At 36.7% G+C, this 237,844-nt stretch overlaps 4 protein-coding genes across 5 annotated transcripts; 2 read left to right on the top strand and 2 right to left on the bottom strand.

The window, feature by feature from the left end:
* The first annotated feature begins 47,851 nt into the window (after positions 1-47,851).
* On the top strand, positions 47,852-49,273 carry LOC129000458 (uncharacterized). The gene is made up of 2 exons (XM_054427421.1): positions 47,852-47,869; positions 48,734-49,273. The coding sequence occupies exons 1-2, from the start codon at positions 47,852-47,854 to the stop codon at positions 49,271-49,273; spliced, it is 558 nt and encodes a 185-aa protein (XP_054283396.1).
* Positions 49,274-74,019: 24,746 nt separating this feature from the next.
* Positions 74,020-82,660, bottom strand: LOC129001863 (uncharacterized). Its single transcript, XM_054429321.1, has 2 exons — positions 82,598-82,660; positions 74,020-74,605 (listed from the first exon to the last, which is right to left on the bottom strand). The coding sequence occupies exons 1-2, from the start codon at positions 82,658-82,660 to the stop codon at positions 74,147-74,149; spliced, it is 522 nt and encodes a 173-aa protein (XP_054285296.1). The 3' UTR covers positions 74,020-74,146.
* Positions 82,661-85,738: 3,078 nt separating this feature from the next.
* Positions 85,739-87,924, bottom strand: LOC129000457 (uncharacterized protein Rv2082-like). The gene is made up of 2 exons (XM_054427420.1): positions 87,709-87,924; positions 85,739-87,608 (listed from the first exon to the last, which is right to left on the bottom strand). The coding sequence occupies exons 1-2, from the start codon at positions 87,922-87,924 to the stop codon at positions 86,004-86,006; spliced, it is 1,821 nt and encodes a 606-aa protein (XP_054283395.1). The 3' UTR covers positions 85,739-86,003.
* Positions 87,925-104,385: 16,461 nt separating this feature from the next.
* Positions 104,386-235,482, top strand: LOC128999474 (protein winged eye-like). 2 transcript variants are annotated; one of them, XM_054426015.1, is made up of 30 exons: positions 104,386-104,545; positions 114,977-115,163; positions 145,430-145,588; positions 150,026-150,148; positions 151,919-152,140; positions 180,515-180,721; positions 184,774-184,899; positions 189,303-189,395; positions 201,607-201,714; positions 205,786-206,004; positions 209,201-209,382; positions 213,183-213,296; positions 214,240-214,380; positions 214,503-214,592; positions 215,477-215,620; positions 216,175-216,332; positions 217,190-217,551; positions 218,384-218,605; positions 218,883-219,055; positions 219,538-219,792; positions 220,444-220,693; positions 221,243-221,436; positions 222,044-222,257; positions 223,116-223,210; positions 224,423-224,617; positions 225,173-225,347; positions 229,171-229,292; positions 229,537-229,728; positions 230,346-230,510; positions 231,263-235,482. In XM_054426015.1, the coding sequence occupies exons 3-30, from the start codon at positions 145,474-145,476 to the stop codon at positions 231,473-231,475; spliced, it is 4,869 nt and encodes a 1,622-aa protein (XP_054281990.1). In that variant the 5' UTR covers positions 104,386-104,545; positions 114,977-115,163; positions 145,430-145,473; the 3' UTR covers positions 231,476-235,482. The 2 variants fall into 2 exon arrangements, with proteins under 2 accessions (XP_054281990.1, XP_054281991.1); XM_054426016.1 differs by lacking the exon at positions 189,303-189,395.
* The last annotated feature ends 2,362 nt before the right edge of the window (positions 235,483-237,844 follow it).

Raw genomic sequence — 237,844 nt, 5'->3', positions numbered from 1 at the left:
GAGGTCATTTGTTAGGGAAGGGATTTGGAATGGGGAGATACGCCGAAAATAAACAACAAGGGAATACAGCGTTTTGGTGAACTCTTCTGCCGGGTTATCTCTTTCGAAAGTGTATTTAAATGTTTAAAATGGAATTGGGAAAAATATTTGTACTAGTCACACTTTCTCTTATTTAATATGTTTACAAGATTTAACAATGCGCTTGGCGACATTACGTTAATCTTTTTACGCTATGAACGAAATCAACCTATCCCTCTATCATTGAGTTACCGAGATATGAGTCACCTGTTGATTTCAGCACCTGTGAAAGCCATTCTAGGAACGCCTCGCAACATAGCTCCACTCAACGACCGCCGTCGCCAACCAGGATGAATGGACGACGTGGACCGAATCACCAAGTGATCACTACGGACACCACCAGCTGATCAATGGGAAGGATTTCCGGCGCTGGGATTACGTCCGGTCCGTCATTCATTGTTGCCAACCTCCCGACATTGAATCATACGTTTAGTACCTACAGCCGGTGTAGGTAATTTATGTGCAGTACGTCCACGAGAAGTCCGAGGGAATTTAAGTTAGTAACACTGTATATGAGATGGTGTGAAGTGGGGAAAGGCAAAAAGGAAGGAAACTCGCTTCAGGTAAGGATAATTAGTTAGTCTCTAAACAGGGTGTTTTTTTTTTAAACTTGCATCTTTATTTATGTAAAAACCGCAATAGGTAGAAATATGCAGTTTGCGGGAATCATCTATTGACGTAGGGGGCCCAATTGTTTTGAATTCTATGTTACATTCACATTCCCCCCCTTTCCCCCCCTGCACCCAACTTAATTTTTTTAAATAGCAAGGTACCCCTTGTGACATATCAAATGAAAGAGCATGAAAATAGAAAATATTTGATGAAAAAAAAATTGAAAATCGGTTTATAAATTTGCGAGATATTTTCCCGCCCCCTCCCCTGAACTTATTTTTTTTTAATAGCAAGGTACCCCTTGTGACATATAAAATGAAAGAGCATGAAAAAAGAAAATGTTTGGTGAAATTTATTTTTCATTTGATAAGTCACAAGGGCGGGTACCTTGCTATGAAAAAACAAGTTATAGGTAGGGGAAAGGGGGGGGATTATCACACGAATTCATGAGCCGATGTTAATTTGTTTTCACCAAAAATTTTCTTTTTTCATGCTCTTTTATTTGATATGTCACAAGGGGTACCTTGCTATTTAAAAAAATTAAGTTGGTGGCAGGGGGGAAAGGCGGGGAATGTGAATGTAACGTTGAATTCAAAAAAATTGTGCCCCCTACGTCAATAGATGATTCCCGCCAACTGCATATTTCTATCTATTGCGGTTTTTACATAAATAAAGATGCAAGTTAAAAAAAAACACCCTGTATATGTGATTTAAATAAAGATACACAGTATATTTTACGATATAAATTAATTGAATTCACTGAAACGGCACCAACTTTTATAACCCAATTTTCGTATAGATATAAACACAATTGTATTCTGGTAATTTGTTTTTAAGTAAACAATTATGTAAACTTGAAACAGTTAAGATGATGGACAACAGAACTCAGCACAAACTCTGAAATTTTAAAGGCCTCTAGGACGAAGGGCTTTCACGATATATAATCTAAACCCGCAAAAGGCAAATCTAGAGGATAATACCTTTAAATTGATACCCATTATACATATAAAAATAAATATTTAATGGTCGATTTCCTGCACACACAAAAAACTAACAAATTCTTTAAATAATATAGACAATATAAGCGTGTAACTCCAATATATCCTAATTACCTAGATTGTATCCTTGCTAGCAAACCGTTCATGGACATTGATGAGTAAACAAACGACAAGTTATTGAAATATGTCAGTATCAGCTAGTGTGAATTCAGCAGAAACAAGCATATTTACTTTGATAATAAAAATAACACACATACTGCAGTTGGATATACTCATATTTACTTGTACTTGAACAAGTAAATGTTATATTGCTGTAACTAATACATTGACCCCTTTAGACTTGTAGACAATACTCAACCTAACGCAAGACTTTCGCTGATCGCATGTTTATCTGATGGACGAACATCTCCTAAATTAGAACGTCTCCCAAAATCAGGTCCACATCAGCCCCCCCCCCTCAGAAAGCCGCCCTCTTATTTGTTTTGTCACAGCCTCGCCCCCCTCATTAGGACCACCCGGACAGTCTCAATCTTAACAATAAATTACTTGAAAATTACAATTTTGAGAGTGCAACTTAAATGCATCACTAGTGTGAAATTAGATTTAGGTTCAAGATTTTTGATTGGTAATGCCTTTTGTCTTTATGATATTGGTGAGTATAACAAAAAAAAACACTTGTATAAAGGCTGGATGACACGGTGCAGCTTAACAATCTAGAATTGATGATAAGTTTACAAACTGCTATTTAAAGTAGACAGACCCGTGTAGTCGGGTTACTAACTTGTTACTGACTTAAGACGATCTCGATGAATTATTATTCTCTGTGATTGTATTCATCAGCGCTTCAAACAGTTTGATATGGAAAAAAATAAACGCATCTAAAATGCTAAAAAAGCAAAAACAACAAATAAATTAAAGTCAAAACAACGCTTCAGTAGTTCAATTAACACCCTAGGTTCTAGGTTTTACGAGGTTTTACTCATTATTTTCCTCTCTATCTTGAAAAATTATTTTGGATGCTCATAAATAATTTTATTCAATTCTGCGGTCTCGTCCCCTTCATAATAAACGAACATTGCATATTTATTAAACTCATTGCTGAAAATTTAATAACTCTAAAGATCCTTAATTTTATTTGTTTACTTTTTTCTCCCAATCGTTATGTTGTACATTTTTTACACAAATATCAGATTTTTAAAATTTTATCTTCGCCATTGGCATTTTAAAAGTGTTTTTTGTAAACTATAGGACGAAGCCAAAATGCTTAAAGTATTGATTTTTTATTTATTTGAAAAAATACAAAATCTTACAAACTTGTATAAATAACTTGATGCAAAAGCCATTTACGTAGCCTTTAAACAGGTTAAACATCAACGATAGCCTTTAAACGGGTTGTAATCCCCAATACAGTACATATACCCATCGACATAGTTTTATATGTCGATGCATATACCCTATGCGTCCTGAACCCTTGTCCCCTTTAGTCTCACATAGTCCATCAGCAATATTCCTCTTTGGCGGGTCATCAGCAATATTCCTCTTTGGTGGGTCATCAGCAATATTCCTCTTTGGCGGGTCATCAGCAATATTCCTCTTTGGTAGGTCATCAGCAATATTCCTCTTTGGTAGGTCATCAGCAATATTCCTCTTTGGCGGGTCATCAGCAATGTTCCTCTTTAGCGGGTCATCAGCAATATTCCTCCTTGGCGGGTCATCAGCAATATTCCTCCTTGCCAGGCCATCAGCTGAGTTCCCGGTTCTCACCCTGGATGGTCCGTTAGTTTCCCGCCATTCTCCCCGAGACTCTCATGGTCTTCAATTAACGGTAATTAACACGAAGTGTGGCAACTCGGAAACGGAAACGGAAATGCCGGAAGTGACGATACCGGATATGCAGACGTCCTTGCAGAAATGAGTGAATGTTTCTCCAGGAGAAATCCTCCGGGAAATTTATCAGTTGGAACATGACAGGTTTGCAACAATCGGCAAACTCTAATAATATTTTAATTACCTACGGTGAAATAGTAGGTCTAACCATTGTTGACCTTTGTTACTAAAGTGGACATCACATCTATATGGGACAGTTGATGAAAATTTTCATTAGAATAGAATATGTGTTAAATTTGGCATATAAAGTGCGCAAATATTTTCTAAGTTAGATATTGAATAAGATATGCTTTAGTTAACAATAAGAGGCCGCCGATTCAGTTTGGCGTATTTGACAGGAATCTATGATTGTCACCATCTTACTAAGTTGGAGATTAAATTTAATTTACAATTTAGTTTTATTATAAAAATGGCTACAACTTTAACAAGTAATGGTATGTCTTTCTATCAATCGTCAAAGGTCTAACTCAATACATTCGCATTGTGCATCCTGCTTACAGGAAGTCTATAAACTACATAAAAGAGTTATTTATTAATACCTACAGTAATATCTACTTCTCTAAAGGGAAATCAGCTAAAAAACGTGATGAAATGTTTACAAAGTGTTACCCTACTATGATAAAGAATGCATTTGTATCGTGACGTTGTCGTCAGGTACAAAATAAAACAAATAAGTAAAACAAACAAATAATAAGATTCGCGTTGCCAATATTTATTCTAACATACATTAAACATATTCTCTTGGATTTATTATCCTCAAGGATCAACTTAAACAAATCGTGATCTTTCGTTTCGTGTAGCGTACCCTCTGGCTGTACAACTAAGGGTATATCACGTATAATAAACAAATGCCTTCAAATCAACGAGAACCATTTATTTCACACTAGCACAATAATCTTTACCAGCATAAGATTTTACAATTGCAAGAGGAGCCTACCTGCACTATCAAAATCTATGATTATAACCAACGTATCAATGTATATTACTTCTAGGCGTTTGCACCTTGCAGCCAGAAGGGAGCTAAGAAACTCGCATGAAATGCTATCGACAAAGCGTAAAACATGCGGTATAGCACAAGCAACCGGTGTCCCCCAAGGTTGTATACTCGGGCCAATATTCTTCTCACTTAGATACCTGGAGATACCATCTAGACAGTTATTTACCTACAGTAGGGGTTGGGAGAGGCATGAGACGCGTGTATCAGACACCTGCCTAGCAGATGCACGCGTGCGCACACGCACACACACACACTGCGCCGCGCTGTCATTAGACCTGCGCAACAAAAACCAACCCTAGCCACTGCCGGGCTAATTGTATCGATTGAATCTCATCTCGCAAATCTAAATCGACCTGTCTGACTTCGTCCCTCGTATAAACACCCGGCTGACTTATTAGGGGCGATTTTGATTTCGATTTTCGACCCTCAACGATCCATCCGTGATTTAGAGTTGCAGTTTTTTTTATTCGGTAACAGTGCTGTGTAAGGGTGTGGTTTGGTGTAAAGGTGTTTTTGTCTGCTACAGTAAATTGTAGTCACATGGTAGCATTAAAAATAGCTGCGTAAATCATGTTTCTGTTTTTTATGTCAGTACATAGTCGGTGAGTCTAGTATACTTACAAGGTAGCATTAAATTTCTCTGCACCATAGAATTAGAAACATTAGTGTCTGTACATTATTATTAGTTAACTTACTAGTATTTGTTACTATTATTGTTTGTAGTGCTTATAGATAATCCGTAGCACAGACAATATAATACTTTAACCACATTAAAGTATTATATTGTCTGTGATCCGTAGTGTTTCGATTGTACTTATTCAAGTCATCATTCGCAATCATTAACAACATGTTGTGTTTATTTTTATATTTTCAAAATATCCTCTTACAATACTTAATATTAGAAATATAATACTCATGCTTACAAATTACGATTTCAGCAGTTCATCAACACTCAATAGTTGCCAAATTTTAAACTGCACCTCACCTAATTGAAATGGTAACTACTCTATTGGTAAACTTTCATCAGCATGTCTAAATATTTGAGAACCATTTGTTTCAGGATAGTTTGGGTTTAGTTAATTTACCTAGCCTATCCAACCTATAAACCTATAAACCAATCCTAAACATACAATTGACGGCAATACTTTGATTTTATTCCCATATATTGGTCGACATTGCGCTTTTCTACCTTACGTTTCCTATAAACAAGTCTTCCAAAAGATTTTAACTATTTGAATCTCGTACAGGTATAGCAACGATTGGCTACCCATACAACGATATACATACAACACTTGGTCCAATTAAATTTATTTTATTGAAATAAATATATGTAAACGTAACTGACTAAATTGATTGTAAAAGTGGCAGTCACGAAATATTTATAAGGTTGAACTAGTCCTTACTACTGTAGCCTATAGTCTTCAGTAAATTAATTTCTTTTCCATAAAAACAAATTTCCGACCGACAGGGTTCACCACAAACAGCTGTATGCGGCTAGGAAGCTGCAGCTGACAGGCAGGTGTACCAATCACCTGTTCTGTCCCCTAAATTTCCCTCTTCTCGCTGACGGTGGCCAATGATGAGGAAAAAACTGTATCTCATAGACCAGAATCACCTGTCCTTTGTTTCCAGCCGCGAGATACAACACCAAGGTGGATCGGAAATTGACGCCTACTGAATTATAAGCTAATGTATTACGATACGATCAGTTCTGTATTGTAATCACAATCCATAATGATTTAACCCTTAATTGTTAACAATTAACAAAAGTGCATCACCATTTTGATTGCAATAATTTGAAATGCATTGTGCAAATGGCTTATCAACATCAACAATTAATCACTGAATAGATAATCAATCTCTAGTTGAAATTACCAAAATCAAAATGTCGTACACATCCAATAATTCCTAAACTTTTTAAAGTTGGTGTAATACCAATGGCCATATACCATTATATACAGTCAATGGTAATATTAATAAAAGAACAAAACCCAATCACTAAACAGTGTTGTTTAAAAAATGGTTCGCCCCTCGGCGGGTATTATTTTCTATTCAACAACAAACTATTAAATCTTTAATGTACTTAAGTTTATTTCAAACAATTGATTTCCAATAGATTACGTTTAAGGTACTACAGCAAACTTACCTAAAATATGCTTCAATAAAAATTCTGGGTTGTTAAGTTATCAAAGATAATAGCGGATTTTCTAGTATTTGAGTACGGAATTTAACGGGAGTTGCTGGTTTCATGTTAAAATTCAGTAGGCCTAATCTGTTCACCTCATAGAAAAAAGTAAGGTCAGTTTGATTAGGTTTGAAAACCATCAAGCGGAATTAAAGACTGAAATAGTCGACGTTTTCATCTTCACGGGCTTAAAACGTTCCCTTTTAATCATCTTTACCCCTAGGCAGTAGCTGGAAGGGGTTATTAAAATAATAGCCTAAAACCACCGCCCAGGGGCCCAATCAAACAGGTAGCAGAAGGGTAGGGAATTAATTCGGACCTTTTGACGCGGCGGCGTGCGGCGGTTTATGGGATTCCTTCGTAACAGGGGCAGATTGGTGTTTAATTTACGTCTTGGGATGATTAAAAAAACTGTTTGGAGCGTCCGGGGTAGAGTTTGTAATCAGGGTAAAGAATTTGGAAAAGAAGAAGAGTAGAGTACGCTAAGAATACGTAGGAAAAGGTTTAAAAAATATCACTGATTTAATAGCACCGTACTTTATACAATCATGAATCAATTGCACAAATCAATCAATCAAAGAAAACCTATGTAGTTAAAACGGTTTATGGCGCATCACGGCGGGGTCGTGGTTTTTAGCTTGCTATCCCAAAACTCACTACTTCCACACAATATCAGAAAAAAGTACTTCAGTAGTTTAAATCGAGCCGGAACATATAGTTTATGTATTGTAGGCTATAAAATAAATTGGCGGAACAAAGATAAATTGATCCATTTGCTTTGAGATACTAACGTTTAAAGTGGTCCGAAAGTCTACATTACTGTATACTAAGTGGAAATTAAATAAGCGTACAAGCTAAACTAAACTACATCTTTAGTGAACATCTACATTTGTTATCACTGTACACATGCACAGTTACGAATGTTCCTGCTACAACAGTCTAGTTTTCCACCGTCACGCAGTGTGCGTCACGTATACAGCATGACCGTTACGGTAATGTAACGCTGGCCACGCGCCTGTACAACTACAACGGCCTAAGTGGGCTTACACAACTTTCTTGTAAACTAGCAAAAATCAAATCACTTACACGTCTCAAACTGCAATCTCCACTATTTGATAGCTCTTTACAACTCTGTAAAAGGTTGCTAAATGCTAATAAGTCTATCACAACTGCGGTGCTAAAAATCCGTGATGAAACAGAATATAGCTCTGGTCTATCATTTTCAATCCTGGAGGTCAAAGTAATTTCATTATAAAACGTATGGATGCGCCTGGAATGATAATCATATAAACAGTTTTACAGTGTGAAAATCGTGATTTTACTACGAATACTCAGTGTTAGTAGTTGTACAGAGGTAAGTATACTTATTAATCACCAGAAGACCTGAGCGAAATCGTTGTCTCACTTGCATCTAAACATCGTAAGTAGTGTAGGGGAAGGAATTTCCTTGTGGCTTGGTACTACAGAAAGTTGAAGCTGGCTAGAAGACAATTACAATAACAGAAATGAAAATAAATCAGTCTCATTATATGACATGAGTGGTTGATAACTGCAAAGAGAATGATATAATGTAGAGATAGGAATATGTTGGCATTAACAGACGATTGGCAAATAATAACACCCAAGCTTTTTTGACAGTTTCTACCGACTAATAAACATGCAAAGCAAATCTATCTTCTTTATGTCGTTGGGATAGATAGATCCACGCAGGTCAAGACTACAAGGAGACAGACAATCGAACCAAACACACAGCTCAAACATCTATGAGGACAATCAAACAAACTCGAGCATATCTACTCATCAAACAAGTCATTTAGGGAATGTCAGCCTTTCCTGGGAAGTCACAACATGAGAATAAAATAAATGCCAACTTTAATGTAAAACAAACCTGGAACCCCTGGAAAGAAGATTTTAAAATTAATCTTCAGTTGACAGTCGTTGTACTAATAATCCAAAAAGAGTAAAGTTAAGGCGCAACAAGGAAGTCAGAATAAGCCCATACTCCATCAACAGCTCTTCTGCAAAATGTCAATATACATTTTGCTTTGCCTGGAATCTTTGGATGAATCGTGAAACGATGCATTTTGTACAGTACCAGTGTCTCTCATGCATTCTTTGGTCATGTCTCCACGCAGATATAAGCTAGAAGATGCTTGTTTTCCCATTCCAGCATCCCAGCTTCAGCTTCCCTTGCTTTCTGTCTCTGATTTTCTTCCATTCTAGACAACAAGAGTAAAGAGGCGTAATCAATCAGAATATCCTGTTTCACCTTCACTCAACAGCAACCCCTCATTATCGCATCACGGCTCTGCTGAAGCTGAATGGCTGAGTGTTGAACGGTGGCCGGAAGTGGCGCGTGCCGAGACCGGAACCACCTGGCGCCATTGTTGGTCTTCCGGTCCGTATTGTTCCCAACTTCCGTGGACCTACCGCCTACCAACTACAGAACACGGCGAGATGAGTAGGCGCAGGAATTTTGAATCCTTTCTTCAAACCGTCTATAAATCACGTTTCGTTTGGGGTACAGTAATACACATGGTACAGAGAAGTAGAAGCTGTATCTGCAAGACCTTGATGGCTTGATGGAGTGATTTGAAACTTTTTATTCAAACTGACTCAACATCGCATCAGGAATGGTAGGTAAATAATGACGAAGAGAAGACAAACGAATATTCTGCAAGGACTTAATGAAATGATTTATTTGACTGTCTCCACATCACCCCCGGAGAAATAATTACAAGGACATAATATGGCAAGTATTATCCTGCAAAGGCTCACTGGAATCATTTTTTTTATGTCTCTACGTCAGATGCGGTGTTGTCGATAAATTGAGAAGGGCAAAGATTGTCCTGTCAGGACTTCAAAATGCTTTAATTGCCTAAAATCACGTCCTGTCTTGTTATTAAATTAATTACGAGAAGAATGACAAATATGATCCTGCATGTACTTAATGAAATTCTTTATTGTCTAACATCGCTTCCGGTATTATAGATAAATTAATGACGAGAAGAAGGACAAATATGATCCTGCGAGAAAATCTTTCAGAATTGCCTAACATCGCTTCCGGTATTGTAGATAAATTAATGACGAGAAGGTGAACAAATAAGTTCCTGCAAGTACTTGATGGGATTCTTTCTTAGAATTGTCTAATCTCGCTTCCGGTATTATAGATAAATTAATGACGAGAAGGTGGACAAATAAGTTCCTGCAAGTACCTGATGGGATTCTTTCTTAGAATTGTCTAATCTCGCTTCCGGTATTATAGATAAATTAATAACGAGAAGATGGACAGATATGATCCTGCATGTACTTGATGAAATTCTCTCTTATAATTCCTAACATCGCGTCCGGTATTGTAGATAAATTGATGATGAGAAATTGGACGAATATGATCCTGCAAGTGCCTGATTCTTTCTTAAAATTGCCTAAAGTCGCTTTGGGTGTACACCAATTTTTGACGAGGAGAATGACAAATGTGATCCTGCAAAATGGATTTCTTTCTTCATACTTGCGTCTGCATCTCGTTTGGAAATAACACGTATTCGACATGTTCCATCGTGGACAAACTTGATAGGACCCTTTCTTCAAACTACAGTACCTGTAAGCAATCATCACCCGGGTCTCTTTATTTATATTATTAATATTTATCTGGTCTGGTTATTTCATCATCCCCGATATTAATGTAGATTAAATCTACTAACATTGTATGTTGTCTGTCTTAAGTTTTTTTAACATATATCTCTTTTCCAATGCTAGTTTACACCTTTTACGCCAAGAACATCATCTCCTTGAAGTTTCTCCAGGCAGGATGCAGGACGAAGGACTTGAAGCGCAACCTATTACCAGAGGATTCCACAGCAAGGACGTACAGGAAGTGACGTCACTGTTGCGACAGACAAGCCGGAAGTGGATAATGTCGGACAACATCGCGCCTCCAGCTGATAATGGAAGGTTGATAAGACACACCTGACCGATGGACTAGAACTGGATGACAGGGGATGAGACAAGACGTGGGGGACTTGAAACTGAAACATGCCCCTTTAAGATTAATTAAAACATCCTCGAGAAAGAAACTGAAGTGAGGCTTTCGCAACATTTCGCATGTTTAATTTTGAAATCGCTAAACACTTTTGGCCTGAAAAGGCTGGAAATATTGAGCGTGACAAGTATTGTAGTTTTTTTGCCGAATCATGTGTAAGTCCAAAAAGCGTCTCTCGATTACGCTTCTATGGATAATGTGTATTGAATTGTACCTATGGTCAAACCGTTGGGTCCAAGCGAGGTAATTAAGACTGCAACTGCACCAATGCCAACATAAAATAGATAAATTACCCTGACAAGTCCAGAAATGTTCACAGCACAGGCTATGTGCTCGGTGTATAGAAAACGTAACTAGATACTCTAGTTTGATAGTTTTCTAACACTTTACATTCGCACTGTGAGGTGTTTCGCGTCTATTTGTCAGAAAGTCTGTCTATGGTCGACGGTTGGAACGGTTGCACTTCACGAACCACGACGACCCCCCCACAACTGGTACCCTTAATTACAGTACTTCAAACTGTTGCGGTGGCTGCGTGGCGGTTGCTTTGGGTTTGAGACGAATTCAAAATATCAAACAAAAATCGGGAAAAAACAAACGTGAAATCAATCATTCAGGATTAGTTTTGTGAGTTGTAGTACAGCAAGAGCTGAATTCACCTGTTTATAATCGGAGGTTACGATTTTGGTAATTATATGAATTAGGGTGTACCATAAAAGAAGAAGTACCAGTAATGTAGGAAATTTTCAATGATACATTATTGGTGACTACATTCAATCAGACAGCAGTAAGATAAGTATTTTAGCAGTAAATTTCCAGCAGAAATAGCAGGATTATCTCAATTAAATATTTTCTAAAGTGTTTTATTTAATACATCTTCTCTCGTAATTTCTAACACAAAACAAACTTTAAGGGCTTATGGCTTCTTCTCATTTTGACACTCACTTTTGAGTGTCTATCATGTGATTGCGCAGTAGGAAGAGTCATTTGTGATCGTCTACTCAGTCTACTACACATCAATTTATTGTTTAGTAAGGATACTTCGGCATCACGATTTTTACGATACGTGAAAAATATGGAGACCAGAGGTATGAAAACACTATTAGAAAAAATTGAAAAACAGCATAATCTCTTTCAACTGAATAATTTATTAATTGCTATTTAACAGAGTTTTTTTAAAATAGCTGAACGCATACGGAACAGATGAAAAAGCTTTGTCGGCACCTCCAAAGTCGAAAAAGCTCACAATGCTTTATACAAAGTCAATATTTTAAAAGCCCATTTCTATTGGAGTTCCTCGCACCTCAAAGGTGAAAGAAGAAAGAAGTCCAAGAGGATGGGGAGGGGTCTGTCAAATTGCAAAACGTGTCCATCCATCCGTTTAGGCGATCGTGGACAAACATTTTCGACTATTCCACCCATTGAGTAAAGGTAAAACCTAGGACCCTGAGGGAAAAAACTATCGATTGTTACAAAAGCTACCCTATTTGGTCTAATGTGTTATTGAGCACGGAAAGCACGAATGGTCAACATTCCAAGGTTGCCTATAAAGACAGGTTTCTGCACTATACCCTGCTTTTAGAATACAAATTATACAGTATTTTAACAGTTTAACAATGTTGAATACTGCATGTAATGTATGTTATTTACTTTTATTAAAAATGTATATGTTACAGGTAAACTATATGATCAGCCAATAGGCATTCTAAAGAATTACTGGGCATACGTTGATTGAAATAAACCAGGCAATGTTGAATAGTGCATGTAATGTATGTTATTTACTTTTATTAAAAATGCATATGTTACAGGTAAACTATATGATCAGGCAATAGGCATTCTAAAGAGTTACTAGGCATACGTTGAATGAAATAAACCAGGCAAAGTAGAGCTCATTGTATACGTTGCCTAGTCATTCATAGAATAACCGTTGACACTGCAGGTAAAGTATAACAGATGTTATCTAATCTGACATAAACTATCCTATCCTAATTCAAGCTAATCATATACAATGTCATTAATCTAAAAGAGGTGTTTAGACTTTTTGCATCAGCCAATCTAATGTATAATTAACCAGCCTAACCTAACCATACAATAAATAGATCAATACTGTTAAGTAAATGGAACATCTTTATCCATACTTTGCCTGACACACCTATGGGCATTCTAAATGCCTAAGCATTACTGTATACAACCATTGACTATATATACCTATAGGTATATATAGTCAATGATACAACATAATGCCTAGTAAGTGTTTAAAATCCCATCGCTATTAGTCAATTTGGGGATGCGGAATACTATCCCCCGGAAAACTACCCCCCCAGGTGAAACGTGACGTCACAAAATCTGCTAATATGGAAGCCGTGTCCGCGACTGGAATACTACCCCCCCTAGACAAATCATGCTATGTAATTTTAATTTTAATTCGAGTAATTCCGTTGGATAATAGAAAAGGCATGTGGTGAATACAAAACCGATTTTAGAAATGTTAAAGCAAGTTTGGTTGGTTAGGTTAGGTTAGATTAGAACTGTTTGACAACTAAATTTGAGTGTCCGTGACTGGAAAACTGCCCCCCCGGTCTCTGACGTCAATATGACGTAGGGACCTGCTTGGGGGGGTAGTTTTCCGGGGGGCAGTCTTCCGGCGACCCGTCAATTTCATACGTTTGCCATGCCATTATATAGAATGTCTGAATGTCTTAATCATATACTTTGCAGTTAAAAAATACGATACAAATATTGGTTTCGTAGTAATTAACTAAGTATCTTTAAATCTCACGATCCAAAAATACTTTTCGACTTTCTCACAACAAGCGTGTGAACACCTAAAATACATTTACTGAAAAAAAATCATTACACGCTTTACAAACACAAGGAGCCGATGGGTCCGTGAACCTTGACATAGCGTCACGGTGGTTCAGAACCCATTGTCGCATCACGGTCCAGCAGCGCTCCGTCGGCGGTCTGCGGAACTACAACGACAATTGTTGGTGTTTAGGCTTCGATTCGGTGATTCGTTCCTTCCGTCATGCCTAGACCGATCTGCTGACAGAAGAAGCCAGAGTCTTTGCTCTAGATGTTGATTGTTAATGGTCTTTGAGAGAGACTGGAGGAATTCTCAGTTGCAGCGGGGATAGCTTCAATATTATCTTTATAATGCGGCGACATTCAGCATATGTTGGAGAGTAAACAGGAAAGTTTCTGGTTAAATTTAAAATTACTTGCCTATATTTAATTTTGGAGAAAAATTTTCAAAGGGGTTTTGCATTACTGTATCATAAGATGATAGCTTGAAACTAAAGATTGGGGTTCCCTGAGCTGAGCCCTCTTTGAATAGGTATTACATGAATGTAATCTTTACTGATAAAGTATTTAAAAATAAATACAAAAATATTCAAATAGCTTATTTACAAGTCCAGTCTAGTAAAATAGTATAAAAGGTATAAAATTACCTGCGTACTGCCAGAGTGACCCTGTTGGTCCTTACCGCACAGTTGTAGGTTAAAGTCATGACTGCCTACAACTGTGCGGTCGGACATTGCAAGTTTTTGTCGGTAGGCCTACCCGTAATTGTAAAACGTGTTTATTTATTATGTGTCCGTGTTGTGTATTTAAACTTTTGACGACCTTTTCGAAGTGATAGATGTGTTTCTTGTACAAGATCTGATGATGAGGACTTAAGCTCCTCGAAACGCGTAATCCGTAAGGACCAACAGGATCACTCTGGCAGTACTCAGGTAATTTTATACCTTTTATAGTTTGTTCTGTAATCCAGAGACAAAAACAACTCAAAATATGTAGTAAAAATAGCATTAATATCCATACAAAAGACTCTTACCCTTATATGATGAATGTTTAAATTACATCTGCTTGAAATGCTTCATATTTTTAGCAGCTTATTATCTGCGTAAGTGTAAACACTACATCACTCCCTGTGTCTACCGCACACGAGGGGTGAGAGATCAATCCTCTCAACTCTCAACATGTTTGTTCTACAACTACAAACTCCTCTCTCAACACCACTGACGAGGGGCGTCAAAACCGTGTACAATAATAATCCTCTTGATGGGGACAAGGAGGTCCGCGTTCTGTCAGGACGGAAGGAAGTGAGGGGCGAAGACCTAGACCTGGGGCATGAGGGGCTCATTACCTGCCCATATGTGGGACGGATTTGGCTGGAGAAAAAGTTTGTTGAAATTGTGATTAGATAAACGTTCTCATAACGTAATTAAAAACTTCTAGATTGTGTGTGGTATTGTGCTATATTGTTTTAGCACAATAGGTTTTTAATCATAGGTAACCGACTTACTGATTTTCATTCCACTTAAGGTATCGTACAGCCCTTTAGTTCGAGAAAGTTTTTAATCAAAATAAATAGAACCTTAGGTAGTTGTGTTGAATAGTTAACACACTGCAAACCAAACTTCGTTTATTTTCTTACTGTACTCATTAAAACCATTTGTCCATTTGGTTGTTTGCTATAGCATTGACTATAAAATAGTGGTTCATCAAAAAAATATCACTTAATCCCTTAACTAGGAAAGCGAAGAGCATATGGATTCGTATTTGACAATGAATATGATTGAAAGCTGAGTGTAGAATGCCGTTGTTAGACTAAAACCAGCAAGTTATTTAGCCAGGATTATTATTAAACAGTTAATTAAGTACTCTACTCCACATGATAAAACTCGAACCTAGCTCATCTATAAAACCCTGACAGAACAGTCCTTCACTTCACTATACGATCGTCAACACCCAACACTACATTTTACTCTATAATTAAGTTGACTGTACTGTGTATGCAGACACTACGAGCACAGACAATATAATACTCTAATTTATTCCATTGTCTGTGCTACGAGCCTGTGCCGTTTTCTGTGCCTCATAGGCAGCGTTCCACATTTCACCTCTGTGGTTGTTGGTCTAATCTTCGACTGTGAAAGGCAAATATCTACACCACTGTCGCTACAGACTGCACAATATGCCTAGATTGTGCAACAACAATCACACAATGAGGCTTTCATCAGTTCATGCAGGCATATCTGGATCTGAGCGGTACCTTTGGTAGCGAGTGTGGGGTACCGCAGGGCTCCACACTTGGGCCGCTGATATTTGTTGCTACAATAGACTAAATAAGGGGAAAACACAAGTCAGGGGAAAAATTAATGTGAATATATTTGATCAGTAAATTGGTGTAGAGTCCTAAAATTGCAGCCGACTATACAAAGTTGATCCTAGTATTTTTTTTACAAAAACGAAACAGGAAGGTTATACAATTTAAAGTGCTCAAAATAACTTTACATAAACGCACTCAAGCATTGCCCAAATATAAGCATGTGACATGTAGATAAGAAATCTACTAAAATGTTCTAAAGCCAATTGCATAATGTCTCCTTATAGGTAATTGGGAGCATGTCTGATGAAATACACTACAAACAATATAATTGTGCTTCTCTGTATTACTGTACTTAGCAAAATTTGTTTTCACCAGTCAACCGTTAGAACTGAGTATGTTTGATTAATTTATTTTATATTTTCATCGAAATACGCCCAAATAAGTTTTTTTATTCGTATAATTTTTTCTCTTGTAAACCTAAGAACCCTCAAAATAACTGAGCTCCTTTACAAAATAAAATTGATCAAATACAACTAGAATGTTTCCAAGAAGTCTGATGTTTTAATTCTGCCAGAGAGAAATTAAACAACGATGTCCAAAGTTAGTATGATTCATAAGATAGTGAAATTAATAAAAATCGTTGACCATTAGCTTAATTTACATTTGATTTCACCAACATTTGACAACAATCAATTTTACTTTGTTAGCTTTTTAAGGCGTCGTCAATCGTAAATTAAGTAAAAACATTTTTTGAAACCCGCAAACCCCCGTACTAACTAAACTATGGGAATTTCAGGGGACATTTTCTACTAATCGTGGGAAAAACAGGGGCATCAGCGTATCATTAATTGCCGATTTTCCCCTCGTTTGTGTAGCGGGGAATTTCTAAGGACAATAGCTGTTGTGACGTGAGAACTAAGGCAGCAGGTCGATGAACCGTTAAATTTGCCGGTTAATGTTTCACAAATAGATCAGAGATGTTTACGTACAGTGAAACCGATATCTGTTTATGGATTTGAGTTTTAGTGTAGTTATGAATTAGAAAATAAATCACGCCAAAAAGGTAATAAGAAAGATATCTTACTTCTCCGTGAAGCAGGAAAGTGCTCCTTACTCCCATTTTTTTATTGTGTGTTAAAACAAACTATTGTTCAACTATGCGTCTCACGTATGCGTGCTACAAATGCAACACAATGTACTTTTATTTTAACTTAAGTCTTGTTATTATTTACCTCTCAGCAATAAGTTAAACTTGACTACAAAATACAACTCTACACAAGTCTTTGGGGTTAAGAAATCATCTTGTATTGTATTACTAACTTTTATATACTATCTACACAAGTCTTTGGGGTTAAGAAATCATCTTGTATTGTATTACTAACTTTTATATACTAGAGATACCTTACAGTATATGACTATTGCTGTAAGTCAAAACAATAAAAATCTAAAAGCGAACATTGCAGATTGTCAATGTTAGGATTTGGTACTACAGGTAAAAGAGTTATGTGCAAATGGCAACAAAATTTTTTGTAAAGGAGCAAAGGAGCGTACGTTAAACCCTTCAAACGGACAATATACAATGCACAGCACACAATTGATTGTAGGAAGTAGTTGAAAGATAGTTCTGCCAGTGTATAGATAGCACCGCCATGACGGGGTCGTTAGAATGGGACCAATCTGTTGATAACAGACCTGCGGGCTGCTTCCTGTGATATATGCATCAATGCACGTTATGAGCTTAGGTTTAAAATGCGGCTCTAAAAGAAATATACTTGTAAAGTGCCCTAATCGATCGGGATCGGGAGAGAGAGAGAGCGTTATACTATACTTGTTGTTTTGTTGAAATGCGAGTGACTATGCTTCAGTACGTTGAGTCACAGAAAACATACTACTAGTAGGTCTTCTGTGGTTGAGTTTAGTTTAATCTATTGAATGCATTGAAGGCATAAAGTAAAACATAGTAGTTAGTTAACAGACCGAACGATTTTGTATTTAATTTGACTTTTCTTTGATATGGGTATATTCATTTTGTTTAGGGTTGAAACAAAGAGTTGTCCAACGTAGTTTAATTATTCATACATACGGTAATTTGCATTTACTCTTGGGAATTATAGTTATCCTACAGAATTCATTCATCACGATACTTGTACCTAAATATTAGTTTGCTGTACATTTTGAATATGTGGTCGATTTCGTGCTGCATCAACTGTTGTTACGATTGCTCTACAATTGATAGCAACTAAGGCTACTTTGCCTTTTAAATATTCATTTTGTTTAGGGTTGAAACAAAGAGTTGTCCAACGTAGTTTAATTATTTGTAAGATGGATTGTGGTGTCTTATACCTAGAAATATGTTTTAACTCAGCGTAACATAATCCATTATCGAACTTCTTTTAGTACCCCATTTAAAGTCCAATTTACCAACACAAAACATCCAGTCTCTCCACTGCTAATCGGACAAATCAGGCCACAAAACCGTGAGGAAACTCAACCTGACACAATCCACCGCAAATTAGCTGTAACCGGATTGCCACGGCTTTCGTTAACTCCAATCAACCCTGAGACTATTGTTGTGGGTGTTCCCCAGGGCTGCGTTCTGGGGCCGCTTTTCTTTCTATAAACACAATTAGCCTCGCTCTAACCGCCTAATCTCCAGTAGGTGTATCCACCCCAAACAATGACAACCCTCACCGTTTCTCACCCTCGACAATGGGTGTGGGTGGGGGTGGGGGTGGGATGACGTGGACGTGTTTTGTACTGGCGACGACAGAGCTCAAAAGCGCCGCACCATTTCACTTTTCACCTGCCTTGGAGCTCCTAATCTGCTGCCGAGGCGGGGACACACGTCTAGACCACCGGGGGTTGGTGGTGGAATGCGTGGAAAAAGTAAAGAAAATATCACGGTGATGAGCCACGGTGGGAATTGTTGAACGGTAACAGAGTTCTTGGAAGCGATCGTAGTGTTGTCAATATGAATTGTGTTTCCTAGTTCCCATGAACCAAAATAGCTTTAAAAAAACATATAGACATTTGGTGAGTAAGAAGAGTATAGTTGTCACAAGTGTAAAGTTACACTAATAAAGTTCGATCTGTAATTTCCCCAATACTGTAAGGGGGGCCTTTCTTCGGTATTCACCACCATGTATTTGACGGCTGAAGTGAATGGAAACTGTCCCCATTTTAAAAAATTATCTGTTAACATTAACAGTTATACTACTATCAGTGGTTCAGAAAACAAGCAATGCATCCACATATTTTGAATGGGCATGCGTTTTTTACGTGCATTGTTTTACAATCTAAGGATTAAAACCTTCATACACTTTGGGTGTGTACTATACAAATTTTGAAACTAGATTTTGTGATTGTTAAAGATGTTCCCTCGTGGTGTTCAAAAATCAACCTTTGATTTCGCACCTTCTTATACGACCTCTTACAATCATATTATAGAAGAATAACAGTCCTAAAATTCCGTCAGTTAATTTTCAATTTCACGCACAATCCTGTTTCAGTGCCAGATTCCGCAAGACAGCTGGGACACCTTGTTCTCTGATGAATCTCGGTGGCTGTTCAGTGTTCAGTGTTCGCATTCGAAGTCTCCAGGCGGAATAAACAGCTCTAAATTGTCTGCCAAATTTTGTTTCGCCCATTCACCAGGGAGAGGGGGCTCACGGCTCATTTGAGCGGCTTCGGGGTGAAGAAAGCCCCTAAAGACTTCTGTGTTGCCTGAGCTGCCGGACATAGGAACATTGTCGGAGGTCTTGGGGTGGTTTTTGTCAACTACAAAGAGCGCTTTTAGGCGAGTTAGTGCTGCATTCCAGCGTGTAATGTCTGTTAACGCGAGCCCCGAGGGTTTTTGGATTCTGAATTTGTTTTGATCTAAAACTGACAAAAGAATAATCACGCAGGCTCATATGATAATGAATATTATGTATTTCTATCACTTTTATGGATTGTCTTTTCAATTTATCATTGTTTATGATCATTACTGTAATCACATACCGTAGCTTATGTATTCCTAGACGGGGTTTTTATTAAAGCAGTTTCGTTTGATTTAATATCGAAATCCTATCGATAAAACCAAACCAGTAGTGATCGCAATGTAAACTGTGTATTATAGGCAATCGTACAATTTTTACATGGCGCAACGAGAAATAAATAATTTTGATCTTGATCCAATAATATTGATATTTCTTAATTTCACCTAGTGAGAATCTGGTTCAATAAAACACAAAAATTACATTGAACTCAAACTAAACCTCACCAACTTCTCTGACGATGATAGGTGTTCTTTGTTTAGAGACAGCAGAATCAGGAGAGATCGGATAGCTACAACCATTCAAGAACATTTTTATTACGTTCAATAATTAAATCTGTTACCCATGTTTAACGACATATAGGCTGTGGGTATTCTGTACAACACCATATTGACTACCATGGTACCTTAGCACCAAAGTACCAAAGGGGATTCAATATTAGGTACATTAGGAGGAATACACTAGTTAGGTACCATTTAGAATATGCTACGTACTGTAAGTGGTATATAACTGTGAACATTTGACATTATCGGTATAGATACATTGGCAAAATGTGAACCTCCCACTTTAAAATCAATATAACTTATATCTTTTCAATGGTTTGAAACAAAAACAAAACCTCCCAGGTTTTCAAACGACGGAGGGGGTGAGTAGGCTGCTGTCCACCGCCACCCGCCAGCACCTGAAGACGGCGGCGGCAACAAAACTGTCCGAAACGTCGCCCGACACAACACAACACGCTGCTCAGCTCCATCAGTCACGGCTGTAAATTACTCAGTTAGGTCGGGAGGTGTCTTTATCTGGCGAAATACTACGTTGGGTTCAGGCTGAGTCATCAAGGTCGAGTCAAATAGCATAGAAAGCTGTGAATTTAGGATGCCAGTTTACTGTATATCTAAAATCATTTTTAACTGTTTGACTCTCACATCCTTCTCCGGTTATTGAAAAAGTTGATGGTCATGGGTGTGGTTGTCGTGAGGAGAGTGTGGTAGTAATTACTGTATTAGTATTATAGGCTACACGAGGTTCGTAGTGATTGCAGATACAAAATGTCTTGAGTTATGGCCTATTTCACTGTGGGAGAGAAACAGACATCTCGTATACTGTATATCAACTTTTCCATTTGTGTTTTGTACACTACGACTGTAAATAAAAGGTCTTCGCCATCGAAAGCGGTTCTACGTTTTTGTCACAGAACAAGGTCATATCCAAGTTAGATATATTCAAAAGAATATAGCTGTTGAACTATACCGTTTTCACAGAAAAAATGTGGAATAAATGGACACGCATAAAACGCAAAAAATAATTCAGTAAGAACATTTTATTATTGGTGTTGAACCCTCCGTGTTATTGTTCCGAAATACAAAATAAATTTTAATTTTTGCAGTGCCTAAGTGAGTAGCATTTTCAAAATATATCACAAACGCTTTAGCTTTAAAGGAGTACAAATCAATTAAATTTAAAGAATATGTCGGTGATCGAACCCATCGATCTCGCACCGAAATCTGAGAGGATAAACACTAGCCTATTGTTTACACACCATGATCTTTAGACTATGTTTGTATAAGGTTTTACTACAACTAAGCCGTATATTCACACCACTAAGAGGGTGTATTTGCCGCGTAAATTGGCCCACTAGAGTCCAGCTGATAATCAGCTGTTGGCCGGACCAGAGCCACAAATATTTGCAAATCGCCGACCCCCAAGACCCAGCTGCCCGGGCATCTGCCCCCCGCGCTCACCTGCATCCGGAGCAACCCCTAGGTAGCTGCCCTCGGGCTCGGGCGCGGAGATATAATTGTAAATTGTGTGCCAAATTGGCGGAGGGTCGTCTGGTCGGTGATATTGGGTATTGTATTTTAAAACTTTGACGGAAAGAGTGCTTCATAGTGGTAAATGGGATGCTGATGTACCGTGGATCTAGTGGGGAACGGCTGGATTCGGCCTCGTCTACCATCGAATGTGTTACCAGATAGATTGTCTGGATGTTATAAGGAATCTACCAGCTTTGTCTAGTACTTGAAGTGCGTCAATTAAATTAAAATATTAACTAGTGGTTATATAGTAAACATCAAACAATTGTAGCTGATTAGATCTCAACTTCATAAACAAATCCACAATATGGCCTTTGAGTCATATCAATATACTGTTGTTCCAAAACTTAAATCCATATATTTTAGAATAAAGGAAAAACAAGTAAAAATAAGCTTAAAATGTGTTGTATATTAGCAATAAAAAATAATGTAAAAAGCTATCAAAATAATTACATCTCTTACTGTAATTACGTGTAAGCTTGACGATTTGAGTAAAATAATAATAATCAAATTCAAAGAATTCTACGTTTAGTGTGCAAGCACGTTTTTACCACAGATGAAAAAAGGTGCCATTATCCTATTGTATTTTTCTTTGATATTACACTTAAAATTACACTCCTTTATCAAGCGACAATAAAAACCTAGCTTCGTATGAGCATTGACAGTCAATGGTATGAGCCAATCAATACTAAGGTTTGGCAATTTAAAAAACGTAACGTGTTTGCAGTTACAATCGTTCACTGCCAAAAATCACAGTAAAACAATCATGACGTGTTCAAAATTATTTTGTCTAAAACACAAGTATTCAGTGTTGAAATCAGACTTGGAGAGGTAGAGAAGTGATATTTGTCAGTTCGGTTCCCACATTCCCTATCTAGGAACATCGGGAGTGGCTAGCGATGTCGCAGTATCTAGGATCTGACACTATCCACCCTTTAGTCTTTAGTCACACATTCTTGAAGAGTTTGAGTCACCAATTAATCATCAGCCCTAAGTGTGAAATTGGCTTTATGGTCGCCTCATCCAAACCCAGCCAATCGACAATTAAAAGATTACAAAATTTTAAGTCTTTCGTCAAACTTGAATTTTCCACTACTACTTTACTGTAAGCCCAAACCTCACAGAGATCTATTGCAGTTCGGCAAATTTATTTATTGTATACTAAGCTATTAATATTTTACTAAAAACCCCACTTTAACAGTTTCCTTGTAGCAGCAAACCTAGATACTTGTTAAACCTAATGTTATTTAAATAGATTTAATTGAAAATCAATTCCAACAAATGGAAATTCGCTTAGGAGGCAGGTTTGCTACAGCGGGGATATTTATAATTACCCAGAGAATAATTATGTGACTGTTTTATACTGTGGATTTGGTTCTGAACCGACTCGTCCAGAAGATCTGTGTGTAGAGAAACGCTATCAAATACTTTTTTTGTTTGTAATAAATTTTGAAATTACCATATTTCCGAAGGAATTATTCTGCAATGCGTCTAAAACGAGAATTTTAGACAGAGTTGAAAAGTATTACGGGTTTGGAATACTGTACAGTAGACGTAATGTTGTATAACACATGTACTTTTGTAGACTAGTGTAAGTTTGTTACGTTGTGCGTTTCATTTGTACACTAATTTAACTCTATAGACTTTTGTCATAGTCTAAATGTGGATCACAGCTGGTCCATCTCAAGTCTCTGTGGTAACATCTATCCTACCAAATACAACAGAAGGACGTGTATTGTACAATACACACATGAAAGGGTGTATTGCAGTGTATTCCTTTCCACTGGGGTTGATTTTAGGGCTTCCATTTTAAGGGCTTCAGTTCTCAATCGTCCGTGAGTGATATAACGTGTTATTCGTCTCTAAGCTGCTTCTCTATTGACAGCGGGGGTGGATTTGTATAATTAAGTGTCTTTACCTCTGGGAATTAGCTTTTGATATTTTTACAAGTAGTTCTGTTGCGTGGTTCTCAACAATTACTACAGGCGACGGTTACGTAGTTTCCAGTAAACTACAACAGCTGTCACTAACAGCTGGACACCCCCTTGCTGTGAACCGTGAATTTGAAAACTTTATCGCCAAACAAATATGAAAATAAACCAGCATTAAGGTTCGAAACAGCTTATACTATTTATTAATATAGGCCTATCTTAGCCTTTTTCCGCGAACTAATAGATTTAAGTTTTGGAGCAAAAAAAGTTTAACTAAAGCACTCTATGTACTTTTTTGGCGTATATTTTGAGTTAAAACATAATTGTCAAATTAAAAAATAGTTGTCTAATTGGATATATGGCTATTTGCATTAGTTATTTTGTTATGCTATGTGGTATGATACAGTACATAGCACCGGACATAGCACACCCTGATCAGCTGGCCGGCATGTCCGCATGTCAGTCAGGATCAAAAGCGCCCGCAGACCGCGACATACCAATCGCCATTGGCGGGTATTGAATCTACTTTGCCGCCAAAACGCAACGTGTGCAGACCGCCCTGTAATCTACAGTCCTACCTTGTTATCATCTCGATGACTCGCTCGTATTTGCTTTGTGTGTGGTTTACTTTGGGTTAGCCGATCGTAAACAATCTTCAAATTGGGTTTCAATTCCGTTGTTTTGTCTCTGACAAAGAAATGTTGTATTCGGAGTTTCTGGCCCAGAGAGCTTAGCCTGATAATAATTACTTAAATATTTACACGTGATTTTGTTAGGTTTTATTGGATGTAGGCTGGTAAATAAAAACAAACTGGTTCACAACCTTGATCCAGGTTGATCACAATCTCTACACGGTGTTGCTATTACCCAGGGGGGTACAAGCAATGTCGCGATTTACCTCATTTAACATAACGTGTTGGACAAAGAAATTATCCAGCATATTTACAGTATATATATATGTACTATATAACGATTATAATGGTGTACATACTATTGTTTCTTTATAAATGGTAAAGACGATCATGCTGTTCATTACTTTTTAATGATAAGTTACCACAATACCAAATAGGAAATAAAATATTATTTCATTTTGTGTTTAATTTCATAACTTCGTGTATGAAAGAACTTCTATGATGGATAATTTAATTTTGTTGTGTATCGTTTCACCCCATTGGTTTTTTTCAACGAAATTTTAGTTGTAAATACAGTATATGTTAATAGTCAATGATATTAACAACACATAGGGTAAAACTCGGGTAAAACTACAGAACAATAATACAGAGTCGTTGTTTAAAAACAGGTTTTCCAAACAAGCTAACAAGGTAACAAGGCAACCATACTCAATCAAGCTTAATATCGAATCACAGTTTTCAAACTTTTAAAATAACGACTTTCTTAAATAATACAGTTTTTATTGCCTTATGAAGAATTCGTCACTCTACTTTAAGATTTCACATCCAAGTGGATATTTACCCTCATTTTGATTATCACAGAAAAACCGTTGACAATTTGTTAATTTCAAATAGTTTCAGTTTACCAATGGTTATTTACCAGTAATGCCAATGCCACAAAATACCACAACATGACAAATCACATGCGTTATTTTACTTCACGGCACTGCCTCTATAAAGCTAATAATAATGTATCAAATTTCGAATATAATATTACTAAACAATAAATATATGGAGACCTATTACAGGTAGGTCAGACCTCTTTGCAAAAGTCTTCTAGATAGGCAATGCTTTCTTTGACTTAATGGGTCTCAAACACGTGTCAAATCAAATCATACTCAGTTGGGCAATCATCCAGGTGTACTTTTAGTTCAATGAGTGATTGTTTAACCACTTCCGGTAGTCCTAATCAGCTGACAATGCGCGGGAAAAGCGATATCAAGGGGTCAAAACAGACCCCTGGGGCCCGCCGTTGTTGCGCTCACCCGTGTGTCAACTCGAGTCTGACTTGAAAGAGCGATTTCGGAATCGCGTAACGTTGGCTTTGACAAAAGCGCGTTCTCTTGCTGTTCCCAGCCGAAATGCGTGAGTCGGGCTTAATAAAGTCTTCGTGAAAATCACACTAGGCCAAATCTGACGTCTTAAATTGGTCGAAAAACCTGCGCTGTCAAATTGAACTGGTCGGCATGTTGATAACAAGGTGTTCCACTGACAAAAACACAGTTTGATTCCAGCGTGTAGCTGCTGGCTGGAGGGGCCAGACCACCTAGACAGACCACCTGTCAGGTATACTCATCTACTCACTACTCACTACTCAGCCGCAGCCGAAGCCACTCATTAGGCCTGTGTCAAATACCCCTCGCAGCGACTAAAGACTTGATATACTTGTAGCACAAATCTGCATGGACAGTTCCCCTTTAAACCTGTCAGGCATACTCATCTACTCACTACTCACTTTGCTCACTACTCAGCCGTAGCCACTCATTAGGCCTATGTCAAATACCACTCGCAGCGACTAAAGACTTGATATACTTGTAGCACAAATCTGCATGGACAGTTCCCCTTTAAACCTGTCAGGCATACTCATCTACTCACTACTCACTTTGCTCACTACTCAGCCGTAGCCACTCATTAGGCCTATGTCAAATACCACTCGCCGCGACTAAAGACTTGATATACTTGTAGCACAAATCTGCATCGACAGACCACCTGTCAGGAAAACTCATCTACTCACTACTCAGCCGTAGCCACTCATTATGCCTATGTCAAATACCACTCGCCGCGACTAAAGACTTGATATACTTGTAGCACAAATCTGCATCGACAGACCACCTGTCAGGAAAACTCATCTACTCACTACTCAGCCGTAGCCACTCATTATGCCTATGTCAAATACCACTCGCCGCGACTAAAGACTTGATATACTTGTAGCACAAATCTGCATCGACAGACCACCTGTCAGGAAAACTCATCTACTCACTACTCAGCCGTAGCCACTCATTAGGCCTGTGTCAAATACCACTCGCAGCGACTAAAGACTTGTTATACTTGTACAGTAGCACAAATCTGCATGGACAGACCACCTGTCAGACGGTATACTCATCTACTCACTACTCACTGTGCTCACTACTCAGCCGTAGCCGTAGCCACTCATTAGGCCTATGTCAAATACCACTCGCCGCGACTAAAGACTTGATATACTTGTACAGTAGCACAAATCTGCATGGACAGACCACCTGTCAGGTATACTCGTCTACTCACTACTCGTCGTGTCATGCCCACTTTACATTACAGTACGTCAAAGACGACTCGCCGTGACAATACTCGCTAATACTTGGTAACGGACGATTGGTAGAATCATTATCCCGAAAAGCCTGTTTGGCTTGGCAATTAACCCTCCTGCACTGGATTGTCACAGAATATTTTCACAATACGGGAATATATTTGTTTTATAAAGGTGAACTTTTGTGTTACACAGGAGAAAGAGGCTAATTCGTTTTCTTTGACGTATGGTCTTGTGTTGATCTGCAATGAAAACCTGTATAGTTATAAATATAAAACCAACTCACATCCTATATGACAAACGAGAAGTATACACATAATTTTTAGAATTTAATTAATTGACTACGCTTGTTTAGCATTGTTTGATATTACTGTACCGTACTGTATCATAGTTTTCATCGTAAAAATAATTTTAACCCACTTTAAACTCAGGAAAGATGAACGAATTTAGAGTTTACAACACAAAAACACAATTTTTCAAAACAGTGAACTTCTACTAGTCCTACTAATGCGCCAATGCACTAAATACACAAGTACTACGAATAGGCCTAAATTTTAATGCTGTGGTCGCTTAGTATGTTTTCTGTGCTACTGGTGAGAACGTGATGATAGACTCTCTTCAACTTCTTTAATAAATTAATTAATACAAGAGATATTAAGGGCATTTAATTGGATTTATTACAGTACTATTTATTATATACCTACGGATGATTACTGTAACCACAGACGATTAACCAAAATGGCCTATGTCTAAAGCATTGACTTTATATCTACACGTATATAAAGTCAGTATTTGCTGTAACATGCTGTAGTGTAACGCTGTAACCTGCTGTAACGCACATGGATAGGCAGCGCATCCTGTTGGTGTCGGAATGAACTACGTACTGCTTTATCGATAGCTTGGTCCACTTGACGGTATAGTCATAGATAAAACATGTTTTATCTATGGTATACAGTAGTTAAACAAGTACTGTTGTGAACCTAATACAGGGTGATTGGTACTCAGTGTGACAAACATGTTTTGGTGTAAGTACAAAGTAAATTAAGTGTGATGATGCATATCAAATGTACCAAGTCTACAAATTAGCTTCCCAAAAAATTATTTTATGTTTTTTCAAAAATAACCATGCTTTTAAACTTAATACAGCGATTACTCAATTACCTGTATATGTATATGTGTAATATTTTGGTTGGCTAATATTGAGGAGGGTTGGCTCGGCTGTTGCCAGGGTAATTGCAATGTTATCTAAGTTATACAAAATACATACAAAGGTTAATTATTCTTTACCTGCTCACAGGTTACCGAGGTAAACGCAGTAAGCTACAGTTTTCAGGTTGGAGAATACAAACACACTAATCAATGCCTTGTTGTTTATATAAAATAAATCTTCATCAGATGTGGAAAAGATGTTTTCATTACACTGTCTCAAAAACAGCTTTCTTACGGATCGTTATGGATTTTTGTGGACTAGCCCGTAAAATCTTAAGCTGGGTTTTCCTAGGCGCGGAAGCGGAGAGCGGAGAGAGGAACACGGAGAGCGGAATTGAAATTAACATGGCATTCCGCTCCGCTTCTAGGAAAACAGTAACAAAGACAAGTGGAGTCCGCTCTCCGCGTTCCTCTCTCCGCTCGCCGACTCCGCGCCTAGGAAAACCCGGCTTTACGGACTAGAATCATATGGTTATGTCAAAGCTTATCTCAAAAACAAATCAGCTGTTCTGATCGCTTCAACAATATTAAAACAATTTTTGTTTGTTTCTTATCTAATCCATTCAGTGTTACTGTATTTTGGAGTAGTGAGAGTGAAAATGGACCAAATAAGTAATATTGCTTTGGGGTCCAAACAAATAAGTGAAAACTTACTTCCAAAAAAGTCCAAATCGATTATGTATAATTTATTAATTTATTAATTTTGCCATCGAGTTCGTGCGAAATGATCGAGCCACGCCTTTCATCGGATCAATCTTTTAATAGATATGGATATTTTACATTATTATATAAAAAAGTAAACATAGGGTTCGTTTTATTTAACGAAGTGAGATCATATCATATCCTTAATTGACGCAAGGGTTATAGGATTCTGTTATCTGTGTTTATATGACACAGAGAAGTTGGCTTTATCAATGATAAATTAATCATAGATTATAATTAAATTAATAAAATTGTGTTGCTATATCATAAATGCACATTAAATAACTTAAGCATAAAAATCCAAAATAGTTAAACTAGATTTAGTTTGAATATAATGAACTCTGAACTCGTATATTGAACATACGAGAAAACAGCGCGATCGGACGGCGCCAATGGGAACTAGGTTCTACGTTGCCGCCGACAGCGACTGCAGGAACTACGTACTGCATTACCGACTATTGTGACAACAAGCACTGTTTTCATCTAATATGTGATGAGGTTACTATGGTTCATGATTTATCACAGTTATGTCTAAGATTCAAAATTTTAAAAATATTACTCATTTAGAAATAGATGACAATAGTGTGGGTGAAATGATTGCTCACCACATTGACAAAGTCCTGGAAGGTGATGGCGGAAGTCCTGCGGTCCTGGGCTCGCTCCTGCAGGATATCCCGCTTGTTGGGCGTCACCTCCTCCACAAACTCTGGAGTCCTCAGGACCTCCACGAAGTCATCCCACGGGATCTCGCCGAACCCCTCGGGATCATACTGAGAACAGACAAACAATGGCTTAGGTATTGCCGGTCTCACTACACGCCAACTAAATTAATCATAATTTTCCTAGTCATACTGCATAAATTGACTTATTTAAAATGATTTTCGCAATGGCATGGGGTCACAGAGCTGTAAACATTTTGTAATTGCCATTTGCTCTAAAGACCCGGAAGGTTTGTAAAGGTGTATGACACGGAAGTCCTGTGTCGTGTGCATTGACTGTACAAACACTAAATAGACAGACGTGTCCTTCCCATCGATGTATAATAACTCTACATTATTATACATCGGGAGTTATTATACATCGATGGTCCTTCCTGGCAGTTGCCATACATGGCGAACCAACGGTTTAACATACTACATACAATGCACACACTACACAGAGGCTACCGCCATTCACATACTTATCTGTAAGAGTGTAGAGTATGTAATATATACCAATGTATACTTGCTCTAATTTAATGTAAAAATACATTTCGTGAACCAAAAACTCTAAAAAACTAAAACTGTATTTATTCCCCTATTATTTGTGAATATTCAATATTCACTATAAGGCATGCAACAATCATAAATTTGTTAACCTTTGTCCTACAATTGCAAAATATTTACATGACGCCGCAAACGTACAATAATAAATTATTTAACAGAACTTACCTTATCAAACAGCTGCCTCCATTTCTGAAACAAAAATTGAATTAGTTAGGCTACTTTGTATATACAGTATCTCCAAATTAGCAACAAACAACTAACCATACAGTAGTCAAATATCATTATATGTTATATCAATATTTGACTAATTAATATTAGTAGACTATCATGAGTAGTTATAGAGGCAACATGACATAAAGAAAAGGGAAAATATGTTATAAATCATTGTATTAGCTACGAATTAAAATAGCGCCTTCAATTGTCATTTCACACACACCACAGTACAGAAATGCTGTCAGGTTAGTGTTCGACAATATGCAGGCGTTGTGGTAAATACAAACTACAGTCACAGTCCGCAGGATTGAGGTTTAGAAATTATTACTAACTCGGTATTTTTTTCTCGTCAGGGAAACAGGGTTAGCTATCCCATAAAATATCTGTTGTTTTAATGAATAATTACTATTCTGGTTGGTTTAAAGCACAGACAATGGATATTGGATTATCCATTGTCTGTGGTTTCAAGAAAAATTGATTCTCATTTCCTACAGGGTTAACACTGTTTAAGATATAATTAAACTAAACAAAAATTTATCAATTTTTAGAATGGGCTGGACAAGTTTGTAAAACATTTTTAATACGCTTTTCTTACAGTTTGCATTTTTTTATAACTAGATTTGTTGGGTACAGTATCTGCATGAAAACAAAACTGTATATGTTGCTGGCTGTTATGGTCTTTATGATTATTTTTCACATAGTTGAAAAACGCATACTTCAATTCACATAAATTGTCATCCAAACAAAGGTTAAAACATTATCTATAAAAATAATTCTGTAATAAAATAAGACAATGAACAAATAACCAACGTTACCAACGAAGATGTCTTTAGTTTTTTTTTATTTTCACCACTATCAATATTCTATAATATTTTCCAAATGATTTACAACACCTGGTTACACCCAACAAAGAATGTTAATCAACTTTAAGGGGAGAGGAGTGGGGAGGAAACCCTTGTAAACAATCTCGAGTCACGTTAATTATTTAGCCTTCGTCACTACGAGAGCCCTCTGGGATTATTAAAATTTATGGAATCTCCACGATGACAGAGACGACATCTTGTTTATGCGTTGTGTCCAGATAACAGCTTCTCTCACAGGTTTTCTGTTTTTATTCTGCCAATTAAGCTTGTAGCGAATGAATATTCGATTAGATATTCTTCAGAAAAACGTTAAAAACTTATAAAGACGATACGAAATACTGAGCAAATATCGAATTGCGTGTAGATTACATTTCACGTAGTTGTAGAGTGGTCTCGGATAAAGGTTCTGCTGTATAAAACCAGAATGAATTTTTGTAATGTGACTAGTTTTCCTTGTTCAATTTTGTAGTTACAATCCGTAATAAAACAAATGAACTATTTAAATGATTGATTCAATTTCAAACAGTTACATAGTAATTTCCACGAAATACCTCTATTATAACTTTGTTAGTGAAGAATATCTTTACGCCTTCAAATATAACTTTGAACAAACGTTTTCAAGATAATATCAAACCCCTCATAAATGTTGCGCACATAGATGTTTTGCAAGTTGTTTGTGTGAAAAGTTCAGTTTGTAGGCTGATGTGAACACGTTGATAAACACCAACTATAGAAAACATATCTTATAAATAGTAAATAAAAAATATATTTTACAAGATCCTTAAAAAACTCAGCTACATGAATATTTTGCATTGGCCACATAGGAATAAAGGGGTTATTTAGCCTACCCCTCCGCACAAACACTCTTTACACCCTTGCTGTGCTGGCAAGTGCTTTTATCTATTATGAGGGAGATATTGATTTTACATTACACCATTTGGATCGACCTAATTTCAGGGCAAATGAGCATTCACCAAACAAAATTACTCAAGATAAATTTAACCCTGAAACTGGAAAAAGAAAAAGACATACGTCTAATAACACTAGTAATAATATATTTACACTTATACTGTTGACTCACTGTTGATAAATCTAATCTAAAGTAAAAAGTATTGAAAGTTTAAAAGTATTTCAGAACCATTTTAATAATGAACTCATAATCATAACAACTTAAAAATCAAAATATAAACATAATCACATGTCATGAAAAATCATATGACTTTAAATTAAAATCTAACACCATTGCCAACACTCACAAGACGGCAAATACCTATAAGTGTAAAGGTGTTATCAGTTATTATTATCATCAGTTTGTTATTATTATTATCAATTATTATCACTTGAAAGATGGTAAGTGGTGATCGATTTCGATTGGAGTGTCAAATCAAAATCGATCACCACTCATCTTTCATATCTATTTACCATCTTGTGAGTCAACAGTATACGTGTAAATATATTATAGTGCATAGGCTACGTTAACCCATAGTATAAACCATAGATAAAACATACTCCTCAAGGTTAAATATTTCCCAGTAATGAAAATCCCTAGTCTACGCAGAAGGCATCACGTACAATGAGGAATAGTAAACAAATAGTCAGAGAAAAATAAAGAAAATTCTAAACAATTCGAGGAAAGCGGGTTTACACCAGAGAGACAAGCCGTCGTCTTACGCACTGTTAAATAAGGATTGTGTAGGGGTTGAGGCGCTCTGACGGAGAAGCTTATAAAAAGGGAGAAAATAAGTCGAGACTAAACTTTTTATTCTAGCTAAGGTCAGTTGGTTCTTTGTTTAGGGTCATTTGAACTCCAATGACCAAGATTAGTTGGGTCCTAACTTGAACCGAACCATACAAAACTACTGACTATTCCCGTGATACAAAATGTGACAATATTTTGTGTTAACATTAAACATGTGCGTAGAAACAAGTATTTGTGATTAAGTTAATAGTTGTAGTTAATTTAGCGGTATGATTCCACACTATATTTTAGGACATCGATGTAAAACTGTACCTACTTTAGAAATCTGAAAACGAAGTTATTAGTGAGGCTGTGATGTTGAGACGCCGTCATTTACGACACGAACAATAATTTGAATACCTTCTGCGAACGCCGACAAGCGATAATCAGGCTCAAGTTTTGTTGGCCTCAACAGCCACAGAAAAGATGGTTTCACATTTTAGATTTGAGAATTGTTCAATGAAAAGGAATATTAAATAGCTTTACAGCGTGTAAAATATGCCCATGCAAAGAGTGTAAACCTAAGTGGGCTTAGATAAGGGATTTTATTTTATCTACCATTTAGGAAGAAAACTATTTCTTTTTGTTTACGGCGTGTATAGCTGATAATGCTAGTTACATGACACTTCACTTACATCGTTCAACAATTGTCTGCGAATCTCGCTCTCGTCAATATCACTGTCAGTGTCCACCGGGGAGTCGACCCTGGGCAGGGGCAATGGAGGAGGCAGAGGTGGCAGAGTCGTGGGGCGAGCGGGGCGAAGCCCTGCCATGGCCAACAGCCGGGCCACCACTACCTTAGTCCACGAACGCATCCTACATGCCTTGGTCTGCAACAGAGATGAACATACGTTAAGTGTCAAGTAGATGTACATAACAGGTGATATTGCCATAATGAATTAAACAGCTGATCTTAGTAAGCTACACAGATCACATTACTACATTCTATCTCACCTTGCATTGATGGTTAAAGTCATAAATTGATGCATTGGGAAGTTTAAAATATGTACCCAAGAGCATCGCTGTCTCAAAACTTGATTATTGATATTATAATATGCAAAGAGGGGTGGAGTCAGCCATGGCCACCATTCTCTTAGAAGATTTCACATCTGTATAGGAGATAGCTTTCTAAAACCTATGTAATAATATACTGTCAAACATCGAATGCTATTCCGTGTCTGAGAGTGTGACAAAGCAAAGAGATAGATGCGAATTCTTTACTTAACAGAAACATAATGCAACATAAATGCATAATTAATTACATCACGAATTAGTCAAATGAACACATGAGGTTATATCTCTACTGTTTAGCAAAAGACATCCATCAGGATCCAAATAAAATAAGTAGAAAATTTCCCATTTTCTTAAATATTAAATTCCTCTTTTTAAGTTTTAGATTTTATTAGGTTAAACCAAGACTGTAGACGTGAGAAGGGTGTTCCTCCCAGCCTAAAATCTCTTAGCGAGAATCAATTTGTAATTAAACTCCATACTACCAGAAAAGCTACAAAAAGCTTAGAATGTTGTTTTATTTATACTTGATTTACAAGTGACATTTGCGGGGATCAAAATTTTCCCCTTATAACGCCAAGGGTTATGATAAAAATATTTCTGGCAAAATTCGAACAGAACCTCATATCGACGTGATAAGTTTACACATTTCATTTCACCCTCAGCCCCGGGTATATTACATCATCAGCTGTTTATGATAGTGTGAGTGGAGGGGGTGGGAAATGAGTTTAGAGCTGCAAGGGACATACGTGGGTTTTGGTGACATTTCATTAGGATTTTGCTAGATGTAGTTTGACCTTTTGACGATATTATCCTTTTTATATGCCACGTAATTACCATTTGTGGATGAACCAATGAACCATACCATATTTTCTATATTTTTCTCAACAATAACCTCAATCTAGGACTTGACCTGGAAGGATCACAGTAATTCGATGCTGTCCAGAAGGAAGCAAGGCATTACAGTTTTTACGAGCCTTCTGATTCTTGCCGCACGATCGAGTTCCTTAATTCACATTTCCGGCCGAGTGCCTTACTACAGAGGGCTACTTCTTACTTTGTTGTAATCTAACCTCTCAAAAATATTATCAAAACCCCATGAATAATTTTGTCAATTGTTTATGATTTCATGTTAAAACTCAAAATTGGAAAAAAATATATCCATTACTTTACATTTGATCTAATCGCTTTCCTTCTTAAATTAAATGCACGGGAGTTTTTGCTATTCAAAACATGTAATAATCAGAGTAGGCAACCAAAACATATTAACCATAATAATATACATAAGTTGCATAGAATAAATGCGGTTTATTTATTCTATGCTAATAGGGTACGAATACTTGTACAGAACTATTTGAATCACCTGATAATAATAGTATCTACTGAGGCAGCCTCAACATTTTATTTCATCTTTGACACGAATCAATCAATTGATGAAATTCGAACCAATTGTAAGATTGGAATTTTAATTTACTCAATTACAGATACAGTCTGAAAGTACAGCCTAAGAAAAAAGACTAAAAATTGAAGAATAAAATAAACTAACAAATTTTGTGGAAATACTCTGATAAATTCAATTGCTTTTTGTTAGTCCTGGGGTTATATCAACCTTGATTAGAAGTAAGCTTGTGGGATATATTTTTATCTTTTACATCCAATATTGCCTGTAAACCTTTACTCTTAAAAGTTTGAGATTATATCTGACCTTCTACATAAACTTGAAATGACCTAACATCACGCCCACCTATCCGAAACAGCCAAATTTCATATTCACCCTAAACCCAAGCGCTTTCCTTGATTTAAGGGTGTCGTAAAAGTTAAAATTTAAGAGTCACAAAACTAAGGGTGAGCCCTGGAGAGTAGTAAAACCGCCCTTACCATTCGTCAGTGGGGAGGATAAAAATAGCCGACGCAAGCAAATAGGAAATTATGTAAGAAACAATATTTCCAATTTAATCGGTTAATTTTTAGTGATATCTTTTTCACTTTTCCTTTAGTTTTTTAGATGTGTGTATTGTTATTTAGTTTCAGGAACTTATTAAAATTAGTTACATTTTATATTTGCTAGTTGCATATTGTTCTTGATGTTGTAAAGTAGTTTATTGATGCAATTTTAATCAAAATGTACAATAGTAAGACAGATTGTACAATACAATACAAATTTATTTTATTTTATCAAGGAAAATATTCTGAAGACACCTCAAAGAGGCGAAATGCGCACGAGTAAACTACTGAACAACAACACACAACAATAGACAACATAGAACAATAAGACAAACTACCAAATATATAAGTAAATAAATACAGTAAATATAAAACGGTAACTAGATGTGTGATTGTATCACAAAGCAAGCCAACTTTAATATTGATTTTGTAATATCTCCAATCCCCTAACATACCTACAAAATTGGTTATTGGAGGTTTATTGTCTATTGCCAATTGTGGGGCAGACGTTTTGATCAAACCAAGTTTGTACAGTCTTTGTACTGTAATTAGGCATTTTATTAATCGGTGATAAATCAATTGAAGAGGTGTGTACAGTACTCTCTTTTATTATCCCTTATTGCAGTTCAATCATTCAATTTTTACATTGAAAAAATGCCTTTCAGAACAATCTCAAATGACCAGCATAAAGATTAAATTGTTTATTGGATTGAGTTCAAAATGATTACACTAACTTAATAATGAGATGTGTAATTTCTAACTTTTGAGTCCAGGCATTTAGAGCAACGAAGTGTTTCTCCAAAGCGACGTTCTAACCAGCGATGAGTGTCAGGTATCACAGGTCAGACTAAATTCAAGAAGTCTGGGTTGTTGAATAAAATATTATTCAAAGTAGGCATTATTCCCAAGACTACTCTCCAAAGACTCGTAAAGAAAATCTCACGTTAGAAAGGACTTTCAAATATATTTTTCGACTAATGAAAATATTATATTCTAATTCTAATCATAAAAACTATTGGGTACATTGAAAACAATTTCACGACTTCCGGGCTATTGGATACACGATCGTTTCTTTATGAAACACCATGGACTATCTATTGTGCATTGTCATATATCATTTGGAATAATTTTGCATTGAGGAGATTTAGAGCAAATTTGCAAATTTTACCAAAAAAGAAGCAAGGTAATGTAGATATGCACGACTATTGGCACAGAAAACGTACATAGTAGTACGTTTTCTGTGCTATTGGATAGATATAATCACTATTGGGCTGAGGATGAACTAAGAAAATTACGACTCAGCTATGAAGATTGCCAAGAGGAAATTGTAACCGGATACAGTAATTCCATCTAATGACTTCAATGGACAAGGCCAATGTTTCATGTTCCAGTAGGGTTTCCTTTGAAAAAATCTACCTAGGTACCTGACATTTTTTGGTTAGTAGGTATCTTACTTCTCTGTGGTTGGCTACAATTCAATTGGTTGTCATTATTTATTTATTTTTTTTTACAACACACTTATTTGTAAATAATCGTACCATAATTACCGTGCACATACGATAATCATAGTGCGCATACAAGAATTATCGTACACATACGATAATTATAGTGCACAGATATTGCAGAATCCTTTACAAACAACCAGCGAAGAGCCTCTACTTATCTTTATAAGGTCACACACACTATAGTGAAATATCATATCACTACGAAAGTTATTTGAGACATCTTGAAATTATCGTATCCGTACGATAATTGTCGTGCCCTTGACAGTGGTGGTATCTCGGATCTCAGATGTCCCTTATCATGTTCTTATCACACCAGGGTTGTGTGATAGTGACAGTGGGTGAGGGAGCGTCTCCATAGCAACCCCCTAGCACCGTCATCTCACCAGTGTGGCGCTGCCGAAATACGAATTGGGAAATGCTCATTTCCAACATTGATCAAACATCGAGTATTGTAGCTGTGGTTTAACACAGGCATGTGCGTTGATCAGTTGAAAGTAGAGAAGCTGACAATGACGAATTAGAAATGATGATTGACATAACGCATTGATACTACACAATTGTGTGGATTAGTAAAACACCAATTTATTTAAAATTGGTACAGTACTGAGTCCACCTTCGACTACGGATAAACCTTGAAGTAGGCCATTCATTTGATGTTTTAACCTGTTTAAGAATAAAAGAGAACCTAGCTTCATTTGACCGATAGAGTGAGCTGTTGAAAATACAAGTTTTCTTTCTTATTCGCGCTATATTGAAAGAGATACAGTATTTTAAATAATATTATAATTTTTGTCTGTAACGATTATCATGCTATGAAAATCAAAAAAATAGACAGATTTTTAATAAGAACACAATCTGGGAAAGATTTTCAATTTACTCTCTTTTAGTAAAAAAAAACTTGCTACAGCTGGAACATGATAAAGCATCAGATGAGCAGTAGGATATAAAGAATAGATGTCAAAAATGTATTTGGCCAGATTTGAAAAATTGGTTTCTATATTGATCATACCACAAACAATAGACCATTAATACTTAGTTTATTGGTCATACTTACTATAATAACCTCCAGACTTTTGGTAAATAATTCTTAACAATTGTTAATTGTTTACCCTCGAAGTTGTGTAAATGCTTTAAAAGATAGTAAATGTATGGGCGTATGTCATTGCCACATAAGAGCATACGCTAAGAATCGTAAGGGATATAAAAAAAATACTCCTAGTTTTGTTCAGATTCAAAATTATCATCCAAAAAGTTTGAAAAAGCTTAAAAATTGATTTTTTTGTTATTTGAAATTTTATCATCCAACAATAATAGGCCTAAAAAAAATTTAAAAGAGGCACTGTATGTAGAAGGTTGATTGTTTTAGCTACATTCAACATTAGCTGCGTTGGAAGGTCAACCATTAACCACTGACTAATCCACAATCCACTTTCATTACAGGCTGCATAGATTATTCATGGTCCGTAGGATTTAAATGGCAATGTTGATAATTTCTAATCTTTATAATATTATCGAGTAGCGATACTTTTCGTGATGAAAATTAAATTAATATTAGGAGAACTAGCCGGAATGTTCGAGGGATGAAATAGGTTAGTATGCTAGTGTGTTTTTATTCGTAGATTAAATTGGGGCAGACGTTTTAAGTGCTAATTCGTGCTTAAGAATAGGTTATAGGGATTAAGGCTTGTGAACTGTCCTTGACTGCGAAATACGCAGTTTATCTTTTTGTCATGTGACATTTCGCTTATTGCAAATTGATTACATTTATTTATTTTTACACATTATCTTACTCATAAGAATATGACACTTTGGAGTTTTGTTCAGGTGAATAGTAAACGATATTTTTTCTTGAAAATTCGCATGTAAGCGGATGCTTTTCCAAATACTGTATGCTGTAAATTTGAGTTTAATCCTAGTTTCAACTCACGTTTAAACACTTTCCTGCAGACTCTGTCTATTCGGTTGGGCATTTAATGTAATATCACGCTGGTACATATAATCATTTGTTTATTTAGAAACCCCTATTTTAATACAATATGGGTCATGAGGAATATTAAAAGTTTGTAACATTTCTATTTTTACTTGAATCTGTGTAAGAATAAAACTTTCCATAGGCCTATTTCAACACTTTAATGTTTTAAAATTTAATTATAAAAAGCCAGTATTGTTTCTTATTTTGACTATACTCATTTTCAATTACAGAAAAGGTTAATTATCCATTATGTGATTTAAAGTATCAATTATATTAGTTATAATAAAATTGAATTTTCGGCACAAAATTAATTGGAGATCAGAAGTATTAGACCGGATGAAATTACTCATTTTAAAATAAGCCTATCGCAGTTAAAAAGGGAATGTTTTTATTAGATCAAAACACCAGTAAGTTTAAAGAAATATTTTTCTTATTAAATTAAAACAAATATTTTTGCAAAATGTTTCATTAGCTTAAGTCAAATTCACATTAAATTGAATAATTAAGTCAGGGCTAAATTAGCTATGGCCCTCAGTGTTTACAATCAGTACGTGATCGTTGGGCAGTACCAACATGACCAACTACAGAATACCAACAGCTTCGCATTAATTTTAAAATATTGTTCGACAAATAAAAGCAAACAGGGAAACATTTTAGACAGTCAGGGTTTGTATCAAATCCGATTTCAAATCTGTTTTGATAAAGATGTCAAAATGTTTACAAGAGGAAATTATTAGGCTAAATGTTTAACAAGCGGTAGGTGTAGGGTAAATTGATTACCCAGGGTTGACGAGGGGTGGTTTAGCCCCCACCAGGGAGGGGGGGGGATGAGTCACGCTACTACTATTACCTGTCTGCAATCTTCAGTCAGTAGACCGCTCGTTAACGGTCTGATAGGAATAACATGTAAACAGCTGTTCGTAACAGCTGATTACAATAAGATTACAATAAGCAGAAATCTGGTTAAATCCTAGGACCAGTTCCATTCTGTCTGCTCTATTATACAGCTATTCCGGTGACACTAATGCAAGAATACACTAAGAAATATTCTAATTGAAGCAAAACAATTATTGCTAATTATTTCTAAGTTCGTATCTAAAGTAGCTTGATTTTTTTCTAATGTAGACTGTGGGTTAATTTATATTACATTGTTAAAAATATTTAAATTCATAAAAACATATTCTGATCAATGAGCCTTCTGTTAGTTACTACAGTATTGGCTACAACGTTATGGAAATTAATGTATCCGTAGAATAACATTGATTTGACGAACTCTAGCTTTCATGCAAATATTGAAATCCTAGTGTCTCAATTTTAAACATTCTATTGCTCTGAGCAAATAATTAAGTTCAGAAAGTGTGGTTTTTATGTATATACTAGCGGAATACCCGTGCTTCACTACGGAAACCTTAGAATAGATTGACATTTTTAATAAATTCGCGTTTAAGTGCCAGAATATCATAAAATAAATCACATTAAATAAGCAATAAATTATTTTAATTGTTATATTTCAATTTACAACAATTACAAAAACTGCAGTTGCACCTGACTTTTCCTTTGTTTGCCTGTGCACCTGATACACTGCTGAAGTTCATTAGAATCATATTTTCTTTAAAAATATTAGAATATTGTAATTAAGTCCTAACATTTTGTAATACGTAGTTTGAGGCTGCTAAGTGATACAATGAACACTAGTTTTTGCTAGATTTTATTTTTTATTTATTTAACACTCAAATAAAATGTACTTTATAGAAGTATACGACATTTCAATTTGTTAAATTTTATTTATCTTACTAGCTGTACCCGCGGGCTTTGCCCCGTTTAACTTCACAAGTGAGCTCGTTCGCATGGCTCAATCACGCCCTGGTTGAAGTTCGTTCGTTACGTTCACTCACCTTTAGGTTGGAGCTCGTTCGCTCCGCTCACTTGCCTTCAGGTTAGCTCGTTCGCTACGCTAACTCGCTTCCAGGTTGAAGTTCGTTCGCTACGCTCACTCACCTTTTGGTTGCAAATTGGCTGTAGGAATAAATAAAAATAAAAAAAATAGTGCTGCACCCTGTTGGTAATCCTTGTAACTTTAATGCTATTGAACATCATAGAACAGAACCAACTTGTTTAATTGAAACAGCTTTTAAGAAATTCCTTTTAAATATGAACAATCATAAGGTTAACATGGGAAACTCCAGAGCCACTGGGGCGGAGCCCGAAAGCCCGATCAGAATAAAAACTACTTAGTTTTCCTATTTAATGCCCAAAGAATCGGTATACCGAATTTCAGCCTCCTAGGTAAATGGGAAGTGGAAGAATTAGTGATGAGTGAGTGAGAGAGTGAGTGAGTGAGTGAGTCAGTCAGTGAGGGCTTTGCCTTTTATATATTTAGATTATTTTATTTTCATATCGTATTTTATGCGTAAATATTTTGTACGTAATTTGTTTGTCACCCAGAAATGAATTGCTAAAATATGTGTAAGTTGTAAATTATTTAAACTGTACCAACCTTTATTAAAATTGTAGGAGATTCATGTAGGGACAGTAAAAAATTTTGATCTAAAATTATGGTTTATATTAAATTTGATTCTATTTATATTTTTAGTGTCTATGTCAGTGGCATTTACTATGGGAGAATCACAAACGCTCTTCATGTAAAGCGGTTAACTATCAGATACCCCCGCCACAGCAAACCTGCCGACTAAGCGAATTTCCATTTGTCTGAATTGATTTTCAGTTAAATATATTTTAATAACATTAGGTTTAACGAGTACCTAGGTTTGCTGCTACAAGGAAACTAATAAAGTGTGTTTTTTAGTAAAATATTGATAGCTTAGTACAAAATAAATAAATTTGCCAAGTTTGATCAAAATATATCCATAAACAAGCAAAGTACAACACTTGACAATATTCTCCATAAGAATAACATGGGAATTTTAAATTTACAATTTTTTTAATTTTCTCCGTTACTAATAATCGAACAAAAATTCTTTTATATACTAAATTATTTGTTTTTTTAAGCTCTTTAAAAAGGTCTAAAGAGAAATCGGGAAATTTTGTGTTTTGAGGGTCAAAAGTGAGAAAAACCAATTCTTACCCCATAAAACCCCACGTAAAGCCCCGTTCCCATGGTCCGATCGTGCTGGTTTGCAAACTCATTCAAGTTTATCCCACTTTACACCTTTAAACCAAATTTCATCAAAATCGGACAAAAATTACTCAAGTTATCGCGTTCACGGACGTATATATATATTTATTGCTAGATTTTATTTTTTATTTATTTAACACTCAAATAAAATGTACTTTATAGAAGTATACGACATTTCAATTTGTTAAATTTTATTTATCTTACTAGCTGTACCCGCGGGCTTTGCCCCGTTTAACTTCACAAGTGAGCTCGTTCGCATGGCTCAATCACGCCCTGGTTGAAGTTCGTTCGTTACGTTCACTCACCTTTAGGTTGGAGCTCGTTCGCTCCGCTCACTTGCGATAAATAAAATAGACAATAAAGTCTATATATATATACATATATAAAAATTTGAACAAATGGTGTTTTTGGCCTCTGGGGACATCAAAATGAAAAAGTAAATCGGTCCCGGGTCTAGGTCTTACCGTGCTACCTACGGTAATAGCTACTTCCCTATAGGGAAATTCGCTAAAAATGAAATAATTTTACAATTATGTTAAATAAAACAATTCAGCCTTCGTAAATCAGCATAGAACACCGTAACTAGGTCGTCCAATTATATCTGGGAAATCTCTGACAATGTTGAATAAGTTAACAAGAGCGAATGCGATTTTAATATTCAAAGACTCTGACTGTACAGTCTTCTCTCATGAATTACTATAAGAACAAATAACAGTTTTTTTTTCATCAAGGTAGGTAAATCATAGTTTTAAAAATACGAAAAATATATACTTTTTGAATTCTTTTTAATAATAATTACACTCTTCTTTTAATAAGTTAACTTTGTCGTATCAAGCGGTGTGTGTCAAGTTATTATAAGATAAGTAATCAAATTGACTTACTTCTTAAATGTGTACGAACACCCTAAAGAGTCAACGAGAGCCGAGTTAAAAGAATATTTTTATTTTGTAATAGCGAAAGCCTTAGGATCGTCATCATTAACCAGCTTTACAAACTGAAGTGCTGATGGTTTAATATTGAATGCTTCCTCCAACCCAGTGTGTAGTGTCACCTCTGGACGGGGATTTAATATTTAAATACACTTCAACACGTAGACTGCCTTGAGTCGCTGCGTTTACGTGAAAGTTTATATTTGGAATTTATAAAAAAATAATCAGTTTAAACGTATTTTTAGAAGGATAACAAAAATGTATGATCGTGTAAAATACTTGTACAAGACTTATATAATTGTGAAAATATATTTAATAACCTACTTTTCTGATATTGGTTTGTAAAACCGTAAACTTCTTTTATTAGGCAACGCTGATTCACAATTGGAGCAATTTACAAATGACACCACTCAGAAGACAATGAGGGAGCGAGAGAGTGCGAGTAAAGCGACATTAAGCAGCTCTTGCAGCCCCAATTGCAAACCCATTTTGAAAATTAGTCGAGGAGAGGCTTAAGATCGCATCCACCGTAGAATAGCCTCGGGTGGCTGAAAAATACTGTGGTAGAAACGCTCGCTCAGTCATTATTCGAGGAAGGACTATGAGAAGATAAAAGTGGATTGAATAATTGTGAGCATATTTCAATTAGTGTACAATGACAAGTGATCGTTTGTAAAAAAATAGTTGATAATTTGCAACTATTTTAATAACACGTTAAAAGACATATGTACGCTCTACTACAACAGTTTGCCGTTTTAACACGATTATTTTCAGTGGTAAAATCAAAATGTAACCTGTATTTTATACTTTATACATGACGAATGAACATTGTTTCGTGTTGCATTTCGTTCACATTGTTAACCAAACTGTACATTTTTCATTTGTTGAAAATATCGTCATTTTCAGTTTTTGACCAAGCGATTAGATAATCTCTAATGACGACATAGGCCAAATACTAGGAAACGTTTCAATGTGTCGCTAAAAATATCTAGGGATGCATGGTTGTAGAGTACCCCGGTTTTATGAAGCGAGTAAGTAAGCAGGGACTTATTATAGAGTGCCAAACCCTTGCTGGATATTTTTGATACTTTCATCTTGTCATAACAGACAGCCTCTTTCATGAGGGGAGAACATTGACAGCTCAGGTTTATAAAAATATCTCCCGACCCTCGACAAAACAAGCTGTGAAGTTATAAGTATGCTTGTCACGGTGTGAAGATCTGTCGTAGTCCTTATATAATATTATGCAATACTCTGGGTAGCTTATAGTACTCAGTTATCAGAAGGTGGCCGTTTCAACCTTAAAGCAAAGTCGGAATCTTTTTGTTTGTTCGAAACTGGATCCAGTTGTTCCTGATCATTGGGCTTTAAATAAACGATCCTGGCTAATGAAACAGCTGATCTTGATCACTGTGGGTTGGTCCTAACTACAGAACAAGCTCATCTTTAGTCAGTGACAAAGTTGTAATCTCATTTAACCAACAATCATCCTTCACGATTCGTCATCTCTAAAACAATGCACGCTGGTGTGTCGACGTCTGATCCTTAGGGCTGTCGAAGAAAGGTCAAACATGGCTGTGAGAAACGTGCTAATGTAGAATTTGTATGTATCAACAACCATACCTTTAAAGGTTTATACAATATTTGGATAAACTAAGGAAAGTGGTAAATGGTTTTCAACAGTACTGACCTATAAACAAGTTCAGATTGTTACTAAATACAATTAGGTACTTGACTTGATTAAATGAAGAGATGCTGCGAGGTCCAGCTTTTCCTTGAATGAGACAACTGCACTTCAGTTCTTTTTCAGCAGGTTTAATTCCCTTGTAAACTTAAGTTGTGATTATGAGTGTGTGTGGTGTATCCCACATGGTCATAGTTCAGTTGACCGCCAACCTAGGTCGAGACTCTCTCAGCGGAATGCGGGGAGTCCCGCTACAAACCCGCTCTACAAAGTCACACTCGGGTTTGATTGTGCCGCCAGCCTCCCACCATTGTTCTTATCGCTCAATCGGCCACCCAGCTGAATAACCTGGTGACCTTGACCCCTAGATGGTCCTGTTGTTGTGGTTAACAGAAGGTGAACAGAGGTTACAGGAGCGATGTGGGTGAGCAGGTTAACAACGCGGGAGGAGGCTCAATCAGTTAAGAGCGACCACCTTCATGAAGGCCCAGGAACCCGGCTTATATCCCATCTGAAGCAGTGCACTTATCAGTTAAACCAGACAATGGCGTTATGTTAGAAGTATGTCGGCATTTTTTAAAGCCAAAGTATGCAGATGTACATGATGAACATTTCCGTAGAAAAACTCAGTCACAGACAACAGAAACCAAGTATTATATTGCCTGTGACTCAGTACTGTAGCAACGTACTCCTTCATTATATTTTGTTAAATTACACACCAGAATTTGCATACTGTTTTTTATCGTGCCTCTTTTTATTTTTTAAAATATTTTATTGTTAGTTTAAATACATTACATTACATGTATTAAGGTAAGTGCTACTCAGTGTATCAGGTATAACCTACATTACTACTCATCAGCATTTACTATCCGTAAAAACGGTGAAGTTTTTTAAATGCAGCTTAACCAAAACAACATTTCAGTACCTATCCAAAACAGTCTGTCGTCATGCATCTAACAAAAATAACATATCAAATACTATCTACATTCAAACTCTAATTTCATCCATCCAAAGCATCGCTAAGTTAGTTCCATGGTTCCAGTCTACTAGCTCTGGCATCTAGTAATTTCAACATCACCTCAACCAAACATAAAGCCCGCTCTATTCTTGGCTGTGAACTCACAAGGAACAGTCCCCACACAAATATACACACAAGTGTACCACTAAACAGTCAAGTGGTCTCTCGGAGCAATCCAAGCTGATAGCGGCGTTCCCCAGGGTTGTGTGCTGGGACCGCGTTTCTTTTTGAAAACTAAAAAGACTATTGCGCTGCTATCTTGAACTCTCAGCTTAAAAGTACCCATTCAACTACTAAAAGAGTATGTTTGCTGTTTTCACACACACACCGTTAGATATTCACAATTCCTCGGTTGATCACACCTACGATGTATTAAATTCAACTGAACATTTAGCTTCAAAGTAGTATAATTGACTTCAAGATAATAAAGTAGACAATCCAAATGGGCCAGCCGTAGCCGATTTGTTTCAGATGGAAAGTACAGTAGTGGAATGAACTCTAGAGTGTGCTAAATTCTATTATGTTTTGTTATTTTCGCTACGGACGATAAATAGTATTATGTTGTAAAAGATGCGATATACAATAAATTTATCAGGTTAAATAGTTGCTGAATACAGAAATCGCTAACTGACATTAGTGCACTCTATCTTTTAGCACCTTTTTTTTTTATTAGCATTTTGTTGGATTAGCTTTCTTTCTCGACTTTTAATATTTGAATTTGACTCCTACAGTATGTATCTAGGAATCATCATGCCACTAATTTCGACTACTGGCATAATACAGCTATATGACATCTTTCAAGGGGCTTCACTCGCGTTAGCCACTTCTCACTACTGTATATGGTATGGTAGGGTGGGTTACTATACGGGGTGTTCCAGACGGCTGGCTCTAGCTTACTCCGTGCTCTAGGGAAGTCTGACAAGCCTCCCCATTGTTGTCGGCTTCCGTTTCCTGCGTATCAGCCGTAATCGCCACCGGAACTACTGCCGTGGCGGGAACAACGGTGCCTAGCGTGGCTGAGTGGTAATAATGGCGGGAAAACGGGGAGACGTTGAATTGGAAGTGGGTTGATTGTGAGGAATTCAGAGCTAAGTACAGTAGTTGTATTGGTGAGAAGGTAATGATGGAAAATATCTGAAAGATTTTAGAGTAATCGTGCTAATTGTGGAGAATTATTGAAAATTGAAGGTAGGAGTCAATTTAGCTTATTTTTACTTATTTCACACGATAATTAAACCGAGTTATCAATGGGTCTTCTCAAATACGTCAAATTTGTGACACAGACGAGTATTTTTATAAATGTTTGCAAACCCAATAATATGATTTAAAATAATGCCTTCCCTTCAAGCAAATTTCTTCATCAACACATAACGACTATAATATTTAACCACAGGATATATATGAAACTATATTTATGCCTATCTCAATGTCGCTGTAAATAGATTTATTTGTATATTTCCCCGTTAATATGTCCACTATTGATTTTGATCAGAGCACCTGTTATAACCTAATATAACATGAAAAACATATATTTTTTGCCAGATGAATGTATTATTTTCACCACACCGTCTAGAAGTGAACCTAGACAGATTACTACGACACGTGTAAGTCTGAGGCAACCATCTGAATGGTGTGAGAGTGATAGAGAAAAGGAGTGAGCAATTGAGGGGACGAGAGGAGAGGGGCATTTGATTTGACACAGTAGTTGCGACATCTAGGTTGTTGGCGTAATCAGCCATGGTCCGTAGTACGGTGGTACGGTGTGGATCAAGCAGAAGCATTAACGCTTGGGGTGACACCAGAAACGAAAGTTATTGTTCATGATTAGATAGTTTTATTTGCTTAAACGAGGTTTTAAATACTATCCTAGCGTGTCGATATAGAACTAATAACAATAAAACAGTTTTCTACTGATCCATAATTATGACAATCTACTAAGGAAGTACGTTTTAACTATAGGCATACAACAGTTACAACTTATAACGAGCTACGTAACAGTTGTTCTACATTATACTCGATTAAGTCGAAGCAAACAATAAACAAAGCCAGTAAACAAATGTTGTTTGTTTACCGGAGCTGTTTGTTTATCCCTCTGTAGGATCTCGTGTGTAGGGTGGGAAATTAAGGTACTTCTCCGATATAAGACTGAACAACATCAGGCAATCATGATAGTATGCGTTGGTTAAAATCAAGGACGGATATACACATTCACAACTCATTACTTATCTGTGACTACTCCATAAACATTAAACAGTTTTAACAAGTCGTAAGCTGATGTAACAATGTGGTATACGAGTGTATACTGTGTGCTAGCACTCCGTGATCATTGGACATATAATAAACTGTACTAAAGAAACAGTAGTTAATCAGTCAGTAACAAATCTGTCACATCACTCATTATTCACTCATCGCTCACTCATCCTTCACCCATCCTTCACTCATCCTTCACTCTACTCATCCTTCACTCTACTCATCCTTCACTCATCATTCACTCATCATTCACTCATCGCTCACTCATCCTACACCCATCGCTCACTCATCCTTCACTCATCCTTCACCCATCGCTCACTCTTCCTTCACTCATCCTTCACTCATCGCTCACTCATCCTTCACTCATAGCTCACTCATCCTTCACCCATCGCTCACTCATCCTTCACCCATCGCTCACTCATCCTTCACTTCACTCATCGCTCACTCATCCTTCACCCATCGCTCACTCATCCTTCACTCATCACTCACACATCCTTCACCCATCGCTCACTCTTCCTTCACTCATCGCTCACTCATCCTTCACCCATCGCTCACTCATCCTTCAATCATCGCTCACTCATCCTTCACTCATCGCTCACTCATCCTTCACCCATCGCTCACTCATCCTTCACTCATCACTCACTCATCCTTCACCCATCGCTCACTCATCCTTCACTCATCACTCACTCATCCTTCACCCATCGCTCACTCATCCTTCACTCATCGCTCACTCATCCTTCACCCATCGCTCACTCATCCTTCACCCATCGCTCACTCATCCTTCACCCATCGCTCACTCATCCTTCACTTCACTCATCGCTCACTCATCATTCACTCATCGCTCACTCATCCTTCACTCATCGCTCACCTTCGCCTCATAACAAGCACCCTGATGTGAAGGCGTCGTAAAAATCCAATCCAATCCATGAAACATTCGGCTTGTTTTACTTTATTTTGAATTTATAACTTTATTAGAAAGAGTACACATATTTTAAAGTGACTTTCTTTGCGACTTCAGGTGATGAATGAAATAATGAATGAACAGGCGATTTCAAAAACTATGTGGTATTATATACTTTTGGACAGGCCTACAGTCTCCCCATATTGACCAACTATCGCCATACTGTATTGATAATTTGTATAGACGTTTGTTTTTGCTGCATTTCCTAGAAATACACCATTTGCAATGATGAGTTAGGTTGGTTAAGATTAGGTAACCTGTTTAATCCGATCATATTGATAAATTTGAACCAAATTAAATAAAAATTATGATTTTTCTACTCGTCCTGGAAGTGTGTCATTTGAATTAAAAGGGCGGGTCAGGTTAGATGTGTTGAGATTGGGATACCAATGTAATCCTAATGTTCAAATTTAACCAATACCTAAGTTAAAAACAATCATTCCGAGCTGGAGTAGAATTGGAGAATTTTTGTGACTTGTGTTAGTGGGAATTCTATCAACATTGCAAATAAAATTTACCTCACCATGGATGGTAAATGATTGCTCTGAAAAACTAATAAGTAGGGATTTAAAACAATTGACTTTTGTAAAGTGTATAATATTGCCCCTATCGTCGTGGAGGAAGTATAGGGCCTCATTGGGGAAGAGTTGTTGCTGGAGAAATATTATATTGTGTAGAACACTAATAATAAGTAGGTAGTTTAAAAAGGTCAATGTGTAAGAAATTTATCTCCATTGTTATGACAAGGAAGGGGTTTCCAATTTGTTTGTAGGATGTTAAAATTAGAAATGTACGATTAAAACTTATCTCAGTGAAGTGTTGTATTGTTGTACCAAATGCCGGATATGGCGTTCCCAGGCACAGCAAATCATGCTGGAAATAGATAATTAACCTTCCCTTAAGCAAGCATGTGAAGAGAAATTATTTATAACGTATTTGAACTCTCAACCAATGAGGAAGTTTTCAACTTGACGAGAACAAACAACTTGTAAGTTTGAAACTTCCCGGAACTTGACGGAAAGTTTGCAAGTCATTTTCGTTTTATGCACCATGGAACCCACCCTTTTTATACACGTGAATTGTGGTTACTAAATAATTTATCTTAAAATAAACGAGACCGCATTATCAAATGCAGTTAAACATAGTGTTTAAACAAAGGTTTAACCCAACATTTTTTGTCTGAAGATGAATAAAATATTCGAGCAAAATATTCGTATCACATTGCACAAAAGATTACGTAAACCAAAGTAACTGATAGAAATATTCATGTATGCTCTGCAGTCTGCTTTGATATCGTAGTTTACAACACCTTATTGAAATTGTGGTAACTATCTAATGTTCATCCGAAAATAATCCAACCACATCAGCGACCGTTGTCTGTGAAAAATGTTTGGGAGATAAAATGGCAACGATCCAAAGCCAATAAGCTCTGTATTTAACTAGCCTTCGCTTAGGTGTTGAAACTGTCCCATTTTGTTTTGCCCGAATTATTGAAAAAGGTTTGCCAGCTTTTATATAACCAATAACCTAAATAATAAATTATTATTAGTAGACCACTGTGAAAAATTAATTAGCAGTAGATGGGATATCGTTTTCCCAATAGGCCTACTGTAGCTGTGTTTGGAAAACGTCTTTTGCTGAAATAGTTGTAGGAGGTGTAGGGGTTTATACACTGAGTATTTATCTTTTATAGTAAACGAGTAAACCCCACTCTAGCATGTCACATTGCATAAAAGCTAAATAGCTTAAAATACCCTGATTGAAAAATAATAATTTTAATACATTTTAATAATTAAACACGTTAAAAATGACGCAAATAAAATGCACGATTTTCAATTGAATTGTAGCCCTAGCATTGACATTGAATAGTGCAAGTAGACTACTTCTTCTCTTGAACAATCTTAAGCTTGTTACGTGTGTTTCTTGTAGCTATGCGTCGTTCGAGTTCGTAATTTTTTTTCTCTGTTTGAGATTTTACGATTTGTGCTTTTATATTTGTTTTCAAACCACATAAATAAATGGCATTATTTTATTAAGTAGTTTTAAAACCAGTCAAAAAACAACAAACAAAAATTAGAAAAAAACGCCCTTTACATAAACCGGATTTAGCATTGAAGTTTGCTTCAGCTTATTTATAAAATTATACAGATGAAATATATTTTTGTATTCTTGCTTCTAGATAGCGCATGATTGTGTGTGCATTCAATCGATGGTTGAAGTTACCTTAACTTTTCAATTATTAAAAACATATCACTGATGTTAAGGAATTTATTTTAACTAACAGTTACCCACGGGCTTCACCCCGTTTGACTTCATAAATATTATTAAAACTATTCATTAACTAAATAAACAAAACAGAATGGAGTAATACAAACAAATAATCACACCTGATTTTAATAAGGTAATAAATTGAAAGAAAAACAAAAAATAAGTACATCTGAGGTATTTTTAACATTAGGTATATTAAAGTTCCCTTTAGAAAGGAATTACGACCTTCAAGGGAAATTTATGAAATAATGTATAGTTTTGCGCAAGGTTTCTCGTCATTACGAACATTTTAAGTATATGGTTTATGGGGGTGTGTCTTGTAGTTTTCTCAAAAGTTCATGGGGACTTTAGGATTTATATATGGACGTGATATCTGGCAGGAAGACGTATTTACGTTTTTATGCGGCTGAACCCCAAACTCCACTGAACATAAACACTACCAAACAAGCACATAAATCATACTAAAGTAGGCCTGCCCCATAAAGGGCAATGAGTTATGCAGTTAACACTGTTACATGTGAAACAAACACTCTACACACGTAATGGATGTCTTGAGGATTTGTAAAATATGACACAAACATACATTGAGTAGTGAGAATTTTTCTTGCTGCGGTTTAGTTTGTCATAAAAAATTGCTAAACGATTACCAGCAACCACACGTTTAACTTTTATAGTCGGTTTCATATGTATTAGTATTTAGATGCAATAAACATTTACAATCTATAATCATTGGCGGAAATATCCCTAATATTTAGTAAATATTTTACTGGATTGTAATGTAAATATTAGCCTGCAGTTTCTGATGGTTTTTAAACATCAAACTATTAAGGAACGAGTGCTAGATTTACGACAATTATAAAACGATTAAATAAAGATATTTATACAATTATTCTTCTTAAAATTTCATTTCATTCTAATAGTCATGTTTCTTACTCTAGGGGCTTCCCCGATCATGTATGTATTAACTTTGAAAATGATTGCTACAAATTGGCCATCCGGGCGTTACCAAATATGTTCAGGCCGTTAATCCAATACTTGGCTTTCTCTTTCTCCCATTTAAAAATACTACTAGCACTTTTCAGAATAATTATTTACATCAAACATCTCTAAACGTAGCAAATAAAAAAAACACGTGGCTTTTATTGGTGGTACGTTTAAGATTGTTTGCGAAAGTAACAAAAAACTCAAATCGAAGATGAAAAGACAATGAAATGGAAACGGGAATCGTGCAACGCCCCAGTGGTTGCTAGGGAACGCGGGATCGATATATAAACAAGCAGAGGCCTAGCCACTCTTCGACGATCCCCGATCCTACAGGAACATAGCTAGGATCACTAGGGAATAGGGTCTGTGATATTCCCTAAGGGATGGGATTTATAAATTGGCTGGATTCCGTTGGCCAGGGAAATCTAAGCATTCGAATTTTTGTGGAGGTTATTCCATTTGTATTAACTTGGCACAAAAGCTTCCCATGTATACGTTGACGAATGACCCATAAATGGTAGCAAGGGACATTTACGAATTTAATACGGGATTTGTTGCCAATGCTAAGTATGGAAATGTGTGGGTTTGTCAGGAATTTATACATTTTGATTTTGTATAGATCCATAATCCTTCTGTAAAGTACAACACTTATCAATAATTGTGTAAACATGCATCTTTTTATTTTGTATGAGCTCCTAAATTTACAACCGCTTAATCCTTAGTCCAGCATCTATACTTATAAAAGGCAAAGCCTTCACTCACTCACTCACTCATCACTAATTCTCCCACTTCCCATTTACCCAGGAGGCTGAAATTCGGTACACTGATTCTTTGGGAATTAAATAGGAAAACTGAGTAGTTTTCATTCTGATCTGACTTTCGGACTCTGCCCCAGTGGCTCTGGAGTTTCCATTGTTAACCTTATGAGTACTCATATTTAAATTGAATTAAAGAATCCTAATAGCTAGTTCAACTAAACAATTTGATTCTGTGATGTTCAATAGCATTGTTAATAGGTTTACCAAAAGGGTGCAGCACTATTTTTTTTTAAATTTATGTCAACACCTAATTTTGAACCATAAGGTGAGTGAGCGTAGCGAACGAACTTCAACTGGAGGCGAGTTAGCGTAGCGAACGAGCTAAACCTGAAGGCAAGTGAGCGCAGCGAACGAGCTCCATTGTTTATAAAAAAGCCCTTGAATAAATGTTTGAAAGCAAAACTACTTTTTCATTTTTATATAAATTAGGAAATAAACATGACATTAACACAATGTACAATAGATTAGATTGAATGTAATCTTAAGACGTCTTCCTCTAAACGGGTACAATAGTAGTTTATAAACATTAATTTAATTTTATGAACCGGAACGGTTGTTTACAAACCTCACCTAAGAAAATTAGTGACATGAACATAAGTAATTCAATAAACAACAGTACCGGTAACAGAATAAGCATAAATTTCATGAGAAATTACAATAGAAAACTTTACAACACTCTGATTTAAAAATAATTTTAAATAGACAACATAAGCGTAAAGTCAAAAAATAGAAATAAGAGAATACAACATTTATTTTTTTTATATCAAAGCTAGAGAGTAAAAAATCCATTTTAAAGAGAACAAAGGTGTTTCAGAGCTTTTCTTCTAGTAATAAACTGAAGACTGCTGTGGAAGAAATCTACTTGTTGGAAAACATCGTTCATCACTTAATATATTTAGATCGTTTTTATCCTTTTTGTGTATTTTATAGGGTCATCGAAATGCCTGATACAACTAAACCATGATTAAATAGTCGCATTTAAGGCTGTCGATTGATAAAAATTAAATAATGATAAAACTAAACTCATCATGAAAATGTTTGGTATTTTTACTACGGAGAGTAAATAAAAAACATTTCTAATAACACTTTAAACATAGGTACATAAATAATGTATTTGTAAAACATATTAAAACAGTATTAGTGTAAATATACGTTTAAAGTTTTATTAGACTTGTTAGCGAATTTCCCATATAGGGAATAAGCTATTACCGTAGGTCTCATGGTAAGACCTAGACCCAGGACCGATTTACTTTTTCGTTTTGAGGTCCCCAGAGGCCAAAAACACCATCCGTTCAAATTCATATATATATATTTATATATGTGTCCGTTAGCGCGATAACTCGAGCAAAATTGATCCGATTTTGATGAAATTTGGTACAAACGTGTAAACCTACATTTATTCGAACGAGTTCGCAAACCAGCATAATCGGACCATGGGATCAGGGGTTTATGGGGGGTTTTATGGGGTAAAAATGGGTTTTTCTCATTTTTGACCCTAAAAACTTTAAATTTCTAAATTTCTCTCTAGACCATTTTGAAGAGCTTAAAAAAACAAATAATTTAGTATATTGAAGTTTTTTTGAATGTTCATTGACTACGGAGAAAATTAAAGAAATTGTAAATTTAAAATTCCCATGTTATTCTTATGGAGAATAAATAAACTGTTCTAGTTTGCTTGTTTATGGATATATTTCAATCAAATTTGGCAATTTGGCTTATTTCATACTAAGCTATCAATATTTCAATTGAAAAAACACACCTCAACATCTTTCCCGTAGCAGCAAACCTAACTACTCACTAAAATTAATGTTATTTAAATAGGAAATAAATCTGAAAATTTATAGGGAATATTTTAGTAGAAATCGAGCCTGGTGAATGGAAATTCGCTTAGTATGCAGGTTTGCTGCGACGGGGGTATTTTTGTTTACTCTCCGTAAAAAATAACACGTAGGCCTACCTGTAATATGCTGATTAAGAAGTTATTAAAAAAAACTACAGAACAAACAAAACATTTTAAATGTAGTAAAAATGTAACGAATAAGTTTACACAATCAACAGAAAGTACTACTTGCTATTATTATATTTTTTTTAATACTTACCAGACTTTATAATCCATTAATCCTAAACACTAAACGGGTATTAATTCATTTTGAAAACTAAAAAATACACGCAAAATCACGCAACGCATGCTAAAAACGCAGAACGTGAGGTCCAGATGAAGGAAAGGCATGTGGACATATCAAAATGTTACGTCAATTGTAAACATGTGTTTTTGACAGACGGAAACAGCTGATCCGATCGCGGCGACCGCACTCTAGCGACTGGCGGCGGAACTAGATGACAAGCAGGCCTGCCACTACAGCAAATGGTAATTGTCGTACCTCTCAGACAAAATTATCGTATAGAAGATTTCTTGTATTGAACCAAAAAATAAAAATTTGCCTACTTAAGTTTACTCTACAAATTTAAAAGCGTCACCCAAAATAATTAATATTTTGTACACATCTATGCGAAGGCTAATCGCTAATGTTGCGACCGTCTATATTTACCATGAAGTAATGTGCAAAACAGTTCAGTTCCGGACTAGAAGGTTCTACACAAATGAACCTTGTTTGGAGTCGTGCAATTATGACACAATACATTTAGGGGGGAAATACTAACTAGACCAGCAGTATTCTGTGATAATTAAAGTTACTGTATGTGTCTGTTTTGTCAATGTGTTGATAAAAACAATACTTGACCTAAAATCTGAGAAGGATTGAATTTACAAATGGAGACATGAATGGTAAGTTGACAGCAATTGTCCAGTAGTTTCATTATTATGATTTGTATCTACTAATCTAATCTTACAAAAATTATACCGCTCATTTCTCATATGTTTGAATTGGGTCTTTACTAATCTTTACTAATTTATCAGTTGCAAGAGTAGTTATTACATTGGTATAATATACTAGCACATAATTATATTACTAATAGCATAAATGTGAATGTTTGTGTGTTTGTTTGTTTATTTGTTTGTTTGTTTAAAGTTCAATCACGTATTAAATACTGGTCGGATTGGGCTGAAATTTGGTATGATAATAGCTCACTTCCCGATTAACATCTTATATACTCAAAAACTTTTGCAAAACTTATGACAGCTAGCCTGACCATACGACTGGACCGAATTACACGTGGTTGGTACCAAATTAAAGATATTTACCTGTAGATGTGCAGAATTCCTCCAGAGCTAGGCTCACAAATAAGCACGAAAAATGAATTTGAAATCTTTAAAAAAATAACATGGGTCTTATGGGTTGCCATGGTGATGACGAAATAACAACAAAATATAAACAAAATAATTTATAAATAAAAATACTTTTTAAAAATGCCACGTTTTTAAACGCACTAAAAAGTATACAATAATTTATAAAATGTTGAGAGAATAAATACTAGTAAGATTTAAAACGAAAAACGTGGGGCGCATGCTGATTTACAATTATTAACTTCACCTATTGAACTACTGTATTATGATCTATTGCATGCGCCCCACGTTTTTCGTTTGAAATCTTACAAGTATTTATTCTCTCAACATTTTATAAATTATTGTATACTTTTTAGTGCGTTTAAAAACGTGGCATTTTTAAAAAGTATTTTTATTTATAAATTATTTTCTAGTTTTTAGTCTTTAATGTGTAAATATGTTAAATCTATTTTATATAGCCTCTTAATACACAACCAAAATCCAAAACCTTATTATCTGTAATAGTCCAGTCAAGGAATGAGGTGTAGAGTGCGTGAGCAGGTAACTAAGCGATTCCTTCAGAAACTTGTTCAGGGGGCTTAGGGTGTTAACATACCAAAAGTCCTGACTCCTAGGTGGTGAGCCAGGGGGTGGAGAGGGGAAAAAGGGGGGGAGAAAGGTACGCATTTTGGGTTTTTTGATTATATCTCGAAAACTATCAACTTTTTGTATACTATAGTAAATTATAAAATTGAAGAAGAATAAATTTTCTACAGGAAAAGTATATAATGTGTTTATTTTGGTTCAACAGATTACGAGTTATAACTTATTCAATTGATATCTTATTAAAATCTTCTTCCATAAAAAATACATGTAAATTAGTATGCGAAATGGGGCGAATCCTATCCGCCCAAAGGAAATATAAATGATATTCTGGAAATCTTGACAAAATTTCCAGTAATTTGACACTTAAATCATTAAAATTGATCCAAAATTAAGGCGAGGGCGAGGTAACAAAATTTCGAGTTTTGGTGTTTTTTTATTGGAAATATAAAATACCCCCGCCGCAGCAAACCTGCCGTCTAAGCGAATTTCCATTTGGCTGAATTGATTTTCAATCGATCTATTTAAATAACATTAGGTTTAACGAGTACCTAGGTTTGCTGCTACAAGGAAACTAATAAAGTGTGTGTTTTAAGTAAAATAATTATTGCTTAGTAGAAAATGAATATATTTGCCAAGTTTGATCAAAAGATATCCATAATCAAGCAAACTACAACATGTTACAATATTCTCCATAAGAATAACATGGGAATTTTAAATTTACAATTTTTTTAGTTTTCTCCGTAACCAATAACCGTACAAAAACACTTTGACATACTGAATTGTTTGTTTTTTTAAGCTCTTTAAGAAGGATTAGAGAAAAATTGGGAAATTTTGTGTTTTGAGGGTCAAAAGTGAGAAAACCCAATTTTTACCTTATAAAACCCCCCATAAAACCCTGTTCCCATGGTCCGATCATGCTGGATCGCGAACTCATTCAAGTTTATCCCGCATTACACCTTCAAACCAAATTTCATCAAAATCGGATAAAAATTACTCAAGTTATCGTGTTCACAGACACATATATATATAAATCTATATATATACCTATATATATATATACATATATAAAAATTTGAACGAATGGTGTTTTTGGCCTCTGGGGACATCAAAATGAAAAAGTAAATCGGTCCCGGGCCTAAGTCTTACCATGAGACCTACGGTAATAGCTACTTCCCTATAGGGAAATTCGCTAAAAAACCTTAAATCATCCCATTTTTAAACGCTCACCCTCGCTTTAATTTTTGACAAAATTTCATGATTAAAGTGTCGAATTACTGGAAATTTTGTCAATATTTCCAGAATATCAGTTATATTTCCTTTGGGCGGATAGGATTCGCCCCATTTCGCATACTAATTTACATGTATTTCTTATGGAAGGAGTATTTTAATAAGATATCAATTAAATAAGTGATAACTCGTAATCTGTTGAACCAAAATAAACACATTATATACTTTTCTTGTAGAAAATTTAATCTTCTTCAATTTTATAATTTACTATGGTATACAAAAAGTTGATAGTTTTCGAGATATAATCAAAAAACCCAAAATGCGTACCTTTCTCCCCCCCTTTTTCCCCTCTCCACCCCCTGGCTCACCACCTAGGAGTCAGGACTTTTGGTATGTTAACACCCTAAGCCCCCTGAACAAGTTTCTGAAGGAATCGCTTAGTTACCTGCTCACGCACTCTACACCTACTTTTGGATCATTCATTTGACTGGGCTATAATCAGATGTTTTATCTTTACTTTGAAATGATTGTTTTATATTTTTACAATATCTGGGAGCAGAACCTGTACCTCTAACCTCTGCTCTTCTAACTGTCAAATTTAAGTATTTACAGCTGACTTAAATTAATTTATATTTTTACATTCTTTTAAAATGTAAACATAGAAAATTTGGAAGCGAAAGGGGCTTAGCCCAAGGGAAATATGAAAATTAAATGATATAATATTGCTTTGTCATCCATTTGTGAGCTATATTTCAAGTTTCAAGTCTCTAGCTCATCGGGAACTTTGTTTAAAATTGATATCAAAATTTGTAGGAAAGCGAGCTAATAAAAACAAGCCCATGGGGCGTAGTCCAAGGGAAATATGAAAATTAAAAGATATAATATTGCATTGTCATCCATTTATGAGCTACGTTTCAAATTTCAAGTCTCTAGCTCATCGGGAAGTATCAAAATTTGCAAGAAAGTGATTTAATAAAAACAAGCCCATGGGGCGTAGCCCAAGGGAAATATGAAAATTAAATGATATAATATTGCATTGTCTTCCATTTGTGAGCTATGTTTCAAGTTTCAAGTCTCTAGCTCGTCGGGAAGTTAGTATAAAATTGATTTCAAAATTTGTACCGGACAAGAAAGCGAGCTAATAAAAACGTTTTAATAATAAGAAACAGAAAATCAAAACAAATGGAAGATATTCCAATCACATGTTCTATTTACGTAGTCAGCTGTGTATTGTTTTACACCATAGTTGTAAATTATTTTTCTCTTGATTATTTTTCAAAAAAAGCTCGGTTTTTATAGTTAGTTTTTGTTTTTATAGTCATAAATGAATGTGCGTTAGTATTCCGTTATGCTCAGTTACTTTCAGACTTGATTTGATGTGTAACGTGGTAACTATTTAGACTTTTGAAATTTCATAACCTGTACCGTGTGATTTGTTTACGTTTATCTATCATTTCTCTTTTGAAATGGCCGACGAAGGTGTGAATTACACTAACTCGCACCTCTCTGACCACAACTACTCCAATACCGAGGGTTCTCTTTCATCTGAAATCATCGATGCTATGATTGATTCTCCTAGCAAGACAAACACGTCAGAAGACGATACAGACAACTGGCAAACGATTCCCAAACGCAGAAACGTTGGAGAAGTTTCTAATAGAAACCAAAAAAAGGCCAAACAAGACATGAACACGCCTATTGAAGTTAGCAACAGTTTTGAAGTATTAAATGTAGATAATGAAGACATGGACTCTAACATCCAAACAGTTTCTAAAAAATCATCAGAACCTAACTAAGCCTCCACCTATTTTTATTCCTGATGTGGGTAATGTGAAGGCAATGATTCAAACATTTGAATCTGTCGTTGACACTACTGCTTTTGCCTACAAATGCATAAATAACAATTCAGTTAAGATTCTTCCAACATCTGCTGATATTTATAGAAAAATAGTGAGAAAACTTAACGAGAGTAATGTTAGCTTCCATACATTTCAGCTTAAACAAGATCGAGCATACAGAGTTGTATTGAAGAATATGCACTATTCAGTTGATACAGAAGAACTAAAAGAAGCACTACGACAGATGGGTCATGAGGTAAGAAATATTTCTAATGTACTTCATTCAACCACCAAACAGCCACTGTCAATGTTCTTTGTTGATTTAGAGCCGAGTTCAAATAACAAAGACATCTTCAATATTCAGTATTTGTTACATGCTAAGATAACTTTTGAACCCCCTTATAGGAAAAGGGAAATTGTTCAATGTAAAAGATGTCAACAATATGGTCACACAAAAACCTACTGTAGGCATCCATTTAGATGTGTTAAATGTGGAAAAGAACACGATACAATCAAATGCACTAAAGACAATTCTACTCCTGCAATATGCGCCTTGTGTGGAGGAGATCATCCAGCAAATTACAGGGGATGCATGGTGTTCAAAAATATCCAGAGTCGAACACATCCCCAGGCTCGAGGAAGAACTACCGTACCAAACCAAGCTGAAGTTACTCAATCATCACATTCTGCCTCTTCTGACAATCTAACACGTCCTGACACTTCGTATGCGGAGGCAGTTAGCAACTCACGAGCATCACGAGTAAGTAACAAAACTAAACCCAGCACAAGTTCTGATAATGTGAATGCACGCACGCCAAGTAATGCTTCTAGTGATGCATCCACAGAAAAGTTAACAAATACAATAACTTCATTCTTTGATCGGTTTGAAAAAGTGTTTATGCAACAATCTCAACAAATAGGTTCCTTACTTGACCTACTTACAACTGTTCTTAAAAAGCTCAATTAATGGTGAAAACCTTGAAAATAGCCTTGTGGAATGCTAACGGCTTGGCACAGCGATGCCAAGAATTAAAACTGTTCATTGCTAAACATAAGTTGGACATTATTCTTATTTCTGAAACTCACTTTACTGATTTAAACTTTTGTAAAATTCCAAATTTCAGTCTATACAACACTAACCATCCTAGCAATAGAGCTCATGGAGGTTGTGCTATCTTGATTAAAAGTCATATCAAGCACCATGAATTGCCAAAATATCAGTTCGATTTCATCCAAAGTTCATCTGTTGTAGTGGAGTTTGAGACAGGCCCACTTACTATAAGTTCTATTTACTGCCCACCTAGACACAACATTACACACCAACAGTTTAATGATTTCTTCTGCACTTTAGGCTGTAAATTTTTGTCAGGAGGAGACTACAATGCCAAACATCCCACATGGGGCTCCCGTCTGGCAACTCCTAGGGGTCGACAACTATTGCAGTCAATCCAAGAACGGAACCTTGATACTCTATCGACAGGTGAACCGACATATTGGCCCTCTGATCGTCAAAAAATACCAGACCTTCTTGATTTTTTTGTTACAAAAGGTGTATCCCGAGATTTTGTGACAATCGAGCAATCTCTGGACCTTTCCTCAGACCACTCACCTGTAATTTTAACGATCGCTTCAAATGTTATATTTAAACCTATTCCACCACATTTGTGCAACAAAAATACAGATTGGAATTATTTTCGTGAATTAATGGATCAAAATTTAAAGATTTCTGTGTGTTTGAAGAGCGAAGAAGATTTAAATCTTGCTGTTGAACATTTCAACAAAACAGTTCAAGACTCCGCTTGGAGAGCAACTCCAGACCAGAATAAACATAATTTAAAATCAGGAATACACTATCCAATTGAAATTAATAGGAAAATAGCCGAAAAACGCCGACTCCGTAGAATATGGCAAAACTCTAGAGACCAGACGGATAAAAGAAATCTAAACAGGGCCACTCAACAACTGAAAAGGTTACTGTTTAAATTAAACAATGACAGATTTCAAGATTTCACATCAAACCTTTCTCCATCTGAAGCTAGTGACTACTCCCTTTGGAAAGTTACAAAAAACTTAAAACGTCCACAAATTTGCATTCCACCTATTCTAAAAGAAGACGGTTCTTGGGCCAAAAATAACATCGAGAAAGCAGATGTATTTGCTTCATACTTCAAGGAAGTGTTCAAGCCATATAATATTAATTCAAATGTTGAGCAAGAAATTTTGGAATTCCTCGATTCTCCAAATCAACTTGATTCACCAATAAAATTGTTCACACCATCTGAAGTAGCTAAAGTAATAAAAGACGATTTAAACGGCAAAAAAGCCCCCGGTTATGATCTGATAACAGGTAAAGTGTTGAAAGAGTTTCCTAGAAAAGGAATAGTTTTCCTTACAGTACTTTTCAATGCAGTTTTACGCCTTGAATACTTCCCAATACAGTGGAAGGTTTCACAAATTGTTGTTATTCCGAAACCTGGTAAACCTTTAAATCAAGCATCCTCGTATCGGCCTATATCCCTTCTTCCTGTGGTTTCCAAAGTTTTTGAAAAACTTTTCTTAAAAAGACTCCAAATTATAATTGATGAAAAAGAATTGTTGCCTTCCCATCAGTTTGGATTCCGCCGAAGGCATTCTACCATTGAGCAAGTGCATAGAATAGTGAATGTAATCAAGGAAGATCTTGAAAATAAACGTTTTTGTTCATCTGCTTTTTTGGACGTAGCCCAGGCGTTTGATAAAGTCTGGCACACAGGATTATTGTTCAAAATTAAAACTTTGTTGCCCCATACATACTATGGAGTGTTGAAATCGTATTTGTCCAAACGCTTTTTTCAAATTAAATATCAAGATATAGTTACAGATGTGCATGAAATTGAATCAGGTGTACCACAAGGCAGTGTTCTTGGACCTATTTTGTATATTTTATTCACTTATGACCTTCCAAGTACTCAGGGTATTACGGTTGCAACATTTGCAGACGACACTGCTTTTTTATCATCAAATCAGGATCCTATTCTGGCATCATCAAACCTTCAGGCTGCATTAGACGATTTGTCTCAGTGGCTACAGAATTGGAAAATTAAAGTAAATGAAACCAAATCCGTTCAAGTTACATTTACTATGTCTACAAGAACTTGTCCCCCAGTAACATTGAATAATGTCATGCTTCCACAATCCAACGAAGTTAAGTACCTTGGTATGCATCTCGACAGACGGCTTACATGGCATTCACACATTTGGAACAAACGACTTCATTTAAATTTAAAAACAAACAAACTAAATTGGCTCATTGGTCGAAATTCAAAATTATCTGTTGAAAATGAATTACTTTTATACAAAATTATATTGAAACCTATTTGGACCTACGGTATCCAACTCTGGGGAACCACTTCCAACTCAAACATAGAAATAGTTCAAAGGTTTCAATCGAAAACACTGAGAAAAATTTTACAAGCACCTTGGTTTGTCACAAATAAAGTAATTCATCAAGATACGAAATTACCCTATGTTAAAGAAGAAATAAAGAAACGAAGTGAAAAATACCAAAGAAAATTAGAAACCCATCCAAATTTCCTGGCTGTTAACCTCCTCGACAATAGTGAAGCTACATATAGGCTCAAAAGAGTTAATCCAATAGACCTTCCAAATAGTTTTTAGTTAAACTTTTTAAAAGTTTTTGTATGTTAGTGCACTTGATGGAGTGTAACTAACCCATGTTAAAATGGTTATTGAATTTACTTATTATTCTAGTATTGAATAGATTGTAAATAAATACTTGTTAAAAAAAAAAATGTTCTATTTACAGTGTGTGGGGAAAATAGAGAAGTCTGTACATTACATATTTGTGGTTGGGGTTTCAACCACGGGGCGACCTCTAGGAACATCTATACTTATAAAAGGCAAATCCCTCACTGACTTACTCAATCACTCATCATTAATTCTCCCACTTCCCATTTACCTAGGAGGATGAAATTCGGTACACCGATTCTTTGGGCATTAAATAGGAAAACTTAGTAGTTTTTATTCTGATCGGGCTTTATGGCTCCGCCCCAGTGGCTCTGAAGTCTTAACAGCTGTTTCAATTAAACATGTTAGTTCTGTTCTTTGATGTTCAATAGCGTTAAAGTTACAAGGATTACCAACAGGGTGCCGCACTTATGGAGACTTTTCTTATGGAGATTTAACATGGGACAAAATTTTAAAGTTTACGACAGCTAGCCTGACCATACTACTGGACCGAATTACACGCGGTTGGTACCAAATGTAATTTTCTCTATATTTGTCCATTTGTTCGATTTGAGATATTACTTGACTAAAGTGTTTAAAATTAAAATTAATTAATTAAAATTAAAAAAAATCCGTTTACAATTTAACATGGGGTAAAATTTTAAGTCTAATAGGAGTGAGATCTGGAAATATATTGGACAGAATGCAGGTTGTATTAAATGAAATGTTTCCCATGTGCATGGAAAGTTTACTACTGTATTCCCTTAGTGAATCTTATGTATTAAAAAGCTTTTTGAAAATTTATGACAAGTAGCCTGACCATAATACTGGGCCGATTTACACGCGCGTTGTGCCAAAAGAAGGTTATGGAAGAAATTCTAATCGCATGTTTTATTGACAGCGTGGGGTTAAAATAGAGAAGTTTGCACATACATACTTTTGGTTTTTGACCACGGGGCGAGCTCTAGTATAGATATATTCTTATTATTCTTGTCCCTATTCTTATCTCAAAAATCCTTTCGGGCTCTGCCCCAGTGGCTCTGAAGTTTCCCATGTTAACCATATATTCATATTTGAAAGGAATTAATAAATTTAGTCAGCTGTTTCAACGACTCAAGTTGGTTCTATGATATAGCATTATAAAGTTATAAAGTTTACCAACAGGGTGCAGCACTATTATTAATTTGAACCAAAACAAAAAGCTGTGATACACAATGAGAGCTTTACTTTTTTCTATTGTTTAAGAACCAAATTTTTATAAAACGTGTCCCTCTCCCATTGCAAACGCAAAGCACGAGTATAATTGCAACAATGATTTTACACCTTTATACCAATCCCGTACGAAGGACGGGCACTCTGCTAGTTCTATAATAGTATACTATATTGTTATTATAGTCAATGGTGTGGTGGATACTGGCAGCGGCGGCGCACATTGTAGCTGGCAGCGCACCCTGTTGGCATTACAGTGAACTACGGTCTACTTTACCGACCATGGCCCAAATGTGATACAGTAAAATTGAAAGTATCTAAGATCTAACTGCCAAACTGTCACTTACTACCATTGACTTTATATCTACACATGTAGATATAAAGTCAACGTTACTACTGTACAAGCAATTTACATTAAATTCTTATGCTGGCTATGGGAATTATAAAAATACACTATGTGGTATTATGTGTTTATTTCCTCAGAGTAATCAAACAAAAAAAAGTTTTTTTTTATTACTCTGAGCTAGGGCCTAAAATGACTTTTTGACCCGAGGTCAAGCTTTACCTCGGGTGAGAGTTGGAAAATCAGGGGTAGCGGATTTCTACCCCGGATATTTACCCCCATGAAAAAACGCCTACGTCATTTTGACGTCACTAGGGGCGGGGCCTATACACGGTCGAGAAACAGCCCGCGACTGGAAATCTACCCCCGGACATCTACCCCCGCACATCTACCCCCGGACATCTACCCCCGGACATCTACCCCCGGACATCTACCCCCGGACATCTACCCCCGCACATCTACCCCCGGACATCTACCCCCAGACATCTACCCCCGGACATCTACCCCCGTGGTCAGCTCTGTCACGTATCGGCGAATATTCATTGTTGTAATTGATTTTATTGACTGTTTTATGTAAATCAACGGCTCTTCGGTTAGTAATTGCCCTCTAATATCTGGTATTAATCATGTGATATGTCATTGTCTTGTTTAACATTATCTATCTTCCTAATGAAATAGGCTGTAACAGCCCTTTTTCACCCGAACTAGTTCACCGATTTTTATGATCGAGGTGTAATTTTAAATCTTAACATCTAGCGCAACGCAAAATGGGAATTAAAACGATATTTTGATAAAGGGCTTCAAAAGTTTGACCCTTGAGCAAACCTATAAAAGTTCCCTTTCCAGATTTGTTTACGTTATCGTCATATGGATAATTTTTCACTACTTTTAATGAAACAGCTGTTAATATTAAAATTAGTTAGTTTAATAACATTCAAAGGCTCTATTGTGTTTTCACTAAGCTGAATGAATACATCAAAGTAACATCTCTCACAGGTCAGCAATAAATTGCAATTTGGCAGATTAATGACTATCTAAATCGTGCACATATTTCCTCATAAAAATTATTAAAAATTTAATCCAGTTGCTGTAAACCACTATTAATTAAAAAATATATACACGGCTCATATGGGCAACGTGCCCTTCTGCACTTGTATTATTTTGTATTGTATTACACAATCGAAATCTTTTCCAATAATTGAAAACATGTATGAAAATAATCTTATGGACCTATGATGATCTGTCTTAGATATGACAAAATATTGGCAAAAGTGGTCAAAAATGCAGACACCAAGCCGTAAAATAGATGTAAGATAATTCAATCTATATATATATATAAAAGGCAAAGCCCTCACTGACTAACTGACTGACTGACTGACTCACTCACTCATCACTAATTCCTAATTCTCCCACTTCCCACTTACCTAGGAGGCTGAAATTTGGTACATTGATTCTTTAGGCATTAAATAGGAAAACTAAGTGGTTTTTATTCTGATCGGACTCTCGGGCTCCGCCCCAGTGGCTCTGGAGTTTCCCATGTTAACCTAATGAGTAATCATATTTAAATGTAATTAATGAATCATAACAGCTGTTTCAATTTAACAAGTTGGTTCTGTTCTGTGATATTCAATAGCATTAAAGCTAAAAGGATTACCAACAGAGTGCAGCACGATTATTTTTTTAAATTTACGACAACAGCTAATTTGCAACCAAAATAGCGCAGCGAACGAGCTCCAACCGTAAAGGTGAGTGAGCGTAGCGAACGAACTTCAACCAGGACGTGATTGAGCCATGCGAACGAGCTCACATATGAAGTTAAACGGGGCAAAGCCCGCGGGTACAGCTAGTAAGTAATAATTTTAATAGTTACTGTACGGTATGTAATATTTTCCAATGATTTCGTAATAAAACGATATACTGTATTGCAGAACATGAGATGATGAAGAATAAAATACATTTTTAAATCAGAAAACTACATTGTAAATTCTTTTTTTTTACAAACTCAGAGTTACTGTGTTGTTTAAAATACAATTTTAATATTAACAGCTGTTTCATTAAAAGTAGTGAAAAATTATCCATATGACGATAACGTAAACAAATCTGGGAAGGGAACTTTTAAAGGTTTGCTTAAGGGTCAAACTTTTGAAGCCCTTTATCAAAATATCGTTTTAATTCCCATTTTGCGTTGCGCTAGATGTTAAGATTTAAAATTACACCTCGATCATAAAAATCGGTGAAGTAGTTCGGGCGAAAAAGGGCTGTTACAGCCTATTTCATTAGGAAGATAGATAATGTTAAACAAGACAATGACATATCACATGCTTAATACCAGATATTAGTGGGCAATTACTAACCGAAAAGCCGTTGATTTACATAAAACAGTCAATAAAATCAATTACAACAATGAATATTGGCCGATACGTGACAGAGCTGACCACGGGGGGTAGATGTCCGGGGGTAGATGTCCGGGGGTAGATTTCCAGTCGCGGGCTGTTTCTCGACCGTGTATAGGCCCCGCCCCTCGTGACGTCTAAATGACGTAGGCGTTTTTTCATGGGGGTAAATATCCAGGGGTAGAAATCCGGCGACCCGAAAATCACAGATTGTCGGTAAAGCAGCACGTAGTTCATTTTAAGGGCAACAGGATGCGCACGGTAGCCTACTCTTGTTGGCATATTTTACGAACAGCTATAAGCTATAGTGGAATAGAATACAGAATAGGACTGGCCTCTGAGGAGGTAGGGGATGCGACGTTGCCACTTCGTTCTTGGCTGGTGAGCTGACTTTCACCTAGAGCCGGGGAGCGGGCGCGGGCATCCCTCTGACTCTGTCTTCCCACTTGTAGGGTAGTTTAAATTAAAAAAAAAAATAGTTTAAATTAAGTTCGAAATTATTAATTTTTTGGCGGTATCGGTTAGTGTTGTCATGTTTATATCACATGGAAGATACATTCATCCCTTACATAATTATGGATAGAATGTTGCCTATAGTCAAACGTTTGTCAACCCCAATTTTTAAACAAATCACCGTAACAATAAGAGCAAATAAATACATATGGCCCAAAAACTTTTATAGCAGTTCTAAAAATCTTGTAAATTGTTGCCCTGCTTATAGTTTGATACATAAAACAAATTAACATGGAAATGAAGAAAGTAAAATGTTCCATACTAAACATTTACAGCAATAGTTTGGTTGTGTTTAGGAAACGAAGTTGGTCAATGTTTAGGAATTACCCCAAAGCTGCCTTTCTTTGAACACCTATTGTGACCCTTACTCCGTTAATCTTATTATTGCCACTCGACTAAACTTAAACTTACGGAGAACAGGTAGCTCAATAGTGACGAAGACATTTCTGTGATATTGTGATTTGACAAAAAAGTCCGTTAGTCTTGTATTGAATTTAAGAAAATCGAATTAACGTTTACATACATTACGTTATGTGTTGCATTCATTAAAATAATCATACGATATATTCACTCTTCTATAACAAAAAAAAACTTCTAATGTAGGTACTCTAGAAATCCTCAAAAAACATACCAGGTAAAAAGGGAAATAGATAACATAACTGCCAATTTATTGCCAAAATGAATAACTATTTTTATTAGAAAATATTATTACATTGCACTGGAAATTGTTACATAAAAATATTTTAAAAATAAAATATTGACGTATGAAACTTAAATAATATTTTTAAGGGACAATGACATTTTTATATAGGCCTATCAAGATATTTGCATTACGTAAAAGAACACCACGTCCGACGTTACGATATCGCAAACGTTTCACGTGTACTCGTGGTCGTCCACGTTGCGTACTGTTGTCCGTATTCATTGGGCGAAACACAGTTCATAGACGAATTCTTGACAAAACAGGAGGGTATACTAGAAACGCACAGGTCGGCTATCGGGCAGAGACTGAGTGCGTGGCACAACTTGGCAACAGTGGACAGTTTTCTAAAAGCTGATTGGATGCCTTATGCCCCGCCCCACCCGACTCGAACTGGTTCCGGTCCTATTCTGTATTCTATTCCACTATAATTATTTTTCCTAATACTGCAGCAAAAACAATCGTTTTTAATGCAGGCGTTGCGGGTCTAAAGTAGCATTTTTACTCTATAGTGAGTAAAAATCATTTTTAGTCTCTAGGGAGTAATCAGCTGTTGTAGTAAATTTCGATTGTGGCAATCGTATCGATCGTAATTATTTATCGATTGATGTATTAGGTAAGGTTGTAGATCGCTCGACATATAATGTACTGTAACACAATCGTAATAGACGAAATGATTGAATCACTTACGAAACAGATGCTTGTTTGTATTAGCAGAATTGAAAACAAGCTGGAAGTCGTTTTGAGAGGTTACCTTTACATAAAAAGTAGTTCGTTTTCTGACTTAGTTTGTTAATTAATGATGCAATATGACGAAAAACATAGTTCATCACACGGGCAAAAATGACTTTTTAACCCTCGTTCATTTTCCGACCTCGGCTTCGCCTTGATCGTAAAACTTGACCTCGGGTCAAAAAGAGTCAATTTAGGCCCTGGTGATGAAATATACTATTGTTAACATCCTACTCAATTTTCACTATAAATATCATTTAGGCGTTGATGCATGCCTAAAACTGTACATTTAAAAGTAAACTCGTAAACCTCTGGTCTGTTTGTTTGTGCATATTGTGTGATGAAATAAGGCAATCTTTTTTATTTTCCACTACAATATTAGCATTAAACACTTTCTCATTTCCTTTAGCAGCAAACCTATGCACATAAACATAATAGTTTCTAAATGAAAAATATATCTGACATGATAAAGGAAATATTTTAAAATATTTATTTTTATAACTCAATCTCAAAAATCGAAATTTGCTTAGTCTACAGGTTTGCTGTGGCGGGGGTATTTATTGTCACAGTGTTTTTTCGGTCAATAGTTTAGAGGCTAGAATTATTATGCTTCTATAAAATAAAATAAAAGTAATATTAATGTATATAAAAAACCACAGAAAACATACTACTATAACCCAGAATGCCAACCGCATTATATTGGTTATTACCACAGCCAATAGACCAATAGATTTATAGATTTATTAGCCAATACATCATTTATTGGTCCATTAATCGGCCTGCTCTCTTTGTTCCTGTGGGCTTATTGGTTTATGTAATCTTGTTAATAGCCCATGATAGGAAGTCATGTGATGCATCAATCCATATATTATTTTACACTCTCTGAAAGTTACCGAGTTCCGAACCCTTGGCCTATATATAGTCAATGATAAAACATAGCCATATCTTGACTTGGGCATAACTGATGTTGAGTAGTCGAATAAAAATTCTATGTATCTGTATTTTAATGCTGTCCAATGTTTTATCATCTTCTTGGATGTTTTCAATTACTCGTTAGGAAAATATAATAAAAAATAAAATAAAATTAAATTAAAAATAAAAATAAAATAAAATAAAATAAAAAAAATAAAATAAAATAAAAGTAATATTAATGTATATAAAAAACCACAGAAAACATACTACTATAACCCAGAATGCCAACCGCATTGTAAAAAGCATTAAGTGTTTTGAGAGAACTTTGCCTGTCAATTCGTAGGCAGCGCGACCAGCGTTGCTATGCTGAGTGCAAACACTTAATGCTTTTAACCATGCGGGTGGCATTCTGGGTTATAGTAGTATGTTTTCTGTGAAAAAACTCACTTGTTTTAGCTATATTATCTGTGATGTAAGGGATTAATTATAACGCCTTCGCAAAGGAAACGCAACTACAACGCGCTCCGGTATTGAGGGTATTGCATTGACTTTCTGCAGGCGTTTTTATTTTTATTTTTTGTTAATATCGTCCCGAAGAAATCTCGATTAAAATCAAATCTTGTCTCGTAGGTCGAGATTTAAAATTTCCCGAAATTTCGAGACTTGTCTATCCCTAGTAAAATTGCTCAATTCCAAATTTACAAAGTTATAAGTTAAATGTACTTCATATTTCATTTTTATACATATAAAGTTTATTATTGTAATTTTATCCAAATGTACTTAACAGAATCTTTTTTTATTTTAAACTATTCATATGTTAGATTTTTATATTATCATTGTAAACATAAGCATAGCCTTTTTTCAGTTTTTTGATGTGCCTGATGATGGCAGCATAGCTGGCAAAAGGCCTCACGAAATTAAAAATTGATTTAATATTGGTGATATTTTTATTTTAAATTGTAAGTTGTTCAAGACCTTTTGATCGATGTTTCCCATTAAATAAATAAATAGATAAAAATGCCTTTATTTATTTATTTATTAGTATTATTATTCAAGACGAACTTTCAAGGTTTTACATGGTTTTAGTGAAAAAAATACATTTTTATAAAATATTTAATACAGACTAAAAAAACCATTGAAAAAATCATAATGTTTGGCTAATATTTGTGAAGTGAGATTTATTAGCTAATATAAAGATTTTTGAAAATCTTAATACGGCTGTAGCCGGAAGTAAGAGTGAGAGTACAATAATGGTACAACTATCCGGATTGCGTGTTTTTATTAAGAATATCTTAAAATCTTTTATACTTACTACCAAAACAAAAACTCTGTATATATTTGTAGTTCGATATACAGTAATATAGTACGATGTACATGTGTATTTCGACAAATGTGTAGTTCAATGAATGTGAAGTTCGATAAATGTTTAGTTCGATAAATGTTTAGTTCAATGAATGTGAAGTTCGATAAATGTTTAGTTTGATAAATGTGTAGTTCGATAAATGTTTAGTTCAATGAATGTGAAGTTCGATAAATGTTTAGTTCAATAAATGTTTAGTTCAATAAATGTGTAGTTCGATAAATGTTTAGTTCAATGAATGTGAAGTTCGATAAATGTTTAGTTTGATAAATGTGTAGTTCGATAAATGTTTAGTTCAATGAATGTGAAGTTCGATAAATGTTTAGTTTGATAAATGTGTAGTTCGATAAATGTTTAGTTCAATGAATGTGAAGTTCGATAAATGTTTAGTTCAATAAATGTGTAGCTCGATAAATGTTTAGTTCAATAACTGTGTAGTTCGATAAATGTTTAGCTCAATAAATGTGAAGTTCGATAAATGTTTAGTTTGATAAATGTGTAGTTCGATAAATGTTTAGTTCACTAAATGTGAAGTTCGATAAATGTTAAGTTTGATAAATGTGTGGTTCGATAAATGTTTAGTTTGATAAATGCGCGGTTCGATAAATATGTAGTTCGATAAATGTTTAGTTCATTAAATGTGAAGATCGATAAATGTTTAGTTTAATAAATGTGTACTGCAGTTCGATAAATGTTTAGTTCGATAAATATGTACTGCAGTTCGATAAATGTTTAGTTCGATAAATGTGTAGTTCGATAATGTGTAGTTCGATAATTGTGTAGTTCGATAAATGTGTAGTTCGATAAATGTTAAGTTTACTAAATGTCTAAATTCTATAGATGTGTAGTTCGATAAATGTGTAGTTTGATAAATGTGTAGTTAGATAAATGTGTAGTTTGATAAATGCGCGGTTCGATAAATATGTATGTGTATTTTGATGTATATGAGTGGTTCGATATATATTTACAATGAGACCGACATCACGTGCGAGGTTAGGGCAGGTCAGGGTAGAGCAGATCAATACACTCTCACCCCCCCCCCCCCAAACCCCTGAGTAGCAAAACCAAAACATCAAGTTCAACAACTTGTCCGGATCTTGGACCTTGGCTTATATCTCCACAACCCACAGATATACTACTGTTTTCTATTTCGATGTCGTCCCCACCATCTCTAAACAGAAGTACAATACAGTACTGTATAGCATAAAATCCATTGCAGCTGGACTAGCGGTTGCTTGATGTTTTTAGCTACATATTGTGACTCCTATTCAAACTTGGGGTTGTTTAAAATATAAAAATTTACAATGTTTGTAATTGATTGTTCCTCAAGTACTAGAATCTTTATCTGAGTGCTTCAAAGGCAATAAGTAGGCTAAGTAAATATGTGTTTAAGGCATCTAATAAATACTTAACCTTTTTTTTAAAAAAGGGAAATAATTTAAACAAATTCAGATAAAACTTAATCAAATAAAAAATTATAAAAAATTCAGATAAAACTTTATCAAACCCAATATATGATTTCTGTAATGCAAATAAATAATTTGAAACCAAATAATTAAATAGATATACAGCATCTAATCAGAATTGGTGTGGTATACAAGATCTGATGGGCTTTACAAACTAACAAACAAACACTTTATTTCGCTTATTTCGAAAGGTCTTTTTGTGTTTTTTTTTATGAAAAACAATTTATTAATTTATTTTTATATAAAACTACATAATGTTTAATTTTAATTTAATATTTGCAACAACCACAAATGTACAAAAATCTTTTAAAACTTATAACGGTGTAGTAAACCGTGGGAGAGTTCGGTTGACTCGTAGAAGAATCGCTAGGAATAAAGTGGCTCTTGACTTCGGTGTTTGTGACTATTTCATTGCAGGTGTGGCTGGGACTTGTGCGGCTGTAGTTATGGCATTTTCTTGATCTTCTGTCTCTTCTTTTTCTCCCTTTTCTGGTCCACGGTTATTAACGGGTATCAGATGTTGATGTATGATGTAAAATAGCAGGGTTTATAGGAGGAGTCAGCATTGACGGGATGTTTGAGTTCCCACGTTCGTATTGTCCCAACTCAGCCTGGAATAAAACTTTGCTTATCTCAAATTTAGCATATGCAGCAGAGACATTGCTTAACTTGCGCAAGGTCATTGCAACTGTCTCTCCATAAGAGTCAAATTCATCTCGGTTAGCGTTATTTGCTTCTACTCTCTTCATGACCGCATACGCCACCTCGGACATCTTATCTTTCTTCCTCTTTGAGCCCCTAGCTCTACCAGAAACTGCAGTTGACTTTAAAAGGGAATCTGTCATAGGTCCACCTTCTGATGTAGAATTGACAGAAACAGATGGGGATGGTAAACGCTCTGGTGTTTCGGTTTGAGGATAAACTAATTCACCATTTTCTGTTCCCGGAAGTACTTTGTCAACCTAAAAACAAAACCTCTGTTAGTGTGATAAATTAATGTGTTAGTTGTCTCACAAATTCATTACATATATTTATAAATACCATTACTACTTTCTTTGACTGAGACATTCCATCCCCATGTTAAGTTAAATTTGTAGGTAGCCAGTTTTTAACCAAAATCATCGTAGTTGATGTGAGCCACTGACAGATTGTGCTTATCTAAATTACTGATTTCTGACGAATACACAATATTTATTAACAATTCAAACTAATGGAATGACTTCTTGTGAGCTATAGCAACTATTATGACCCATCAACTTGGACAGCAACAAAAAATAATTTATAAATAAAAAACTTTTTTAAAACAACACGTTTTTAAACACACTAAAAAGTATAAAATAATTAATAAATTAATAATAATAATTAATAAATAATTAATAATTAATAAATATGTGGAGAGTATAAATACTTGTAGATTTAAAACGAAAAACGTAGGGTGCATGCAATAGATAATTTACAATTACCTTAACCTATTGATTACCGACCCATCCAGACCACGCCATATTACCATCAATGAACCTTAGATTCGTAATTTTAACCTTCGTTATACGGCCACTTATGAATCTCTCTGATAAAAACTTATTGCATTTTTGGATTCAGCGTGAATAATACGAGAACTAGACATCTAAAAATTACACGATATCGCATTGTACATATATCAAAAATTTGCCATTATCTTTTCTGCTCTAGTGAAAAAATGCTAGTGAGGAAAATTGTCTTTTCTGCTCTAGTAAGGAAAATGTTCTTTACTGCACTAGCAAGGAATTTCTGCACTAGTGAGGAAAAGTGTTTTTTCTGTACTAGTGAGGAAAAGTGTCTTTTCTGCACTAGTGAGTAAAAGTGTCTTTTCTGCACTAGTGAGGTAAAGTCTCTTTTCTGCACTAGTGAGGAAAAGTATATTTTCTGCACAAGTGAGGTAAAGTCTCATTTCTGCACTAGTGAGGTAAAGTGTCTTTTCTGCACTAGTGAGGAAAAGTATATTTTCTGCACTAGTGAGGTAAAGTTTGTTTTCTGAACTAGTGAGGAAAAGTGTCTTTTCTGCACTAGTGAGGTAAAGTCTCTTTTCTCCATTAGTGAGGAAAAGTATATTTTCTGCACAAGTGAGGTAAAATGTCTTTTCTGCACAAGTGAGGAAAGTGTCTTTCCTGCACAAGTGAGGAAAAAGTATTTTCTGCACTAGTGAGGAAATGGTCTTTTCTGCACTAGTGAGAAAAATTGCTTTTTCTGCACTAGTGAGGAAAAGTGTCTTTTCTGCACTAGTGAGGTAAAGTCTCTTTTCTGCACTAGTGAGGTAAAGTCTCTTTTCTGTACTAATGAGGAAAAGTATATTTTCTGCACTAGTGAGGTAAAGTGTGTTTTCTGCACTAGTGAGGTAATGTCTCTTTTCTGCACTAGTGAGGAAAATTGCTTTTTCTGCACTAGTGAGGAAAAGTGTCTTTTCTGCACTAGTGAGGAAAAGTATATTTTCTGCACTAGTGAGGTAAACGTTGTTTTCTGCACTAGTGAGGTAAAGTCTCTTTTCTGCACTAGTGAGGTAAAGTGTATTTTCTGCACTAGCGAGGAAAAGTGTCTTTTCTGCACTGGTGAGGAAAAGTGTCTTTCCCGCACTAGTGAGGTAAATCCTCTTTTCTGCACTAGTGAGGAAAAGTGTCTTTCCCGCACTAGTGAGGTAAAGTCTCTTTTCTGCACTAGTGAGGAAGTTTGTTTTCTGCACTAGTGAGGAAAAGTCTCTTTTCTGCACTAGTGAGGAAAAGTGTCTTTTCTGTTCTAGTGAGGAAAAGTGTCTTTTCTGCACTTGTGAGGTAAAGTTTGTTTTCTGCACTAGTGAGGTAAAGTCTCTTTTCTGCAATAGTGAGCTAAAGTCTCTTTTCTGCACTAGTGAGGTAAAGTGTATTTTCTGCACTAGTGAGGTAAAGTGTGTTTTCTGCACTAGCGAGGAAAAGTGTCTTTTCTGCACTGGTGAGGAAAAGTGTCTTTTCTGTTCTAGTGAGGAAAAGTATATTTTCTGCACTAGTGAGGTAAAGTGTATTTTCTGCACTAGCGAGGAAAAGTGTCTTTTCTGCACTGGTGAGGAAAAGTGTCTTTCCCGTACCAGTGAGGTAAATCCTCTTTTCTGCACTAGTGAGGAAAAGTGTCTTTCCCGCACTAGTGAGGTAAAGTCTCTTTTCTGCACTAGTGAGGAAAAGTGTCTTTCCCGCACTAGTGAGGTAAATCCTCTTTTCTGCACTAGTGAGGTAAAGTCTCTTTTCTGCACTAGTGAGGAAAAGTGTCTTTTCTGTTCTAGTGAGGAAAAGTGTCTTTTCTGTTCTAGTGAGGAAAAGTCTCTTTTCTGCACTAGTGAGGAAAAGTGTTTTTTCTGTTCTAGTGAGGAAAAGTGTCTTTTCTGTGCTAGTGAGGAAAAGTATATTTTCTGCACTAGTGAGGTAAAGTGTCTTTTCTGCACTAGTGAGGAAAATTATATTTTCTGCACTTGTGAGGTAAAGTTTGTTTTCTGCACTAGTGAGGTAAAGTCTCTTTTCTGCAATAGTGAGCTAAAGTCTCTTTTCTGCACTAGTGAGGTAAAGTGTATTTTCTGCACTAGTGAGGTAAAGTGTGTTTTCTGCACTAGCGAGGAAAAGTGTCTTTTCTGCACTGGTGAGGAAAAGTGTCTTTTCTGTTCTAGTGAGGAAAAGTATATTTTCTGCACTAGTGAGGTAAAGTGTCTTTTCTGCACTAGTGAAAACTTTGTTTTCTGCACTAGTGAGGAAAAGTGTCTTTTCTGCACTAGTGAGGAAAAGTGTCTTTTCTGCACTAGTGAGGTATTCTTAGTTTTCTGCACTAGTGAGGTAAAGTGTATTTTCTGCACTAGTGAGGTAAAGTGTGTTTTCTGCACTAGCGAGGAAAAGTAACTTTTCTGCACTAGTGAGGAAAAGTGTCTTTTCTGCACTAGTGAGGAAAAGTGTCTTTTCTGCACTAGTCAGGAAAAGTATATTTTCTGCACTAGTGAGGTAAACTTTGTTTTCTGCACTAGTGAGGTAAACTGTTTTCTGCACTAGTGAGGTAAAGTCTCTTTTCTGCAATAGTGAGGAAAAGTATATTTTCTGCACTAGTGAGGTAAAGTTTGTTTTCTGAACTAGTGAGGAAAAGTGTCTTTTCTGCACTAGTGAGGTAAAGTCTCTTTTCTCCATTAGTGAGGAAAAGTATATTTTCTGCACAAGTGAGGTAAAATGTCTTTTCTGCACAAGTGAGGAAAGTGTCTTTCCTGCACAAGTGAGGAAAAAGTATTTTCTGCACTAGTGAGGAAATGGTCTTTTCTGCACTAGTGAGAAAAATTGCTTTTTCTGCACTAGTGAGGAAAAGTGTCTTTTCTGCACTAGTGAGGTAAAGTCTCTTTTCTGCACTAGTGAGGTAAAGTCTCTTTTCTGTACTAATGAGGAAAAGTATATTTTCTGCACTAGTGAGGTAAAGTGTGTTTTCTGCACTAGTGAGGTAATGTCTCTTTTCTGCACTAGTGAGGAAAATTGCTTTTTCTGCACTAGTGAGGAAAAGTGTCTTTTCTGCACTAGTGAGGAAAAGTATATTTTCTGCACTAGTGAGGTAAACGTTGTTTTCTGCACTAGTGAGGTAAAGTCTCTTTTCTGCACTAGTGAGGTAAAGTGTATTTTCTGCACTAGCGAGGAAAAGTGTCTTTTCTGCACTGGTGAGGAAAAGTGTCTTTCCCGCACTAGTGAGGTAAATCCTCTTTTCTGCACTAGTGAGGAAAAGTGTCTTTCCCGCACTAGTGAGGTAAAGTCTCTTTTCTGCACTAGTGAGGAAGTTTGTTTTCTGCACTAGTGAGGAAAAGTCTCTTTTCTGCACTAGTGAGGAAAAGTGTCTTTTCTGTTCTAGTGAGGAAAAGTGTCTTTTCTGCACTTGTGAGGTAAAGTTTGTTTTCTGCACTAGTGAGGTAAAGTCTCTTTTCTGCAATAGTGAGCTAAAGTCTCTTTTCTGCACTAGTGAGGTAAAGTGTATTTTCTGCACTAGTGAGGTAAAGTGTGTTTTCTGCACTAGCGAGGAAAAGTGTCTTTTCTGCACTGGTGAGGAAAAGTGTCTTTTCTGTTCTAGTGAGGAAAAGTATATTTTCTGCACTAGTGAGGTAAAGTGTATTTTCTGCACTAGCGAGGAAAAGTGTCTTTTCTGCACTGGTGAGGAAAAGTGTCTTTCCCGTACCAGTGAGGTAAATCCTCTTTTCTGCACTAGTGAGGAAAAGTGTCTTTCCCGCACTAGTGAGGTAAAGTCTCTTTTCTGCACTAGTGAGGAAAAGTGTCTTTCCCGCACTAGTGAGGTAAATCCTCTTTTCTGCACTAGTGAGGTAAAGTCTCTTTTCTGCACTAGTGAGGAAAAGTGTCTTTTCTGTTCTAGTGAGGAAAAGTGTCTTTTCTGTTCTAGTGAGGAAAAGTGTCTTTTCTGTTCTAGTGAGGAAAAGTCTCTTTTCTGCACTAGTGAGGAAAAGTGTTTTTTCTGTTCTAGTGAGGAAAAGTGTCTTTTCTGTGCTAGTGAGGAAAAGTATATTTTCTGCACTAGTGAGGTAAAGTGTCTTTTCTGCACTAGTGAGGAAAATTATATTTTCTGCACTTGTGAGGTAAAGTTTGTTTTCTGCACTAGTGAGGTAAAGTCTCTTTTCTGCAATAGTGAGCTAAAGTCTCTTTTCTGCACTAGTGAGGTAAAGTGTATTTTCTGCACTAGTGAGGTAAAGTGTGTTTTCTGCACTAGCGAGGAAAAGTGTCTTTTCTGCACTGGTGAGGAAAAGTGTCTTTTCTGTTCTAGTGAGGAAAAGTATATTTTCTGCACTAGTGAGGTAAAGTGTCTTTTCTGCACTAGTGAAAACTTTGTTTTCTGCACTAGTGAGGAAAAGTGTCTTTTCTGCACTAGTGAGGAAAAGTGTCTTTTCTGCACTAGTGAGGTATTCTTAGTTTTCTGCACTAGTGAGGTAAAGTGTATTTTCTGCACTAGTGAGGTAAAGTGTGTTTTCTGCACTAGCGAGGAAAAGTAACTTTTCTGCACTAGTGAGGAAAAGTGTCTTTTCTGCACTAGTGAGGAAAAGTGTCTTTTCTGCACTAGTCAGGAAAAGTATATTTTCTGCACTAGTGAGGTAAACTTTGTTTTCTGCACTAGTGAGGTAAACTGTTTTCTGCACTAGTGAGGTAAAGTCTCTTTTCTGCACTAGTGAGGAAAAGTATATTTTCTTCACTAGTGAGGTAAAGTGTCTTTTCTGCACTAGTGAGGAGAAGTGTCTTTTCTGCACTTGTGAGGAAAAGTGTCTTTTCTGCACTAGTGAGGAAAAGTGTCTTTTCTGCACTGGTGAGGAAAAGTGTCTTTCCCGCACTAGTGAGGTAAAGTCTCTTTTCTGCACTAGTGAGGAAAAGTTTCTTTTCTGCAACTAGTGAGGAAAAGTATATTTTCTGCACTAGCGAGGTAAAGTCTCTTTTCTGCACTAGTGAGGAAAAGTGTCTTTTCTGCACTAGTGAGGAAAATTGTCTTTTCTGCATTAGTGAGGTAAAGTCTCTTTTCCGCACTAGTGAGGAAAAGTATATTTTCTGCACTAGTGAGGTAAAGTGTATTTTCTGCACTAGTGAGGTAAAGTGTGTTTTCTGCACTAGCGAGGAAAAGTGTCTTTTCTGCACTGGTGAGGAAAAGTGTCTTTCCCGCACTAGTGAGGTAAATCCTCTTTTCTGCACTAGTGAGGAAAAGTGTCTTTCCCACACTAGTGAGGTAAATCCTCTTTTCTGCACTAGTGAGGTAAAGTCTCTTTTCTGCACTAGTGAGGAAAAGTGTCTTTTCTGCACTGGTGAGGAAAAGTGTCTTTTCTGCACTAGTGAGGAAAAGTGTCTTTCCCGCACTAGTGAGGAAAAGTGTCTGCAGAAAATACATTTTTCCTCACAAGTGCAGAAAAGACACTTTTCCTCACTAGAGCAGAAAAGACCATTTCCCTCACTAGTGCAGAAAAGACACTTTTCCTTACTAGTGCAGAAACAATTTTGAACTCAGAAAGTTCAAACGAAAAAAAGAGGTAGAAGAAGTGCAGGATAAAGTGATAAACTTTAAAATGGAAAAGTTGTAAATAAAGTTAAATTTAGAAAACGAGGAAAACAAATTAAGTTACCAAAAAGACTGAACTTTTAATATGATAATATGTTTTGAGTCTTTAAATTAATGGACTCATAAGACTCAAAAGGTAGGAGAATGTTGCAAATGGACTGTGTATAGATGATTTTTATATTAATTAATTCATCAGATGTTTTTGTTTAACATTTTGCAATTAGTGTTTTCCTTTTGATTGATTGTTAAGAGTTGGTCTTGAATAGTTATGTCTGATTAAAATTGGTAGATATTTTGTACTATGTTTTCTTGAGTTTATTAAAGTATATCCCAGTAGAACCATTTTACCAGTAGGCATTACTTATTCCTTTTAGAAGAATCAGTATCGCGTTTTAACAAGCCCTATTCTTAAACTCAACAAGGGAATACACTGTTTTAAATACGGTAACAAGAGACATGCAAATCACGGGGATTGCCCTGCTATGGGTGCTGTTTGTTTATAATTGTATTGGTAATAATCATTTTTCTCGTGCATATTTGAAGGCAGGAAATGTGGTTGTTGCTAGACCAAAACAGTTAAATCAAATCGAAAATTCTTTGGATGAGGATAACGCTCCGTATTCAGACATTGACCAAATACGAACTTTGGAAAAGGGTTCCAAAGTAATGATCAATGTTTAAATGAACAAACGTAAGGTAAAAATGCTTTACGATCCAGGGGCAGCTTACAGCATCATTGGAGAAAAACTGTGGAAATCGATTGGATCACCAACACTGTACCCCTGTGAAAATCTTACTGCCTACACGGGGGTACAAATTGAAACACTAGGCGAAACATCGGTTGGTGTTCTTGCATTTCGTAGTTCAAAAAAATTAAAGCTTATAGTAGTCAAGAAAAATTATGTTCCTCTATCTGGGTTGGACTGGGTACTTAAGTTCAATCTTCCTTTACCACCAGGTGCTGAAGTATGTACAGTTACTCGGCAACCGAACAATACCACTCGTGTGAATAGTATGGATTTGGTAAGACAAATTGTTACTGACGTTCCAGAAGTGTTTTATCCTTCTCAAGGCACAATCAAAAACAGTAACGTAGTATTCCACTTGACCCAAGACGCAGTTCCAGTTCTTTCAAAACCACGTCCTGTACCCTTTTCCTTACGCAAAGCTGTGGAAGACGAACTGCAACGGTTAGTTGAAAACCAAGTGAAAACCAAGTCTTGACGCCAGTGAATACAAGTGAGGAGCCTGTTACATGGTCTTCACCTATAGTGATTGTTGTAAAACCTTCTGGAGCAATACGCATATGTGCTGACTTTAAAAACACGATCAACAAGTATATGATTTCAGACGACTACCCTATGCCCAGATTAGAAGAAATTACAGCGAAACTTACTGGAGGACAAGAGTTCACAGTCATCGATCTCAAGGATGCTTACTTACAGATGGAAGTTGACACTTGCGTACAAAAATATTTAACTATTTCCACACACAAAGATTATCAGATATTCCCGTCTTCCTTTTGGGATTAAAATCGCTTCAGGGGCATTTCAGTGTAAAATGGATCAAGTACTGGCGGACTTGGAGGGAGTTGCATGTCTTCTCGATGATGTGATAATCACAGCTCCCACACGAGAGGAACACATACGTCGTGTTAGAGAGGTGCTAAAACGTTTTACAGATATGGGTATCCGCGCACAAATGTCAAAAACATCGATGTTTGACATAGGTACTGTACATCGTGTTATATACTTCGATGGTGTACTGTACTTCACTTCATACTGGTCGATACTTTTTTATTTTATCTAGGTCTAAGTTCATCCGCATCGCTCTACCCTCACAAAGTTCAGCAATAAACTTAACGTTGTATTTGTTTACAACTTTTTGCGTTTACTCACCTCAATCGTTGCTAGCCCAGGCTTCCGAGCTTTTCTTGGGGTGTATGTATCCTTCAAAAACATAAGACGGTCAAACGCGAACCACTTCACTTTTCTATCAGCACCGGATCCAATCTTTCGCTTTATATATTCCCGTTGGAACTGCCCTATGACATCCCCCCCTAATCTTGAGTTTTACTCAGTTTTGGGCAATTTCAGAACAGAAGCAATTTCAGACCATGCGCAGTTCATTAGATCTTTGTCCTTGAACTCAGGGTGAGTTGGGTCCCACAACACTGGACGATCACGGTAAAGTTCTATCAACTGTATAACTTGATCCTGGCTCCACTCCATACTCGCCGCGTTGTCCTCTTCCATCACAACTACTGTATTCACTTCACTCTTCAATCAACAAAACGCACATTAATATACTCTATAATATACACAAACGACGAGAAACTCTTTCAACCTAATTTCAAACTCACGTAGCTTCTACTTCGGCTACTGACTCTGACTGACGACTGACTAGTGACTATAGTTCGGCCGCTTAGAAAACGACCTCCTCCAGCATTGGTTTAGCATTAGCGCGCAGGTCGTTTTCTAAGCGGCCGAGCTATAGTGGTATTTGGCGCGCGAGACACGACCAAGTCCAAGTGTATATGATTGCGGCGACTAGCGCCACGTCTGGGGGAAGTGCCTGCTCGCTGGGAGCATATACTTCCGGTCTGCTGTGGGTCCAAGCCCTGGTAGCTCAGCTACCTGTAGACGTCAACGTCGTTCTGGGAGTTAGTCGTCGATCCGGGGGCGAAGCTGGGGAACATCCTCAGCGACCAGGTCCCTGATGTGTTCCCACGGAGAGTCATCCGCCATCTCTTCAAGTCTCGCTCGAAGGCCGTCGACGAAGTCTCGGAGAGTTGTTACTGCTGTGGAGTCCCTGATGACGGAGTTCCTCACGTACCAGGGTGAATCTGTCGCCTGCCGAAGAGCCTTGCTCTGGACGACGAGCAGCCTCCGTCTAGCGGTTCTGCAGGTGAAGTGGTACCATGCAGGGGCTGCGTACGTGAGGACAGGCCGAAGCAGGGCCGTGTAGAGTCGGACTCTTGCAGCCGTCGACAACTTCCGTGACCTGAGCAGCGGGCGGATGGCGCCAAGACCTTTCCTGGCGAGGTCGCAGACCCTCTCGACGTGGGGAGTCAGGGTGAGTCGCTGATCCAGCAGGACGCCGAGGTACTTCACCCGGCGCTTCCATGGGATGTCGGCCCCGTCTAGGTGGAGGTGTTGACCATCGTCCTGCCTCCTCGACCTCGTGAAGGAGATGGCCTCACTCTTGTCAGCGTTGACTTTGACTCGCCACTTCGTCAGCCACGGCAGCAACAGGTCCAGCTGTCGCTGGACATACACCCTGGACATCCTCAGGTTGGCGGAGGTGGCAGTGAAGAGCGCATCATCTGCATAGAGCGAGAGTTGCACTCTCGGCGCCAGGGGCATGTCGTTGGTGTACCACAGGTAGAGTATCGGCCCGAGAACCGACCCCTGTGGCACACCCGAAGAGACTGGCCGTGGTGTGGAAGTCGCCCGTCCAACGGAGACCTTGAAGTGGCGAGCGGTCAGGTAGCTCTTGACGAGCCTGTAGATCGAGCCGGGTAGAGGGGAGGACGCCAGCTTGTAGAGAAGCCCCTCGTGCCAGACCCGGTCGAAGGCTTTGCTTACGTCGATCAGGACTGAGGTCGAGTGGTGCTTCCGCTCCATCGCTCCAGCGATGGTGTTGAGGACCCGCCGCAGCTGGAGGGTGGTGGAGTGGCCCCGCCTGAAGCCGTACTGCTCGGTCCTGATCGAAGTGAAGAACTCCTCGGGGAATCTCGCCAGGACGATTCGCTCCAGCATCTTGGAGAGCACAGGCAGGAGGGAGATCGGCCTGTGGTTCTCGGGGAAGATGTGGTCCTTGCCGGGCTTGGGGATGAGGATGACGTTCGCCAACTTCCAGGTGTCAGGGAAGTGGGCCAGCCTCACGCAGGAGTTGAAGAGACAGGTGATCACAACAATCACCCAAGCCGGCAGGTTCTTCAGTGCTGGAGTCCCGAGGGAGTCCGGTCCAGGGGCCTTCTTCGGACGGAGTCGAGCGATGTGGCCCTTCACCTCGCTGACGGTCACGTGGGGGATGTCCTCGTCGTCGGAGTCCGGCTCGTAGGTCTCTACGAAGTCGTCAACAACCTCGCAGAAGTCCTCGTCGTAGACGTCCGGGTGTGGGGAAAACTGGTCTTCCAGCGAGTCTGCGAAGGTCTCTGCGCGGTCTTCGGGCGAGTAGACGAGCCCGCGTCCCCCATGCAGCGGCCTGTTGTGGGTCTTCGTGCCGCGCAGAGCCTTGGCGATCTTCCAGATCCCGTCGTTGGTGTCAGCCTGTCCCTCGACGAAGTCCTCCCACTCCTGGGACCGATGCTCAGCCAGCAGTCGGGAGCACCTCCTGGCCTGCCGGTTGAAGTCCGCCTTCGCTCGAGGGCAGCGGGACTGTTGGTACGCCCTCCTCAGGCGACGTCGCAGGGCGATCTCCTCCCGTAGCCCCTGGGGAAGTGGCGGGGGGGCCCTCGGGTCAACGTCAGAGCTGGCGGCAACCACAGTGTCCTGCAGCAGCGTTGACAGGTCCAGGACCTGCTGGTCGAGCTCCTCTGCCGTCTCAGGTGGCGGGGGAGGCGGTCGAGGGGCGTTGGCCAGGAGGTTGGCGAACTTCGCCCAGTTCACCCTCTTCCTGCGGACCGGAGGGCGGTCGGGGACTCCTCCCTGCGGCAGATCGAAGATCACCGGGACGTGGTCAGAAGAGAGGTCGGAGACGACGAAGACTTCAATCGGGCCATCGAACGAGCCAGCCAGTCCGATGTCCAGGATGTCGGGCGGGTGTCCAGCACGGGAGTAGTGTGTGGGGTCGGCCGGGGCAACCACGTTGATGTGAGGGTGGGCGGTGAGGTAGCGCCTGAGAGCAGCTCCAGTGAAGTTTCCTCTCCTGCAACCCCAGTCCAGGTGTTTGGCATTGAGGTCGCCTGCCAGAAGCGCCGGGGTGTCGGGGGGCAGCAGCAAGTCCAGGAGTCCGGGATCAAGGCGCCTCCCTGGGGGGTTGTAGGCAGAGGAGATTTCCAGCTCTGCACCGTCGTGCTGGAGGGCGGTGGTCGTCACCTCGATGCCAGGCGGGAGGTTCCTGACGATCGGTCTGTGGGTGACCCGACGATGAACCAGTATCGCCGAGCCACCACTGGCACGTTGTTGCAGAGGCCTGTCTGTCCGGTGAGTGTAGTAGTTTCGGACGTTGAACCTGTCCCCACCGCGCAGATGCGTCTCCTGGATGAGGGCAACGTCAACGTCCATGTCAGTGAGGAGTTGTGTCAGCTCATGGCGTCTGTCGGCAAGCCCGTCGGCGTTCCACGTGAGGATGCGAAGTCTACGCATGATGTTGGGTCAACTGGTCAACAAGTCGCTCGACGACGACCAACATGCTCCTCAGCGTGGAGATGAGTTGAGCCAGCTCAGACTGCTGCGACGGGCTCTTGGACGACTGGGCCGGGGTTGAGGCCGGCTCGATAGGCTGGGCAGGGCGGCTGGGCTGCGGGGCAGGGCTGCTGGGCTGCGGGGCTGGGCTGCTGGGCTGCGGGGCTGGGCTGCTGGGCTGCCGGGCAGGGCCGCTGGGCTGGCGAGGAGGGACTTCCAGGCGAGGGCGGGGAGTTCGCCTCACTCGAGGGTTCGGGGTCCCAGCCGGGGCGGCGGACCGCTCCACAGGAGGGGTGGGTGTTCGGGGTCTCGGGCCGGAAGCTCTGCCGCGGTTGTCCGGGTTCCGAGGAGCTCGACGACGTCTTCTCCGCTGAGTCCGGAAACCCTCGTCATCAACCTCGGGAGCCCCAGGCGCCTCGTCGTCCACTGGGTCAGGTCTCGGAGCAGGCGGGTCGACCCGGCGCGGTTGACGGCCCGACGGTGCCGTGGACGATTTCGCCGCAGCCGCGTACGAAGCCCGTTGCAGAGTCTTGTAGCAAGTGCAGCCCCTGTAGTTGGCAGTGTGGGCCTCACCACAGTTGCAGCACTTCGCCTGGGCTGCTGGCTCCTTGGGGCACTCGGTCGCTGGATGGGTGTCCCCGCAGCGGACACAGCGGACCTGGCGGTGGCACTGGCCCGATCCGTGGCCGAAGCCCTGGCAGCGGTGGCATTGAATGGGTCCGTTGGGCCGCTTGTACTGCCGTACATCCACCTTGCAGTAAAAGGCTCGCCTTATTTCATACACAGTGGACGGCAGGGAGTATCCTTCCGTCCTGCGGATCGTGAGGAGCCAGAGACCAGTCGGCATTCCTCGACGAGTCTTCATCATTTTCACTTCGGATATGTCGAAGTCGTGAAATTCCGCCATAATCTCATCTGGTGCTAGCGTCGGCGGCAGGCCCTTCACCACCACCTTGAGCAGCCGCTCGGTGCGTAGGGCGAAGGTGTGGAACGGTACCCGCTCTTGCTGCAGATACCGCTGGACGGCACGGAAGTGGGGCACAGTGTCCACTCTGATCCGCAGATTTTTCCCCGTGCATGAGGCGTCGAATTGGCCACCAACCAGTTGGCCGATGGCGACGGCGTGGGCAGGCCAGCTCCGCGGCATGTCCAGGAGGATAGGCGGAGGCCGTGGCTCGTTCCGCGACGGGGCCGGATCATCCTCCATGTCGGAGTCAGCGGCGGTCTGGAAGGTGTCTTGGCCGGTTTTGCGGGCCTTCCGCTCGGCAGGAGGAGTCGGGGACGCTCGCCTCTTGTTGGTAGTCTGGTGGCCTTGAGAAACGCCGTTTTCTCCAGACGACGAGCAGGGGTTCGCCTGGCAACTGTTCCCCTCGCCGCCAGTGAAGACGAACGGGCCTCCGCCAGGGGTGGCAGTGGCGCACCGTTGGTCGACACCCGCTCGGGTCACCGCAGCAGCGGTCTTCCCCCAGGCACTGATCTCCGTCCCCGTGAGGGGAAGTCCCGGGGGGGGTGGAGTTGCTGGGCTGGGCGGCGACAGAGTTTGAGGGCCGGGCGGCGGCTAGGCCGGGGTGAGCTCCGCCGGGGGCTTGAGACATCTGGTGGCCTTTACTAAGGCCGTTTTTCTGGTCCGCGGGTGTTTGTGAAGCGAAGCTCCACACAGAAGCTGGGGGTCGGTCCGTATCCGAAGTCGAGTCCGTGGGCGATTGCAGGGTCGTTGTCGGGCCCGACGCGCGAGGTAGGGCTGCAGAGCCAGAAGGCAAAGCAGCGGGCGCATCGGGGTGGCCTTGTAAAAGGCCGTTTTGCGGCTGGTCGCAGCTCACGGGTTGTAAATCCGGAGGGGTCCCAGTAGTCCCGCCTGTATCTTCCTCTTCCATCGTGTTGTCTAGAAGTTCAAACTGTTGCTGCGCTCCGAGATGTTTACTCTACGAAGGTTGGCGATCGAATGTCGAGTCGAAATGTGCGAGACACGACTTTGAGGCTTTTGTCGCAGCGACAGGAGTCCGTGACATGTTGTCGGTGACAACAAGACCCCACTACACTACAGCAAGACCCCACTACATTACGTTGGGTAGAGTAGTGGGATCTTGGTGACAGTCCGTTGATCCTACCGACTCTCGATGAAAACCAAAACTCGTGTCTGTGAGTGACACAGTATTTAAGTAGCTGACAAGTGTCACTGACACAATGTTGATGTTGGCAAACCTGGTCTGCATAAGTTGGTCAGGGATTATTACGCTTCGACTTTTTAATGTTATACGGGAGTTAATTGTCAGCGTCGTGTATTACCAGTCAGTGACGGTGTTAAGTTGAGCGATGGTGAGTTAGTTTCTACCATAGGCGGAGTCAGATGTTCGTAAGTAAATGAATGTGGGACTCACTAAGTTTGTGAACTACTTCAACAATGAAGGAGCCGTGGAATGGCAGGATAGATACGTGCATTAGGACTATTGGAAATTTGTAACCCGAAGGAAATGTAATATTTTACTGTTTAAGGGGATACGCCACTATCTGTAGGCCATATTTTTAATATTTTTTACATTTTTAGATAGGCCATTTAAATGTGAACATTTAGCTAAAATTGTTTGCCAATCTGACAACTCCTTCTAGTATAAAAAAAAATAAAAATTAAACGCCGCAACCAGCAATTAAACATAATTTTGGACTATTTTTTTTGTTGTTCCTGATATTTATACTTTTTATTTTGTATCATAATTATGTATTATGAAGGTATAAAGTAGGGTACATTTATTTAAAACAAAATAAGTACTTTGCTATTTTTATATATTATAATATAAAATAATAGTGTAGTAATGGGAATTTTTCTTCTGCCAACCTCCTGTTACATCTCAATTATCTCAATACCGTGTTTTTTAAGTTATTATTGTACAAAAGTTAGAATAACTCCGTTAGTACTATACTTACAGTATTCAAATTTTCACCAGACCTTCTTTATATAGTAATAAAGGATTGTGTGTATAGTAAGCCCTATAGCATTACATTTACTAAAAATATTTATGTTTACGGAAATTTTTTAAATTTTTTTCAGCTTTTTTAATATTTTGAATAAAAGTGTTACCATAACGATTATACACAGAATTACTCATTATTTCATCCTGAATCAGGAAATAAATAGAATATGTCATTCCGATCAGTAGTTGAAAAGTTATTCTCAATAACGACTTCTTAAAAATTTTGGTGAAAAAAACTAAAAACGCATATAAATTTAGTAAATAAGTTATAAATTCAAAATTTTTGTACCTAAATCTTCTAATTAAGTTGAGTATAAACAAAATATACTAACTAGGTTGACAAAAATAAAAAAATTAAAAAAAAGTTGGAGATAGTGGCGTATCCCCTTAATACAAAAGAAAATGAATGCATGTGTTTATATACAATGTGGCACTACGTAAAAACATTGTAATAATTGATTTTTAGTTATTATTAAATATATAAAAATTATAATGCTAATTTAATTACATGCGTACCTGATCACTTCCCTCTAGGTTTGATACTCCTTCAATTGCCTCCTCCTGGTCCAACAAGAAGATCAGCTCATTGAAATACCACAATTTAGGGATATATACATCTTCAATTCCCATCCCAGATTTTTGAGACGATTTTACTTTTTTCAACTCTTTTCTAAACGCACTTCTTAAATTATTTATTTTTTTAACCACAGTGTCCTTTGTGGCTCTTGGGTCCGCCTTCTTCACAACATCCAATAATTCTTGATAGGCTGCTTCCCTCATTTCCCTGTTGTGGTACTCTTTAATTTTTATTTTCCAGATGCATTCGTGACCTCGGTATTTCTCAATGAATTCTAGTATCAAGTCTCTTGACCAGGTAGACATGATTAATGTGGAGTACTAACGAAATCACTACACAACACTACAACGCCAAAATGCGAAAACTATACCAACAAAACAACAAACAACACAGCTCCGATTATGCTTTCACCAGTAGTTGACTCACAATGAAGAAAGGATGCGATGCGAATGCGATAATGCTTAAAATGTATAGGGGAGGGGGAAGGCGGCCTTGAGGCCTGGCCGGCTGTGTTTCCCATCCGGCCGTCCGGTCAACGATCTGCCTGAAGGAATCGATACACTACACACGTTCAGTTTTTCCTTCAGTCCAGGACTGTACAGTCCGGGACTGAAGGAAAACCGGAACGTGTATGGTAGCCCTTAAAGAGTCGAGCTTTACAGCCCGGCAAGAGTAATCACCATTGTTGTCAGCAATCTCGTCCAACGATATAAAGAATAAACATCTCGTCTCGTCCTCGGCTCGGTGCAGCTACGACGCGCCGCTGCCAACTGGCGATTCGACGCAGAAAATATCCCTCTCGTGACTCTCTAGATCGCCGCTCCCTATCTGGCCGCTGCGAGTGATTTAGATTGCGCCTTCACTTTCTTAACGACAACCCTGCCACATATGTGTTTCGCAGATTGCAGCTCTGAAATTACTGGCGTCCTGTAACTAATAAAATGTTTCGTTATATATTAATTATATATTTTTTTAATATTAATTAATGAACGGACATTAAAAGGTCAGCGTATTTTCGAATAAAGAAAATTTTTGAAAACACGGGGTATGTCTAATCTTACTGTTTATGATTTAATCATCAGCAGGTTTTCAATTTTATATTAATCGCCAACGCATTTATACAATTTTTATCATTTTCACAAAATTGTAACGGGCTCTAGAGTTTTTTCCATGTTATAGTATAGACTTTCTGACGCTGCTTGTTTGGTAATCGAATGTTTTACCTTTCACCGTCTAATAGCACAGACAATGGAATAAAGTATTATATTGTCTGTGCTAGAAATCACTGCAGAGAATAATGTGATGCTACGTACTTCACGTATCATTAGCCGTTACACACAAGAGAAGATTAAATAAATTATGATATTTTATGACATGTTTTGTTACAAACTGTGTTGTTGTTTTTTTTTTATTTTGTTGTTATCATTAGTTTTTTAGAGGTTAACTGTAAGAAAGTTCACCTCAATAAAGAAGGATTTTCATTTCATTTCATTTATTTCAAACACACCTCCACAGGTGTACAGGTGCAACATAACCTCTGTTCCTGATTCCTGAGTACTTTACACATATTGTATTATTGGCTGTAAGGAAATGAACACCTCTTCTAAAGGTGTCAAATCACACTGCTTTAGTACTGTATGCTATTTTACACCCTTCATGTGGATTTTAAAGTAGAGAGCCAAAAAAGTGTTCAATCATCTTCGTATTATTTTGGCTGGAAAAGTAAAACCACCTCCCAATGTTGTGGTATTGCTTGGTATAGCATTGCGTCCAATGCTTCCCTGATTGCGCACGCTCTGCTGTATCGACCGCTATACGTGCATTGAAGTTGGCAAAGTATATAATGCAGGCATATGCATTCTATATACATATCTATCTACATCTATATCCATTCTATATATACATCTATTTACATACACTGAAGCTTTTAGGCAAAGTTTAAAATGGAATTATAATTAATTACACATTTCGACTAGGCATTGTGAGTAATTCTATAGATCGGGCCAAAATAACTCAACTTATGAAAGTCCTTCAGAGAATACAGAACAAACCAATTTAACGAGCAGAGGTTTAATGATTACTTTCTTAACAACATTCTAGTAACTATGCACGATATGCCAGAATTTAAACATGTCGTATTATCTAAGCAAAATTGGTACACGTTAGGTCTATTGTACATTCAGATTTCTCTATTATGCAGACATCTGTTGAGGATGTTAAAAGAGCAATTTTAAAATTAAATAGCCTTATAGAAGTATGCCTACTCCTCTGGATGTATATAATATGAACTGTCATTAGGCTCGCCTTTTATTTACGATTTTCTTCTTTTTTTTAACTTGTGTTGTGTATAGATAAGTGTTTTGTAACGTTGTCTTGAGGCAGTAAATGTAATTCCAGTGTTTAAAAAGGGTAAAAAGAACGACTGGGCAAACTATCACCCCGTTTCGATTGTACCAATAAGACTTCTCAACTCACAAGAAGAGTAATTCAATTTTCACTTATGATCAATATGGGTTTACGGCAAACCAAGGTATATTCAGTGGAATCGTCAATTTCATGAAAGATTATAGACTACTAGTACCTCTAGTATAGATGCTAAAAAAAGTACTAGGTTGTTTTTTTAACATCTCAAAAGCCTTAGACACTTTGTAACATGAGCCTTCTAAAGTTATGGGTTATAATGGGCTCAATGGAACTTGTACATTCATATTTACCAGAAATATTTAAGACTGTTTTTTTTTATATAAATACTGTGATTTTCTAATTGCATGTAAGTTCACACAGGAGTTCCACAAGGGTAAATCTTTGGACCAACAACTTTTATTGTTTTACGTAAACGATTTACCAGAATCTGTCACAAAAATGTCTGGCATCGTACTTGTATGTGGATAAACTGACAATCCAAATTGATTGCCATAGCCTACTGCTAGCTAGATTAGTTAATGAACTTTTGGACAAATCAAATAAAATAATTGAAGATCGGACTGGAGTTAAATTTTAGTTTTCAAATAAAAATGCAATTTAAGTTCATAAATGTAGTCCAAGGGAACCAAATATCAAGTTAAATTAGTTGGTGGTTGGTGGTGGAGTGGTGAGTGGTATGAGGTTTCAGAAGGTGTTAAATTTCTGGGTGTGTTATTGCAACCTATCATAAAAGGTACAGTTATATTTAAATTTTGCTTAAGAAACTGTCCAAAGGTATGGAATTATTGTCTGGGGATTTTACAGTAATATTAAAAAGTTGTTGGTATTGAAAAAACCTGCTATTTGAATTATTTGTAGTTTGAAAATTGTGAACGATAGGACTAGTAATATGTCATTATTTTAAAGTTTTTATTAATCACTGTTCCTTCTTTGTTTATCCAAGAGATTCTATGGTAGGGCCTATAACGTAGTTTAGATTATATTCCAACACACAAACTATTTCATGATAATTTATTTATTTATTCCCCAGTGGATTGCACCATTTTACAAAATATATGTTTACAATATGATACAGATGGCATTTACGGAGCATTTAATCAGAACAAGTAGGGTACTTTTTAAAAAATGAAACGTGAAACGATACTACTATCAAGCAACAAACAATTAATTAAGTTATTGAAATGGTCGGGCAAAGCTGTATAACATGTATCAGTCAGTGTTAAATGTCTAGAATGTAAGAATTGTAAGCTTTATGTTATATAACCTCAGTTATCACCGTTTAAGTGTAGGCCTATGTAAATAATGTATTAGATAATTTCACCAGAAATTGTATTGATTGTTGCCATGTAGAACGTGTAAATGAAGATTTTGGATTTGATAACTACAGCGTTCTACAAAGGCGGAAGTGATCTGATATTTATAAACATTGACTAATAAAGCAGCTAGTTTCTTAACTCAGAGCTTCCCAAGGGGGCCATCCTCTCAATCTCCTTCGTCCTTCCTGCATAAAATAAAAACTACATTTTACAGTATCAAATTTATATTAGTAAGTCATTGATGGGACGTCTCCCCAAGTATCGGTTGAGAGACGGAGAGAGAGGGGGGGGGAGAGAGAGAGAGAGACCGAGATGGATCAAAACACGGACGAGAGTGAGAGGGCTGGGAACGTTAAAGAGGATAGACCGACAGCTTCAAATCGATGGTGAAGGACTTGCGCGATGTGCGACTTTCATCAAGTTTTGTCTCGTTGACCGCACAGTGGACCCTTGGACCGCAAACTTTACAATGGATGAAGATAAAACAAACTCTTATTACGTCCACTAGTTAACATCCATTTGAAAATAAACTGCTGAGGTTTAACAAATAAGCTGAGAGAAAGTGAGAGTTTGCCAAACAATAATTTCTCAGAAAACGATAGTATAAGTTTGTAAATTACTTTCACATAAAAACTATTAAAAACGTTAACTCAATTAAAAATTACTTTTACTTTTTTATCAATGGTGGATTTTTGTGTCACTTGAGTCAGCACCTGATTACCGTCTTTTTCAAAGCTTGTGTAAAAATGTTCCAGTGTGGTTTGTGATGATCGTGTTTGCTTGGATACTGTTCATAAAATGTGACGAAGCTTGTCACATTTTATGGAAAAAGAATTGTCATTTTGGAGAAAGATATTTGAAATTTAAGCCAAATATCAGTTTTTCCGGACTTTACCCACTGATACACAACCGTAAAATATGCATTCAAAAATACACAACCATTTTCAAATGGTGTAGATTATTTTAGAACAGAAAAGTACTCGGTGTAATTGAGCCACAGTCATGTTTACTGCAATAAAATGTCGTATTCATTTCTATACAACTGACTGATTAATGGTAAAAATGAATGTATGATGGCAGTATTGTGTGTTATATCAACTACCATTATAATGAACGACAAAATAGTATGGTCTATACAATATAAGATCGCAGCATATTTTCCGAGAGGCTCGGCTCAACCATTGTTCTTTTGAGTGAATAACTGGGTACAGATCTGCATATGCTACTACTAACTGTAGTACCGGTACTGTACCTAGATGACGTAATAGTACAGTATCCAGCAAAGTCTGGTGAGTGCAAGAAAATGCATTATCAATCATGAATGATAATGTTGTTCTTCTCATTCTTTGACGTGTTCTTGCAGGCATAATTGTGCTGTAATTATTGCTCCTTTGAATGTAAATGTTTAAACCATTAAAGTATTATATTGTCTGTGTTTAAACGATTGGTTTGGAGCTCGAAGGTAATCCCACCAATCGGGTAACCTTATACATTTGCGATTCAACTTCTTATATTTTTCATCTTATCTGTCAGATTTTGTACTACAATTTCAACCCAAATATTTTTCCTAGTTTTTCCGATGCCAAATCGAGCCTCATCAGGCAGGAAAGAACCATATGTCTCAATTTTCGTTTATGAGCAAACATTTATCATATTGTTTGTAACTTAGTGACTTCAAAATGGTCATGTATATCAACTCTGTTTAAGTTATGGATGTATTTAATACAAAAACGCTTACGACCGTATCGCATCAATCAAACAAAATATAGGGTGGATAGTTATCAGATTACTGTACTTGATTGTGTAGATAACTAAAATATGATTAACATTTGCGGATTTGCCGAGCTAGAAAACAAATCATCAGTCGACAGTATCCTCCATGACATGACGATTATAGAGATAGACTCAATCAAAAAACTAAATCCTTCCCAACAGTTGAAGTTAGCGCAGTATCTCCTGTTAGTATAATTATGTACCTACGTTCTTTAGTACGCGTTTCAAACAGTCAGACGAAAGTCACGAAAGTCAGCTACTTCCGACCAAAGACAGCTCTCGTCTGTCCACTTCTACTTCAACTTCAGAGCTTGCTGGGTCCGCTTCTAGAAGCCTAAGCCACGCCCACCGCCCACTTCTAGTCCCGCCCACTGCCACTGCCTAGTCACATGATCTGCCTGGAACTCGCCTCATGTTACTCGTGTACAAACACAAAGGCTGTGCTGTGGCTGCGTGGTCGGAGAACACTGTGGTCGTGGTCACTATTTAGTTTGACCTTGCCATTGCCAATGAAATGTGTTGACCGGATTAAAAGATATATACATGAACACCTTCAAGAAAAAAAGTACAGTTAACTCTTGATTGAGTAGAGAAACCAAGCTGAAACATTCAATTTTAACTTACGTTCATCGGACCTACATAGAACACCCAGCAAGTTGTACTACTTGCAAGTTGTACTAAAATGTTTGTGTGCAGTTGTACTAGCAAGTTGTTGTACTTGCAAGTTGTATAACTTATTTACTAAACCTACGAGAACTCTATTCTCAATAGCTTTTGTAAGATTTTATTAAATATTGTGTGATAAGCGCTTGTTAAAATGCATGGTTTTTTTGTGAAAGTGACTCTTTGGTCTTGCCGATTTTCATCTGAAAAATTCAAGTAAGAGCAAAAAGTCGTGTTTGTATGGGATGCAAGATGTTGTAGGATGTTTTAGAGCTAAGTCAAAAGTGTAGTATGTATGTGGAAACATATCTGCGGTACCTAAATTGTTTCGTCAAGCCTAAACCTTTTCCTAAAAAAGTAAAATAAAATATACATGACAAATGTCTACAACGTGTTATGTAGGTAAGTAATTTAATTGGCCTGTTCAATAATGAACGAATCGCCCTGAATTATTTCCTCACAAGCTCCTGCTCCTCTAACTAACTGTGAAAATAGTTTTAAATTATCTAACTTCCTAAATTGACCACAGTAGAATTTATTCGAAACATTATCGCCTAACATATTAATGTTATTCGGAACGTTAGTATATATCATGATGTTGTTTAGGGGTGAATTTATATAGTTATATGGCACCACCCCCACCCAATCTCTCTCTTGATGCGGTAACATAGTAAACATTACATGCCATGCAAGTAGTTCTTGGTTCTTGCAGCTTCTTTAATTCACAGAAAGTTAGGTGTTCAATAGAGGATTGAATGGATGAGTTTTATTTCGCCCGGAGCCTAATTACTCCCAATTCGCCCGCGGTCCCAGATTAACCCCTATAATCCTCAGCTCTACCTGCGTCAGGAGTCCTATTCCATCCACGGTGGCGAAGCCCTGCCTCCTAGGACCCCACCCACCCCCAACTATGTGAAAGCCCTCCCCTACCCATCACCCCGTTATCCACCTCCGACTACACGGTTATTTAAGCTTAAAATATTTATTTAACAATCCAGACAAACCAAGCGAATTTCCTTTATATTAATGTAAAGTTTAAACACGAAGTTTTAAGCATTAAAATATAAAGGGGCATGTGCCCTTATTGATGTAGCCGTTGTAAAGATATGTTAAATCTTTATAATCTGGAACTTTCCTTTGCGTTGAAACGCTTCAACAGTGATATTGATACATGTTTACGACATAACAGATTTAAAAAATTTGCTACCTATGTGCTGTTAGTTACTGTATGTTTGTCTCCCTATCCAAAATGTGCAAATAAGCAATTTAATTATTTAAAATATTGCGTTTAACAACAAACAGAAACATATGATAGATAACGCTGCAATTCAAGACATGGCCAAACAAAGGCCACTAGTTAGCGGCTTCTAGTGTTAAATACCCAACTGCACACCTTTGAGTTTTCTTTATTATGCAATGTATATAATTCACCTATTGGGTTTGATGATGATTGGAGTGTCGAATCAAAATCGATCACCATTTGCTATCTTTTATGTAAATTTATCGTCTGGTGAGATAACAGCATGAGAGCACAAAAGTTTTAAGTGTTATTACACTATCTTTTTTTACTTTTCGTATACAATGTAATATAGTAGTTTATGCAAGGAATGCGTTAAGATAGTGTCGTTTACTCTTTTTACGCGAGTTGCGTACACTACTTTACCTACGACAATATTTTCTTATTAATAACCAGACAGGATGTGGATGAAGCGCGAGAGATGTTGACTTGGAATGTCCAAGCGTTGTCCGTGAGAAATAACAGGGGAGAAATAGCAGAGTTTCGCTATTTCAGGGAGAGGGTGGTCATTATGGATTCGTCATCGGTATGCTTCTTTTTGGGGAGATGAGAGCTAAATCTCATTTCCATATGTGCCGTTGACTGTTACACATCGCGATGGAGTACACAACTACTAATAGAGGTGCGCTTAGTCTTATTTACAACGGGTATGGCTATTATAAAAAGCGCGAGAATAAATCTGGTGAAGTGATTTGGTGGCGTAGTAAATCGTATAACGGAGGTTGTCTTGGAAAGGTGATTGTTAAGGAAGAAGTAGTGTTGAGGGAAGAAGCTCATCAGTGTATTCCGGACGTTGCAAAGTTGGAAGTGAAAAAAGCTATTGCTAACGCAAAGAAGAGGGTTCGACAAGAAGACAACATAACCGTGGCAAAGGTATGTAAACAATATCTCGAATAACATTTTCCTTGTCAAACAATTTACTGTTATCTCACCAGACTATAAATATACATAAAAGATGGCAAATAGTGATCGAGTTTGATTCGACACTCCAATCATCATCAAACCCAATAGGCGAATTATTTACATTGTATAATAAAGAAAACTCAAAGGTGTGCAGTTGGGTATTTAACACTAGAAGCAGCTAACTAGTGGCCTTTGTTTGGCCATGTCTTGGATTGCAGTGTTATCATGTGTTTCTGTTTGCCGTACAGAAACATACAGTTACCGTACAGTAACTAACAGTTCATGGACAGTCAATTTTATTAATCTGTTATGTCGTAAGCATTTATCAATATAGATTACTGTTGAATCGTTTCAACCCAAAGGAAAGTTCCAGATTATAAAGTGGTAGGGGTGATTGGTAGGGGAGGGCTTTTATATAGCTACATTATCTGGGGGTGGGTGGGGTCCTAGAAGGCGGGGCTTCGCCTCCGTGGATGGAATAGGACTCCTGACGCAGGTAGAGCTGAGGATTATAGGGGTTAATCTGGGACCGCGGGCGAATTGGGAGTAATTAGGCTCCGGGCGAAATAAAACTCGGGCGGAATAGGACTACACGCAGGTACGCAAATACACACAAGCTCTCGGTCGCCGCGTTTCACCAGGAAATGTGGTAGAATTTCTGCTACACTCGAGGTCAATGGCCTCAATTTAGTCAAGTTATTCTAAAACTGTCAGCCATCGATTGTCTTTAAACGAACCATCAGTAGAATTTCAGTACTGTAAACTGTCAAATCAAATCATCAAGTTTATTAGAGTTTTAGGCTAGGTCGTCAAACATAGTTTGTAGTCCTGAATAAGTTCCTCCGTTCCTCCTATACTGTAGTCCAACAGCGTAGGAACGCTTGCTCAACACTGATATCCTTTGGTCATTTTCTGTGCCTTTTATTTACTGTATTTATAACGGTTTTTCCATTATACATTAGTCTAAAACTAAATTTACAAGATGCTAGAGGCTGGTAGGCCTAAATAAGTAATTTATGCTAATTAAGACGATGAACTATAACTACCGTAATAAAATAAGAAGCAAATAAATAAGTTCAGTCATGGCAGAAATATTGTTATCATCCTACTAATATTATAAATGAGAAAGTTTGGATGTATGGATGTATGGATGTATGTTTGTGACAAGTGAACGCGAAAAATACTGGTCGGATTGGGCTGAAATTTGGCATGATGATAGCTCACATTCCCGATTAACATATAGGCATATTCTTATTTCAAAAATCCTTTCGGGCTCCGCCCCAGTGGCTCTGGAGTTTCCCATGTTAACCTTATGAGAAATGGAATTATTGAATCTTAACAGCTGTTTCAATTAAACAAGTTAGTTCTGTACAATGTACAACTGTCTATGATGTTCAATAGCATTAAAGTTACAAGGATTACCAACAGGGTGCAGCACTATTATTTCTTTTACATTTATGACAACTGCAACCAAAAGGTGAGTGAGCGTAGCGAACGAACTTCAACCTGGAGGCGAGTTAGCGTAGCGAACGAGCTAACCTGAAGGCAAGTGAGCGTAGCGAACGAGCTCCAACCTAAAGGTGAGTGAGCGTAGCGAACAAACTTCAACCAGGACGTGATTGAGCCATGCGAACGAGATAATCTTGAAAATTAAGAAGTTAAACGGGGCAAAGCCCGCGGGTTACAGCTAGTCTATAATAAAAGGCAAAGCCCTCACTGACTGACTGACTGACTCGCTCACTCATCACTAATTCTCCCACTTCCCACTTACCCAGGAGGCTGAAATTTGGTACACTAATTCTTTAGGCATTAAATAGGAAAACTAAGTGGTTTTTATTCTGATCGGACTCCCGGGCTCCGCCCCAGCGGCTCTGGAGTTTCCCATGTTAACCTAATGAGTACCCATACCATCTTTAAATGGAATTAATGAATCATAACAGCTGTTTCAATTAAACAAGTTATTTCTGTTCTGTGATGTTCAATAGCATTAAAGTTACAAGGATTACACACTATTATTGCAACACTATTATTATTATTATCATTATTATTGGATTGCAGCACTATTATTTTTTTAATTTATGACAACAGCTAATTTGAAAACCAAAAGGTGAGTGAGCGTAGCGAACGAACTTCAACCCGGAGGCGAGTTAGCGTAGCGAACGAGCTAACCTGAAGGCAAGTGAGCGCAGCGAACGAGCTCCAACCGTAAAGGTGAGTGAGCGTAGCGAACGAACTTCAACCAGGACGTGTAAGCGCAGCGAACGAGCTCCAACCTAAAGGTGAGTGAGCGTAGCGAACGAACTTCAACCAGGACGTGATTGAGCCATGCGAACGAGCTCACATATGAAGCTAAACGGGGCAAAGCCCGCGGGTACAGCTAGTAATCTATACTTATAAAAGCAAAGCCCTCACTGACTCACTGACACACTCACTCACTCATCACTAATTCTCCCACTTCCCATTTACCTAGGAGGCTAAAATTTGGTACATTGATTCTTTAGGCATTAAATAGGAAAACTAAGTTGTTTTTATTCTGATCGGACTCTCGGGCTCCGCCCCAGTGGCTCTGGAGTTTCCCATGTTAGCCTTATGATTTTTCATATTTAAAAGGAATAAATGAATCTTAACAGCTGTTTCAAATAAACAAGTTGGTTCTGTTCTATGATGTTCAATAGCATTAAAGTTACAAGGATTACCAACAGGGTGCAGCACTATTATTTATTTTAATTTATGACAACAGCTAATTTGCAATCAAAAGGTGAGTGAGCGTAGTGAACGAACTTCAACCTGGAGACGAGTTAGCGTAGCGAACGAGCTAACCTGAAGGCAAGTGAGCGCAGCGAACGAGCTCCAACCTAAAGGTGTGTGAGCGTAGCGAACGAACTTCAACCAGGACGTGATTGAGCCATGCGAACGAGATCATCTTGAAAATTAAGAAGTTAAACGGGGCAAAGCCCGCGGGTACAGCTAGTAAATTATAAAGCTGACAATAAATACTGAATTAAGACCCAAGAACTACAATAAATTTGGAAAAATCTCTAATAACAACAAAATGGACGTGTCTAATAATAATGGTAAATTTACGCGATAAGACTAACAAAAGTATACTATACTACCCGCAAATACCATAGTATAGTATATTTTTGTTGGTCTTTATTATTTGTTGTTGTGTACTTTATGGTTTAACAAATACTCGTTATTTATACATATAGATCACATCCTGATAACTACGCGAACGAATTTAACAGTTAGTTTGACACGTTACCTCGTAAAAGTGAAAGATTCCTCACCAATACATTTTACTAATGCACATATAGCTATTATACTATATTATTATTAGTCCTTTTGATGGGGGTTACTTCGATTTACTTTTGACAAATAATAACGACTGCATTAGCTCGCGTTGATTGATTTAATGACTTGCTTCACATTGGCAACGCAGAGTTGAATTCCTCGTTAATTGAGATACCTTATCTTGACGGAGCCGAGTCATCAGTAGGAAGATTACTACGTCATCAGCAAGAAATGCTCTGATATAATCTACAAGAAGCAACGAAGATATTCTTTTTTGAATGATGGTGTGCCGTAGGCCTACAGGATTAAATAATATAAACAATGATGGGTCTGTAAATAATGAAGAGGAAACTCGCCTACCTTTTCATATCACCCCATCAGCATATTCATCGCGATGTATCAAAGGTATTTTAAATAACATCGACATAGCTGCAAAACCCGCGGGAAAAAGATTTATTATAAACATCATAATATTTTATTCCAGTTTTGACTTATTGTTTTTCAAACGACAGAGGCCAACAAATTCCATAGAGGAGCATGTACCATTCTAGCTTAAAATCATTTGGTGAGTCCATCTGAAAATAACTTACCTATTATTACGCACATTTTTTTATGGGAAACACTTGCGTTTCAAGCAAAGAAGAACTGCTTTGTTTATTTATGGCATATATGAATACTACTAAGACAATTATATATACTTGTTCTTGTTCATGATTGAAAACCGATCATTTTGTCTGATTTATTGATTTTGCTCGGTATACTGCTTGTATTTGAGCTTAATTTAGAATGCGTAGACTCATGGAGTAAAAATTCATTTTTAACCTTTTGTTCAATAATTTTGTATTGGTAGATTGTGTGAACTAAAAAAGGCCCTACAAAATCTTGAAACGTTTTCACCTACGCACAATCAAAATTATCTATACTAGCCTATCGACCATTGTTAGCTGTATTCTTACTTAGACTGGGACCCAAACATCTATATATTAATTTGAAACTGTTTTTCTTTGTCATAGCTATTTTGAGAGAACGGCTGGGCGTAGAAACTCGGTAGGGGTGTCTAAAGAAAGGTCTTGGTCTGCAGATGAGCCATCAAAAGAGAAACGTGGTAAATTCCCTCGGGGCTCTGCCCCAGTGGCCTTTAAAGTCCCATCCCATGTTATTCTTATGGAGGAAAACGGGGTTTTTGTCACAGCTAATTTGAGAGAACGGCTGGGTGTAGAAACTTGGTAGGGGTGTCTAAAGAAAGGTATTGGTCTGTAGGTGAGCCCTCAAAAGAGAAACGAGGTAAATTTCCTTGGGGCTCTGCCCCAGAGGCCTTTAAAGTTCACTCAGCAATTTTGTTTACATTATGACCATATGGATAATTTTACACTACTTTTAATGAACCAGCTGTTAATATTAAAATTGTATTCAAAGGTCTACTGAAACTGTCAAAATTAAATGTTTACATTATTATTTATGATTTTAAATTGATTCTCCACTGCATGGCAAGTTTTTTATAGTTTCAACAAAATGATGAATTTATGATACGTTTTAAATGTTTTGTTCAAAAATCTATGCTTTATTGCTCTTAGAAAATTTTAAATTATGAAATAAGAGTGACATATCATTTTCAAAGGAACATTTAATTATTCCTTATCGGGTTAGCTTATATATATTTTAAGGTTGGCACTTGCCTTTTTTTCCTACTTTAATCACCATTTATTTTTGAATTCAAGAAAGAACACCAGTAATTCATTTATTGGTATGACAGTTTTCGATAATCGGGTTGAAAATTGTGTCATAGATGAGTAACTAACGTTGAGGATGAGAGCTGTGTTCAAGTTTTGGAATAGACTGGAGTATGTTTCATCTATGGTTTTGGTGAAGTAGGTGAACTAATGCCAATTCAGGTATTTAAAAAAATGTGTAGGCCTACAGGGTTTTTATTTTGATGTACACATGTAGCTAGGTCGAACAACGCATCTAAAGCTCACTACATACAAAACATTCGGAAACACAACAGTGTCATCACATCTCATCGCATTTGCATAATTTGTTACCAAGGCTGGACTAGGTTATGGATTTGGTTCCGCAAATGTTCAAGATTTGTGATCAAATTTCCTACAATTATGGTTCATTCCATCCACGAAAAACATGCACAGCTTTATGTGGTCGATATGGCCAGGCAAAACTACCCCACAAGTTAATGAATTATCAAGTAAGAACAGGATGATTAAATACATGGGTCGATGTGGCAAGAAAAGGAATTAAAATTGCTTAGATCGAAGTAAGAAATGTTACTGCTATCTGGAGAATCAGATATTTTTATCAAATAAAAAAAACTTATTTAAATGTTGATAAAATTCTGTATTTTATGACCAAAGATGAAGATTTACTTATAAATCTGGATACAATCTGAATGATTTTTCTAAAGCAGATGGAATTAGTTGTTAGTAATAAATATTGACTCTTTCCGTAAGATGATAGACTAATTATATGAACTCATTCTCCCATATAGTGAAAGTGGCTTTGACATGAAACAAACTCATGAACAAACAATTATAAAGACTCCTAAAAACCTTTTGGGCAACCTAAATCCGATAAAAAGGTAGGAAATATTGTGTTAAACGAATTCAACAATCACGTATTTTAGGGAACACAATCGTCATACTTATTATTATGCTTATCCTCCCTTCATTTAACTAAGATTTTAATTACTCTATCTATCGCAGTTAGCTGAATTTACATAAAACCTCAAGATTAACCGTCGATTTCGACGGGGTTCCACTAGTAAAAAATAAATTGAATTATTGTATTGCATAAATTGCGCATAAAAAGTAATCTGGGAAGAAATTTGTAAAATTTATAGAAACCTTCAAACCAGTACTAGTTTACTGTCGCTGTAGAAATGTATAATAATTATTATTAGCGGCGCGGCGAATTAAAGTTTTACTGTACCATTAATAAATAATGCATGGATCGAACAAAAAGCACTTGAACGTAATAGCATGGTATGGTAGGCAGTCCTATAGGTTGTTTACCACGCCCCCTTCGCACGGAGAAGTCCGAACTCGCACGAACTTGTCCGAAGTCTTTTCTTCTCACTCAACTAAACTGCCAACAACAGTTCGGGTAGAGATTCGTTTCAAGTTATATCGCCGCGTACGCGCATTCTACATAAAACGACAAGTAATTAATACGGTACATTTTCGTCAAGTGTAAGAAGTGAAGTGACATAAAGTGATAGTAAAAGTGCTAGCGGAGTCAAGTTGTTCTGTTTTGGATACAATTGTTATCGTAAGTTTCTGATTATTTCAGTTAGGAGGATAGATTATTGTTGCTTTTCAAATAGGCTCTAGGCCTTTTGTAATAAAAACCACATCCCTTCAATGTAGCTGCTAGGATAGCTCATACTAGTTAACTTTAAAATCATAAATGATTTGTGCATCCAAACCCATTACATTAATAAGGCCTACAAAGTACTACGAAGTCAAACTCTTAAGATTAACATTTTTTCCTTGGTTTATGTCTCGGAGGGTTATAGGATCGTTTATTAAATGCTTAAAATAAATTGCATACAGTAGTAGCCTACTGCTTGCTCAACTTGCTGGCTGTTTTTTTCTTATTTTTATTTCTTTTTCAGGAGAAATACTGAAATCTGAGTCCAATAGAGGAACAGCATATTTTACTTACGAATGTTAATAGACAATCGCAACAAGAGTTGAAAACTAGCCTGTATAAAAGGCCAATAATTTAATATGTATAATATCAAGGGAAATTAGGGTAGGTCACAGAGAAGTAATTACTTCTCTGTGGGTAGGTACTGTTTTCTCGCTTTCTGTTTCTCAAGCGCAAGCGGGTAGAGCTCCGGCCCGATTCAATACAAAGACTGAGTATAGACTCACTTCATGTGGTACAATTTTGCTGTTTCCATATTCTTTGTAGGCATGCTCATCATGTCTTTGGAGAAGCAAAACTTTACTTGATGTCCGTACGAGTAAATCGTCATTTGTTTTAATAGACCTTTAATTGTCAAAAACGAACCCGGTTAATAAGTCATAGCTTTGTGTTGATTGCACATATTTAAACCGGCAAACACAAAATTTCGCAAACACTGTGCAGCCGTTTGCGATAAATATTGGGTATTTTCAAAAGGCATTCGTATAGGCTACAGTAGCCTAGTAATTGATGGAGTCACCGAAACGCAAATTTCTCTATTTTTGCGGGCGCTCAATTCTAATGACAACCAAATATTAACTAAATTGCATGGTTGGTTGTCCGATTATGGTTAACTACAATTTTGTTAAAATTGTATTGTTTCGTAAAATTGGAGCATGTTGGATTCCCTCCGAAAAATGTACCCCCGGCGCAAACTCCTATTTGCTTTCGAGTAGTTTTCAAATTTACACAACTGAAGTAATTTAAGTTTAGGATAGTGTTATCTTATTTTTGACTATAGAAAAAGTCAATGTTTTGGACAATTTATATTTTTAAGCATTTTGTAATGTACCCTGGCCCTGTGTACTTGTTTGTTCTCTTTGTGATTAGAATAGCCTACTTTACTAATAAGTAAGTTTTGAAATTGTAGAGAAACACTGAAGAAAGTTGTCACTTGCCGGGTGACTTAAAGCAATATTTTGGTTTAATATTTTTGATGTTATGCTAAGAAATCTATACATTCTGTCCGAAAGAGTAGGTTTTCAAATACAGAGCAACGTTTTCCAAGTTTTTCAAAAGAGTTAATTGAGTTCCTTGTATTTAACTTAATAGTCAGCGTAATTACAATTAGGAAGGACAATTTTATTAATATTCAAGGGTAAAACGAAGACAATGTAAAATTTTGGAATTTAGCCTATAAACAAAATACAGAACATATTTGTCGAATACAACGGTAAGGACAATGTAACATTTTGGGGTGTAGCCTATACAAAATACAGAACTGATTGTAGGCCTATACAACGGTATTTATTTCTTTCCACAAATGCCACAAGAAACCCCGCCGGCAGCTCTATCTTATCTTATCATTGTTTGATAATACATTTGGGCGGGTCCCTATCAGAACACATAGCCGTCAAAGTGACAATTGAAACAGTACAGAGGTTAGTTCTTTATCATTATTTGTCCACAGTGCACTATTCCAGAAATATAGCGCAATGACTTACAGATTGTAGCAATAACACTGATATTAAATTCGTTTGAATGACCCATGAAATCAGCGCAAAAAGTTCACCAATAAAAATTTTATCTCCATTATAATTGTAACAGGAACACCGCTTAACTTATATGGCCAATCTTCATAATTACAAAAAACCATAAGTTTATGTAGCCTACTATAATGGTGTATGTATGAAACCATAAAAACCAAAAAACTGTAGTATCTATGTCTGCAATATCTTGTAATAAAAAGCCCATTTTGGCGAAGGGCAATTGTCTCAAATGTTAATATTTATAATAAATTATAATAGATTAATTATAATAAATACAAAGAGGAACAATGACAGTTGTTATCAACATTACGTGTAGCTGCTAACCACTGTTTTACTTTACTTTACTTTTAATATTTTTTTATTAAATGGCGACCATACAAAGTAGGTATTTTAAGCCAAGTATGAATGGAGATGCTAAACGTGTCTGTAAAAGTTTTGAGATTGTTACAGTATATGGTTATAACTTATTCAGTTTATTTACTTGTTTTCGGATTTACATTAATTTAAATTTTAACGGGGTCATACAAAGCTTTAAACAACATAATATCTCCTAAATTCGAATATGTAGGCTATTTTGTAAAATGGAAACAATGATTAATGAATAGTTTGGTCTAAAATTACGAAAAAAACTTGTGATACGAATAATTTCATGAGAAATAATACATAAAACCTTGTACAACTGAAAGTTAGCAAGGTAATTGAACTGCACAGTATAATATAAATATTTTGACACTTTTACAACATTTGTTTCGTAAATTCCTAACTCTAGTGGCTAATGTACTCTCAGCGGCACTCGAATTATTTTGATTCGTCTATAGTTAATTCATATTTAATGAATGCTGAAGTGGTTGACATTTTTTTTATTTCCTATGACAAAGTTATCCAGAAATATACCGTCCGTCGGTCGCGGAAGCGGGCGATTCTTCGCGTCCGCGTTTCTAAAGAAAAGCACAATATTATTGATGGAAAATGCTGACAGGCCCTCATTCATTTATTGAATGCCCTGTTTTTGTTGTTGTGCTTTATAGTTTCCGCTCACCAAAACAGTGGTAACGGGAGTACATACATCGATGGTGGTACTGTACAAATTTTTTTTTAACTAAAAGGAAACACACCTAACTGGTTCAAATTAATTTTCTGACGGTATATATTATGTTGTTCATCTATAATGTGGACTCACTGTAGGCTACTATTCATTGTTAACAGTATTAAATACTGTAATAAAATGATTTCTCCTTGTTTAATAGGAATATTTATAGTAGGCCCCTATATTCTAGTAAACAGAAAATTATCGATTGTTTATTGGTATTGAATTTTAACGAATAAAATAAGACAATTATCATTCCTTATTTGCTGGTAACAAAAATCAATTAATTGACAATTATTAAATGTTTTATATTACTTGAGGCGTTTTAGTTAGTTCGTTATCAGGGAAATATATTTTTAAATTATAAAATAAATCGCCATTTCCCCCAGAGGGGAACCAGTAATTAAATCCTAGCGTTAGTTTTTTTCTAAATATTAAATTTAGTTTTTAAAAGATCTTCCAAAGAGTAACATAATTGTTGACTGTCTACAGTAGGCTATTGATTTGTCAATGCTACACACCAATTTGACGTTTTGCACACATGTTTTTGTTAATTGGGTGAGTTTTAGATGACAAAAATTATATAATTGTTAAGTAAAATTGCCCTTATTGTCGTTACCAGCTTTTAGCTGTGGCGTGTTTAAACATCACGGCTTTGTAGACCTATAAATAATTGATTGATCATACGGTAAAGTGACATGCACATTTTATTATTTGCTGGATTAATGGAAACAGAGAGTTGGGGTTGTGAACATCGTTACTCACTTGTAGGGCTTAGGAAAGACTTTGTAAGATTATCGAAATGTAGTGTAAATTTCAACCACTTTAGGCCTACCGTTGGAAATAAAAATAAATAAAGAAAAAAATATGTTAACTACAATAATGTTGAAGTTAACTTGTATACCCACAACTCGCATATGCCTACATAAATTACCAGCTAATAGGATATTTGTGGGCCGTTGGCCCATGCTGTTTTGGAAAATACTACAGTAAACCTACAGCATTTTATTGTTGGTTCAATAATACGAAACGTTAAGATATACTGTACACTGGTAGTACGAATTAGGCTACTTATAAACACATGAATATAATCCCTAATAATTTTCGATCCAGGACGTTCCGGTACTTCCTACTCCTGTATTGTGGGTACTGCCGGATTTTGAAACCGCGCATTCACAGGGTCGGGTAGGCGTGGGTGCACGATGTGGCAACGTTGCAGCGGAGATGTGGCAACGCCGCGCCGTGTTCGTGGAAGCCGCACGGCGGAGTGACTTGGGTCGGGCGCGGCATTGTTGTTTTGGCGCCTACAGCCGTGAGCCGCTCTCCGCTCAATGAGGCGTTGAAGCTGAAGGGACTTTGGATATAGGAAGAATGAGAGAAGTCGTCGACCAATTCGGTACCGCAAATTATAAACGTAACAATAACATAAAAATATTAGCCCGTATATCAGAAGAATTTGTAGAGGCCAAATCAAATCGGAGGGTTTTCAACCGGCCCAAAACAAGAAATCCGAACAACGTTGTAGAACTTCATTCAAACACAGATTTATTTTATTTATGTTTCTTGGCCTAAGGCATTCAATGACCGTGATTTTTACAATGTTTTCCACAGGGAATTGTTCAGATCTTGGTCTTGTTACTTCCGTGGACCTGTCGTTAGCAAGCCAACAATCTCCAGATTTTGCCGAGTGGCAAGCGCTTTCCAGATTTGCACCAGCTGCTCAGATTTTCTGCAAGCGTTGTAAAGTTTTACATAACTTCATGTATGGGAAACCCAGCTAACACAATAATAACTGAGATTAATAGTTTTAAAAAATCACAATGTAAACGTTTTATAAGACAGGTGAGAATACATATTTAATCACATTTCATTCTACATTATAAGATCATCTTGGTATACGCAGTGCCAGCTGGAGGATGTGAGTCTGAAAGAACTACTGTATTTCTATTTCGACTTCAAAGAGAGCAATTCGTACTCTCTTCTACTACCGGTACTATCAAAATTAGCTCACACGCTTCTTGCAAAGATAGTTTTCAGTCTTCAAATATTTTTAAATTTCATTGCATATACATAATTGAAACATTCTCTTTTCTGAAAAATAACTTTTCTATTCTAATTTTACAACCCCCAGATCATGCTCATAAACAGTCTTAATCTTCAGATACCAAAGCATTCCATTACCTTTTCAAAAACACTTCTAAGCATATTAAAACTAAATACTGCTTTTTGATGCATTGCACAATCTTAAAATTGAGCCAAACCCTGTTTCTTTTGAAAAGTCACTTCAAAAATTCCCAGCGTCTAAAATCGGCTACACCATGTCCGACGTGAGCTTATTGCTGACGAGCAGGCATCGTATCAGCATAGATTAAAAGAAGTAGACAATAGGTCTATAGGTAGTAGTAGACAATAGACAATGTACGTCTATAACTCCTTTTATCTATGGTAGTGCTTAGACAAGTTATAAGGCATAAATGTACACATACTTTGCCAGACGGTCAATACCAAATATATACTTCTTTTCCCTTTAGTTTAACTAAAACGGCGAAAAGGGTTATTATAATTAATTTTAATAATTAATTGTAAGATAAGTATCCCACGTCAAGAATTTTGAAAATTTTTATTGTCTTAAAACAATATTACTATCTTCATATTAAGGCGGATAAGTTTGTTATTGGTCGTATTATTTTATATATTGTTATGATTATTAAATACTGTTGGACTATAACTAAAGGTTTTAAAATAACTATTGCAACGTGTAATATGATTGTAGCTAAATTTATTGTTCCGAATTACAATTTAATTTTGACTTGTTTACGCTAATAATTATTTGATCATTTCTAAATTTTTTATTTGTTTAATTCTTATTTGCCTCAAAATTATTGTATTATACGAAAATTCGCATATGTGAATGTACCATTAATTTATCGCCATCGTAAATGAGAAGAACATACATTATTGTTGTTGTTGGTAATGTTGTGAACAATTCAGGCGAATGTATTTTTTTTGTAATTTTGTTGTACAGTACCGGTAGTTCATTTCTTGTTGAACGTATTTTGGAATGATGTGACCCTGAGAATAGTCAAAACTTAACTGTATTAATAATCTATGAAGTTATTTTTTTACCAAAGAAATACAAAACAACTTCCATCGTGTCATTGTTATTCATGTAAAGCTCGCTTATTTTTTTCTTTAATGTGTTCCTTCGTTTTCCTCGTTTGTTGCTTCCGATTTTGTGGGCGTAGTGAAACTGCCCCGACGTTTTGGGTACTTTTGAAACGATGAAACTGCCCCGCTCATTAAAAAGGATTAGCAAGGGTCGCCTCGCAAGACTAGAAATGCTGAAATTGCCCCGAGCACCCGGCCAGGTAGTAGCTGCAGGATTGGGGATAAAAGGGAATTATTTTTGTCCCTGAGCCCTATCAGTGACTGCAGTCTTCTAAAGCTGCCGTCGACTGCTTTTCCTGCCAAGCCACAATTGTTTCTGTACCAATACCTAACCCAACCTAACCTAACCCAACCTAACCTAACCCAACCTAACCTAACCCAACCTAACCTAACCTAACCTAACCTAACCCAACTTAACCTAACCTAACCTAACCTAACCTAACCTGAAAAAAAGCTAGAAATTCCTGATATTGGTGGTAGTTATTAGAAGACTGCAGTCACTGACAGAACGCAGGAACAACAATAATTCCCTCTTTTTGTTTCTGTAGTACCAATACCTAACCTGAAATAAGCTAGTAATTCCTGATATTTTGTGGTAGTTATTATAAGACTGCAGTCACTGACAGAACGCAGGGACAACAACAATTCCCTTTCCCCCAGACCCGTAGCGGTTACCTGGCCGGGCGCTCGGGGCAAATTCAGCATTTTTGGTATGGCGAGGCGACCCTTCTTGATGCTCTGTAATGAGCGGGGCAGTTTCAGCATTTAAAACTTACCTAAAATATCGGGGCAGTTTCATCGTCCCCGATTTTGTAACTCAACTCAATACCGGTATTTTATTTTATTTATCTTGTAGGCTATGTTTTCTTTTTGTTTGAACTCATTTGAACTAGCCTCGCTCTCTTTAGGACGTGCGTCCTGTCATATTATAACACGATTTTGAGTTTATTCGATCAATTAATTTTGGCTATCATTGGACAAGCTAGCCATTTGGTCATTTGGGCAGGATCGTTTGTCATAGTTTTATTGACTATACAGTAATTGAGTATTTTGTCTGTATTATTATCAATAGATTAAACTTATGTAAACAGTATACTATGTACAGTGGAATAACTGCAGTAAAAGATTTGACCTTTTGACTAGTGACGTGGTCTGTGTAGTCGGATGCCGTTGTAGGAGACCACGACGTGAGGCTTGGCGCGGTCACGAGACTGTGTTATCTCATCTGCTGCATTCTCTTTGAACCTACAATGTCTTATTGTAAAAATAATAATACCCCCGCCGCAGCAAACCTGCAGACTAAGCGAATTTCCATTAACCTGATTGGGTTTACACTAAAATGCCTCCATAAAAATAGCACATTTATTTCCTATTTAAATAGAATTAGTTTAACGAGAACTTAGGTTTGCTGCAACAGGGAGAGTAAAAAAGATTTTTTTTTATAAAATGATAATAGTTTAGTAAGAAATAAAACTATTTTTCAAAATCAATCAAAATATGTTCATAAACAAGCAAACTACAACAGTTGACTAATTCTCCATAAAAATAACATGGGAATTTTAAAATTACAATTTTTTAGAATTTTCTCCGTAACAATTAGGCGCATAATAACGATTCAATATACTAAATTATTTTTTTTTTTAAGCTCTACAAAACGGTTTAAAAAGAAATTGTGAAATTTTGTGTTTTTATGGTCAAAAATGGGAAAAACCTATTTTTACCCCATAAAACCCCCCATAAACCCCCGTTCCCATAGTCCGATCATGCTGGTTCGCGAACTCATTCAAGTTTATCCCGCCTTACACCTTCAAACCAAATTTTATCAAAATCGGACAAAAATTACTCACGTTATCGTGCGGATGGACATATATAATATATATATATATATATAGATATATAAAAATTTGAACGAATGTTGTTTTTGGCCTCTGGGGACATCAAAATGAAAAAGTGAATCGGTCCCGGGCTTAGGTCTTACCATGAGACCTACGGTAATAGCTACTTCCCTATAGGGAAATTCGCTAAAAGTACAATAAGTACGTAAATTGTATCTGGGGTAGTATCCTACTAGCTTATCATGGGTTATCATGGCTAGCAAGCAAGCATCACCCGTAGGTAAATTTTTCGGCCAGGTCCAAATTCACCAACATTTTTGGGGTCGTTTCTAATGTCCAAATTCACCAACTTTCTACCTTTAGCAGGTACGATATTTCTCCCGGCGGGCGGGGAAGGAATTCCCTCCGAATAGTTTGCCATCGCCTGCTCCGTCTCGTCTCGGCGAGAGTGTACTGTAACCTAACCTAACCTAACCTAACCTAACCTAACCTAACCTAACCTAACCAAACCTAACCAAACCTAACCTAACCTAACCTAACCTAACCTAACCTAAAGCTGCCTGAAACAATCACAGCTTAAACAGTACTATTAGGGCTAAGCAAGCAGTACACTCTCGCCGAGACGAGACGGAGCAGGCGAGGGCAAACTATTCGGAATTCCTTCCCCGCCCACCGGGAGAAATATCGTACCTGTTCCAAGTAGAAAGTTGGTGAATTTGGACATTAGAAACGACCCCAAAAATGTTGGTGAATTTGGACGTAGCCAATTTTTCAATGATGGGTTGGCGCGAAGGTTTGTAGAAGTCATAGATGGAAAGCGCCTTTTTCCAGGAAAAGAATAGTTAATTATCGAAAGCATTACCGGTAACAGTGAGCAATTTGGTTTTTCCTCGATTAATAATTGTAGAACCTGAACCTCTTTCCGCGATTTGTGCTATGGCTTTTCATTGAGGAAATTGTTATTGGACTAATTTGCACATTACACCGGCAATAAAGCTCTCATTGTTTGTAATTTTTATTTCGTTTTTTTCTTATGTTATTATAGAAAAATGTTATATTACCTATAAGGCGTGAAGGTATAATTCGGCAACGTTGGAAGTGTATTTGTTTACCAGGTCGCACGGTTTGGCAACGCTGCAGTCCAGAGTAGCGCAGTCAATGAACCGTGCAGCTAGACCGCGAATAATAAGTCTATCGGCAAATGATATCGATACTCAAATCAGCCATTTCCTGTATAATATATCCCGAAACAAACGGTTTAAGTGATTCAAACTAAGCGAAAATCACCTTGACCCTTCAACAAGCTCTAGATGCTATGATTTCACGTACTATTGTTCACTATAAGCTCTTCCATTTCCTGTGTTGCCTCTCCTCTGGTACAGGGAGGGAGCGGTGATTAGAGAGGTCAAATTGACGGTGTCGCGGTCGCTTTTTGAATTAATCGAAGGCACGACTTGGCGCTGCGGGGTTGGTAGTTTCGAGTTGTTGATGTGGAATGGTGACTGGTACTGCCCTTATGAATCTGCACATTAGAGTGACTTGGATCGACAGTAGTACACGAATGAACAGTGGGCAGGTTCGTGCATTGAAACCACAGATAATAGAACACCATACAGTACTTTCGGGTCATGCTATACCAGCGCTGCAACACATACAGGTCTCGAACTAAACCAAGCGCAACTGCCGATAGAGGTCTATAAATTGGTTCCTTGGTCTATGGTTGAAACAGAGTAGGGGTTGCACTCAATATAGCTCCCACTAATCGAGATTTGTCTCAATTGCTCTAAATAAACATTTGTCGACCTCAGGAAGATAAGGATAGTATGACTGATATGGGGCTTGAGGGTACCATCATATAATTTAAAAACCCATTGCCAAAAGAAGGTTTTACGAGTTTCTACAACCAGAATTTCACTTTGACGTGGTTTGGTCAATTATGATAAAAGATTAGCAAAATATCACATTTTACTTCACCTTTTTACCGCATCATCTCAAGACTTGTGGCCGTGCGGGAATGAGATCTTGCGGAACATGGGTACAAGTATGATTCAATGCTAAATATTTCGGGAAATCTGGGTTCAAACTTCACAGTGAAATTATGACAAGCGTACTGTATATGTATATTGATCACCTTGGGTAGAACTTACCTCTTAAGTTCTAGATCCTTAGCCGATTCTACATGTATCGTTCATGAGTGTCAACCCCTTTCTAGAAACTGGACTCAGCTGTTCCTGATCATTGTGCTACAAATAAGTGATCCTGGCTGAAACAATAGATATTATCAGTAAAAAGCTACACAGACCATCTCACACCAACCTACACTCTTCCTTCGGGTTAAAACGCTCCTACCTGGCATCCAACCTCAATGATTGTTGATTGATAGTTGATAAATTCATAATACTTGAAGACGCTAATTAACCCTATTTCACAGGGTTTTGTGCTCCAAGAATGCTACCAACTCCACCGACGCCAGTGTCTCTCGGACCTTAGTGCAGTGTCGGGGATCACCGCTGTCGGAGAGTGATTGAGGACCAGCGACTCCAGCAGGGTACTGGACCCGACCGCTCCTTCCGCCTGGAGTCTAGATGGGGTGACTCTGGAGTTTAGACTAGTCCCAGGTAAACTACTTTCTCAAACTATATGCTACTTACTTGAGGGAAATGAAGTAGTCATGAAAAGAACCATAGTTGAATTGAACCAGCGACAGAGGTTGGTTCACAAACCTCAAATTGTTTATGGCACATTATAAATGTTGACTATGTGAAACCCGGCTTTAGAAAACGCTGCCAACCACACGATATATTAAGTTATGTTTGTAAACAGATGACGACATTAGTAACTTTGTATAGCCTCAAATTATGTGTTTTAATTTATGTAACGATTAGAAGGGTAATTAATTTATTCAGCCTTATGAAAATAAAAACTTGACTGCGCCTCGCTTGTAAAACACGATTGCGTACCAAAAAGAGCCACTTTCGCTCCTAGTGATGAAAACTACTATTGCGGCCAACTCATCAAATCGTTTCTCTAGCGATTGATAAATGAATCTTATGTTTATTTTTTAATAGCAGTGTTTTTTACAAAAAAAAATACAATTTACACTACTCGTACCGTATAAAACGCATACAAAGTGTAAATAATGATGAACTACATTACACAACGCCTACTCGTCGCCCTTCGCTACGTGCTCGAGTCAGATAAAGTGGAAGTTTACAGAAGTTTGTTGACTAACTTCGCTTCTCAACAGGAATTGTGAGTTCCGGTAGACTTGGGACCCAGAAACTCGTATTTTCATCAACTATTCAATTACATCACACTAGTTGTCTTTGTTATAATAGCTGTGTCATAGTTCCCGTCCCATTCATTATATATTACTTTTAAACTTTTCCTGTAATCTCCCGGACTTGTACATTTTGGTACGGTGGTGGATAATTAATTAGCTATTTTAACGTAATCTGACATGAATGAGGACAAAAGGTAGCGTAATTGACGTATTACGATATGGTATCAAATAAAAACAAATTGATTGGTTATTTAAAAACGTACCAACCGAATCAGATGCCTTTATTATTTGATATCGCAGTATACAGTATACAAAAAATACAAGATAGCACTAATCAACTTCCTCTATGTGGTAAGGTCTATGAGTTTTGAGAGTTAAAGACAATTTTAAAGAAATGCAGGTTGGGAAATTAAAATAATTATTCTTTTAAACGTCGTTGAATCGACTTTCAGCACGAGTATCAACAGAATATTTTACCAACACCAAGAGACATTTTTCGGGGTTTTTAAAATATCCAAGAGTAGTTGAGTGTAAATAATTTACCTTATTCGGTTTTTGTTAAATTGATAAATTGTTTGATTTTAAATGTGTTTATAACGCAATACCCTAACACTTATTCCATTGCAAACTCATTGATATGATAAGGCATTACATTATTTAATGTAGGAGTGTGTAAGTGATGTAATGTATCTGTTTATCAACTTTAGTTTGTATCTGTAAGTCAAGACACCATTAACCATGGCTGTCTTTTTTTAACGTCATCAAATTGGTCATATTTTTAGCGAATTTCCCATATAGGGAATAAGCTATTTTAATGCTATCACGAGATGGGCATGTCATACTCACTTATGTTTTACAATTTTCGTATTTTAGGTATAAAGTTATATAGTTAACTATTGTTAGGTCCAATTTTTTTTATTTTAAAACACCGCCTGAGAAAAGGAATGTTTTATTTTTTAACTCACCGTACATATTTTTATTTTTATTTAAGTTTGTGGTTGAGAATAAAAAGTCGACGGTAAAAACTTATATCGTTGCAGTTTAGTCTGTAGTATTTAAAATCCTTAGAACTTCCTTGTTGTAAAAACCCAAACTTGAGTTTGTTTAAAGAATTTAGAAAAAAGCACATGTTGTTTGTACCTTATCTAATCAATACAATTACAGAAACGCTGCGCATCTTTCAAGGCCGTGTTTTACTTTTAGACTTGTTTTTAAAAAGAACGACGGCCGTATCGGCGCGGGCGCGGGGCCAAAATTGGGAGCGCGAAGCCCATTTGGGCGCCGTCTTTGCGGGGGTCCATTGGGGAACGGGCAACAGAGATACATCTAACTAGTAAGTACTGTGATGGCTAATTGTGAGTTTAAAATAATCATAAGAGTAAAACAACGTTATGATTTTAGCAACATCCATCGGCATGCACTAAATTGAAACGTAAGTTTTTCTTCCCTCCAAATTTTGGTAATTTTTGGAATTGAATGCCACCAGATTGAGAAATTAAAAAAAACCAACTGATGAATATTTACCATATGACGCATCCGACCAGCGAGTAAGAATGGAAAAGTTTGATGGAGTTATTTACTAAACTGTGTAATCGCCCACTCATTAAAAAATATACAGTGGAACCTTGATAAGAGGACCCTCGATAACAAGTCACCCTTCGATAACAATTGTCATTTTAACATCCCCTCAAAATTATTTTACCCCTAATCACATGTTATTACAAACCTCGATAAGAAGTCAACCTTGATAACAAGTCTTATTTTACAATCCCCATGAGAGTCTTGTTATCAAGATTCTACTATAATCACTATCCATACATCTAACATGGATACGGGTTCATGAAATACTTATAATAGTATAAATAAGACATCACAAAAAATTGTAAATTCTATGGCCAGGTAGACTTGAGTTTTGCTACGACCTAAGTTTGTTAAGTATATTGTTAGTCAAACTGCGCACAATGTTACACCACTTTAACAATACAAATGTTTTTATTTACTATGTTGGACAGCTATTCCGTCCTTACTAGCTTTAACACTTATTTTAATTTTTATTATTGGTCTATTCAGTTTATTTTTGGTCCATGTTAAGTATTAGGCCTACAGTCAAATGTTTTGGCAACTTTCAATTAAATTTACAGTATATCGATATATTGAACACTGTATAATGCCTACTATGAATCAACCAAATATTAAGATATACAGTATCGTGCTTTCTAATAAACGTTTTGTTTTTAAAACGGATAACTATAATAAGAATCATTGTAATCTAGTTGATGATAAATATATTCTATATTTTCAAACGTTATGATTCTCTAGCTGGCTCAAGGTACGTTTACCACTTTACCACGTCTCTCCAATACCACGATACATCACGGTCACGACGCGACGTTAGGAGCGACTATTTGTCACACGGTGAAAGCCACCATCTCCGATGACGTCATTGCGCCCCGCTGCGATGTCGATAGTCAACCCATCAATAATTATCCGATAGTCGACATCACGGCCGCTGTCGTTCATCATCTAAATTCCAATATTTTAAATTTAAACATGCGAAAATGGTTTGGTTATTTTATCCAGACGATACACCGTCTACTTCTAAAAACTTTTTAGTTATTAGATGTATAAGATAATGTGTGTTTTGGACGAAATTAGTTAAAATTGTACCCTTTGTCATTTCTGTTAAAGACGAGGGAAACGTCCAAATACTTTATTTCAATACTGTTAAAAGTCTACAATTCATAGACTATGTTTTATATCGTAGCTATGATCTTCGTCGTGCAGTCGGAGTGCAATCGGATAGTTAAGATTTTACTGTTAGTTTGTTTGTTTTGGTTTGTAGGTAGTAAGAATAAAGTGAGATGATAGCTTTGTTCCTGATTCGTATGGACCCTCTCAATATTAATTTGCGTTTTCATTATGCGTTTGCGTTTTTCATTAATTTCCTACGCCGCTCAAACCTTGATTTGTTTTAGCAATGCCTACCCAATCCTTGTCATAAATGTAACACTGTGTACAACTTATTAGCTCTACAAATTATCAGCTCCCGGGATCTCCGAAATATTCATGTTTCGATAAATTCACTGAACAAATTGAAGAACCGTTTCGAAGTCCACAATATGTACTTATTTAATTCTTGGTTTTAGCAAACCTTGGCACCTTCTATGAAACCCCTCCTCATAATTTACATAACATCCACTGTGTAGGCTATACAACTAAATATTCTTCCTTTGTGAAACGAATGTGTACGTTTCAAAGTTAACAACAATTTTTTCAACCACGGTTCGAGCGAACCTTGGTCGTTGCTTTTATACAAATCCATACCATAAATTTATCACTGTGTGTATTTCGTCGAAAATTAATTTAATTATTAGCTCTCGATCACTCCCAATAATGCAGTTGAATTGTGCTTTATGTAGATTGTGCTTATGTAGAGGCCTATATCCAAACCCAAATATTTTTCCTCTTGCGATTCTCCATCCCGCTATAATTTTCTCACCCACACGGATCACATCGCCTCCACCCCTCGACTTCCTGGTGACCTCAGGCGGTAGTCTCGGGTGTACCATGAGTCACAGTCCTGGCGACGCCCAGGGGCTGCCTGCTGACTGCTTCTCGTTTGCAGTTCCCTGAAGTCTGCGTCAGTGGGCTCAGCTCGGGCAGTTATGTGCTGACGTATGATGTTCACACACACACACACTGCACTATTTGATGACTCCATACAACACCCTTTGAAGTGTCGACTGTTCAAACTCTGTTTTACTGCTTCCTTTTGATCTTGGCAAGTTTTCGCCCCGGAATAGATGTGTATGTGAAGATCGGCATTTTGCAGATCCATTGATTGATTTCACTATTGAAGTATGCCTCCAATGGTATTCCTATGGACGTTTCACATACTGATTGAAAGATACAATTGGAACCTTGAGTGGAGACAGGAAAATTCCTCATTCTGTGTATAACTACGTTGTGAACGGTATTGTTTATGTTTCTCGGTGCATAGTTAGATTTGGGTGTTTATTCCATTTTCGTTGTTATATAACTATTTTCGATGTCTCCAGTCGCAAGGTTACGATGGTTTATTGTTTAGTTGTACTGTCATACATAAGTGTTTGAACAAACGGCTGATGATAGGATTGTGTCTTTACGTAAAAATTTTAATACGATTTCAATTCCAGAGCATTGCGTTGTCTACGCTCAATTTTACGTTGAATCTGGTAAAATGTACACAATAACGAATAACACAATGTATTCCCCGAATACTTCATTTAATGGGCTTTATTTAGCTGCACATTCACAATGATAAAATGATATTTTCCTACTATAAAATCAATACCTTTAAAAATACCCTGATAAACTATCCCAAAAAGTCAAAAAACTTAAATTGATAACGTAATCATCCTTCTAATTCACAGGACAGATCAGATAATAAATGCGTATGTCCACTCTACCCAACGATGTAAATAACTACTGAGTTGTTTATATCATTGACTCAACCTAAATGTGACTATACAATTTCCGATCGTCTAAATTCAGAATATAGGTTCTTTCTCGACCGTATTACATAGAGTACAATACTTGCTTCTTTTGGTTGTAAACTTACGATAGGTCCTAGTGGATCTCACTTTTTTGCATTTTCCGTAATAATTTCATTTGAAACAACTCATATTAAAACATTCTTTTTAAATCCCTGCACAGTTACCTTTTCATCGGAACTTCTATAGAATGAAAAATGAACCGGGAGCGCGGGAATTGTGCGCCGAGAGGGAAAGGGTGGAAATCCAATAGGGGAGGGTAGTTATCGGGGTAACATTCCTTTCTCTCTCTCTCCCCCATCTCTCTCTCTGCTCCTCTCTCGTCGACTCTGCAATTCCGCCTGCATTGTGTTAAAACGGGTTCCGACGGTTTAGAATTCCAACTAGTTTTCTGACGGATAGTTTCTAAGATTTTTTCCCCGAAATGAAATAGCTGGAGGCGGCAAAGCTGTAAAAAGTCGAAATAGTTTTTCGGCTGTAATGTTGTTTATAGCAATATAAAAACGGTTTGTACCTAACGTCGTCAATCCTAGTTTAGTCTTTCAGGCGACTAGTTTCGAAGATGTAGTAACACTTCGGCCCAGTAACATTTCGGCCAAACTCAAATTTCTTAGAAAAACAGTAACACTTCGTCCCACTCGCTTTTACAGATGATTAAATAAGCTAATGGAGTAACATTTCGGCCCGACGAAAAATTGACAAGGGTTGAGGAACGCAGTTCAGGTAGTAAGAGGTACATGACCAGTATACTTTGCAACAACCCTCTGATGGAATGTCGCCCAACCGTCGCCCCTTGCATCCTCTGACCTCACATGACGGAGAATCGGTGGAATCTTACCTAACCTAACCTAACCTAACCTAACCTAATCTAACCTAACCTAACCTAACCTAACCTAACCTGTCAAATATTTTGTTGGGACGAAGTGTTACTAGTGGGCAGGTAGAGAGTTGGACCGTAGGCCACATCTGAGGGTTTCGGGCCGAAATGTTACTGGGCCGAAGTGTTACTTGGGCCTTAGTGTTACGACACGGTTTCGAAACTGACGTTTCATTTTCAAGCCTTGTCGTCTAAAATTATTTGACATGATGTCGTCGTCAAAATACACAAATAAAACACACACAGATACATTGTGTATTGTATTGTAATGTAATGTAATTGTCTAATGTATCCGCGTATGTTATATTTGTGTATTTTGACGATGCCTGCTGAAATTCATGTTCAAATAATTTAATAGACGACAAGGCTTGAAAATGAAACGTCAGTTTCGAAACTATATAGTCGCCTGAAAACTATAACTAGGATTGACGACGTAAGGTACGTAAACCTATTTTATATTGTCTTAAATCAATCCTGGAGGCAAAGCCTAATTAATTGTTTATAGCCCTATAAAAATGTTATGGGTTTAATCAAGATGTTATATTGTTTTAACCGACTGGATGCTTCGTTGGATATTCGTGTTTTGGGTTTAGATCTATTATTGGTTTTCTAAATTTATTTCACAAAGTCAGTTTTAGGCGTACAGTACAGTATATACAAAATTATACGCCTAAAACTAAAATTTAACTAAAGCTAATTAAAAGTAAAATTAATTCTCTGTAGATTTGACAAATCAGTTTATGTTGTATACTACTACTGAGACAGATGACGCTATGTTATGTTATTCTATTGTTTTTACCGTTGAGCTTAGCTATATTTCAAAGTAAACTGATAAAAACAACTGATGTGTGATAATTCATAGTGTTTCGCCTGGCGTAATGTTTTTTTCCGGCACATTCTTCATATATTCTTATTTTTAGATTAGGCCAATAAGATGTTTCCATAGTAATTTTAAAAATAAGTAGGCCTAGTAAATGCAAGTTAATACAGTAAGTACGTAATAAGCGATCGATTCTTTTTACGGTTGGCAATACAGTATTTACTGCCCCTAATACAGTCAGGGCACAATGTATTTCTACGGATTTTACCGTTTAGCTGGGCTATATTTGATCGCAAACTGATAACATTCAATCAATATGTTATGTATTCATCAAGATATATTTTTAAATATTTTTGAGGACTTTTTTGTGGAAATGAATGGACGAAAGGAAACTCCTGATATAATCGGAACAATTATTTGAATGACCTGTAACTGTTTGAGGAAGTGGGAAGAAGTAAAACTGGAGGAAACAGGTGATTGGAAACCTGTTGCTTATGCACATAATCTAGACACCGGCTATGCTTAATGAGGTGTCATTATATATGCAGGTGCATCCCCACCCTTTCCAGTGCTATTCAGATCCCCATGTAGCATAGGGGGGCAAGGACAATAGCACTTCAATACCCTTTTGTGACGTACAAGCAATGTATTAATTAGGAAACAATGGACAGGAGAAAATTTAAACTATGAAACTGAAGACCAATAAACATTTCTGGTTTTATTCAATGTTAGACAATTAGCCGGAATTTTAATTGCTTCGTTTCGTTGTGATTCATTGTGCGAACTAGGAGATTTAGTAGTAGCGTGTGGTTCCTTAAAAATGTTTTTGTGTGTTCAAAGTTACAGTAATATTATTTCCTCAGTTTTCAATTTTAGCATGTGATGTTGAATCACTTTAGTTCACACAAACGTAAACATACGTGGAGACTGTTTCTTCTATTTGAAACGGATTTTTAAAATTTATTGTGTTTCACCAATCTAAAGTATATTTGAACAAAACTCCCTTAGCGTGGAGTTACGCTTAGATACGTATTGTCTTCTATGTCAGGGTTCCCAGTCTGGCCCCCGCTTACAGTAAAAAAAACTATATACTGTATCTTCTTTGAAATATAAGTCCAGCCAAATCGGAAAATATTATTAACTCTGATACCTACGCAATTTTTATCAGGACGTTGAGAGAAGGATTTTTGAACCTTCAAACCTCAGTAAATAAATGGCTTATGTAGCGGTATATACCTAAACGTGTCCTCATCTACTGAGCGATTATTTTCCTTTTTTTATTGCTTCTTACGTCGGCGTTTTGCCGGGAATCTCGTCTACAGGTCTCTGGAATGGCCTCTGCGATCTTTGACGAAGACAAATCGTCTAAAACAAGCAGTGATGATTAATTATACTGTAGATGGGTTTTTGGCCGAAGACTCATATTTTTTATTCCACTTTCGTAATTTTTGTCAACAACAATTTCAGGGATAGTTGTTTCTGTTTATTAGAGACGTAGTTTTTACAAACTGTATTTGTGAATATCTCTGGATTTTATAGGCCTGTTGCATGGTAAAGGTTGTTCACAATTTTATTAGAGTTTTGTATACTACTTGCACTAGCACTACACCCGGACATATTGATTGACTGAGAGTTTATCGTTTACAGGCGATGGTATATCTCAGTTGGAAATGTTAGATTTGTCCGGACGACGTACCAGAGACCTGTCCCACTGGAAGTTTTCGGAAATGGGTAAGTCGAGTCTCTTGAACAATCAGAGGCGGCTAGCGCCCCGTGTTGCGCGCTGTGCCTGTATATACGTTTGTGCCTTTGTGTGTGGCTTACTGAATGGCGTATTAGAGGACGGATTTGTATTTTATCAATCAATTTTTTTTTATTATATAAGGTGCCCGGAACATCTGAACAACATGTGCAGATTAGAGTAGTTAGCTTAGATTACTGTAAAAGATATTTTAAATCGGAGAATTTGAGACAGTCCCGTGAAATACGACAAAGGCGTAAACGTAGTTCTACTGAGAAATGTCTGTATATTTCCACAACATAGTCATATCTTGTTTACTATATAACGGTTATCGATCAGCCCATGTATATATATGCATAGCTACATCAAAACTGTATTTTTGACTACCAACGTGACTTTGTGTGTTTGGCTCACGCGCGCAACCGGCGCTTTACTTATGTAAGCTGCCTCTGGTTAGTATTTGGGCTACGTATCAGCTTACAATGTAGAGTAGTTGTGATATTTAGTAGTTCGATATATACATTAATTGTTGAGCGGAGCGAGCGAAGCGAGCGAAGCTCTTATACGTCGACTTTTATGCATTTCGTAATACGCAAACTCCTCCTAGACGGCTGAATCAATCGTTTTCAAATTTTGGATGGTGATAAAGACCATATCGGTGAGTGCCAACATCTATATGGCGTTAAAAATAACTCTCAGGAATCCGCCCCACTGGGTCTCAAAGTTTCAATGTAATCCTTATAGAAGCAGTATTTGACACATAAACAAAGACATATGATCAGCTGTTGACTTTTGAATGCAGTAGATAAAGAAATAGCTGATAGCATTATTCCACAGATATTAGAACAGAAACGGTATGAATCATAAATATAATCAAATGACGACACTAGCTTGAGGTTCGTGACGTAGGAAGTGCTAAAGGATTTACTAAAGGTGAGCAGTCTGGAGTGTGGAAACTGTTTATGACGATTAGATTTTTAGGTATCTGCATTCCTAAAATTCTATGGGAAGGGAGGACAACGGGTCCGCGACGTAGGAAGTGGTTAAGGAAGTACTAAAGGTGAGCAGTCTGGAGTGTGGAAACTGTTTATGACGATTAGATTTAGGTATCTGCATTCCAAAAATTATAAGGGAAGGGAGGAAAACGGGTCCGCGACGTAGGAAGTGAAGGAAGTAGTCAAGGCGAGCTGTCCGGAGTGTGGGAACTGATTATATTAAGGTAATTGCAATCCTATGAAGCTATGGGAAGGGAGGGAAACAGGTCCGTGACGTAGGTAGTGATGAAGGAAGTAGTATAGGCGAGCTGTCCGGAGTGTGGGAACTGCTTATGACCATTATATTAAGATATTTGCAATCCTATGATGCTATGAGAAGGAAAGGGAAACAGGTCCATGACGTAGGAAGTGGTGAAGGAAGTAGTAAAGGCGAGCAGTCCGGAGTGTGGGAACTGTTTATGACGATTATATTAAGGTATCTGCAATCATAAAATGCTATGGTAAGGGAGGAAAACGGGTCCGCAACGTAGGAAGTGATGAAGGAAGTAGTCAAGGCGAGCTGTCCGGAGTGTGGGAACTGTTTATGACGATTAGAATAAGGTATCTGCAATCATAAAATGCTATAGGAAGGGAGGGAAACAGGTCCGCGACGTAGGAAGTGGTGAAGGAAGTAGTAAATGCGAGCAGTCCGGAGTGTGGGAACTGTTTATGACCATTAGATTAAGGTATTTGCAATCCTATGATGCTATGGGAAGGGAGGAACACGGGTCCCCGACGTAGGAAGTTATGAAGGAAGTAGTAAAGGCGAGCAGCCCGGAGTGTGGGAACTGTTTATGACGATTAGATTAAGGTAAGTGCAATCATAAAATGCTGTGGAAAGGGAGGAAAATAGGTCCACGATGTAGGAAGTGGTGAAGGAAGTAGTCAAGGCAAGCTGTCCGGAGTGTGGGAACTGTTTATGAAGATCAAGGTATCTGCAATCCTAAAATGCTATGGGAAGGGAGGTAAATAGGTCCGTGACGTAGGAAGTGATGAAGGAAGTAGTACAGGCGAGCTGTCCGGAGTGTGGGAACTGCTTATGACCATTATATTAAGGTATTTGTAATCCTATGATGCTATGGGAAGGGAGGGTAACAGGTCCATGACGTAGGAAGTGGTGAAGGAAGTAGTAAAGGCGAGCAGTCCGGAGTGCGGGAATTGTTTATGACGATTAGATTAAGGTATCTGCAATCATAAAATGCTATGGGAAGGGAGGTAAACAGGTCCGTGACGTAGGAAGTGGTGAAGGAAGTAGTAAATGTGAGTAGTCCGGAGTGTGGGAACTGTTTTTGACGATTAGATTAAGGTATTTGCAATCCTATGATGCTATAGGAAGGGAGGGAAACAGGTCCGCGACGTAGGAAGTGTTGAAGGAAGTAGTCAAGGCAAGCTGTCCGGAGTGTGGGAACTGTTTATGACCATTAGATTAAGGTATTTGCAATCCTATGATGCTATGGGAAGGGAGGAACACGGGTCCGCAACGTAGGAAGTGATGAAGGAAGTAGTAAAGGTGAGCGTGTTGAGTGTGGGAATGGATTAATGTATCTGCAATGCTAAAACGCTATGGGAAGAGACTGTAGACTGTAGGGTAAAATAATTACGAAACACGAATCGATACATATTTCGATACAAGCAATCGTTTACAATAGAAATTTACAACTGAGTTGACAACAGGTGATTTTTACTCCATAGAGGATAAAAACTATTTTTACTTCCTAAAGAGTAAAAATGCTACTTTAGACCCGCAACGCATGCATTAAAAACGACTAGTATTACTGCAGTATGACCAAAACAATATAATATAAACAGTGCCGGATTTAGGGTACTTGCGGCCCTAGGCCAAATTACTTGAGCGGCCCTCCGCCTGTGGTGGAAATTCCTTGCGATCGTGGAAGTATTCGTGAATATTTCATCGATCTCTATGAATATTTCCTATGCATCAATGGGACATCATCATCGACACCCGTGATCGTGGATGAAATCGTAGACATCTCTCCTAAACCAAGTCAAAGCCATCATAGGTATCCGTGACCGCGGCAAAATCGTAAACATTCCCCGCGGGCTGCAAAAAAGGGACATCATCCTCGACACTCGTGACCGCGGTGAAATCGTGATCATCATATCCCGTGAACTGTGACCTTAAGGACATAATCGCCGTCACCCGCGACCGCAGTAAAATCGTGAACATCTCCCGCGGGCCGCAACCACGGGGACATCATCATCGATACTTGCAATCGCTGCAAAAAGTCGTTAACATTTCCTGCCAAGCGCAGCAATCACAGGGACATCATCATCGAAAATTGCGATCACTGCAAAGTCGTGTTAAAAACATATCCCTTGGACTACGATCATGAGGACATCATCATTGTCAACCGCGGCCGTGTTGAAATCGTAAACATCCCAATCGGTAAGCCATCACGGGGACATCCTGATTGACACCCCCAGCCACGGCGAAATCGTTAACATCTCCCGTGAGCCGCAATTTCGGGGGCATCATCACCAACACTCGCGGCCGCGGTTAAATCATGAACATCTGCCGCGGGCCGCAATCACGGGGTCAACATCCTCGACACTTGTGACCGCGGCAAAATCGCGAACATCTCCCGCGGGCCGCAATCATGGGGACGTCATCATCGACACTCGTGACAGCCGTTAATTCATGAACGTCTCCCACGGGCTTCGATCGTGAGGATACATCACCGTCACCCGCGGCCACGGCTAAATCCTGAACGTCTCCCACGGGCCGCAATCACGTGGGTCGGGGACATCATCATAGACAACTCGTGACAGAGGCTAATACTTGAACGTCTCCCACGGGCTGCAATCATGAGGGCACATCACCGTACCTACGGCCACGGCTAAATCCTGAACGTCTCCCACGGGCCGCAATCACGGGGACATCATCACTGGCACCCGCGGCCGCGGCAAAATCGTTAACATCTACCTCGGTTCGCGGAGACATAATTATGGTCACCTGTGATCGCGGCAAACTGGTGGTTTAAAATAAATTATCTTTTATCTAAAAAAATGTTTTTTTTTCTATCCTCTGCGGCCCCCTTTTGCTTGCGGCCCTAGGCCACGGCCTAATCGGCCTAGTGGTAAATCCGGCACTGAATATAAACCCTTGATGACTCCGCTCAATTTTGTGGATGCCTCTGCGAACGCCACCTAGTATTAGTAACGTTTTCCGAATTAGAGAAATACATATTTCACTTTATGTTACGATGAGTAGTAAAAACAGGAGGATTTGTTGATACGCCAATATTACAAGTTTAGTTCTACACAAATTTGTTGACATAATAAAAACATAGATAAAATATGAAAAATGTCTAAAATTTATTTTTGTAAGTCCCATTTAAATTAATCAATGTTAGTTTGATCGATAAACCCGATTGCGCCATTTGTTGGACACACAAGCCTATATTCGATAAATAAGCCAGTGATGTGTATGTTTTGGCGCCTTCCCAACTTCGCAAAACGCATTTGCCCTGATTATGCTGGGTTCCGCATTATTTGCCTCCCTCAACGATTATTAGGGTGAAGAAACTACATGATGATTAAGTGAATAGAATTACAAGCAACTGAAACCTATGGTGCTATTAAAACATTCAAAGCAGACTTGATCTAATAATATCTTAACTATAGAGCGTTTAGAGACAGGTATTGATAATTAAAGTTAGATATATACAAGTATTAAAAAGTATCAGTATAACACTCTGTTTTTGTGAATTAATTTGAAGATACTGTACTATAATTTTCTTGGCTTTGCGAATTTATCTTCGAAAGTTAACAAAGCACAGCACAGCGGAGGTAGGTCTACAATTCGAAATTATTGGTTACACATAAATATCACGTATTATCGGATTTTCTCGACGCTAAGCCGCTTCAAATCGTATTTTCAGCGGTGTGAGCCGTGAACCCTTCTCGTCGGAACCGGTTCCTGAACAGGTCGGGCTCAAATTCGGCTTCAGGTGCCCGCGACCACTTTGCGTGCGGCTTGTAATAAATCTCGCCGGCGAAATTTGCTTTTGCAATCACCCTTGGAGAGGGAGGCAATTTTACAGGTGGACTGTAAAACCATTAAAACCCAAGAGCGCTTTGTTCTGCTCGGTTTGTGCGTGTTATGAGTTTGTCATCTGCTGGAGAAGACCAGAGACTTTTCTCCATTCGGTTGCACACGAACGATTGACCTCTGATTTCAGGGGTTTTCTTAGGAATTGTTTCTTGCTCAAGTGGACTGTGATATTTAAATTACATAACATGCCACTTGGTGTAGCGCATATAATTAACTCTTTATGAGTTTAGATTTGATATAGGTAGGTATATACAGATGTATTAGGTCAACGAACATCTTTTGTTGTGTTCAGCCCTTGAATGCGAAAAAAAACTAGGCATTTTAATTTCCACTGTGAAGTTGTAGCTAGTTTTAGATAAAAAAACTAACGAAGTTAAGTTTTGTCACTGACAGAGTGCGCTGGTGTGAATTGCTGTTTTCTTTCGAACCCTGCAACTTTTCAACTATCCTTATTATCTTGTTTACGTAATCATCAATCACAGTAAGAAAAACTAAGGGTGAAAATATATAAATGTATGCAGTAACGTACTCTGAATGGATCGTTCGACTAGTTTCCAAAAGTCAATGAATCGCCCACGTAGTCAGAATTAGTATTCTAATTAAAACAACTGTAAGCGCAAATGAACAATTTGTTGTGAAAGGTTTCTAGCCTGGAATCATAACTTATCACTTGGCGCCAGCGGCGGCATTTTTACTGATAAACGTTATCTGTCTGATAGTTTACTCTGTGTTTATTCCGCATTAATTAGTCGAATGTGATCTATGGTGGAGTAATCTATCTACTTACGTCTACCATTGCAATTTTCCCAGTTGTGCAATTACGATCAAAAAGTCGTCCTCACACAACGAGATTATTAATTACGGTTTCAACTAATTCCCCCTATTTTGTCCATCTAAAACATAAGTTATGTGCAGAGGCTGTGATAGTGTGGTTGAGTGGAGATGTGTTTTGGTGTTTTTCGTCCCCAGAATGCGTTTCTAATTGTGACAGTTGTTGTTATGAGTGTGTGGGGGGGAGGGGTAGATGAAGGAACAGCGGGGGAATTGATTGATGGGGAGAACAGCTGACTAACCCTCGTGGGGGAGGGAACAGACAGAGACAGAAATAGCTGGAGGATAATTGTAACGTTCACTCTTCAATTCATAAACAATATTGTTATCCATGCTTTCTGTTTTATTATTTTTATTTTTTATTAATGAACCAAGCAATTATTCCAAACCCGATTGCAATCAGATTTAAAAAGGTACTGTACATTTAAAATACGTCGAATTCAATTAGATAATTACTTTACTTCCCTTGATATTTACTGTAACTAATTTTATAATTGGATAGTTGAATGTGTGCTCGTTGTAAATGAAAATAAATATAGGCTGATGAAGATAAATAGGCCTAGATGAAAGCAACCTACATCCAAGCTATAATTTAAAACTTAATTTTTTTTAATCATCCCATTTTTAAAATTGTACATAGAATTTTCTGCATTGTTTTGATTTATACTCTCAAATAAATTCAATTTTTTTTTAAATTTTCGAATAGCCTAATCTAATTGTTAAAATTGTACATTAATTTTTCTATACTGTTTTAATTTGTACCTTAATTAACTTGGAATTACGGCTCTAGAAAAAGTCTTACATTTTTTGGGGTTTTGTTTTCAAAAACAATTTTACGTGAATTTGAAGATAACCTTTCAAAGAGTTCCTCATTGGAAATGTCGTTGTGTTAAAATCATATACTCCGTCTAGACAAGAGTATCGTACTAATCGTAGCACTGTATTGTGACAAATTTGGGAAAAGGTTTCTTTTAGCGAGACAAATATTATTTTTTGAAAGAAAATACCTTCACTGGACACCATAGGGGCAAAAAAAAACTACCATAGGGGTTGGCTATGGGGAGAAGAAATTAAGTGTGGTGTTTAAGAATTTGAAGAACTTTTTTATCATCACTTATTTTTATAAATTAAAATATTAATAATATGCTACAGCAATAAATCAATACCTAATAATAGTATAAATAAATAAAAATTCATATATTTCAGTTCAAAATGCCATATTACACTATGATAATTTTGGTCATAGACGGAATAGAAAAAGAATCAATAAAAAAATGAAAATATTTTACGTCTGAGTAAGTTGGTAATAATAATCTAGCCTAGTCATGAGAAAATCATTGATATTTAGTATACTTTTATATTTTTTTTACGATAAATAAAAGGCTTAGAATGGAATAAAACAGTAATCTTAACATTACTGAGCGCGATCACCCGCGGCGGCGGGAACGACGCGGTGTTGCCGAGTCTCCGTCAAAACAACCGCGGGAGAAACTTGGCAACACTGGATGAGTCCGCCGGTCGCCTACTACAGTAGGTATAGGCGCCCGGCATACATTTGGCGGTAATATGTTTGTCGATTGTACATCATAAAAATTTACCGACGGTTCCTCTATTTGATGGTTAGGTCGGTAAAGTTAGTGCAAGTCGATACCTTTATTTATTACCGAGTTTAAAAGTACTGTACGAATACAGTACGTATACGTAATGCAATACATACATACAACATACAAAACATACAAGAATATATCAGAGGCATTGATTATTACAGTGCCACTTCCCTACAGTGTCAGTCATACAATCTACAGTATTATATAGGCTAAAGCCAAACGTAAACACAAAAAAGGTGCAGCTAAAAAAAAAATTTTCGCAGAAATTTTCCACTTTAACAATTTTACTATTAGCCCACTAACCTGTGAATTGTTTGTTTACTAAAATACGGGGTTTTTAGAGTTTTTACATAACGAAGCCTAATACAAATACCAGTTTAACTAGTACTGTATATAATAAATTATTATAGATGTATCAGATGTATCAAGATGTAACTAACCAAATACGATACATTTTTAAATGAAGATTACAAACACAAATAACTTGAAAATAATTGCATTAACCACTTTAACTATCAAATTGCATTAAAAGAACTACAAGTGATCTATTACAGGTGACCCCCCAAAAATCAACATGGAAGGGAAATAGGATATTTCACTAGAAAGTCAATGCTACTAGTCACGAAAGTGACCCATTTCGGGGCGAAATAGTGTTATACATGTGAGTCAAAGACGAGCAAATGAAACACTATGGAGCCTCGAAATGGGACTTTGGTGACGAGTATTGAACGATACTTTTAATTTCCATCCCGAAAAAAAACTTCATCAAACTTTAAAAAATATATAAAAAAAATCTTTAAAAAACTTCAGTTGTAACTTTAGTTGATGTCAGGCAAAGTACAGTATTGTTTGTGTAGCGAAAGTAATGTTTATTTCTCAGTTCCATTCAAATTCGAATTGTTGTGGAATTAATTGATTAAACACGTTCTGCGTTTTTCTGTCCTGAAGCTGATCACTATTTGTTTTTGGTGTATGGAAATTTACGAATTTCGAAGATCTCATCTGTATGGAAATGGGCTATTTTCGAGTACAGAGTGATGAAACTCCGCTTATTTTCAGCCTTTCAGGATAGATTCTCTAGTTTTTGTTGTACATAATTTTTCCTCACTTTGGTAGCCTGAGGCTCTTGTGTCACTAATCATCTTTACAAGAACATTAAGTACAAACTCACACTATGTTTTGCAACAATTATTTCCCATAATTTCGCAAGCTCTAATGAGGACGTCCAGCGGTGATAAGATGATAGGATGTCAACTTCCTCCGCTTATCACAGCCGGGGTCGAGGCTTATCAGTCGATAACGGCTGCCCACTTTGTTGCGAAACTGATGCCCTAGTATGTAAATCAAGCTAAAGTATTCATATAACATAGTTGAGGTTAAAGTAAGTAAAGTTTTTCATTTTGTAAAGTTTTTCATTTTCTGTACTTATTGGGATAGTGAAACCAAGCAAACATACTTCCTTAAATTCTTGAAGTGCATGGTAATATTTTTTACTTCCAGAGGCAGACAGCTTAAGGAATTTCGATTTCATTTTTGTTACAAGGTGTTACCAACAACAAGTTCCAAACATTTTGTTCCAAACTCCGGTGTAAACGGGATTTTATTGCTTCATGCGTTTGCTAGACCTACCATCACAGAACCAAGAGTAGCCTAATTCACTCTTCATTCTATGAGACCATAGATAAAAGGAGTGATGAGACTATATCATGAAGTATAAATTTGCGATTTGAATGTCTTCATAAAGTATTCTTGGTAAGAGTAAAAACATATTGTTTACAAAATAAAAACATTATTTGGATCTGAAACAAATTTATTTTTAAAATTTTCAAACCAACGTATTTTTGTAAAATCTTGTCCAGTGTAAGAATTAAACTGTTCAACGATGGACAACATGGGAATTAAAATTATTGTGGCCATTTATAGGCACATTTTGAACAACTGTGTATACTTCTCAGAAAAGTTTCAATTTTTTTAAGTTTTTTTCTAAAGTATGTTTCCTTACTATCAGAGATAAATTTACTTATTTTGCACCTCAGTTTAAGCATTGTAGTAAAGATGCTATTAGTTTTTCTCTCGCGTTTCCATGATTCGAACATTACCAGTTCCACATGACTTCAGCACATAGAGAGAACGCTGAAGGATATCAGCATTGCTGAGGGAAGAATGCAGTTAACACAATTGTCAAGATTGTTATGGATGTAGCCGTCCTTACGGACATACAAGGACTTGTTACCGAACTTGATATGAATTTAGATTTTTAAAGTCTACAGAGACATGTAGTATGCATAAATTGCATAAGGGCACCACTTGGTAGCCAATGAGCGTCTTTAGAAAACTTTTATTTTAGAACAATTTAGGATTTCCAATTAATTTGTCCTTGAGGAAAAGTATTAGTTGATTTAGTTGCAAGTTTGTCTCTTCGAAACAAATAGTTTTGTTTATGCCTTCACAAATTTATCGTTTGGGGAAAACATTCGTGAATTCGGTCGCTAGTTTTATCCGTGCAAGTCATTTTATGTCACAATCCGAAGCTTGAAAGTGCCAGGCTTATAACCAAACGTGAACATCATCCCATTTTGTAATCAATTCACAATCCCATTTTGTATCATCAAACTGTTGTAATTGTGACGTCTATAGGTTGTGGATGCCAGAATACGGCGTTGTGTTAATGTTTGTACCCTAGTTGTATTATTAAATTAAATTTGGTTGATGTATAGCTGCTTAGCCTACTATAATGAGCGACTCGTCGGGGAATAATGAATCGAAACGTTGAAAAGCGCCCTACAGACATCAAAATGTAAACTAGATTGAAACAACTGATTTGTAAAATACCCAACATTTAAATACCGTATCCTGTGTAGATTGCATAAGATTTTAATATTTTTCAACTTATTTCAGTTTAGATCATTTATAAGCTATACATGTTGTAAATGTTAGAACTGATCTATAACATCAGTTACCTACACAAGTATGGAGGTTTCACTCCTTTAGTGGATGACGTCGATTTATCGTTGGCCGAACCGCGGCTTCATTCTATGTAAATGATCCTCATACATCGCCGTCCCAATGGCTCTCTTGAGCAACGGCAAAAATATTGTAGTTTTTACGTTTAGGGTGTAATATATTTACATTTTATGGGTTAATTTATACACCATTTTGTTTCATTTTACTAAATAATTTTAGCTAATAATTTTAGGCCTAATATACAGTAGAACCCCTCATATCCGGCCACCACGGGACCAAGCCCCTGGCCGGATAACGATTTGGCCATATAAACCAATCTACTATGAAAATGACAATTCATGCCTAATAATAATAGGTTATCAATATATGCAGTCAAAAGTATCATTTAAGTCTGGTGTGGGATTATTTGAAGAAAAATAAAAATGATTGTAAACAAAATTTGCAGGTTAAAGTCGTTTAGTAATGAACGTACAAATATTATGATTCCAGGTAGGCCTAACAAAAACTATTAAATGAAGGTAAAAATGACAATAAATTGTACTTAAAGATAATTAGGACTTAAATGGTACCGGTACATGCATTTCTACTCAACATTCTTATATAGGATTATCCATGTTGCGAAATACAAAAATTAATGTACCGTACTGTACTAATCCCGCTTTGGAAATAATCAACCAACTGATCAGAGGTAAGGCCTACTAGCTCAACTGAGTATAGTGACACAGCAAATAAATGTATAAGCAAACAGATAAATAGTGTGAACAATTTATTTTATGACTCGAACAGTCCCAAAGACTAGTGATTGCATCTAAACAGCTGTAAGCCGTGAGAAAAATATTTTGATATTGGCTTCCTGGAAGTGGCCGGATAAACAGAGGACCGGTAAAACCAAGGCCAGATATGAGGGGTTCTACTGTACTGTGGTTTGTTAAGCTGCATTCAAATGCTATCTGCCTGTTTATGTTTACCATACAATCAGTTTGTTTGTGGTCCAATATTTGTAAGGAAAATTTGAAATAATAAACCGAGATCAAGTTGTATTGATGATAATCCTTAGTTTTACACCAGCCATCAACCACTAATGGAGTCAATCACTAACTTAATGTAGTCTGATTAAATTTATTACAAAATAAAATCTAAATTTTATATTGTTAAATTTTAGATTACTATGGTGAAATTATTATTTGTGTGTGTAACTTAACTGTGTCGTTAAATTCGTAGAAATGTTGTAGGTTTAAAAAAAAAAAACTTCCAACAAATATTTCTTGCTATTAGGGTCATTAACTTAAACTGCTATAGTTCGGCCGCTTAGAAAACGACCTGCGCGCTAATGCTAAACCAATGCTGGAGGAGGTCGCTTACTAAGCGGCCGAACTGGCGTTTCAACGCCAAGTATTATATGGCGATTTTTTAAAAGTATTATATATATGTGTAATATTTATACTACTGTGCTTGTATAGGCCTACTGTATTTACTGTCTTGTGAGTTAACAGTAAGTGTAAATACATGTTTAAAGTGTTGTTTGACATATTTCTAAGTACTTTTCGAACCGTAGTAATGCACAATGTATAAGAGTTGGTAACATCCACTCATCCGTAGTAATTAGTAATGTATGCCAAAATGAGGCTTGTATAAATTACTATACATCATTTCAACAAGGCCTTTGAATGTAACGCAATATACAATGTATATACGGTACCTGAGAATAGTCTAAACGTGCAATCCGTTTTTTCTCAATCCTTGTAAAAAACCACTCGGATAGACAAATTCTATACAGAATATTTTTTACGTATTGAACAGTCTAATAGATTTCACAAACAATGACTTCGATTTGTAAAATAATCACAAAGTTCCCAACTGTATTACCGTACTGTGTCTTGCATTCAAATTGCAATTGATTTTATCCAGTGGTTGTTATAACTTATCCTTACATCGACCAACCACTCATTAGCCTATCTGTACTTATTACAAGGAGCTGCTTGTTTCTTGGCAAATTAACATCATTTGCCGCATTATTAACATTAGTTCTGCCTCCAATTAACATTGACCGTTGAATGTTAATGCGATCTTGATATTGTTTTGGTACATTCACGCTACAAAGCGATTGGCGAATTTATGCAGGAAATTGTGCTATAATTGTAAAGCAAATACTGTAGTACGTCCTTTGGACATTATTTATGCTTTCTTTACTACCTAATAACTATAGGAGAATTTTAATAAATTTTTAATGGACTAGTCTACGTTCATGCGGCTTTGGAGGAATTTTAACCATAGGTTTGGCAGGTTTTGATATTCTTTTGAGCTGTCAACCCTTTTTTATACGGTACAGTAAATGAACCAAACGAGGCAAACCCAAATCGGTGGAAATCTATCTTGATTAATGCTGTAGTTACACAAAACAATAGATAGGTTTTCAATATCTTTTGAAAATGCGTATACATTATAGTTTTGAACACACTCTCTTTATTAATGCTGTAGTTACACAAAACTATAGTAAGGTTTTCAATATTTTTTGAAAATGCGTATACATTATAGTTTTTTACACAGTTAAGCCGCTCAAAGAACTGCAATAAAACAAACGCTCAGATCAGGGGAAGTCGCGATTCTGGTTGGCCCAGGATCGACGGGTTGTTTGGGCCAAACGTTCCTTCCCGCTACCGGTGACTTGACACCTTATTTTGTTAACCCAATCGTCAACTATTGTACTAAAACTCAAAATTCTACGCATTATGGGATAGCATAAGGTAACATTAGGATTACACCTAAACAAATATTGTTAAAATAAACGTTTGCTGGCTTTATTACAGAAACTAGACGATAGGGCTTACGGTGTTTAAAAATTGAAACTTGTTTAGATTCTTGCTCTAAACACGTATCTTAAATAACAACTGTGCCTAATCTCTTAGAATAAGAAAAGCTACATGCCGTATAGGTTCGTGGTAGCTAATAAACAAATTAAATCAATGCGTGAAGCTATAGTGACATAGTTGTAATTTGCACCCAAGTATGATTAATCTTGTAATTTTTAAGGAAATTCACTGTAGTTTACTACGTTAAAGTGTGACCAATCTGTCATAAATAACCTGTATCATCTTTACTTCGCTAGTTTAGAGTCAGTCTAGCGGGGACGGCTGTTTTTGTTGGCCGAGAATCTCCGAGATGTTGGGCCAAATGGATATTTCCTCCTCCCCTAGTTTTTAGTCATGTACTAAGCAATGTCGGCAGAACCACGGACAAAGAAATAAGTACTTAGATACCTTATTTTGTATTGTAGGCTACAGTTAGTTTTTATGTAGATATTTTTACATAATAATACAACACAACGTTTAAAGTTTTAGGTTTGACACAGTCTTTATAACTGTGAAATTTTTGATTTTTTTTATCGATTCAGATTCTTAGCCAAACATTTTTCTTCTATTATAAAATTACATCTAATGACATCACTATTCCAATAATCCACTTGCGACAACGTGATCCATACAGTATAACTAAACCTTGTCTGTCTTCATATTATTCTGTGTTTTTATTAAAAAACTGTAGTTGGTTTAGAGGCCTGTACTGCATCAGCATGTCAAGATTTTTTAAATTTGACATATTTTACAATAGGGTAATTTTTACTGAATATCGTTTTTCCGCTTTCTTCTGATTATTTTGTAGTGCAGGAAACTGCAGTGCTAACTGATCCCAAATTTGACCTTGTAATTAACTTACATTTTTGTGTTGGATAGAACATAGAACCTAGTGTTTATTTATTTTATGATAGAACAGAGCGTTCTACGCCTCTTGGTAAAGAACGGATTCGAAACTTATATAAACCGTTTCCTGTCGGTAACAAAACCAACACAACATAACCATTCATTAAAAGAAAAGATAAGAAGTGATTTTTTAAGACAGAATTCTTAAATATACATAGAATGGTCGGTAGGTACAGTATATCAAAATGAAGATCATATTTCGTAAATGAATAAATGTAAATGCTAAAGAATCCGTGTTGTACTTACTTTTGAGTGGTTCTAGTTTAGACTTCTTTAAAGTGAATAATCTGATTCCATATATAAAACCAGATATCTTATCTCACGTATGGATGCACTTTTACCCGTGTTTTGAACGTTTCTTTTCGCTACACTACTAAGACTAATTATTATCTTAATTAAAACAGACATTGGATTTATTTATTTAAATTGAAACGCATAGAAGAGTTTAGGTTATGGCTTCAATTTGGAAGTTAATATTTACATTGGTTGTACTTACAGTTTTGTTTGTTGCAAATTGAAACAGTTGCCAAAACAATGGCAAATCTTCGTTTGTTTACGTCGGCTAAATTCCCAAAAGATAATAAACATTACTTACCCATTGTAAACATCCTTTTTCCGTAATAAACAATGTAATGATGCATTTTCGCAGGTGATAAACATGTAACGAAAACAGGTCGTTCCACAGGTGGTGTGACTTGAAAATAAATAACATTTCAAGTCTAAATTGCTTGCAGAATTATATAATGGATCATTTTTACGAAAAAAAAAAAACAGAAAAATGAGTGTTTTGTATATTTTCCGGTGTAGTGGGTAAAAATACCGTTAAAGTGACACCTCATTTATGGAAATTGGTAAATAATTAAGGAACAGATGGTCACCGAACAAGCACTTTAGAAATTATAATATATATATATATAATAATAAGTACTATTGTGATTAGGGCTACTACTAGGCTATATAAACAAGGCAATAGATAATTAATTACAACAAATAATAACAAATATAGCGGTATAGATGATTCACGTTCTTAAAATTATTAAAATATAAAAATACGAGTGGACCGTGTGAAAACTGCACATTTTAATAGAATCAAAACGAATAGTGTAAACCCTTGTTATCTTTCAAAGATTATATTTGTTTTAAGACAGTTTAGATGAACAACGGCTAGTTAGCAATTAATTAAAGTTAATCAGCATTACTGGATATTTTAAAAGTGACCTCTAGAAATAAATCAAACCCTAGGAGAAAGACCTAAATTAAATAACCGTTTTAGTTACCATTCGCCACTCCACTAGATCGTAAGGAAAAGGGATGTAACAATGAAAACTATTACATATAAAAGTATTTTGATGTATGTATTTATTTGTTGCAACTTACAGTATTTAAATAAATGTATCCTTGCGAAAGCTAAAAACCATATCAGTGGTATTTAAAGGGTTTTTTGTTTCTTCAATTATTCTTTTCTGTGCTTTGAGTATTTCTCGGTTAGTTTCAATCGTTAATATTAATATATCATATAAATAAATGATGAAATTTATGAAGAATTATCACAATAGCGTTATTTCCCATCAGGGTTTGCTTCATAACAGCACACCATGGTTTTTAATTTTTAGACCACTTCACTAATGAGCTAGAGCTCGATGAATGACAAATTGAAAGTTTTTGATTGTCATCTCAATGAAGGTAATGTGCGCTTCTATTAGCACTCTATCACCCGTTCCACCGCCCAAAACATGTGTCTTCACCGCCTAACCCATATTATAGACTGCGGACCAAATTACCCAGGTCGGCGCCGTGTTTGATGTACCCAGGAAGTGGTTGTAACTAATAAATCACTCTGAGGAGCGATAGAAGAGAGAGGGAGAGAGAGAGAGAGATTTATAATCTAAAGAGGAAGGCGGAGAGGTGGGTGAAGAATGATTGTGTTAAATGATTGTCTCGATTTTAACTTATTTATGGTATGGTTCATGATTGAGACAAAGCGTGATGAAATGTGAATATTCAAGCGCAATGCAGACATCATAAGAAGTAATTGGAAATAAATATAATTTAGTACAAATAAAATAATTCCAAAACACTATCTTTTCACAAATGGCATATTTTGTTAAACAATCACACTGGTAATACTCTGAATAGCTTGGTGATCAATTAGTTAGAATAGTTATTTGTGTAACTAGTGGTGAAAGTGGCACTTTGCTGCACACGAGAGCAATGTTTACGCGGAATGATCTCGAGTGCAGCAAAGGCCTTTTTCACTCGTGTTACACATTATATTTTTCCTACAGTCACTATAAAACATAAATAATTAGTCTTTCAAACACTATACAACACGTTTTTAGGTTAAGCTAGCAACACAATTACACAAATGGTGCCCTGGAGAAAGTAGTACCCGTGGTCCGTATCACTCCGCTATTTTTCCTCGGCAAGAAATGTGCTCCGTCTTTTGAGAATATAGTTCCGTATGTTTTTGTAATTTGAAGTGGTTTCCGCGCCTAAAAAAAATGCTTTAAAGGTATTTTCTTGTTTATTAAGACCGTAGGAATGTTTTAAAAACGTTTAAAAGAAAAGTCCAGAAAGTTCAGAAATACCAAAACTATAAACACGAAATGACAGGTTAAATCGTAGTTATAATAGTCAATCAGCTGTTCATAGTATTATTATCTTTAAGTGTTGCCAACCTATTTCCAAGCGTACACGGATTACGTGCATAATAAAACCACGCTGTTTTGTGTTGTTTGGTTGGAATCCTGATGTGCGGCAAAGTATAAACCGTGCGGCAAAGTATAAACCGTACGGCAAAGTATAAATATGCAGCAATTAGCAGCTTTCTGTACTATAAACAGTACAGGGAAGCCAACTTTGTCGGGTGACTGTAGGAAAAATAATTAATTGTGTTAAGAGCTTTTGTTGCATAATACAATATTTTAACACGTTTTAAGTACCGTAGCTCATAAATCGTGTTTATTTCAACTAGTAATCAATAAATATAGCATATAGGCTACCAGTGTGATATCTGAACAGTTATAAATTATTGTGATCAGGAATATTGTTGTATAACACATTATTTACATTTTTATCGTTTAATATCCAAGCAATAGTATTTTCATAGCATTTTAAAATGTTTTCTCTAGTAATTACTTGTAATGTAAATTTAGTGATGTGCATCGACAACGATTCAAAAGTGACCACAAAAAAAGATCATATAAATGCTGCTGCGTTGTCTGGGTAGTTCTTGTTTCACGTGTACAATACACGTTTGTCGTATACTGTACCAGATCAGACCAGACTTGTTATTCTGCGTGTCGTGGCTGACAAACTCGACCCATCAATATTGGAGAACAGCGGGCCAATAAGTCCGATACGCCTACCTCGCACTGTAGGCTTACAACATGTAAACACTGACATCGCTGGCATGTAACTGTAAACGCTCCTAAAATAAATTGTGTTGAATTTTGTTGTCTCGGATTATAGTGCTGAATTGGGAGTACTTTTACAGTACTATATGTTGTGAAAGCTGACGACTCAAACAAATGTCATGCTGTATAATCCTTATTTGAAAGAACCGCAAGAAGGAAATAATACTTTAATCATGTCAAATAGGTAGTCTAAGTTATACTAGTACTACGACTAAACAAAATGTTTATCTTTAAGGTAAAAAATGATTACCGTTAAGTAAAACTGTAGACCAATCAACAGTACTGATAACTACAGTACTTGCTGGACAATAAAAAATACATTTTTATTGAACTACGACTCAAAGTTTGTACCAAACTATAGCCTTTTCCATTACTTGTAAATAAATCTTCATATTATCGTTGGTTTGGAAAGGAAAGGAATGAAGCAAATGTGTAATACTGTATGTATAAACTATACACAGTGGTTTGGTTGATATTGTGCAAAGGATCTTGAAATCCTTATACTGTACTTAAAATAAGTAATTTATTTTAAGGTTAAATATGAATAGTACAAATTATAACTCTGTCTAATCATAATTCTGCGCTGCACTGATATATTTAATTGCAGCTGAAACAGCATACGGACGTAACAATAGACACTAATCCCAGACAAGGGAGACTGTATTTGCCAAAGCCAAGAAAACTATCATTCGCCATGGATATCAACGATGATGCAAGGAGTCTAGGAAAGAATTTATGATCGGAACGAACGGAATTGTTGCTAAAAGCAGAACGTTGTGTTCGGTCGCGTGTCCCGCGGCTCTATGTACTTCAACTTCAACTTCAGAGCTGAAGTTGGTGAAGTTCAACTGTACAGTTCAGTTCTATGATGTATTCAACAATGTGCATTTAGGCTACCATTGTGACATGTGGGTGACGCCATGTTGTTTCATAGGGGCTGTATTTTATCGTAACTGTTTTACATGTAGCCATACCTCGAGGATTTGAAGTTAAAACCTACAGTAGAGTATCCCTATAACAGGCCAGTTTTGATTGCTAACCAGAACCACTATTGAGAAAAAACAATCAAAACAAAATACTTTGTTCAGGAAAAATAGCAAAAATTGCCATTTGTATGAAATTTCATAAAAGCTATATTAAAGTTTATGTTAAAAGTTAAAATGTTCTCCAAGAAAGTAACCAGGGTATTCCAGTTGTAGTATTTACTTGTAAACCTTCCCGTGCTGATTATTCGTAGAAAACAAACAAATAAGATCAAAAACATTGTGAACTCTGTAGTTTGAGCAGAAATTCTCATCACTTGTCCAGAATATCTGTTTACAAAATCCTCAAATACTTAATTTGTATGACATGCCTAAGAATAAAAGACAAACCTACAGCCAGCAGCGTTATCCATACTCGTTGGTTCACCTCTCCTTGTCAGATAGAGCGAGGGGACGACATTTACAACACTCCACTTATCCCAGGGATGTACTAGACCACGTGTTCAGTTGGGGAGAGAATATTTAGCACCATGCAGATGATTAGAATAGAATCTCGCACTGTAACTGAGTTACTCCTAAAGATTAACGCAACCGAAGAGTTACCATTATGCACTCAGTTCTTTCAACCTTATTTGACAATGTAGTCCGGGTCCAGTGCGTACTCGTTCGGATAGGTTGATTAGGGAATGACAAAATCGTTAAATTCGTGTTGAATCAAAGTCGTCTTATCTTTATCAGTTCACCTCACTAGGTCTGCAAAGGACCTGATCATGCGGTATTGGACCTGATCATGCGGTATTAGACCCTACAAGTGAGCGAGTGCTTCTATATAGCCGGGTACTCACATTCAGAGCCATTCACCTGCCTTTGCTTTGATAAGATTACGGCTTATAAAATGTCAAAGCGCTTGATGGTAAATGTCTCAAAGTGATCAATGAAGAACCAACTCAGTCTCTTTGAGCATTGATAAGTAAGTTTCATACCACTACCTATTTCTTATTTAGGCTTTTGCTCAATTAGGTCGAATCGATTCTTTTCATTAAAACTATTCAGTTTTAACTAAACTGAATTGCACAGTCCTATGATGTTCCTAGTCACCGAATTTCTATAGTGGGAATGGCATATTTTATTTGCATGGGTCTAACAAGTTATCACTATTCCTGTCAAGTTATGTTAACAAAATTATGATGTACGTATCTATAGAAATGACGTTATGACGTACGTTATGTTTGATTGCATATATTTTACAAAGTTCATGGGGTTTTATGGAAAAATAACTTCATCATACATTCTCAGCCTAAAATATACTTTAAGAGAAGTGCAGTTCCTTGAAAAGTATCGCTTTTTACCATGGCAAGATTCTTTGGTAATCCATTAGACGATTTTTAAAAAGTTATTAATTATTGTTGACAATTAAAACATCATAAATTTTAGGACCCATAAAAACTTTGTGGTTTTAATTATCAAAATGTCCCAATGAGAGTTTGAACTCTTTCTCCAAAGTATTATTTTCCTTGTGTATGAGAAATGATCTAACATACATAACATTGTGTCGAAGGATTTGACATGGGTTAAAAAGTGATTGTGGGTGAAATTCTCGTAAATCAATTAAAACACCGTTGACACGTCCCCAATATTATGTCCCACACAATCATATTATCATAATCGTACAAAAGTATGCAATAATTAAACTTGCTTAGGTAGTTGAACACGGAAGTGAATTGTTCATTCAACCCGTACAAAGTAGTGTTCAATGAGTGTAATGCATCAATGACGTCAGTTCAGCCATTTTCCACAGTCAATACATCAATTATCCGTCAATTGACTTTCTCTTACGTCATACCCATCAAGCCTTCACTTTTCATTGTCTCTTTCTTTACAATTTCGTCAGATGTATTCGCCTCGTTGAACTACTTCGTTGTCATAATTGCTACAATTGCTACCTAGGTAGTAAAACGGAAGAAGATGAATTTTGCTTCGATTGAGTGTATGTTTGAGTTTGAATATTTCACTGGGAAATATTTTGGCTACTACTATGGATTACCTATGCTTAAAATAACTAAACAGAATTGCAAATTTGAGGGTTTTCACTTGTTTGTACATTATGTATTGTTGAGGTATAAAAAACTTAAGTTGGTTTTTAAACACTGTAGCAATTACATGTTTTACCTTACCTATTCAATGGTTTGTTTGTGCAGAAATATTCTCAAGGGACTGACAGCCTGCGTGTACAATAGTCGCATACGGGTTTATGTTCTGAAAACATATAAATCATTAAGATTTGGTACACGACACCAATATAATTTTTAAAAAATTTTTATTTTTTATTCTAAAAATATTATTTTTGAAGGAATTAACCATCAGTTTTCTAAAATATCATGGGAACGTCCCGCAAAAAGTCAAAAGGATTTCTTGAATGTAAGCATAGGTCGATATGAAGGGTGAACATAAAATTAACGGTCTTCTTTAGTAAAATACAATGTCACAAACTTGAGCTAAAAAGAACAACAGAGTAAAAAATTCCAGTCGTTCAAAGATTGTTTTGAATCATTTTGAATGTTTTGAACGGCTGCCATTTTTGACTCAGTTGTTCGTTTGAGTTCAAATTTGCAGCTTTGTTTTCTAAAGACCTTTAATTTGATGTACATTAAACCTATCCTTATGTTTATGATTTTCATCCGACTTCTAGAGGGCCGTATAGTACAAGTAAGTAACATCGCAAATTTGATGAATCTTTGAACAGCTGTCATTTTTGACTTGGGTTTCCGTTTGAGTTCGGGTTTGTGGCATCGTATTTTATTGACAACGACCTTTAATTTAACCAAAGTTTTTGCTTCTGGAGTAGTTGTTTCAGTGAGTCCCGAATAGTAGCATCCCTTCTGCACTCATGTTTTTGCGACGGAATTTTACATCCATGTGGTTATGTACGTTATGTTATTTATGTTAACACTATGGTCTTGTTACAGGCGGCTGCTACGGGGCGCCCGGTCCCGGCCCCGTGGTGGCGGCCATGCTGGGCGGCGCCCCGGTCATGGGCGGCATCAGGACGCCTGGGCGGCCCTGGCCCACCCTGGACATGTCGCACCCGCCACCCGCCCATCAGCCCAACCATCTAGGCGCTGACAGTGAGTATCCTACAATACACATACATCTTGTACTCATGTTACTATGCAAATATCGACATTTCTGAAGCGTTGAAACGTGTAAGTTGTCGGGACAAACTTTAAGTTAAATTTATACGGACCAAACTACGATTTTTTAAATGGTAGATTGATCCGTAGATAGATGTAAACAAAAAAAAATTGGTCACTATCTTCGCCAATTTAACGTTAGTGTTATCTTCCATGATGAATCTATAGTGAAAAATAACCCTCCTGAAAACTTATTTTGAGTTTTTAACCCAAAATGCAAGGTGCCATCACATACAACAATTTATGACCAGAGAAATCGAGAAATCTCTTTCCACTGAAAGTGGATCTCATTACTTTTACTTTATGTCACGATTCTATCAATTATAAAGCTTTTTGTCTCCACCCACACACCCACCCCGACCCCAAAGCTCTGAGCCCTGTGGACTTCCTCGCAGGTCGAGGTTCCTGGACGACCTTTGTTATCAGATTATGAAGGCAGATCCCTCCCGTGTGTCCTGCCTCGTCAGTCAGGGAGGGAATAGAGAAAGGGAGAAATTATTTTCCGAGAGAGCGGATTTGATCCTAATCCCGTCTTATCTATATCGCTGATCGCCCGTGACGCCCGTAGACAAGCCTCTGGCCTCACCTGTCTGTTGACAAGGAATGAGATGTTTGACAGCCTGTTATAAGTCTTAATCAACGGTGGCTACAGTGGCGTTACGTGTTAGTGTTACAACATTGATGTTGATTCTAAAATTCGACCCTAAACTAGGCCTATATTATACCAATCAACAGTGGGGATTTATTAGGGAAAATAAAAAAGCCGAACAAAATACGATAGCGCAGTGTAAATAAGAATTACTTCATACATACACGGTGAGTCGCATGCTCCTGGTCCTTGATTATGTATCAAACCAAAAAGGTTTCGTGCCTCTACTATAACGATCCAAAATAAAATGTAAGAAGAAAATTTGTATGCACATCAAGGATGCGCGACTCCTCTTCGATTTGTATTGTATGCACATCAAAATATATTTAAGAGTCCTCTTCAGTTTCAACGCTCATCAAAGATGTACGACTCCTATTAAATGTGTATGCACATCAAAGATGCACGACTCCTCCTCTGTTTGTATGTACCACAAATATGTACCAGTCGCAGTCCTCTTCAGTTTGTATGTACATCAATGATTCTTCTTCAGTTTGTACGTATGTAAATCAAAGCTTTACGAATCCTCTTAAATTTGTATGTACATCAAAGATGTACAATTCCTTCCTTGTTTTAACGCACATCAAAGATACACGTTTACACCTCAGTTTACATGGTCCTCTAATATATGGAAGTGCCACAGTATGCGCTTACACGACAAACTGGTGTTTCGTGCCTTAAATATACACGTTTATATCTCAGATTGATTGTACGATAGTCAAAGCTGAATTTTCACACCGTGAAGTCATACGTCAAACATCCACTTTCTCCCCTTAAATCGAATGGTGTTAGATCCTCTTCCGTTTACTCAGACGTTAAAATTATCTTCAACATACTCCTTATCTGGACGTTGTGATCCATCTTTCCTGTCGAGTTAGTTATTTTTTAATTTAGTTAACTTATACACAATTTCCTCATTTACACGGAATGCAAGGCGTTCTAACGCTAGAACAGAGGCACGTCCTGCATTCCTACCCATCGAGGTAGACTTCGATGTTCCTACCACAGTTACCTGCTCGTGACTCTCGGCGAGTGTTTATTCGGTGAGTAATGGTGGCTAAGTGACCACGCATGCTATTGCCCACCTCTGTCGACTGTCCACGTACGACCAACGACTACGACCGATTGTGATTGTGGCTGATTCGCTTTTAATAACAGGCCGCTGCCGTCGTCCTACCGGTGGGAGTGGATGGGAGTGGATGGGAGTTGAGAAGGGAGTGTTTCTCTCCGCGGTGTTTGACCGAGAGCGCTGCAGTCAAATCATGTTTACTCCTATCTAAAATTAGTTTTACTGTACTAGATTTTTTAACACCAACTTATTTTTGAGGGATTAGCAAAAAAATCACATACGTGTGTAACTTATACTATTGGTCGCCATTGTGTAAGAAATATAATACTAAATATTCGGGAATAAAGTGCAGTTGGTGTAGAGGTACAAGGGCTGGATTGTTCGAGAAATGTCCTATTGATATTTCTATTTTTTAAGAACTGTCATGAAAATAGCGAGGTGCAAAATTGAGGTATATTGCAATTTAGCAAGAGAAAAACGAAGATAAATCAGTCTATAAAGTATTCTTTGATCCTCCTCGTCGCACGACTATTTTATACTGTAGTACTTTCATGACGGATAGGGGGTGTATTCCAGACCATCATGAATAAAATTCCTAAGCAGAAAGGAAGTTAGTTTTTTGAAATCAGCAAATCGTCTGTATTTTAATTCGTAAGAGTCAGTTGGATATGGATTAATCGAAATGAAAAATGTAACACTTGAAGTCCGCCAAGTGTTTAAACCATATAACTGTCACTGAAATAAGAATTCTCTGTTCTTCTCAGCCAAGTGATGAGCAAATTGACAACACATTGAGAACTTTCAGTCATCACTGTGTGACCGGCTCACATGTGGATGTCATTATTTTAGAGTACAACTATGGCGTGTTGCGTAATTTGTTTGATGCAACTCTTTGAATCCTTCCGGTTTAAGTGTTGTATTGATAGACAGACAAGTATGTTCTTGAATATGGTCCAATGAAAACAATCTAAAGCTATTGATAAGGTTATAAGAAATTGATTATGATGGACAAAATTGGAGTTAAGACGCCTACACAGTGTGCGTATTCCAAAGCGGAAATGAGTTGCGGATGAGTGTTGAATTAATTAGGTAACAGCTTTGTTACTGTCTACAATCAGATTACTCCGTTTTGGGCGATGAAATAAAATCCCAATAATCAAGGACAGCTGCATCCAATTTCTAACCACCAAAGTCCTTTGAATGTAATATGTGACATAAATGGGACCAATAGGAGTCAGAAGAAAATAAATATACCGTAAGATATATTTACGGTTATAAGATATACCGTAGTATATAGTCATCTTGAATATAAAAGCTTTGAACTTACAGTATCTCAGGATCGTACCGGTGACTCACTGATTACTAGACGTGCAATATCCACTCAATGACCCAACTAATAGCTATACCGTACTACGGATAGGCGATACAAAGGGCAGGCATATTTAACACGGACACATATCTCAAACTTAAACAGAAAGCGCTTCAGTGATACAGTATTGCGTCGTAGGGTCTATGAGGAGCGATCATAAGACTTCCCGCCACCGCGGCGACATAGAGTAACAGAGTACAGCTTCTACGGTTACACAGAGAACCCGACTGGGATTTTTCTTTTCCGCCGACTGAGTATAATCCGATTCAGGTGAAACTCAATCTTCACACACGACTCGGAGAATCCGTAGAAATTGACCTCTGTGTGAAGTCTCGACCGCGGGGTCTCGTGCTTGTTTTTACCATTTGATATTTACAAACTAGATCTACAGCGTCATCATCCGATACTATGAGAATTAGTAGAAATTGAATGTTGAACTCTCAAACTGGCCTCGAGAACGTACTTCACTTTACAACGGTCATCAACTTTAACCTATTTATTACTTATGTAATCTTCAATTGCAGCTATCGGTGAATCAGCAGGCATTAGACCTTGGGTGAGATATTCAAACCGTTCTTGCTCCCTCACGCCATTAAAATGTCAAATTGTACCAGTTTTTCCTGTTTTAATTTTTCTACATGCCCATTCTAAAATGCTATTACTTTGAACTACGGTAAACCCATAGCTTTCTGTTATTTGATGGATTATTGTGAAGATTTTCCAATGCAGTTGAGTAAACATAAAACTGCGTGACGTTTCATGACCTCCGGACCTGCTTGAAACCCATCCCGTCTGTAAAAGGAGAGAAAACTTACACATGAAAAAATACTTCTCTACAGCACAACGCCTGGAAACATTATTATTATAGACATTTCCAATTGAGATAAAAACGCCATCTCGGTGTGTATTTTAGCCAAAATATGAGTGAAGGGTGAGTGTAGAAGTAGAATGAAGTGATTTAACTTGTTTCGCTCTGTTACTGACGAAGATTAGATGTTTCATTTGCCAGGACCATACAAAAATTCAATTATCCAGGCTGGGTTCATTTTCAGTATATTATGGAAGCTACTGATTCTTCTCGTGTCAAACTGAAATAGCTTTCGGCCTCCAATAAACGTTTGTAAAACGGCTAAAAACATCGTAGTGTGGTGGAAAAATCGAAAAATCTTTTCGAGAACTTAAGGTTGCAACATACTTGATTGAAACATGTACACTGCCGACCCCGATAGTCGATAATATCTCGTAGTAAACTGAATTTCGATCATTTATGTCCATTGTTTGTTGCAGGTTTCGCCAGGTATGGAGTGTACTCTCTGCTACCCAGTGACGTGTACGCAGCGCCGAGGTACGCGCACACACAGACAGTGGCTGCGCCTACCTACCACAACATACTGCCGCCTGCGCATAAAGGTAGGTCTACTACAATCTACCTTTTACCATTGACGTCAATTGGTATGGACCAGCTGTAGCCAGTTTTGCAGTAGAAGATAGCTTACAGTTGGTGTTACTGTCAAGATTCTATTTTCTCTATATGGAAAATGCCACAGTTTACCGTTAGTCGTCCTGTCCGTTAAGTTTGCTTAAAGGTCGGTGTGTCGGATACTACAGAAATTAATCAGCAATTGACAGCAGCACAATAGTTGTCGTTGGCTCAATTCAACAATGTTTGATTATCACTTAAACCATAGATAAAAGGAGTATAGACATCTAGAGTATAGAGTAGGCCTATAATATGTCTACTTCTTTTAATCTATGGTAGTATCGCCATTCGCCAGTATCGGAGAATTAAGATACAGTATTTTTATATATTCTGTAATAGTGTGAATTTAGTTGATGCCTTGGATGGATATACAGTAGATGGCTGAAATTCATGTAAGAAGAATATACATGTAGCCTTCAGAAGAAAGAAAAAAGTATGGATTTAAATACCACCTAAACAGTTCATTTGAATTAGCTTCTATCGTCTAGAAATTATAACTTAGGTCTAAATCCCAATACAGTAACTGTACTATTGTTTCTAAAAAATACGCCCATCCTGTCAATCAAATATTACACGAATACAAGATAATACCACGTACAGGAATTGCAATATTGGAAACTATGCATTATTCGAAAACGATCGAAATCCCAGCGGAAGTTGACTATTTATCTCGCACGCGACCGGTTTCGCGATTGCAGAACCGGACCGCATCAAAACCCGGTGTGGCGGGAATCGATTTCGAGCGGGTAATTTAGGGCGGTATTGGCGCGAACAGTGTTTGACGCCTCGGGCGAGGAAAGGGTCTCGGATATCGCCTTTAATTACGCCCTGTGGTGGTGCCGTGTTGATGGCTGCTGAATATTGACTAATCCAAAGACGAATTAAACTAGACACCTTCGGTTTCATATTTTTTTGTAGAAGCCCATTTTCGTACTGGTAGTTGAATTGTAATTTTGGCCCGCGACTATAGTTAGCACGATGGAATCTATTTGAGCAATGATTTTAGACAAAAATGAATTAATCAGAGTTGGTTGTATGTGGTTACCGGTTGAATTTTAACGTGATTACGACAATTGCGTAGGAATTTGACGGGGCAACTTCTAAAACTGCAAGCCATACTTTTATGCTAGGTTTGTAACGGATTAAGGGTTTAATTTTTTCTACACTACACTATTTTGTCATTTTTACGTTTTTTTTAAAGGAAGCAGACCAAGATCTGGTCTTATTACTACGTATTATTATCAGCAAGATCTGGTTTTATTACCACGTATTATTATAACGTCGGTCATTCGTTGTAGCATAGCATATTAATAGATAGCCCAATGGAAAATGACATCCGGATTCCAAAATCGACTTTGAACGGCAACGAACCAGCAAACTTCACTTTAGACTGATGACTCTAGTTTCTACATCATATTATTATTAATTAACACATTGAGTCTCGATTTTTACGATGTTTGTACAACGATATTGATCCCAAATTTCAAAAGAATACTGAAGACATTTATTTGCGTTTAAGGGTTGCAATAATTAGTTCCAAATAATGTAATACTTTTAATAAAAACTCCCTGTTTAGTCACAGATAGGCTATACTGAATTCCATCCCTAGGGTCGTCGATCGTCAGTGTCATATCGATATGTACCTACTCCTGCAGCTTCCATTCCACTGATGTTGACCGAGTGTCTTGTTTCTGTTCCAGAGTGCGTGTTCACGTATCCCACGGCCCCCGGGTCGCCGATCACGTATGGGGCGCCCGTCGTGGAGCGCGGCATCTCCCAGCTACAGGAGCTCATGTCCAAAGGGTTGGAGAAGAAGCAGCGCCCTCTGGAGGCGGCGTCTGAGCGGCGACCCAAGAGACGGTCCTGGGAACCCGCTCCGCAGGACGACCCAGCCTGTTCTTGCAAGGAGAAAACACCTGTCGGTAAGTCTACAAGCTAGGTAGATAGCTGCGATTGCAAACTATTGTGCGAATCTGCGTTACTGACAGCTACTTTGCCATCTATTAAGTTTGTGTTGTGAAGTTCATGTTTTAATTGAACAGCAATTACTGTACTTAGCACGTTGTAGAGAAACTAAACACGTACTCAGCGATTAACGAAAACGATTATTCACTCTAAATTAAAATGATATTCAAGAGACGTCGTATCATTGACTTTATACTATAAAGTCAATGGTCTTATGGTCTTATTTTCTGAAGGTAATTAAATAAATATTTGTCTATGACCAATTCGTTGACAACAATAGACAAAGATGTCTTAATAAACGAGATCTCGTATATTTTTCTAGAGCATTTTAATTTTAAGGTGTTAAATTCCTAAGTGTTTCACTACCACTGGGTATATTTTAGAATTAAACAATAAACTCTTGAGCAATCTTATTTTTGGATGTGGCGGAGAAAGTAAGGGACAATACAAATTACAACCGAGACGTAAAACGCCCAGGTAAAAATAAGCCTACCATTTGCTCTTTAGAATATGATTTAATGTTCAAAAGTAGTGCTACCTCTTTTAATGAGAATGTTTGGGTTCAGACAAATAAATAACGTTTTCCGTACATTACTAAAATCTACTCTCATCACTTTAGAATAAAATAAAACCGTTGATACCAGTGCGTAAATACCGAATATTGCCCGTGTGGCGGTTGTATCAAGTGAATTGCAGGCACCTGTGTTCCCCGTCCCACCCTAATATCACCCCTTTGATTTTGATTTTATACGCCTTTGTGTCGTCGTCAGTGCATTTGCCTTTGAACTCTAAAGTTTTATTGATGCTACTCATATTCACTCTGTTTTAACCATGTATTTAATTCAGCGTATGTTACCAAAGCATTCTGTTTTATGTAAACATATAAATCAAATCAAATCAAAATCTGTTTTATTTCCAAAAATCTTTTACAATATTACATATACAAAATACGAACAATAGTCCCGCATAGGCCGTAAAAGACCTGTGCGTGGGACGAGCTCTATTAATTAATATCGGCTTACTTGATAGATAAATGTAGGCTAGATCGTATTTATATTCGTAATGTCTCAAAACTTGTATCAACCATATTCTTTCTATTTAGTTATCAACCATATTCTTTCTATTTAGTTGTGTTAAACATTTCGTTAATACTTCAGTTGAACTTCAGTTGATAGTTCGTGTACTTCAGTTGAAGTCTAAAAAAGTCTTTTCATTTCAGAACTGTGTCGGTTATGCATGTTAAGCTATCAAAATAAATCGAACTCTTGGAGAGGTCAAGAATGAAGAATATTCTGCTTACATAAACAATTTTAAGGATATTGTATCTATATGGTATATTGTGTCCAAACCCGTTTCATTTATCAACAATTTCAAATTACTGTACACGCACGGTTTTTCTGTCATTGCAACGGTTCTGTGAAGCAAATTTTCTGAACTAGTGAAGTATCAACTGTGTAGGTTCACGAGAAGCACTGTACCACCATTTTGATTTGTACAAAACTATTTGTGATGTCTTGTGTAACAAATTTTACCAGAATGCCAAAAATGTTTCATGTTATTTTGTTGTAGACCTTTACGAAATAAGCGTAATGTGACAGTCGTAGCACACGTCAGCTGTGACACACTTCACCTTTCGTACTCTGTGTCGCTGTGTACCTTGGCGGGAAATGTCGCCTTGGCAACGCCGCAAGGTCACGTGATCGCGTGCGCGCCAACGCGGCAAGTGAAATATGTCGTCCGCCCGTGACATTGGCAGGGCCAATTTTTTACCCGACACGCAAAATCTAAATTTCCTCCTTTGGCGACAAACTGAAAAAAATACTGGTCCTTAAAATTGATATTTCAGTTAATGAGTTAATTGTGGAACACATTTTAGTAATTTCTCAGCGCTTTTAGTAGATCTACTGTAGCTGTTTGACACGTTCATTTGTAGACATAGTGATTTGTATAAACGATAATTGACGATAAACCCATATATACGGATTAGTATGCTCCACACGTTCTCCTCCATCCGCTGATTCGCTGAATAGGAATTAGCATGTCAAATGATTATAAACATATACTGTATTTGTGGAAGATTAGACTGATGTTCCAAAAATGTCGCCTGTGGAATGGTAAATAAAGTTCATGGAGTTGTTATTGAGAAGTATGACAGGCATTTTGTATAAACCATTGTTGTAAGAAACTACCGTCTTCCTATACTCATGATAGGATTGTATAGAATGCATAGCGGGTGTCTAATATTCAACCAAAACATCAGTCATTATTATAACACGACAGATAAGGAAATTTGTGATAACATGCACGATAGGGTGTAAAATATACGGAACTCCTAATATTTATCCAAAATATCAGTCATCGCGCCCTGACTTGCCCACATAAACTAAAATCTTCTATAATAAACTAGTTGTCTACAGCAATCTCTCCTCAATGTTTTGGACCAACCCAAGTCCTTCAGTCGGGAACTCAACGAAGTTCCCTTTTCTCGAGTACATATTTCATTTTCGCTTTCAAGTGCAGTCGTACTGCACTAACTACTCGCCGAGTGTTCATGTATAACTGAGATGAAATAAGAGAATCGCCGTCGGAAGGGAGGACCCCCCTGTGGGAGTTAACCCCCCCCCCACAACCCCCTTTTTTGCAACCCCAGTTCCGCAATTACGTCCGTTTTCACCCTGCTGCCTCACTGGAGTACACTATTGATAAATTAGGAAGCGATCGTGATACAAGTAATTACAGGTATATCGGTGTTTCACTCCAAGTTTCGAAATTAACTTTGTATAATTGTCGATTTATTTATGGATTGTGTGCTTCTAGCTAATCTAATTGCGATTATAGTAGATAGGTTATGGTTATGGAACAAGTGATTTCACAACTTTGTGATTATCATATCGCACTCCTCAGTCAGTAGGATATTGATAAGAATTGTTTAATTTGATAGTGAAATAATAGTTGTTACTTTGTGACGATTAGATTAGAGGTTTTGCAAGATAAAGGTTTATTTATCAAGGAGTTTTAACAATATTTATCTTTAGATAAATTACTATCAGGGTTTTCTCCTAGGCGTCCCACAGAATATGTGTACATTGAATTGTTATCGAAAAAAATTTAAGTCCCTTACAGATATGTCAGATTTACACAATTATTTAACACATCTTATGATAAATGAATATCATAGGCTTATATTTAACCTTAAATCCCCTAGCAAATATATACATTTATTATACACATTTACCGACGGTTATGTTAGTTAAAGGTACAGTATCGTCAGTACTGTATCTTCAAAGGCAATAATGTACACAATATTTTTTCGCAGATGGGAAGATTGTTTTAATCTTATCGCATTGCATGCATTATTTGCCAGCTATAGTGGTAGGTTGTATCAAGGGTCCAAGGTGATAGTCATCAAGCGATTTCGTACTTTGTCATTGTCGAATAATTAACAACTTTTGAGTGAAACCAGCCCCCACCTCGTTGTCTCCACGCGGCAGACATATCCTGAAGACATTGTATAAGTTTTAACAATATCCCCTCAAGTGATATTCTAATTTGTGATATTATCTCTGTAGAATACAATCAGTATTTTTACCAAAAGCCAAATAAAAACAGTCTCGCCAAAAAAATCTGCTGTAAACACGAATACGAATGTGTCACTACTCCCATGTTCTGGGATCAGACCAACTATAAAATATTGCAAGTTTTGCCCTTTTTTAACTTCCGCAAAGCGGGTCACGCCGTGCTCTGGGCTGGAGCCGCCGTGTACAGTCCTCCAAACCGGTCCCCTGTTGGAACTAATCCTTTCTAAACCGGTTCCCCTTCTCTGTCCCCACGCCCCCACTCTGCCCCCCCCCCCTCCAGTGATAACCGGTTCACAGGACTACAGGAGATCAGGAGATGTTCACTTGTTAATGTTCTGTAGCATGTCGGCGCGGCGGGAGTCGCGGGTGTTGTTTCTTGGCAAAGTATTTGAAGAATGAAGGTGATGCTCGAAATGTTGTCCACACATTACGGTCTGAGAAGAATAAAAGCCACATGAAATACTCTGTGTGTTTAGGCTGTACATAGAACATAGAACCCCATCTCTTGACATCTCAAAAATAAATAAAGAGTAAATCGAATTTATTCAGATTCTCTCTTGATAATATACTCAACCAGACGTTCCTTTTCGTGTCCATTCAAACTATCTGTTGCTCAATTAGACAACTGTTATTCCCAAAACTATACCTAAATATCTTTAAATTTTGATTACACTCGATGAATTTCAATAAAGATAGAACATAAACAACCGTATATCATAGTAAAATAAAATTTAGTTCCCTAATTGCCAATTAATAACATCATTTGATGTTATTGATTTGAAATGAACTTATGGGTTGAAGTCTAGGCCTTTTATTTAATAATTATGATCACATGTAGTACCATATTTAAACCATAACTAGTGTCCCTGTTGCTCGAATTCGAGCAATTGCTAAGTATTACAGGTGTTATTTTTAAACTAATAACAGTCATTATTTCTGATGAATTAAAAAGATTCGACTCAAAGATTATGGAAATACTCACAATGTACATAACAGATTATATCATTTAATCAAGGCTCTCTTGATTTTTTCCATTGTAATATTTGCGCCAACCCAAATTAAAATTTTGTAAATATCTCAATTCAACCAAGTTAGTAAATGTTTGTATCAAACTTATTGACTGTTTACAATTAACATGTTTTCTTCTTCTCACTTTTCATTTCTGTCAACAGCTGGAGTTTCATAACAATTTTTGTTTCCCATGTTAATCTTATGGAGAAATACGAAACTTTAAAAGGTCCCAGGGCCTAACTCTCTAATTATTTCCATAAAAAGAAAGTTTCCTGCACAACTTCACGTCACGCTCTTTCCAATGACACCAAAAACATGTCAATCGGTTCAGTAGTTTCAGAGGAGTAATTGTCACAAAAAACCTGCTTGCGTATTAAACTAGGAGTACGCTCCGAAGTCGCGTATGAGAATGAACGAAGACAATTCCATGTAGGTGCCCCTTAACCCTGCCTCTGCGGCCCGCCGCAAGTTCGTGCGGCGACAGTGGCAGTGATGACCAGCGTTGCCAACACAATTTGCTCATTTTACCCGCAAAATCCGGTGGTAATCCCCGGAATTAGCCGGAATCAAGTCTTGATTACCCACCAAATCCCCTGAATTCAAATTTTAAAGATTTCGGCAAACTTTTTGGTAAAAACCTCGTTCTAACCACGTTGTTACGGTTCATTGAGAGAATTATTAATATTTATACCATTCTTTCTTATATTCAGCAAACCGTTCATCATTCATTTCAAGTTTTTTTAAGGCTACCTTTTTAACTGAAGTCAAATGAAATGTAATGAAATATCTATTTATGTAGGTAACTATTTATGCAAATATTTTTATCTTTCTGAAAGAGAGGTACCGGAACTCCATTCCACTGCATTCTCCCCAAATCGAGCACTGAATAACAGTAAGACTCTATCCCCTATATCAACCATAAAAGTTAAAAAAAAAAACACATTTAAAAGATTTTAAACCTTATGTGATGGCCCCTGGCCCTATCATAAATTGAAGAAATAATGTTAATTATAAAAGCTAGAGCAAGTAATGCAAGAGTACCCTAGGTCTATCGCGAATGGCAATTTGAGTACTGTGGTTAATTCGGAATTCTTATGAATAATATTCAATAGTTTGATGCCATAAAATGGTGTTAGTAACCCTTATGGGAAAGTGGACTGGTCCCAGATCTGGATTCTATATCTGGCCAGATCTGGGATGACATATCTGGACATATTCCAGATCTGGCACCCATATCTAACCAGATATGGAATTAGTTCAGATCTGGCATCACAGATCTGATCGTATCTGGCATCCAGATCTGACCAGATATGGAATATGAAATTGGTAAAATTTGTGTTTTAAGAGACAAACTAACATTTTATGTTATCCACACTTTATTCTCATAAAATCCAAGCCTAAAAAAGATAGTAACCATTGACAGAGAAAATGAAAAAAACTTTAACTAAATTAACGCATGAGTAAAAAAAATAGTTTTAATTTGTTTGGTTTGTAGAGTGTTGTTTATTGTAGGCCTTTCACAATCAATGTTGTTTTTGTGTCATATGGTTGCCAACCATTTGTTTTAGCATAAGTAAAGGACCATTAAAAAAAGTATTAAAGTACTTAAGTTAGCCTACGATAACATTGTGTGTAGGCCTAACTTATCTATGGCTTACTTTTTTTATTATATTAATTAACTGGTGAACCCCTCTTGACATTTTCTTTAAAATATTCCAATTTTTTTACTTCATTGATAGATAGGCCTATGAGATCAATAAATGATTAAATCTGTAGGAACTGTTGTAGTCAGTCGAATTTCGTTTGGTAAAAGTTTTACCGAGCAAGACAATTTTTGGGAAATGTTCTTACAATTACGAGACCTAGATTCTCGTATTCGTAATGGCTTTCGTTACATTACGTGATTAGAAGTGGTCGTGGTATAGTGGCTAAGTGATCGGAGTTCAATGCTAGAGTCCCTGGTTCAAATCCCGGTCGGGCAAGTTCAAAACTTCTACTAACAGTTTTTTTCTCTTTTTAATTTTTATTGAATTTTTAATGCATAGTTCATTAGGTTTTAATGTTAAAACATCTTATATTCTTTTTTATTTTATAAAAATCATTTTCTTTATAAGTAATCTGTAACTCCTTCTTAAGGGAAGATGCAAAACAATGTTACTATTTAAAATGCATAACAATGTTATTATTTAAGTATTTTAACCTGTAGGACCATGTTACCAGAAGAATAGAAGCCTGTATATAGAAACAAATCAAGTACTGTAGGCCTACCTATGGAAATTGAATTTAAGGTAAAAATAACAAGATAAATATTTCAATTTGTTTTATTTGCAAGCATTTTTTATCTTGTTATTTCATTGTGTTTCAACCACTATTTCAATTGTGCAAAGACAGTCTGGAGGTAGCATAAATTAATGAGCCGGTTCGTTATAACCTAAACTTTACCTTCCTAATCGAACCTAACTTCAAAACACTTAATACAGTCACAAATTAACATAAAACCCAACCTACCTTCCCCACATGCCTAACTAAGAGCTGATTATTTAGTTTCAAAACAATTTGATTTAATTCCGCATTGAGTCAAGTATAAACAGCTGTTTGCTTTGTTCACACAGTCCTCAGCCCACATTCGGACCCGTCCAGACCACGCCATATTACCATCCGAACCGCGAAATGAACCTTAGATTCGTAATTTTAGCCTTCGTTTTACATCCACTTAGGAATCTTTCCGACAAAAACGGATTGCATTTTTGGAATCAGCGTGAAAAATACTGTAAGGAAACATCTAAAAATTACATCATTTCTCAATGTAGACATACTAAATAATTGCCAAATATTTTATCGGATGAGTAAGTTAAATTCATTTAATCTTAACAATGCATATCAATATTTATCCGATTCAATTTTTCGATTAAAAAAAATCTTTTTTTCCAATGTATGTCGCTAAACATCAAATTGATTTAAGTTAGGCCTATTAAAAAGAAAGGGTATAGTTTCATATCTTTGGCACAAACAACCGAATGAGTAATATTAATTATTCGATTGTTTAGTTCGATATATCGATCGATATTTCTCATTCGGTTGTTTGTGCCAACAGATATGGAAGTGTACCCAAAAGAAACAAAACAAATAGGCCTAGGCCTACCTAATAACAAAACAAAACAATCAAGGATAAAACAATAAAATGCTTCTTTAATGTTTGGTTACCTCGGTAGGTGTACCTATGGCTCTGGGAAGTGGGATTTTTTAAACGTTATTTTTTTTATTTATAACTTATCATAGCCTATGGTAAATGTATGATGAACTTAAATTCAATAGGCCTAGGCCTACGATATTAAGTTAAGTTAAAATCAAACCGATAAGTAGTTATTCATCTGATAAAATAATTAAGTTATTGTTGGTTCTCTGCGGAACTGTAACTTACCCAGTAGGTAACATAGGTAAGGAAAATAGCCTACATTTTTATAAACTCATGAAAAAGATCAAAGTTAACTTACCGTAGCCTAACTTATGTATTTAAAAATTTATCTCTTTAACAAATCATACACAAAAGATTCATGTTGATTTTTAGAAATGTTACCTTTGTTATTAGGCCTATTATAAACTAAAAAGTAGGCTACACAGTGTAAAGAGTCTCCTTAAAAAAAGGTCTTAGGCATAAATTGTTCAATATTGAAATAGGCCTTGGCCTACATGATAAATAGGTACGGTAAGTTGTATCGCCTAAAAGTGAACCGATTACGATAAGTTATCGCATATAGGGTTTAAGTTAAAGAAAAATATTTCATCTGATAAATTATCGTAGGCTAGGTTCTCTGCGAAACTGTTCCCCTGAAGATGGGTAACTTAATCTAAGTAGGTAGGCCTACTATAAGGACACAGATATATAGTAGCTAAAAGGAAGTTATAGGATACATTACTTTTTTAGGTCTATTTAGGTAAGTTAGGGTTATATTAAGGCCTACCTTTCTTAGTTTAAACTTTCTACCGTAGGCCTACATTCTTTGACGGTGAAAAACACATTAAACACAGATTGTTGTATGAACAAATAAACATAGTACTGTGACATCATTAGACACAGATTTTTAACAAAACACTTGACAGGCCATACCTAGGCTAGGCAACACGGCCGTCTAGGCAATTAATGTAACAGACACACTTTACACAAAACAACGTTACATGACACAGCACTTCCTCGCTTCACCGCCTTCCTTCAAAAGTTTATACTGTTTAGGCTATATTTTGAAGTTAAGATTATCTACCTCAGCATTCTGATTGTCTGTCTCACCATTCTTCCACTGCCTTGGTACAATCGATGCAGACCTGTGAGCCCAATTTCATGTCTGCTCGTACCGTCGTCTTGATCTTCACTTCTTGGTTATCTGCGTAGTCCTTTTGTTATGGGCCCTTAGCAGCATTATTTTATGAGGGCTAAGTTAGCTCTTTGAAGCAGTAGGTTCCCACTTATTGACCTACAGTATTTAGTGTTCAATACTTGATGAAGGGTCCATAAGCTCAGTTTACACATAGTCGACTGAGAGTTCAATATTAAACTCACTAAAATTTGTCACTTATTCAGACCAAAGTCGGGAAAGCTCCTTCCTATTGCCTATTCTTGTGTCCATTGGCTGAGTTTCATCCACTCTTCATCAGAACTGAGTCTACTTGTTTTAGGTTAACCTTAACTTAATGAATGAGGTTTGAGTTGAATCTAAAATGCAGTTTGATTGCATTACTTACCTACGAAATTTAAATGGATAGGATTTTATTCACAAACTTTTGAAACCTACTTAGGTTGCCGTCTTATTATCAATTAGCAGAATGCACTAAACCTTGAGGAGTATGTTCTAAGACTAAACTTAACTTAAGGCAGCATTTCTGATTCTGTCTTAGTTAGCGAGTGAACTGCAGACGACCGATGAAAAAAAAGATATATTAAATGAAAAAACCCTTATTTGATAAAAAAAAGTCTTTATACAGTAATATGAAAGTACAGTAACTTATCTAAATATTTTGGGTCAACATTTGAATGACTGACTGAATAGATAAAGCCACCGACGCGAGAACTGAAATTTAATTTAGAACAACCAGAACGAAAATAACTAAAACCATTGATTATTAGATAGTGAAATCTTATCTAATATTAATTAGTCAAAGATAACACTAAACCACTTAACTTTTAGCAAGTTAGGAAACAATAAGTTAGTAGACTTTCACCCACGGCATCGTTTACCGTCGCGTCGTACTTATTATATAGCACAGCCTACTGAAGAAACGTAGCTTGTAGAATAAACATGTAAATATTTATTTTTCAATCAATTGCGATACATTTTAGTAGATAATTTGTTAACTCCTGTCAGTATTTTCGTAAATACATTATTATCCTAGAAATTGTAGAGTTATAATGTGAATACGGTTTTACTGTTACTCTATGGATGAAAGAGTAGTCGTTCTCTTTGTCTCAAGTACACGACAAAATTGTAGGTCGTAAAATGTAAACAAATGAAAAGAAGAAGAAGGTAGCTCATAATGTTAATCTTATGGGACAAAATTAAAAATGTTTTTTTAAGATTTTATAATAATTACGGAACAAATATTTTTCAACAACTAATGGTCGCAAGATAAAGTGGTATAGAATCTTTGTGCAACACATCAAGTTTATAACTTTAGGCATTCTCGAGATTTCGATCAACATAAAGATGCATTTCACCCCAGTATGAGAATTCACTTCGTTCATTCAATAAGTATAGATAGATGCTCAATCGTTTCTGCAAAAGTTGGATGTATGGTGATAACTTTAGTAATTACCTGAACAGAGAGAAGACAAGTTACACATTATATTTTATCTGAAACATTCAAACACTCGTGAAGCTTTGTCACTATGTTGTTCGTCGATGACTCATGATACCCCTGGTAACTCAACACAGCCCTAGCTAATAGTCTACCTGTTCCTGCGTAGTGCTTTCACAAGGAAAAGGTAGTTCTAGGAACAAACGAGGAAGTAAACAGAAAGTTCCACGAACCCTCTGAGAACCTCTCTCATTGGGAAAGAACCGAAAGGCCAAAACCATAAACTGGCCGAAAATAATTTAAGAGACAAAAACAACCAACTGTCGCTGGTTACTGCTTCCTTCTGGGAAGTGCGAGGTTTCTGGCTTTGAAGTGACCGAAATGTTGAAGATCTTATTGTATATGTTGTGGGGGTTGTCTGTTCAAACTTTGGTTAAGTGGCACACCTTCTTAATGACAGAACAAGTAGGCAGTAAATACCTCAATAACCAGTGCGTTCCTGAAAACGTGCATATTTATCTACGAGGAACTTCTAAATCCTTCATAGAACGTATAATTTCCAAGTTCTTATTTGTTAGGACGGTAATAATTGAAGAGCATTGAGTAGACAGTACCAAAGCCAAAACAAAGCAGTTTTGACTGATGTCGAACCTATAACTGATTATAATTTATTTATACTAGAAGTATTGCTAAGAATCACGTTTAATATTATCGATATTTGCCGTTATTGAATGAGGAACTGTATTAGAACCAATTAGAACCTACTAATTAAAGAGTGTCAAGAGTGATCGGCACAATATGTATCACAATAAATAAGTTTTATCATGCAAATATGATTTGCCATGTTCTGGGGTTTTAAAGGGCAATCACATATTGCATCACAGTGACAGAATACCAAGTGTCACACATCAGGTATTCCATATTATTACAGTATGTACATTGGACATTCTGAACATACTTATACCTGTTATCTTTAATAAATTGTCTGATAAACCTTTCGTAGCGGTACATACTGACCTTGTCATATTGTAAAATGATTTTAAACTACCACAATGGTAGTAGTCGAATTATTCGGTTCAACAATAGCACACCACGCTATGTTTTGAAATAATAATTATCCAAATTTAAAGTAGAATATAATATGTAGAATATGTATAAAATTACTCAAAGCATTTTACGTATTCTTAATGTTAAATGAGGAAAACACGAACCAAAAATTGCCTAGAGTAAATAATAATAAGTTTCTGCCGGTTAATTAAATACCCCCGCCGCAGCAAACCTGCAGACTAAACGAATTTCCATTTGACTGATTGGATTTACACTGAAATGTCTACTTAAAAATATAACATTAGTTCCCTTTTTAAATAGAATTAGTTTAAGGTACTTAGGTTTGCTGCATCAGGGAGGGTAAAACTGTGTTTTTTTTTTGTAAAATGTTAATAGTAAGAAATAAAAACATTTTCAAAATTTGATCAAAATATGTTCATAAACAAGCAAACTACAACAGTTTACTTATTCTCCATAAGAATAACATGGGAATTTTAAATTTACAATTTTTTTGAATTTTCTCCGTAACCATTAGGTGCATAATAACGCTCCAATATACTAAATTATTTGTTTTTTTAAGCTCTACAAAGTGGTTTGGAAAGAAATTGCTAAATTTTATGATTTTGGGTCTAAAATGGGTAAAACCTATTTTTACCCCATAAAACCCCCCGTAAACCCCCGTTCACATGGGCCGATCAAGCTGGATCGCGAACTCGTTAGAATAAACGTAGGTTTACACGTTTGTACCAAATTTCATCAAAATCGGATCATTTTTGCTCGAGTTATCGTGCTAACGGAGACATATATATATATATATATATATATATATACACGGCCGCACCCGGGAAGCCAGTCACATAAAATATACACTGGAAGTCAGTCAGTTGCACCCCCCAATATATTTCAAGACTATGATATATATATAATATATGTTGGTAAATATCTTAAGCCTAGACATATCTGAACGTATATATCTCTTTTTTTCTTAAAAATAATAAAATATAATTACGTAAAAAATGCTATGCTAATGCAGTCACCACCGCATTTGCATGGGAAAGCCAGTCACGTAAAATTTGTGCTGCTAAGCCAGTCACTATATATTTTACCGCATACCACTGGAATCCAGTCACTGAAAATCCACCCGGGTATCCCGTCACTTCAGTCACTTTCACTCCTGCCCTTCTACTTTGTGATATTTATTTGTTCTACAAGCTTGAAAATCCGCACCTCAAACAAATGGATTATGCTTAAGCATTGAGCACTCTCATAACCCATCTTTCGCACTTCATTTTAATTAGTTGTCTTCCAGATTACTTAACAATTACTATTCTACAGATTAAATACCTAAATGTCAATGTAATCTTTGGTCGTCTTAATAGTCGTCCTGGCAACTGTGGATACAAATATGTACCGTACTAATTCGCAAGCGTAAGGTGGGAAGTTATTGCTTTATAGTCGCACAAGCGGCCATTTTGGATGATTTCAAAAAGCTGCAAAATTTATCGTCCAAAAATATTTTTCAAACACCAAAGTGTTTATAATTTAAATAGCTAGTATACTGTGGGATTAGAAATGTTCTTTGTAGTTTTGAATTATTCTCCAAGGGAGTCCATAAAATAAGTTAACGGTCACGGTCATCTTGGAAAAAGGCCAACTAATACGAAAACAATATCCTGTGTTGCGCGGGCCGTAGCACACAAATAGTTTTCCCGCCTCAAACAATCAAAGGCGTGTGGAACAAGGCAAAATTCTTGTCTCTTTTGTGGCGAGAGGTAGGGGCGAGCCTAACGGGTTCCATTGATGGGCTACTCGGCTACTGACCGACCTGGGGTAGCGACTAGCGAGCCAGTGGATGGTTAAAGGTTCGGCCGGTTATTTCCATCTTATTGCTGGTTCTCGAGCTTTTGAGCTCGTTGTACAGTGAAATATTACTTCCCTATTTTATATAGCCACAATCAAAGCGATTTTTACAAGAAAGAATGAAGATATAGACTCAGTGATGTGTGGTTACTTAATTAAATCATGTTCTTTGATTGTTTACCCTTTTGTAAGAGCCAATAATCAATCAACTTATATTTCTTTATTTTTCGATTTATTATCTATATCAATTCAAGAGGTAGCCCTGTACCTGGTTAACAAATATACCGATTACATTTAACGTGTTTTCTTTGAGTTACGCCCCATGGGATTCCAAAGTTTCACAATGTTTACATTTTTGAAGAATGTAGATAACAGAATGTTTAACGAAGTCAGCTTTAAATGCTGTCAATAAAGTTCTTTGATTTTGCGGTCCAAAAGGTAGAAACTATTCGAATTGTGAAACTTTTAATTTTTGCTACGAGCCTGTTAATTGGAGATTGTGACTTTCTTAATTTAAGGAAGTAAACGTATTAACATGACGTGTTTGGAGTGGGATTTGAAATATGTGACGTGTATCAAACTTTTTCTCTTCAAAATCCTCTCCGATGTAAAACACAGGTACGGCAGCTAGGTTTATTAGAATTCAAAAGTTTTTTAATTGTCCTCCAATGTTTAGAAATTATTTTTCGATCAAGTTGTTTAATGAATAAATAATTGTTTTGCCAAATTATGTTTCGAAAACAGGAACTAAAAATAGATCAGGAAATAGATATTTTAGTTCAGAAAACAAAGCCAATCAAATAGGCCTACGTACTTTTTAAATAAAAACACCGGTCAGATGGTTTTTAACTTTGCTTTTTATTTACTTCAATAAATTTCTAATAAAAATCACCACAGGTACTAATCTATATAAATAAAATTAGAGTTTTGTCTGTACATTGCTCAGAATCATCAACTTTTAGATTATTTTTACGTTTTAAACATTCAAGAATCCGAAAAAAGTTTCATCTCAATTCCGTTATTATCTCAATCATCAATTATTATCTCAATTCCGTTGTTGTCTATCTTCCGTCTGTCACGGTCCAAAGGCCATTTTACGCGGCCTTCTCCTGAAAACGAGAGTACCTATCAAGATCCTCGAATCATTTTAATGTATTCACTGGATTGGCGAAAGTGTCTTTAGCTATTAAAATATGGCCTCGCTACTTTGTAAAAAAAACTTACGGACGTTTAAAACCCAATTTTGTGCGATTTTTGTCAAGTTTTCTCACAATGTTTATCACATAATCATCATATGAAATAGCGAACAGCTGTTCGGATCAAGATTATTTTTCTCTAGCTGTCACTGATATGTTTACATTGAATATTGTTTACAAATACCGCAATCATTTCAGATCAAGTTTCAAAAGCAAATCCAAACCAAGTTGGATTAAAACCGTTTTTCCTTACATAACGGATTTAATTAATCGCAAGTGCAATAATGTGTAGGGTAACCGTAAATGAAAATAGAGCTTCTTTGTGTATAGAATTTCTATCGAGTTTTGGGTTTATAACCGGGGAAAAGACTTTGACTCAGTGTTCTATATGCCTGGGAAACTTACATTTTTTACATAAGCGTTACCAATAGCTTACATATAAGGTTTCAACTCGTTGACGGCACTTCAATGGTGGTTGTGTAAAGTGTTTAGAGACAACTGCAGTGGGTGATTGTAACAGAGGTTTACGGATTATGCTCAAATCGTATTTCTAATGTGTCTTCTCAACGCTATGTGCTGCTCGCTGGACCATACGTCCAACAGACCAATTATCCATCTCTTGGGTTCGTAGGCTTAAACAATTATTCATAAGTTGGTAGCACATATAACTCAGTGTTCCGTACGGACAGGCCAAGAGCACCTTTGATAGTGAAATTTCCAACCTGAGTGTTTAATGGCGAGGTTGAGGTATAGTATTTTAACTATATATTGTTTGGTTAGTTAGGTAAGGTTAACCTAACCTAACTAACCAAACGATATATGGAATTAAACAATCGAATAATCAATATTACTAATTTAGTTGTTTGTGCCAACAGATATGGAAGTGTACCCCTCATAGATCTATTACGCATTTTTTTTTACTTGAAACTGTCCGATACTGTATTTGTTTGTATATAATAGTTTGGCTAGCATATCTGAAAATATGCAAACCAATAGTTTTTCTTTATTTAGGAAGGTTTCAACTGACCACTAGAGGATCCCCGTGCGTAGAACGGGCACACAGCTAGTAATAAATATTTAATTAATACATCTTATCTTACTAATATTATAAATGTGAAAGTTCGTGTGTTTGTTTGTTTGTTTGAAGTTCAATCACGCATTAACTACTGGCACAGAAGATATACTGTTTTAAATTTAAAAATAATTTGTCATATTGTGCGAATCTTGGTGATTTGAATTTGGTGGTTTGCTTTTTTCTGCTGTTTAGGTGCAGTGGTAGAACATTATTATGGATATGGTAGATGTTTTATACTATATTATACCGTGAATTAAAGAAACGACACGACGAGTGTCGTTGTCAATAATGTCGTCTGATTCTGACTGATGTCAGATGTTACACTGAATCGGTCACAGGGATAATAATTAGTTGTAACCTACCACTAGCTTACCTAACTAAGTTTGAGTGTTGCTATTTGCAGTGTGGGATGATTGCACTGGACAGTTTAGCTATCTATTTCAGAAAAATAAAGTTTAAAATAAATCAAATTCTAGGATCTGTTCTTAAGTTGTGGCCGTTTTGAGATGGATGCTTTCAGAGTTCAGTTTAGCCTAGCCTGAACAACTGGATTAGTAGCTTGACTTAGTGGTTCATCCATGTTTAGTTTATAAACACTAATCAATGCCTAATCTAGATTATAGGTGCCTTATTCTACTCTGTTTTAAAACTTATATACATAGGCATAAGCTTTAATTTTTGTATTAAATACTGGGTGCATCATTAAGGTAACTCCGTTAGGTTGCTTTTTATAAATAAATAATTTCATAAATCACTGATACCCTATATCATCTAAGTGTGCTCAGTACATAATGACACTCTCTCAAAAAAGTACTAATCCTAACCCAAAAAAATATAGATAGGTAGCTTTAGGCCTACAGAGGATGAGTGTTTATATTTATATCACTTATATTTATATGTCTGTGGTTAGGTTTTGGTTATGTTTGCCTTAAGATGGCTATAAGCTTAGGACTAGATATCAAATAAACTTCCAATTAACTTATAGTGCAGCCTAGCCCTAATTTGTCAGTGTCAATGAAATAGTGCAATATCAAGGACAACCAAACTTGGATATACAACCATGTTTATACCTAAGGTTCCTTTTTGGTACTCACCAACAAGGATCAACCGTAATTATTTTCAGTCAGAAAGTGTCCTGATTTTCCAGAAAATTGTAACTTATTACATTTTAAAAATTGAGGGTAAATTAAACGTTTCGGTTCTGGTTTTGGAGCGAGTCCAAGTTCTTGCAGTGACTAATACTTCAAAGGAAGGAAGGTGGGAAGATTTTCATACTACTAATAGCCTTCTTTGAATTCAGCGTGAAAAATACTGGGTAATTTCTATAGTTTCGGCCATTTAGGGGAACCAAAAAAATTTTTAAAAACTCTTCTATCTCATCATTTCAGTAAACTATGATATTATTATTTGAATAGAAGTTAAATGTCAAGAAAAAAAAATACCGCAAATTATTATTTTTGGGATAGCATTACATTGACCAAGGAATACTCTCAAAGTGTAAAGTTTCCCGAACAAAGCTTGGTCCCCAGCTACTTGTCAAACAACGCAATAATGTACGTTATTTCATAAAATTTGTACCTGAGAAATGTACAAATGGAAAATGCATTTCTCGTAAGTGTAAGCAAATCTTAAAATGATAGGATTTGTAATGATACGATCTTAAAACGAGCAATTCAGTATTCTTATTCAAAACACCAAACACCCGTCACTGGATCAAAATATGCCCGCACGGCGCAATCCGGCACGGTGGGAAGCCCCTCTCGTACAATTTAAATTACGTACATAAGCCAAAAATAAAAAAATATGATTTAGAACATTTCACTTTTTGTATACAGAATCCACTGTTTTTAAACTAACCTGACCAAAAAATAAAATAAAGTAGTAGCCGACAAAAAAAGTTCCGTGGAAATTTGCTATGTCACGTTTCATAAAACATTAAAAATAATCGACTTTATTTGAATATTTAAAATGAAAAGTACCGGGGGACCGAGCCGTGGCTCAGTATGTATATTTCGATTGTAAAAGCAATATAAAGGAAACTCGTGTTTTCTTTATAACTAATTTCGGCTTTTATTGTTTAAGTTTCAGTGGAATTTTAATTTACTATGATGTAACTTTAAATGGACAATGCAACACATTAATTTATTTTAATCTTACACATTTCTGTTATTGTAAATAAATCATAGAATTAAAAAAAAATAAAAGTAGTATTTTTTTAAATACGTTCCTAATGAATGAGTTAATATGCGATCACAGGTTAATACAGTAGCAATCAACTACACAGCATTAAAACAGCACAGTGTATGTAAGGGGTGTGATTTATTTCTTGGTACTAAATTAAGTCATTCTTCAAGTACAGCATGGGCATACTCTCTAACGTACTATCATATGATGGATTAGCTGAAGGCAGATAAGTCCGATTCAAGTTTATATTGCTTACTATAAAGATTGTTGTAATACAATTAACTTTAACTAGTGGTCGTCCAGTGGTCGAAAACTCGACCAAAAATATGTAATGTACAGGTTTCGAATGATTTAGGCCTAAAACTTTTTTCCCCGTGTGAGTAACTAAGGACTTCTGGATAGTTTAAATATGATATTTATATGTTTCTTACTCAGGAACAATGCCGTTCCGGGACACTATATAAATGGACGTTAACGTGATTATAAATTTGCATTTTACATAGTCAAAATACAATAGGTATTGCGCAACCGTGATATGTTAAGTCATTAACCTTGGTTTACTAATAAAAACTACACCGTATGCTTACTCAAACAAAACAAAACTTGCTTACTGTACAGCAATAAATCACGTAAAGAACAAAACAAAATGAAAATGTAGACTAGAAGACTACTGATACCGTAGTCATCCTAGGCTACTACTACATGATGTTTCAGAACAGAAGTATGGGGATAAAAATATTAAATAACCCATAAAACACCATAAAATCATAGTACTGTACTTAAGTCTTTCTGGTAATAATAACAATGATAAAAATAAGATAAAAATGATGTAAAACACCTCTTATTATTTCTCTTTGTTCTATTCTTTCTTTGGTTTCTCTCCATCCACAAGTTGTCATGGTTACTAATCACCCAACGACCCAACCACAAAATATTGTAGTGTTGTGACAGCAGACAGAAGCAGACGATTGTCAGTATGTCAGTGTCAGTGCAAGATTGTCAGTCTGTAGGTGCGAGCGTATAGGTTGACCTTGACGATACTGATCGATATTTCTCCGTTTTGCTTCCATCTTATTTTTGTTAAATGAACTGTAATATTTCAATAATTGGGAACCTACTGCACATAAAAATTACCGTAAATAGTTAAATATATCGTTCATATCGAAATATAAGACTGAAAAACACAGTTAGTTAATAAAACATTTTCTTGGGATTTGTGAGGTTATATAATATATAGGCATCATGATGATGCGACTCCAGTTAAGCGAGGTTCTACTGTATTTGCAAGTTAAAGTTACAAATAGAAAACCCATTATATGGTTTGTATTCAATGACCGATGTATTATACAAAATAAATTATAACTTATTTTGATATTAATCAGCAGCATTTATTACAGCTTGCAGCACTTATTGGTATATATAAATATCCCAGTTACTATTAGTAAAAAAAAATAAAACACAAAATTGTGTGGCCATTCAATTTTTATAAACACAGTGTTAAACATTTGACTCTGCAGAATACCGGATGGTAAAGAGTGTTTGGTTTCAAGAAAATAAAATAAAAAATAGTTTAACCTGCTTTACTATTTATTTTGAAAAATAATAGATAGGAAACCATAAGGATAGGTATGGGATTGAACTGAAATAATTGCAGGAAAACTTAAATAGTAAAGTCCACAATCTGTACATTGTTAGAGAGCGAGAGAGAGAGATAGAGAGAGAGATTTGATAAGGAATCTGAAAAGTAAACAAATAATCGTTTCTGGCGTTCGTTATATTGTACCCCCCTCCCCCCCCCCGTATTTGCACTCGTGACCACTTTTTGTTGCTTCCTTATCATTCATCCGTCCCAAAATATAATTCCTGTAATAGTTTGTTTGTAAAATTGCAATTATTATAAAAATATTTTATCGTTCGAGTGTAGTTTCATGGTTATTCTTATCAGATAGAATAATATCGTTATGTAATAGTTACTCCTTCACGTTACGCAATTGCGTAAAAAACAGTTCCAGTATCTCGGACAAGATTCACGTATATTTCTCGAGATAAAGAAAATCCGTATAGTTCCCGGTCCGTGGAAACACTGTAAATACTAGGATAAAAATTATTGTATAAAGGAGAAGTTGACTAAAATTTCAACTGAAGGTAAAAAAAATCAAAATAACTTAAAATATGAGATGATGAACGGGTAGGATCAAGATTCAACCAATTATAATTAATTAATATTTGACGATCCTTATTATATTTATTTGGAGTATGAACATGTTTAAACATTAACACGTAGCTAATCACTATCCCAACACAAATAGTAACAAGGAGTAAACGAAGGTTACAGACCGCTGGGTTTTACCGCTACAAAGTAGGGTAGGGTGCCGTACTGGCTACACTACTCCACGATAGAACACACGATGAGACAGTCTCCGCATTGGTATTGCAGTTACGCTTATCGACACAGGCAGCAGCACCGGTTTGCTGTTTTCATACGTATAAAGTGCACGGGAAGCCATACCTGACTGGCTTATGGGAGAGCTGACTGGCTTTCGGGCGGGTGACTGCCACACCGAGTAAATTACCAGCGCACTGACTGCCAAACCGGGTGGGCACAAAAGTATATATATATAAACATATAAATAAATAAATGAATTTTAACGAATGGTGTTTTTGGCCTCTAGGGACCTCAAAACGAAAAAAAAAATCGGTCCCGCGTCCGAATCAATTTTTGGTGAAAAAAAATTTAAAATCGGCTCATGAATTTGTGAGATAATCACCCACCCCCCTTTTCCCCTACCCATAACTTGTTTTTTTAATAGCAAGGTACCCGCCCTTGTGACATATCAAATGAAAAATAAATTTCACCAAAATTTTTCTTTTTTTATGCTCTTTCATTTGATATGTCACAAGGGGTACTTTGCTATTAAAAAAAAATTAAGTTCCGGGGGGGTAAGGGGGGGAATATCTCACAAATTTATGAACCGATTTTCAATTTTTTTTCATCAAACATTTTCTTTTTTCATGCTCTTTTATTTGATATGTCACAAGGGGTACCTTGCTATTTAAAAAAAATAAGTTGGGGGCAGGGGGGAAAAGGGGGGGAATGTGAATGTAACGTTGAATTCAAAACAATTGGTCCCCCTACGTCAATAGATGATTCCCGCAAACTGCATATTTCTATCTATTGCGGTTTTTACATAAATAAAGATGCAAGTTTTTAAAAAAACACCCTGTATATAATACGCAAAGCCGATTTTTGTAAACAGAACTCCTCCCTCATTTTTGGACCGGTTTTAATGATTAAAGTTTCAAAAAAATTGCCCTGATCTGTAGTTTTGCAAAGTGTTTTTAGTTTTTTGATATCTTTATTAGTTTGGGCAGGATTATCCATCAAAGTTGGATTTTCTCCCATAAGATTAACATAGGGGAATCTAAATATTTAATTGGAAACTTTGTCTCCACTAATTTGAGAGAACGGCTGAGCGTAGAAACTTGGTAGAGGTGCCCAAAGAAAGGTCTTGGTCTGTAGATGAGTTATCAAATGAAAAACTAAGTAAATTCGATTAGGTCTCTGTCCCAGAAGCCTTTAAAGATCCCTCCACAGATTTGTTTACATTTTGGTCATGTGGATAATACTTTTTAATAAAACAGCTGTTAATTTTAAAATTGTATTTTAAACAACACACATTTATTGGGAGTTAATGAATAGTCCAAAATAAGTATTTGCAATGTTATTTTCTGATCTTAAATTGGATTTCCTCCTGTATCATGTCATGTGTTGCAATATAAAGTTCCATTACCAAATCAGTGGAAAATCCCTTTATCACAATAACTCTTACAATTATTTCTTACTAGTGTACATGTTGCTCGAATTCGAGCAATTGCAAAGTATTACAGGAGTTTTAAAACACGAATAACAGTCATATTTACAATGAGTTTAAAAGAGTCAACTCAAAGATTACTGGTGTGTAACTCAGACCATGTTTATCTTCGTTATTGATAAACCTAAAGCATTCCAGCCGGTTTTCTCCTTCTCAAAATGCCTCGCTGTACAGGCAACACAGGTCATTGATAGAGGGCTAATTGAGAACGAAAAGTCTTTTGGGGGTAGTGTTAGGGCGCATTTGTAACCTAATAGTTGAGATTGTCCAGGGTCAGGTGCTGACTGTGATGCCTATTACCACAGAAAACATACTACTATGGTATGTTTTCTGTGCTATTACGCGCCACTGTTCTGTAGCTGCGGTCGTTATAACGATTATGCCTCCTGTCTATGTTTCGTTGTCGTCACGTCGGAGGCATTTAAAAGAAAAAACAACAAATAAACAAATTATAGCTACACAAAACAACTATAAACGCACAAATTTAAGTTACAATCATGTTAACACAATCCGTCATAGCGACACAAAACAACGATAAATACACAAATTTGAGATACAACCATACTAACACGATCCGTCTTGGGGGTTATGTTTACACAATCTCAAATAGTAAATAAATGTACTCAATGCGTTTCATTGAATTGAAATATAAATGACAGCAATTAAATTATACAGCTGATCAAAATGTAAACAATTATGTTCTCCATAAGGATAACATGGGAACTTTCAAAGCCACTGGGGCAGAGCCCAAGGGACGTTATCAAAAATGTAAGGTCAGTTTGCAAATCTACGCGACACGCTCTTTCCAATGAGACGTCGGTCCAATGGATAAAATCGGTTTAGAAATGGCGGAGGAGTTCAACCGACAAAGTTTCATGTCGCGTATTAATTATATAGATTGAACCATCTTATATCTATTTTACGGGTTTGTATCTGCCTTTTTCACACCTTTTCCCTATATTTTATCATATTATTCTAGACAGATCATCATAAGTTCATGAGATTATTGTCATACATGCTTTCAATCAAGTTGGAAAAATCATCGATTGTGTAATACAATACAAAATAATACAAGTGCAGAAGGGTACGGTGCCCATTTGAGCCGTTTCCATATTTTGTTAAATTAATAGTGGTTTACAGCAACTGGATAAAATATTTTACAATATTTATGTAGAAATAAGTGCATGATTTAGAAATTCATTAAGCTGGATAACTGCAATATACTGCAGACTTTTCAGAGAGGTTACTTTGATGTATTCATTCATCTTAGTGTAAACATAATATAGATATGTATACAAATAAGAACTTGAACTCTTAGGGAGCCTTTGAATTTTATTAGACTAACGAAAAGGGTTGTGCATGTTTACTAGCGCTACTCAGCAACAAAAACAATGTAATTCATCTCTAAAAAATATATTCTTAAGTGCACTAAGCAGCAGCCTAAAAAATACTATGTAGCTTCCTCATATAGTTACAAAATGCTCAAACTCGCATTGTCACATTTATGATTCAGCTTATATTTCTCCAACTTCATCTGCAGAAGAAGTTCAGTGTGCTCTTATCGTGTCTAATAACATCCAAACACAAAAACCTTGCCTAAAATGGTACCTATCTTGACAAATTATTTGCAGTGACCTATATTACGGACCGTGGCTCACTGCGTTGGTAACATTATTGAAGGTATCACAATATTTTGGCTGTAAGAGTAAATACTATTTAAGCAGCCACTGTCACGACAGAAAGGTCATATTCTTTTTAAACTAGATCACATTATCGTTTATAAGATACGTTGTTAACAATGCATGTAAACGTCAATATTTACGTAACAGCCAATTTACAGTATGTTTTTCTCTTTGGAAATGGCAAATTGCTATTTCATTTGCATTATTTGTTGCCAATGAAGCCACACGACCATATAAACGAGGAGGCCCCTAACCGTCGATTTCGACGGGTTTCACCTAGTTTAATTATTAAATCACTACTTACAACTTCCAAGAGATGTTATGTTTTCGTTTATAATCTTCATAGCTACTGATTTTGATGCAACAACTTATTGTCCCAACCACTAACTCATTGTTTAATCAATTAAATTGGTCAGCAGCTGATTAAGTTGACGTTCGAAGCGTTACAATTTTATTTATTTTATCTCATTACTTGAACCTCATTGGTCCGTTACTCATGTTGTAAAGTTCAACAACAATGCTGTTAAACTATCCGCTACAGTTCAGTACATAGAGTTGAAATGATTCACTTAACATCATCGTTTACTTACTTAACACCATTGTTTTAACAACACGAGTAGCGGACCAAATTGGTCAGCAGCTGATAAAGTTGACGTTCGAAGCATTACAATTTTATTTATTTTCTCTCAATACTTGAACCTCATTGGTCCGTTACTCATGTTGTAAAATTAAACAACAATGCTGTTAAACTATCCGCTACAGTTCAGTACATAGAATTGAAATGATTCACTTAACAGCATTGTTTACTTACTTAACAGCATTGTTTTACTTAACAACACGAGTAGCGGACCAATGAGGTTCAAGGATTGAGAGAAAAGAAGTAAAATTGTAATGCATCGAACATCAACTAATCAGCTGATTAGTTGATCGATGCATTTTACTTCTTTTCTCTCAGTTAAGACAGCTCAGTTTTAACAGCTGTTAAGAGTCTTCCTTAGTGGTAGCCATGTTGGATTTCTTCCCCATAAGAACAATGTTAAACATTACATCATTTGTGGACACGTAACGGCGTTATTTGTTAAGATATAGCTTTGAAATTTATAATTTGTATTTTTAACATAATAGACTCGTGACTGAGGTTTTTGAATTTCGAAAATCCATTTTCATTTCCTTTCAATAATTAGCTTAATTTTAAGCTAATTAATAATCAATTATTCATTATAAAAATTAAAAATTGTGAAATAAAAAACGTCAATCTCTAGAGGACCGTAATTCCTTAAATTTAACTCCTTATCCATAATTATATGACAATTTGCTGATGAGATATTTGGACCCAAAGTTAACATTGTTCTTATGGGGAAGAAATCCAACATGGTTTCTACTAAGGAAGACTCTTAAGACCAATTTGTTAATTAATGATGCTATTAGTGACGTTATCATTCATGCATATTACTGATCTGCGTTTTCGTTTGTCGTACAACTAAATGAACAACGCGCTGTGATCATTCGCAAACTGAACAGGGACGTGCAGTACAGACAGACAGCTGCCCTTCCTTTCTATTCTAGACCTTCCTAGAATGCATCAGCCCCTATGTGGGGTGTAGCGGTGTAGGGTAGCCAGTACGTCGTTGGTCCTAGTGCAACAATCATTCAGGCAATAGCAGTAGACAAAGTGATAGGCATAAGTGATAAATTCAAAACGAATTGACCGCAGAAACAGTATGGTATTGTTATCATAGTGCAACCTTCATTCAAGTGATATCAGTAGACAAAGTGTCAAGTTATGGATTCAAAACAAAGTGTCCGCGGAAACAGTATGGGATTGTGTTATTTGTTGGAACAGCTGTTGGCTAACTGGACCAAATCCGAGGAAAAAACTGACTGTAGTGAAGTGGTTTTTGAGGAGAAAAAGAACACTTTGAATCCCTGCCCGTGTGGATATAAGAGGAGGAAAACTGGTTAGTCGAACTTTATTTTTGGAGTTGTTGATTATAAAATAGTATATAGTCTACTAATAAATGCTGATATATTATGAAAAATATCTTTTCATGAAAAGTATATTCGCTTTCTATTTGCATAATAGTTCAATGTGACGAAAAACGTGGTTTATCACAAAGGGCAAAACGTGTCTTTTCGCCCTAGTGATGAAATATACCATTTACCATTAACGGTACCGTAAAATCGCATAAAAACAAATATGAACGTACAGTAATACAAAGCTGGTACCTGCGGAATGTTATACATTACCGTTTACAGAAATCCGTGGAGTAATTGTTGGTTTCGCACTGGTCTCCCCTATATAAAAACAAACCCCCAACATGTAAGACTACATAGGTTGAGCTAGCCATTGGGTAACTTCAATTATAAATACAGTACAATAGTCAAGCTGAAAGTAAACTTAATTTATGCCACAACAATCCCAACAGTGCATAACGCTCAGGGACATACGAGTTCACCTTGAGAGCTCTCGATGTTTTGCCTGTGCAGTACAAATGTCAACAATAAAAAGGGGAAGTGGGCCAGGGAGGGGAGAACAAAACAGGTGGGGTGAGTTGAGATGGTTGAGACAAAAAGGGGGTGGGGGACGCCCCATCCGTGACGCGTCTATTGCACTCGGATAACCTCAGCACGATACAGACTAAATTGAATTTGTTATCTTTCGTCATTTTAAAAGAGAAGAAAGTTTTTAAATAAAAGTATTAACCAAACATTTTTAATAACTGAGAAAATAGATAACAAGTAAAAAATAAAATAAAAAATAAGGTGAAGTGAAGGAGGGTCAGATTACCATGCATAAATGGATAAAAATAAATAAAAGGGTTTGTTATCATTTCTATAGGTATACAATTGTTGTGTCCTTCACTTTCTGCCATTTATTTATGAATATAAGTACATTCAAGTGGGGGACCCTCAATATAATATTCTGTTTCAGCAATAAATTTAGAATAAAATGATGTAATAAGTATTTTCATGCAGCAATCCGTTTGGGTGCAGCAGCAAAAATTTTCAAATTTTCGGTTTTTGCAAATTACAAATTTTGAAAGCAACCCACAATAATGCAAAGGAAAAAATCCTACACATTTGATTCAAATGTAAAGGTTGTGACAGATTCATTCCCCTACGTCAAAATATCAATATATTTAATAAGCTCATAAAAATAAAAAGTTATAAAATGTTTTCCTAAAAGATTTTTTCCTAAAAATGCAATCCCCCCCCCGGGCCATTTAGAAAATACAGTATAACAATTTTATCTGAAGTAAAAAGAGGGTGGGGGACTCCCCATCCGTGACGCGTCTATTGCACTCGGATAACCTCAGCACGATACAGACTAAATTGAATCTGTTATCTTTCGTCATTTTAAAAGAGGAGAAAGTTTTTAAATAAAAGTATTAACCAAACATTAAAATAACTGAGAAAATAGATAACAAGTAAAAAATAAAATAAAAAATAAGGTGAAGTGAAGCAGCGTCGGATTACACCATGCATAAATGGATAAGAATAAATAAAAGGGTTTGTTATCATTTCTATAGGTATACAATTGTTGTGTCCTTCACTTTCTGCCATTTATTTATGAATATAAGTACATTCAAGTGGGGGACCCTCAATATAATATTCTGTTTCAGCAATAAATTTAGAATAAAATGATGTAATAAGTATTTTCATGCAGCAATCCGTTTGGGTGCAGCAGCAAAAATTTTCAAATTTTCGGTTTTTGCAAATTACAAATTTTGAAAGCAACCCACAATAATGCAAAGGAAAAAATCCTACACATTTGATTCAAATGTAAAGGTTGTTACAGATTCATTCCCCTACGTCAAAATATCAATATATTTAATAAGCTCATAAAAATAAAAAGTTATAAAATGTTTTCCTAAAAGATTTTTTTCCTAAAAATGCAATCCCCCCCCCGGGCCATTTAGAAAATACAGTATAACAATTTTATCTGAAGTAAATACATGTCATCATTTTTTGAAAGAAAATAAAAAGTTCTTTCAGGAACACCCGTTTTTATTTACCAATTGCATGATTTTCGTCTCCCGCCAGAATGCAAATTGGAATCACATGTTTTTAGAATACTCCAACTTCTCCCATATTTTGTTATTTTTCCTACTACTCGCAGCCTTTCGTTGCTTCCCTGAACATTTCTGCATTTCATTATTTTTTTCGAATGCTTGAAATACTTTTTAAGAATGTATTTATTACATGTTCATACATATTCTCAGTTCCTAATGTCATAATTCTTTAATTTCAATCAATATTTTATCGTCGCTATTCCGTTAGTTCGTTATTTCATTTTATGTCTTAACGACAACCGGTATTGCTGCATCATTTGGATTCCACGATTAATGTCTCCATGGCATTCATCGTGTCCTTTCTTTCCTCGCATACTTTATTATTTTTACACATTATGTCCTAGATTACATTTATGTAATGAAAATCGTTTAGTTCCCCCTTCTACTTTTAATTTCTTCTGCAAAACCTCTCATTGCATGTTCTTCACCATCTCGTATGTTCCTGCCAACGTTTTGTCTTGATAAACGTACCTCACCTTAACCTAATGTTATCATGTTTTTTTTCCTTCCTTTACACTGACTTCTTCGCAATCACTAACTTTTCCTCTTTTCTATCTCCTCGACAGTTCCAATCAGTGGGCTCATTCCTCAATTAGTCTCTTCTAGAACTTTTTTCTTCTTCAGTCTTGGCCGATAACACATCCTCTTTTTCCTCTTCTTCTTCTTGAGTTCTTTAATGCCACTCCACCACCTTTACTTTATCAGTTTTTCCATACCCCTCGGATTCTGTATTATGTCTACTTTGTTCCATCACATCATTCTTTTCCTTTATTTTCCATTGAATACCTTGTGAGTAGGTACATGAACTGATTCCACCATGTGGCAGTTCCTCGGTATCATTTGGATTTTGTGTATACTTCTTCTTTCTCTCCCCTCAATCGTTTCCCGATTTGTTTAATGTTATCTTCCTCGGTACAACTGTCAGTTCACTCTACTTCAACTGATGTGCACGTTTCTGTGTTCCAGTGTCTCCAGGCTGTTCTCGCACCACCCCAGTCAGCCTGAGACCCGCCTCCCAGGTGAAGAGGGAAGCCACCACCCCCGGTCCCGCCGCCTCCACACCTGCCCTCGCCCCGGGACACACCCCGTGTCAGGTGGCCGAGGTCACCACGTCCGTGGTCAAGGTCAAACAGGAGGTGTTGGATCCGCCCCCGTCGTCGTTGCCAACTCCTGGTAAGGGAATAGAAATCCAACCCTTCCTGAATACTCAATTTCTGTTTGTAGTGTGTATTCATATGGTCCTATGGTTTTAGTTAACTTCTTTTTTAGTAGTGGCCGAGGTCCAACTCTAATCCAGTTGTATTCTCGATTCCTGATACAGTAATATTAATAACGTTTTAATTTGGATTTTTGGCATCATTATATGTGTCATGGGGACCTTTAAATAAGAAATTTCCTGAATTCAACCTCATCAAGAGAAAATCAGCAACCAGCCTAAGCAGATGGTAATCTGATGAGCCGACCTATGTACAGTATTGCATTCTGTCGTTTGTAACGGAACGGAGCAATATCATTTTTGTCTCCATGTGTGAAGGGAAAATATAATTTGAAAGGTCGTAAACTCGTTGTCGCCTCGAGAAGATCCATGTATCTGAATTCCACCAAATTGTCGTGATTTTTTACCCAAAATGTATTTAGTTTAGTCTCCACACAAAATATTCGTTTCAACGAACCGGTAAGGACAAAATAGGACTACATTGTTTTGTTGTTGGTTAGTAATGTCAAAACCGAAACTAATTATCAAATACTGTACGGTACCTCACATTTTCGGGTCTATTGGTGTAGAAAGAAATTACTGTTGAATGTGAAGCAAACCTTGCGATATTCTTACTCCATTTTATAGTTCTTGTCCTCGCATCAACATGTAAAGCATGGTTACGCTGAGTAATATATTAATTGATACATTTCCGCATTGGAAGTTCGATTTTGTTCATGAATTGAAATATTTCTTTGGTTTATCAGCAATTACAGAATGTCTATTCAACAAGTACAACTGATAAACAATTCGTGCGTGTAACCACCTGTAGACATCACCCGACGTTTCCGAAGGCTCCAGTAGTTATCTTAGTTCTCGGTCGACGGCTGTTGGGTCGATGTGCACTAACCGTAAACGCTCTTGGAAATTTTCCCCAACAAAATCCGTAATGGAAAGTCCTCATGGCCAACATAAACACGCTAGTGCTATAGTGGTAGTGCGTCAGCTAGGCCGTGGTGGGTGGGGGAGGGGGGAGATGCCCGGGACTGGGACTGATCAATACAGAGTGTGGTCTATGGACCGCCCCCGCAGTCCTGCACAGACAACACTACGTAGGGTACCGACCGTAGGGTACACACTACACACAGCTCACCAGGGATACTCGATTTAGTTTAATTGCTGTGTAGCGGAGTGGTTATAGTGCTCGCCTGGTAATCATAGGGTAACCGGTTCATTCTGGAGGATTATCAGATACTTTTTGATGGTTCGAAAAACTGTCTTTGGGACGAAATAAAATAATGGTCCTGACCAAGAAACCAATTGATCTAAATCAGTCATCTAGGCCTAACCATTATCATTTCTCCACTAATCTTCGCCCTTTAGCGTGTTAGTGTTTTATAAGTTTATCGATTATTTAGAAATTAAATTTCAATTGATCCTAAGAATAAATTATGCCAAAAAGAGTTTGACATACTGCAGCAAAAGCGAAGGTTGTCTAGGCCCTACGTTGTGGGCAAAAGTAGTATTTTTTACACTATCACTATCACAACAAAGAATCAGTTGTATTTGAGGATATCAGCTGTTTATGTTCCTCCATGTTGTAAACTTACATGATGCATAATCAAAATTGAGACTTTTGGGATGGTCAGTGATCGCTGTTACAAAAATATTGTCACGTTGTCGGATATTTTTATTTTGCCTATACGATTAACCGATTACGTGTAAAAAACACAAAACAACCAAAATGTTCTACTTCACCTATCCTTTGAGCAATTGAGCATACATCCATCTGGATTGTCTGATCACAAATGCGCTTTATTTTATGCAAGCTCTCCATTGTGCCATCCATTGTATCCATAGTAAATTGACTCATACTCATCACAGTTATATGTTCAATCCGAATAGTCAAAGTTCTCAAATAAATGTTTCATTTGAATGCACGCTTCCTACCTACTTTTCGACAATTATAAACAGGTGAAAAGTATACTCATTTACTTCATACAAACATGCGTATTCGTATTGTCTACAAAAGATATACAAAACCTAGAATTCGCCTATCATCCTATTGCAGCCGTTGGAACCAGAGAGCACTGGTTGGAACCTAATCACAAAGTGATAATGACTATCATTACAGCTGATTTGTTTTGTCTTCTCTGATGTTTCCGTTCAGAGTAAACAGACGACGCTTTCCGCGTTTCCACCAATGTGATACTTTTTACGGTAGCAAACACTGATTCCGGCAAAAATGGTCTAAAGTTATTTTTATTTGATAGTAGCTTTTCCCGCTCTTCCCAACGGCGTGTAAACAAATAATGTATGCTTTATTCCTCAGCGGATATTTAGATAAATTTTGACACAGATAATAGAACCGTACTGTGATTTAGATCACTACCAGCACAGAAAAACGAAGTATGGCCGGAAGTATTCTTCCTTCGCATGGCCACGATCACAATACGGGAAGCGCATACAGCAGCCTAGCTCGTCCGAAATAGAGGCCTAGAACCTAGAACGTTGGACACGAGCCATGCTTTGGCTTATTTGGGCCTCCGTGTCTTCCCTATATTGTAAATTGGGGTTGTGCAGAGCCGGGCCGGGCGCATATAGACGAGGCCGGAGAAAAAACACTGATGTTTTGCACATGTGGTGGAAGTTGTAAAAGTTTTGATTTCATTCAAACAAAACGGGAATAATCTAGTGTTGTATGTACCTCTTTTTGCTTAATGGACATTTTTCAGTTATTCTGTAATTTATTCAGGGAAATTAATTATTTTGACCTTCGATATAATCTTCCTTATGTATTTTGTTACACTTTTGTTGTTGCTTTCTATAGTTGTTTCACAAATGTACTCAACTAACTGCAGGAATCCTGTATTTTCCTGTACAAATTGTGAATCTGTTAACAAATAAATAAACAAATACACATAGCCTATTAAAAACATAGTCTAGAATACAATTAAAATACCGTAGGGTTAGTACAGTATATGTACAATCATTTAGTATTCAAAAGTTAACTACGTTACGGTTTTTTCCACGATGCTTGGCACAGTCATGTATACAGGATTTGTATAAAATATTTCAAAATTATATCCTATAAATACCATATTTCCTGCGGGAATATAAATTAAAAATAACATGTGCTAACTTATAGTTTATTGATTCTACACTAAACCGTGTATTTCAGCATTAGTTATCGTGCATATCTGTTTATATGGTTGATATTCGTTGATTCGGTTTATAAACTACAAACTGACATGAAACCCTATTACCAAAAAGCAAGAACTTTAAAAGCCCGTTGCTATTTATTATTTCTGAATCTTTTCGTTGTTTTAAATTACAAGATACAAATGACCCATTCACCATGAAATAAGTGATTCATTTGTTACAAATTATATGGTCAGAGACGGAACTGTCGACAACTAATGCATAAAAATCATTCGTTTTTTGTAATATAGGCCTACATTTGCATAAATAGCAAAATGTTTTGTTTTGGGCCAAATCCATTCAAAATAAATTATTTTAGAGGCGAAATTTAAAATGTTATTTATTATATTTAATACTAAAGTGCATACTCCAGCTTGACTAGCTTCTTTATCATAGTATAATTATATATATATATATATATATCATATATTTATCATATATATATATATATATATATGCATGATCTGCTAGAAACACGCCTCTGACAACATTGAAGACACAATACAGTATTTAGTTAAAAAATAACGTGTTTATTTCACAAATTGAGACTCTATACAATGAAGGACGATTTTGATGTATACATAAGACACGGTATTTGGAGCCACTATAACAATAATCCTCACGAATACTAGAAAAATACCGGTACGGATCATAAACATAAACAAATGACGTTTTTGGCCCAAAAATAAACATTATTTAACATTGCTTATTTTTCTAGTAGTCGTGATAACCCTGTACCTTTTACCCCTATCTCCTACACTCCATTGTCCTGTACATATTATTTACAGTTAGTGTGCGGACTTTCACTAAGGTCTACCCTCTGTTACAGCCACGACGGCGCCGCCTGTACAGCCCCAGCTCCAGGGCGGCATCCCTGTGGGCATCGCCGTGGCTCGCCAGAGGTCGCAGACACAGGAAGTCAGACTCAAGGAGGATCCTGTTGTACCACCACTAGGTAGGTTGATTTACCTGATTATTTCGTGTCATTATTGTCACTTAGAAACAACGCCCACTCTAGGATTACATTGTAAAAATACATAAAAGACCTACCTAATAATATCATTCAATTAGTCTTAATCAAACGACTCCTTTTGCGTTTAATTAAATGAAATGAATATTTTCAAAGTAGTCCTTATCCTGGGTAGTGTTAAAACCATATTTCTTTTTAGATGTGATTTCTAATAGGCTACTGTCAATGAACTCAGTTGCAAATGTGTTCTTCCAAGGGAACGTTTGGTTCTAAATCTTTACTAGAGGTTTTCTAAGGGATTTTTCTATTTCAATATACAGTACAATCGACATTTATTTTTTTTCATCTTCAAATGTTTCGCGGATTTGATTAGACCCTGTAATGAATTCAATTCGTAAACATAATTTTTGTAGTAATTTCTAGATGCCAAAAATACGATTATTTGTAAAGCTTGTATAATTATATATCATGTTTCTAATATCGGGTACAGTTTGTTTTATGATTTTAAAATAAGCGCAGTATTTTATATGTAATGCTCTCCTACGCTTAGTTATAGTATATAAATATTATTCATGTTTCTCGGATTAAATTGCATGTAGCACGATAATAAAGCACTGAATGCATGAAAATGGGACGAGACGTCTAACTGCTTGGTTCATGGTGTCAAACGAAAGGTAGAATGTTTATAGGTACAGTATTTGTATTTTTGCTGGACGAAGCGCCTGTCTACTAAAACCACTTCAGTACGGGTTATAGATTGCCCTTTGGTACATTTTAACGAGTAGATAATTAAAGGGGTCTGCGTGACGTATTATAATAGCCTAGCGTGACGTGATTATGTCTTAATTATGTCATGTCGTCATCACTGTTAGTTGCTTCCCGTGCTGCCAGATCAGCGAAGTCGTAGTCACTACACAATTATGTCGTAATCACTGTTACTTCCCTGGCTGCCCGATGAGCGAAGTCGTCGTCACTACACAATTATGTCGTCATCACTGTTGATTCCCTGGCTGCCTGATGAGCGAACTCGTCGTCACTACACAATTATGTCGTCATCACTGTTGATTCCCTGGCTGCCTGATGAGCGAACTCGTCGTCACTACACAATTATGTCGTAATCACTGTTGATTCCCTGGCTGCCTGATGAGCGAACTCGTCGTCACTACACAATTATGTCGTCATCACTGTTGATTCCCTGGCTGCCTGATGAGCGAACTCGTCGTCACTACACAATTATGTCGTCATCACTGTTGATTCCCTGGCTGCCTGATGAGCGAACTCGTCGTCACTACACAATTATGTCGTAATCACTGTTGATTCCCTGGCTGCCTGATGAGCGAACTCGTCGTCACTACACAATTATGTCGTAATCACTGTTGATTCCCTGGCTGCCTGATGAGCGAACTCGTCGTCACTACACAATTATGTCGTCATCACTGTTGATTCCCTGGCTGCCTGATGAGCGAACTCGTCGTCACTACACAATTATGTCGTCATCACTGTTACTTCCCTGGCTGCCTGATGAGCGAACTCGTCGTCACTACACAATTATGTCGTCATCACTGTTGATTCCCTGGCTGCCTGATGAGCGAACTCGTCGTCACTACACAATTATGTCGTCATCACTGTTGATTCCCTGGCTGCCTGATGAGCGAACTCGTCGTCACTACACAATTATGTCGTCATCACTGTTACTTCCCTGGCTGCCTGATGAGCGAACTCGTCGTCACTACACAATTATGTCGTCATCACTGTTGATTCCCTGGCTGCCTGATGAGCGAACTCGTCGTCACTACACAATTATGTCGTAATCACTGTTGATTCCCTGGCTGCCTGATGAGCGAACTCGTCGTCACTACACAATTATGTCGTCATCACTGTTGATTCCCTGGCTGCCTGATGAGCGAACTCGTCGTCACTACACAATTATGTCGTCATCACTGTTGATTCCCTGGCTGCCTGATGAGCGAACTCGTCGTCACTACACAATTATGTCGTCATCACTGTTGATTCCCTGGCTGCCTGATGAGCGAACTCGTCGTCACTACACAATTATGTCGTAATCACTGTTGATTCCCTGGCTGCCTGATGAGCGAACTCGTCGTCACTACACAATTATGTCGTCATCACTGTTGATTCCCTGGCTGCCTGATGAGCGAACTCGTCGTCACTACACAATTATGTCGTCATCACTGTTGATTCCCTGGCTGCCTGATGAGCGAACTCGTCGTCACTACACAATTATGTCGTAATCACTGTTGATTCCCTGGCTGCCTGATGAGCGAACTCGTCGTCACTACACAATTATGTCGTAATCACTGTTGATTCCCTGGCTGCCTGATGAGCGAACTCGTCGTCACTACACAATTATGTCGTCATCACTGTTGATTCCCTGGCTGCCTGATGAGCGAACTCGTCGTCACTACACAATTATGTCGTCATCACTGTTACTTCCCTGGCTGCCCGATGAGCGAAGTCGTCGTCGCTACAAAATTTTGTCGTCATCACTGTTACTTTCTGGCTGCCTGATGAGCGAACTTGTCGTCACTACACAATTATGTCATAATCACTGTTACTTCCCTGGCTGCCCGATGAGCAAAATCGTCGTCACTACAAAATTTTGTCGTCATCACTGTTAATTCCCTGGATGCCTCATAGGAAAAGGCAAACATACTATCGATACAAACGAGTCGCTTGTCGTCTAAGTAAATGTGGACAACATTCCTTGGGTAAACAAATTATTTTATCTCCCTAAACCATAACTTCTGATGTAGCGATGCAAACTTTTCCCACGTGTACAGGATTTCTCTCGACAGTGGCTGACAATACTCAACTTTGACTTTATATTTTTCACAATGAAAAGCGCAACGGAACGTGCAATTAATTTGTCATCGCTCATTGTTTCGTGGGACCCTCAATTTGGGAAATGATCGCAAAACGATTTGATTAATTGAATCGCGAGAGATAACAATTCGGACGGAAGAGATGGTGAAATGATACACAAATAATTGCATCCGTGGAGTTAAAAATAGAAACATCATCTCCTGCTTAGTGGTTATAATTGAAATCTGCTTTTCGTTAGTTCTGTGTAAATATTGCCTCTTGACAAACCATTTCAAATGTCACGACTCTATAATTTTAGATTATTGGTTGATTTTTAATTTGGCATTTAATCCAACGCATTCCTTTAGTTGGGTTCACTTTAAATGTACTTGACTGACTGCGAATGCACTGTACCATAGATAAAGGAGTAGACACTCATTTTATCTATGATTGTACTTCGTTTGTAACCCCCCATTATCAACTACTGGACGTCCTAACATCGTCAGTGAGCAGCGAGCACGGAATGTAAATGCTGTATAATTTCTACTCTGCTCTCTGGCAGTGAGTGGGCTTAGCATTGACTTTTGGATTATGAAGAAAGTAGACATCCAATCTGTATGGATCAGCTGTTGCGTATTTTTTTGTTATCAAAAGAGCATAGTTGACAAGTCACAACTCACACTTAGAAAATGCTACAGTTTAAAAAATTTGCGTTAGTGTTTTGTTTCTGAGATAGTTGATGTGATTTAGGCCTAAAAGATCCTAGGCTAGGAGGTTCAGTTAACAGCTTACCATAATTTATGTTTTATTCGGCAAAAAGTTGGTGTTATTCTATACATATTATAAAAAATTTACCCTACATCAGCGCACTTGATCTTCTTTCAGCCGTTCAATGTACATTGAACATATATTTAATTTTGGCGAAATTATCAATATATCAGATTGACGGTACATTTTAGGCCTATGTTTAAACTGTATATGTAAAAATTAAACGATTTACATAATTAAATAGGTACCATTAAGTTACCAATGTACAGTATACAGTACTCCCTGGGTTTATAATTCTATAAGTTACCCTGTCTATAAATAACACTCCGCGAGCATTATATGTGAGTGCCGCGATTGTATGAAGGTATTGTATGAACTAATACGATTTAAAAGGTCACCGACCCTGCGGTGTGTCGTGTGTGTTCGTGTTGGTGTTGGTATAAAAAATACACAAACCTGAGTTCAGTATTTGAATCGTGTGTATTTTATTTAATGTAAAACGTGTGTACAAAGGTTACTGTTAAATATCTAATCAATAAAATGGTTACGGTGGTGTCGGTGTTGAACCGGGTGACGGTATAAAAGCTACAACTCATGGCCATGGTGTGATTAAAACAATAATTAAATCAGAAAATGGAATATAAGGCTACTAAATGGATGGAATGGTATGCCTCAGGGATATATAATGGGACCGCTATACCGGGCGGGTTTAGGGCTTATCATGCTTATGGTGTTGCGTATAAGGCATGCCAAGCGATTACAGGCCTAAGTGAACACGGTTCGAATGTGTTTTATAGCTGTTTTGGCGTGCGAGCGACCGACCAATCACACGCCGCTGTGGACCACGCCCCCCGCCCTTCCACCACTGGCCCCGCCCTCCTACTGGCACGGTGAGTTGTTGATGCGGCTATCGATTGTCACACAGGTGGTATCGAAAATCTCCATCGATATTCAATCAGCATCTTTTGCCACTTGCAAGGATTTATTATATTTTATACAAATAATTAATTATTTATTTAGTGTTTAGGGTTATTTATTATCTACAAAAGTTTGCGGCAATAGATTTGGTTTCGTTTAATTTTGTGCATAGGCCATTGCCCCACTTATTGGCTTAGCATCCAGTTGTTTATGCTCGTATCAAAAACCCAACCCACTAAACTAAAGATTAAACAATATAAGATAGGCAATATTTTTATCAAGCAATAACTTGAACGAACACAGTCCCTTGTATCGTCGGAGATAATAATTATACTATGCCGCAATCAGAGTAATAACGCTAAATCAAGTGACTAGATATGATCTTAAAATTAAACCAGGAATAAATTTAGTAGTTTACTCAAATAACCTTATCACATCAAATCCTATCATTGCTAGATTTAAATACAGTACATACGAGTATTAACGTCAAGTATATAGGTAAACTTAAATAAGTTTTTATCTCCAAGGAAATCAGATAATTCCAACTCTCGTGACATTTACAATCAGGGAGATTTTTATATCTTGGATACAATAGTTTTCTTGAAATACGGGAGGTCTAGCATTGAAAATTAATATTAGGCCTACTTGTTAACAAGTTAACTTGCAGTGCTATCAAACTCACAAGAGCTATTTCTTGCAAACCTAAAGTAGTTTTAAAATTACACTGATGAAAGAGAAAGAGTGCTGCCTATCATAATAATAATATAATTATTATTATCATAATATAATGTTTGTGTACGGAATCGACTGTAGGGAAATCATGCATCTACAAATATTTGTAAGATAGATTAAACCATCTAAATACAAACCCTTAACAATTAATAAGTAATGTTCCCTAAACTAATATACACAATTTAGTATAGGGAATTAGACATGGAAATTATAATATTTAGTATGACTCTTACAATTTTATAAACGGAAGACTCTTTAAACTAGTTTTTACCAATAAAACTCATTACACCCAGTGTCATGTCATTATCAGGTTAAACGTCATAGAAGAGTCTTATTCAAACATATCTAAATCTAATTCCGTAAGCCCAAAATTTGACAATGAAATTGTGAGTGAACGGGAGGCCGTAGAAAGCTGGGAGAGGTCTCATTTTAAAGGTCTGGGCATGAAATTTTGGGGGAAAATATTCATTTTTCTTAATTATGCACCGAAACGTTGTTACGGAATAAAATAATTCACATTTAAATAGCATTGGAATCTATGTAATGTCTGCTTTGTTTACTTTAAAACATGTGGTTTAACTTTATTTTAATCATATGGTAATATGTAATTATACTTTTTCCCAATTTTAAGGGTCTGGATTATAATGAAGTACGATTGGTTGTGTTATTTATGTTGAATAAAATGTTAAGTTAGAAGTAATTACTGGAGTAGGCAAAGGGAATACATTTTTTATGCTAAAAATAAAACTCATATCTACAGATCCTAATATGCCGTTTAAGTTTATAAGGATTCAATTCCTAATGCGATTAGCTTTCGCTATTACTTATTATTAAAGCGCAAGGCCAAACCTTCACAAAAGTTGGTATTTATTTGAAAAAATGGGGAAAAAACAGTGTTTACCCATAGTCAACTTTACGTTTCTTTTAGCCGGGTAAAGCGGCCAGATGATGATAAAATAGTACTAGAACCAAATGAAGACCAAGGAATCGGCCAAAATGGATACCATACGACAAATGGTTTTTTTTTTCAGAGAGATTTTTTTATAGAATTAGCATTTTACAATTTGGAGGATGGCATTATCTCTATGTGTTTTATCTAAGTGAATTTGTCTATATTCAAAAGAAATTTATATATATTTAATTAATAGTCATGAAGATTATTGTAAATGTTCCTTAGTTGTATTATGATTAGAAAGTTTATATTATAAACACAACTCATGATCAGTCCTTTGGAATTTTTATTTTAAACAGAGCAGACCTCAAAATGCATTATGCAGGTATGTGATAACTATTATACATATTACTGTATAATATACAAAAATGTTAAACGATATTTCAAGGTAGTGTAACCCATCAGACTAATAACATTTGTACAAAATAATAACTATATATAGGGGCTATTGCTCCTACAAGCCACTAGTACTACTGTATACATACGACACCTCTTCCACGTTAAATCTTAATTACAGTATGAACAACAACAACAACCTAGTGTGGGGAATAACCGTCAATTACATTGTTTGCAATAATTATAGTTGTGTCCTTTTAATCGCCAAAGGATTATACTCTTTTATAAAGATATCATTTTGAAGATTCACGAGTAATGTTAAGAGATCGCTTTTCTTTTCGGTAACGAGGGGTTGGAGCAAAAACGCAAAAACTACGAACGTTGTAGATACTGTAGGCCTTGATACAATCAAGGTATCATATATGCAAATCGTGTTCTTACCTCTGTTGGAAACTGGCAGCCAGCGTTACTTCGTGACTTCAAAATCCGTCATACTGTATTAGCATCAATAAAACATACTATGAAAACACAAAATCTAACGCAAGTCATTTTCGTCTTTACATTTTTCTACAAATATCATAACAATATTTCATTTGTATTCACTAAAACATCACCAACTGTAAAGATAACCCCATTTTCGTATGGATGTAAAAAAAATTGTATCATGGCCATCTGTTTTGATGTAAACAAAATGTAAACTTGAAAAAGTTCAGATGATTAAAAACTCAATTCAGCACAAACTCTGGACGAAGAGCTTTTACGGGGTATCATCCAAACCCGCAATTGGCATGTCTAGACGATAAGAGCTATATATTGATACCCATATGTCAATAAAAATAAATATTCAGGAGTCGATTTGCTGAATACAAAAATCCAACAAGTTCTTAATATAGATATTTATGTATGCGTTCACAACTCAGCTGAGGCTTTTTTCCTGCGGTTCTTCTCTTCCCTCGTGTTAGTTCTGGTTCTTACAAGCACTCAATTATCAGGAGAACGAACCAGAATCGTTGCTAAAGGTCAAACATAAATCATGAAAATTCCCAACGAATAAATAACCTTAATTAGAGGAACGCCGTCGGTTGCGCGATCACCATTTCGCAATATCGAAGTGGCAGCGATGTCTCGAAGTCTGTGTACCTCAGCGAAGGCGCTACCATCGATTATGTAGATATAAAGTCAATGATAATATATTGTATGCTATAAAATAGTGTGTAGAATCATAGATGAAAGGAGTAGACGCTCTCCTTTAATATTTCTACTCCATTAATCTACGGTAGATTGGTTTTGATCTATGGTTTAATCAATAGTGCTACTCGCAAGTATTTTGATTTATTTTGTGAAATACTGCACTGCGTGGTACTGCTATCCTATATCCATAGCGAAGCAAAGCCCTTCAAAATGATATCACTGTGACAAAGTTATCGAGTCGTTAAAGGCTTTTAAACCCAGGTCATTACAGTAATCCCCATTTCTTTGTCCTAACTTAAAGAATCTCTGTCTTAACGGCCCATAAGTGATAGATTTTTAAAATTTCTAAAATCACAAATGTCCTATAATAAATAGTTCTAAAGTTTGTTATACTTCGTAGAAAACATGAGTGAGGCGTAAAAACCACACTGTTATCGTTAATCAATTGATTTGATAAAAAAGTCTAAAAGCTAGATTGTAATTAACTTCGTTTGGGTTTTGTAATGATTGGTAGCTTTCAGTATAATAAGTGGCATACAAAGCAGTTTGAAATGTATAAGAAAACGAGATAGGCTTAATTTTATGGTTCTCGCCACCCTAAGTTGAGGCAGCCAAAGGCCGCACTAGATATCGATATACGCCGTGCGGCCTTGGGCTGCCTCAACTTAGGGTGGCGAGGACTATAGAAGTTAATCCTCCGACTGTACATTTGGTCCAACCCTTTTCATGAATGTATGAATCATAACAAGTTGATGAACACAGAACACAAAATATCTCCGTCTCTCACTCTTCGCTGTTTTAACACAAACGATGAAATTTGTATTTCTACCACTATGCACAGGCGGTAGTAGGCTAGTGGTTTGTATTCATTGGTTTGGGCTACGTGTACATTATTCATTCTGTGGTGTTAATTTTTAAACGATTACACGGTTAAAGTAGTAATGGAAAATGTGTTCATCGACTAACTTTATGTCAAGTTCCATTAGGACTCTTGTTTGAATACTCAACGTTTTCTCACTGTGATAGTCATTTGTCATTAAATGTATACTATTGTAGATTGAAGGCCACCACGGGCAAATTAACAAATGTGTACTTTTCTTTGAAATTTGCTGAATGATGTTATAAACCTATGAAGGAAATTTTCAGCGAATCCTTCTTGAAAGAAAGTTACACAATTGTGATATTTATGCTAAGTTGCTACCGAAACAAACACTGTCAAATTCAGTTTGTTTATTTCTATGTAGGCCTATTTGTAAACCATTTTTGTCACCACTAAGAATAAGGTAAACTAATAGTGATACCACTATAAATGAATACATTTTGAAAAAGGCTATTTGTTTACAAAATCTGCAGTTTAATTAGGACTTGGACAAAAAGTTTACCAGAACGAGGACACTGGTATCACCACAATGGTAACAATGGTTGATCGTTTTTTTCTTGTAAAGAACTACACAAACAACTAACAACTATATAAACATTAATTGTTTATATCGTCGCTTGTAGGCTACCACTCATTATGCACACTTTTGTACACAGCACTTCAACTGCTCATAGTTAAATTAACAGATAGTTGCGTGTACAAGAGCAATAGCCCCGTCACCTGTCACATATTGTACACTGTTCACTGAACTTTGCCAACTTCTGGTCTTTATGCAGGATCACATAATTCATTTATGCTGGTTCATTGACCAGCATCGCCATCAGTCGATTTAATTGTCAATGTAAACCCGCCGTTGTCGTTGATTGTTATTGCCGACCTGATAATGGCTACACATGCTGATAATAGATCGCTAATGCTGCAGATTCTCAATGCAGACTTGCACGAAGACTGACGTCATTGTTGGTCTTCCACAATCCACGGAGAGCGAATGATAATACAGGACCAATGCCAACGTCAATGCAGAAGTGACCAATCCATACAATGCTTCAACCCAAGATGCATGGTTTACTCCATACATCTTGGCTTCAACCATCCATTAGATCCATTTGTCGGGTCGCCGGAAGACTGCCCCCCGGAAAACTACCCCCCAAGCAGGTTCCTACGTCATATTGACGTCAGAGACCGGGGGGGCAGTTTTCCAGTCACGGACACTCAAATTTAGTTGTCAAACAGTTCTAATCTAACCTAACCTAACCAACCAAACTTGCTGTAACATTTCGAAAATCTGTTTTATATTCAACACATGCCTTTTCTATTATCCAACGGAATTACTCGAATTAAAATTAAAATTACATTAGCATGATTTGTCTGGGGGGGGGGGTAGTATTCCAGTCGCGGACACGGCTTCCATATTGGTTAGTTGGCAGATTTTGTGACGTCACGTTTCACCTGGGGGGGGTAGTTTTCCGGGGGATAGTATTCCGCACCCCCATTTGTCGTCTATGCAACAATCATAGACCTATTCATCTATTCGTGAATGTGCTGGGATCACTGATCATTTTCTTAGAACCATATTGATCAATAAGGCCTTTTAATCGCGATCGTGCCTCGCCTGGTGTAGATGTGTTTTCCATTCTATTGTCCGTGGCGCAGTTCGCAGTTGTCGAAGGTCGTGGTAGGCGATGTGTTGTTGTGACGCAGGAAATGTAACCAGGTCCGCTTCCGGTCTCTGGACAGCTGATCCCATCATTGTGCTATGTCACGGGTGTGTGTGTAGTCTAATGTTAATGTTAATGCGTCAGTGTTCACGCACCGTTCACGGCCGAATCCCATATTGGCGGGGTGAAATGACAAATAAATTACGTTAGGCAACTGTACTTATTAATTTTTCAATTGAGGGTTAGGGAAATAAGGGCCTGCCAATAATTACAATAAATACAGATACAATTAATACTAAAATGTCATCAATGATTAATTTTTGTCTGCCCTTTTTCATTCGTTCAAACAATAAGCCAATGAATAAGCATTTTATCAACCTATTATCTATATGTATTATTAAAAGAATTTGTTGGATTTTTGTGTGCAGCAAATCGACCGATTATTATTGATGATAGTCATTAATAATAATTAAAAAAAAAACACTGTACAAGTGTACAACAAATGTACAATGAAAATGTACAAAACACTGGTAGGGCTTGGCAGCATTTTTGCAGATACTGTACCAGTGTACAGTGTTAGCATAGTAAACGTTGATTGAAAACTACTAATCCGTGAATTTGTTTCCTGCGATTATTTTTCTATGGAGTTGAAGCTTCACGGGAAACGAATATTTCACCATGAAAATCGCGATTAAACATCGGGAAAAGCGATAGAAATCAATGATTTTTGGGACTTGAAAATTTTCTTTTATTTTACTTTCTATGTGTTTTTCTTATTATTTTTGTAAATTTCAAACACTTTTCAGCAAATGCTGTTTTTACCTAGAAAACCAAGTTTAAAAATCGTAAAAAGAGCAAATTGCCAAATATGCCCCATTTTGGGTAAACCAAATTAAATATAATCCAACCTAACTTAATTTAACCTAATCTAACCTAACCCAACATAGCACATGCTTAGGCCCGTAAATGACTGAAAAAACTTGTACAGTGTTTTTTTTTTTATTAATGACTATCATCAATATCAATAATAAAATCTGCCGAAAATGACCGATTTTGGGTAAACCAAGAGGTTAGTAATAAGTTATTGACACATTAACCGGTCAAATTTCCAATATCCAGTGATGGGTTGCCGGAATTTTATCCCTCTGGAATTTTACCCCCTGAGCAAAGCTGACGTCACTATGACGTAGTAACCTGAGTGGCCAAAAGTTTGTTCGCGGCCGGAATTTTACCCCCGCGGATTTGGAAGTCTAATGAAAATAGCCAGAGCGTGATAAATAATTAGATTAGCGATAAAACCCGGAATTTTATCCCCTGTCCATATAACTAGTGTATAGACCACTGAAGATGTACGGGCCGGATTATTATACCCCCGGATTTTTACCCCCGGAATTTTACCCCCAGACTTTTACCCCCTGGCCGATTTTAGAAATAGAATGATTGATTTTCTTATTTACGTTAGTAATAAGTTATTGACACATTAACCGGTCAAATTTCCAATATCCAGTGATGGGTTGCCGGAATTTTATCCCTCTGGAATTTTACCCCCTGAGCAAAGCTGACGTCACTATGACGTAGTAACCTGAGTGGCCAAAAGTTTGTTCGCGGCCGGAATTTTACCCCCGCGGATTTGGAAGTCTAATGAAAATAGCCAGAGCGTGATAAATAATTAGATTAGCGATAAAACCCGGAATTTTATCCCCTGTCCATATAACTAGTGTATAGACCACTGAAGATGTACGGGCCGGATTATTATACCCCCGGATTTTTACCCCCGGAATTTTACCCCCAGACTTTTACCCCCTGGCCGATTTTAGAAATAGAATGATTGATTTTCTTATTTACGTTAGTAATAAGTTATTGACACATTAACCGGTCAAATTTCCAATATCCAGTGATGGGTTGCCGGAATTTTATCCCTCTGGAATTTTACCCCCTGAGCAAAGCTGACGTCACTATGACGTAGTAACCTGAGTGGCCAAAAGTTTGTTCGCGGCCGGAATTTTACCCCCGCGGATTTGGAAGTCTAATGAAAATAGCCAGAGCGTGATAAATAATTAGATTAGCGATAAAAACCGGAATTTTATCCCCTGTCCATATAACTAGTGTATAGACCACTGAAGATGTACGGGCCGGATTATTATACCCCCGGATTTTTACCCCCGGAATTTTACCCCCAGACTTTTACCCCCTGGCCGATTTTAGAAATAGAATGATTGATTTCCTTATTTACGTTTTAAAATAATTGTAAACATTTCATTATTTAGTAGCCTATCTTTATTTATTTGTTTTTTAATCTCAACTAAGTAAACAGAATTCGCTGTTTTATTTTGATCATATTAACCAACAGTTGGCTTCAAAGATCGAATCATCATACTCGAATCTCAAAATTAAAATTAAAAACCTGTTCGATTAGTTAATGTTACAAATAAATTAAGATAGGCTACAGTACTTAATAATAAAATATTTACTATTTAATTAAAACTGAATGAATATTATTACTCATTCTCACTAATTTATATATCTGGCCAGGGGGTAAAATTCCGGGGGTAAAAATCCGGGCCGTACATTCTAGGTTTTTATAATTTGATGTGTTCTGATTAAATTCACAGCCGTGAAAATATATGTTTAATTCCGCGTTTAATCCATCGAGCTGATGTCGCGAAACTCAAAAGTTCGCGGCCGGAATTTTACCCCCTGGTTTGTGACGTCACGTTTGCCCAGGGGGTAAAATTCCAGGGGGATAAAAATCCGCTACCCCCCAGTGATTATTAAAGTGATATATTAAGTGATTTTTTACGCTTTTCACGTCGATTTTCAATTGCGTTTTTTTGGGCGAAATAAGCTAGACGTTTGCCGAAAAAGTGGAAGAGGAAAAATGTGTTCAAAATGGCCTAAATAATGAGAAAAATACTTTTTACCTAAAGTAAAAAAAGTTTTTCAAAGCACCTAAAATTGCAGATTTTTTGCATTTTTCTCAATTTTCAAACGCGATTTTCAGGGTGAAATAAGTTAGGCGTTTCTCCCAAAAGGGCCAAAGCTAAAAAGTGCTAAAATAGTCTAATTTTGGTAGGTAAGAAAAAAATGTCGTATAACATAAGTAGTATAAGTATTAAATTATAAATATCAGTATTGCCATAGATAAAACATACCTAATAAATTAATGTCGACTAGATTACCAGAGGATCTGATGTGCCGTTGGTGGTGGGGGAGGGGAGTTAAAGGGATGTTTGCTCAGAGTTATTTAAAATTCAAACATTTCCACGACGAACCCTCCCCTCTAATTATAGTCGTGTAATATGTATGCATTGTATGGTGTTGTTGCATTTCACTTCGCTGTCACTTAAGGATATTTTTTTTAATTAAAAAAAGATTTTGTCTTTAGATACAGCCATTGAAGGGCATTGGTAAGAGCAAGAGATAAAGCAAAATTTCCAGTGATTAAGAAAATACTTCTAACCTTAGTCAATGCTTAATCGCCCCCAAGCAGAAGAGTCACCTGAACCATAGATAAAAGATTAAAAGGAGTAGACGAAAGGATAAAAGGAGTAGTATTGTCTACTCCTTTTATCTATGCCTGAACCAAGCATTTAATGAAAATCCGTTCAATTATAATCGCCAAAAAAACCCACTTTTAGTATCAAAAAAATTCTCACCAATAGACATTTATGTAAAAAACAAAAACAATGTCAATGTCACAAAAGAGAAATGTCAATGATATTATCATATTATTCCTCTCTTTTGAAAAGGAACATGATTTTTGATGGACAATCACAGACAGAGAACGTCGTGGCCTCATGGATAAAATTACCCGTCCTTAGGTAGCGGGAAAAAATATTGGCGCCATTCGTGGTTCACGCGATTTGTGTTTTCTCGTTTTAGCGAATTTCCCATATAGGGAATAAGCTATTACCGTAGTACTCATGGTAAGACCTGGACGCGGGACCGATTTTTTTTTTCGTTTTGAGGTCCCTAGAGGCCAAAAACACCATCCGTTCAAATTCATATATATATATATATATATATATATATATATATATATATGTGTCCGTCAGCACGATAACTCAAGCAAAAATGATCCGATTTTGATGAAATTTGGTACAAACGTGTAAACCTACGTTTATTCGAACGAGTTCGCGATCCAGCATGATCGGACCATGTGAACGGGTGTTTACGGGGGGTTTTATGGGGTAAAAATAGGTTTTTCCCATTTTTGACCCAAAAAACTTAAAATTTTGCAATTTATTACCAAACCATTTTGTAGAGCTTAAAAAAACAAATAATTTAGTATATTGAAGCGTTATTATGCGCCTAACGGTTACGGAGAAAATTCCAAAAAATTGTAAATTTCAAATTCCCATGTTATTCTTATGGAGAATAAGTAAACTGTTGTAGTTTGCTTGTTTATGAACATATTTTGATCACATTTGGAAAATGTTTTTATTTCTTACTAACTATTAACATTTTACAAAAAAAAAACAATTTTACCCTCCCTGATGCAGCAAACCTAAGTACGTGTTAAACTAATTCTATTTAAATCCGGAATAAATGTTATATTTTTAAGTAGACATTTCAGTGTAAATCCAATCAGTCAAATGGAAATTCGCTTAGTCTGCAGGTTTGCTGCGGCGGGGGTATTCTGATTTGTTCAATATTCGTTCTTGTTTTTGAATGTTGTTGTTTGTTGTTGTGTTTGTGTCTCTCTTGTGTCTGCTGTACTGTGTGCGCTTGTTGAATGCGTAGTTCGTTTTAGTTTTGTTGTTCTGTATTTCGTTATTGTCCTGAAAAACGAGTTATTAACCTACATTTTGTGAACATCATGATGTATGATTTTGATTTTGTTTACAGGCATGTGATACTTAATACCTATGTTAAATTACGAGCATTAGACTTCTCGGGAAAATCCGTTATGTGCCCACATTCCACATTCCTACAACTCTTTTTTTTACAATTACACTTTTAAACGTTCGAGAAGTTTGGTTGGATAGGTTAGGTTCATCGGACGATGTACATCGATGGTTAGGTTAGTGTAAATGTAACCTAACCTAAGCTTAACCAACTAAACCGAACAGCCATTTTCAGGTATTTACGACGGCATGTAAGCGTAATTGTAAAAAAATAGATTTGTGGGCACATAACAGATTTTGACCGGCTTCTCAAAACAATATTTAAAGGTTCTTTGATTACGTTGTGCCTAATTAATTGTTTTGTACTCTTGTTCTTCTCTAGAAAGTGTTAACTAGGCCTAGGCCTAGAAGTGAGGATAGGGCCTAAGTAATTGGCTAATTTTATTCCAAAATAGGCAACCTACGGTTTTGAGTTCAATGACACCAAAAAGTAAAAAATGGGATTGTCTTAAGATACCGTGTCGTTAAGAGGCCTATGTTGGCGAATTTTGTTACCTATAGGCCTAGACCTATCCGACTCCTTCAAATTATCGAACAATAAAAGTATCTAAGTTATATTCAATGGATAACCAAACTTAATTAGCCTAACAATTCATTATTCATTGGCCTTCGTCGTTGACCCTCTGGTGAGGGAATAGAATAAATAAATACTACAATAAAACTAAAACTTTCTTTACCTAAGTTATCGATTGTAAGTTAACTTAACAATCTCTTTTTTCTTAGTGTTGACACCAGTCATATACGGTGTATACACAAGTTAAGTTAGGTACTTGAAAGTTTCCTTGAATAGTTAAGTTACACAGGAGAACCACTCTAATTTAAACGTGTTTAGGGAAAGCCGTCCAAACCCAGCCGTCCAAACCCATAAGTAACTTACTTAAGTTAAGTGTTGTGGATGTGACAGGGAATTGAACCCGCCCCCCTCGCACCAAGGTCCGAAATAATAATAATGTGTATTTTTTTTAGCAAGCGTTTTTCAGATACATTTCTGCTTTTCAAAACAACTCTTGTCCTTAATACTAATAAACTATTCATAAAAACTAACTATATATAACTAATCGTATCTATATCGTAGCTATATATAACTAATATATAACTATATATAACTAACTAAATATTAACCACTAGGCTAGTAGCAACACAATTGATGATGAAGATGCAATCAGAAATCTAAGATTTTCTTATATATTTATACAGGACAACTAACTAGGTCTAAGCTTAACTTACTCCTATTAAAACAGAGGTTAGACCTCATCTTAAGTTACACTTGGGCGGTATTCTTCCCATAGTATCAAAGTATCTTTAGGACCCTTAGTCCTAAATAAGTTAACTTACTAATTCCACATAAGTTATCTAACTTAACATTTAATTGTAACAAACTATATTTAAGTTAAGTTACTACCAGTTTACAAAGTCAAATCCTACAAGCCTATCCTGATGTCAGTATTGTCAGTGCCTTTATCTAGACCTAGATAAAAATTTAAGTAAGTCAATCCGCCCAATCTTACAACAATCCATATTTTTCAGCCACTCCAATAGAACAGAATGTTCCTTTTCAACCTCCAATGGGCTATCAGCTCGCAAGAGATCCAGTGTCAGGCCAGCTGTTGCTTATTTCAACTGGTGCTAATATTGGTAAGTCCAATTGTCACTTATTCTGACTCTTACAAACCTAGTGAAATGAAGTTGCCTTGTCCACTTGCAACAATATCCAGAAGCACATTAATTGATAATGTTGATAAAAGTGTGCTATACTTCCAAATATAGTTCTTGCTTGTAGCCAAGCTCACTCTACTAGACAAGTAAAGATAGACCATGTATGAGGAATGGTTAAATTAATAAGTTAAAAAATTAGTAATTAGTAGTACCTAATTAGTAATTAGTAATTAGTAGTAATTAGTAAATTAAAAAATGTCAATGTATGTACAATGTAAAATGGTGTTTACCGTATATGGATAAATAAATAAATAAGTGTGAATAAGGGGGGATTTTGATGAGAGGAACTTCTTCTTACGGTGAAATGTTGGTATAGGCCATACCCAACGGTCAATAATCTAGAAACTGGACTAGGGTTGAAGGATCCACCAGTGGCACGATTAGGGGGACAGGGGGCAAGTTGGATTGTAGCATAAAGCTAGGGTTTCCAAGATCACGCCGGATGGACAGCGTGAGTGGACAAGCGTGATTATGTAATCAAGTTTAAATTAAAGCCGTGCTTTTATATGGGTGCGGTTTCCAAGCGCGAGCGATCACGCCGGACATGAGTTTTCCCGCCATCTGTCCGGTGTGAGTCCAGATCGTGGCACGCCGGAAATGACCCAAGTCATTTCTGGCGTGCATGCCGAGCGGACAAGTTGTTTTGAACTACTCTTTTTTAAATTGTGCCTAGGGCGTGTTAAAATTTGTGCCTAGAGAGTGTCAATTGTCAGTATGGAGTCAAAAGTATTTTCATTGGAAAAAGATTGAGAAACTTATTGATTTAGTTCGTAGTTTTCCGGTGCTATATGGCATGAGTAGGAATAACTACAAGGACAATATAGACAATATGGAAGCAGCCCTCATATTTCCTTTTATCATACATCGAATGTGGTTCCATACGAACAAAACCTTCCAATAACATGGAGTCTTCCTCCTCCTCTTCTTCCAACAACAGAGCAACAGTTAGCATGTTGGTTAAAAACTGACAACTAGCTCATTCCCCAAGAGAAATAACCGCGTAATCCGCTTTCTTGCAAACCACCCTCACACCGAGCTTGATAGGATATACGCCGGACAAAAATTGGCGCCAACGGACATCACGCCGGACAGACCACGCTGGCGTGTTCTTGGAAACCCGAGCTTAAGGGTGAACTTCCCGGGTTGGTCTAGGGGGTTTGGAGTAAAGCGAGGGTTTTGGAAAATTTGAACTGAAAACTTGTGTTTCTAGACAATTTAGAGACAAAAACATGATTATACAGTGGAACCTTGATAAGGAGACCCTCGATACAAGCCACCCTTGATAACAAGTGTCATCTTCAAATCCCTTTAGATTTATTTTACACCTAATCTCAGGTTACGGTACTGCACTACAAACCTTGATAAGAAGTCAACCTTGATAACAAGTCTTATTTTACAATCCCCATGGGAGTCTTGTTATCAAGGTTCTACTGTGTTTTGCAATTTTAAACTACAGTATTTTAACTGGATTCATCTATCATCTATCAAAGTCGCGGGGGGGGGGGGGGTTGCCCCTTGCCCCCCCCCCCCCTTGGGTCGGCCCCACCAGTCCAGCAAAGGTTATGAATAGTCTGGGTATCAACAAGGAACAAGGAACCCAATACTGTGCTAAAAAAAGGCAAGGAGAAGGGTTTGATTAATAACTTCGAATAAGAAATGTAAATGACAATTTTAATCCATTTCAAGTCAAAAGAAATTAAACAAGAACATATCTTGGTTGGTGTTCGCAGACTAACAATAGTGTTTAAACAGTTGTTGATCGTTAAACGTGTGTTACCTACACAGAACATCTTGTGAGGTTTTGTCGGTTAACACTGTGCGTTGGCGAGCGAACACTTTCAATGCTTTCCACAGGAATTTTGATTTGTAGTGACTTTTTCGTGTGACTTGTGAAACTACAGTTAATTTATAAACACATTCTTCTCTCTTATAGGTAAATTTGATGTTAGTCGATGACAAATTCCTTTTACTTGATCTAATTTGAAAGGAACCATTCTAAATTAGCCTACATTATTTATTATGTAATTTTAACCTGCTCTGGAAAAGATGAATTATTTATTTATTTATTTATTCTTTCAACGGTAACACCATTTTACATTCGAATTTACATTAAATAGGATTAAATCACTTTATAAACATAGCATAATTAGGTAATAAATATTAGCAATAATAAGAATAAATTTGAAAGCAGACATGACATGCAAAAGACATAACCAGTATGAACAAAAAAAAACAAAAAATAGCCTACATTACATAGGCTGAATAATTTCAAGTGTAAGACATACATAAACATAGCAAATTAGGTATAGGCTACTAAAATACGTGCAATAAATAAGAATGAAAGTGAAAAGTAGGCATAAGATGCAAAAGACGTAACCAGCAAATAATATGGCGCATAAATAACAACAGCAGGTAAAATAAGAAAGTGCAAAAACATAACAACAACAATATTTAACAATATGCAACCGAGACATAACAACAACGAGAAAAAAAAGGAAACAACAAGTGCAATACCGGTAGGCTAACAAAAGTATAGTAAGATACAACAACAACGAAATAAATATATAATATATATATAAATGTAGAAAACAACAGCCATAAATTAATTTAACAATCGCAAACACAACAGGAAACTTATTAAGTTTGTTTATTTATTAAATAAACAAACAGGAAACACCGACTGGACACAGATGTGGCCCTTTAAAGGCACCACCATAGATATCTGAACTTTACTGAGGCCCTTAGGCAGCCACTAGCTTAAAAAGGCACTGGCACATCTTTTAAAAAGTGCTGAAGAAGTCCACATGAGCAGCCGCCACAGCGCCCTCACGCAGTAGCCAAGACAAGCCGCTGTTGTACGCATATGATGTGGGATGGAATCTGCGCTGGAAAATTGCTCTGGAGCGAGTGCCTCTCGGGACAATAAGGTCAATGTTGAAAAGCAGATCGGGGCTGTCCAGAAGTAAGACCATTAACCAGCTTGTACAGCACCACAAGATCAGCCAGTCTACGTCTTATGTGGAGAGGGTGGATACCAAAGATCCTCTGAAGTTCTTCAATTGGTACATCGGCATATGCATAATTAACCAATCCGGATACCCAATATCCGAATGAAGCGAGCTTGGATTCGAGACAGCAAATCAATATGACCCAGCTGATGAGGCGACCATACCACAGAGCCATACTCCAGTATAGGACGGACCAAGGTCTTGTACAGCAACCAGCAACACAAGTGACCTAGGATCTTGAAAGTTCCTAGTAGACCTGAAGACAAACCCCAGAAGTGCATGCGCCCTTGATGTGATGTGGCCAATGTGGTCAAAGGGGGTGAGTGAAGGCGTCAAGAATATTCCAAGGTCCTTCACTTTATCCATAGATGGAAGCTAAAGTGCTCCCATTGATGTAGTATTCCGACTTGAGGATGTTCAATCCTCTCTTGAAAGTCATAACTAAGTCCATGGAGTTGTTTTTGCACCACCCAACGACATTACCTATGGATCTCTGAAGGGTTTCTTGATCAGACTTACTCAGACTTAACCAGAATTACCAGTTAAGTTAATGTTTTTAAATAAAATAATCTAAACTAGATTTTGTTAAACTAAAACTGCTTTAACTTAGTTAAAAGGCTACCGGTAAGTTACCGAACTTCTGATAACAAAGCAAACCCAATTTAAACCCTAATTATTTTTCAATTTACTATTAGGCCTAGTTCCTATGCTAAGACAATTAAGCATTATGTTAAATGTGGTTCAATGGGACCTGTAAGACTACCCTCTCAATTCCTCCATATCAGCCATGAGGTTCCCAGACCTCCTGTCTAACTAGGCATTAAAAGCTTCTGTTCTAGGTACGAGAATCTCATAGGTACCTATTTAAAAGTTCCTATTTAGTTTGACTGACTACCTGTTTGATGTTTTAAATTAATTAGTTGATTTCAAACATTATTGTGTTATCCAACCAATTTCACTGATAGATTACAATTTTTCCCAGCGGATTCCCTGCAGCGCACCATTGTCTGGCCCAACAGCATGAACAACTTCCCCGCCTCTCCGCTGCTTCTCCCTCAACCACAGCCGATGGGCCATTTGCTGCTGGATAGGTTGGTAACCCTTGCTACTCCTACGCCGCCTCCACCTCCGTCCCATGACAAGAGGAGACCCCCCACCACGCCTCACAATCTGTTGAAAATAGAGGATCCTTCCATCACAGGTGAGTTTACATCAACAATCAAAGAAATTAGACAGGAAGGAGGTCTGAGAGATCAAAGGATCTGCACAGCAAAAGTGTGGCCTAGAACTTGCATCAAAATTACCAAAACTGACAACATATGTATGTGTTTTCTCCTATACAACTTGTAAGAAAGACTCACAAATCTTCAAAGCCTTACACATAGGCAAAACTTTCAATAAAATAATAAGTACCAGTAATGTTATCTATTTTTCATTCTACCTACTGTAATTTCAAATCTGGTATAACAATTTAAAAGCTTACATTTTTTAACCATGCTGGTTTAGGGATGTCACATTCATTGAGACAAGAGGGGGGCTTAGGGGAATTTACAGTTAAACCATGCTATAAAAAATATCATTTTATCTAGTCAAATTGGACATCCATTGGGGGGGGGGAGTGGCTATAGCACCTCTATGAACCCGCTGCATCATACTATGTAGTTATTTTTATAAATACTGTATAACTATACTGCACCAACTTTAAACATTGTGCTCAAAAAAGTTAATACAGTACAGTAATTGAAATCAAAGTAATCCTGAATCCTGGATAAGAATTCTCCCAGGTTTCAACACCTCTAAATAAAGTGCCAACAGTGTGAATAGGCCGACTGTATGGACAGAAACAAATTTAACTAAGCCTATACTGTATAACCTTACTGATGATAATAATTTCCAATAGTTAAAATATTTGATTGGGGTTCACCTTCATGGTACCAAAATTACACAATAATGTATAGGGTGGATAAAAAGTCCCTGGACCGTTAAATATTTAAAAAAATAATCAATATAGAGCTACAAAACTTAGTATAAAGTTATTGGGCATTTCAATTATTTTAACACATTCACAATATGTTACCTCCTCAGGGGGGACGGCACGTTAGGAGTCAGAAGAAAATGTAAGCATAGGTTGATATGTAGGCTACTTAAAGTTAAAGGTCTTTGAAAGTAAAAAACACAACGTCACATATCAACCTCCTAAATTTAAGATTTTCTTCTTATTCCTAGTCCTGACGAGGTAGTGTATCACTGAATAATTTTTTAAAATGATGATCGGTAACTTATACCAAGATTTTTAGCTCTCTCTTTATTATTTTTGGAAATATTCAACTTAACCGTGACTTTTTTCCACCCTTTACAAAACTAACTCATAGTAAACAATATCAAAGGTTCAGGATAATCAGTAGATTCATATAAAAAGCATAATAATATACATCTTTGACACCCATTCATCCAATGGATGAAAGTTGCATCCATAAATTGTTAGTAACCTTGACATTTTCACTGTAACCGTTGACTTTTACATCGTCGGACATTAAATTTCTTTAACCGTCAGATAAGTTATCGGAGTACTAGTTCCAAGGGTAGTGTTATATTTAGTATTATCAACTTGCAAAATTGTTTTTATTGTTCCATGTTGGTCTACTGTAAGGTACTTAGTGAGGAAATAGGCTATTAGTTTTATTAATATTAAGCCAAATTGTAGAGAATGTTAGTTGAAAACTAAGTCTTTGTTGATATTGTGTTCCCCCCATTTCAAATCAAAGATAAAATTTTCCCTTACTACTACCGTTCATCAAGTTTATGAATTATTCACATGCACACCACAGTATCCCAATTAAAAGTTTAATTTGATAAAATGTTTAATTTTTGGTATGCAGGACTTTTCCGCTATATTGGAAAAAAAAACCAAAAAATTGTAAAATCTTGCAAAAAAATTGTATTATTAACTAGCTGGCCCGTCAGCCGTCGTCCTGTCCTAATGTGGTTTTATGTCAAATGCTCATTCATTTTCAAGATGAGCTTGCATTATTTTATTAGAAATTCTATATTATTAATACGCTACATGTAACTTTGTAAACAATAAGGCTTTTTTGTTTAACCCCACATATTATATACAAAAATGTTCGTCTAGGTGTGTAGATTTGCAAACTGACCTTTTCATTTTTGAAAAAGTCCCTTGGTCCCGTTGGTGACAGCAAGTTAATAATATAGATGATAAAAGCTCATTTCATTGACAATATCAGCTGGTATATTTTTTTACATTGTAGTGTTCTTATCATTTGTCCCACATTGCAAATAGTTTTGTAATGATAAATTTTACTCATGTGATTGATAATATCAGCTGGTATATATTTTAGTCAGTTGCACAACCTGATAAAGGAAGTATAATCATCAGTGTGATGTAAGATTTTTTATACTAACTGCTGACTTCTGACTCATCTATTGTGAGTCATTGAGTCAGTTCCACCTCAGCTATCTGTCTCCCTTGGTATGGGACATAACAAATCAAGTCAGTAGCCGGGTTTATTTACACTTTCCTGTATATTACCATTAATGTCTTGTGATAGTGATGTAGTGTTGAGTGGTGGTGTATTTTTAGTATTCAGCTTGTGAAGTTTGTGAGTAAATAAATATATAAATTGAGAAATCACAACTTGGATATAAATTAATTGGAATAAACCAAATCATTAATGGGTTTGAAGATTTTGCAGAAATCAAATGTAGAGTATTATACTTTTATATAATTTGATTTAAATTTTTCTAATTAAATGTATAGTTATTGACATACATCACTATTTTCAACAGTGGTTTTATTATGCTAAGTACTTGGGATACAAATTTTTTTAGAAAAGAACAAGCAGTTAACAACAAACACATTTTTTAATTTTTGTAGTGGTGGGCGTAAACCAGAATATATCGGTTTAGTTCCAATACTTAAACCGGTTTAATTACTTGTCAATACTTATCATGGTTCCCTATTTTCTTCCAGCCAGGAAGAAGGAAACCAGTTGTCAGTCTTATCTGATGGTTTTGCCATTAATACAGTTTGAGTTCACAGATAACTATTCAGATCCGACCAAATACATACTCAGGATATAGCATTGTTGTCTTGTAGTGGAAACTCTGAGAACCACTCCAAGTTTTTAATGGTACTCAGGGCTTTTGACTTTTGTAGGCAATTTTGAAAACCATACCCAAGTATTTATTCAACAGGTATAACCAACTGACGACTACAGCGCAAAGAATCATTTAGCGCCAAATTTGTGAACTAAAGTCCATACTCAAGTATCATAGATCAATAAGTATGGAGTTGGATCGATACCTGGTATGTAAAGTATTCAACTGACAACATTGTTACTGGGAGTAGGTTTTTACACCAGTTGATGGTATTGCAGGTGTGATGCCATGCGCCAAGTCCAGTGTTGTGATACAACAGTTGTCCGCACACTCAGGACCTGCGCCCCTACTCAATCCTCAGTTCTCCGCCATCGCCAGCTCCGGCTCTGTGCTCATTCAACACATCTCCGGGTCCAACACTGTTCCTCCAGCCATCATACCACACCAGAACACAGGCTCCGTGAGTAACTTAACCTCTTAACTATAGAACTAGACATTCCTTTCTGTTGAATTCGTAGCTTTTCAGCATGAAAATGAACGTTATCCTCTACTACAGTCACATACTGTAGATTTGTAGTCTTCGGGCAGTGACCTGTATCTTAAGTCGTAACACTATTAACCAATGTTTCAGTCTTGATGTAGACTGCTCATACGTCTGCTTGACTTGGGACCAGTTATCGTATAGTCGAGATCATATAAGTGACTCAATGTCAAAACATGAATATTATAATATATAACATAATTGGTGAACAAAGTGATTCATCGATTTTGACATGGTTGTCGCCCCAAGACTATGAATCATGAAGAATGAACATATTTAAACTGAGTTGCCAGCAGAGTGTGCTTATGTCAATTACAGTTGAACCTCTATAAATCTATAATACAAATTTCAAGGGGCAGGAGAAAAATTTGTACTATAGAGGTATTCTTAAGGCGGTGACACACTATCGATCTTTTCCCCGATCAAGACCCCGAACCGAGCAGGGAGAAGGGAGAAGGGAGGTAAAAATCTGCAAATTTTCAATCCGAACATTTCCCCGAACAAGACCAAGACCAGACAAGTTCTACCGAGCGCGAAAAAGGGAGTTTAGAGAGAGATGGAGAGCGTGTGTGAGTGAGAGCGCAGAGGCAGTAATACTAAAACAGTAATAAAACATGAAATAACATGTTACAGAATAATAATTTTGATTGCCTTTAATAATATTTATGTTTATATTAATTTTGAAAGAATTAAAGTATACCATCAATTACTAAATTCAAGTTAAACATCATTGGTATCATTGATTTAACGGTTTCAACTTGTAAAATACATTTTCAACCTTGACCAAACAAACAACAAAATTACAACATAAATGCCCATAATATATAACGGCAAAAAATTACCCAACATTTATTTATTTTAGCAATTAAAGAGTTTAAATTACATATTAAATTAGAACTATCAACGCTAGCGCAGGCGGCCGCTCGGTGCGGCGCTCGCGACGATGTACGGGGCAAAACATATACCGTGACACACTATCGTACATCACTCCGTACATATCGGACCGATCTTTTCTTTGATCTTTCGCCAAAAAACCGCCTCCAGAGCGCTCGTCTCCCTGCTCGGCCTGATGTCTGGTTCGCCGTCTGGATCGGTGTACGGACCCGTGACACACTATCGAACATGCTCCCTTCGACCTCCCTTCTCCCTTCTCCCTGCTCGGTTCGGGGTCTTGTTCGGGGAAAAGATCGATAGTGTGTCACCGTCTTTAGACTAAGGAAGGAAGAGGGATGGGTATTGGTTTCATGTTGAGACAAGCTTCTGTTTGTTTTTTAAACTACGTACTACGGAGGTTATGACCATGAGAAATTCGTCTTATAGAGGTTGCATTCGTCTTGTAGAGGTTTTGTGCTAAGAATATTTGTTGTATTATTGACCTGTATTAGAGGTTAAGAGTCCTTGGAGGCTAGCGGCCATCTTGGATAGTTTCAAATAGCTGCTGAAGAGTTATTTATCGTTCAAAAATATTTTTGAAACACCAAAGTGGTTATATTTTAAATATCTAGTTTACTGTGAGATTAGAAATATTCTTTGTAGTTTTTAATTCTTCTTCAAGGGAGTCCATGGAAGCTAACAGCCATCTTGGATTTGTCCGCCAAAAGAGCAATGTCAATTTCAAACAGCCGCTGAAGAGTTATTTACCGTCCAAAAATATTTTTTCAAACACCAGAGTGATTGTAATTTAAATACTGTATCTAGTATAGGCCTACTGTGAGATTAGAAATTTTCTTTATAGTTCTTTCATTGTTTTATGAGTTAGAACGTCTAGGCTCCAAGGACTCTTAATCAGTCCTAGCCCATGTCACAAACAAATTTCTACTACTTTCTATAGAGGTGTTTTTAGCATTGACCTTTATGAAAGTTTCAAAGAGATTAAAAAAAAACCGTCTTATCAAGGAATTTGTTTTATCGAGGTTCGTACTAACGAGGTTCAACTGCACTGATTTCTTTTGTCTAATTCACCAATATTTTAGCCAAAATCCAAACTGGAAGGATAACTGATTTGTTATGTTACATTATCCATCACCAAAAACACAAACAAAAACTTGGGGATAAAATATATTGCTGGAATATCTAAAGTATACACAAATCAATATTCTAACTTTTATATAAACATGGATAGTGTTTATGAACCCAGAAGCTGACATTCCAGAAACAACATACATTCGTAACAACATTCTGTTCTTCATAACATTCTTTCGACATTCTCTTCCTTAAAATTTGTTAAGTGGTTGATTCAGAAACTTGAACTAAAAAAACCCTTTCACGTTTTAATATATAAGATTAAGATTTTAAGATTGTAGACAATCAACGCTAATACAAAAGTGACTTTACATAGGAAGTAAAAGGAAAAGTATTAATACAAAATTTGTAATATCATCAAACTAAAATGTCTTTACAGGTTGAAAAATGTATTGTAGCTTCACTATCCGTATAGTGAAGAAATCACTTATTGTTTGCGGTAAAAAAAAAAACTCATAAACCATCTATAGATTTCCAGGGCTTACATAGAGTCGAGGAGGACATGGTAAGTCAAAAACAATATCACTAGGGGACAGAAGAAACAAAACACGATACAAACCATCCAAGCATGACAACTTTGTGTCTAGTCTCCGTCTAACCAGCCTTACCTGTTGACATGTGTAACATTGTGGTCCTGTTGTGCTGTTCAAATATTTAATATCTTTTGGTTTATCTGTTGATTGAAGATGGCACAACATAAGCATATATTTATACAGAGTATTCAGTCAGTTGGTAGTATCATTTGATAGTTCTAGTGTGAAGTTAGTACCACAGTATGATTCTAAATAACTAGTCAGTAAGTTTCTTAAAGAAGAATATTCATCACAATAACACCGGGTGGAACGGTGTTTTTACATTGTTGGAAAAACACAATAAGATACCCAACACATATCTTAGCAGATTAAAAAAAAATTATTTCTGCTATTAAAACTTTCTCGCAGCCCACATGCCTGGCTGTATTTAACCTATTGAAAATGGGTTCTTTCAAGATTTAATTAGTTTTCTCACTAGTCACTACAGTGACGAATGAATGGTGTGGTATATCACTGATGTATCGCAAGATGCACAGGTTGCTACTCAAAACATTTTCGCAACTATTATAACATAATTTTTTAAGCTGCCTACCAAAACTGTTTACTGAAATATATAATTTATGACTGAATACATATGTTGTGACAAAAGAGGAAATATTTCTTAATTTAGAGCTACAATAATGAGTTCTAAAGCTATATGCAACTTTAAGTCATTAGACAATGACTGTACGTAACTAGCTGTAATGTGGCGAATAGCTATAATTAATGACAGTTCAATTATTAATATTATTCATAAAAATTACCAGATGTGGTTTCAAACATAAATGAACAGTTTTGTTCGCCAATTCTTCTCGTAACTTTAAATCATATGTTTACGTGTGTGTATGTTTATGTTTGCTCATCTTCATGCAAACAGTTATTCTAAAAGAATATTTTATATGTAAAATCATTCATTTGAATAATATAAATTATAAGCAACTATCTTCATTTGCTTTTGAATTCATATGCCGCATTTGGCCAATTGTTGGTTATAGTCACTACAAGGATCGTCAGTTTGTACCATTGCACCGTGTCAACACTAAGGCAGGTTCAGACAGGCCGGTATGTAGCATGCAGTCCTTGCCTTGTACTGAGGGAGGGAAGTGAAGATGTTGTGGGTTGCAGGTGCTGATCAGTGCTCAGCAGTTGACTACGGAGGCTCAGAGTCTCATCAGCGGACACCAGACCATCCCTGGCGGCCAGCCTCAAGTGGTCATCAGTCACAGCCAGCAGGATCAGGTAAAACCCTTTGGCTCTACAAACCTGCATACTAAGCGAATATCAATTTGCCTAAATTGATTTTAAATTAAATCTAGTCCTGGGGGACCGAGCCTTGCTCGGTTTGATCAGACTCATTTTATTATTTACATAATCAATTTTATTACAAACCAAAAACATTTAATCACTGAAATAATATCAACCGCGTAATGTGTGTCTAATTACACCCGTTTCATAGATCTTGGCATTTTGATTATTTACAGTACCGCGATTTGAGTAATAACATTTAGTTTTAATATTAACCACTGACATTACTGTACACTCATGAAAACTGAAAGCTCATAGTTTTTTGACGTTTTGAATTTATAATGGGCAGCAATAATGAAATGCTACAGGGAGTAGAGGCCATGAAAACTTGATTAGGTTATGAACCAAGAAATATTTATGAATATTCATTACAGTATAATCTTGATTATCCGATCCCTTGGTTATCCAACCCTCCCGGTAGTTATGTATTGTTAAGTCACATTCTATATCATTGTGGTATAACTTAAAACACTCAACAGGTACTCGCACCAAACCTGTAGCCATCTCTAACTTTAACACCTGCATATCACAGTATTTTTTGTTCAAGCCACTGCATACTCTACAGTTCGTAAACTCCTCGCTTTATGTGAAGCATAATTGTACAGTTGGTATTTTACTTTGTCCGTTATGTTTTACGTTACGAAAAGGGCATGGTTCCAATGAAAGACAAGCTTTAAAGCCTTGAATAGGTTTGACATCAGGGTATATTTATAAATTTAGTGATTTGTATTATTTTCTATCCGACCTTTAAACTTATCTAACCTTGTCACAAAAAGGTTTACTCTACTGTGCCAATCAATGTGAATGTATTTGCTGAAGTTGTTTGGTAGGTTGAATTATCTAGATATCCAGCTAATAGTAACTGTATTGTTTGTAGTCGTCTGCCACAGTGATCAACCCCCATGTAATTGGACAGTTGTCATCAGACCTTCTCACCTCACATGGACATCCACAACAGCTGCCGTTGGTCATCACGGCTCCTCCGCAGACAGATGCGCAGATACACGTACAGATCAAGGTATGTTACTTAGAGAGCTTTGTGTTACTGTCTTTTCTCTTTATAACTTATTGCTCGTATTGAAAAGAATGCTGATTGTTGAACATTGTTGGTATTAATGTTATATTTACCTCTGTTTCCAGGAATCACCAAAGGAAATCGTGGAAGACCTCCCAGAAACAGCTGACAACCTTGAAGAGAAGATAGAGTCTGTTAATTGTTGTAGATCACAGGTAAAACTAAGTTGAATTTTGTTGTCAGATTTGTGAAATGAAACGTCTAAGATTACCTTTGTTGGAGTAAGGGAAGTGAGAACACTGACGTAGTGACGTGTGTGTTTCAGGTTTACTTACAATTTCAGCTAGTAGTTAAAGTTAGCACACACACCATAGAACAGAAAGACACATACTCTAGAGTAACATATTGTTACCAGAAACCGTAAAAAGAAAACACAACAAACAGTAATAAGAATAAGAAAGTTTATTGCCATTGACCAAGTTGTACATAGGAATAGGCATTGTCAAATTACATTAAATAAAATATTACTAAACATGTTCATATCTATAGGTAACAAAGATTGAGAATAACGATTGAGAGTTCTTGATTTACAGTATGAATGATTCGGCTTTAATTTTATAATTCATGAAGTCCTTAACTGAGTAAAACAGGTTAGCTACGAGCCAGTTATGAATTTTTGACTTAAAAAGAGGAAGAGAAAGGCTGTCTGCCTGAAGAGGCTCAGGCAGCTTATTATAAAATTTCACACAATTAAGTTTGAAAGAATTACCTGTGATGGCCAGCCTGTGATGTGGTATATCCAGTTGTTCCTTATTTCGTGTATGGTGGAAATGGTAATGATCAACCTCGATAATTATTTTCATGTTTTCACATATATACATTTATTAACATATATTTTCACAACAAGGATATACATTTGAATTACTAACTCTAACACAGATTAAATAAACATAAAAACCCAAACTGCATAGTTACAATTGATTGTTGTCTATTCATATCATTCCTATGTGAAGTTAACACTTCACTTTGTTTACTAGAGTATGTTCTCTGGTTATGAATCTCTTATGTATGCATTACACATGGTATCTCTTGTAATCAGGCCACATCACCTGTACCATGTCTGAGCCCCGGAGTAGGAGCTGGGGACAGTCAGCAGTCTCAGTCAGAAGATGAATTGGCCCCGCCTCAACAAGCAGATGCCAGCAACCAGACAGACAGTCTGCCTCCTAGCAGTGATGAGGAGGTATAGTAAACAACCCTCCATGTCTTTGGTAATCCATCTATTTACAGTAAAACTCCAACCATAACCTCAAGGGAGAGAAGTAATTTGGCCAGAATAACTTAGTTCATTGCAGTTATTTGCACTTTGCAGTAAACTGTTAGATACGGTACTTAAATATGTTCCTATGAGTAATTTGCTTAGTGCTACTCTCTTATAGACTTTTCTTGACAAATTCAACCATCCACATTTAAGGTTTAATCTCAAGTGATTCAGATAACTTGAGTTCTACTTTACCCTTTATGGGTGATTCACACAAACGTGAACAATGTAGTTTTACATGTTAAATTTCATCGCCACTTTGACATTTTGTTTTTTTTTTTTCAAATTCATCCTGAAGCATTTCATCTCACATTTACTGAATCAAGTCTATGCAAACCTGTTTGAAGGTAGCCTACTGACAAATTACTCCCCTCAATCAAATCAAAAGATTTTAAAATTAATTGTTAAGCTACATATAGTTTAAAATTTATCTTTCTTAAGTTTGATTTAATTTATTTATGCTTTTTGTTTGACAGATTGAGGAACCTCCCACTGTATGTGAAGTCGCGCAGAACACAGAGAGTGAAGCAGATATCTCTGTATCAGCAGAATCCACGGAGAAGACTGGCACAGCAGCAGTCGACCTCAGCGGACTTGAATTACTGAGTGCTGCTAGCATGGAGCAGTTCCAACGGTAAACTGAACAATAACTTGAAGTATAATGTGATAACCAGTGCTCAATTTGTAAAAAATTAGGTGCCGGAACTATAACCTATTTAATGTGATTAGTACCTATTTATGTACCTATGCATGCCAATATTTTTATCTTTCTCCATTCTGCCGTGTTTCCCCGCAAATCAAGTAATGGTAATAACTAAGCAGTAAACTCAAATTGTTGAATCTGGTCTCATATCTTTACCGGTCTGCACTAGCAATGAGGTTAAAATTAAAATTGGATATCGTCATTGTTGACTAGATAACTATTTTATACTATGTATTTTTACTATTAAGCTTCGACCTTTGTGTATTAACTCAGAAAATTGTTGGAATTGGAACTCTCATTTTTTTAACAACCTCTACTTGCTCTGACCATAGACTTCTGATCTGTGTGCTGATCTAAACATCAGTTACATGATCAAGTCAGTGGTGGCTGGCCTCGAATTAACAAAGTCTTGCTTAACAACCCAAGACAGTACCACTGACCTGCCATGTTTGGTTAAGTGTTATATGTATTCCTTTTCAGCTTGTTTATATATTCTTGCCAAAAAATGATGTATAGAGTTTTATAATTGGCCTAGATGATTCATTATCATATATTACAATAAATTTACAAATGATGATTTTCACTGACTGAAAGTTGTAAAAAGCTTTATAATAAACACTATTTGAGTGATGACTGGATGAGTGGTATCAATTCGGTTAAATTAATATGTGTATAGTTTTATATTTGGATAACCAAGCAATGATTCAAGCTCTCTTAGACACTTGTGCCAACATGATAAACACGATTTAATACTCAAGACCAAGAGAAACATGCATTTCAATTTTCAGATCACACAGTGCTCCTCTTGCCGACACTATGAAGATCAAAACAGAAATTGAAGAGCCAGAAGAAACAATGGCACTAACAACGGACGTTGTGATAAAGAAGGAAGTGGAAACAGAAGAACCTTTAGTGAAAGAAGAAACAGTTGTAGAAGAAAAGGAAGTGAATGATAGTGTGACAGAACCAGCAGCGATTGATAGAGAAGATGCGTCTTCTGTACAAGGAAACGAGAGAGTGGACGGAGGTATCATGGGGGGCCTAGGGCTGCTGTGTGACGTCGTCCATAGAGTGATTGAAGAAGAAGAAGCAGCAAACTCACGTCCACATTCTCCCTACGAAGATGTTGATCAAGACAATAAATCAACAGGTTTGTCTGATTTCACTTTATGGCCACTGACTCCTCAACTGTATAAAATACTACTTCTTATCTAGATATGTTTTGATCCATCTTGTTATGGTAAAATTTACTGAGAAATACAGGCCTTTTTAAAATTTGAGGTACCGGTATCTAACTTAAGGAAATTAAAATATTTTCTATACAAGTTGAAACAAGGTATTATATGGCACGCTTAAATTGTTAACCATTTTTATTTTTTATTTAGACTATTTGTTATTTTTTTGAAATTTTGTTGTTAGATACAACACAGAATTTGTTGTTGGTAATTAACAGTTGTTTTGAGTTTTTTCAGTCACTTTCAATCTAAAGATTTTTCATAATGGCATGATGATATTAATGTGTATCTTCTTAACCTCAATATTGTTCACAATATTTAGGCGGTTTGAGGGGAAGTTCCCCCACCACTTTTTTTGCTTAATGTATGCTGCAGCTGATTGACGTTTTGGCAAAACTCAGCTGTTAAGCTCAAGTGGAGAAGATAGATATCTTCCCTAAAACCGCAGACATTTTGTGAACAAAGTATAACAGTTTAGAATGGGTTAAAATGCCTTTAATAGCTTTTTTACTGTGGCCAGCGGTTTCTTTAACAACCTATTAACAAGACTAATTACATGCCCAATAATCATACTTTTTCAATTTTTGACCAGTAAAAAGCTTACTTTTTTGCCAGGACAACCTTTGACCCTTTTATTGCTATGCTAACAATGTCTATGCTGTCTAACCATCTATAGAAGATATTAAAAATTAAAAAAATACACATTTTTGAAATTTTAGAGTAAATTTTGAAATACCACTGTTGTAGGGTGGACAGAAGATGAGGTAGATGATTACAAGTCGCCAGAGATGGAAGTGTGTCGCAAGTCTTTGCCTCGCTACCGGCCTGATAGTCCTCTAGACCCGGCAGAGCTGGACATGCGTGAGCGGTTGGCACAACTGCAGCGGCTGTACAGAGAGAAACAGCGCGAACTGTCTAAACTCACTCCTCGCAAGAGTTTGTCCAGTGAAACCAGTAGCAGCAGTTCAGGTGGGTGCCAAATTAAATATATTTAGTCAGTTAGTATAGTCTCCCTTATCCTACCTACATGGGCTGCTGAAAGGTCCAATAAGTCTTCGGTGCGTAAGGAACAGGTACGATTTAAGAATAACAATGTACTTCTTTCAAATCATGTATCCGGATCATGTATTATGTTATTCGAATGATATATTCGTAATTTGATTTTCGACATACCAATCTATATGGGTTTGTCAAAATAATAGTTTGAAGTCAAAATTAGGTCTATATTTATATTTTGTGGGTTCAGGTTGCCCCAGCAAGAGAGGACCAGGTAGGCCTAGGAAGTCCAGTGGCACCAAACGTCCCCGCAGCCCCTCTCCCCCACCACAGCTGTCCCCGCCTGTGCTGGAGCCTTGGAACTTACCTCCGCCTACACTCACACCTCACAAGGCCTTTCACAAGGAGTCAGATGTGCAGCAGGTGAGATGCATGATTATTTAACTTTAAAGGCTTTAGAGTTAAATGCACCATATTTAAATAAGCTGTGTTTATTTGTGCACTTGGCACTATGACTGTTTTGTTTCATGTTTGAAAAGTTTATTCTGTTCAAAATAATAGATTGCTTGTTTTAGAAATCCTCCTGATAATAGGCCTACCAATGTACCGAATACTAAATAGTTAGGAGTGGCTACTTGACCATTGTGTTTACTCTGTTGAACAATTTTGGGAATCTCACAGCTAATCACTCTGTAAAATTAAAATTAATTAAATCATGTATTTCTTTATGTTTTCTTGTAGTTATTCTGACTTTAACTAAATGTAAATATATCTTTAAATTTTGTGTTAAAACAGTGTATTAACTGTTTTGTTTTGTTTGACAAAACATCAAATTATGCTTCAACAAACTTGGCAACTACATTACCGTTTTGGGACATTTGTTTGATAGGTTAAGTTGTTCACAGGTGGAGTGGGAGTTGGTGTCACCTAGCAAGTCACCCCCACCACTCTCCCCTGCGCAGTCTCCGTCATCGGCCAGTAAGAAGCGCAAGGTCGGCCGGCCTAAAAAGCGCGAGGACCACGCCAGTTTGACCATTGTTGCTAAGAAGCCTAGGAGCAAGAGTTCACTGGTTGGTCTGTTGCTGGCCAAGAAACATCTACCTGATCAGCAAGAGCAAAACCACTACAAGATCAAGCCTAAACTGAAGGCAGAGGTTAAGGTAAGTTTTACAACCACAAATAAAAATTAATTCACCTAACAATAACCTATAAAATGGTTAAACATGCTTTTTATAAGGTTATCATTCTCATATGAATAGTTAAGAGTACACTCTGGCTCAAGAAATACAAATAAAACTCTACACTCCTCTATTAAAGTTAAAATATTTATTTCGCTTTCATTTCTGATAGTATTTTCAACCAAGGAAGGCAATGTGGAAGGAACCTTTAAAGACATCTTTTATTCCAACTGAAACGTCCCTTGGTTTGAAATGTCTGTAACAGTGAAATATTCTAGATTTAGTGTGGAGTGTAACCTTGTGCCAGAGTGGACTCTTTCCCATTCAGGAAAGCCAATTATCATACAAACATTCTTAAAACCTAGGCTCTAGTGCTCACTATGTTACATCGTTAAATTCAAGTTTTATATAAGACTTACCTGAAATAAATACATTGAGCTCCCCCCACCACATGTTTTAACCTGTGTATTTAAATACATCTTCAACTATTAACGGCATAATGGGAGATTGACAACCTGAAAAATGAAGGTGTTATCGCTGTATTTTGGTGTCACTTTGTATCCGATCACATGTTATTTTCGGCATTGTCATGTGAAGACTTTAATAATCTTTTATCTACTGTTACTTTACCAGGTGAAGTCGTGGTGTGAGGACGAGGAAGCAGAATGGACAGCTCAGCCTCCCCGACGTCACAGTGCCCCTGCATCCCCTCCCCCTCTCTCACCTACCCCCGGACGACCTGTCAAGAGCAAGAGTCTGCCTACACCGTACAAGACACCTCACAAGAAGCCCATCATGGTGCTGGCCAAGCGTAAGCGGGCGGTGAGCACGGAACAGCCTGCCACACAGAAGACTACGTCTCCACAGCCGATGCATGCACAGGGTGAGCCATTATAACAAAACACATTAGATGAATTGCCGTTGAAATTGTTTACAATATCTTGTTAATGTTAGTTTGAAATTACTCCATTGATTAATTTTAAAGCACAATACCTTTCCTAGAAAGAAAGGAATACTGAACATAAAAAGTGTATATCAGCATACTTGTAGGTTGTTTACTTGCCATGACCATTAAAGAGGCACCTCAGCACCTCAGCCAAACAGACCAATGCACATAATATTGTACCACAAAGGCAGACATTTGTGGCTGGACTGTCCAGTTTTAACCAGAGAAGGTTGAAATTCCTAGGAAAGGTGACCATGAGACTAAAGGAAAAAGATTTGGGTGTTCTAAAGCTTGCAAAATTTGCCAAAAGCCTTTGGCTGTAGACTGAGCTAAGGGGTGCTAAAGGATGTTGATTTGCTTTTGTGTGTTTACTCAATCAATCAACCCTATAAGACAGCACGCACACTTGAGCGCATTTTAAACTGTATATGATGAATGCAGGGAGATTGAGATGACCTGTGTAGTCATCTGCGACATGTTTCGTAGGTGTAGTGAGCTGCATGTTGACCTCTGACCACTTGGCTGACCTACCTTGTAGAGTGTTGGTCACTATGGGTGGTTTGCTCTATGCTGGTACGCTGTCTGCTATACGACCTCCTGACCTCTATGGCACCATGCTGGACGGGGAGAGAGGCAACCGGCCGCACATACTGTCACGGGAGGAGATTCTCAAAGATGCGGTACTTTTCATGAAGATTTACATACACAATATACTATCAGGAATTAGAGTCTAGTTAATTTACTTAAGTGTAGACTTCAAAAAATTGCATATAAACGTTCTGTCTCTGTTCCAATAATTTGCACCACTTAAATGTTTTTAAAACTTAACTTCTTTGGCTTTGTGCAAACCCCTTTTATGAAATTGATGTGTTCAACCAGAAAAGTAATCAATGAAGTTTAATAAATTTGATTGTCAATCCTATTTGTTGAATTTGTGGATTTTTCCATGAAAATAATTATCAGATGTTAATGTACATTTTAACTAATTTGTTTTACTCTGCTGAGTAGGCTATTGCTGTAGATTGCAATTGTTAACTTTACATACAACCATGTGGATCCAGAATCCTCTGTCTTCTGCCAGCTCCAGGTCTGCTCCCATACTCCTTAGGTCCTTTGTTACCTCGTCAACCCATCGCATCCTTGGTCTTCCCAATGGTCTCCTGCCCTCCGGAGTACCTCTTATCACTTTCTTTACTATCTCTTTCCCACTTTATTGCAGTATTAATAAAAACAAATACCACATTTAAGTAATATTAGACTTTTCATGGTATGCATCTGTGATTGTAGATCCTGGAGGTGTGTACAGACGTAGTACCGCCGCCGGGCACGCGAGTGTGTGCGTACTGGTCACAACAGTACAGGTGTCTTTACCCAGGGACTGTACCTCCGACAACCGAGGAGGCGGACCCGAGGTTTGTCTCAGTGGAGTTTGACGACGGTGACAACGGCAGAATCAGCTTGGAGGACATCAGACTATTGCCGCAAGACTACCCGGTCGTAGGTAAGTCACATAGAGTTATAAAGTTGTTACTTACGTTTGATCGGAGGGACTTATTGCCTGAGAATGAAGGAGACAAAGGACATGATAAGCAGACTTGCCTTAACATTTGTAGGTATCCCACAACACTAAAGTAACACTGAATATTCAAGGCCAGTGGCCCTTTTTCAACAATGAAAGTCACTATATTCTGGATTCCTTCACATGTAAAGGAAAAGAAAAGTTGTTACACAAGCTGTGAAACATAAGGTTGTCACAAGTAAATCATGCTGCAATATTTGGTTTAGGAATTTGCTACGGATTGAACTAGGCATTTCGTTTCGCATGTTAAGTATTTTGCCAGTTCTAAATTTAAAAGGGACTTTGTTTAATTGATTCACTGTCAGAGTGTGCTAATGTAAATTACTTAATTACTTTTAAACTATGCCAAGAGGATGAATTACTGTTTACCCCTGCTGCAGCAAACTTGCCGACTAAGCAAATTTCCATTTGTCTGAATTGATTTTCAATTTAATCTACTTAAATTACATTGGTTTAACGAGTACCTAGGTTTGCTGCTACAAGGAAACTAATAAAGTGTGTTTTCTAGTAAAATATTAATAGCTTAGTATAAGATAAATAAATTTGCCAAGTTTTATGAAATATATCCATAAACAAGCAAACAATATTTTTCAAGTTATCGTGTTCACAGACACATTCATAACTCTAAAATGTTATTGACTTTAATCACTAAAAAAATATTGCTATAGTTAGAGCAATCAGCTCCGTTCACAAAATTTAGTCGGTTTGAGGGGAAGTTCCCTCACCACTTATTTTTATATCTAAATGTGATAAATCACTAAACTGAAGTGTATTTTTCAGCTTACGATCCGAATCCGCTTCAAACGCTTGGTAAAAGACGACGAAGAAACTCAGGTGCTAGCTGCGACAGTCAGAGTAAAGACAAGACTGTACAGGTTGGTGTGCATAACTTGTCGATTAGCATAGGGTGTGTGTTGGTGCCTGATGATGACTGGTTGGACAAGGCCTTTAATTATTTACAGTTTTGGTACTAATACATAGAGTCATATTGGGAAAAGTCTTTTAATATATACATTAAAAAATATTCCAGTAGGCCAACGGATGGTTTGGTAAGAACCCTTAAAATAATATTAAATAACTCCTTAATGAATAAAAGGTTAAATTACCTATGTACACCAGTCGATCCTGATGTATCCTATAAGAGGAGATGCGTTTCGGTGAAATTAATTCGCCGTCATTAGTCCTTCGTCGTCTTCAAGGTCTTGAGCTTCCCATTAGGTGGGTCTTGAAGTTTTGGAGACACATATACAAACTTTACACTTACACATGACAAATAAAACACATAAATACATGGTAGGCCTACTTTTATTTTTATAAGGGACTTGTAGACACACGTCGGTCGTGTGTCGAGTCTCCAAAACTTCAAGACGCACCTAATGGGGAAGCTCAAGACTTTAGTGGGACTGATGATGGCGATTTAATTTTGCCAAACAAAATGCATCTCCTGTAATAGGATACATCAGGATCAACTGGCGGAAACAGGTAAATTAACCTTTAATTGATTGTCACACCGATCCAGAACAACAACAAACAATATAAAATGTAACTCTTTAGCTTTTAAACAACATTAACAGGGTTTTTAGTCAAGTTTTATGCAGAAATATTCAAATTAAATGAAAAGCAAGAAGATTAATATAATAAGTGGTTACTATTAAAGAATGAAGTAAAAGAGGAAAGACTTTCACAAGCTTTTTTGGATTTTTATTGTTGACTGTAACAGTTGTTTATTTAGTTTTCTTGTAATGGTTACAATATTCAAAGCAAATTAGACAATAAAGAGTTTGTTATTCTCAATACTATGTCAATTATTATATTTGGATTGAATCAATAATTACATTTTTTTAAAGTAAGAGATCTTGCAAATCTCAAGTTTTAGTATATGATTAAAAATTAATTTTAGTGGAAATATTAGGGAGGTTTTATGTTCAGATTATTTTGTTTTTATCTGATGTTGATCGAATTACTTAGCATTTTCAATCATTCTACACCCTTTTCATATATTTTTTTAAACGTTAACTTAAATATCCATTTAAATTAAGTAGTAATAAGTAATATAAGAAATTATGTCAATTCAATACAATTTTCAGCCTATGGAAACTGTCACTGAGTTGGAACCTGAGAACGAACCTGATGTAGAACAAGAACCATCGGAAATGGAACAAATGGAAGAACAGGAACAGCAAACTGTTCCGCTTGAGGAACCTTTGACAGAATTAGCAGAACAGCCAAGAGTTGTAGCTCCATTGGTGATGTCTTCAGAACAGCTTCCCATGAATCTGGAGGTACAGTCAATGTATAAGCTATTATTTAGAATACTTTTAAGGGTCTTAATCCCATTTTCTTACTACAATATTTCATTTTTGATTTCTTTATAACACACCAGAGGACAACAGCCAAGTTGAACTGCTAATTTGTTCACATTATATTAACAACTATAATGAAAACAAGAGTACGACTATGATGAGATTGGTGGTTTTTAAGTACTTGTTCTGGCACTTTATCAGAAAACCAATACAGCCAGGAAACCAAATTTGTAAATTAGCACTCGCATTAAAAACCCCTTAGGTGTGTTTTTTTTATCTTTTACATTCTGTTGACTAGCATAGTTACAAAATCGAGTAAAATACTATATTAAAACAAATTCATTTTCATAAAACATTTTTATTTTGTGAATCATATTATTAGTTTTGAGTAGGCCTACTCGATTTAATCATAACCAATTAAGGTGGTTTTCAAAGAAGAAGGTATTCACTATGCTAAAGATGTTATTTGAGTACAAATAACCACATTGAATAGAAACACAATTGGATGGTTTGTAACAAGGTCATTTCATGCAGGTGGCTGATTTGGAAAGGGAACGAAGAAGACTGAAGAAGAAACGCAAAGAGAAGTTAAGAAGACTCGACAGTGAGAAGAAACATAGGCACAAACACCATGATTGTCTCAAGACCCACAGGCATAAGCATAAGCATAGACACCACAGGCACAAGCATAGGCATTCCAAGAATATAGGTTAGAACAGGATAAATAAACTAATGTTAATATACACTGAGAACTCACTAGATAGACATAAGCTTTATTCATTGCTTGACAAGCATTATTAAGCTAGCTTGCTTTTGCAGACCACTACAGTACCTAATGTGAGAAAAGGATCAGTGCTGGATGTGAGACGTAGGAATTGGCTAACTCAGGAACTCGCTAACTCGGTCGTGAATCGGAACTGGCTAACTCTGGAACTAGCTAACCGTCTCAGTCAGGAATTGGCTAACTCCGGAACCCGCTAACTCGATTTTGTCTCGCGGCGGAAGTCGCTAACCCGGCCGCGCCCACTGCACGGAGCGTTGCCAACCTTGTACGACGAAATAATCTTACACTGCCGTATTTCAAAATCAGTGTCAATGAAGATACAGTAAAATGTTATTGTTGTTTGTTATCCAATTCCACTTTTAACAGCTAACTAGCCCAAAGTAACTAAAAGGTGATTTTAAAAAAATCATGAAAAAGTATTTTTAATTTAACTGTACAACGGCCAATTAAATGTTTATGATTTCGATCTTAAATATAAATGCTATCAGTATTATAGGACAATAATAGAATATGAAAATTATTGAACATTCAGTTTAAATAGTACCAAACACTTAAACCTCTATGAAATTAAGCTCAAATACACGCAAGTTCTCAAACACGGAAAACAAATTTAATCGTAATTTCGTATTAAACCAAAACCATTAATTAATACAATCATCAACCATCGTAACTTTCATACTAATTTATAGATTTAAAATTAGGTACGTCGTTGAATCGTCCATCCTACGTGTAAAAATATGACATAGACTACGTTTAATATCAATTCATAGCTAGAATAGCTCGGTAGGCCTAAATCTATGCCTAATAGTTTAAACCAAAGCATTGTAGGCCTACTAGTAAACAGTTGCCTAATTCTAAAATGTATTTTATTTTTTAGTAATGATGTTACATGTTTTAATAACATTTCTTAGATTGTACACCTAAGCCCCACTACTAAATAATAGAAGAAGATATAATATTATTATATATTAAAACGTGACAGGGTTATTTTAATTCACGATTCTTAATCAACGACTTGATCGATTTTCCTGACGTTAGTGTTAGGGTTCCTTTATTTTGCTTTACAATAAAAACAAACTATACCAAGCCATTGCTCGGGTCCCCGTTCCCCAGTACTGAGCTACTCAATAGACAATAGCTTTGTTGTTGTATAAGATCAGAACCATAAAAACTCCAGACTTTTTAAAAGTTGTCCTACCGAAAGACGTAAAAGTAATATTAATTAAACAAAGTTAAGAGGATGACCCAGGTTAGCCTACGATAACAGAAATTTAAAAATTGTATTTATGCATAGACTAATTTTTAATGCAATCCATGAATACATTGCCACTTTAAAATGTATTGATCAATATTTATTTAAAGTCAATAGCTCTATTTAAAAATATATTACCACTACAATGTATTTCTGTAATGACCTCGTTAAACCAAATAAAACGTTCTAATCGTAACTAACAACACGTCCCCTAGGTATATAACCAAACAGCACAGAACAAATAAATCATGAAGTTAAACTATAAAATAATAGAAACACAATTTTGTCGTCACTAGCGATCAGTGTCACCGGACATGAACTAGACACGAAAAACGAGCTTCAAAGTTTACAATGGGATGTAAAGTTTACTTGTGTTGATTAGTCTATGGAAAGACTATAATGCATTTTCCACTCTAATAATCATAAGAATAATATTAAACATACTTCTAAATATATTTATTTTATCGACTACGTTGCTCTCACTCCTAATTATTCGTAGGATACGACCATAGATTAAACATACTCATCAAGATACGACATTATGGTACTACACTTTCGGCAACACTGGCCAAAAATGTTCGTGCTTGGATCCCATTGGACGGCGCGCGAGGCTTCTGATTGGGATTTAGTGAGTTCCGCCGAGGGACCGAGTTTGCGACTTCCGGCTCTAGAGCGGGTTAGCGGGTTCCGGAGTTAGCCAATTCCAAAACCGAACAAGTTAGCGAGTTCCTCTCATCGACCGAATTTTAAGATAGGACGTTTAACATGGGGTTAGCAATTTCCAGAGTTAGCCAATTCCGCGGACCCCTGGATGTGCATAACCGTATTGTATTCTTGTAAAATAGATCCAGTGCTTTACTGAGCGATGTGAGACTAAACATTAATAATGGTGTAAGGGGAAGCCCATCAGCCAATTTTGTTTTGGAAAAGTATATAGTTCAGCTAGCTTAGAAAATTAGAGCCTAGGTACTTATAGATTCACAAATAAGGTCTCACAATACTTACATTTTGTCTTTATAGGACTTCTTCAGAGAATAGAGTAGGCTACATTGAGGAGCAAACATTGAGGAGAAAATAATTTACCCATAAGTCTTTTCTCTGGAAAATTCAAACCAGAGTGGAATATTAGTGTTTAACTAGCAAACCTGGCGCACATAATCGTGCACAATTTAGACATAGGAAAAGAAGGAAAAGGATGGTTCAAGATGGTAAAAGGCCTAATTGAGTTTGCAGTTTACATGCCGTTTTTGCAGTTTTTTTTAAAGTCAGTAAAAGATTCTCTTTTGATTAATTGATGATAACCTAAATGATAAACCAAAGGTTCCCACCACCACCTCTGGCTGAAGTCTGGGACTTATTTCCCAGACCGATCCCCGTGAAAATCTTCTTTCTTCTTCTTAGGCCACTTTCAATCCTCGTCCAGAAACTATTTGTCCAGAAACTATTTGTCCAAACCCCTAGCAGCACGGCTCCCTTACCCCTACCGCCCTGAGCAATAGGGATCATTGGGATTCGCTCTAGTCCTCCCTCACCCTTCATGGTGAATTTTTCATTCCTTTTCTTTCTTTGTTTTGTTTGTTTCTTTTTTCAATTTAAAGCCCTGTATGTATCCTTGGTTCTTCCTATTTCCCTAGCTACTTTCCTAAACGTCTAAATTGTTTCCTTGTCTCTCATCTCAAGACCTTTCCTATCCAAGACTTCTTCCTGTTCTCTCCTATTTGCCTCCTAAAGTAGACAATTCATCAATATGTGACTCGTGGTCTCAATTTTTGCGCAGATGCATACTCTTCCACCAAGTTAAAGCTTCACAAATCGATCAACAACAGTAGTATTATTTGTATTTCGTTCGCGTCTACCAGTTAAAGTTCGTCGGCCTCCTCCTATTGGCCGTCCAGGTCGACGTTTTATAGTCTCCATTATGTGGAACGTTTTTGAAGGTTATGTTTTGATTATGTGCAAATAAAAACTGATTTAAAACAGTGAAACATAAATCCTTGTAGCACATGTCTCCAATTTTAGTATAACCAGCTGTTTCAAATATTAGTGTCAATTTCAAGTATCCATCTGTTCAAATGTAAACAAACATTTTCTCCCTAAGAATAACATGGGAACTTTAAAGGCCACTGGGGCAGAGCCCTGATGGAATTCCAAAGTTATTTTGTTGGATGGCAAAACTACATGCTAAGACCTTTCTAACGACACCTTGGACATGGTGATTGGTAGCACCACCGCTCCAAAACAATTATGACAAAAATATGCCTAGCGTATTAAATATATAGATTGTTGAATTTTTTATACATCTGCAAGCTGATTTGATTTCCTTTAGACTAGATTCAACAATTATCACTTTAAAAAAAAATCTTAACATGGATCTAACGGTGTATGGTGGCAGCCAATTCTTAGCATTGCTTGACATCCTTCTTAACAACTGGTATAACTGTCTTTTAGTTATTGCTGCCATGCATGAGGTATTAAGACTGAGGAATGTTGTTTCAGTATCAGTGATTTCTGAGAGTGGAAGTCATGTGGAGGAGAAGAAGCCACTAACTCTTGTCGTCCACACCAAGCCTGCAGCAGACGGCAACAGTCCTCCAATTGTGTCAACAATCAAGATAAAGGTTAGTCAAATAACTATTACAGTGACTCATCAGTCACAGATGTTACTGTGGTAGATTGATCCTTCATAAATCCAGATTATTCTACCAAATTATCTCTAATGAGATTGAAAACTGAGCGAAGAATTTACAATTCAAATTCGCTAGCAAAACTATATGTTGATTTGATTCTAAACCATCCTTGTATTGGATTATAGTTGTGAATTATTTTCTGTCTGGTCTTTAATTCTTTATCGTCCAATTACAGAAAGACAAGAAGCGAGCTAGATCCCATGCTGTGACGCATGACAGTACGACTCCCCGGAGCAAGATGGCCGCTTTCTTGCCAGCCAGACAGCTGTGGGGCTGGAGCGGAAAACCCTACAAGAGACCAGGAATGAAGGGAAGGGCTCGCAAGGAGTTCTACAAAACTATCCAGCGGGGCAAGGAGACCATCTCTGTAAGCATTCATCTGCCATACTTAAAAACGTTCTTAGGGTTTTTAAAATTTTAGTCAGGATTACAGAAGAGTCTCAATTATTTGACCTAAACTAGCAGCAGCGAGGTTAAATAAGCGTAAAAGCTAGATAGTAAAAAAAAAAATCAAACACATTAAATTGAAGTTTGTCTTTTGTTAAATCGATTCATGGCTATAGGTTTATCTTCGACTTTGATCAATACCTTTTTTTTAATGCATCATCACAAACAAATAAATAAAAAATAACACTACTACTAAAACATGCAAGTGCCTACAGCCAGGTGAGGACAGTCAGGGGTGGCTCAAGAGGTTGCTTTGATGAACCTGCTATTGTGTAAAATCATACTACACGCAAACAGTGTGTTATTTCATGGCAATATTCTGCAGGAAGGGTCTTATGATGGAAGATTATGTAACCAAAGATCAGATCATTTAGACCACTGTATCAACATAGTGGTGCTTTTAAAGAAAACCGAAGAAATTGTCTGCAGCGCACAAACACGATCATAATTCTTTTCCTACAAATTCCAACATATCGTTTGTTTTCACATCCTTCATAATCTGTACTGGGAGACTAGCTGATGATGTTGTTGTCTCAGGTGGGCGACTGTGCCGTGTTTCTGTCCACTGGTCGTCCAGACAGACCCTACATCGGACGTATCGAGGCTATGTGGGAGAACCGGTTTCAGACAATGGTGGTCAAAGTGAGATGGTTCTACCACCCGGAGGAGACAGTTGGTTGTCCGGAAAAGCTGCCTTATCCAGTAAGTGCTCCTAGGTGGTGTTTGGGTCTTATGTACTTACCCTTGTTTTGTGATTGTACTGTTTAAAGAGTTAAACGTGAGGTGATTCATGCAAAAAATTTAAAATTATTCTATAAACAAGGGGGTCGTCCTTGGAATTGTCTTGTAAGATTTACATTAAAACGTCGTTTGTTATAGTCACAACATAATGAAATTGTATTTTGATTATTACCCAAGAGTACAGGAAGTCTTCTCCATATATTGTGGCAGATGTGTTCAGGTAAAGTGCCTTGAAAAGCAAAACTACTTTAAACAAGGACTATTTATGGGCTGCTACTGTCAGTGAATTGTAACTCCTTTCAACAAGAAACAAGCTTCTTTCTAGTGTTACCTATGTGATACTGTAATAGTAGTTTACGCAACTCGCTCGTACCTTAAAAATGTCTACGAGTGTCGTTAACACTATTTACGCGAGTAAAACTATGCTGTTATGTAAGTAAACAATGCTCTTGTGTGAAAATGTTCAATTCTAATAACTGAACTGAAGCGGCTATTTTAAAAACGGCCGTAGGTAAAAAAACTAACAGTTTTAAGCAAAATAAAAACCACAGCTGTGCCGTACGTTAAAAAAAAGTTTAATCCACGGTAGATCCTAGATAGAGTGAGTTTTTTTATGTGAATCTGTTCAAACTAGGTCGCTAATTACCAGCGGCTGAAATGAAATTTTGAAATCATCACTCGTGACAGATTATACAAGGTTGGTTGTGTTCCAGGGAGCTTTGTTTGAGTCACCACACAATGATGAGAACGATGTGCAGACCATATCTCACAAGTGTGAAGTGCTGCCACTACCCGAGTACAAGCATCGGCTGGAGCTAGAGCCGCACAGACTGGCCACTATCTACGACTACAACGACATCTACTACCTGGCGGGCCACTACAACCCGACCGATCTGTCACTCAAGTTTGAACCTGGTGTTGTGTAGCACTCTAGTACCTGGACTGGGTGATAGCACTTTCAATCATGTTCATCTTGTTACTATATTGTTTTGATTGTTTATTTAATAAGTTATTTGTAGGGATTTTTCAGTGCCATGAGTTTTCAGGCTCGCTACGCAAGCTGTGCAGTCAGCTGGGTAGATGAGGAGTGAAAGTTAAGTCACTTAGGTCAGTCAGTGGTTACCATTCAAGGAAAGTCAAGGGTGCGGTCACAAATAAATCGAGTGTCTCCATGTGTGAGAATAACCTACACCTAAGTGCCGGAGTTGATTAAATTGGCAATGTTTTTGCTAAAAAAAACCATTTATTTAAAAGAAGCGCTGAAATAGTGAAACAATATTCTTGACCTAAGCGGCCAGACAAAATATATTCACACAACATAAATCAGTTTTGATAAAAGTGTTAGCACCCAGCAATGTCCCCTTGTACTCCTCAAAGGAGTATAAAGGGTTTTCACATTGTACATATACTAACGTTGTATTAATGTTAGCGATAAGTTTAAGTGATAGTAACCCTAGGGGTGGTCTCTAATGTTTTTGAGGCGAGAAGTCAATTCGAAAACATTTTTAAGATGCACACCTTACATCTTGTTTGGAAAGTAAATTTGCTTGTTTATCTGTTTAAAAGTTGTGTAGTTTGGGATCTTATGGATAAAAAAAAAAACAAATAATTATCTTTGTTACCAACAAAATAGTACTTACTTGTTGTTTTTGTTAGTAGAAAGTCATTCATTTACTGTTGTCCCCAAAGATAACAATTAACTTTGTTACTTTTTTTACTTCTGTAACAACTGTAAGTGTTTGCATCTGAGTAAAATTATAAGTAGGGGAAACGAATCTGTGATTATAAATAAGGCTAAGATATTTTCTAGACCACCCTTTTGCTGTATATATCTGTTTGTCTTCCTTGTAAGAGTATATATTTCAAACTTCAATTTCTTTTTCTTTTATTCTTCTATATGCTATTTAACTCTTGTGCTGTGAGAAAGTCTTTTTTACCTACTGTTATGTATTTTTCTGTAGATTTGTTAAAGGATGAGTAACTATTTTTTAAATAGTTTTTACAAATTTTATGATTGGGAATTACACTTGTTCGATAAACTCTCACAATTTTATTTATCATAACACACTAAAAAGTAATTTAAGGAAACCCAATAAACTTGTACATTAATATTAAATTACAATAACTTTTACACATACAAATCTGTGAATTTATTTTCTTTTTTATAATTTGTACAAAATTGGTTATTTTTAAATCGTACTTAGAAGTATATCCACCAAGAATTGGTATACAATATATAAAACTTAGGAACTTATAGATACATACAGATATTTCAGAGAGTTTATTGTACTGAGAAATAATTCCTTACATAATTACAACTTTTCAATTTTCTTAACTTTTTTAGCTTAAGTTCAACTCTGAACAAACGTACCTAGATTGTGTATTTTTTTTACTTCAATGAGCATTATTTAAAGACTGGCAGACATCTTGTGTTTCAAATTGTTCGTTATTATTTCTTCTTATTGTTATGTACCTGTGTCTGTTTCGTTATCTATCTTTTGTATTTTATGTGATTGTTATGTAATGTATATACATATATTTTCTGTATACGACCTGTAAGTATGTATTAAGGTCGATTCACACACATCAGTCCAGTCACAGTTCAGTCTCAGTTGCATCCGCAATTCCTCAGTCAACTGTCCATCAGTTGGACTCAGTCAGTCTTGCGTCACTTTATTTACAGTGATGTTACAGTCAAGAATTTTTCAATTAAAAAACAGTATTCTATAAATTTATCATAGTCCATCTTGTTAGTTGTTACAAACAGTACTTAAAATCAAATATTTTTTTATATCAAACACATACATTACATGTCCGTCAGGCGTCTGAACAATGCCAAAATATCTGTGGGAAAAATCTGAAATCGACTGACGGACACCAGTAGAGCAACTGAAAGACCTGGAACGCATGGGTGTAGATAACGCAAAATAAAATCGATTAAATAATAAATTTGTTGACTTTGACGTAATGATTCAACTGAACTATGACAGGCTGGAACTGAGTGTGTGTGAATCAACCTTTAGATGTAAAAAGCTTGTGGAGAGACGAAACGTTTGCCTCGGTGACTTACGATGTGCCTAGTTTTTCTTCTTCTTGATTTTCTATTTTTGTACCGAGGAGGGATGTATTTTTTATGCGAGTGAGGTGATTACTATTAAGGTATATTAATGCAAATACACACTTTGCTTTAGAAATAGTCATTAGATGTTCATTTTCTACATCATTGCAGAACAAAAGCAATAATTTCCATCTCATTTATCACTGAAGTTAATGTTTAAAAAATAGCAACTAAAAATTGTCAAGCTTGGTTTAGTTGGAATTTTATTTTGAAAATGCAAAAGTGAAATTTTGGTCAATGTTTGTTTGGTGCTTGCAATTAATTTTAAATACCAACAAAAGTTGTTTATATACAATAATTTTAAATGAATGCTTAACACAACGAATGATTCATTGGGATGTGCACATACTTCGGAAGTACTGTTTTCTAAATTAAGTAAAGTCATATTCTGATATTTTTAACTAAATTTATTTTAACGCTGGAATCTTCTGCTTAACTCTTTTGAAGTTTATATTATGACCCTTCAGATTATCAATTATTAATTAATTTATAATAGATAACCTATTTTAAATTTGATAAATTGCAGTTAATTTAAATACAGTGTAACACCTAAATCAAATGTTTAAACAATCAAAACTGTTGCCCAAAAGCACAAGTTATCAATAATGTATTTGTTTTTTAACTATTGTAATTCGGGATTAAATAAACAATTCATGACAAGTTTCTAAATAAGTACTAAAAAAAGAAGACAATAATTGTATGTGACAGATACAACAACAGATTACAAGTTATCTTTACAAGTACCTTTTTTGTTCTGGGATTAAAACATGCTTCCAAAGTGTATACAAAACTGTGTGTATCACTACATACAAAGTAGCAAAGTAATTTATCTTTTAAAATGTCCTCTCATCTCTGGTGAAATATATCATCTCTGTTTTATATTAACCATCAATGGCCAGCTAAAACTTTCTGTTGTTATTGTTAATATATCTCTAAGGCAAATGTTATTAAACCACAACATAATATTATTTCTGTTTGCATTTAATGAGCCATTTAATAAATATTTGATTGTCAGTCAAAGTTTGCAATGTTTTTCGCAGGTATTGTAGTTGTACCAGTTCATCAATCAAAATAAAAATAAAAACCTTACGTTCTAGGAATCAATATTTTTCGCTTTGTAAATTGTCACTCAGTGTTTTTATACTAGACAGGGTTCAGTGTTAGGTTTTGTCCAAGTTTAGTGCTACGTTTCCTTATAATGGAGTCCTTACTACTAATGTAGAAATGTCGCTTTAACTATTTTAGTTTTAAGTAAAATCTTGACTCAAGGGAACTCTTAATTATTTGAATTTGATTTAAATATCAGCTTTAGATTTTGGCAGGGATATTGTATTTAAAAATTGTCTGTACATTATTTATTTATTTAAATTGTTGTTGTAAAATCATTTGTTTGGTTTTTTGTACAAAATTGTAAAAATTCGGTTAAAATAATTTTTGTAAATAATTCAGATGAGTATTTTTGACATGGAGACTTGGGCAAATATTTTTCAATCTAAATGTGTATTTTTGAACATATTATAGGATTCACAAATCGTCGTTAGGTCTGAACAGTTTAGTAGAGTGATGATTATTTTATTTTTAACACCGAGTTAAGTTGCTTTCCCATCTGTTAGTTAGTACATCTTTAATATTGGATACGCTTATGACTAGGATAGGGTGACATTTGTTTATTTATTGATATAATAAATAAACAAACAAGGAGCGAACTGGTAAAACAAGAATATTTTTCTGCGTAATGTGTAAAAAATAAAATGTGCAAATGTAAAGTGAAAAATATTTTTGTTTTGAAAGAATAAAATCAAAAGGTGCTATTTACATGTGCTTTTATTATATTCCTTCCAATCACCCTGTGCAATAATTAATCTAAACCCATTGATTTTGTCGTAGAGTTTTGTTTTGTATATTCAAAAGTGTAAGTCAAGAAAATACTCAGGTACTTATCAGTGGTGTAGTGGGGTGGGAATATGTGGAACCCACTGTGCTTTTTCTAAAGAACATTTAAATTGTAGAAAAAGGAGGATAGCAGCTAGCTTACCTTGAAAGTGTGGGTAGGCCATAGAACAAGTAGAAAAACACTGCACACAATTTTTCGTCCCCTAAGGGACTTTGTCAAGTGTAGAGAAAGAGTTTATAAATTACAAAATGGCTGCTGTCATGGCTGTGGTCAACTATGCAGGGTTGCCACATCTCATTAGTCTATTTACAACTATGTACACAACTTTATATACACACACACATATCATATTTTATATACAAACTAGGCCTATTATGTATTTAGCTAGCTGCTGGGACAGGTTTGTCTTAGGTTATGGTTGGGGGGAGTTCTGGAGTTGGTTATATACTGGAATGCCAGTTCCCACCTTCTTAACATTGGAGGGTTGCATTCACCCTTCGGAAGTGATTTATTACTTTTGTTGTGAAGCAACTATCAAAGTCCATGTTGTGATTGTTGGCATTGTGAGCATAGTGTTTTTCTACTTGTTCTATGGCCTACCGGCCTACCCACACTTTCAAGGTAAGCTAGCTGCAGGTATGTGAAGCTGGCAGCGCCCATATTTAAAATAAACTTCAAAATAACCTAAATTGTTTGTTTATTGTTTGTTTAGGTTTGTTTAGCTATTTTTGACGTTTGTTTGGCCTAAGTTGCTTTTAAAAACGAAAAATAAAGTGGGCGCTGCTAGCTTCACACCAGCAGCGCCCATTCGTCGTTTTGAGCTAAAAACCATTGAAATATATTGTTTATCGTTTGTTTAGGTTTGTTTAGCTATTTTCGTCGTTTATTTGGCCTTATTTGCTTTAGAATTAGGAAAAAAGTGGTCGCTGCTGGTATGAAGCTAGCAGCGCCCATTCGTCGTTTTGAGTTAAAAACCATTGAAATAGATTGTTTATCGTTTGTTTAGGTTTGTTTAGCTATTTTCGTCATTTGAAAATAGAAAATAGATAAACAAACCTAAACGATAGTTTAGGTTTGTTTATCTATTTTCTTCGTTTGTTTGGCCTTAGTTGCTTTAGAATTAGAAAAAAAGTGTATAAATCCAAGTATGAAACAATCTAAAACCAAGCTTAAAACAAGTTAAAACTAAGCTTAAAACCAAGTTTAAAACAAGCTAAAACCAAGCTTAAAACAAGTTTAAACTAAGCTTAAAACAAGCTAAAACCAAGTTTAAAACAAGCTAAAACCAAGCTATAAACCAAGCTTAAAACAAGCTTAAACCAAGCTTAAAACAAGCTAAAACCAAGTTTAAAACAATCTAAAAACCAAGCTTAAACAAGTTTAAACCAAGATTAAAACGAGCTTAAACCAAGCTTTAAACAAGCTAAAACCAAGCCTAAAACAAGCTAAAGCCAAGCTTAAAACTAGCTCAAACTAAGCTTAAAACAAACTAAAACCAAGCTTAAAACCAGCTAAAACCAAGCTTTAAACAAGCTGAAACCAAGTTTAACCCTTCGCGGACGGGTGACGGATATATCCGCCTAAGTCTTTGGCGATAAAGGACGGGTGGCGGATATATCCGCTTATGGTTTTTGATGTTCCGGACGGGAAGCGGATATATCCGCCTTCTCTTCAGACAAACTGACAGGTGCTTGAGCAGTAAACAGATGTTTCGAGGTACCAAGGCACCACTTTCCTGCTCTCTCCATGGCTGCGCTCTCTCCTGCACTCCCTTCTCTCTCTTTCACGCCTACCCCTCTCCCACGCCTCCCCTTCTCCCGCGCACCCACCTCTCCTACTCGACGTTTCGACGACGCAGCCCCCTCCACGTTTCGTGCTCAATACTATGTTATCTTTATTTATTGTTCATATTATTCTTTATTTATTGCCTAACGTTGTCATAGTCATATCTTCAAAGACGGGTGGCGGATATATCCGCTGCTTTCCTACTCATCCGCGGACGGGTAGTGGATATACAGTACCGCATAGTTAAAAACGAGTATAAAATCATTTTGACAGTATGAAGTGTTCCATTGTGTTTATTTTACGTATACTTGTATAACAAAACACAAATAAAGAAAATTAATTTTTATTTTTTCCTAAAAAAAATTCCGTTCTATGTCATGATTTCGCCCGTTCGGGAAGAGTTAAAACAAGCTAAAACCCATCTTAAACCAAGCTTAAAACAAGCTTATACCAAGCTTAAACCAATCTTAAAACAAAACTAAAACCAAGCTTAAACCT

This window comes from Macrosteles quadrilineatus, unplaced genomic scaffold (genome assembly GCF_028750875.1).
Source record: "Macrosteles quadrilineatus isolate MER2022 unplaced genomic scaffold, UCM_ALF_1.0 Scaffold_8__2_contigs__length_117827958, whole genome shotgun sequence".
NCBI classification, from domain to species: Eukaryota; Metazoa; Arthropoda; class Insecta; order Hemiptera; family Cicadellidae; genus Macrosteles; species Macrosteles quadrilineatus.
The sequence above is the reverse complement of the archived record's forward strand: the minus strand, read 5'-3'. Positions and strand labels throughout refer to the sequence as shown.

Bases quoted from the DNA above. Each gene is read 5' to 3' on its own strand.
- LOC129001863 (XM_054429321.1), bottom strand. From the start codon at position 82,660: ATGTTTTTGAAGGATACATACACCCCAAGAAAAGCTCGGAAGCCTGGG. The intron at 74,606-82,597 runs GTGAGTAAACGC...TTTTGTTTTTAG, and splicing joins CTGGGCTAGCAACGATTGAG to GTTGACAAAGTACTTCCGGG.
- LOC129000457 (XM_054427420.1), bottom strand. From the start codon at position 87,924: ATGGAAGAGGAAGATACAGGCGGGACTACTGGGACCCCTCCGGATTTA. The intron at 87,609-87,708 runs GTGTGGAGCTTC...ACCCCGGCCTAG, and splicing joins CGGACCGACCCCCAGCTTCT to CCGCCGCCCGGCCCTCAAAC.
- LOC128999474 (XM_054426015.1), top strand. From the start codon at position 145,474: ATGCTGGGCGGCGCCCCGGTCATGGGCGGCATCAGGACGCCTGGGCGG. The intron at 206,005-209,200 runs GTGAGTTTACAT...ATGGTATTGCAG, and splicing joins AGAGGATCCTTCCATCACAG to GTGTGATGCCATGCGCCAAG. The intron at 215,621-216,174 runs GTATAGTAAACA...TTTGTTTGACAG, and splicing joins CTCCTAGCAGTGATGAGGAG to ATTGAGGAACCTCCCACTGT.